General features: G+C 47.9%; 2 protein-coding genes across 3 annotated transcripts; one reads left to right on the forward strand and one right to left on the reverse strand.

Moving 5' to 3' along the window:
* Window positions 1-7271: 7271 nt before the first annotated feature.
* slc6a4b (solute carrier family 6 member 4b) lies at window positions 7272-71813 on the reverse strand. The gene is made up of 13 exons (XM_072481830.1): window positions 71446-71813; window positions 67597-67731; window positions 49113-49332; window positions 47494-47632; window positions 45936-46070; window positions 31211-31314; window positions 22948-23075; window positions 21530-21642; window positions 18563-18694; window positions 16673-16772; window positions 14935-15035; window positions 9149-9316; window positions 7272-7493 (listed from the first exon to the last, which is right to left on the reverse strand). Exons 1-13 carry the CDS (start codon window positions 71708-71710, stop codon window positions 7413-7415), a joined length of 1821 nt encoding a protein of 606 aa, XP_072337931.1. The 5' UTR covers window positions 71711-71813; the 3' UTR covers window positions 7272-7412.
* Window positions 25106-207446, forward strand: svopa (SV2 related protein a). 2 transcript variants are annotated; one of them, XM_072481942.1, is made up of 16 exons: window positions 25106-25308; window positions 154982-155142; window positions 157623-157708; window positions 165989-166087; window positions 166228-166299; window positions 167176-167300; window positions 167397-167460; window positions 168210-168335; window positions 177859-177987; window positions 185804-185877; window positions 187189-187265; window positions 188108-188215; window positions 189213-189324; window positions 190905-190986; window positions 199246-199335; window positions 205946-207446. In XM_072481942.1, exons 1-16 carry the CDS (start codon window positions 25292-25294, stop codon window positions 206135-206137), a joined length of 1614 nt encoding a protein of 537 aa, XP_072338043.1. In that variant the 5' UTR covers window positions 25106-25291; the 3' UTR covers window positions 206138-207446. The 2 variants fall into 2 exon arrangements, with proteins under 2 accessions (XP_072338043.1, XP_072338033.1); XM_072481932.1 differs by lacking the exon at window positions 25106-25308 and adding an exon at window positions 122625-122892.
* The last annotated feature ends 643 nt before the right edge of the window (window positions 207447-208089 follow it).

A 208089-nucleotide genomic window follows, 5' to 3' on the forward strand; every position in this document is an offset into this window, starting at 1 on the left:
CAGACACGGGGAGAAAGTGCAAACTCCACACAGACAGGTCGGAATTAACCCAGGTCCCTGGCGCTGTGAGGCAGCAGTGCTAACCACTGTGACACTGTGCCCTTCAGTAGATGCCCAAGCACCTATTCCCATGTGAGTCGAGGGACTGACTGTCAGCAGAGTACTTTATCTGGGAGAGATTTACAGAAAACCGATGCTGTAATGAATTGTCCACGACTGCCCGGTTATATCAACCACCATATACTGATATAGTGCCACAGTTCAAACCCCAGGTGGCAGTACTGTACTTTGTCCTTTTTGGACCCAGTTGATCGTACACTAATGCAGTTCTAACCTTTGGAGTCTGAGGGGCTGCTGAGGTTCTGAACGCTGTTCATATTACAAACATCTAACTCAATTTCTCAACTTGTGAGTTGTTGAGGAGAAAGGGCAGAACGGGAACAAGCTGCCAAAGCATATAACCACGACCTCCACTTGAGATCTCCAAGACCAATCTTTAGACCAGTGGTGTGCCCCAGGGATCGGTGCTGGGTCCACTGTTATTTGTTACATATATTAATGATTTGGATGAGAATGTGGGAGGCATGGTTAGTAAGTTTGCAGATGACACCAAGATTGGATAGTGAAGAAGGTTATATAAGATTTCAACAGGATCACTTTTATCCAAAGTAAACTCCATCTGCCATTCATCGGCCCACTGGCCCAATTGGTTACATCACCAACAATCTGTCCTGGTCCACCCACTTTGATGCTACGACTACAAAAGCACAACAATGTCTATACTTTCTCGGGAAACTAAGGAAATTTGGCATGTCCACATTGACTGTTACCAATTTTCTGGCTGCATCAGTGGTTGCTGGTTAAGTGTTTTATTTTTACCTGTATTTAAGTTGGGCAGTTTCTAAACCCTAGACACTACACTTGTAGTGTCTTCCACCCTTCCACCTCCTTTAACCTAAGGGGTAGAGTGAATAACAGGTAAGCTCTTTCTTTCTTTTTCTATTTTTATCTAGAGGGGAAGGCAGTGCAATGTTCCTCCTGCAGAATGTTTGAGGTGAGGGACGCCGCCAGTGTCCCTGCTGATTTCACCTGTGGGAAGTGCACCCATCTCCAGCTCCTCAGAAACCCCGTTAGGGAACTGGAGCTGGAGCTGAATGAACTTTGGATCATTCGGGAGGCAGAGGTGGTCATACATAGTAGCTTCAGGGATGTAGTTACTCCGAAGAATCAAAGTAGATGGATGACGGTGAGAGGGGCTGGGAGGAAGCAGTCAGTGCAGGGATCCTCTGTAGTCGTTCCCCTCAGTAACAAGTATACCGTTTTGGATACTGTTGAGGGGGACGACCTACCAGGGGTAAGCCACGGTGAACGGATCTCCAGCACTGAATCCGTCCCTGTGGTTCAGAAGGGAAGGAGGGAGAGCAGGAGAGCAATAGTTTTTGGGGACCCGATAGTTAGAGGGACAGATAGACGGCTCTGTGGCAGCGAAAGAGACTCACGGATGGTATGTTGCCTCACGAGTGCCAGGGTCCGTGACGTCTCGGACCGTGTTTTCAGAATCCTTAAAGGGGAGGGGGAGCAGTCACAAGTCGTGGTACACATCGGTACCAACGACATAGGTAAGAGAAGGGACGGGGATTTAAAACAGGAATTTCGGGAGCTAAGGTGGAAGCTGAGAGCTAGGACAAACCATGTTGTCATCTCTGGTTTGCTGCCGGTGCCACGTGCTAGTGAGGTGAGGGACAGGGAGAGAATGCAGATAAGCACGTGGCTGCAGGGATGGTGTAGGAGGGAGGGTTTCAGGTTCGTGGATAATTGGAGCACATTCTAGGGAACGTGGGACCTGTACAGACAGGACGGTTTGCACCTGAACCAGAGGGGCACCAATATCCTGGGAGGGAAATTTGCTACGGCTCTTCGGGGGGGTTTAAACTAATTTGTCAGGGGGCTGGGAAAACGAGCTGTGTTCCAGAAGCCAGTGTCGAGAGTAGTGAGATACTGAGGAGGGTATCAAGGTCGCAGGAGTGTATCGGCAGACTGAAAGGTGGGTTGAAGTGTGTCTACCTCAATGGAAGGAGCATCCGGAATAAGGTAGGTGAACTTGGAGCGTGGATTGGTACTTGGGGCTACGATGTTGTGGCCATTACGGAGACATGGTTAGAACAGGGACAGGAATGGTTGTTGGAAGTTCCGGGGTATAGATGTTTCAGTAAGAGTGGGGAAGGTGGTAAAAGAGGTGGAGGAGTAGCATTGTTAATCAAGGATAGTTTAACGGCTGCAGAAAGGCAGTTTGAAGGGGATCTGCCTACTGAGGTAATATGGGCCGAAGTTAGAAATAGGAAAGGACCGGTCACATTGTTAGGAGTTTTCTATTTGCCCCCAAATAGTAATAGAGATGTGGAGGAAGAAATTGCAAAACAGATTATGGATCGGTGTGGAGGTCTCAGGGTAGTTGTCATGGGTGACTTTAACTTTCCAAATATTGATTGGAACTTCTATAGGTCGAACAGTTCGGATGGGGCAGTTTTTGTACAGTGTGTGCAGGAGGGTTTCCTGACACAATATGTGGATAGGCCGACAAGAGGGGGGCCACATTGGATTTGGTACTGGGTAATGAACCGGGCCAAGTGTTAGATTTGTTTGTGGGAAAGCACTTTGGAGATAGTGACCACAATTCGGTGTCTTTCACTATTGCAATGGAGAGGGATAGGGCCATACGGCAGGGCAAGGTTTATCATTGGGGGAGGGGTAATTATGATACGATTAGGCAAGAATTAGGGAGCATAAGATGGGAACAGAAACTGTCAGGGAAAGGCACAAATGAAAAGTGAAGCTTCTTCAAGGAACAAATACTGCGTGTCCTTGATAGTAATGTCCCTGTCAGGCAGGGAGGAAATGGCCGTGTGAGGGAACCATGGTTCACAAAAGAGGTTGAATGTCTTGTCAAGAGGAAAAATGAAGAGTATGTAAGGATGAGAAAACAAGGTTCCTTAGGGTCGCTTGAGGGTTACAAGGTAGCAAGGAATGAGCTGAAAAAAGGGCTTAGGAGAGCTAGGAGGGGGCATGAGAAGTCCTTGGCGGGTCGGATCAAGGAAAACCCCAAGGCTTTTTACTCTTATGTGAGAAATAAAAGAATGACCAGGGTGAGGGTAGGGCCGGTCAAGGACAGTAGTGGGAACTTGTGCATGGAGTCAGAATAAATAGGAGAGGCGTTGAATGAATACTTCAGTATTCACAAAGGAGAGGGGCCATGTTTTTGAGGATGAGAGTGTGATTCAGGCGGATAGGCTGGAGGAAGTAGATGTTCTGAGGAAGGATGTATTTGCAATTTTGAAAAACCTGAGGTTCAACAAGTCCCCTGGGCCAGATAGGATGTACTCAAGGATTTTTTGGGAGGCAAGGGATGAGATTGCAGAGCCTTTGCCTTTGATCTTTGGGTCCTCACTGTCCACGGGGATAGTGCCAGAGGACTGGAGAGTGGCGAATGTTGTTCCTCTGTTCAAGAAAGGGAATAGGAATGATCCTGGTAATTATAGGCCGGTTAGTCTTACTTCGGTTGTCGGGAAAATAATGGAAAAGGTCCTGAAGGATAGGATTTATGACCATTTGGAAAGATGCAGCTTAATCCAGGACAGTCAACACGGATTCGTGAAGGGTAGGTCTTGCCTCACAAATTTGATTGAATTCTTTGAGGAAGTAACTAAGTGTGTAGATGAAGGTAGAGCAGTTGATGTCGTATACATGGATTTTAGTAAGGTGTTTGATAAGGTTCCCCATGGTCGGCTCATGAAGAAAGTAAGGAGGTGTGGGATAGAGGGAAATTTGGCCAATTGGATAAATAACTGACTATCACATAGAAGACAGAGGGTGGTGGTGGATGGAAAATTTACAGACTGGAGATCAGTTACCAGCGGAGTACCACAGGGATCAGTGCTGGGTCCTCCGCTATTTGTGATTTTTATCAATGACTTGGAGGAGGGGCTGAAGAGTGGTTCAGTAAATTTGCTGATGACACCAAGATTGGTGGAGTAGTGGATGAGGTGGAGGGTTGTTGTAGGCTGCAAAGAGACATGGATAGAATGCAGAGTTGGGCCGAAAAATGGCAGATGGAGTTTAACCCTGACAAGTGCGAGGTGATTCATTTTGGTAGAAAAAATTTGAATGCGGATTACAGGGTCAACGGCAGGGTTCTGAGGAATGTGGAGGAACAGAGAGATCTTGGGGTTCATGTCCACAGATCTCTGAAGGTTGCCACTCAAGTGGATAGAGCCGTGAAGAAGGCTTATAGTGTGTTAGCGTTTATTAACAGGGGGCTTGAGTTTAAGAGACACGGGGTTATGCGCAACTATACATGACCCTGGTGAGACCACATTTGAAGTATTGTGTGCAGTTCTGGTCACCTCATTATAGGAAGGATATGGAAGCATTGGAAAGGGTGCAAAGGAGATTTACCAGGATGCTGCCTGGTTTGCAGGATAGGTCTTATGAGGAAAGGTTGAGGGAGCTAGGGCTTTTCTCCTTGGAGCGGAGGAGGATGAGAGACGACTTAATAGAGGTTTATAAGATAATGAGGGGGATAGATAGAGTGCACGATCAGAGACTATTTCCTCGGGTGGATGTAGCTGTTACAAGGGGGCATAGCTATAAGGTTCAGGGTGGGAGATATAGGAGGGGTGACCGAGGTAGGTTCTTTACTCAGAGAGTGGTTAGGGTGTAGAATGGACTGCCTGCTGTGCTAGTGGAGTTGGACACTGTAGCCACCTAAAATGGCAGATTCCCTATTAATTTGGCCAAAACCCGATTTAAAATGGCTAACCGAAAAGGCTGATGGGAAAAGCAGCCAACAGGACACAAACGGACAGCTGCAGACAGAATAGCGTATTCGGCTCTGGGGAAGTCGGCCCAGATCGATACTCAAGACTATTAGCAGCACATCAACCCAGACATCTGCAGTTTAATCGGCTATCCCCGGGAACAATTGCAACATATTAGCAGTTGAATGCCGGGCCAGACCTGTCGGCGCCTGCAGTGGCCGAAACAAAGACAGGTGAACGACCACCCCCCGATCGAGGAATCGCCCCATTATTGGAGCATATCGAACCCAGTGATTGGGAACAAGTCCAATCACTTGGGACTCGGGGTCAAGGGCCGCCCCGAGAGGCGGGAAGCCCCTGGGCCCTATAAATTGAGGGGCCAAGTTCAGATCTCTCTCTCTCTCCCTTCTTCTGCTCGCGACCTTTGCAAGAACATCGACCAGAAACTGTAAGTTTGACTCCAGCGATCGCTACCCGATAAAGACTCCTAGCCATCGACCCGTTTCAGCCTTTTGAATCCCGCGGGCCAGATCCGATTCGATAAGCCATTCGTTTCCCTGCCCTGGTGGGCCCTTCCTAAAGTTAAGTATTGGCCTGTTAGTTATAGGTATTAGTCTAGAAGTAGCATTATTGTATAAGTATTAATTGCTGTATATAATAAATGACCGTTGATTTAATTCTTACTAAGCGGTGTGCTGACTTATTAATCATAACTCGAGCTTGAACCACGTGGCGGTATCAGAAAGATACCTGGCGACTCGTGAGCAAAGGTGACATAATCAGAGCTAATAAACTAAGGCTAAAAAGAGCAACAACACTTTAGGAACTTTCAAGCAGTTATTGGATAGGCACATGGAGCACACCAGAATGACAGGGAGTGGGATAGCTTGATCTTGGTTTCGGACAATGCTCGGCACAACACTGAGGGCCGAAGGGCCTGTTCTGTGCTATACTGTTCTATGTTCTATCACAGCCTGGTATGGCAACTGCTCGGTCCAAGAATGTAAGAAACTACAGAGAGTCATGAAAACAGCCCAGTCCGTCACATGAACCCGCCTCCAATACACTGACTCTGCCTACACCTCCCGCTGCCTTGGGAAAGCGGGCAGCATAACCAAAGACCCCTCCCACCCAGGTTATTCTCTCTTCCAACCTCTTCCATTGGCCAGAAGTTACAAAAGTCTGAGCACACGCACCAAAGGTTCAAAAACAGTTTCTTCCCCGCTGTTACCAGACTCCTGAATGGCCCTCTTATGGACTGAATCGATCTCTCTAGTCAGAATACAGGCGGGAGATAGAGAACCTAGTGGAGCGATGTAGCAACAACAATCTCTCCCTCAATGCCAGCAAAACTAAAGAGCTGGTAATTGACTTCAGGAAGCCAAGTACTGTACACACCCCTGTCAGCATCAACAGAGCCGAGGTGGAGATGGTTAGCAGTTTCAAATTCCTGGGGGTACACATCTCCAAAAATCTGTCCTGGTCTGCCCACGTCGACGCTACCACCAAGAAAGCACAATAGCGCCTATACTTCCTCAGGAAACTAAGGAAATTCGGCATGTCCACATTAACCCTTACCAACTTTTACAGATGCACCATAGAAAGCATCCTATCGGGCTGTATCATAGCCTGGTATGGCAACTGCTCGACCCAGGACCGCAAGAAACTTCAGAGTCGTGAACACCGCCCAGTCCATCACACGAACCTGCCTCCCATCCATTGACTCCATCTACACCTCCCGCTGCCTGGGGAAAGCGGGCAGCATAATCAAAGATCCCACCCACCCGGCTTACTCACTCTTCCAACTTCTTCCATCAGGCAGGAGATACAGAAGTCTGAGAACACGCACGAACAGACTCAAAAACAGCTTCTTCCCCACTGTCACCAGACTCCTACATGACCCTCTTATGGACTGACCTCATTAACACTACACCCTGTATGCTTCATCCGATGCCGGTGCTTATGTAGTTACATTGTATATGTTGTGTTGCCCTATTATGTATTTTATTTTATTCCCTTTTCTTCCCATGTATTTAATGATCTGCTGAGCTGCTCGCAGAAAAATACTTTTCACTGTACCTCGGTACACGTGTCAATAAACAAATCCAATCCAATCTTCTCTACTGTTGTTACCACAACACTCCGTATGCATCATCCGATGTCTATGTATTTACATTGTATATTTATCATACGTCCTTTGTTTTTCATGTATGGAACAGTCTGCCTGGACTGTACGCAGAACAATATTTTTCACTGTACATGTGACAATAAATCTAAATCTACATTGTTGATAAATCAGAATTTTTCAGTGGTAATTCCCAGTGAGTTAGCAAAATATTATTTCATAACAGCAGTTTTTCTTGATTTTTTTTGCACCCACAATAATTACAAATGAACAAACTGTAGTAAGGTCTCTCCAAATACATAAGTTACCTATAATGATTTCATAATTATCCAAAAGTTGCTGCAAAATTAGTTCATATCTATGTTCTGAATGTCAAGTGTGGTAACATTTGCTTCTCCATTTCCCATGCCACGCAGAGTTTTTAAAAAATCCATGCCAATCCCAAAGTTTCTACACACAATATATAGAAGAGATTAAGGGATAGTATTCATGGAGAATGAATCAGGCTTCTGTTCTCTGATCGTCTTCTCTGGCCGAATGCAGACTGCCAGGCGCTGTGTGGACAAAGAAAATACTTACATGGTAAAAATGACAAGGAGACCTGCTTCTGAAACATAGGATCATAGAATTTACAGTGCGGAAGGCGGCCATTCGGCCCATCGAGTCTGCGCCAGTCCTTGGAAAGAGCACAGTGGAGCGTGGTATATGTGCAGAATCTCTTGAGTAATAAGGGGATATGGGGTCATGTGGCGAAGGCAGGAGAATGGGGATGAGAAAAATATCAGCCCTGATTGAATGGTGGAGCAGACTCGAGGGGCCGAGTGGCCTAATTCTGCTCCTATATCTTATGATCTTATGGCATTTACAATGGGAGTACTGGATGGCACAATATATAACACTGATTAGCAACACAAATGGAGGTCCAGTGGGAACGGTCATTTTGGATATCATTGGGTGATATGATGAGTTAGCCCCCTGTGAATCGGGTTGGACTCCACTCAGATTGTTGGGCTGAAAATCTCTAGTCTCTTAAAGATTCTACATTAAACCCATATAGTCTCCACCCAGTTCCTAATGAAGGAAGAAGCAGTACAGAATCAAACTGCCAAATCTCACTCACAAATCGTGCGGATTGTAATCGGGGAAGCTGAAACGACACATCGGTCAGGGGTTCTGATCACAGTTCGAAGTTAAAATGCAATGTTGCCACAGAACGGAGGGTTTTCCCCTCAAAATTAACTCATGTTACGCCTCACCAAAGGTTTCTAATGAGAGAGTGCAGAAGGAACTTTACTTTGTGTATGGACCTAGGATTCACTGTATTCCATTCCCCAGAATTGACGTCCATCGCAGTCATGAGTGCAAAAATCCAAATCTTGATGTCAATATTTTTAATTCCTCTTCACATGTACCTGAACAGTTTAAAACTATTTCCAAATATTCTTCTGTGAAGCTGGTGACTTTTGTAAATTATTGGTCGTTGAACTACACGTGTAAATGCAAAGAGCTTTACGTTTGTTTGGAATTATCACTCCCCTTTTTATTTTATTTTCTCTCCCCGGCATTTATGAGTGCCTTGTGGTTGTGTACCACTCCTCTGCTCGGCCGTATGTAAGTGACCGGATTCCAGTGCTCAGCCAAGCACAGCTAAAGATTGATTTCCACGTTTCAGTTTCTCCCCCTTGGCTTCTGATCTGTTCAGTCCCTGAGTTCAAGAGAAGCAAATGTGCCGTGTGAGGTATTGTGGACGTGAAACAGCCCTGGTATAAAGCATGAGCTGCCAATGAATTAATTTTTTTATCTTGCCAAATGGACAAACTCAAAACTCATTTACTTTTGCCCACACACATTCTGCATTCATCTTTTGCTAAACGCAAACAAAACTCATATCAAGAGATGATGTGGAGATGCCGGCGTTGGACTGGGGTGAGCACAGTAAGAAGTCTTACAACACCGGGTTAAAGTCCAACAGGTTTGTTTCGAATCACTAGCTTTCGGAGCGCTGCTCCTTCCTCAGGTGAATGGAGAGGTAGGTTCCTAAAAAATATTTCTGGAACCTATCTCTCCATTCACCTGAGGAAGGAGCAGTGCTCCGAAAGATAGTGATTTGAAACAAACCTGTTGGACTTTAACCTGGTGTTGTAAGACTTCTTACTGATATCAAGAGAGCGCAAGGGAAGTGTTATTACTTCAAATGTGTCATTCTTACCTGTTTAAGAGATCCAGGGGTCCATACTAGTTTATACACCATGTATATTGGAATCCACATAAAGGATGAAGCTCCAATCAGATATCCTACTGTTATACTCCAGTCTGGATAATCGTAGCCAAATAGACTGAGAGGGGGCTGATACACAAGTGAGCTCACTGTAATGAACTGTAAAGCAGATAGAAAATTGATACCTTAAGTTGGGATCAAATAAATAATATTTTTCGCCTACATGATGGTGAATGCTAAGGGTTTTCCAGTTTTATCTCGTTTTAATGTCTTTTAAGGTCACCTCTCTCACAACAAGGAGCAGAATTGGATGTACTGTTGCCAGGCTTGCAACAACAACACTCTTAGATTGACCACTTAGAGGAATGACCCAGTGGGGGCGGAGTGGGGATTATAACCTTGTAATCATTTAAGAAATGATTATATATTCTGGTGTGGGACTGTAGTGACCTTTAGGAGCTCAGAACAGGTTTTCCCATCCCTACTCTGGCACTTCCTACCTAACAAGACTGTTGTAGTAATTTCACCACAGGGAATGCAGCAGTTTGTGAATAAGGCTCACCAGCACCTCAAGGATAACTTGCAGTGGGCCATAAATTCTGACCTTGTTGTCGATGCTCATGTCCCAAGAAATAATTTTAAAAAAATTTACATTGTCTCATTTCCTCTTCAACTGCGTGCAAGCTGAGATTGAGCATTTTTAGATTGCGTTCCATTATTTGTTGAGACTGTGATCAGGAGCAGCACAACAATTCTGAATGACTAGCAAAATAATTAAGTAAACTTAATAGGAAGCATAACAATGGTTAAAGATTTTCAAAATCCAGCACCGGGATGAAACAGAAACTATCAGGAATTTGCCTCCCAAGAAAATGCACCTTCATTCACTGTGCACCCTGTCAAATGGCTCCAAACCCAGTAGCCTCACCCTGCTCACTTAATGGGTGAAGGTACCTATGGACTTAAAACATTGGGTGCGATTCTCTGCCCACCCCCACCCAGCCATGTGTTTCTCGGCAACAAGATGTGGTGCGCCTTTAGCTAGCGGTGGAATTCTCTGCTCCCGCCTCTGTCAATGGGAATTCCCATTGAAACCACCCAATGCCACCGTGAAACCTGTAGGTGGGGTGCTGTGGGAGTGAGCGGCTGGAGAATTCCGCCCATTAACTCTGTTCCTCTCTCCACGGATGCTGCCAGACCTGCTGAGTTTATCCCGCATTTTCTGTTTTTGTTTCAGACTTCCAGCATCCGCAGTATTTTGCTTTCACTTAATGGGTTTTTGCCTTTGAACCAAACAGCTCCTTTGGAAACAGCCTAATTTTCTCACGAGCACATTCTTTTCAACATTGATAGAAACTTTAGCCTGTATTATACTGGAAATTGAATTTGCAAAATTACTGTACAAAATTACTGTACAAATGCGGAACATTCCCATCCACTTTCATTCCCTGCTTTTTAACCTATTTAAAGTAGATGTTAGAACTCATTTGAAATAAACAAAGCATTCATAAAATAACATTTCACAGCAATATTTCCAGATTATAATGTTTTATGACGACACTGCCTTCTAACGTGAAAATTAGAAGATGTTTTACTGCTGTGTCCTGTTCTTGTCACTAAGACACAAGGGATATCAAACCATTAAGATGATGCAGTGCAGGCAGCACGATGGCACAGTGGTTAGCATTGCTGCCTCACGGCGCATTCGATCCCGGCTTTGGGTCATTGTCCGTGTGGAATTTGCACATTCTCCCCGTGTTTGCGTGGGTTTCGCCCCCACAACCCAAGATGTGCAGGGTAGGTGGATCGGCCATGCTAAATTGCCCCTTAATTGGAAAAAATTAATCAGGTACACTAAATTTTTTTTTAAAGATGGTGCGGTGTTAAGGCGGCACGGTGGCGCAGTGGTTAGCACTGCTGCCTCATGGCACCAAGGACCCAGGTTTGATCCCGGCCCCGGGTCGCTGTCCGTGTGGAGTTTGGACATTCCGCCCGTGTCTGCGTGGGTCTCACCTCCACAACCCAAAGGGATGCAGAGTAGGTGGATTGGCCACACTAAATTGTCCCTTAATTGGCAAAAATAATTGTCACTCAGTAAGATGGTGTGGCGCAGGAGGAGCTGCAACATTAATCCATGGTGTCACGATACTGAGTTATGAAGAAGTTCCTTGAAAGGAACAAACTGCGATATTGATCTGACAAAGTGTATAATTGGTAGTGAAAAGCTAAATCGTCAACACAACTTCAAGTTAAAACACTGTACGTGAAGGACACATTGGTAAAAGTTACATTTAGGATGGATATTTGGCTCATGCAAAGTGATCAATGTGTAGAATGTGAGTAGGTTACTAAAGGGTAAAAAAACCCTCAGCTGTGATGGTACATGGCAGATGGCGGTTTGGATCTGTCATTTTACACAATGTAAAACAACCAGGATGTAAAATCCAGGACATTGCTTTATGAGATACAGAATGATCGGCTGCAATCAGTAAGGCAGAGATAGTTAAAACTCATTGATCAGAAATCAATTGAGATAAAAGGTTTAAATTGAACTATGCACTGTGCAAGGGCCTTAACAAGCATTCAAACCCCAGTTGAAAGCTGTTTAATTTCTCATTAGCGTTTCATGTAATTGCTTTTCTGGCAGTGTTCCATTCAATGTGATTGATTGACGGTTCTGTGTTCAAAAGTATAAAGGCCGTATGCGAAGAGTCCATTTGTCAGCAGTTCCAGAGGAGAACATTCAAGCTCCCTTGTTGCTAATAACTCACGCTCTACCTCTTATTTTGAGAGACACACTTCAACTGATGCCCATTCAACAACACATGAGAAGATGCAGTGCAATTTACCAAAGGAATTGTTACATGCCAAAAACGAACAAAGTGGCTTTCAAAAATGAACGGATTAACCTCTTGCTGACAAATTCCAATTTTTAGAATATTTATTCTTGGATTGTGGGCCTTGCTGGCAAGGGCAGCATTTATTTAAGATTGCTAGTTGCCCTGCAAATGTAGTGGTGGGATTTAAACTTGAGCCGTTTGATGCAACTAAGTGGCTTGCTCAGACACTTGAGAGGGTAGTTGGGAATCAGATTGGAATGGGATTGAAATTACATACAGGCCCTCAAGGTAAGCAAAGCAGGTTTCCTTTCCAAAAGGTCATTAATTAAACCAATCCAACAATGCCAGCTTTGCTTTTACTGTTGCAGAATTGCCCTTGAGAAGCTGGTGGTGTACTGCCCTCTTGAACCGCAGCAGTCCATGTGGTGTAGGTACACCCACAGTGCTTTTAGGAAGGGAATTCCAGGATTTTGACCCAGCGACAATGAAGGAATGGTGATATAGTTCCAAGTCAGGATGGTGAGTGACTCAGAGGGGAAGTTACATGTTGTGGTGTTCCCATGGGTCTACTGACCTTGCCCTTCTAGGTGGTGTTGGTTGTGGTTTTGGAAGGTGCTGCCTAAGCAGCCTGGATGAGTTCTTGCAGTCCATCTTGTAGATGTTACATACGGCTGCTACTGTGTGTCGGTGGTGGAAGGAGTGAATGTTTATGGATGGGATGCCGATATAGTGGGCTGTTTTGTCCTACATGATGTTGAGCTTCATGAGTGTTGTTGGGGTTGCACTCATCGAGGTAAGTGGAGAGAATTCCATTATACTCCTGATTTGTGCCTTATTGATGGTGAACAGACTTTGGGAAGTCAGGAGGAGATTTACTTGCTGCAGAATTCCCAGTCTCTGATTTACTCTTCTAACCACAGTATATGGTTGGCCCACTTCAGTTTCTGATTTCTGGTTTGAACTTTGTTCTCTGAATAGTTAGTCTAAGATCTTTTAATAATATAACCATTATACTAGCATACCAAAAATGTACTTGTATAAATGAACTGGTGCTGGTTTAGCACAGTAGGCTAAACAGCTGGCTTGTAACGCAGAAGAAGGCCAGCAGCGTGGGTTCAATTCCCGTACCAGCCTCCCCGAACAGGCGCCGGAATGTGGTGACTAGGGGATTTTCACAGTAACTTCACTGAAGCCTACTTGTGACAATAAGCGATTATTATTACTATTATTGAATACTGAGGGCGCGATTTAACTGGAAAACACAGTCCTGTTTTAGGCACGTTTAGCGGGGTGTTTCTCAGAGCCTGCAACGTCAAGCATGACCCTGCTATCAAACGGGACTCTTTCTTTCTGGCCTCGGTGAGGAACACCGCACCAAGGCCGCACAAATGTTGCTTCCAGCACTGACAAGCTCAGCTCATCATTTTTAAAATGCCAATCCGATCTGTTAACCCCCCCTTGGCTTCCCGCCTCGGTCTCTGGGCCGCCTGTTAGTGCTCGAGCACTCCTCACCCCACCTTAGGAGGGCAGGGCACCCCCAGGCCCGATACCTGACTTGGGCAACCTGGCACCCTGGCAATGCCATCCAGGCACCGTGGCAAGGCAGCCAGAGTGCCCAGGTGCCAATTTACCAGGCTGGCAGTGCCAAGGTGCCTGGGTGGCAGTGAGAATGCCAGGGTACCACCCTGACCAGAGCCTGATCTTTCAGGGGCTACCGATGGCCTGGGAGAGCCCACCCCCAGGTGCCGTTATGCCTGGTTCACGTATGTGCGGACCAGTGTTAAAAGGCGCCATGGCGAGGTCACCCAGGGGCGGATGTTCATTCCTGGGCTGCGGGAGCATCGAGCACTGGCATATTTCCGTGAGCCTAACGGTTCACTCAAATATATAAATCTGGATCTCGCCCAGCGAGGGCAAGATCCAGATTGCAACATTTCATTAGATCTCACAACACGTTCCGTGTATCCCCACTCGTGAGATTTAACGGCCTCGTCGCATCATCGAGCCGGCGCAACAAGGCCCTTCGGTCACACCCTGAGTTTAGTATCTTTCCTTCCCTTCACTTCAGTATATTAATTCATGTGTGAACACATTTGGAATTGTAGTTTAATGGTGTAAATTAAACTAATGGTATAATTCTGACACACGAGGTGATAGAAAGTGCAATGGCATCCGCCATCATGCAATTTACAGTGCTCAGGATTCGCTATTAGGTCTGGAGTACATTAACCAAATGTGGCAAAATATACGGACTCAAGCTACTTCTGGAAAGAGTAATCCAGCTGAGTAGGTGAGAAAAAAAGGCTAAACATAAAGGAAATTGGCTCAAGGTGCACACTGATGCTTTCTGGATGGGTGACCTGTTTCATCGCCAAAACCACAATCCTGACCCTTGCACCTTTCAAATGTTATTTCATGTAAACGGTATGGGCACCTGTACTATTTAAAATGCTACTGGGATTGTACGCCACCAGAGTTTTGAAAGTAGTTTTGCACTTTGTAATTGTTTTCCAAGCCATAAATAAATGAATTACAGATTCTGATTCTGCCAAGATGGCATACATGTGTAACTGCAGGATACAGGCCCACTTTGCATTGGTGCGAAAGGATGTGGAACTCTCTCTCCTGACATGCACATACCTCTATCAGAACCTTTCATTTTGGGGGGAAAAGGGCAAAACCGAGACCTTCCCCAAATTTTACTCTCCACACCCACAAATGACATATCCTTTTGGAGCGCCCTCAACAATCCAGACATTTTGGGGCTATCGTTTTTATCTATCTTGTAAAACTGTTAACACTGTTAATGTGGATTGGCCTGGAGGTGATCGATACATCAGCAATACTGCAGGAGGAATGGTCTTTAGGCGGGGGCAGAAGGATGCCTCCTTATGATATACAAACCAACCCCAGATTTCATTGGCCTTGTTTACTCACAGCTAGGAAGGCAGGGCTGATGCCCACCCAACAAACCCTCCAAAACAGTCCTGGTGAGACACCCAACATTGTCTGGATATCATCGCAGAATCGCTGCACACCTGCAAATAAATTGAGGACAGAAATTTGGAAATTGTGGGAGCTGGAAAAATATTGACAATACAATCTCATATCATTCTCAGATAAATAATATTTCTTGGTATATATTTGATGCATAATGTCCTATGTATATATCATATATACATATAATATGCAAGTATCTCAGCTATGGTACATATATGTGAAAGTCATATCAAATCGCTTTACATAAAAACCTTTACATGTAATACACACTTTCACATGGATTTCTGCCCTATTAGAATATTTATTTACATCTAAAACCCTCTGAAATAACACTCCCAGTTTTCTATAGTGTCAATGTCTTATCAATTACATTGTTAATGTTAATTACATTGTTAAGAGAAACAAGTGATGGATATTTGAACACATATAAATAGTGATGGACATTTGAACACATATAAATAGGGGTTGGCTGAGACACTGGGTGAATGTGAGTATTGACACAGAACAAAGTCAATAAACTCTCAGCAGGGAAAGACCTTTTCATGGTTTTGGCTTCACCAACAGCATGGGTGCTGGTAAAAATAGCATAGATATTGTCAGGAATCCACAGATACCAGAATCCTCTGATACTGGAGTGGCCGTTCTTTTATGACTCAAGGAAAGAGAGTCCATAGGCGATTCAACTGTGCAAAGGATCCTGTTTATATGCTCCCATGTGCATTTCCAGAAATTGATTGCTAGAATGTGATTGGCAGTGGGAACCCAGTTGATTTTTCCATTCTGTAGCCTACATTGAGGTCATTTTCAGCATCCAAAATGCCACCCAAGCTGAGACCGGCTAACCTAGCTCAGAATGATGATCAAACCTTCCCAGTCAGCAGAGCCATATTAAGTTTAGTCATCCATAATAATGCTTTCATATAAAAATGTTGGTGGAAATGTTGACATTGAAAGTAAGTTGATGTTTAGGATCGTGCGAAAGTAAACCACTTTAATTTACTGGTTTATGATAACCATTTGGAGCTAATTTCTAAATTATATCCTCGTCTTCTTTCTCTTTGGTTATATTCTCTTAAGTGGTTTACATTCTTTTCATCTCTCTCACTGGTTTTGCCTCTTTCTCAATGAGAGATGGTATCTCATTGGGGTTGTACCCATTGTCTGGATGCAAATCTTTCACAGCACTGACCAATTTAGAAGTGGAAAGGCCTGAATCCAGTCTGCACAAGTGTTTGGCCTACTGCAAAATCCAGCGAATCCATTCTTGAGACATTCCAGTTGGCCACCGAAATGGGTGTTAAGCCCCATGAGATTAGTGGCCAAACACCCGTTGAAGCATCAATGTGCCAGATGACACTGTCCTAAATGGGACTTGCTTCCCTCAATTTCCAGGTGCCCATGCAGTTGCCGCCAACAAGGTCAGTATATTTTTAAGCCTTTTAATGTGTATCAGGAGCACTCTTCCCAGTTCCAATGCTCTTCTCCCTGCTGCTCTTCCCCCCACCCCCCCATCCCAGGACTTAGACGAGGGTGATAATTAATTCTCCCATTGCTCACTTTGAATATTCAAATGAGGCCTGGCCACCTGAGAACCAATTTCTAGTGACCTTTTTTGCTTCATTTCCTACTTTTAGTTAACCAAACAGAGGAATTGATGTGATAGTGGATCTCTTACCATAAAACCAAGATACGGCAATGGATTCTAGTAATACCACAGCAATAAGACAGGAACCGGATCCAAAATCTTCCATCAGTTTGACAACATATGCCCCTCCCTGAAAAATTCAATTGTATTTCAAATCAGATCAGAGTTATAATTAAATAAATGTAATATTGGAGCGGGGGATGCAATTCATTGATACACTGGTGCTTTAAATCTGAGACTAAACTTTGAAAACGGCACAAACAAATGGGACAATTGTCTCTTTATCTGCTGGCTTTAAATGGCCTATGTAGAAAAGTTTCAATCTATAGCAGCCCAGTTAATAATTGATACAATTATCATTGTGTGTAATTCACAATTCCATCGTAAAAAGGGATTCTCCGCCCGATCGACGATTCCAAACTGGGCGTCGGTGAACGGAGAATCCCGCTCCCTGAATTACTTTTCCAACAGCCCTCTTCCAAATCATTATTCTTCATGGGAGAGCTTTTCTGTCTGACAGTAGAGAAGGAAATTCACTGTTTGCCCTTGTGCAATATCCATTCAAACGGACTTGCCAGTGAGGGCGTAATGATGAGAGGTGGGAAGACCTGGTTCAATTTCCATTTCTGGGCCTCGATGGTGATTTATGACCGACCTCGTGTAGTCAGGAGTAGGACCTGACCCCTGAATCAGATGGTCATAGGTGTGGTGTTCTTTGTGATTCTTATTATCTGGATGGATGTCGTAGTGTTCACAAAGACCATAGAAGCTAGAACATAGAACATACAGTGCGGAAGGAGGCCATTCTGCCCATCGAGTCTGCACTGACCCACGTAAGCCCTCACTTCCACCCTATCCCCGTAACCCAATAACCACTCCTAACTTTTTTGGTCACTAAGGGCAATTTATCATAGCCAATGCACCTAACCTGCACGTCTTTGGACTGTGGGAGGAAACCGGGGCGCCCGGAGGAAACCCACGCAGACACGGGGAGAACATGCAGACTCCACACAGACAGTGACCCAGCAGGGAATCAAACCTGGGACCCTGGCGTTGTGAAGCCACAGTGCTATCCACTTGTGCTACGTGCTGCCCAAACTAAGTTCAATAACAAAGTTAACATTTATTATGCTACTTATTAAAGCTTGACCACTTACTCCTATAGCAAGCTAGTAATCTACACTCTAATAGCACTAGTCTCTACACTCTATCTATAACTGTACTCTGCACTCTCTAGACCTCTCCTCTACACTCTCTCCAGCCCTCTCCCCGAAGCCTGAGAGTCAGTGCTTTATAATAGTTCTGCATCTAGCTCCATCTAGTGGTCAATTATGATATTCCATGAACCCTTTATATTCTGGACATTCCACATAATGTCACAATAAATTCAGTCCAATGCAGGAATTGATCACATATTTTGAATGACACGTCAGTAGTGAAGAGGTGCTGCATTGTTGGAGGTGGTGCATTTTGGAGAATGTGTTAAACTGAGGCCCTACCTGCATTTCCAGATTGAATTAAATGATCCCACAGCGCTATCTGAAGCAAAACAGGAAATTCTCCTGGCTAACATTTATCTCTCAAACTGCACCACCTCAACTGATTAATTGCCATTTATCACGTTGCAATTTGTGGAAGCTGAATGTCCACCAATTAGCTACCATGTGTGCATACATAACAGTGACTGCACTTGAAAAGTCATGTCTCAGGTCTGAAGGTCTTTGGGACAGATGTGATGAGGCATCATGGCGACTGTCTGGTGAGTTTGTTGTCTTGTCACCCCTCACACAGGCACTCCCTCTTTCCACACGCCCAGAACGTTCTTCAGTTCAATGGTTAACTTTGGGTGTTTTTTTTTATACCTTAGATAATCTAACATCAAATAAAATAGGAAATGACACCATTGAGGATTGTACTTACATGAGTGAGTGTGCTGAGAGATCCCATAAAGCACACAATGACCAGTCCCAAAACAAATAGTTCCCTCCTTTTAGCAAACAGATGAGGATACTCGTCTATCACTGCTGTGATGATGGATTCCAGACCTCCGTACTGTTAACAAGAATACCGCAATGAATCACCCTGGCTCTACTTCCCAGAAAATGCACATGTCTGTTCAACCCTTCTCCATATGGAGGAAGAGCACAGAAACAAAATGATATCAGCCCTCAGGTATCTAAATGATTTCCATATTTTCAGGAATATTATTTTCAATCTGGACAGAATCAGGAAAATGGGCAAACCGCTGAATCAACAGGATTGGATTCTTTTCTGCCAGGTTCTAAATGGTTACCACGTGTTCTCAAAATGTAAAGTGACGGCTGATAATTAAGTCTAGGGTGCCTGAATAAGGCAGGGTTTGGATTTGTTAGCATTATCTGAGGCTTAGGCCCAAGTCCGACTCATTGTTCGATTATGTCCAGTGCCCTATCAAGCAGTTCCCAGTCAATCACAACTCAGAGCCCGCACAAATATCGTCTGCAAGGCTCATTATTCAAAATTCAGGGCGAGCTCCATAACATACCCGCAGTGACTCATTTGTGCTGCACTCTTTAGAAAATAATTGATTTTGTGATTTCACTGAGTTTTTCTAAAATAAGTTAAGTTCTAGCCTTTGCCCAAGTGATTAGGTTATTCAAATTAAATAGCTTGGAGGGGACCAGAGGTTACTGTATAAATTGAAAAGGCGCAGATCGAGATGTCAGTGGCACAGTGGTTTGCACTGCTGCCTCACAGCACCAGGGATCCAGGCTCGATTCCGACCTCTGGTGGTCTGTGTGGGCTAACTCCGGGTGCATCAGTTTCCCCCAACACTCCAAAGATGTGCAGGTTAGGTGAATTGCTAAATTGCCCATAGGTGGAGTTACAGGGATAGGGGAATTGGGCCTAGGTGGGGTGCTTTTTCAGCGGGTCGGTGCAGACTTGATGGGCCAAATGGCCTCCTTCTGCACTGTAGGAATTCTATGATTAGATGCTGGGTGGTCCTTTTTTGCAAAGAATTGTTGATCTCATGAATGAGTTCTTCATAAGTGCATCAAGTTTGAATTCACTGCAAGTGTTAAAAAGATGAATGAGTTCCTAGGGAGTCATTAACACATAAAAACCACGGTGAGACATCATGGGTGTACTACTTAGTTACTGCTGTATTCTGGAACTTGCTTGATTACCTTTGGGGATTGGATATAAACTTCCCAGTTTCTGTTCCCTAAATTGGCCTATGATTTATCCTCTTTTTGTGTTGTCTCTCCTATTGTGTGACTGCGAAGGGAATGGGTGGAGGTGTTGGTCAGGGAATGTGATGGTTTGCAGAGGTTTCTCCATGCCAGGGATTGGACAAGCTTATGGAATATATGGGACGTGATTCAGCGATCCTGTTGCTCCGGACGCAACAGCCGAATCGCGCACGAACCCCAATTCGGGCCATGCACCGGGCGTGAAACCTCACACGGGTCACTCAACACTGGCACTGCCAGGGTCACTGCCAGGTTGCCAGGCTGTCAGTGCCAGGGTGCACATGTGCCAGGTTGGCACTGCCAAGGGTCGGGATTGGGGGGCCCTTGCCAGGTAGATGGGGGGGTGAGAGGGGCCTCCCCAAGGTTGGGGGGATAGGGGGGCTTGAATGAAAGCGGGGGGAAGATCGGGGCAGCCAGACAAAATGGCACCCCCGATCTGCAAGGAGCCTTTCCTGGAAATCCCTCTACATGCAGCCTTGCTGGGGAGAAACTCCCCGAGGCCAGAAAATTGAAATGAAAGATGTTTTTGTTCAAAATCACCCAGATATATGCATGCTGTTAGTTATACTATCATCGGTTGCTAGCTAACAACTCGCAACTGAAAATTCCTGATTCAGGTATGGCTGCTTAGTGAATACTGGACTGGCAACAGGGAATCGGCAAATTCAATAATAAATGGCTGGTGTCAGGGAAATGACCATGAATGCTCTGGATTCCTGTATAATTCCAGCTTGTTCCCGCACCCTTATCAGGGAGGTGTCCAGCCATCCTTATTTGATCTGGCCTACATGTGACTCCAGTCCGTCACTGTGATAACTCTTCATGTCCTCAGGACAACTACCGCTGGACAAAAGACTGGATCATTATTAAAAAGTCACCTAGTAGACTTGATTGATTGTAGAACATGTAAATTAAATTAAATAAATAAATAATCTTTATTGTCACAAGTAGGCATACATTAACACTGCAATGAAGTTACAGTGAAAAGCCCCTAGTCGCCACATTCCGGCGCCTGTTCGGGTACACAGAGGGAGAATTCAGAATTCTCAGCTGGTACGGGAATTGAACTGTGCTGCTGGCCTTGTTCTGCATCACAAACCAGCTGTCTAGCCTACTGAGCTAAAAGTGGATAGATCTGGCTAGACTCCCGTAACTCTTCTGAGTGGTCATTCTTCAGTGACCAGTATGCTAATAGACTATCCGATTATAGACAACACGGTAGCTGAGCTTAATCGTGCCCTGACTTGACTTCTATACATGTACCAGGCAAGGAACTGAGAGAATGCCACAGTCAGTGATGTGGGTTATTTGGCATGTGGAAGTGTTAGAATCCTTCAGGTGTCACTAAAGATGAGTTAATTTTTAGCCCTCACAAGAAATGCCCTAGGTGCTGCTTTCATGCATTTCCAGTATAATTCTCTGGATCACAAGCACTTTACCTGATCTGGGTGTGTCAAAAACTGACAGCGGGTGACAAGAATACATTTACGAACATGGATATTTCTTATCGTTAACCGTTATTGTAACAAGCACAGGTTCGACAAGCTACTCCATCTGAAATATAATTTATTCAATTGGAATGTATTTTCTTCCAGTTGAGACCTTCTAACTGTAAAAGTTTCAAATTGTTTTTTTACTGAAGGTTTATACTTACGGTACTATCGAGGCCTAGGGTTATCACCATGAGAAAGAACAAGATTGCCCAGAAGGGGGAGCCAGCCATGTTAGCGATGGCCTCAGGATAGGTTATAAACAGTAGGCCAGAACCTGAATATCCAAAAGAAGGCATATTAATCTTTCTTTAGAGATCGTTACAAATACAGAGTTTATGAGATTGTTATGAATGAAGGAATCATGTGACCCATTCTGAATTCTCCCTAGCAACAAGCTTGTGTGGATTGGTGGTTGGGGGGGGTGGGGATGGAGGCTCCAGGTGAATTTACTGAGAAGGTGAAAGATGTGCTGATGGATACACTTTTAGGATTGTATTTTCATGTTATAGGGAGATAGTGGGAGTCAAAAGTGCCTCAAAAGGCGTGACTTTTGTTCAGGGGAGCGGGGGTGTTATGTGTTTGCAGGGGTCAGGCCCTTTGTCCGAGTTTTGTTCGATATTCCACCCTCTAGCCCTAACCCACTCACCGTATCCCATCAATGTTTATTTAGTCAGGACACGGGGAGTCCACACTGAGTAAAATAAAGTTTTATTTACACAAACGGTGTGTACACTACTCGGTAGATCACTACTGGGTTCCTATTCAGGTCGGTGCCTTATTGACTGACCTTTTATACGTTTAATTGAGATACCCTGCCCCTCGCGGGGAGCTCATACTCCCCAAGCCTTCCCACTCCGTAGATTCCGGAAAGGGATATTACAGTTAACTCATGCAACACACGCCCCCACCCATCCTCATTGGCATCTCATACCCTCCATGCCAACCCGTGCTCCTCCGCCCATCTTCAAGGGTCCCTTGTACCCTCCATCCAAATCCATGTCCCTCCACTCATCCCCAACAGCCCCTCACACCCTCCATGCCAACTCATAGTATTTCCATGCCCATTTGTAGAATCCCTACAGTGCAGGAGGCCATTCGGCCCATCAAAGCTGCAGCGACATTCTGAAATAGCCCTCTACCCAGGTTATTTGTAACTTTCTTTTTTAAAAACTTGTTACTTAGCTCTTTGAAAGTATCAATCAAGCAGGCATTTAAAGTATTAACAGCAGAAACTTTAAGCTCTTACCACCTCTTTATCTTGTGTAAATAAAAGCTGAACCATGAACAAAATTGATCAAATAGAAAAAGCTGTCAACCAAGCAATGTTTTCCCTTGTGCACACTTATTTTCAACAAATGAAATGGGAGTCTGGGTTCTCAGGCAAGCCTCATTATGTATGCTGTGCTACGAGACCACAGTTTCTATAACACAGAAACTCTTCAAAGAGGCAGAGTTTTGTTTATTTTAGCAAAGGAACAATTTTGCAACCCACTCATGGCCTTGTTCCAAGTTTCTTTCTTGTGCTGCTCTGCATTTAACAGAGATTATTTTTGTTGAAGAGTCACTCAAATTAACGCACCTTTGTCTTTTGCCACCTCCTCCACATCAACGTTGCGCATCTCAGCCATGTATCCAAGGACTGTGAAAATTACGAAGCCGGACAGGAAACTAGTCAGACAGTTCACTACGCTGGTGACAATTGCATCCCTGCAAGGAAAGTAAAAAGTCAGATCAACAATAAAATGCTGCAAACCAAGAGGGTTCATTTTCTGCATTAAGGACCTTCATCACTGGTTGTATCACTGGGCGGTGTCAGCATGGGTTTCCTCTGGGTGCTCTGGTTTCTTCCCACATGTCCCGAAAGACGTGCTTGTTAGATGAATTGGACATTCTGAATTCTCCCTCAGTGCACCCGAACAGGTGCAGGAGTGTGGCGACTAGGGGATTTTCACTGTAACTTCATTGCAGCGTTAATGTAAGCCTACTTTGTGACGCTAATAAAGATTATTATTATTACATGTCAATAAATTACAGGAGCATTTTCAATGGTTTCCTTCCATTGACTTCAATGTGCACCTGATAGTTCCCGATTAGTGCAACTGACAGGAAAGGATCCCCAATGACCTGGCAGCACATTTACAAAGAATTTCTTCTCATATTATTCCACATATTGGGCGTGCTCTTTCCAAAAGGGAACAAAGCCCCTGAGTGAGCAAGTTTAGCCGTATGTTTCCCGGCACTCGCACAAAAGCCGTGTGTTTCCCGGCACTCGCACACAGAAAATGCCACCTTGGCAGTGCCAAGCTGACACCCTGGCAGTGGCTGTGCCAGGCTAGCACCCAGGTGGCACTGCCAGGGTGCCAGGCTGGCACTGCCAAGGGGCATCAGCCATGCCAGGGCACCATCCTGCCCAAAGGGCATGCAGCTGGGAGCCCCTTATACCCTTGGAGACCCCCACGGGTGCCATTCAGTCTGGTCCGAGTTTGCGGGGACAGTACCATACGGCACTCATCCGAGATCCCCGAGGCGAAGGGATTGAATCCCAAATCCTCAGGTACCTCGGGAATCTGCACATTGGAGGAAGGCTCACTGCTTCGGTCTAAAATGCAGATTTACCAAAAACTGATTCTGCCAATTGTGGGCGTGATTCCCCTTGCAACATGTCACAAGATTGCATTGACTGATTGTGAAAGACTGAGGGCCTGTGCTTCCACTCCACTGTCACAACAATAAGAGAAGCAGGACTTCTCCCATCCTGCCTATTCACATGTCTTGCACGATGGGAATACCCTGGATCAGGCAATTTTAAATAAAATGGCAGGTGCCTCCACCAGTACCAGCACAGCCGGGACCCACACCAGGTGGTGGAGGACGGAAACTGTGGCGTTCACTAACCACTGGGATCAAGTGTAAAAGAATATTTTTTAAATGGCTCTTTTCCATGAAGGTCAATTTGCTTATAACAGGGGTTCCCAAACTGGTTTAGGAGGGAATATAGGAGCAGGAATCAGCCATTTGGCTCCTCATGTCTGCGAGAACATGGCTGAATTTCTACCTCAATTTCATCTTCCTGCACAGTCCCTGTATCCCTTGATGTCATTGGCATCTATCAACCTCTGCTTTGAACATAATCAATGAGTGAGCTCCCACAGCCCTTTGGGGTGGAGAGTTCCAAAGATTCACCACACTCTTGAGTGAAGAAATTCTTCCTCGTCTTGGTCCTAAATGGCCTATCTCTTATTCTGAAACAGTGTCCCCTGCTTCTAGAGACCCCAACGCGGGGAATCGTCTCTCCTGCATTTATCCTGTTGAGCCCCCAGATAATTATTTACCCCTCAATGAGATCACCTTTCATTCTTCTAAACTCTGGAGAAGACAGGCCCAGTCTGCTCAACCTTTCCTCATAGGACAATCCAGCCATCCCAGGGTTTAGCTGCTGAGGCTTCATTGCACTGCCACTATGGCCAGTCTATCCCTCCTTCGCTAAGGAGACACAAACTGCACACAATACTATAGGTGTGATCTCACCAAGGCTGTATACAACTGCTGCAAGACTTCCATACTCCAGTATTCAAATCTTCTTGCCATAAAGGCGAACACACCATTTGCCTTGCAAATTGCTTGTAGCACCTGTATGTTAGGTTTCAGTGACTTATGATCCTCAACAGGATTGCAGCAAAAGTGTTTGTGAGGTCTCCCTCGTCTGAGGCAGCAGTGGCGAGCGTGGAGAGGAGACTGCTGAGACAACCCTGGACTCAGTAAAGGGCAGATGACGAACCCAAAGTGTTCTTTAACCTCAGAAAACCCTTTTAGCATGGAATGCTGAATGAGCCCGGGATGTTTTGGGTGCTGACTTGGTACAGCCAGGGTCCTGCAAGTGTCACTCAGCGACTGACTGTGTGCGGGAGAAACCAGGGAGTCAGATGGCACAGCTGGGAAGGTGAGCGGTGTCTTCAAGCATTACTGTGTTTCTACCCCTGTTGTACAGGCTGCTTAAGTCTGGCTGGTAACTCTGCTTCAGAGGTACTGGCAACTGGACTAAAATTGGGGACACTAGATCGTGGGGGAATGCAGGGGATTTGCTGGTGGAAGAGAATCCGGGTCGAAATTCTCCGTTATCGGTGCAAAGTCCGCCAACCGGCGGCAAAAACGGCGCAAATCCCACCTGCATCACGCCGCCAAAAACGTCACAAAGTCTCCGGCCTGGAATGGGTTAGCAGCGACGTGACGCTATCCGCGCTGGCTCACGCCGTATGGCATCATACACGCCGCACGGCGTGACGGCTCATTAAAGACGCACTGCTCCCCCCACCCGACCAGAACACCCGTCCGGATGGCCGCCCGCCGCTCAGCCCCGAGGTTCCAGTCTCCTGACATTGAGGCGCTCCAGGACGCAGTGGAGCAGAGGAGGGAGGCCCTGTATCCCGGGCACGGCCGCAGAGTTGCCCCACGCCACAGCCCGCGTCTGTGGAGGGAGGTGGCGGAGGCCGTCACCGCTGCGGCCCTGACACCGCGGACAGGCACCCAGTGCCACAAGAAGGTGAACGACCTCGTCAGAGCAGCCAGGGTGAGCCTCCCCCATATCCCCCCTCCCCCATATCCGCCTTCCCCCATTTCCCCAAGTGAATCCAGCCCTAACCTTAACCTCTGCAATACACGCGCAACCGATGGCGTGCATTCATATACCTGCCTAACACTGTTGCCTTTTACCCCTGCCACCACCACCACCCCCCCACCCTCCACAGGAGAAACGCGCACACAACACCAGGGAGCATGTGAGGACTGGAGGAGGCCCCGCTGATGAGAGGCACAGTCACAGACAGGGTTTGCCAATCCCCTGAGCTCCATGGCTGCAAACCTGCAGACCCCTGTCGATACCAGCATGGGCCTCCAGGACTGGCAGCGCCAGATGTCGGGGGGGGCGTCGGATGGCCAGTCCGTTCGCATCCCCCACCCATGTAGAGGCCTGGGGGCCATCGGGCACCCCGAGGGAGGAGGAGGTGCTGTGGTCCGTCCCGGGTCCCCCTGTAGGGGAGGTCCCGGAACACCGCGACACCTCGGACTCCCCGCCTTCCATCCCAGGTGCATCGGGTGGGCAACGGGCAGGACAGGCTGGCAGCTCGCCATCCCAGTCGCCCGGGCCGCAGCCTGGCCCATCTAGGCCAGGACGCCCCAGGAAACGGCCGCCAAAGGGATCCCGTGTCAGAGGGCAGGAATCACAGGAGTCCACCTCCAGTTCTGCTGTACCGTCTGGGGAACCACGTAGACGTAGTCATAGGGTCCGTAAGGCCAAACAATTAGACACTGAGTAAGTTGGCACGGGTGCAGGGCACAGATGTGTTTTAGGGGCTAGGGCACGTGCATGAACTCCTTTGGTCATTAAAGTCAATGTTACACCTACCGAAGCTGCCTTTGTGCTCTGTCCAAAGCGTGCGGGGGTGTCATGTATGTTGAGCGCAAGTGTGTATGTGAGGGGTGGTCTTACCTCAGCCCCAGGTGAGTCTGCCCCCTTCCCCCTGAGCCGCCATCAACATCCCCCCGGGCAGAGGACGGGACCATGCGCTGCAGTGTCACAGCCGCATGCAGGGATGGTCCGGGTGGATGGTGGTACTGTGGCCATGGGTCAGACATAGTCCAACGATGTGGAGCCAGGAGCTCATCGCAGGGCGGGTTGTCATCATCCTCCATGGCCTGCAATAGACACGCGTCCACCGGCAACTGTGTGAGCCCGGCCGTTGTGCCGCAGGTGGATCGGCAATGGGGGGATGGTGTGCATGCGGGTGGGGTTGGGGAGGGGGGTGAGGGTGCTGGGTGGGTGGATGGGTGGGGGGTGTGGGTGGTCGGCTGTTGCCATGATATGCGGTCTGTGGCCATACTACCCGATTCCCACGCCCATCTAGTCAGTGAAGCGGGCGGCTATCAGCCTGTCCCGTGCCCGCTGGCCCAGCCACCCGCCCATGTCTAGCCCGTCTGCCCTGACCATTGCCCCCATCCCCGTCATCTGGGGAGGACTGCGTCTCTTCCTGCTGCTCCTCCACTCCGCCCTCCTCTGCCTGCGGCACATCGCCCCTGCTATATTGTGCAGGACGCAGCACACCACAATGATGCGGCCGACCCTATCTGACCGATACTGGAGGGCGCCCCCAGAGAGGTCCAGGCACCTGAAACGCATCTTCAGCACGCCAAAGCACCTCTCTATCACTCTCCTTGTCGCTACATGGGCATCATTGTAGCGGTTCTCCGCCTCATTGCGTGGCCTCCATATAGGCGTCATCAGCCACGATCGCAATGGGTAGCCCCTGTCGCCCAGCAACCAGCCCCTCAGCCGGGGATGGCGTCCCTCGTACATGCCGGTGATGTATGACCGCGACAACACGTATGAGTCGTGTACACTGCCCGGGTAACGGGCGCAGACGTGCAGGATCATCATGCGGTGGTCGCAGACCACCTGTATGTTCATCGAATAGGTCCCCTTCCTATTGGTGAACACGGCCCTGTTATCTGCAGGTGGCCGCACGGCGACGTGCATCCCATCGATCGCGCCCTGGACCATGGGGAACCCGGCCACGGCAGAGAAGCCCACGGCCCGGGCATCTTGGCTGGCCCGGTCCACAGGGAAGCGGATGTAGCGGTGCGCCATGGCATATAGGGGGTCTGTCACTGCCCGGATGCACCGGTGCACCGATGTCTGCGATATGCCGGACAGGTCCCCACTCGGTGCCTGGAATGACCCCGTTGCATAAAAGTTCAGGGCCACCGTAACCTTGACGGACACGGGGAGAGGGTGTCCCCCGCCAGTGCCATGTGGTGACAGGTGTGCCAGCAGGTGGCAGATGTGTGCCACGGCTTCCCGGCTCATCCAAAGTCTCCTCCTGCATTCTCGGTCCTTGAGGTCCTGGTATGACTGCCGGGGCCGGTACACACGGGGCGCCCTCGGGTGCCTCCGTTGCCGTGGGGCCGCGACGTCTTCCTCCCCCTCCTCGTCCTGTCGGTCAGGTGTCCCTCCAGCCTGGTCGGCCGCCGCCTGCCCCTCTCCGGCAGCCTGCGCCGCCTCTCTGGCCCGCTCCTCCTCCTCCTCCTCCTCATCCAGAGCAACATGGACATTAGCGGCTGCCGCCACGGTGGCCAACATCGCTGGCTGATCGGAAAACATGACGGCCTGGGGGGGGGGGGAACGACGGCATGTCATCATTGCCCATACCCCCTCCTCCCCCCAGCCAGGTGGCATGGACCGCATGGGTCCGACTGTTGGAGGCTGGCACCTGGCCAGGTGGACCAACTCACTTGCCCCCCGCCCCGCCTCCCACGTCCCTCCCCGGCACGGACCCCATCCCCCTCCCCGGCACGGACCCCATCCTCCTCCCCGGCACGGACCCCATCCCCCTCTCCGGCACGGACCCCCCCCCCTCCTCCCCGGCACGGACCCCATCCCCCTCCCCGGCACGGACCCCATCCTCCTCCCAGCATGGACCCCAGCCCCCTCCCCGGCACGGACCCCCCCCCTCCTCCCCGACACGGACCCCATCCCCCTCCCTGGCACGGACCCCATCCTCCTCCCTGGCACGGACCCCATCCCCCTCCCCGGCACGGACCCCATCCTCCTCCCCGGCATGGACCCCATCCCCCTCCCCGGCACGGACCCCCCCCCATCCCCCTCCCCGACACGGACCCCATCCTCCTCCCCGGCATGGACCCCATCCTCCTCCCCGGCACGGACCCCATCCCCCTCCCCGGCACGGACCCCATCCCTCTCCCCGGCACGGACCCCCCCCCCATCCCCCTCCCCGGCACGGACCCCATCCCTCTCCCCGGCACGGACCCCCCCCATCCTCCTCCCCGGCACGGACCCCATCCTCCTCCCCGGCACGGACCCCATCCTCCTCCCCGGCACGGACCCCATCCTCCTCCCCGGCACGGACCCCATCCTCCTCCCCAGCACGGACCCCATCCTCCTCCCCGGCACGGACCCCATCCCCCTCCCCGGCACGGACCCCATCCCCCTCCCCGGCACGGACCCCATCCCTCTCCCCGGCACGGACCCCCCCCCCATCCCCCTCCCCGGCATGGACCCCATTTCCCTCCCCGGCACGGACCCCATCCTCCTCCCCGGCACTCACCCCCCCTCCCGGCACTCCCCCGGAGCCCAGCCCACTCTAACCACCCCCCCCCCCCCGCCGCACACACACACACAAAACCCTACACACACCTCTCCCCCACACATTCAGACTGCGGCCACGCCATCACCTGTCCAGCGGCCAACCCTCCAGGCCGTCACCCACCTCCACGCTGGTCGGGATAAACCTTGAGCACTGGTTGACGCCGATTGAAAGGTGGTTTGATTTACGCCGACGTGACCCGTCATCACGTCGGCAGGACTTCGGCCCATCCGGACGGGAGAATATCGGCAGCCCCAAAATCCATTGCCTTGTGCCCACCCGTGCCATTCTCCGAGGTGTGCGACGCCATTGACGCCCTGCCGACTTTTCTCCCTTTGGAGACTTCGGCGGGCGGCGGGGGCGGAATTCACGGCGGCCAACGGCCATTCTCCGACCCGCTGGGGGGTCGGAGAATCTCACCCCCGATTACCATTGTTGATTGCTGTAATCTGGTTCACTTTTAGGGAAGGAAATCTACCATCTTTACCTGGTCTGGCCTACATGTGGTTATCCCTTAAAATGCCCCCTCTGAATGGAAGGCTGTGACTAGCGGCATTCCACAGGGATCAGTTCTGGGGCCTTTGTTATTCGCGGTATATATAAATGATTTGGAAGAAAATGTAGCTGGTCTGATTAGTAAGTTCGCAGACGACACAAAAATTGGTGGAGTTGCAGATAGTGAAGAGGATTGTCAGAGGATTCAGCAGGATATAAACTGGTTGGAGGTTTTGGCGGAGAAATGGCAGATGGAGTTTAATCCAGACAAATGTGAGGTAATGCACTTTGGGAAGGTCCAATGCATGTAGGAATTACACAATAAATGGTAGAACTCTTGTGAGCACTGACAGACAGAGAGATCTGGGCGTGCATGTCCACCGATCACTGAAAGTGGCAACGCATGTGGATAAGGTGGTCAAGAAGGCATACGGCATGTTGGCCTTCATCGGTCGGGGCATTGAATATAAAAATTGGCACGGCATAATGCAGCTGTACAGGACCTTAGTTAAGCCTCATTTGGAATATTGTGTACAATTCTGGTTGCCCCACTACCAGAAGGATGCGGATGCTTTAGAGAGGGTACAGAAGCAGTTTACTAGGAAGTTGCCTGGTATGGAAGGTATTAGCTGTGAGGAGAGGTTAGATAAACTTGGTCTGTTCTCACTAGAATGACAGAGGTTGAGAGGCGACCTGATAGATGTCTACAAGATTATGAATGGCATGGACAGAGTGGACAGTCAAATGCTTTTTCCTAGGATAGGAGAGTCAAGTACTAGGGACATAGGTTTAAAGTGCGTGGGGAAAAGTTTAGAACAGATGTGCGAGGCACGTTTTTTACACAGATTGTGGTGTATATATGGAACGCGTTGCCTGGGGAGGTGATGGGAGCAGGTATGATAGCGGTATTTAAGGCGCATCTAGACAAATATATGAATAGGGTGGGAATGGAAGGATACGGACTCTGTAAGTGCAGACAGTTTTAGTCTAGGCAGGTACCATGGTTGGTGCAGGCTTGGAGGGCCGAAGGGCCTGTTCCTGTGCTGTATTGTTCTTTGTTCTTTCTTTGTTCTTTGAACCTGAAACCTTTCTGACCTGTTTGGAACAGGATCATTTACATACTCACTATGCAACCCGAGAAGTATGTTAATACGATTTTTAAAATGTTGGACACTATTTATTTTGTCCTACCTGTAGCAGTTGTTATTGAATTGGTTGTAACTCGCTAAAGCCATGATAACTCCAAATCCAGGGCCCATGGAGAAAAAAATCTGTGTAGCTGCATCCACCCACACCTAAAGGAAAGAGCAAATGGTCAGAAATGACCTGTGCAGATGAAATGATATCCATCATACCTTAACATTGGAGGAATTTGTTTAATAAAAACATAGCATTAGCATCCTAAAGTCTAACCAGCTGAATGGCTTGTTAAAGTCTTACCTAGTGATGGACAATGTATGTTCTTTTGGAAATTTCTATTCACAGAATGCCAGGTAACTATTGAGCACTTGATTCCAGCCACAGAAGTCGGACTTCTTGTTACTTCAGCTTGCTTGTCTTACTTGCTTGGAGTATTGTGTTCAGTTTTGGTCTCCTTACCTGAAAAAGGACGTACTGGCGCTGGAGGGTGTGCAGAGGAGATTCACTAGGTTAATCCCAGAGTTGAGGGGGTTGGATCACGAGGAGAGGCTGAGTAGACTGGGACTGTACTCGTTGGAATTTAGGGGATGCAGTGGGATCTAATAGAAACATATAAAGTTATGAAGGGAGTAGATAGGATAGACGCGGGCAGGTTGTTTCCACTGGCGGGTGAAAGCAGAACCAGGGGGCATAGCTTCAAAATAAGGGGAAGTAGATTTAGGACTGAGCTCAGGAGGACCTTCTTCACCCAAAGGGTTGTGAATCTATGGAATTCCCTTCCCAGTGAAGGAGTTGAGGCTCCTTCATTAAATGTTTTCAAGATAAAGATAGATAGTTTTTTGAAGAACAAAGGAATAAAGGGTTATAGTGTTCAGGCCGGAAAGTGGAGCTGAGTCCACAAAAGATCAGCCATGATCTAATTGAATGGCGGAGCAGGCTCGAAGGGCCAGGTGGCCTACTCCTGCTCCTAGTTCTTATGTTCTTATTACTCGTGTTTAAGCTAAACTGCTGGATGGAGCATCACATGGTAGTCCCATTTTAAATCAAGTAAAAAATGCAGAGGTAGAAAGGAAGCTAGCATTGATTACTATGTAAAGTTAAAGCACATTGGATTGTGGGTAGTGTCTTCAGAGGAATATAAAGCTGGTTAGAAGACAGGAAGCAAAACATTGGAATAATTGGGTCTTTTTCTGATTGTAGGCAGTGACTAGTGGGGTTCCCAGGGATCTGTGCTAGGATCCCAACTGTTCACATATATTAATGATTTTGACGAGGGAACTAAGTGTAGTATTTCCAAATTTGCAAATGATACAAAGTTGGGTGGGAGGGTGAGCTGTGAGGAGGATGCAGAGATTCTTCAGTGGGATTTGGACAGGCTGAGTGAGTGGGCACATGCATGGCAAATGCAGTATAATGTGCATAAATGTGAGGTTATTCACTTTGGTAGCAAAAATAGGAAGGCCGATTATTATTTGAATGGGTGTAAATTGAGAGAGGTGGATACTCAATGAGACCTTGGTGTCCTCGTGCATCAGTCGCTGAAAGTAAATGGTATGTTGGCCCTCATAGCAAGAGGATTTGAGTATAGGAATAAGGATGTTCTACTATAATTGTATAAGGCATTGGTAAGGCCAAACTTCAGGAGTATTGTGTGCAGTTTTGGTGTCTTATCTGAGGAAGGATGTTCTTGCTATGGAGGGAGTTAGCGAAGGTTTACCAGGCTGATTCCTGAGATGGCAGGAGAAACTAAATTGGTTAGGATTATATCCATTGGAGTTTAGAAGAATGAGAGGGGATCTCTTAAAAACATAAAATTCTAACATGATTAGACAGGGTAGATTCAGAAAGAAAGTTCCCGAAGTTGGGGAAATCCAGATCTAGTTTGAGGATAAGGGGTAAACCTTTTAGGACTGAAGTGAGGAGAAATTGTTTCACCCTGCGAGTGGTGAATCTGTGGAATTCACTATCACAGAAAGTTGTTGAGGTGAAAACATTGTGTAATTTCAAGAAGGAATTAGTTATAGCTCTTGGGTCTAAAGGGATTAAGGGATATGGGGGGCAAGGTGGGATCAGGGTATTAAATTTGATGATCAGCCATGATCATAATGAATGGTGGAACAGGCTCGAAGGGCTGAATGGCCTCCTCCTGCTTCTACTTTGTATGTATGTTTCTATGTATCCACACTGCCTTGTTTAAATCATTGGGACAGCTCTGTAGCACAGTGGGTAGCACGGTTGCTTCACTGCGCCAGAGTCCCAGATTTGATTCCCGGCTCGGGTCACTGTCCGTGCGGAGTCTGCACATTCTCCCCATGTCTGCGTGGATTTCCTCCGGGTGCTCCGGTTTCCTCCTACAGTCCAAAGATGTGCAGGTTAAGTGGATTGGCCATGCTAAATTGCCCTTAGTGTCCAAAAACGATTAGGTGGGGTTATGGGGACAGGGTGGAGGTTTGGGGCTTAAATGGGGCGCTCTTTTCAGAGGGCTGGTGCAGACACAATGGGCCAAATGGCCTCCTTCTGCACTGTAAATTCTATGTTCTATCCCCCTTCCCCGCGGGGCCGGCTGGGGGAAGAGATCACACTCAGCTTCGCCCCCTGTCAGTTGAGTTTTGAAACCTGTGTGCTGCAGACTGCGAGGATAAAGGGCCGGGGTTCTCCCGCAATTGGATGGACGGCAAACACCGGCGCCAAGAGCAGCGCGAACCACTCCGGCGTCGGGCCACCCGGAACGTCCACTCCGCACTTCCGGAGGCTAGGCCGGCGCCGGCAGGGTTGGCGCCTCGCCAACCGGTGCCGAAGGGCCGCCGTGGGCCGGCGCGAGTTGGCGCATGCACAGAATTGGCGGCGTGTTCTGGCGCATGCGCAGAACCGCTGGTGTGTTTCCTGCGCATGCGCAGGGGGTTTCTTCTCTGCGCCGGCCATGGCGGAGCCTTACAGAGACCGGCGCGGAGGGAAACAGTGCCCCCATGGCACAGGCCCGCCCGCAGATCGGTGGGCACCGATCGTGGGCCAGGCCACAGTGGGGGGCCCCTCCCGGGGCAGGATCCTCCCGCACACACCCCCTCCCCAGGCATCCGCTAGCCGCCCTCAAAGGCAGGTCCTGCCGGCGGGACTGGCTGAAAACAGGCAGCCGCTCGGCCCATCGGGGCCCGGAGAATTGCCGGGGGGTTGCTGCCAATGGCCCCCGACTGGCGCAGCGTGATCCCCGTCCGAAAACCGGCGCCGGAGAATTCGGCAGCCAGCGCCGGAGTGGTGGGGTGGGATTCATGCCGTCCGCTGGTGATTCTCCGACCCGGCGGGGTGGGCGGTCCCGGCGCTGAGGAGTGGCATGAACCACTCCGGCGTCGGGCCGCCCGGAAGGTGCAGAATCCTCTGCACCTTCGGGGGCTAGGCCGGCGCCGGCGGGGCTGGCGCCGTGCCAACCAGTGCGGAAGGGGCTTGGCGCCGCACCAAGCACCGTCGAAAGGGCCTCCGCCGGAAGGCGCGTGTTGGCACTTCTGCGGGAGCCCCAGCGTGTGCTGGCGTCATCCCAGCGCATGCACAGGGGGGTTCATCTCCGCACCAGCCATGGTGGATGTCCACAGCAGCCGGTGCGTAGGGAAAGAGTGTCCCCATGGCACAGGCCCACCTCTGGATCGGTGGGCCCCGACCGCGGGCCTGGCAACCGTGGGGGCACCCATCGGGGCCAGATCCTCCCACGCCTCCCCCACCCCCGAGGACTCGGGAGGCTGCCCGCAGAGCCAGGTGCCGCCGGTAAGTAGATGTTGAATAAGGCGAAGTAGATTTAGGACTGAGCTTGGGAGGAACTTCTTCACCCAAAGGGTTGTGAATCTATGGAATTCCTTGCCCAGTGAAGCAGTTGAGGCTCCTTCATTAAATGTTTTTAAGATAAAGATAGATAGTTGTTTGAAGAATAAAGGGATTAAGGGTTATGGTGTTCAGGCCGGAAAGTGGAGCTGAGTCCACAAAAGATTAGCCGTGATCTCATTGAATGGCGGAACAGGCTCGAGGGGCCAGATGGCCTACTCCTGCTCCTAGTTCTTATGGTTCTTATGTAGGGACCTGTCGTTATTTACGCCGGCGGGACCGGCCTAAAACGGGCGGCCGCTCGGCCCATTGTGGGCCGGAGAATCGCCGGGGGGGGGGGGCGTTGCCAGCGGCCGCCGACCGGCAATATTCCCGCCCGCGCCAAAACCCCGGCGCCAGAGAATTCGGCAGCCGGTGGGGGCGGGATTCACGCCGCCACCTGGCGATTTTCTGGCCCGGCGGAGGGTCGGAGAATTCCCCCCAAGGTCTCTGTAACCCGACCTTCCCTACAAACTGGGAAAAGCGATCCACGTGACCGTTAACATCTTCGCCTATAGTCATGGATGTACAGATAAAATAGCGGAAGGAGCCTTCCCGGGTAAGCATTGCTACTCTATCAGAGAAGGAAATGCAAAAAACTAAGCAACGTTTTTAAATTAATAAATAATGTCAACAAAATGCTTTGAAGTTCACTGTCAGTTTATTGAAGGCCTGGGTGTTCTCTGAACCGTGCTTCTTTGCATAATTGTTTAACCATGTATTTGCAACAAAGCGTGTAGCTGTGAGGAAAATCTAACTGCTGCTTATATGTAGTATCTGTGGTGATATACATCACTGTAAGTACATAAAGGGTTAATGTACATGCACTACACCTAGCTAAACACTAGAGGGAGCACCAGAGACATGACACAGGCAGTCAACCAATAGGTCAGTAAGATAGGACACGACCAATGGGCATTCACGATACACACAGAGGTGACACTACCACAGGAGGGCATTACACCAACCCATATAAAAGGACATATCACACATGCTCAGTCTCTTTCCAGTGGAGACACTCAGTGAGTACAGACACAGGGTTGATTGAACATCACACCCACCATGTGGATTGTAGCAGACTGGTTCGTCAGTCTGAGTAGCTATAGAAGGATTAACAGTAGCGTTGAATCCAAGTAGGAGAATTGTTAATAGTTTAATAAACGTGTTAAAGCTATCTCCAAGTCTGAACCTTCCTTTGTCAGAGTGCACATCAAGGAAGCAGCTTATGCTATGTCAAGAGCATAACAAAACAGTATCAACATGTTAAAAAATGTCCCCTCTGTTCAGGCGCAGACAGAAAGGGAAGATTTCCTCTGATTACTGTTTCCAGCAAAGTCATAAACATGTGGCAAAATGCTTCGATTATTTCACTGGAAATAGCAAAGAAAAGAAACCCTCTCACTCTATTGACAAATATTGCTTGTACATTGTAGCCAGAGGTCTCTCCCACCCACCCTGTGCCCTGAAGGTGTTGGCATTATGACTCCATAAGCATTCTTCAGACGTCGCCCTAGATTGCTGGCAGGCTATTCAACTGCGGAAGGCATCACTGTTGAATCTCATCCTGCTCACAGCCAAATCAGACTTTATAGCGTTTGCTGGTGATCGGGGAGCAGTAGTTTCTGCCTGATTTTGCCAATGATACACAGAGCCGAACATGTACGGCATTCTACTCTGCGCGCTCAGTTCAGGGAACAAATCGGCAACTCTGTGAGATTGTTGCAACTCAACTTGCAACTTGGTCGCTGATGGTCTGTCTAGTAGTCAGCCACACTTTTAGAAGTTAAATACTATTCCACCAGGGAGTATGGTGTGCGTTGGCCGGATTGAAGATCCAGATGGACGGCAGTTGAGATCAAATCATTTTAAAAAATGTTTTTATTGCCGAATCTAGGTGAAAGGCCAGAGAGTGCTGAATATTCACGTGTTTATGAAAAGGGGTTGCGATAAAAGACTTAGGATTAGACTTCAAGAGAAAAGCTGGTATGGGGACACTTTGTTTTAAATGCCCGCCTAATTTGTAGTGCCAGAAGAAGGAAGGACTGTTCTCGAGTTGCAATATTTAATTACAGTAAGCATATCTGGTATTAAAACAGCCGTCACGCAGCAAGAACACCTTGAACAAAGGTTTTGCATCAACCAGATGTGTGTTTCAGTTTCTGATTTGCATTTGCAAGGGTTTCTCGCTCTTGTTCCAATGGAATAATGAACTCATTTAGCTTTAAGAGTAAATGTCTGTAACTAAGGTTGTGGCTAATGAATGAAAGAGGCCAGCTGTCTGCAAGGATGAGGCACATAAATGAATGTGGAAGCAAGAGCTCTATTCAAAAAATGATTCATGTAAACCGATGTTACAGTCTAAGCCAGATTGTGCAATTAGATTTCACTTAATTCAATCAAAAAATATAAATATTTGTAAAAAGAAATTAATAGCAACATCGAAGAATTTATTATTATTGAAGAAAGGTGGTTCATTTTGCAAAGTGTAATGACGTCCTGAAGACGTTGCCGGTCAATATTTCGTAAATGACCTTTTTTTGCTAGAAATATTCATCAAATTAAGTTTTCATAATTTTTTTTCCAATGATCCTCCTTGTAGACTGAATTGCCAAGCCCACAACAATTATGGTTGAAATGACGAAGTGAACATTGTGATGACCCCATATAAGCTGGAGGAGAGGACATTATTGATCTTCATTTAAAACGTTTTTCGTCCTGTGAAAAAGTAGACCTCGAAGAGGCATGGATATTTTTTTAATGTTGGCATTGGGAGCAGTTAGGATCTGTTTTGATTTGATCCCTAACTGTATAAAACATGTACGTCAACTTATTTTATGAAGAGAGTATCATTCTTAATGCAAGGGCACGAGTGTTGCAATTTATTGCAGTACAGTAGCAGAGACCAGATACACTGAATACAAGGAAAGCTCATTCTCTCAACTCTAGTTTCCAGCCTTTCTTTTCATTGGCTGGGTTAGCACACTGTGCTAAATCGATGGCTTCAGAAGCAGACCAAGGCAGGCCAGCAGCACGGTTCAATTCCCGTACCAGCCTCCCCGACCAGGCGCCGGAATGTGGCGACTAGGGGCTTTTCACAGTAACTTCATTGAAGCCTACTTGTGACAATAAGCGATTTTCATTTTCATTTCATTGTCATATTTCTTGATGCTTTCTTTCCCTAATGTGTCAGTACCGCTATGGTTATTATTACTTTTTAGCTTTATTTCTCATGCCATAAATACTGTGACCGACACACTCTACCTCTCCTGCAGTGAATTATCACTGTGTTGATTGCTTCATCTTCCTCTGAAATTCTTGCCCAGTACACCAAACCACAGGAGGCTCAGAAACTAGAGAATAACTTGGGAAACATAAATGTGTGAGCAAGGCAATGGCAGTTAAAGCTTAATGCACAGGTGTGCGGGGCGGCATGGTAGCACTGTTGCTTCACAGCGCCAGGGTCCCGGGTTCGATTCCCGGCTTGGGTCACTGTCTGTGTGGACTCTACACATTCTCCCCGTGTCTGCGCGGGTTTCCTCCGGGGGCTCCGGTTTCCTCCCATAAGTTCCGAAAGATGTGCTTGTTAGTTGAATTGGACTATCTGAATTCTCCCTCAATGTACCCGAACGGGCACCCGAGTGTGGTGACTAGGAGCTTTTCACAGTAACTTCATTGCAGTGTTAATGTGAGCCTACTTGTGACGATATAAAGATTATTATTATTAAAGGAAAAAAGGATGACATGCGTATTCCATGAGTGTGTAGAAGTAACTAAGGATGATGTTGAAAGACACCCAAGGACCTGAGTAGATCGAATGTAGGCAGCAAATAAAGAGCCAAAACTGTAGAATATAAGTGAAAGGAAGTCATGGTTGATCTTGATCGCGGTGTTTAATGCTGATGGCTGAGACAGAAGAAGGACATTCGTTTACTGGACCAAAGAAATGCTGAGAGGCTGATTGTTGGTGTTTGAGTTATGAGGAAATACTGGCTACATTAGCATTTTTCAGTCTGGAAAGGAGGCACTTCAGATCGTAAACAGTGTAGTTAAATTATTAGAGTAGGACATGAGAATACAGGTACAAACATGTAGCAGGTAAATGTGTGGCTGACATCAAGACTTTTTTTCATACACAGCGGGATCAACTCATGGAATGAACTTTGAGATAATCGAGAGGAGGCAAAAGTCCTGAAATTATTTTAAGATTATTTGGATGCTCCCAGAGGGTGGGTGGGGGTCTTTTTTTATATATAGGATATGGCTTGCCTTTTTATCTAAAAGTGTTTGGTGAAGACTCAGCAGTCCTGTCTCCCTCAATCCTTTCATTCACTCAAGTACATGAAAGAGATGAAAATTGAAAGATGGAACTGTCTCGGGGGAAATAATGGGGATTGCAGAATTTAGAAATACGCTTTATCACATCTTTAGCTCTTCGTGGTCATGAATGGCAAGTTCGTCGCCAATTTTGATCCATCTGTTGGAATTTAAAGTGGGATGTTATTTCAGTTGGTCTTTGCTTTTGTAGTTGAACCTCAAATTGCGTAGCTCAAGGTAATCCAGAAATAAGGGGCGCGATTCACCACTCCTGCGCCGAAGTGCCCACGCCGTCGTGAACGCCGTCGAGGTTCACGACGGTGCGAAACAGCCCCGGTCCCGACCAATTCAGGGCCCAAAAATGGGCTAGGATCGGGGCCGCAAGAAACACGGGGGGGCCGTGTCGCGAAGGCCGCGTCGTCACCCGAATGATAAATGTGCATAATAAATGGCACGATCCGCGCACAGAGGACCCGGAGGAGAAGAGAGGAGATGGCTGAGCCCCGAAGAGCCGCACGGAGGTTCCGGGACACAGACCTGGACACCCTGGTGGATGAGGTGGAACAAAGAAGCGACACCCTCTGCCCAAGACGTGGGCATCACCAGCCATCCAGCGCGGTGAGGCGTGGCTGGCGGGAGGTGGGCACCGCAGTCAGTGCTGTGGGGCAAGAAGCTGCACGACCTCACCCGGGCTGCCAGGGTAAGTGCCATGAGGGTGCCCCCCCCCCCCCCCCCCCCCCGGCACAGGGCATTCATGAGCAGAGGGCCCTGGACCTCGCTAGGGGATCTGCCACCCGGGAGGTCGCGCCATGCCAGCTCGGAGGCGCAGAAGCAAGTGAGAGAACCCTGCATGTCCTCCCCACCCCCAACCCGTCATCGCCCCCCTCACACTCTGGCCACTGCACCCTCGATCCCATCTCCCCTCACACTCTGGCCATTGCACTGCCGATCCCACCCCCCCCCCTCACACTGTGCACCCACCACCACCATACACCCGGGCCACCGTGTCTAACGAACCCCAAATCTCTATGTTCCCCAGGGCCACCTGCCGAACCTTCAGGGACGCCTCGCCCAGGACACAGCGCAACATCGCCAACCGCAACTGCACCCAGGGACGCAGGCCAGAGGTTGGCAGTCGGTCGGTCAGGAGGGCAGACCTCTCAGTCTGGGACGCAGGACCGGGACGCTCAGACCACCGAGACAGACATTAGTGAGGGGCACAGGGTGGACAGTCATGTCTAAGCGCACATCACGGCCACACACCCGCTGGATCCACCTGGAGGTCAAGACGACATGGCCCGCATGGAGCTTGCGCCGGGCCATGAGGGGGACCAGTACACACCAGACTTACTGACGGATGATGACCTCGAGCTTGCGGCACTGCTGTCCCCACACCATTCACCATCACAGAGACACTCACCTCGGTTGGGCAGATAAGTGATGAGGCTCCCGGGTCACGGTCTGGTGCGCACCACACAGCCGAGTCGGTACAGCAGGTGGAGTTTGGAGCAGCCGAGGGGCTGGACGGTCGGAGGGCAGCCCAGGCCCAGCAAACAGCTGCTGCCCAGACGGTTCCCGGGTTCCTGGATGTACTTGACCCACCCGGACAACCGATGCGTATGGACACCCAGGGACTGAGTAACGGGATGAGGGCAATCTTCCAGGACCTGCGCATGCAGCTGGAGGAGTCCATCCGCGTTCAGGAGCAGGGAGTGGTGCCGCTCATCGCAGCCACCCAGGCCGACACCGCACGGGTGGCGTCCGCGGTGGAGGCAATGGGTGAAAGGGTTTCGGCCATAGGTCAGGTTCTGCAAGGCGTTGGGCTTCATGTGCACGCGTCATCCATGGCCCAGGAGCGGGCTTCCCTCTCACAGGCAGCCATCTCACAGAGCCAACAGGACATTGCCGCCGCTCTCCGGGCCCTGGCCTAGTCTCAGCAGGCCATGGCCCAGTCCCAGCAAGCGATGGCACAGTCCCAGCAGTCGGTTGCGGAGAGCATTGACCGCCTGGCGCACGTGATGGATGGCGTCGCGCACTCACAGGTCGAGGTCGCACAGACCTTGGCAGGAATGTGGCACTCCCTGGGCTCCGTCCGGGCGAACATTCGGACCGTGGTTGATACTGCTGCAGGCCTCCAGGACTGGCAGCGCCAGGTGTCGGTGGTGCGACGGGGCATGTCTCCGAGCGCATCCCCGACCCACAGTGAGGCCCGGGGGCCACCGGTCTCCCCGAGGGAGGAGGAGGTTCTGGGGTCTGTCCCGGTAGCTCCATCAAGGGACGTCCCGGTACACTCGGCCTCACCCCGTTCCGTCCCTGGCGCATCTGGTGGGGAGCGGGCAGGTCAGGGTGGCACCACGCCATCCAGCACGCCCGCCGAGCAGCCTGACCCATCGAAGCCGGGCTGCCCCAGGAAACGTGTGCCGACAGGGAGCCATGTCGAAGGGCGTGATTCACAGCAGTCCACCTCCACTCCTGCTGTACCATCTGGGAACACACCTAGACGTAGTGGTAGGGCCCGTAAGGCAAAGACGTTAGGCACATAAGAAGTTGGCACGGGTGCAGGGCACAGTCTAGTTGTAGTGGGTAGGGCACCTATGTTTACCACACGAATAAACGCACTGTTAAATTTGACTTGTAAGACTGTGTGCTATGTCCGGTGCCAGGGGGCTCGTGAGGGTGCCTGATTGGCGTCGTTGTATACGAGCCGTTCAGGGTCTGTTCTGGCTGTGCTGACCCTTTCCCCCCTTGCCTCCCATAATCGGACACCGTTGTCCTCGGTACACCGACGCCAGCTACCCCACGGGCATGTGGTGAAATATCCGTCACGAAGGCTGTGACCACCGGAGTGCATGGTTCAGCTACAGCCATGAGTCAGACCTCGGCTGGCGAATCTGAGCACACAGCTCATCGCAGAGCGGGCTGTCACCATCCAACATGGCACTGATCACACCCGCTTACCCAATCATCAACGTTGTGCAATCCCGTAGTGCCGCAGTGGTAAGGTGATGTGGAATTGTTGCCGTGAACGCGGTGCGGGGGTGCGGGGGGGGCAAGGGTGCGGAGTGACGGTGCAAGTGGCAGTGTTCAGCGGATCCCACACCCACAGTGCGTGAACTGTGCGGCCACCAACGCGTCGCGTGCCCGCTGTCCGCAGCGGTGCCGTCGCGCAGCCTCCTGAACGTAACGAGCAGCCGGGCAGCGCCTGTGTCCTGCGCCCCTCCCCCCACCCTGATGCGCGCCATCATCCTCCTCCTCCGCATCCTCCTCTTCCCCATCCCCCTTGTTTGCGTAAGCGTCGGTGCCGTCGGGTCCTCCCTCCGACTCCTCCACCAGGGCATCTCCCCTCTGCATGGCAATGTTGTGCAGCGCACAGCAGACCACAACCATGCGACCGACCCTGTCGGGCCGGTACTGCAGGGCCCCTCCAGAGCGGTCCAGGCATCTGAATCGCATCTTCAGCAGGACGAAGCACCGCTCCACCACACCCCTGGTTGCTGCATGGGCCTCGTTGTATAGGCTCTCCGCGTTGGTCTGAGGCCTCCGTATTGGCGCCATCAGCCATGACCTCAACGGATAGCCCCTGTCGCCCAGCAACCAACCCCTCAGCTGGGGGTGGCATCCATTGAACATTGCGGGGATGAACGACTGTGCCAGAATGTAGGCGTCATGCACAGTGCCGGGGTACTTTGCACACACGTGCATGATCTTCATGTGGGGGTCGCACACCACCTGAATGTTCATGGAGTATGCGCCCTTCCTGTTCATGAACACTTCCCTGTTGTCTGCAGGCGGGCGCATGGGGACGTGCACACCATCGATGACACCCTGGACCATCGGTATCCCGGCCACCTTGGCGAATCCACGTGCCCGTGCTTCCTGCTGTGCTCGGTCCTCGGGGAATTGAATGTACCTGTCCGCGATGGCGTACAAGGTGTCGGTCACGGCCCTGATGCACCTGTGGACTGGTCCCCGCTCGGCGCCTGGAAGGAACCGGTAGCGTAAAAGTTTAGGGCCACCGTCACCTTGACGGAGACTGGTATCGCGTGTCCTCCTCCCATTCCACGTGGTGCGAGGTGCGCCACGAGGTGGCATATATGTGCGACTGTCTCCCTGCTGAACCGTAGTCTCCTCCTGCATGTGATGTCCGGTAGGGCCTCGAACGACATTCTGTCACGGTACACCCTTCGGCCTTGCTGGACGCCTGTGGCACCCTGGCACCACCATCAGTGGATCCTCCTGCTCCACCTGCTCCTCCCCGTCCTCCTGCTTCCCCCAAGCACTTCCTCTGCATTCCTCGCCGTCTAGCGGTCAATGTTCCCCTCAGCATCCCCCTGTACATTCGGGTCCTGAGCGCCTGCGGCCTGCGCGGTGACGACGGGCCACTCTGCGGCCATCCCCTCTGCTGCACCGCCAACCGCTGCATCTGCAGCCACTGTGGGCCGTCTGACTCTACGCTGCCGGATGGCAAACTCCAGAGCTGTGGCTCCAACCACGGCGGTGAACATCGCTGTCTGGTTGGCATACATGGTGACCTGCAGGAGGGTGGTGGGGGGCAGAGAAACGACATGTTACACGGAGGTTCTTCCACACCTCGCCAGCCGTCATGGGATCCCTGTGTGTCCCGGTGGCCTGGCAGCGCTGCAGATACGCAGCCAGCCTAACCCCTGGTCACAGTCTGCGCCCAACGGTCAGCTCACACCGTACTACTCACCAGTGTGCCACTCGCCTGTGCCCATCAGCCACACGCACCCTGCGGCCGTGTCCTCGTCACCGTCCTGCCATATCAGGGCGGCTGACATGTGGCATCCGTGGATGGACGATACCATCCACACTCTCCCTCACCCCCTCCCAGCTGCACACTCTCCCTCACCCCCTCCCAGCTGCACACTCTCCCTCACCCCCCTCCCACCTGCACACTTTCCCTCATCCCCCCTCCCACCTGCGCACTCTCCCTCACCCCCCTCCCTCCCACCTGCACACTCTCCCACACCCCCCCCTCCCACCTGCGCACTCTCCCTCATCCCCCTCCCACCTGCGCACTCTCCCTCACCCCTCCCTCCCACCTGCACACTCTCCCACACACCCCCCTCCCACCTGCACACTCTCCCACACCCCCCCTCCCACCTGCACACTCTCCCACACCCCCCCTCCCACCTGCACACTCTCCCTCACCCCCCCTCCCACCTGCACACTCTCCCTCACCCCTCTTCCCACCTGCACACTCTCCCTCATCCCCCCTCCCACCTGCGCACTCTCCCTCAGCCCCCTCCCGCCTGCACACTCTCCCTCATCCCCCCTCCCACCTGCACACTCTCCCTCACCCCTCCCTCCCACCTGCACACTCTCCCACACCCCCCCTCCCAGCTGCACACTCTCCCACAACCCCCCTCCCACCTGTACACTCTCCCTCCCCCTCCCACCTGCACACTCTCCCACAACCCCCCTCCCACCTGCACACTGTCCCACACTCCCCCCCTCCCACCTGCACACTCTCCCTCCCTGCCCCCTCCCACCTGCGCACTCTCCCTCAGCCCCCTCCCGCCTGCACACTCTCCCTCCCTGCCCCCCTCCCACCTGCACACTCTCCCTCACCACCCCCCTCCCACCTGCACACTCTCCCTCCCTCCCCCCCCTCCCACCTGCACACTCTCCCTCACTCCCCCCCCTCCCACCTGCACACTCTCCCTCACCACCCCCCTCCCACCTGCACACTCTCCCTCCCTCCCCCCCCTCCCACCTGCACACTCTCCCACACCCCCCTCCCACCTGCACACTCTCCCTCAGCCCCCTCCCGCCTGCACACTCTCCCTCCCTGCCCCCCTCCCACCTGCACACTCTCCCTCACCACCCCCCTCCCACCTGCACACTCTCCCTCCCTCCCCCCCCTCCCACCTGCACACTCTCCCTCACTCCCCCCCCTCCCACCTGCACACTCTCCCTCACCACCCCCCTCCCACCTGCACACTCTCCCTCCCTCCCCCCCCTCCCACCTGCACACTCTCCCACACCCCCCCTCCCACCTGCACACTCTCCCTCCCTCCCCCCCCTCCCACCTGCACACTCTCCCTCACTCCCCTCCCACCTGCACACTCCCCCCCCCCCCCCCGGCCGCAGCCTTCTCGGGGAAGCCGCCCCGGTCTCCGGGCGCTGCGGAACAGTCCGCTCACCTCCTCCCTGCTCAGCGTCAGCCAGCACGACTGGCTGACGACTTTAAATAGCAGGTGTGAACGGCGACGGCGTGAACTGGGGTCACGCCGTCGGGACTTCGGCCCATCCAGGCCTGAGAATAGCAGGGGTGCCGGAGAATCGCCATTTTGGGTGTCTCCGGCGATTCTCCGGCCTGCGGCCCGCGGAACTCGATGGGGCCGATCCCGCCACTTGGGAGAATCGCGGGAGGGAGTCGGACCGGCGTCCCGGGAAATTTTGGGGGCCCAGGCGATTCTCCCAACCGGCGCGGGAGTGGAGAATCGCGCCCAAGATGTCTGCATGGATGGAGTACAGTAAAATGTTAAAACTGCAGTGTGTGATCAGCCAACTTGTCATAATAATCCTCGGCTTCAAAATAATTAGTTTAGTAATTCAGAACTTTCCCATTTTGTTCATTATGTGTACTCACGTCTGTGTCCAAAACCTTCTTCCAGTTTGGTTTGAGGTAAAAGACCACGCCTCGCCATGCTCCAGGTAAGGTGGCTCCTCTTATCAAAAGAATGAATAGCACCAAGTATGGCAGTGTGGCCGTCACCCAGACTATCTGCAACAGATGCAAGAGATTTGATTTTTTTTTAAATGGGAACTTTACTGGAATGCACCTTTCTCTGTAATGAAATGGACAGGGTTTTCACAGGCCAGTGTGGATGGGACAGGGGTGCTAGTTTTCTAGCACCATCCACGCCCCCCCCTAGTCCCTGAGCTACTTTTAAGAAGGCCGGGTCAGGTCGGAACTGCAAGGGTTAGGTAGCTAACCAATTGAGGTCATCGAGGGGCCTATTCACTCGTCGGCAGATGGACCCCATACTGCGGCTGAAACACAGAGGAGGTGGCTTCCAAGTGGGAAATTGGAGTGGGAGACAGTGCTTTATCCCACTAGGGGTCCCCTCTTCCCCACCCAGCACCCATAATGGCCGTCTGGCCACAGTTGCCGTTGCTGACTATCCAGACGATGGGTTCCATTCTGCCCACTCTCTCTCTCGCTCTGGAGTCATTAGCAGCTTTCATCTCAGACAATGGAGCTGCTAATGCACCATTGCTGGAGAGCCTCCTAATGGCTCTCCAGGCTTGGGACACTGCCCACCACCCTCAACTGGGTGGTGTGTGCCCTCTGGCCAAAACTCATGCTGGGTGACCATACCCAACATGGTGTGGGGTCAGGGCCTGCATTTGATCTCAACATCAACATTCCAACCCCAAATGGAAAATCCAGCCCTCTCTAAAGCACACTTTTCTCTAATAAAACCCTGTCTGCCATGCAATCCTTTCTGCAATATGTTCCTCTGTAACTCTATAAAACACTGCTTTGACATGCCTCTCTCTTTGACCACTTTCTGTAGTGTTTGTCTCTCCCGTTTTTAAAAAGTTTTTAAAAAACAAATTTAGAGTACCCAATTCATTTTTTCCAATTAAGGGGCAATTTAGCATTTCCAATCCACCTACCCTGCACATCTTTGGGTTGTGGAGGCGAAACCCACGCACACACTGGGAGAATGTGCAAACTCCACACGGACAGTGACCCAGAGCTGGGATCGAACCTGGGACCTCGGCGCCGTGAGGCAGTAGGGCTAACCCACTGCGCCACCGTGCTGCTGTTTGCCTTTCCGTTAATATTGTAATCCTGTTACAATGGAGTGCATGCTCTAATTGTGAGGCCAACTGTTATTAATTGGGGAAAGGTTAGGGCATTATTCTTACGTATGTATAGAAACCAGTTTCCATCTGTGTGAGGGAAAGGAAAGGGGAGTCTGTGCCTGTGCCCGTGTCCTCTGGGTTTTGTGAACAAACTTATGTCAAGGAAAGACTGGATCCAGATTCCTCCTTGACTCACTGAGAACGAGCAGTGAATTATAACATCCTTGTGACACTCCTTTGTGGCTGCCCCAAAAATACTGCCATAGAGGTTGATTAATTTACCGCGTTTGTGTAAAATTTCATTGTAACAAAAGCTATCTCATCAAACAAACCTTTCCAGATGTTTTAACTCCCTTCCAGAGGCTGAAGTAAACAACGGTAAATATGACAAAGAGGCACAGGAGAAGCTGCCATCGGATCACGCCCACATAATGCAGCCCTTTGGACTTATGAATCTCCAGAACATTCCGTCTAAAAGCAAGATGAAAACATAAAGAACACCACCACTTATTTCCAGAGAACAATAGTGATTACATTTCAAAACTAATTCATTTGTTGTCAGTTTGGCAGCCGTTCCTGACTAAGACAGTAGTGGTAACAAGTTCTACTTCTAAAATTACTGCATATCTGGGTTGGAACTTTAATGCAACACTAAGGATCGGTGCGTTCTCACTGGTGCTGTCCTCTAAGTGAGATGGTTAACCATCTAACTGCTCAGATAACTCCGAAAGATCCCATGATGATATTTGAAAGGTATCCTGGCCAACAATTTCCCCCCAGCCAACATAGGAGTCTGCACATCCTCCCCGTGTGTGCGTGGGTTTCCTTCGGGTGCTCCGGTTTCCTCCCACAGTCCAAAGATGTGCAGGTTAGGTGGGTTGGCCATGATAAATTGCCCTTAGTGTCCAGAATTGCCCTTAGTGTTGGGTGGGGTTACTGGGTTATGGGGATAGGGTGGAGGTGTTAACCTTGGGTAGGGTGCTCTTTCCAAGAGCCGGTGCAGACTCGATGGGCCAAATGGCCTCCTTCTGCACTGTAAATTCTATGATTTCTAACTAATCAGTTGCCATTTGTGGACGTTGTCTTGTTACAATTGGCTCCCATATTTGCCTATGTGACAGCAGTGAACACGATTCAATAAATAATGAATTGGTTGTAAAGTGCTTTGGGATGTCCTGAGGACAACTAACCATGTAGTTGCATGTTAATCTGCCATGTTCTGAATTTAGAAATGTAAGATCATTTTTCATTACAAGTGAAACAGTTGGGATATCCTGAAGATGTTATGAAATACAATATGAAAGTGAGTAGTTCCTGAGAGTTTGACTTATGAAGAACCATAGAATCCCCACCCATTTGGCCCATCGACTCTCTGAAAGAGCACCGCAACTCTGATTTACCTTATTGGTATCACTTCAGAGGTCTAGCTCAATGACATACATCTCTTCCGAGTGTCATCTGGAACATGATAGGTGCAGCCATGATAGATGCAACACCCAATGTGTTATTCAACATTATAGACAGGCAAGCGCCAGATACAATTCCTGGGCTGTACTCCGTCAATGGAGCACAGCCCAGGCAGTGGTTGGAGTGTGACAATTGGGCTCAATATCCTTTGGCTAAAGACCAATAAAATCAGTGAAGATCCCATTTCTGATTGAAAAGTGAGAACGTGATATGTTGAATAAATACAGCGATCTATCTGTTCAACCGCAAAGACCCATATAATGAATAGCTCCACTAAACTCTCCATGATCGCATACAGGGAATGAGCACTTGAGTGAATGCTGGCAGTGAATGCCAATAATTAATTATTGTTTCATTATTTACACGCCACACAACCACCTCCCCATTCCCAACCTTCCACCACGCCATCCACTGCCCAAACAATTCACTTTGTTCTTTGAAACCAGTACAACTGTTTAAACACTAGCCACTTACATGCACTTACATAAAAAATTCTTCAGCTGGAGATCGGGAGAAGTTATTCCAGGTGACGTTATTCTTGCCAAAGTAATTGGTGCAGTTGGGTGTGTTCCAAGGATTGTCACAGTTAGTCCAGGGCAAGGTGGCCGTGAATGAACAGTAGAAGTAGTAGAGAGCCCAGGAGATGATGGTATTGTAGTAAAAGGCAACGTACAGAGATATGATACAGATTGCGTATCCAATCCCTGAAACAAAATACACGTTGGTAATTTGGAGAGGCTGAATCTAGCAAACAGGAGGAACCATGCTCTTCATGGTGTGGGCTGGGAGCCATTTATAACCTGCTTGTGGGGGATATGTCTGTACTAGCCACAATAGGCGGGAATCATAGGTTCGTACCAGCAGGGATGGACGCGGCGTACAGGAATTGGTATAGGGAAGGGTAGAGCTGGTTAGGGATCTGTTGTGGCAAGAAGGTTCGCGAGGCTGGTAGAGTTGCAGGAGAAGTTGCTGAGGGGGAGTGAATTCAGATACATACAGGTACAGGACTTTGTGTGCAAGGGGCACCCCTCGTTTCCTCAGCTGTCAAGGCACACACTAATAGATAGATTGTTAATTCAGGACAAGCTAGGGGAAGGGAAAATTGTGGATATTTATGGGTGTTTGTTGGAAATGGAGAAGGTGCCAGTGGAGGAGATAAGATGGAAATGGAAGGAGGAGCTGGGGATAGAACTTGGTGGCGGGTGTGTGTGGGGGGGGGGGGGGGGGGGGTGGCGCGGGGTGTGGTGGAGGGGGAGGCCTGGAGTGAAGTGGACCAGGTGAATCAGACATCATCCTGTGCCAAGATGATGTTTCAGGTGGTACACAGGGCCCATATGATGCGGGTCGGTCTGAATGGGTTCTTCCGAGGTAGAGGACAGATGTGAGAGGTGTGCAAGGGGGCTTGCGAATCATGTTCATATGTTTTGGTCAAAGCTAGGGAGATTGTAGACCTTGATCTTCAAGACAAATGTCGGCGATAGTGGGGGTGAGGATGGCACTGTGTCCATTGATAGCGATCTTTGGAATTTCGGAGCTGCCGGAGCCACTGGAGGGAGGGGAACCAATGTCGTGGCCTTTGCCACTTTGATTGCCCGGTGGTGAAGGTCAGCGGAGCCATCGATGATGTTGGGGTGATTGGGGGATATGGCAGAGTTTCTACAATTGGGGAAAATTAAGTTCGCTCTTAGAGGGTCAGAGGAGGTGGGAATTTACATAAGATGGAGGCTGTTTCTGTCTCTACTCATGTTTTCCACCAACAGGTTTATTAACAGGGGGCTTGAGTTTAAGAGCCGTGGGGTTATGCTGCAACTGTACATGACCCTGGTGAGACCACATTTGGAATATTGTGTGCAGTTCTGGTCACCTCACTATAGGAAGGATGTGGAAGCATTGGAAAGGGTGCAAAGGAGATTTACCAGGATGCTGCCTGGTTTGGAGGGTAGGTCTTATGAGGAAAGGTTGAGGGAGCTAGGGCTTTTCTCTTTGGAGTGGAGGAGGATGAGAAGCGACTTAATAGAGGTTTATAAGATGATGAGGGGGATAGATAGAGAGGACGTTCAGAGACTATTTCCTCGGGTGGATGTAGCTGTTACAAGGGGGCATAGCTATAAGGTTCAAGGTGGGAGATATAGTAGGGATGTCCGAGGTAGGCTCTTTACTCAGAGAGTGGTTAGGGTGTGGAATGGACTGCCTGCTGTGATAGTGGAGTCGGACACTTTAGGAACTTTCAAGCGGTTATTGGATAGGCACATGGAGCACACCAGAATGACAGGGAGTGGGATAGCTTGATCTTGGTTTCGGACAAAACTCGGCACAACATCGAGGGCCGAAGGGCCTGTTCTGTGCTGTATTGTTCTATGTTCTATGTTAGGTAGGGAGGGGGAGGGAGGGAGGGTGGTTTGGGGGGGGGGGGGGGGGGGCGGTGAGTTGTGTTATGTAAGGGGAAATAACTACTTGGTTATTTGTGTTTGGAATAATTTTTTTTAAAATTGAGGAATATTAATATTGAACTAACAAAGTAAAGTAAGAAGTCTTACAACATCAGGTTAAAGTCCAACAGGTTTGTTTGGAGTCATTAGCTTTCGGAGCGCAGCTCCTTCATCAGGTGAGTCACTCATCTGATCAAGGACCTGTGCTCCAAAAGCTTCGGATTCAAAACAAACCTGTTGGACTTTGTGTTGTAAGACTTCTTACTGTGCCCACCCCAGTCCAACGCCGGCATCTCCACATCATAACAAAGTAAAAACAGGGAGTTGATTAGAGGCAGATCTCTGGAGAAATGATGAGATGCAAATTTGCCTATCAGTGAAAAAGAAGTATTTTTAAAATGTGATTGTAGAAAACAATGGGTCTGTAGAGGTGGTAATTTCAAAGTGGAGAGATAAGGAAATGGGCACAAAGGAAGAGATAAGGAAATAACATCAAAGGGAATGAAACAGTATAACTATAGAACTAACTAAGAAAAGAGAGGAAGAGACAGTTAACATCAGAACTGCAACAAGTTGCAGAAATAGTCCCCCGAACGAAGCAGCCATTTTGTGCCTGAACCTGAAGACCATTTCCCAGACGTGGCTACCTTGACCTGGTTGTGGTAATTATTTGCTGGATTTAGCTCATAAAGTTATTTAAAATAGGATGTTGTTTGGGAAAAGGGATGTCTCAGAGTTCAGGTAAACGTAGGTAGTTGGGGACCAAGCGATAGTTTCAAGTGACATTATGTGTGTGTACTCATCGGTATACTTAAGTATCATAGGGCATTATAGTCCTTCTTGTGGGTGTTTTTGTCTTTCTTTCAAATTAATAAATATTCTTTATTAATTGTTCACACAACAATTGTGTTGTACATCATTCCTCACACTATACCTGAAAGACACATACACCACTACGAATGGTGTTCCAAGTTACCCTTCTAGGTTTTGGGATCCCCTCGTACCTAACATTAGCGTGGTTCATAACACTCTCAAGGACAATATTGTCATGTGAGAGTATCTTTAAGCATATTGTGGTTGCTTTTCAGGTGTGGTATTTTAGTTTAAGTGGGGAGTGTGTTGTGGACAATGACTCTTTCAGAGGCTCTGAAGTTTTTGGAGGTGGAGACGGTCACACGCAGTACCTTACAGACAGAGACTAAGAGCAGACTGTTAGATTTGGTAAAAACATTGCAGTTAACATTACCTGACAAAATGTGAAAAGGTGAGGTAATTATGGCGGTGGTTAAGCATTTAAAGTTGCCTGAGATACAGTTTGACTCATTGGAAATGGCAAAAATTCAGTTACAAATTAAACACATGGAACATGAGAAAGGATTAAAGCAGCTTGAATACGAAAGAGAGGAAAACGAAAGAGAGAGAGAGGGAAAAGAAAAGGCAAGAGAAGAAAGGAGAAAAGAAAGAATAGCTCTAGCAGAACAAAAAGAAATAGAAAGGGAGATACAGATCAGGGAAAAAGATAAAGAGAGAGAGAGAGAGATAAAGATAAAGAAAATGGCCATGAAACATGACAGTCAGTTAAAATTGGCAGACGAGAGGGCAGCATGGTGGCGCAGTGGTAGCACTGCAGTCTCACGGCGCCGAGGTCCCAGGTTCTGGGTCACCGTCTGTGTGGAATTTGCACATTCTCCCTGTGTTTGCGTGGGTTTCACCCCCACAACCCAAAGATGTGCAGGCTAGGTGGATTGAACACGCTAAATTGCCCCTTAATTGAAAAAAATTAATTGGGTACTCTAAATTTATAATTTTTTTTTAAACTAAAAATTGGCAGACGAAAAGGGAAACGTACAGTTGGATGATAGTGATGAGGATAGTGAGAACGAGCGTCAAAGTCGAAGGCTTGGTGGGGATCTATTTAAATATGTAAAAGCATTGCCAAGGTTTGACGAGAAGGAGGTGGAAGCCTTTTTCATTTCATTTGAAAAGGTAGCTAAACAAATGAAATGGCCACAGGACATGTGGGTATTACTGATTCAAACAAAGCTGATAGGTAGGGTTAGTGAAGTGTTTGCATCACTACCGGAAGAGGTGTCTGGGAAGTATGAGGAGGTAAAAAAATCCAGCTGAGGCACATATGAACTAGTGCCTGAAGCCTACAGACAAAGGTTTAGAAATTTAAGGAAAGAATTTGGTCAAACATACATGGAGTTTGAAAGGCTCAAACAGAGTAATTTTGATAGGTGGATAAGGGCTTTGAAAATAGACCAAACGTATGAAGCTCTCAAAGAAATTATGCTTTTGGAGGAGTTTAAAAATTCAATTCCTGATGTAGTGAGAACTCATGTGGAAGAGCAGAGGGTTAAAACTGTGAGGTTAGCAGCAGAAATGGCAGGTGATTATGAATTAGTTCATAAATCAAAGCTTGGTTTCCGACATCAGTTTCAGCCAATGAGGGATAGAAACTGGGGACATGAGAAATACTCAAGTGGTAAAAGTAAAGGTGATCTGATGGGAGATAATAAGGAGGGTGTACTTCAGATTAAAAAAGAAATCCAGGAGGGTGGAAGAGACATGAAAAGTTTCAAATGTTTTCACTGTAATAAACTAGGCCATGTAAAGTCACAGTGTTGGTGGTTGAAGAAAAGCACTGGGAAGGTTGTTATGGTAAAACAGGATAAGACAGTGGGGTTTGTGAAAGTGGCAAAGGAAAGCCCAAGTAAAGTGAAGGAGGTGCGAAAGATTGTACAGCCTGATCAAGAGGTGATTGATAAGAAGGTGCCAGATCTCTTTAAAGAATTTACTTGTGTGGGTAAAGTTTACTCATGTGTATCAGGAGGAGCAGGTAAAGAAGTCACAATTTTAAGAGTGAGAGGAGTAGTGTTCCATTATATAAGGCAAGATTGGAAAGTCCAGTGAAGAGTGGTGAAGTGGTAGTAGGAGTAACAGAGAAACTATCTTGTCCAGGAATACAGTTTATCTTGGGTAATTATATAGCTGGATCGCAGATGGTAGTGATGCCTACTGTGGTTGATAAGCCAGTGGAAAATCAGACAACTGAAGTGTTGAAGGATGAATATTCTGGGATTTTTCCGGATTGTGTAGTAACAAGGTCGCAAAGTCACAGGTTAAGACAAGAGGAGAAATCAGAGAGTGAAGATAAAGGTGAAGTGCAATTATCAGAAACGATTTTTGATCAGATAGTTGAAAAAGAACAAGAACAGGTGGAGGATGAGGCAGATATTTTTAGTTCATGGAAATTGGTGGAGTTACAACAGAAAGATGTTGAAATAAAACGGATGTATCAGAAAGCATACATGGAAGAGGAATCTGAGTGGACACCAGAGTGTTATTATCGTAAAAGTGATGTCTTGATGAGAAAATGGAGACCTTTGCATATGCAGGCGGATGAAAAGTGGGCAGAAGTTCATCAAGTAGTATTGCTGGTAGGGTATAGAAAGGAGGTGTTGCGAGTTGCACATGAGGTACCAGTGGGAGGTCATTTGGGAATAAGGAAAACTCAAGCTAAAATACAAAAACATTTTTATTGGCCTGGACTACATAAAAATGTAGTTCAATTTTATCAATCATGCCACACATGTCAAGTAATAGGGAAACCTCAAGAAGTGATGATAAAACCAGCACCCTTAATACCCATTCCAGCATTTGAGGAACTTTTTACACGGGTCCTAATTGCGTAGGACCGCTTCCTAAAACGAAAAGTGGGAATCAATATCTTTTGACGATAATGGATATGTCTACTAGGTTTCCAGAGGCCATTCCAGTACGTAATATTACAGCTAAAAAGATTGTGGAGGAATTACTTAAATTCTTTACTAGATATGGACTACCCACAGAAATACAATTGGATCAAAGATCAAATTTTACCTCCAGGTTATTCAAAGAAGTTATGGATAGCTTAGGAATAAAACAATTTATATCAACTGCGTACCATCCAGAATTGCAGGGAGCGTTAGAAAGGTGGCATCAGACATTAAAGACAATGTTGAGGGCTTATTGTCAAGATTATCCAGAGGATTGGGATAAAGGAATTCCATTCGCACTGTTTGCAATTAGGGATGCATCTAATGAGTCAACCAAATTTAGTCCTTTTGAACTAATTTTTGGTCATGAAGTAAGAGGACCACTTAAATTGATTAAGGAAAAATTGGTAAGTGAGAAATCAGAAGTCACATTATTGGATTACGTGTCACATTTTAGGGAACGAGTAAATAGAGCAGGTGAATTGGCTGGACAACAGTTAAAAGTTGCACAAAATGTGATGAAACGGGTAGCGGACAAGAAATCCAAAGTTCTTAGTGGAGATAAAGTTTGAGTATTGTTACCAGTGGTAGGTGAACCTTTAAAAGCAAGGTTTTGTGGACCTTATCAGATTAAAAGGAAATTAAGTGAGGTGAATTATGTGGTAAAGACATCAGATAGAAGGAAGACTCACCGAGTGTGTCATGTGAATATGCTTAAAAGGTACTTTGAAAGGGAAGAAGAGAAAAAGGAGGTTTTAATGATTCTAACTCAAAGTGGCAAACCAAATCCAGATGACTGTAAATTTGACATACCTCAAATTAAATTGGAAAACGAGGATTTTCTTAAAAATTGGGATAAATTGTTGAGTTACCCTCCAGAGGAAAAACGGACTGACCTGAAAGAGTTATTGATATCACATGGGAAAATTTGTGGAGATAAATTGGGAAGTACTAAAATGGCTATACATGATGTAGATGTGGGAAATGCTGTTCCAAATAAACAACATCCATATAGACTTAACCCTTTAAAATTGGCACAGGTTAACAAAGAGATTGAGAGTATGCTTAAAAATGGCATAATTGAAGTGAGCTGCAGCCAATGGAGCTCACCCATAGTGATGGTGCCTAAACCAGATGGTACCCAATGGTTGTGTGTGGACTATAGAAAGGTTAATGCAGTTACAAGAACGGACTCTTATCCTATCCCACATTTGGAGGATTGCATTGAGAAAATGGGACAATCAGCTATATTTTCAAATTGGATTTACTTAAAGGTTACTGGCAGATGCCTTTATCGAAAGGGCGAAGGAGATTTCAGCTTTTGTGACTCCAGATGGTTTATACCAAGTCAAGGTTGTGCCATTTGGCATGAAAAACGCCCCATCCACATTTCAACGGTTAACTAACAAAGTCATTTCAGGATGACCCAGTTGTGTGGTATACATCGATGATCTGGTAATTTTCAGCCAGACATGGAAAGAACATTTTAAACATCTGATGGAGTTATTTGATCGACTTCAGGAGGCGGGTTTGGTGATAAACCTAGCCAAAAGTGAATTTGGAAAAGCCCAAGTCACTTTCCTTGGCCATACAATCGGACAAGGTCAAATGGTCACTTGGGATGTGAAGACAACAGTTATTGAGGAGTTTCCAATACCCTTATTACAAAGGGAAATAATGTGATTTCTTGGCATGAGTGGATTTGATTGAACATTTGTGCAAATGTTTTGTACCGTGATTGCTCTACTGATGGACTTGCTGAAGAAACGTCAAAAAGTTCAGTGGACAGTGTTGTGTTATGTACTCTGGGATAACACAGGCTGTAACTGGATGCAGCTTTAACCAAAAGATACTCCAGACCTTGAAGTTAGTTCAATCTGATTTATTGAACCAGTAGCACAGTTAGCACAGTTCTCTATGAGTTCGACTCTCTGCTAACCTAAGTGTGGTTACTCTGTCTGACTGAACCAGCCTAGCTCTTAGCCACGTGCTGGAAGTGTGATACTGTACATACACCCTGACTCACTCTGTAGATGTTCATCAGTGGAAGAGGCGGAGTGTGAGCGCCTTGTGCCTTTTATAGTGAGATACCACCCTGAGTGTCCTGCTTGCTCATTGGTCTGTTCTCTGTGTTCAATAGCTGCCTGTCTGTGTAACATTATCTGCATGTCTGCATATCATGACATCTCCCCTTTTAAAAAATGTTTTGTTGGCACATGGGAACGTACTTACATGTGGTGGCATATATTAACATATTTACAAGCGGTGGCATATGTGAACGTATTTACATGTGAAGACAGCTGTCTAATGTGAGAAAACAGAACATAGCAAACAAAACAAATGTTCATAAGTCCAGTCTCTGGGGCTTGCGTCTGATCCTTGTCGACTGCCGGAGAGGTGGTGGTGGAGATGACGGCGCCTTGACAGGCGAGACGGAAGCCTGACTGGTGGCCTCGTAGTTCGAGGTATCAGGAGGTGGCAAAACAACGGACGGAAACGGAGAAGAAAGCGGTTGCGGGCAGGCAACTTTGCGCAGTGCGTCCGTCTGTTTCATCGCACAACAGGACCATCAGCCAGACGTACAACATACAAGTGGGGCGCAGCCTGTCGACAGCTGGAGCAGACCAGCCACCATCCGGTATCTTGATCCTGACAGTGCCTGCCGGGGATAACACGGGCAAATCAGTGGCATGAGCATCATAGCCTTGCTTTTGTTGGTTTTGGAGCAGCTGCACCTTCTGTAGCACCGGGAGGTGATCCAGGTTGGGCAAGTATATGGCTGGAAGTATATCTGCAGGTCCCTGTTCATGAGGAGTTGAGCTGGCGACATGCCAATGGACAGTGGGGTCACCCTGTACGCAAACAGCGCGAGGTAGATGTCAGAAGCAGAATCCGCGGCCTTGCAGATGAGCTGTTTCACAATGTGCACCCTTTTTCAACCTTCCCAATGGACTGCAGGTAGTGTGGGCTGGAAGTGACATGTTTGAAATGATATGACTTGGCAAACATAGGCCACTCATTGCTGTTGAAGCACGGGCCATTGTCACTCATGACAGTGAGTGGGATACCATGCCTGGAGAATGTCTCCTTACAGGCCTTGATGACGGTCCGACAAGTGAGGTCTGAGAGCTTCACGACTTCAGGGCAATTGGAGAAATAGTCAATAATCAACACGTAGTCACGACCATTCACACGAAAGAGGTCAATGCCAACCTTGGACCACGGGGAGGTCTCGATTTCATGCTGCTGGAGCGTCTCCTTGCTCTGCGCTGGCTGGAAGGGTTGACAGGTCGCACAGTTGAGGACCATGTTCGAGATGTCCTGGTTAATACCAGGCCAGTAGACAGCCTGCCTGGCTCTGTGTCTGCACTCCTCGACACCCAGGTGTCCCTCATGGATTTGGCGGAGCACCAAGCTCTGGAGACTGAGTGGAATGACAATCCGGTCCAGCTTGAGGAGGATACCATCAATCACCGTCAGGTCGTCCTTTACATTGCAAAATTGAGGGCACTGCCCTTTCTGCCAGCCATTGGCGAGGTGGCGCATGACACGCTGCAAGAGGGGGTCTTTGGCTGTCTCCTCGCGGATACGAACCACCTTCTCATCAGACGCCAGGAGGGTGCTAGCACACAGCTGCACCTGTAATTCAATCTGCCGAATGATTTCCAGCAGTTCATAGAATTTACAGGGCAGAAGGAGGCCATTCGGCCCATCGAGTCTTCACCGGCTCTTGGAAAGAGCACCCTACCCAAGGTCAACACCTCCACCCTATCCCCATATCCCAGTAACCCCACCCAACACTAAGGGCAATTTTGGACACTAAGGGCAATTTATCATGGACAAGCCACCTAACCGGCACATCTTTGGACTGTGGGAGGAAACCGGAGCACCCGGAGGAAACCCAAGCACACACGGGGAGAACGTGCAGACTCCGCACAGCCAGTGACCCAAGCCGGAATTGAACCTGGGACCCTGGAGCTGTGAAGCAATTGTGCTATCCACAATGCTACCGTGCTGTCGAGATCGTCATCGCCCTGTCTGGGTCGAAAAATGCCAAGACGGGTGCAGTGGTGAGCTTGGCTTTCAAGGAACTTGAGTGTTCACTACGCAATGTGATGGAGCGGGACAATGCATCAGCGATGATGAGCTCCTTGCCAGGCGTGTACACTAAGTCAAAGTCGTACCTTCTGAGTTTGAGGAGGATGCGCTGCAACTGAGGCGTCATGTCATTCAGGTCCTTGTGGATAATGTGGACCAGAGGCCTATGATCGGTCTCAACGGTGAATGTCGGCAGTCCGTAGACATAGTCGTGATACTTGAGAATGCCAGTGAGAAGACCCAGGCATTCCTTCTCTATTTGCGCATACCTTGTTTCAGTGGGCGTCATGGCCCTCGATGCGTAGGCTACCGGTGCCCAGGATGAAGTATCATCGCGTTGAAGCAGCACCGCACCGATGCCATCCTGGCTCGCATCTGTCGAGATCTTCATCTCCCTGTCTGGGTCGAAAAATACCAAGACGGGTGCAGTGGTGAGCTTGGCTTTCAGCTCCAACCACTCTGCCTGATGTGCTGCCTTCCACTCAAAGGCAGTGGACCATTTTACCAGGTTTCGTAGAGCCGTGGTGTGTGAGGCCAGGTTTGGGATGAACTTGCCCAGAAAATTGACCATGCCCAGGAAGCGCAACACCGCCTTCTTGTCTTCAGGGACCTTCATGGCTTCGATGGCCTTGATCTTGTCTGTGTCCGGGTGCACACCCTGCTGAGAGATCTGGTCACCTAGGAACTTGAGTGTCGACATGCCAAAGCAACATTTGGACCTGTTCAGCTTCAGGCCATTGGCATGGACATAGTGGAATACCTGCTGGAAACGGGAAGCATGCTCTTCAGGGGTTGTGGACCATATGATGATGTCGTCCACGTACACATGAACCCCTTCAATGCCCTCCATCATCTGCTCCATGATGCGATGGAAGACCTCCGATGCCGAGACAATGCCAAACGGCATGCGATTATAGCAGTATCTGCCAAACTGTGTGTTGAAGGTGCAGAGCCTTCTGCTGGACTCATCCAGCTGTATTTGCCAAAATCCATGTGACGCATCTAATTTGGTGAAAAAAAACGTGCATGTGCCATCTCGCTGGTGAGTTCCTCCCACTTCGGGATGGGGTAGTGTTCACGCATTATATTCTTATTGAGATCCTTGGGATCAATGCAGATGAGCATTGAAAGCACATCTAACACATATCGTCGAGCTGACCCAGTCAGTCGGTTTGGTTACCTTGGAAATGATGCCCTGTTGCTGAAGATCCTTGAGCTGTGCCTTCAGCCGCTCCCTCAGCGGAGCCGGGACCTGGCGTGGTGCGTGGACCACTGGCTTGGCATCAGGTCGTAGCAGAATCTTGTATCGATATGGCAGCGTACCCATCCCGTTGAACACATCCGGATACTGAGCGAGGATGTCGTCAATGCTGGCCTGAAGATCCACATTGGAGGATGTTGTTGTGTAAACCCGCTACACGAGGTTCAGCTGCTTGCAGGCCTGCGCGCCAAGTTGGGATGCCCTGTCTGGCTTGACAATTTCAAAACGTAACCGTGCATGGGTGCTCCGGTTGGAGACGAGTAGATGGCAGGATCCCAGTGCCGTGCTGGCATTTCCGTTGTAGGCCAGGAGCCTGCAGGCTGCTGGAAGGACCTTGGGGGGCTTCTTGATGCGTTTGAAATCTGCCTGTGAGAGGAGGTTGGCAGAAGCCCCTGTGTCCAGCTTAAACTGGATGGAGCAGTGGTTGACCTGCATCACCGCACGCCATTCGTCCGCAGAATCCACAGCGAGGATGGATTGAATTTGTGATGAGTTGGATGTGGCATATTCACATTTGGTAATGATGCCCACACAGTAGGCGGAGTCCAGGCATTCTTCCTCTGGATCCGTTGTACTGCCAGGATCAGAATCCTGTGATCGTTGTTGCACACTCTGAACGCGCCGTCGTTGGAATTGGGAGCGCTGGCCCCTGACTGGTGGTGCAGACCTGAACAAGGCTGCATAGTGTCCAGACTTCCCGCAGTTTAAACATCGACTGATTCTTGCAGGGCAGTGTTTCTTTAAGTGGGCATTGCCGCAGTTCGAGTACGTCATGACGTTGGCGTCCTGACGCTCCGTGCATCGTCGCACATGCGCAGTGCGGGTGTCGACCGCTCCGTTATCCCGTTCGCATCGCGCATGCGTGGGGCCCCGGGAAAAGCGCACAAAATGGCCGCTTTCATCAATGCTGAGGCGCAGCATCCGGGAGATGGCCTGCACACTCTCTGCCTCGTGGGAGGCAAGTTTCTCATTTTCAGCCAATTTGTACTGGGCATAGCGATTTTTGGCATGCTCATGCACTGTGCATGTCATATGCTTGATTTTCACTAGCTGCTCTCTCAGAGGATCAGAGTGAACTCCAAAAACGATTTGTTCTCTGATCATCTGGGACGGGGGGTGTGTGTGTGAGGGGGACAGGGAGAGGGGTGTGTGTGAGGGGGGACAGGGAGAGGGGTGTGTGTGAGGGGGGACAGGGAGGGGGGTGTGTGTGAGGGGGGACAGGGAGGGGGGGACAGGGAGGGGGGGTGTGAGGGGGAACAGGGAGGGGGGTGTGAGGGGGGACAGGGAGGGGGGGTGAGGGGGGACGGGGGGTGTGTGTGTGAGGGGGGACAGGGAGGGGGGGACAGGGAGGGGGGGGTGAGGGGGAACAGGGAGGGGTGTGTGAGGGGGGACAGGGAGGGGGGGTGAGGGGGGACGGGGGGTGTGTGTGTGAGGGGGGACAGGGAGGGGTGTGTGTGTGAGGGGGGACAGGGAGGGGGGTGTGTGTGAGGGGGGACAGGGAGGGGGTGTGTGAAGGGGGACAGGGAGGGGGGTGTGTGAGGGGGGACAGGGAGTGGGGGTGTGAGGGGGGACAGGGAGGGGGGTGTGAGGGGGAACAGGGAGGGGGGGTGAGGGGGGACAGGGAGGGGGGGTGAGGGGGGACGGGGGGTGTGTGTGTGTGTGAGGGGGGACAGGGAGGGGGACAGGGAGGGGGGGTGTGAAGGGGGTTGAGAGGGGACAGGGAGGGAGGGGGGTGAGGGGGGACAGGGAGTGAGGGGGACAGGGAGGGAGGGGGATGAGGGGGGACAGGGAGGGAGGGGGGGTGAGGGGGACAGGGAGGGAGGGGGAAATAGTTACAAGGGTAAGATGGGTATAGAGGGTTGTGGGCCAAGTGCGGGCAACTGGGACTAGCTTAATGGTAAAAACTGGGCGGCATGGACTGGTTGGGCCGAAGGGCCTGTATCCATGCTGTAAACTTCTATGATTCTATGGAGTCAGCAATATCACCAAAGTTGCAGGACAGCGCTAGCAGGCAGAGGTTAGTTAAGAAGTAGTTGAAAGATTCATCTTTACCTTGTAGACGCTGTTTGAATATGTAGCGCTCGAAGATTTCATTGGTGTCCACTTCACAGTGACTGTCAAACTTGTCCAGGATGGTCTGGAACTTTGGCTTGTCCTGGCCTTCGGTGAAGTGAAAAGAGTTGAAGGGTTCGATGGCTTGATCACCCGCTGTTGAGAGGAGAAGCGCGATCTTCCTTGCATCAGACGCACCCACGAGGTCTGAAGCTTCGATATACAACAGAAACGTTTGCTTGAATGTCCGCCAGTTGGCACTGAGATTGCCAGAGGTCCTGAGCTGGTGAGGAGCCTGAATCTTCTCCATGGTGCCGGGATATATTCGCTGGTCGTCACGGAACAGACTGAGGTAAACCACCCAGATTAAGCGGTCTCCTGGTAGCATGATGTGTTATGTACTCTGGGATAACACAGGCTGCAACTGGATGCAGCTTTAACCAAAAGATACTCCAGACCTTGAAGTTAGTTCAATCTGATTTATTGAACCAGTAGCACAGTTAGCACAGTTCTCTATGAGTTTGACTCTCTGCTAACCTAAGTGTGGTTACTCTGTCTGACTGAACCAGACTAGCTCTTAGCCACGTGCTGGAGGTGTGATACTGTACATACACCCTGACTCACTCTAGATGTTCATCAGTGGAAAGAGGTGGAGTGTGAGTGCCTTGTGCCTTTTATAGTGAGATACCACCCCTGAGTATCCTGCCTGCTCATTGGTCATGTCCTGTTCTCTGTGTTCATTAGCTGCATGCCTGTGCCTGTCTGTATATCATTATCTGCATGTCTGCATATCATGAAAGACAGCAGAGTTTCAACAGGCATTTGACAGCCTGAAAGCTGTGATAACCAATGCTCATGTGTTGGAGAATTACAAGGGACTCTGTGATCAGATTGAACTAAAGTATCTGACTTTAACGAGACATGCCAAGGCATAGAGAAATGGATGGATCGTGCAGAGACCTTCTTGTTCAAAGAGACTATCAATCGAGAAGGATTTCAGTTGGAGGAAGACAAATGAAAAAAAATGAACTATATTATTATAGCTGTCTGCGTGTGTTGTTTTTTGAAACGAAAAAGTATATTTACTGTGTGCATTTGTTAAAGGATAGTGAAAGGTGAAAAATGAAACCATCTTGAAGTTGATGGTTTCTTTTTTTTTGGGGGGGGAGGTGTCATGTGAGAGTACCTTTAAGAAATGGGTGTTTAAGAAATGTACCTTTAAAAAATGGGTTTTTATCAGTGATGTCAGAGTGTGAGTGGAGCTGGGCTGTCTCAGCTTTTTACTTTCATTTTAGACTGTTTGCTGCAGGGTGTGTTTTAGTTTCATTTTCAGTGTTGGAGCTGAAGCCAGACAGAGCAGCTGTACTGCTGTTCTCTCTGCCATGAAAAGACTATCTCTTGATCATTTGGTGAATTCAGAATTATAAATGTTTTCAGTAGTGACTTTAACATGATGTGCTTCTGTTAAAGGTTTTGTTTTTAAGTCGTATGGATGTTAAAAGGAAAGCTTATAGGATTACTTAGTGTTGTAGTCTTTGGGGGTTGTATTTGAATTGATGGTTGCTACGATGTTCACTGTATGTCTTTATAAGGTTAACTTGAGTTCATAGAATAAACATTGTTTTGCTTTAAAAAAAACTTTTCGATTTCTGCTGTACCACACCTGTAGAGTGGGCCGTGTGCTCCCCATACCACAATCTAGTAAACGTTGTGGGTCAGGTGAACTCCATGATACACTTTGGGGTTCTCTAAACCCTGGCCCATAACAATGTTAATTTGTGTTGTGGCCCTTCCGGAATGATTAGTGGGTTGGAACTAATTAGTTTAGTAGCTACATATTATTGCAAAGAAGATCTCTCCAATAGAAGGCCCCGGCAGCACGGTCGCATGGTGGTTAGCACAGTTGCTTCACAGCTCCAGGGTCCCAGGTTCAATTCCCGGCTTGGGTCACTGTCTTTGTGGAGTCTGCAGGTTCGCCCCGTGTCTGCGTGGGTTTCCTCCGTGTGCTCCGGTTTCCTCCCACAGTCCAAATTAAATGAAAATCGCTTATTGTCACAAGTAGGCTTCAAATGAAGTTACTGTGAAAAGCCCCTAGTCGCCACATTCCGGCGCCTATTCGGGGAGGCTGATACGGGAATTGAACTGTGCTGCTGGCCTGCCTTGGTCTGCTTTCAAAGCCAGCGATTTAGCCCTGTGCTAAACAGCCCCATGTGCAGGTTAGGTGGATTGGCCATTCTAAATTGCCCTTTGTGACCAAAAAGGTTAGGTTGGGTTACGGCGATAAAGGGGATTGGGTGGAGGCGTGGGATTCAAGTAGGGTGCTCTTTCCAAAGGCCAGTGCAGACTCGATGGGCTGAATGGCCTCCTTCTGCACTGTAAATTCTATGATTCAGAAATTGTTCCCTTCAGTTCCTGGGGTTGGGGCTTTAACCTTCAGTTGTGTTGTTTAGGAATGATTTGATTGGTAGCCCTGCAGCCAAATTATCAAATTATGACTGTCCACCCTTCCCCCACAATCTGATCTCGAGCGCAGAGATGTTGAAGACAATTTTTAAAATATATATTTTTATTCTCCTTTTTCACATTTTCTCCCAAATTTGCACCCACCAACAATAAACAATAATCAGTAATGAACATAATGTCAATCCCCATATCAACAACAATCACATCCTTCCACCAAACCCCCGCATGTTAACATAAACAAATAACAAAAGGAATCAGGAATCACCCATAGTCACCATTAACACATACAGTCACCCTCAAACCCCCCCCCCCCCCACAATTAATGTTCCATGTTATCCAATTCTTGAAAGTGCGTAATGAATAACGCCCATGAATTGTGGAGCCCCTCCGTCCTTCCCCTCAGTTCAAACTTAACCTTCTCAAGAGTCAAGAATTCCAACAGGTCCCCTTGCCATGCCAGGGCACAGGGTGGAGAGGTTGATCTTCATCCCAACAGGATCCGCCTTCGGGCGATCGACGAGGCGAAGGCTACATCTGCCTCCACACCCGGTTCCAATTCCGGCTGGATGTTGAAGACAATTTGATGCCACCACTGGTCTCCTGGCTATTCTGTGTCACTCAGTACAGTTTGGAGTGTCAGCAATGGGACCTCCTGAAATGCGACACTCAATTTGAATCTGTGTGTTGCAGTTAACCACAAAACTGCTTGAGGGTGCAGTGAGAGCATTTAAAAAAATTAAAATACAATATCCAACTGAATTAAAGTCAGTGGACAGAAAGAGAGTAATTTACCCCAAAGAATGCTCTCTTTTACTCAGTAACAATATTCTTGTACACATAAGAAGGTCTGATCATAGCTAGAATTTAGATTCCTCCCCCTGCCCCCGCTGCAAATAAAGGAACTTGTCTCAATTGTTTATTTCTGGAAAATAAACTTGCACTTCTAGGGCAGCACGGTAGCATAGTGATTAGCACAATTGCTTCACAGCTCCAGGGTCCCAGGTTCGATTCCCGGCTTGGGTCACTGTCTGTGTGGAGTCTGCACGTTCTCCCCGTGTGTGCGTGGGTTTCCTCCGGGTACTCCGGTTTCCTCCCACAGTCCAAATATGTGCAGGTTAGGTGGATTGGCCATGCTACATGTCTCACAAATTTGATTGAGTTTTTTGAGGGGGTGACCAAGAAGGTAGATGAGGGCAGTGCAGTAGACGTTGTCTACATGGACTTTAGCAAAGCCTTTGACAAGGTACCGCATGGTAGGTTGTTGCAGAAGGTTAAAGCTCACGGGATCCAGGGTGAGGTTGCCAATTGGATTCAAAATTGGCTGGACGACAGAAGACAGAGGGTGGTTGTAGAGGGTTGTTTTTCAAACTGGAGGCCTGTGACCAGTGGTGTGCCTCAGGGATCGGTGCTGGATCCACTGTTATTTGTGATTTATATTAATGATTTGGATGAGAATTTAGGAGGCATGGTTAGTAAGTTTGCAGATGACACCAAGATTGGTGGCACAGTGGATAGTGAAGAAGGTTATCTAGGATTGCAACGGGATCTTGATCAATTAGGCCAGTGGGCCGACGAATGGCAGATGGAGTTTAATTTAGATAAATGTGAGGTGATGCATTTTGGCAGATCGAATCAGGCCAGGACCTACTCAGTTAATGGTATGGCGTTGGGGAGAGTTATAGAACAAAGAGATCTAGGAGTACAGGTTCATAGCTCCTTGAAGGTGGAGTCGCAGGTGGACAGGGTGGTGAAGAAGGCATTCGGCATGCTTGGTTTCATTGGTCAGAACATTGAATACAGGAGTTGGGACGTCTTGTTGAAGTTGTACAAGACATTGGTACGGCCACACTTGGAATACTGTGTGCAGTTCTGGTCACCCTGTTATAGAAAGGATATTATTAAACTAGAAAGAGTGCAGAAAAGATTTACTAGGATGTTGCCGGGACTTGATGGTTTGAGTTATAAGGAGAGGCTGGATAGACTGGGACTTTTTTCCCTGGAGCGTAGGAGGCTTAGGGGTGATCTTATAGAGGTCTATAAAATAATGAGGGGCATAGATAAGGTAGTCAACATCTTTTCCCAAAGGTAGGGGAGTCTAAAACTAGAGGGCATAGGTTTAAGGTGAGAGGGGAGAGATTCAGAAGGGCCCAGAGGGGCAATTTCTTCACTCAGAGGGTAGTGAGTGTCTGGAATGGGCTGCCAGAGGTAGTAGTAGAGGCGGGTACAATTGTGTCTTTTAAAAAGCATTTAGATAGTTACATGGGTAAGATGGGTATAGAGGGTTATGGGCCAAGTGCGGGCAACTGGGACTAGCTTAATGGTAAAAACTAGGCGGCATGGACTGGTTGGGCCGAAGGGCCTGTTTCCATGCTGTAAACTTCTATGATTCTATGATTCTACATTGCCCTTCGTGTCCAAAATTGCCCTTAGTGTTGGGTGGGGTTCCTGGGTTATGGGAATAGTGTGGAGGTGTGGGCTTGGGTAGGGTGCTCTTTCCAAGAGCCAGTGCAGACTCGATGGGCCGTATGGCCTCCTTCTGCACTGTAAATTCTATGATTCTTAAAATCCAGTGTTTGAAGTGTTAGGATTTTTAAACCATAATATAGTGCCCAGTTGACTTTTTTTCAGTTTATTGTTTCAGTTAACTTTTTGGTGTGACTTGTGTGAACACCAGGGGCGTCATTCTCCGCCGGCGGGAGTCTCCGTTTTGCCGGCGCCCGGGGGTTTCCCGACGGCGTGGGGCTGCCCCACAATGGGAAACCCCATTGACCGGCCGGCGTTATGGAGACTCCCGCCGGCCGGTCAGCGCAGAAATGTGGCGGGGCGGGTAGGAGAATTTCGCCCGAGATGTTTGGATTTTATAACTCTGCATGCTGTAATGATGTCTACTTTTGAAGCACTCACCTTTAAATATTGGGCATATCCTCTTCCAAACTGGAATCACGCCTGTCCTCTGGTATTGTCCCAAAGCTAGCTCCATGTAGAACAGAGGAATTCCCCCAAACATTGCCATTAAGGTGTAGGGGATGAGAAAGGCACCTGAAATTAAGAACAGAAGATCTCTGAAAACATAGGAGAAATTATTAGAGCACTAACCTATAAAAATCAGGGTCCAATCTTATCAAGAGTAAAAGGAAAGTCGCCATAGTCCCAGATGACCACAGGCTGCTTTCCCCTTTGAGGGGGAGAGCTGAATGGCGGTGATTTAACCTGAGGATCACCACACCTCAGGCGAGGGGCAAGGTTGAGAAAGCTGGGCCTTCCTGAATAACCTCAGCTGGCACAGGAATTGAACTTGTGCTGTTGGCTCTGCATCACAAACCAACTGAGCTGGACAAGAGTACTCTCTAGCCCAATGTACGATGGTAATTATCCACTTTCTAATATATTTCTACTCAATGTGCGGATAGTTATCTCAATATAATACTGACAGCTAGCCCACTATATGATGGCATCTATTCCAATGTCCAGTGGTTAATACACCAATGTTTAATAACTAGCCATTGTGCCATGCCAACTACCCAATGTACTAATATCCCAATATACAACGACATGCATCCCAATGCACAATGCCCAATGCACAGTGGCAATCACCTAGTCAATAGTGGTACCTGTCCACTCTCCAAGAACCATTACTAAGTGTAAATACCAAGTGCCCAATGTGCAATCATTATCCAATATATCAGATTTGTTTCAATATTTTGTTCAAATTAATGTTATCATGAGAAAATATTGCCAGAAGAATTATTGAGCGTGACAGTGAAAGAGAGCTTGATTGATAGAACCCTGTTTCTGGGATTTGTGCTTAACGTGAACACATACAGTTTGGTTTAGCCTGATCGGGGAACAAAACATCAAAAATTGTTGCTGCTGTATCTTGTGATTATTTCCTCCGCAAAGGCTCTGATCAATCTTTATAAGCTGACTAACCTCTGGGAAACGTGCCAAAGAACAAGTGGTCAGAGACATTTAGATCTAGGAGATGTTTTAAAAGAGATGCTTGAAATTTTATGGATTTTTTTTTCTTCAAATTTTAAGAATAATTCTGAATAAAAGAATCCTGATATTAAAATGCTCCCTTTTTAAATTGTGTGAAAAGCAAACCGCCCCCGTCTGGGATTTGCAGATTTGTAATGAAGTTTGATTGGTAGGTGAATGCAGTCAGCGACGAAAGGACGATGCTGACCTCAGTAAAAGTTTCCTCCAACGACTTAGAGGATTCGGGAGCGTCAATTTATTTGCACTTGGCATTCAATCTGGTGCCATTGCTGGGAAATCCGTGGCATCCAGCAAATCAAAATAATCAGACTGCAGCGAATCAGATTGAAGAATTCTCACAGACCGCAAACCAAGAAATAAAATGTGCAGATTATAATTCAATTTTTAATCATTTCACAGAGAGTGAAATAGAGATTGGGTCATATACCCAGGATTAAGTAGAAGCGGAAATCTCATAATCAAACTTTAAAAGATGACGGATGACTTAAACCTTTATTATTTTTATCATGGCATAGAGGGAAAGACACTCCACATTTACAAAAGGGACAGAGACCTTGTTCAGCTATAATCACTGCAGTTAGAAATTCAGATATGCTTCATTCGACAACCGTTTCAATGGGTTTTACAGGAATGTGTACAAAATAGAATTTCACATCAAGTCACTGAGTTTGTGTTGATGCATCGGCAAAGATTGCCACAGCAAGTAGAAGCAGAGTATCTCTGACAATACCATCCAGGAGCTGCTTTCACTTTTACATAGGAATGAAGAATAAGGAATATGGGTTCATGAGGAAGATGGACAGGATGGTGCAGAAATAAGAGATTGGTGTTCATTTTCAATAACATATATATTTACATTCAACAATAGTGGTGGAGAGCTCTGAATATTTTGTTAGGAATGTATAGAGGTGCAGTCGAGGTGTCCGAAGGAGGACAGAGGTTTCTGCGGGTGATGCCTAGCAAACATGTGAAGTTCTAGCTCGTGGTTTTGGGAAGGCGAAGGGTAGAATTTGAACTGGGAGCGGTTAAATGCCCAGTGAACCCATGCCCACATCGGCAGCCTGTTCAGGATGAACCCATAGGGTCGCTCATATTAATAACATCGACAAGAACGTGCCACATTGTCAGTGACTTGAGCGAATGTCGTGTAAGATACTAGATCTGTTGTAATTGTCAGCTCCATAATTCCCAGCATGCCGCCATGCCCGAAATCAGAGGTGGGCATTTACAACCTAAAAATGTAACCTTGTAAAACAAAATCTTCTCTCACAACTGCTCTTTGTCCAGATAAGAGAGCATGGAATTCCCGAAATGTGACGCTGCTACAATTTAAACAGGAACCTATAGCCCGGGTTGCCCCATCTTCCTAGGTTTAACAATCTGATCGTACCTAAATGTGTTTCTTTTTAATGCCATTTAGCCAATTTTTTCAACTGCATTGCACAAACAGCCACCGAATTGGTGCAGGAATAGGCACTCGGTAATCACTAATAATACATTGAGTCTGGCATTGCATCGACTTCTAACTCTCCGTTTCTCCATATCTGTGGTCTATCTGTCTATTGCCTTCCCAGCCACACGTTTCTGTTCATTGGAACCACCTCCTCTTCCCCCATTAACCTATCCATGAACTGTTGCATTTCAATTATTCTCTGCTTCCCAACACCATTTTTTGCAGTGACACGTGTTACCTGTTTAACTAAAGGTAATCACTACCACTGCCTTAACCTTGCTCCAACTGGGCTATGTGCTGAGAGGACAGTTGAGGTCCGAGGTAACACCATCAGCCTTATGTTGTGGACACATTCCCCATTTGTGGCACTCAATCGGATTGGAAGCAGAGCTGCCGGCTGATCTGGGCTTCTTTCTGCCTTACCCTGGGGGCAGCTTTAAACAGCTTTAGGGTGGCACGGTAGCACAGTGGTTAGCACTGTGGCTTCACAGCGCTAGGGTCCCAGGTTCGATTCCCGTTTGGGTCACTGTCTGTGCGGAGTCCGCACGTTCTCCCCGTGTCTGCGTGGGTTTCCTCTGGGTCCGGTTTCCTCCCACAAGTCCCGAAAAACGTGCTGTTAGGTGAATTTGACATTCTGAATTCTCCCTGTGTACCCGAACAGGTGCCGGAGTGAGGCGACTAGGGACTTTTCACAGTAACCTCATCGCAATGTAAGCCTACTTGTGACAATAAAGATTATTATTATTAACTGGCAACACGACTATACAGATCCCTGATTGAGGAATGTAGAGTGAGAAATGGAAAGTGCTCAGTGAGGCTTGTGACTGGGCTGAATATTACAACAACAAGACGAATTTACATTAAATTGCAAGTATTTGAACGGCTTTGCGATAATCACAGTCACCCTTTATACCCAACGGCAGGAGATCAATGAGTACAAATCCCAACCGAAGGATTTATTTGATAAAATATAACAACGCCGCTGAAAAGGTTATTGGGGACACTTGAAAATACTGGGGACATTATGGCCAGCACCATAGCTCCTTCCAAAATGTAAAAAGAATATTCTGTAGATATTAAAACGGATTAAGTAAAATAGAAAGGTAGAAGGAGCACAATAGAAAGGAGCAAAAAAAGGAAATGCTGGAATGATTTTAAATGACTTTAAATACGCCTTTCGTTCTAATAACTCTCTTCAATTCATAATTACTGAAACTTTATCCATTGAGCGATGTGTTTTGTTATCCCTGGAATGTTTTTTGCAGAGAACTTTGTGTACAATATATTAACCATAAACTTACCGCCTCCGTTTTGGTAACAGACATAAGGAAACCGCCAGACATTGCCCAGGTCCACCGCAAACCCAATGACTGACAAGAGGAAATCCATTTTCTTGCCCCACTTGTCTCTCTGCTCCGGGCTCCGGCCGGTTTGGGTTTGGTGGTCGGGAGCCTGTGATCCTATGGCTGCCAGTGTCTGGCTGTAGCTCCTGGAGAAGCGGCGCTCGGGACAGGGGCAATCCTTGTCCCCGCCAGCCACACAATCCCTGACCTTCTTGGCAGGCATGAGGGGGGCTCCCTTCTCTCACGGGCGAGTCTGCGGCGGGTCGGAGCGGCCGTTGGCTGAAGGAGACCCCTGGGCAATGCAGCCGCTCTGCTCGCTGCAGTCCAATGTGCTGCCCTGCCTGTTGCTTTTCATATGGAAACTGTCTGGTCTCTCTAAGTCTCTGTTCACCTGGATGCCGAGTGACAGGAGATGGATGTGTTCAAATCTGGATCACGTACACCATCCCCTCCTTGAGTGGAGGGGAGGCTACTGCAATAGAACCAAACGCAATCAACTCCCTGGGGAATGCAAGATCCACCCCAGCTCTTCCAGCCGCCCCTCATCTGTAATTACAAGAGCAACAAAAACAGGGACATGTAAACACACAGCTTTGTTGCAAACATATTTAACAGGTTTCCATGACGATGTGACGTCAATCATTTCAACCTTCCAACATCGCAGGAACACCTGGAATAACTCTGGGAGGAATATGGAAAGATAAGCCCCCCCCCCCAAAAAAAACACCCCAAAATAAAAGTCACCAAGTTGCGATTTAAGAAGAAACTTGATTTCAGGTTGACAGATTTCACATTAGCAGGTCACTGCAGAGGACCGGGGTCATCCTAATTGTAACTCGAAGCTTAATTAAATGATGTTGGGGGGGGGTGTCATCTATAGAGAAGTTAATAATAACAAGTGGTCCTCCCTTTCTCTGTGAGCGAAACCATAGCAACTTCAGGCTGATGCAGCGAGGAAAGCAGCGTTCCCCCGTTTCGTTCTTTTTACACTTCGCAAAAAAGCTTGTGCACGATTTTCTGAGAAATGTTCCCCTCGCTTTATATGTAATTTCTGTCTGGATGCCATCCTATTTTTTTATTTTCATGTTGCCACCCTCATATTGAGCATGTCGTTTTAATAAAAGCGCGCAGAATTGCAAACGATTGTTGGATTTATAAATAATAAAATTGTACATTACAAAACGACCACACTCCAAAAGTACTTCACTGGTTGTCGAGCGCTTTGAAGATGTCTGATGAAAGGCTAGTCTTCTTTCTACAAACGTTACTTACAATAAACGCTCGGAGATTAATAGAAATATGTCTTATTTATATTTGTGACAAAAAAGCATCTTTCACGTCCATCTACATAAGACAACGGCTTTAGACATACATAGCCACTGTTAAAAGTATTACACCTTTACGCAATAAAGGTATAATACAATAAATTAAATGCAATATCAAATACATCGACCTCTCCAACTTATTATGATAGGTTACGAATCTTGAATGTATCTGCGGGACTGTCTGATGCCTGATGATCTCTATTCAAACTTGCACGCTCTGTATTCGGGTTTTTTTAGTTCAAAAGTTCATTCTTACAGAGATGAGATTATAAAACCAGTGATGTTAACGATTAGAGGTGATTAAGCGAAGGGGATACAAGATAAAAGTGACCGGTAGATATTGGAACCGGAAAGGTGAACATGGACACGTGTCGAGTCTGAAAGAGATTCAAAAAATTAACAAGGGAATTTACCAATGTTTCAACACTGTATTCCTGGCATGGAATGTATACTGTAAATATCAGGAGTGTAGCAACGTGGGTGGAACGTGCAGTGTGCAGACAAATTGAATTCACTAATGCACTTTCTGTAATACTCAGTCTGAAACTTTAGTATTTCTACAAATCTTATGAATAAGGTATATTTTTGAGGAAAATACGTTCTAGAAATGACAGAAAGCTGAAAGATGTCCATGTCCTGCCCAATGGCACTGATCAGATTGCAAGTCGCTCTTTGGAAAGCCAATATTTCATATTCTCAATACTAAATACCGAGGGATCTGTTCAATAAATTATTCCAGGCGAAAGCCCCGACCATTTAAAATAACCCAATTTCCAAATCCAAGTCACAGTCCGCATCAGGGCCAAAGTTTAATTTATTTTTCCTCCTTTTTACCTTTAAAATACCCCTCGATGCAAGAAATTTACAGATTAACAGCTTAAAACGCCGGGTGAAAGTGAAGCACATTTTAATAACCACAGGCAAAACTGGAATGAGTATTGCGAACGGAGAGGAGTGAACTGACTTTGACAAATGGAAACCACTGGACCGTTAAACGTCCTTAAATAATAATTTGGCTATTTGGACACTGAAGCGGTCTCATTGAATGTAGCCCCTCTCTATCACAGAGGGGTGACCCACACTACCCCAGCGTCAAACATGATTTAGTGACTGTCCCCAGCACCCTTCACCCCACCTAAATAATAAAGATTATTGTTATACCCTCCCTTCACAAACTTTGATGTTGTGAGATTGATTACAATGCAGGTCAGGGTGGGTTGTGGAGGGATTTGGGACCATTGTGGACCCTTTCAGTTAATTCGACTCCTGCCTCCCATACACGTTTCCAGTGTTGATGCAGAATTCCCATTGGGAACAGTGGGGGGGGGGGGGACGGGACGCATCCGACTGCTTCGAGGAAGTGGACAGAGGTTTCGACCTCTCCTCTAGCTCTTTGTAACCAATCGCATGCTGAATGGTTTCCAGCGACCTTGGAGAGGTGTGAACCCCGTTACAGACCAGGAAGGCGCCGCGTCCCGGGGAGAAATCTCATTCCCACCTGGGAAAAGTGCGGAATCACTAAGCGGCTTAGTCGCACAGGCTTTTATTTGAAATATAAACCAATTCATGGTAGAGATTCTTAGCAAGTGGGGTAACATCTGCAACAGCCAACACAGGTTGATTCCTCGTTGACTCAAACGCTGACGTGACTTTTTTTCCTTAAATATCCACATGTTCTGTTATTATTTTTCTTATTCTTTGACAAAATATTTTCTGTTTTTTTTGTCCGCATCAGATTTCCAGGTGTTCTGATAGATTTTAGATTCCCGACCCTCCTGCTTCGTTTTATTATCTAGCCTTTCACGCCGACCCGCCTCTCAAGAAGGGAATCGTCCTTTGATCTGATCATTAATTCGTTCAATCTTTTCGGTACAACATCTGCCTGATTGTAAAAACCCACAAATAATTGTTCAACTAAGGAATAAAATTAACGACGCGCGAATTTGGCTGGTGAAGGTTTAAATTAATCGTCTTAAATGTATTTTGTTTTTGGTATAGATTTATTCCACATTACCCCCGAAAAAGACAAAGATCAACAGTCAGAAACCTTCTTCTTCCCTGATCTGGAGTTTCATTCTTGACTGCGAACACCGTAATTTAATGCCGCACCCGCGAGTCCTGCACAATATGTTGTATAAATACATTATTTTGTAGACAACTTGAAATAGAAACATTCCTAGCCCTGAAATGCCATTTCGAAAAAAATTTCGGGGACACATTTTCAATGTCCGCGGGTGTGGAGCGGATCAGTGCGAGCGATGTGAATGCTGAATATTTGGGACGTGTTCCTGCTATCTATCGACTGTAGCAGGCTGCATGTTAATAATAATAATAATCGCTTATTGTCACAAGTAGGCTTCAATGAAGTTACTGTGAAATGCCCCTGGTCGCCACATTCCGGCGCCTGTTCAGGAAGGCTGGTACGGGAATTGAACCCGCGCTGCTTCCGTTGTTCTGCATTGCAAGCCAGCTATTTCGCCCACTGTGCTAAACCAGCCCCAGTAAGCTGGAGGGTCAGCAGCGAGAGGGTGGGTTAGGGAGCTGGAGGAAATAATACTGAGGAACATGCGGCCCTATTAAAACTACAAAATAATTCTCGCTATGGCGCTGGAATGAATCATTGATCGTAATCTTCCTCCCGCTTCCACCCCCGTTCTCTCTCTGTGAAACTGTATATGGCCGAGGCTTCACAAGGCTGCTCACTTCCCTCCAAAGGGCAATTTAACAGGCTTCACAGCACAAGGAATGAGCCACACTGTGTCAATGAGCCGCATGCAGCTCCCGAGCCAGGGGTTGGCCACCACTGATGAAGAATAGAAGACGAGGCGGTGACAAAGATATATCTTTGAAGGACTCCAACATTATCTGTGAGGGCCCAGAAACTGAAGCCATTGCTGAAGATGCTGTGGTCACAGTGAATAAGTAAAATGGGCTGGATCCAAGCTGATTAAAGGCAAGTTGAGGATAATGTCAGAAAGAACTTCTTAAATTCATAGCTAGAATGTTCTTCTGGGTACCACCTGAACAAGTTTCGTTTTGTTCATTTACCTGATCATAAAGAGAAGGGGGGGAGGGCATTTTACCAGTGGAAAATTGTACTCAAGATTCACAAAGGACTTTGTCATTTACAAATACGACAAAGCTCTGAATGATATTGCTTTGCCTAACTGGTGTTGATTGCAGCCATGTATCTTTGTAATCAGTGAGAGTATTTGATCACAGGGGGTAGCCCAATTCTCCTGTAAGTATGCCATTGCTAAGAGCATTCACTGGATTATGGTAGGGATCCCTGGCTGATTTACCCCCTCCTTAACCCTCAGAGAGGTTGCCAATTGTACTGATCCTACCCCCACCCCATCAAAAATCGACTAACTATAAATCAAGATCAAAGCTGAAGCCTTCTGCTCTGAATGGCTGAGCACTAGGTAATGTACTTACTTTCTGAGAAATTAGGGAAATACTTCTCATGTTTTATTTAATAATTACAGTCATCGGAAAAATACTGCTATCCCATTAACAACTGTATCTCCTCCATACATGACACGATGAACAACAGCAATGTTTGGAAGCTGAGAAATGACCAGTTCAGAAATAATACACTGGTACAAAAAACAAAATTAGACATAAATGAGGAATGTATATTATCACATCCAAGCTCATCCAACCAGGACATGACTGCAGTCCACCAATCACAGAATCTGACATCACCACGTGTCCAGCAATGTGAAGAACTTCATGACAGAGGCCATTCAGCCCTTCGAGCCTGCTCCGCCATTCATTTTGATCATGGCTCATCATCAAGTTCAATACCCTGATCCTGCCTTCTCCCCCAATATCCCTTAATCCCTCAAGCCACAAGAGCTATATCTAATTCCTTCTTGAAATCACACAATGTTTTGGCCTCAACCACTTGCTGTGGTCGCAAATTCCACAGATTCACCACTTCCTGGGTGAAGACATTTCTCCTCACCTCAGTCAGAATATTACAGTGAAGAAGAGGCCCTTCGGCCCCTCGAGTCTGCACCAACTAAAGAAAAGCCCTGACCTGCCACCTAATCATGCTTGCCAGCACTTGGCCCATAGCCTTGACATGCCAAGTACTCATCCAGATACTTTTAAAATGTGAGGCATCTCGCTTCTACCATCCTCCCAGGAAGTGCATTCCAGACCATTGCCACCCACTGGGTACAAATGTTTTTCCTCAAATTCTTCCTAAACCTCCTGCCCCTCACTTTGAACTCCTGTCCCATCGTAACTGACCCTTCAACTAAGGGAAACAGCTGCTCCCTATCCACCCTGTCCATACCCCTCATAAGTACACCTCAATCAGGTCACCCCTCAGTCTTCCCTGCTTCAGAAAAAACAGCCCAAGCCTATCCAAACTCTCTTCATAACTTAAATGTTCCACCCCAGACAACATTCTGGTGAATCGCCTCTGCACCCCCTCCAGTGCAATTACATCTTTCCTATAATGTGGCGGCCAGAATTGCACACAGTACTCCAACTGTGGCCTCACCAAAGTTCTATACAACTCCAACATGAATTCCTGATTTTGTAATCTATGCCCGATTGATAAAAGCGAGTGTCCCATTTGCCTTTTTTACCACCCGATTAAGCTACCCTTCTGCCTTCAGAGATCTATGGACAAACACGCCAAGGTCCCTTTGTTCTTCGGAACTTCCCAGTGTCAGAGTATACTTCCCTTTCATAGTATACTTCCTTATTAAATTACTCCACACTTTTCAAGGTTAAATTCCACCTGCCACTTAGTCCTAAAAGGTTTACCCCTTACCCTCAAACTAATACCCCACCATTCTTTCTGAATTTACCATCTAATCCTGTTAGAATTTTGTAAGTTTCTATGATAACTCCTCTCACTCTTCTAAACTCCAATGAATATAATCCTAACTGACTTAATCTCTCCTCATATGACAGCTCTGCTACTCCAGGAATCAACCTGTAAACATTTTCTGCACTCCCTCCATAGCAAGAGCATCCTTCCTCAGATAGGGTCACCAAAATTGTACACAATACTCCAGGTGTGGCCTCACCAATGCCCTATACAATTGCAGTGAAACATCTGTATCCTATACTCAAATCATCTCACTATGAAGGCCAACATACCATTTGCCTTATTTATTGCTTGCTGTACCTCTGCACTTACTTTCAGCGACTGATGCACGAGGATACCAAGGTCTCGCTGAATATCTACCTATCTCAATTTACACCCATTCAAATAATAATCTGCCTTCCTATCTTTGCTCCAAAGCCAAAGCAGATGACCTCACTTTTATCCACATTATACTGCATCTGCCATGCCTATGTCCGCTCACTCAGCCTGTTCAAATCACACTGAAGCATCTCTGCATCCTCCTCACAGCTCACCGTCCCACCCAACTTTGTATCATCTGCAAATATGGAGATAATGCACTTTGTTCCTTCATTAATATATAATGTGAACAGCTGGGGCCCTAGCACTGATCCCTGTGGTACCTCACTAGTCACTGCCTGCCATTCAGAAAAAAAAGATTTATTCCAAATCTTTGCTTCCTGTCTGCTAACCAGCTTTCTATCCGTCTCAAGACACTACACACAATTCCATGTGCTTTAACTTTACATATTAATCTGCTATGCGAGGCCTTGTCCAGGGCTTTCTGAAAGCTTAAATAAGCCACATCCACTGGTTCTCCATGGTCAACATCCTCAAGACTTCAAGTGGTGGCTATGAAGTGAAAGGTCACACATAAAGTAGCTCCCTGCTTGGGGATTCCTTTTTTGGCCCATTTTGGCTGTTTAACAGGTGTGGTTTAGGAAGAAATGTCTTGTCGTTCGAGATCAGACAAGACCTTAGGAGAGTGTGGGTGGGTAAATGTTCCACCCAAATTTTGACACAAGAACGAGGGGACCATGGTGCTGATCAATAGGAGGGTGACCTTTTTGGTGGCTAATATTTTGGAGGACTCGGGGTGAGATGTTTGATACTGAGTGGAGTGTTGGCGGGCGCTCCGGTGGTCTTGGTGAACGTATACACGCCGAACTGGGACAGCATGGACTACACTAAAAGGGTGCTGGCAGCCATCTCCAAGCTTGGATCGCATCAGTTGATAATTGGGGGGACTTTAATTGTGTGTTAGATCACAGGCTAGATAGGTCAAGCCCCAAATCCTTTACAACATTGGGAGTTGCTTGTGGACGAGGAATTTTGTGAGACGATAGCTTCTGCAATTGGAAATTATGTGGATTTAAGAAAGAATGAGGAGGTTTCACCTTCCACATTTTGAGAAGCACTGAAGGGGGTCATAAGGGGGCTGATAATTTCATTTAAGGCCCATAGAGATGAGACTGGTACGGTGGAGAGACAGAGGTCGGTGGATTCCATCCTCAAGGTGGGCCAGCAATACTCTGCTGCCCCAATGGCTAAGCTGTTCACGGAGAGGAAGAAGTTACCTATGGAATTTGAGATAGTGCCAATGGGAAAGGCGGTGAGCCAACTTTGTCGTTCAAGAGGGACATTTTATGTACATGGGGAGAAGGCTAGCTGTTTATTGGCTCATCAGTTGAGGTGACAGGTAGCTTCGCGGGAGATAGTCCAAGTTAAGGACTCCGGGAGAGCGTTAGTTTCTATGCCAGAGAAAGTTAACATGGTGTTTGAAACCTTTCATTGGGGGCTGTACAAGTCTGAACCTCCGGAGGAAGACTCAACTATGGTATAGTTTCTGGATGGATTGGTTTTCCTGGGGGTGGAAAGGGAAAGAAGAAGGAGCTGGAGGCACTGCTTGGGTTGGAGGATATTTGAAATGTATTCATTCAATGCAATCGGGGAAGGCACCAGGCCCAAACGGATTCTCTGTGGAATGTTATAAACGGTTCGTGACTGTGTTGGGACCACTCCTGTTGAACATGTTTAATGATTCTCTATCCTGGGGGGTGTTACCGGCCTCTCTGGCACAGCCATCGATCTCCCTGATCTTGAAAAAGGATAACGATCCCAAGAAGTGTGGGTCATACAGCCCCATCTCTCTGTTGAATGCTGATGTAAAGTTGTTGGCTAATGTGCTGGCACCGGGTTTGGAGGGGTGCCTGCCAGGGGTAATTTCTGAGGATCAGACGGGTTTTGTTAAGTGCCAGCAATTGTTGGCCAACATTAGGAGACTCCTGAATGTGGTGTTGCCGCCGTCCTTGGGGGTCGATCCAGAGGTAATCATCTTCATGGACGTGGAAAAAGTGTTCGACTGAGTGGAGCGGGAGGTATCATTTTTAGGTATTGGGGTAATTTGGCTTTGAACCTAAATTATTCCGTGAATTAAGCTTTCATACAGGGTCCCCACTGTGAGTGTCTGTACCAATGGACTGAGCTTGTGGTACTTTTGATTATATAGGGGTACGAGGCAGTGATGTCCACTTTCCCCGTTACTGTTTGATGTGGTGATTGAGCTATTGGCCATTGCACTTAGATCATCTGCGGGGTGGAAGGGTATCGAGAGGACACAGGGTGTCCCTGTATGCGGACAATTTGTTGTTATATGTTACGGATCCTCTCTGTAACGTGGGCAGGATAATGGAGGTGCTTCAGAAGTTTGGCTCCTTCTCAGGATATAGATTGAACATGGGCAAGAGTGAGGTTTCTCCGGTGAACCCTCCAGGGATGGGAGCGGATCTGGAGAGGCTACTGTTTTCGGCTGGCCAGGTCTAGTTTAGGTCTGAGAATATGGTGCTTCATGAGTGGGCCTCGTTGCATAAATTGAACCTGACCAGTCTGATTAAGGGAGTAAAGGCAAACTTGAAGAGGTGGGATTTCCTCCCATTGTCTTTGGCGGGAAGGTGCAGACGGTTAAGATGAATGTTCTTTTGAGGTTCTTGTTTGTGTTTCAATGTCTCCCAGACTTTCTTCCTCAGTTATTTTTACCGGCTGGGATGGACTGGACGTATAAGATCTGGAAGGAGGAAAGGATTGAGAGGTTTAGGGATTTGTTCATGGAGGGTAGGTTTGCTGAGCTGGAAGAGTTAGTGAAGAAGTTTCAACTCCCGTGAGGGAATGAATTTGGGTATTTTTAGGTGCAAAAGTTTGATTGTAAAGAACTCTCTTCATTACCAGCAGCTTCATTTATGGACAAGGTGTTGTCTCTTGATGAGATAGGGGAAGGGAGGATATCAGATATATATGGGCAGATAATGGAGATGGAGAAGGTTTCGCTGGAGGAAGTAAAGGGGAAATGGGAGGAAGAGTTAGTTTGGGTTTTGGATTGGGGGGGGGGCGGTGGTGTGGAGTGAGGCTGTGCATAGGGTTAACTACATCTCCTTGTGCGTGAGGGTAAGTTTAATACAGTTTAAAGTGGTGCACAGGGTGCACTTGACCAGGGCATGTACGAGTGGGTTCTTCCTGAGTGTAGAGGATAGATATGAGCTTTGTTCAAGAGGACCGGTGAACTCCTCACACATGTTGGTCTTGCACTAAGCTGGTTCGGTTCTGGGTTTCCTTCTTTGAAACAATGTTGGCGCCCGATGGTGGCAATCGTTGGAGTGTCGGACTTGCTGGGGCTGCAGGAGGGGAGGAAAGTGATGTCTTGGCCTTCACCTCTCTAACGCCTGAAGGAGAGTTTGCTGGGATGGAGAGCATTGACCGCCCAAGGTCGCTGCATGGCTGGGGGATTTGTCGGAATTCCTGCATTTGGAAACATTGAAGTATGCCATTAGGGGATCATAGGAGGGATTTTACTGGAGGTGGATGACATTCATTACTTTCTTTAAGGAACTGGTTGTACTCAGCAATTAGAGGGGGGTGGGTAGGTGGTGGGGGGTGGGGGGGTGGGGGGGGGGGGCGGGTGGTGCTGGGTGAGATGATTCTGTGCTATTTCGGGATAGGTGGGGCTGTGTTTGGGGGGATATTTTTATAAAAGTTGTATAAATTTGCTAGACTAGACTACATGTTATAATTGAACATTTTTTCTGAATAAAAATATTTTGAAAAAACTTTAGATCCTCAAAGAATTCTAGTAGATTTGTCAAGCATGGTTTTCCTTTTGTAACTCCATGCTGACTTTGTCTGATTACACCACTGCTTTCCAAATAGCTGTGCTACGAAATCCTTCTTGGTAATGGCCTCCAGCAACTTCCCTACTACCGACTTTAGGCTCACAGGTTTATAGTTCCCTGTTTTATCCCTATGTCCCTGTGGTAGTCACCACCGTTGTATTATATTGTATATATGGGTATTATGGTAAGGCCCCTGTACTACAGGTACGGGGGTCGATCCCTTCCTGCTGGCTCCGCCCAGTAGGCGGAGTATAAATGTGTGTGCTCTCCGAACAGCAGCAATTTTGTAAGCTGCTGTAGGAGGCCACACATCTCTGTGTAATAAAGCCTCGATTACATTCTACACTCGTCTCGTCGTAATTGATAGTGCATCAGTCCCTTTTTCAATAGCAGGGTTACATTCGCTATCCTCCAATCTGTAGGAACCATTCCAGAGTCCAAAGGATGTTGGAAAATGACCACCAATGGATCTACTATTTCTAGGGCCACTACCTTAACTACTCTGGGATGAAGATTATCAGGCCTTGGAGATTTATCGGTCATTAATCCCATCAATTTCCCCCAAACCATTACTTTACTAATTCCCTTCAGCTCCTCACTAAATCTTGTCCTTCTCAGGACTTCCAGCACATTATTCATGTCTTCCTTTGTGAAGACAGAAGCAAAGAACTAATTTAGTTCCTCAACCATTTCCTGTTATGAATTCCCCTGTTTCTGACTGTAAGGGGCCTACATTAGTTTTCATCAATCTTTTTCTCTTTACTTACCTATAGAAACTTTTACAGTCAGTTTTTATGTTCCCCGCTAGTTTACTTTCAAATTGTATTTTCCCCTTCTTAATCAATCCCCTGGTCTGCCTTTGCTGAATTTTAAACTGTCCCTAATCCTCAGGTCTATTACTTTTTCTTGCAAATTTGTATGCCTTTTCTCTGAATCTAATACTATCTCTAATTTCCCATGTAAGCCATGGCTTGGCCACAATTCCTTGTCTACTCTTGCGCCAAATAGGAATAAACAACTTTTGGAGTTTACCTATTCGTTCCTTGAATGCCTGCCATTGTCTGTTCGCTGTCCTTCCTTTCAGTAATGATTCTCAGTCCGTCATAGCCATCTTGTGCCTCATGCCTCATACCATCATAGTTACTTTTAGTGAGATTCAGGATCCTGGTCTCAGAATCAACTAACTCACCACCACCTTGATAAAGAATTCTATCATATTATGGCCACTCATCCCCAAGGGTTCTCTCACAACTAGATTGCCAACTAATTCTTTCTTATTTCACAACACCCAGTCCAAGATGGCCAAGATGACATCAAGCTTAACTTTCCCTTTCCCTGATTTAACCTGATATTTTGTTTCATATTTATGTTTACTGCATTGTACGACTTTATAATGTCCATTTGTCATGTGAGAGTACCTTTAAGAAATGGGTGTTTATAAAATAGCTGTAGTGGATGTACCTTTAAGAAATGGATGTTTATCAGTGATGTCAGAGTGTGGGTGAAGCTGGGCTGTCTGTCTGCTTTTACTTTCGCTGTCTGCTACAGGGTGTGTTTAGTTTTGTTTTAGACTTGGAGCTGCAGTCACAGCAAGAAGGTGTATTAGTCTCTCTCTCTGCAATCTAAAGACTGTCTACAGATCCTTTGGTGATTTAAAACTAATACCTGTCTCAGTAGAGAAGTTAAACCTGATGTCTTTCTGTAAAAAGGGTTCTCTTTGTCTTATGGATGTTGCAAGGAAAGATTAAGAGTTACTTATAGAGTACAGTATTCTTTGGGTGATTTATTGGTGTTGATAGTTGTTAAGTTGTTTGCTGTGGGTTTGTAAAGTGTCAACTGGTTTCATAAATAAACATTGTTTTAATTTAAAAGTACTGTAGATGTCTGTTGCATCACACCTGCAGAGTAGGCCCGTGTGCTCCCCATACTATAATCTATTCAAAGTTGTGGGTCAGGTGAACTCCATGATGCACTTTGGGGTTCTCTAAACCCTGTCCCATAACACATTAATATTCAGTCTACACGTACAGTATAAACAGACCACAATCAGTAAGAATGAACAACAACACCTCCTCCACAATAGTCCTCAATACCAGGGCCCCGCAAGGCTGTGTACTTAGCCCTCTACTCTACTCCCTGTGCACACACGACTGCGTGGCAAAACTTGGTCCCAACTCCATCTACAAGTTTGCTGACGATACGACCATAGTGGGCCGGATCTCGAATAACGATGAGTCAGAATACAGGCGGGAGATAGAGAACCTAGTGGAGTGGTGTAGCAACAACAATCCCTCCCTCAATGCCAGCAAAACTAAAGAGCTGGTCATTGACTTCAGGAAGCAAAGTACTGTACACACCCCTGTCAGCATCAACGGGGCCGAGGTGGAGATGGTTAGCAATTTCAAATTCCTAGGGGTGCACATCTCCAAAAATCTGACCCACGTCGACGCTACCACCAAGAAAGCACAACAGCGCCTATACTTCCTCAGGAAACTAAGGAAATTTGGCATGTCCACATTAACCCTTACCAACTTTTACAGAGGCACCATAGAAAGCATCCTATCAGGCTGCATCACAGCCTGGTATGGCAACTGCTCGGCCCAGGACCGCAAGAAACTTCAGAGAGTCGTGAACACAGCCCAGTCCATCACACAAACCTGCCTCCCATCCATTGACTCCATCTACACCGCCCGCTGCCTGGGGAAAGCGGGCAGCATAATCAAAGATCCCTCCCACCCGGCTTACTCACTCTTCCAACTTCTTCCATTGGGCAGGAGATACAGAAGTCTGAGATCACGCATGAACAGACTCAAAAACAGCTTCTTCCTCACTGTCACCAGACTCCTAAATGACCCTCTTATGGACTGACCTCATTAACACTACACCCTGTATGCTTCATCCGATGCCAGTGCTTATGTAGTTACATTGTATATGTTGTGTTGTCCTATTATGTATTTTCTTTTATTCCCTTTTCTTCCCATGTATTTAATGATCTGTTGAGCTGCTCGCAGAAAAATACTTTTCACTGTACCTCGGTACACGTGACAATAAACAAAATCCAATCCAAATCCAATCCAATCCAAGCAATAGGTGGCAGTGTGATATCACATGATTATCACATCAGACAATTTCAAGAAACAGAAACATGGGTTCAAGTACTGATGAGTTTTATTTCATTTTATTCCTCCATTAAATATTTTCTTTTCCTGTTGTCCTGTATCATGTACCAAGGCAGCTGTTTCTTGCTTTTGTACACTACTTTGTTTGTATAGGACTGGATAATATCTCTTTGTTCTTTGGACTCTCCTGGTGTAGAAATGGCCAATACCCACTCAGCGGCCGCTTAAGAATATTGAAGCTCTCTTCTCCTTTCAGATGCTCCGAAAAATCTACCTCTTTGACCAAGCTTTGTGTCACATGTCCTAATACCGCCTTAAGTGGCTCTGTGTTACGCTTTGCTGATAGTTGCTCCTGCGAAGTGCCTTAGAATATTTTACTATGTTAAAGGTGCTATACAAATGCAAGTTGTTGAAATGAAGAATCATGTCCTTGGAAGTAAGCTGCATAAAGGTTAGCCGACAAATACATTGGTATGCAGAGTGGTTTGACCAATATTTTAATAGAGACATTAATACATTTAAAATGTAAGAGTTAATGCTTCTGGTATTTGCTGCTGGGACTGCAGTGGGGTGGCCCTATGCACACCCAAATCAGTGGATAAGCATTAGGGTTAGGGTGGAACACATTGGCATGAGCCCACCAGCATTAGACCTGAAACAACTTTTCTCTATGATGTTTTGGCAAAACTGCCTATTCCAGAAATGTAGGAAATACTGGACAATCTGGCAGGCACGGTAGCACAGTGGTTAACACTGTCGCTTCACAGCTCCAGGGACCCAGGTTCAATTCCTGGCTTGGGTCACTGATTGTGCGGAGTCTGCACATTCTCCCCGTGTGTACGTGGGTTTCCTCCGGGTATTCTGGTTAGCTCCCGCAGTCCAAAGATGTACAGGTTAGGTGGACTGACCATGCTAAATTGCCCTTAGAGTCCAAAAAAGGTTAGGTTGGGTTACAGGATAGGGTGGAGACGTGGGCTTAAGTAGGGTGCTCTTTCCAAAAGCCGGTGCAGACTCGATGGGCCGAATGGCCTCCTTCTGCTTTGTAAATTCTATGATCTATAATTCCCACATGCTACACGTACCGCCCACCCACAGGAATTCACTTGGGCTGTGTGAAGTGCTCACTTAACCATGATTACCAATTCCCTATTAGCAATAGCCTTCAGCCACATGGCCAAAGGCCTCGGCCGTCAGTGGGGGTTATGGGTGGCCAGTGGAGCATACGGGCAAGCGTAAAGGTTGCCCCTGGAATAGATACACATGATCCAGGGGTTGGCATGGTGGTGCCATGCATGGTTGCCCCCTATCCCCCCAGTACCTCCCCTCCCGTCCTCCCATGGCAGCCTACCCCTGTGGAGGGTCTCCCACCTCCAGCCAAGGGAATCCCACCCCCTGCCGAGCACTGAGGTGGCAAACACAGCACCCCTGGGCTCTTTGCCTGGGAGCAAAGATGGCTACTCACCTCCTCGGCTCCCTGTAGATGCCCTTCCACCAGGTTCACGTTTTTCGAAAGGAGTACTAATCTGCACCAGCGTGACCACTTGCTGGGGAGGCCACTGAATGATGGGAGGCCATTCGATATGGGGTGGCTCTCATTAAAAGTATGGAAATAGGGCTTAAGTGGTGATAATTGGTTTCTCGCCACGCTAAGGCGAGATCCCGATTTCGCCTACGGGAGCGGGCCGGCTGCATTACAAACTGTTTGGCCTCTCCTGCTATTCACCGGCCTCATTTCGCTTGAGTGAGAGCGCAACGAGGCCGTAAAAACGTGCCGATCTGTCTGTATGGTGAGGCTCAAGGTATCTAGCACCAAGCTGAGTTCATATTGGAGGAGATGGGAGATGATTTCCTGATCAATTGTGTTTCTTTAAAAAAACGTTTTGTATTCCGTGCATGAATGAGCCTTGCTACAGAAGTTAAATTTTGGGGGAGGGTGGCACAGTGGTGCAATGGTTAGCACTACTGCTTCACGGTGCCGAGGACCCAGGTTCAAATCCAGCCCCAGGTCACTGTCTGTGTGAAGTTTGCACATTCTCCCTGTGTCTGTGCCAAATTAACAATTTGGGGACCTGGTTAAGGTGGTGAAGGCTGACCTGATGAAGTGGGCTAAACTCTTGTTCAATTTGGCAGGAGTGTCCAGTCAGTCAAAATGAACAACCTCCCAAGATTTCTATTCTTGTTTCAGTGCCTTCCAGTTTTCCTTTATCTTTGTTTGTCTGAGTCAATAAGATGATCTTGTCTTTTATTTGGGCGGGCAGGACCCCCCGGGTCTGTAGGGGTTTTTACAAAAGGATAGGCAGTCGGGGGCCTAGCGTTGCCCAACCTGTTATACTACTATTGGACGGCAAACATTGAAAAGTTATGGGGGTGCTATAGAGGGACGGAGTCGACGTGGGGGCGGATGGAGAGAAATGATGGATATAGATTTATTGTCACGTGTACCGAGAGACAGTGAAAAGTATTGTTCTGCGTACAGTCCAAACATCGTTCCAACCATGAAAAAACATAGGACATATTATAAATACACAATGTAAATACATAGACACGGGCATCAGGTGAAGCATACAGAGTGTAGTACTACTTAGTAGAGCAGATGTGTGAAGGGATCAGTTCAGCCCATAAGAGAGTCATTCAGGAGTCTGGTAACAGCGGGGAAGAAGCAGTTTTTGAATCAGTTCTCAGACTTTTGTATCTCCTGCCCGATGGAAGAGGTTGGAAGAGAGAATAACCCGGGTGGGAGGGGTCCTTGATTATGCTGCCCGCTTTCCCAAGGCAGCAGCAGGTGTAGACAGAGTCAATGGATGGGAGGCAGGTTTGTGTGATGGACTGGGCTATGTTCACAGCTCTCTGTAGTACTGTACTCTGTAGTATGATTGTAAAGGTACCAGCTTGAGGACATTGGTGGTTATGGCTCCACTTCTGTTTTCTCCGAAGAAATGGACTGCAAATCCGGTGGCGGTAGCTACCTTGAAAATATGGGGACAGTTTCGACAGCACTTTAACTGGGTGCTATGTTGGTGCTGGCCCCAATTTGTGGGAACCATCGTTTTGTGCTGGTTTTGGATTCGTCCTTCGGAGCATGGAGGGAGAGGTTTGAACGGTTTGCTGACTTGTTTGTTGGTGTTAAGTTTGCTAATTTTGAGGAGTGGCTGGAGGAAAATAAGCTCCCAAGAGGGAACCAGTTTTGGCACTACCAGGTGTGAGACTTTGCGCACAAGGAGGTCACTTCCTTCCCTTTGGCCCTCCCGCCCTCGTTGTTGGAGAGAGTCCTCTTAGTGGTAGATGTAGGGGAGGTAGGGTATCGGAAATCTATGGTCGTCCTGTTGGACGAGATTAAAAGGGAATGTGAGGAGGAGTTGGACCTGGATTTTGAGTGAGGGGTGTGGCATGAGGCTCTATAAAGAGTCAACTCTACCTTCTCCTGCCTTAGGCTTAGCCTGGTTCAATTCAGGGTGGTGCATATGGCACATTTGACTAGGGCACAAATGAGTGGGTTTTTCGTGGATGTAGAGGACAGGTGCGAGCGATGCTCTAGAGGCCCAGCACACCACACACACACGTTCTGGTTCTGCACTGAGCTCATGAGCTTCTGGGTCTTCTCCTTCACCACCACGTCGGGTCTTCTTGGGGTTTATTTGGAACTATCCCCTTTGGTGGCTATTTTTGCGATCTCAGAATTACTGGAGTTGCAGGGAGGGCCGAAGGTGGTTGCGCTTGCCTTTGTTTCCACAATAGCCCACAGGTGACTTTTGTTTGGCTGGATGTCTTCAGCCCCGGCCAGTGCTGTGGCGCGTTTAAACCACCTAATGGAGTTCCTGTGCTTGGAAAAAAATCAAGTATGTAATGGGAGGGTTGGCTGATAGGTTCTACCTGAGGGGGTGGCAGTGGTTAATTACCTATTTCAGGAAGTTGGTCACCGTCAGCTGTTGGGGGTGGGGTGGGGTGGGTGGGGGGGTGGTGGGGGTGGTATTGGAGGAAGATTGTTCTTTTTCTTTGGGTTGGTGGGGGGTGGAAGGGTTGAAATATTGTTAACTTTTGTACCTATATGGATGTAAAGATGTTACATTGGAAAATGTGTTAATAAAAACATATTTTAAAAAAAGTAAAGGTATAAAGGTACAACAAAGGTTTGGTGAGCGAGCTCGTTTTTTAATGCGGTACATAATGTTTATTTCTGAGCGAAACACAGGGCAGTGCCACACCGAATGGCCAAAGGAGCTCCCTATGTCATTCCAGATTAAATATCAACATTGCAACAGCTCACACACGATGACAGGTTAGGGCCTAGGGCGAGCCCGCTGTCAGAAGATCAACAATCAGAAGACTATGTGAAATTGGCTGAATTGTAAATGTGAAGGTTGGAATTCTGAACCACATCTGTTCTAATTCAGTGCCAGCCAACCATGCAGCCCACAAGCTGCTGAGTGCCGATGAATTCACCCACACTCAACCCATACAGTAACTGTCAAGTCAGTGAACGGCGCATTCCTCAAATTAAAACTCTGATGCCCACACTACACATGGCAGCGCACTACTAGCAGTACTCATTTTAAAAATGAATTTACTTAAAGTGGAAAAGCTTAGGATTTTGTTTGAGTTTCTTGTTTGTGCTTTTTTTTCCCTCATCGATCATTTTCCTCGTTTTTCGTTTGTCTTTCAAACTTCAAGTCTCTTTCCGGACCTCTTCCTCTTTCCATAGTCTACTTTGTCCCCTGGTTTGATTTGAACAAAAGGAAGACTTGCATTTATAAAGCGCCTTACATAACCTCAGGATGCCTCAAAGTGCGTTGCAGCCACTGAAGTACATTTTTTAAAAAAGTGTAATGACTATTGTAAGGTAGGAGACGCAGCAGCCAATTTAGTCACAGCAAGCTCTCCAAATGGCAACAACATGATAATGATCATCTGTTTAGTTTTAGAGATGGTGCCTGAGAGATAAATATTGGGAAGGGCACGGGGAGGAATTCTCCTGCTCTTCAAAATAGTGCAAGTAATCTTTTATGTCCACCTGAAAGAAACTCAGTTTAACATCGCATCTAGTAAACATCATCTCTGACGGTGCAGAACTCCCTCAATACTGCATTGGAGTGTCAGCCTAGATATTTATGCTCACGTCTCTGGAGTAGGATTTGAACTTGTTTTCTGGCACAAAGATGAGAGTGTTACTGACTGAGCCCAGCTGACACCTAACTGAATCTCACCAGTATAAAATTAGATACATTACCAGTTCAGAGATCCAGAGCCAACACTTAGCTCTCCAAGATCAGGTAGAAGCTGAAGAGTAAATTCCCTCTTTTGCCCTAATCCATACTTCAGAGCATCATCAATGGGCATTCATCAGAGCATCTCCTATTGTACCGCATAACTTCCCGCTCCTACTGCCACGGGGGATACAAGATAGGGTAATTTCCAGAGTATGGGTGGGAGAGGGGAAGGTCTCAAATATCTATAAAGAACTCATGGAGTCAGAGGAAACGCAGACAGAGGAGCTGAAGCACAAATGGGAGGTTGGGTTAGGGGGAGAGATAGAGGCAGGTCTCTGGGCGGATGCGTTAAGCAGGGTCAACACGTCCACATCATGCGCCAGGCTCAGCCTGATACAATTTAAGGTCGGTCACCGGGCACACATGACGGTGGCCAGGATGAGCAAGTTTTTGGGGATAGAAGACAGGTGTGCAAGGTGCGCGGGAGGGCCAGCGAACCATGTCCACATGTTTTGGGCATGTTTGAAGCTTAGGGGATTCTGGCAGGGGTTTGCAGATGTCACAGAGGGGCTGTTTAGCACAGGGCTAAATTGCTGGCTTTGAAAGCAGACCAAGGCAGGCCAGCAGCACGGTTCGATTCCCGTAACAGCCTCCCCGAACAGGCGCCGGAATGTGGCGACTGGGGGCTTTTCACAGTAACTTCATTTGAAGCCTACTTGTGACAATAAGCGATTTTCATTCATTTCATTTCATTTCATTTCATTTCACTTTCATTTTTCATTTAATTTCATGTCCACAGTGTTAAAAACGAGGATGGCACCGAATCCAGAGGTGCCGATTTTCAGAGTGTCGGAGGACCCGGGAGTCCAGGGGGCGAGAGAGGCCGATGTCTTGGCCTTTGCCTCCTTGGTAGCCCGGAGACGGATACTGTTAGCATGGAGGGACTCGAAGCCCCCAAAATCAGAGACCTGGGTCAATGACATGGCTGGTTTTCTCTGTCTGGAGAAAATCAAGTTCACCCTAAGAGGTCAATGCTAGGGTTCGTCCGGAGGTGGCAGCCATTTATCAACTTCTTTAGAGAAAATTAACTGTCAGCGGGGATGGGGGGGGCGGTTACTCTAGATTACTGTTAAAGGAAGGGGCCTGTGAGGGAGGTAAATGGTCTTTGCACTATGTTTAGAGCTGTTTGTATATGGTCTTTTGTTACTGTTATAAAATCACAAATGCCTTAATAAAATATTTTACAAAAAAAAAAGTAATGTAGCAAAATCCATATTGAGCTGTTCTTCCATTTAATTAACTCTATCTCTGCAGGAAGTTCGATCTGCCCTGGTCATTTTCATTTTTAAAACCAGCTGAAAATAACTTAGATTTCGACTGGCAGTTAATGGGCAGGACCTTACCTGTCATGACAAGCTCAGGCAAATGATGCTGTGAAATGTCCTTAACTAATCCATTTTCACTAGGCTGAAAATTGAGAGTAGGCCTAAAATTAACTAAACTACTATATCAGATGATTTTCTATCAGCCTAAACCAGTATTTTTCCAACTTTTTTTCCGGGGAAACATTTTACCAACCGGCCGACCTTCGTGACCCACCATTTCCGCTGACCTTTAATGTGACAGGTGGGCCTGCTTGGTCCTCACGATCTCACTTGCTTTGTTATTCAATATTACATTTGTGTATGGGTTGTTCATCAGAGGTATTGGCGATCACACCACCACTGCTTTGTCCTGTTGTGGACCCTCCTGAACAGCTCACACCACCACTGCTTTGTCCTGTTGTGGACCTTCCTGAACAGCTCACACCACCACTGCTTTGTCCTGTTGTGGACTCTCCTGAACAGCTCACACCACCACTGCTTTGTCCTGGTTGTGGACCCTCCTGCGCAGCTCACACCACCACTGCTTTGTCCTGTTGTGGACTCTCCTGAACAGCTCACACCACCACTGCTTTGTCCTGTTGTGGATTCTCCTGAACAGCTCACACCACCACTGCTTTGTCCTGTTGTGGACTCTCCTGAACAGCTCACACCACCACTGCTTTGTCCTGTTGTGGACCCTCCTGGCCAGCTCACACCACCACTGCTTTGTCCTGTTGTGGACTCTCCTGAACAGCTCACACCAACACTGCTTTGTCCTGTTGTGGACCCTCCTGAGCAGCTCACACCACCACTGCTTTGTCCTGTTGTGGACTCTCCTGAACAGCTCACACCACCACTGCTTTGTCCTGTTGTGGACTCTCCTGGAGCTCACACCACCACTGCTTTGTCCTGTTGTGGACCCTCCTGACCAGCTCACACCACCACTGCTTAGTCCTGTTGTGGACTCTCCTGAACAGCTCACACCAACACTGCTTTGTCCTGTTGTGGACCCTCCTGAGCAGCTCACACCACCACTGCTTAGTCCTGTTGTGGACTCTCCTGAACAGCTCACACCACCACTGCTTAGTCCTGTTGTGGACTCTCCTGAACAGCTCACACCAACACTGCTTTGTCCTGTTGTGGACCCTCCTGAGCAGCTCACACCACCACTGCTTAGTCCTGTTGTGGACTCTCCTGAACAGCTCACACCACCACTGCTTAGTCCTGTTGTGGACTCTCCTGAACAGCTCACACCACCACTGCTTTGTCCTGTTGTGGATTCTCCTGAACAGCTCACACCAACACTGCTTTGTCCTGTTGTGGACCCTCCTGAGCAGCTCACACCACCACTGCTTTGTCCTGTTGTGGACTCTCCTGAACAGCTCACACCACCACTGCTTTGTCCTGTTGTGGACTCTCCTGGAGCTCACACCACCACTGCTTTGTCGTGTTGTGGACCCTCCTGACCAGCTCACACCACCACTGCTTTGTCCTGTTGTGGACTCTCCTGAACAGCTCACACCAACACTGCTTTGTCCTGTTGTGGACTCTCCTGAACAGCTCACACCACCACTGCTTTGTCCTGTTGTGGACTCTCCTGAACAGCTCACACCACCACTGCTTTGTCCTGTTGTGGACTCTCCTGAACAGCTCACACACCACTGCTTTGTCTTGTTGTGGACTCTCCTGCACAGCTCACACCAGCACTGCTTTGTGTTGTTGTGGACCCTCCTGAACAGCTCACACCACCACTGCTTTGTCCTGTTGTGAACTCTCCTGAGCAGCTCACACCACCACTGCTTTGTCCTGTTGTGGATTCTCCTGAACAGCTCACACCACCACTGCTTTGTCCTGTTGTGGACTCTCCCGGAGCTCACACCAACACTGCTTTGTCCTGTTGTGGACTCTCCTGAACAGCTCACACCAACACTGCTTTGTCTTGTTGTGGACTCTCCTGCACAGCTCACACCAGCACTGCTTTGTGTTGTTGTGGACCCTCCTGAACAGCTCACACCACCACTGCTTTGTCCTGTTGTGAACTCTCCTGAGCAGCTCACACCACCACTGCTTTGTCCTGTTGTGGATTCTCCTGAACAGCTCACACCACCACTGCTTTGTCCTGTTGTGGACTCTCCTGAACAGCTCACACCACCACTGCTTTGTCCTGTTGTGGATTCTCCTGAACAGCTCACACCACCACTGCTTTGTCCTGTTGTGGACTCTCCCGGAGCTCACACCAACACTGCTTTGTCCTGTTGTGGACTCTCCTGAACAGCTCACACCACCACTGCTTTGTCCTGTTGTGGACTCTCCTGAACAGCTCACACCACCACTGCTTTGTCCTGTTGTGGACTCTCCTGAACAGCTCACACCACCACTGCTTTGTCCTGTTGTGGACTCTCCTGAACAGCTCACACCACCACTGCTTTGTCCTGTTGTGGGCCCTCCAGACCAGCTCACACCACCACTGCTTTGTCCTGTTGCGGAGTCTCCTGGAGCTCACACCACCACTGCTTTGTCCTGTTGCGGAGTCTCCTGGAGCTCACACCAACACTGCTTTGTCCTGTTGTGGACTCTCCTGAACAGCTCACACCAACACTGCTTTGTCCTGTTGTGGACTCTCCTGAACAGCTCACACCACCACTGCTTTGTCCTGTTGTGGGCCCTCCAGACCAGCTCACACCACCACTGCTTTGTCCTGTTGTGGATTCTCCTGAACAGCTCACACCAACACTGCTTTGTCCTGTTGTGGATTCTCCTGAACAGCTCACACCACCACTGCTTTGTCCTGTTGTGGACCCTCCTGAACAGCTCACACCACCACTGCTTTGTCCTGTTGTGGACTCTCCTGAACAGCTCACACCACCACTGCTTTGTCCTGTTGTGGACCCTCCTGAACAGCTCACACCAACACTGCTTTGTCCTGTTGTGGTCCCTCCTGAACAGCTCACACCAACACTGCTTTGTCCTGTTGTGGACTCTCCTGAACAGCTCACACCACCACTGCTTTGTCCTGTTGTGGACCCTCCTGAACAGCTCACACCAACACTGCTTTGTCCTGTTGTGGACCCTCCTGAACAGCTCACACCAACACTGCTTTGTCCTGTTGTGGACCCTCCTGAACAGCTCACACCACCACTGCTTTGTCCTGTTGTGGACTCTCCTGAACAGCTCACACCACCACTGCTTTGTCCTGTTGTGGACCCTCCTGAACAGCTCACACCACCACTGCTTTGTCCTGTTGTGGACTCTCCTGAACAGCTCACACCAGCACTGCTTTGTCCTGTTGTGGACTCTCCTGAACAGCTCACACCACCACTGCTTTGTCCTGTTGTGAACCTTCCTGAACAGCTCACACCAACACTGCTTTGTCCTGTTGTGGACTCTCCCGGAGCTCACACTAACACTGCTTTGTCCTGTTGTGGACTCTCCTGAACAGCTCACACCAACACTGCTTTGTCCTGTTGTGGACTCTCCTGAGCAGCTCACACCACCACTGCTTTGTCCTGTTGTGGATTCTCCTGAACAGCTCACACCACCACTGCTTTGTCCTGTTGTGGACTCTCCTGAGCAGCTCACACCAGCACTGATTTGTCCTGTTGTGGACTCTCCTGAACAGCTCACACCACCACTGCTTTGTCCTGTTGTGGACCCTCCTGAACAGCTCACACCACCACCGCTTTGTCCTGTTGTGGATTCTCCTGAACAGCTCACACCACCACTGCTTTGTCCTGTTGTGGACTCTCCTGAGCAGCTCACACCAGCACTGATTTGTCCTGTTGTGGACTCTCCTGAACAGCTCACACCACCACTGCTTTGTCCTGTTGTGGACCCTCCTGAACAGCTCACACCAACACTGCTTTGTCCTGTTGTGGACCCTCCTGAACAGCTCACACCAACACTGCTTTGTCCTGTTGTGGACTCTCCTGAACAGCTCACACCACCACTGCTCTGTCCTGTTGTGGACTCTCCTGAGCAGCTCACACCAGCACTGCTTTGTCCTGTTGTGGACCCTCCTGAACAGCTCACACCAACACTGCTTTGTCCTGTTGTGGACCCTCCTGAGCAGCTCACACCACCACTGCTTTGTCCTGTTGTGGACTCTCCTGAACAGCTCACACCACCACTGCTTTGTCCTGTTGTGGACTCTCCTGAGCAGCTCACACCAGCACTGCTTTGTCCTGTTGTGGACTCTCCTGAACAGCTCACACCAGCACTGCTTTGTCCTGTTGTGGACTCTCCTGAACAGCTCACACCACCACTGCTTTGTCCTGTTGTGGACTCTCCTGAACAGCTCACACCAACACTGCTTTGTCCTGTTGTGGACCCTCCTGAACAGCTCACACCACCACTGCTTTGTCCTGTTGTGGACTCTCCTGAACAGCTCACACCAACACTGCTTTGTCCTGTTGTGGACTCTCCTGAGCAGCTCACACCACCATTGCTTTGTCCTGTTGTGGACCCTCCTGAACAGCTCACACCACCACTGCTTTGTCCTGTTGTGGACTCTCCTGAACAGCTCACACCACCACTGCTTTGTCCTGTTGTGGATTCTCCTGAACAGCTCACACCACCACTGCTTTGTCCTGTTGTTGACTCTCCTGAACAGCTCACACCACCACTGCTTTGTCCTGTTGTGGACCCTCCTGAACAGCTCACACCACCACTGCTTTGTCCTGTTGTGGACTCTCCTGAACAGCTCACACCACCACTGCTTTGTCCTGTTGTGGACTCTCCTGGAGCTCACACCACCACTGCTTTGTCCTGTTGTGGACCCTCCTGAGCAGCTTACACCACCACTGCTTTGTCCTGTTGTCGACTCTCCTGAACAGCTCACACCACCACTGCTTTGTCCTGTTGTGGACTCTCCTGAACAGCTCACACCAACGCTGCTTTGTCCTGTTGTGCACTCTCCTGAACAGCTCACACCACCACTGCTTTGTCCTGTTGTGGACCCTCCTGAACAGCTCACACCACCACTGCTTTGTCCTGTTGTGGACCCTCCTGAACAGCTCACAACACCACTGCTTTGTCCTGTTGTGGACTCTCCTGAACAGCTCACACCACCACTGCTTTGTCCTGTTGTGGACCTTCCTGAACAGCTCACACCACCACTGCTTTGTCTTGTTGTGGACTCTCCTGCACAGCTCACACCAGCACTGCTTTGTCTTGTTGTGGACCCTCCTGAACAGCTCACACCACCACTGCTTTGTCCTGTTGTGGACTCTCCTGAGCAGCTCACACCAACACTGCTTTGTCCTGTTGTGGTCCCTCCTGAACAGCTCACACCACCACTGCTTTGTCCTGTTGTGGACCCTCCTGAACAGCTCACACCACCACTGCTTTGTCCTGTTGTGGATTCTCCTGAACAGCTCACACCACCACTGCTTTGTCCTGTTGTGGACTCTCCTGAACAGCTCACACCACCACTGCTTTGTCCTGTTGTGGACTCTCCTGAGCAGCTCACACCAACACTGCTTTGTCCTGTTGTGGACTCTCCTGAACAGCTCACACCACCACTGCTTTGTCCTGTTGTGGATTCTCCTGAACAGCTCACACCACCACTGCTTTGTCCTGTTGTGGATTCTCCTGAACAGCTCACACCACCACTGCTTTGTCCTGTTGTGGATTCTCCTGAACAGCTCACACCACCACTGCTTTGTCCTGTTGTGGACTCTCCTGAACAGCTCACACCAACACTGCTTTGTCCTGTTGTGGACTCTCCTGAACAGCTCACACCACCACTGCTTTGTCCTGTAGTGGACTCTCCTGACCAGCTCACACCACCACTGCTTTGTCCTGTTGTGGACTCTCCTGAACAGCTCACACCACCACTGCTTTGTCCTGTTGTGGACTCTCCTGAACAGCTCACACCACCACTGCTTTGTCCTGTTGTGGGCCCTCCTGACCAGCTCACACCACCACTGCTTTGTCCTGTTGTGGACTCTCCTGAACAGCTCACACCACCACTGCTTTGTCCTGTTGTGGGCCCTCCAGACCAGCTCACACCACCACTGCTTTGTCCTGTTGTGGAGTCTCCTGGAGCTCACACCACCACTGCTTTGTCCTGTTGTGGACTCTCCTGAACAGCTCACACCACCACTGCTTTGTCCTGTTGTGGACTCTCCTGAACAGCTCACACCAACACTGCTTTGTCCTGTTGTGGACCCTCCTGAACAGCTCACACCAACACTGCTTTGTCCTGTTGTGGACTCTCCTGAACAGCTCACACCACCACTGCTTTGTCCTGTTGTGGACCCTCCTGAACAGCTCACACCAACACTGCTTTGTCCTGTTGTGGTCCCTCCTGAACAGCTCACACCAACACTGCTTTGTCCTGTTGTGGACTCTCCTGAACAGCTCACACCACCACTGCTTTGTCCTGTTGTGGACCCTCCTGAACAGCTCACACCACCACTGCTTTGTCCTGTTGTGGACTCTCCTGAACAGCTCACACCAGCACTGCTTTGTCCTGTTGTGGACCCTCCTGAACAGCTCACACCACCACTGCTTTGTCCTGTTGTGGACTCTCCTGAACAGCTCACACCAACACTGCTTTGTCCTGTTGTGGACTCTCCTGAGCAGCTCACACCACCACTGCTTTGTCCTGTTGTGGATTCTCCTGAACAGCTCACACCACCACTGCTTTGTCCTGTTGTGGACTCTCCTGAGCAGCTCACACCAGCACTGCTTTGTCCTGTTGTGGACTCTCCTGAACAGCTCACACCAGCACTGCTTTGTCCTGTTGTGGACTCTCCTGAACAGCTCACACCACCACTGCTTTGTCCTGTTGTGGACTCTCCTGAACAGCTCACACCAACACTGCTTTGTCCTGTTGTGGACCCTCCTGAACAGCTCACACCACCACTGCTTTGTCCTGTTGTGGATTCTCCTGAACAGCTCACACCACCACTGCTTTGTCCTGTTGTGGACTCTCCTGAGCAGCTCACACCACCACTGCTTTGTCCTGTTGTGGATTCTCCTGAACAGCTCACACCACCACTGCTTTGTCCTGTTGTGGACTCTCCTGAGCAGCTCACACCAGCACTGATTTGTCCTGTTGTGGACTCTCCTGAACAGCTCACACCACCACTGCTTTGTCCTGTTGTGGACCCTCCTGAACAGCTCACACCACCACCGCTTTGTCCTGTTGTGGATTCTCCTGAACAGCTCACACCACCACTGCTTTGTCCTGTTGTGGACCCTCCTGAACAGCTCACACCACCACTGCTTTGTCCTGTTGTGGACCCTCCTGAACAGCTCACACCACCACTGCTTTGTCCTGTTGTGGACTCTCCTGAACAGCTCACACCACCACTGCTTTGTCCTGTTGTGGACTCTCCTGAGCAGCTCACACCAGCACTGATTTGTCCTGTTGTGGACTCTCCTGAACAGCTCACACCACCACTGCTTTGTCCTGTTGTGGACCCTCCTGAACAGCTCACACCAACACTGCTTTGTCCTGTTGTGGACCCTCCTGAACAGCTCGCACCAACACTGCTTTGTCCTGTTGTGGACTCTCCTGAACAGCTCACACCACCACTGCTCTGTCCTGTTGTGGACTCTCCTGAGCAGCTCACACCAGCACTGCTTTGTCCTGTTGTGGACCCTCCTGAACAGCTCACACCAACACTGCTTTGTCCTGTTGTGGACCCTCCTGAACAGCTCACACCACCACTGCTTTGTCCTGTTGTGGACTCTCCTGAACAGCTCACACCACCACTGCTTTGTCCTGTTGTGGACTCTCCTGAGAAGCTCACACCAGCACTGCTTTGTCCTGTTGTGGACTCTCCTGAACAGCTCACACCAGCACTGCTTTGTCCTGTTGTGGACTCTCCTGAACAGCTCACACCACCACTGCTTTGTCCTGTTGTGGACTCTCCTGAACAGCTCACACCACCACTGCTTTGTCCTGTTGTGGACCCTCCTGAACAGCTCACACCACCACTGCTTTGTCCTGTTGTGGACTCTCCCGAACAGCTCACACCAACACTGCTTTGTCCTGTTGTGGACTCTCCTGAGCAGCTCACACCACCATTGCTTTGTCCTGTTGTGGACCCTCCTGAACAGCTCACACCACCACTGCTTTGTCCTGTTGTGGACTCTCCTGAACAGCTCACACCACCACTGCTTTGTCCTGTTGTGGATTCTCCTGAACAGCTCACACCAACACTGCTTTGTCCTGTTGTGGACCCTCCTGAACAGCTCACACCACCACTGCTTTGTCCTGGTTGTGGACCCTCCTGAACAGCTCACACCACCACTGCTTTGTCCTGTTGTGGACTCTCCTGAACAGCTCACACCACCACTGCTTTGTCCTGTTGTGGACCCTCCTGAACAGCTCACACCACCACTGCTTTGTCCTGTTGTGGACTCTCCTGAACAGCTCACACCACCACTGCTTTGTCCTGTTGTGGACTCTCCTGCGCAGCTCTTGCCGCGGTTTACCTTAGCTCCCGAGGGCAGTTCAAACTGGTCGCAGGCATTCTAAGAGCATGCGTACAGATGCGGGATCCGAGCAGAATACGGCGACGTCGTCCATGTACAGGGAGGCCTTAACTTGCACGCCTCCGCTGCCTGGGATCGTCACGCCTCTTATACCCGGATCCTTCCTGATGGACTCGGCAAAAGGTTCTATGCAACACACAAACAGGGACGAGGAGAGAGGGCAGCCCTGCCTGACTCCTGATTTGATCTGGAACTTTTCTGATTCCCACCCCTTGATTGAGACTGCGCTATAGATGTTTGTGTCGAGCAGTGTGATCCAATTGCGAATTCCCTCCCCAAACCCCATTTTGGAGAGCACATCCATCATGTTGGTGTGCGATATTCTGTCAAAAGCCTTCTCCTGGTCAAGGCTGATGAGGCAGGTGTCCACCTTCCTGTCCTGCACGTAGGCAATCGTATCCCTGAGTTGCGCGAGGCTATCAGAGATCTTCCTGCCGGGTACAGCACAGGTTTGGTCAGGGTGGATCACCGACTCCAGAGCAGACCTGACCCGATTGGCGATGAGCTTGGCTAGAATTTTATAATCCACATTCAACAGTGAAATGGGGCGCCAATTTCAGATTTCTTCCCTTTCCTCCCTGCTTGTAGATGAGGGTGATGATGCCTTTCCTCATGGACTCGGTCATGCTGCCGTCCAGAAGCATACTCTCGTACACTTCCAGCAGGTCTGGGCCCATCCGGTCCCACAGAGCCGAATACAACTCAACCGGTAAGCCATCGCTTCCGGGAGTTTTACTCGTCTCAAAGGACCTGACGGCCTTTGTCAGCTCTTCCAGAGTTAGCGGTGTGTCCAGGTTTTCCCGTTCGCTGTCGCCTAAGACCTCCGTGATAGTCGACAGGAAGGTCTGGGAAACAGTGCTATCTGTTGGCTTCAGATCATACAGTCCGGCATAAAAGGATTTGCTGATCCTCAGGATGTCAGACTGCGATGACTTTACAGAGCCATCTTCTTCCTTCAGGCTGCTGATCACTGAGGTCTCTCCGTGCACCTTTTGGAAGAAGAAGCGTGAGCACTTTTCATCCTGCTCCACGGAGCGGACTCTGGAACGGAAGATAACCTTGGAGGCCTCCGAGGTGTAGAGCGAGGCTTGCTGGCTCTTCACCTCTTGGAGATCCTCCTTGACATCCACCCCCATCGACTGCAGCTGGAGCAAATTCTGCATACATTTCTGGAGCCTGAACATGGCCCCTCGTCTCTCTCTCACCTTTTGAATGCCTTTGAGGATGAAAAACCTTTTGATGTTCGCCTTGATTGCTTCCCACCAGAGATGTGGGGCCTCAAAGAGGGGTTTCACGGTTCCCCAACCTTTGTAATCCCTTTTAAATTCCTCGAGATTCTCTGGAGTCAACAGTTTTGCATTCAGCTTCCATGTCCCCCTGCCCACCCCCTTGTCTTCCTGCAGCTGGCAGTCGGCCAGTAGGAGGCAGTGGTCAGAGAAGAACACCGGATTAACGACGGTGGACCTGACCGTGAAAGCACGGGACACAAAGAAGAAGTCTATCCTGTGACCATGTGTATCTACGCTGCGCTCCGTCTGCAGGGTTGCTGAAGACGTCGAGCAGCTTGGCGTCTTTTACCGTTTCCATTAGGAGTCTGGACGCAGCGTCTAGTTTGCTATTGGCTCTGCTGGATCGTCCAGCCGCATCGATGATGCAGTTGAAGTCGCCGCCCAGAATGACCGGCTTGGAGGTGGCCAACAGCAGCAGGAGTTGCTGAAGGACTGGCAGCCGCCCACTCCTTACGGCCGGGACGTACACGTTAATAAGTCTGAGAGGGATGCTTTTGTATTTAACGTCTGCTACAAGGAGGCGTCCACCCACTACCTCCTTAACGTCGGAGATGGTGAAGTTGCCTCCCCGCAGCAGAATACCCAGGCCGGAGGAACAACAGTTGTTTCCTCCTGACCAGATGGATGGCCCGTGGGACCACCAGCTCGACCAGCGCCTGTAGTTGCTGAGGTGAGGAATTCCACACTCCTGCAGGAACAGTCGGTCGGCTTTCACGTTTGCTAAGAAGCCGAGTGTGGCTACACACCACGAAGTATCTTTAATGCTTCGCACATTAATAGATGCAATTTTAAACCCCATTTTAAAAAGGTAGATTTACCAGTCTCAGAGTCCAGAGTCTATGCATTTGGCTGTGCCAGCTGTTGAATGTTCCCCAGCATGCCGGTGGTGCTCGCAAACTGTTGCCCAGTTGCAGGGCTGAGAAAGCTGTGCTGGTCCACACTGGGCCCGTGAACTCGACGGGGATGCATTGGGGGGGGGGGGGGTAGTGTAGCCCTGGCGTTCGTTGTGGCATTCAGTGGGTGTTGGGGTGGCAGGCCGGTTTTCGCCTGGGTTGTTGCTACTTGTTAATTTCTGGAGTTGGTCTATGACTTTATTTTTAATGTCCGGCGTTTGGTGTCCGTTGGTCATATTGCTGTTCCCATGAGCCAGAGGTTGATGATCTTGGCGTGCTTTATTTGCTTCCCTGTCTGTGGTCTGGGGGGGGGGTCTGTGCATCCCGTTCTACGTTGGTACTTTGCCTCTTTATTTGAGGCCGATTCTTGTCTTGTTTTCCCTCACCGGAGGAGGTGTCGCCGCTAAGTCCGCTGGCTGAAAGGTGCCGCTTTTTGCCATTCCCCATCGGGGGTTTCTTCAGTTCATTTTTTTGTTTCCTCTTTAGTTTGTCCCTGTTCACCGTTTCCCAGGGCTCTTGTTTCTTGGTTCCATCCTCTTCCATTGAGTCTTCCTCGTCAGATGAGGTTGGGGTTGAGTTGTCAGGGCGTACTGGGGCCTCCACTTTTTGTTGAGGGCCCTTCTGTTGATTTTCAGCATTCTGTGCTGTGGTGTCTTTGTCGATGGAGGGTGCATGAACCTCCTCTGTGGTCGTCTTTTAGACTCCGCCGCTGATGATTTGTGCGTATGTTGCCCCGCGTTTTGTGCAGGCCCTGTAAAGATGGCCGGCCTCCCCACACAGGTTGCAGCACTTGTCTTCCTTGCAGTCCTTTGTCATGTGTCCCTTCTGCCTGCAGTTTTTGCAGAAGGTGGCATTGCAGTTGGCAGCAACATGCCCCGTTTTGCCACAGGTGTGGCATACTCGTGGCTGTCCCACATAGTAGAGATAGCCACGATTTGTGTAGACTAGTACTGAAATGGCACTCGACCAAGGTCTCCAAGGTAAAGGGCATGAATCCCAAAGCCTCAGGTTCCTCGGGAATCTGCATATTAGCGTGAGACTAATTGTCCCGCTCTAATATGGAGATTTGCCAAAAAGTGATCCCGCCCGCTATGCGAGCCAGGTAGTTCCCGGGAGGGGGGTCTCCCGGCTTTTATCGGCCACGCTGCGCCGTGGTGAGCTGCTTTCCCGGTGCAGCGTGGCCATTGGGTCATACCCTGAGAGTCCATCGGACATTTAATTTTAAAAACAAAACTTGGTCTTGGAATATAGGCACCATATAGGGGGGTGAAATTGACCTTGGGATAAAGCAACATGTGAATTGTGAAATGACAACCCACATTTATGCAGCATCTAACTTTATTTTCCATTTACTTCCGGAGCTGCTGATTACCATCTGTTTGTCATACCAACCATGAAGGGCATTTGAAGTCAATCACAGTGGGACTGGAGTAACAGGCAGACCAAATCTGAAGCATTTTGGGAGACCGGATGCGTTTTGACAAGTTTTGTGGTCCCTTTTCTTGGTGTCAGTTTAAACTCAGACCTTTGGTCTGCTCAGGTCACAAGTTACTCCGAGCGATTGGCAAAAAAGATTGACTCCCAGCCACCCTGCTCTTTATCCCCTCACTGTCTCTGATGGTGAACCAAGCAAACACTTGGTAAAGCAAGGCTTGTTACTAATTGTTGAGCTGCTTTACTTCACAGCAGGCGAATAAACGTAGCAATAGGTATGAACAGATTCACTTCGTTCAAACATTCTCACTTACCTGCACAGAAATATACAACATTTTTTAAAAAAAGCACAATGCACTTTTCTACATCAGTGGGTTATCTGACTCGCCTTAAACAAGATGGGGTAGATGTTTGGGTGCCTGTACAAAACAGGAGATAATATGTTGGCAGACCTCTGTCTCAACTTTTATTTTCCTAGTTGCCTCACCTGATTTTTACCCAAGAAATATATGTTTTAATGGTTTAGTTTGGTGCAGTCAAAGTTAAGCCAAGCAATGGCCTGTCTCTTTTAGTTGATTCTCATTTCCCACCAAGTGAAAAGATGGTTCAGACAGTTGTTAAATCGCTGTGCTTACCATGTGACAGAGCGGTTGTCAATCAAATGTTACTTTGCCTGGAGTGTGAAGGAGATGGACAATGGTGAAAATTCAGGAGCGATAAGCTGATGGAAATCTATTCACCTGGTGCCTCTGCTGAAGCTCTTCTTGACCCCAGGCACATACCCTCACCCCTCACAATACTCATAAGACAACTCTATTCCTTATTCTCTATCCTTTTGATTCACCTCTGTGCTCTGTTTGTACAGCGATCTGCACTGAAATAGTGACAGTGTATGGACGAACTGGAAAATTGCACTCGTATTTGATTAATATTGGATATGTTGCTAGTTTTGATAAGCTCTTCAGGAATGAGTGCATTGTACTATCATTTCAGTGGTGTAATGCACACCTACATTGTGATAATTAATTTAATGCTCCCTCTACCTCCATCAATTTATGCACGTTTCTTTTAGGTTTCTCTTGTGTGCAGTGTTGCCTGACTCAACCAGCTTACATAGAACATAGAACATTAATTACAGCGCAGTACAGGCCCTTCGGCCCTCGATGTTGCGCCGACCTGTGAAACCACTCTAAAGCCCATTTACACTATTCCCTTATCGTCCATATGTCTATCCAATGACCATTTGAATGTCCTTAGTGTTGGCGAGTCCACTACTGTTGCAGGCAGGGCATTCCACGCCCTTACTACTCTCTGAGTAAAGAACCTACCTCTGACATCTGTCCTATATCTATCTCCCCTCAATTTAAAGCTATGTCCTCTCGTGCTAGACATCACCATCCGAGGATGGTCACTAGACAATAGCTCTGTCTGACTCAAAAGACTCCTAGGGGGCCTGTACCTACATCTCTGCCAGACCGTCACCAAGCCAACCTCAATCCTTACCTTACTTCCACTGCTGAAACCCTCATCGGTGCCTTTTCAAGCCTCCAACTTGACTATTCCTACATTTTCCTGCTGTTCTCCTGAGCTTCTGCCTACATAAACTCCAAGATCTCCAAATCTTTGCTGACAATATCCCATCCTACACATAGTCCCTTTCATTCATATTCCGGATTGATGGCAGGCTCCATTCTTTCCTGTCACCACAGGACATTGATGTCAAAATCCTTGTCCTCACAGCTCCTCATGATCTTGCTCCTCCCTAATTCTACAACCTTCTCTGGCCTACTGCCCTACCCAAAAGTCTCTGCTGTTCCAACTCTGATCTAGTTGTGCATTCTCCCTTCCGTCTATCTCCTGATAGCAGAGCATCCAGCTATCTTCACCAGTCCCTCTGAAACTCCCTCCCTATAGCTCACCTCATTGTTAAAAGCCTTTATAAAAAGTACTTGGATTGCAGCTTCAGTCACTGCTGTTAGTCCCCTTCCTGCCCTAATTTGGACCTCGGCCTCAGAGTTTGCTATTAAAGCTGATATGTGTTGCAGTGATGTCATCAGTCACAAGATCATTACTCATCAATCATGGGGGAGTGTAAAAATGTTCATTTCATCTCAGGTTAGAAACCTTCTTACAAGAAGATGAAGGGTTTGTTTTACTGTGTAGTTTGCAACCAAAGTGGGTTTAGCTTTCCATTGTTGCAAATTGTGCTGTAACTTAACGTGCAAATCAAATTTAGATAATTAGCCTGAAATCAGCTCCTTGAGGTAGACCGGCATTATTTAAATTTCCAAGTCCAAGGCAGGACAGAACGGTAGTACACGTAGCACAGCAGTTAGCATGGTTGCTTCACAACTCCAGGGACCCAGGTTCGATTCCTGGCTTGGGTCACTGTCTGTGCGGAGTCTGCACGTTCTCCCCGTGTCTGCGTGGGTTTCCTCCGGGTGCTCCAGTTTCCTCCCACAAGTCCCGAAAGACATGCTGTTAGGTAATTTGGACATTCTGAATTCTCCCTCAGTGTACCCGAACAGGTGCCGGAATGTGGCGACTAGGGTTTTTTCGCAGTAACTTAATTGCAGCGTTAATGTAAGCCTACTTGTGATACTAATAAAGATTCTTATTATTAGAATGTTGCCGACAGAATGCTCACACAGCAGCAAGTCTCTGCAAAGGTGAAGTTACAGGCTGGAGAAGATTGGAGGGTGTTACAACCCCAGTTGATGTTATGACTGGATGGGAAGATCCCAAAATGGAACAATGGCTCAAAAGACTGTCATTTTGACTTTTTCTGACAAAATATGGAGGAAGAATCACAGGACCGTGAATTTGTTTTCACAACATGAAAAAATATTTATTATACATGAATAATTGGATTATAATACAATACTGCTCCACCCTTAGCTTCACAAATACACACAGATTTAAAGATTAACATGGGGCGCGATTTAATGGAAAAGTAAGAGAATCCCGTTTTGGGCGCATTTAGCCGTGTGTTTCCCAGCATTTGCAGCACCGAAAACGACCCCGCTATGAAACGGGATCCTGCTTCTTTTCCGGGCTTTGACGAGGTACACCTCATCGAGGCTATACTTATAGTCACTTCCTGCACTAACGAGCTCAGCTTGTCAGTGCAGGAAGAGATCAGCGCGTCATTTTTAAATGGCGCCACGATCCCTGAACACCCCCCTCCCCCCCCCCCCCCACCCATCATGGCCTCCAGACCCCCCCAATGCACCAAATTTGCAAATTAGGGGGTCCTTGAGCCCCTCTGCACCCCACCTCATAAGTGCAGGGCACCTTCGTGCCCAATCCCCGGCATGGGCAGGTTGCCACCTGGGCACTTTGGCACTGCTAGCCTGGAGCCCTGGCAGTGGCCCTGCCAGTCTGTCTCCCTCGATTGCCTGGGAACCCCCCCCGCCCCCCCAAGTGCCAGTATGCCTAGTCCACATTTCTGCAAACCAGTGCCGAATGGCCCCCAACTCATGGTCTCCGAGGCAAGGCTATTCAATCCCGTGCCTTGGGTAACTCTGGGGCGAACATATTTAATTGTGCTTAACTGCACACTTAAAGATGCAAATCTGGATCCCACCCTGAACCATTCGATCTCGCGAGGCGTAACGAGTGGGGTAAATCTTGCAAGAGGCCTCTCGTGTGATTTACCAGCCTCGTTGTGACCCGAGTCGGGCGCGATGAGGCAGATAGATCGCACGCATGGATTGCAAAGTACACCTTAAGGTACAATGGTCTGATTAACACAAAATGTCCCTTTTAAACATACAAGATGACTGTGGCTGATTACATACTCCACTCTGAACACAAATTGATGTCTGTGGGTTTTCTCCTCAGAATCCCCCAGATGATTGTAACATGAGAATTTCCAACTCCTACTCTCAAAAACACACTTCAAATTCTTCTCTCATAATAAAGTCTGCATTCTGAAACCCAGGCCAGGTTTTACAAATGACACTTGCAAACAAAACTTCCACTCCATTTCCAACAGTGAATCCAGTCCAGGATTTCGCACCAACCCCTTTAAGCTTTCTTTGTCTTGACGGCTGTGCAAACTGCTCCCAATTGATTTAACTTTAAATTCCCAGACTGTATTAAAATTACATCAAAGATTCATCTACCTCTGAAATCTGCTGCTCCACTTTCAATCTTGTTACTGTGACTGCCTCTTTAACTCGGAACACTTTGTTTACTCTTCCTTGAATTCTTCTCACAATACCTTGGTCTCTGTTCATTTAAGTCGAGTCATCTTAAACACTCTTTCTGTCCCAATTTTCTGGCTATCTGGACAGTAGCGTGTCCTTTGGGAAGCCCGCTTCTTTGCAGCTCCCGCCCTGTCCAGTCTTTCTTCTGGCAGAGTTGAGAAATGTTAACTCCCTGAGATCCTGGGCTGGGTTCTCTGCCGCGCCGCCCCACATTTCTGCCCCGACCCGCCGGCGGGATTCTCAAATTGCCTGAACTAAAATTTAAAAGCTTTTTACATCCTTATGCCTTTTATTTACTTAACGCACCATCACCTTCTCTAATCACAGAAACACAGTTGGAACTTAACCAACCCCCACACATACCAACACCTTTGTCCAGCATGAATCTAACTATAGGTTTTACCCTTCCAGGCACAGAAACATTAAATTATACCCATTTAAAATGATAATTTATTTTTAATGTTTAGCAATACAAATATAACTCCTTTAAAATTACTTTTGTTTTCCCAACAATTGATCTGAATAAATGTTCAGAAGTTCAGTCATGTCTGGTCAAATGTTCGAATGTATTCCAAAAACAAAATATCGCAGTTGCTGAAAACCTGGAATAAAAACAGAAAGTGCTGGGAATACTCAGTTGGACAGCCAGCATCTGTGGAGAGAGATGGCGTTCCATCAGAGAAACCTTGCTGAAAAATTATTTACAACAGAATCGGGACAGGACGGGGCAGGGCTGGTAGACCCCAGAAGAGGCCGCTTCCGGGAAATCTGATGGTCGTTACATCTCGTGAGATCTAAAAGCCCTCTTAACTATGTCTATGCCGGATTGAGCAGCCACTCGGCTTCTACCGGCCTCGCCAAGGAGACCCCAGCCGGGCGCCATTTAGTACTGATCCCACAAACGGGGACCAGGCGGAACGGCACTTGGCGGGGGTGGGGGCTTACATGGTTGGATGCCCACAGGTGGTCGGCCTCTGGGAAGGGTGGCATCCCGACACTGTTGATGCCACCTGGGCACCTTGGCACTGCCAGCCTGGAACCATAGCAGTGCCACCTGCGTGCCACCTGGCAGGCTGGTAAAGCTACATCCAGGCTGTTAAGGGCATTGCCAGGGTGCCAGGCAGGCAGTGCCAAGATGCCAAGCTTGCATTTACTCAAGCTGGGGATCGGGCCTGGGGGTGCCATGCCCATGTGAGGTGGGATGCGGGGGGCCTGAGGATACCCTTACAGGTGCGTCGAGGGGGCAGCGGGGTTGAGAGATTAGGGCACCATTTTTCTTCCTGCACTGAAGAGCCAAAGCGTCGCTATGACTCTAATTGCGACCTCAGGGGGAGGGGGAGGGGGCATTCCCCGATGGGGGAAGAAATAGCAACAAAGTGCCGCTAGATAGCGGGGCCATTTCCGCCGCTTAACCCCGCTAATCTGATTTTTGTGGGATTAAATCGCTCCCTTTGTTGAATAATAAAAGAGTGCAGTGTTTGTACAATTGTAAACACATTTTTCACATTTGTCAAGACATTGAAGTATTAACTAAGGCACCAGCTGTGTAACTGTAAGCATTACAAAGGCATTATTTAGTGATCCCTGTGACAAAAAGGTGGAGGTTCCACAACAACAGTTTAGAAATTTAAGAGCTGTATTATGGCCCTCGAGTCTAAACAAGCAACAGAGCAGCTGCTGAAATAAGGGCAGTGGAACAGGTAAAACAAATTAAATCTCAATCCTGGAGGATGGAAATCTTCATTTGATGTTATGTGAGCTAACCTGGTCCAAAAAAAAGGTCTGCAGCTTTAAAAAATCAATAGTAGTTTCTAAATGCACAGCTGGGGGAAAGGGAGGGAGCATTACTGTGACAGCAGGAGTCAATGAAATAGATTGTCAGATGAAAAGCAAAAGATGTGATTGCGGTCTTTGCTGTTGCCCTGCTGTACTCTTGGGAGTGAAAAATTAATGAGGGCAGGATATCCCAGGCTGGGAAACACACGAACAGGAGTTTGTGCAACAGCTGATACAAGAGCTCGAGGCTAAAAAACTGCTTCATCAGCAGGCATTAAATAAAAGTACTCCAGAGACCAAAGAAGTTTAAAATATATATATGTTTGTTGAAAATTTTCATTATAAACAAAATAATATAAACCAATTAATCCAAGTTACAATATCAAAGAACATGACAAACAAACAAAAGTGCCAATTAACTTAACCCCATAGAAGTAAATTATGGGGCTGGTTTAGCACACTGGGCTAAATAGCTGGCTTTTAAAACAGACCAAGGCAGGCCAGCAGCACGGTTCAATACCCGTACCAGCCTCCCCAAACAGGCGCCGGAATGTGGCGACTAGGGGCTTTTCACAGTAACTTCATTGAAGCCTACTTGTGACAATAAGCGATTTTCATTTCATTTTCATAAACCCTTTAACAACTGACGGTGACTAACTCTTTAAAAAAGGAAATGAAGGGCAGCACGGTTGCGCAGTGGTTAGCACTGCTGCCTCACGACGCCGAGGTCCCAGGTTCGATCCTGGCTCTGGGTCACTGTCCGTGTGGAGTTTGCACATTCTCCCCGTGTTTGCGTGGGTTTCACCCCCACAACACAAAGATGTGCAGGGTAGGTGGATTGGCCACGCTAAATTGCCCCTTAATTGGAAAAAATTAATTGGGTACAATAAATTTTAAAAATTTAGGAAGAACCTTTCTATCGACCCAACTAAGCTGAGACACTGGGCGACAGGGTTCCTTCACCCAAGCAGATCTTGTCTCCGGGGTATTAATGAGGCAAAGACAAGGACATCCACCTTCACCCCCGTCTGAAGCACCAGCGAGTCTGACACTCTGAAAATGGCCACCAACAGATATGGCTCCAAGTCAACATTGAGTATTTCTGACAAACATAGAACATAGAACATAGAAAATACAGCACAGAACAGGCCCTTCGGCCCACGATGTTGTGCCGAACCTTTGTCCTAGATTAATCATAGATTATCATTGAATTTACAGTGCAGAAGGAGGCCATTCGGCCCTTTGAGTCTGCACCGGCTCTTGGAAAGAGCACCCTACCCAAACTCAACACCTTCACCCAACACCAAGGTCAATTTGGACATTAAGGGCAATTTATCATTGGCCAATTCACCTAACCTGCACATCTTTGGATGTGTTAAAGAAAGGTGTTAAAGAAAGAGATGCAAAAACGTACTAACATAGGACAATACCAGAACATATAGTGTGGTTAGCCGGCAACATTCACACTTCTCCACCCCGGGGAAGAATCCACTCATCCTCGCCTTGGTCAGATGTGCCCCGTGCACCACCTTGAATTGGATCAGACTTAGTTCAGCACATAAGGATGGGGAGTTAACCCTGTGAAGGACCTCCTCATCCAGAATGGGACCCAACTCACCCTCCCATTTCACCTTTACCTCATTCAACGGAGCTGACTCCGCTGATAGTTTATGGCTGTATGTGCACAAAATAGTCCCCCCATCAGACCCGGCCAAAGACAAAATCCACTTCAACAGGGAGGGGAGGGTGGTGCCAAGGAGATAGAGGGAAAAGCCTTGCGTGAAAAATCACAAATCTGAAAGTATCTGAAAAGACTGGATCAGGGAGCTGAAATTTCTTTGACAGTTCCTTAAAGCTGGCAAACCTTCCCTCCACAAACAAGTTTCCAAATCTCTCCAAACCTTTCCTTTCCCATGACCTAAACATCGAGTCCAAACCCACAGGCAAAAAAGATACTTATTACAGATAGGGGCCAGCGAAGACATGGAGCTGAGTTTAAAATGCTGTCTGAACTGCTTGCAGATTCTCAGAATGGACACCACTACCGGATTCAAAGAAGATCTTGCCAGAGAGAATGGCAGTGGTGTGGTTACTATTGAACCAAGGCTAGAATCCTCACAGGAGCTCACCTCCATTTGACCCCATTTGGAATCCGGATTACTGAACCGCAACATTACCTTCTGAATATTGGCTGCCCAATAGTAAAATAATCAATTCGGCAAAGCCAAGCCTCCTGATTGCCTATCTCTCTGGAGGAACATCCTATGGATCCTTGGGGTCTTACCCACCCAAATAAAAGAGGTCATTAATTTATTAACTTTAATAAAGAAGGACTTGGGGAGAAAATTGGGGAACATTGAAAAAGAAATAAAAATCTCAGGAGCATATTCATTTTAATCGTCTGAACCCTGCCTGCCAAGGACAGGGGGATGTTGTCCCACTTCTGTGAGTTAGGTTTGACACCATTAACCAGACTAATATAATTTAATTTATGAAGTGAGGCCCAATCGTGGCCAGTGGATTCCCAGGTAACGAAACCTAGATCTGGCAAGGTGAAAAGATAGCATCCCCAGATAGACTCCCCTCCCAGGGGGGTTAACCAGGAACTATCCGCTCTTATCCAAATTCAACTTATACCCAGAGAAGGAGCCAAAACTCCCAAGCAGCTTCATTAGCTCATCCATTATGGATACTGGGTCCGTAATGTAAAGAAGGTCATCTGCGGACAGGGACACCCAAGCTCCACCCCTCCTTAATTTTCCCCATCCACTTACTGGAAGTTCTCAGCGTTATGGCGAGCAGTTTTATTACCAAAGCAAAGTGGAGACAATGGACATCCCTGCCTTGTGCCCCTATTCAGTGGGAAGTAGCCAGAATTCAAAGCAATCGTGTGAATATTAGCAATGGGGGCCCTATACAGTAAGCAAATCCAGGATATAAAGTTTTGCCCAAATCCAAACCTCCCAAGAATTTCAAACAGATATTCCCACCCCACTCTATCAAACGTGTTTTCGGCATCTAGGGAAACAATCGCCTGTGGTTCAGGCACCGAGGAGGGGGAAAGGACAACATTTAGCAGGCAATATTAATTGCTGACCCTTAACAAAACCTGTCTGGTCTTCTGAGATCACCTCTGGGAGGCAGGGCTCCAACCGCAGCTTCAGCACTTTGGTAAGTAACTTAACATCCGCATTTAAAAGTGAAATAGGTCGATAAAACCCACACTCTGTTGGGTCTTTGCCTTTCCTGAGAATCAAGGAGATAGAAGCCTGCACAAGGGTCGAGGGCAACGAACCCCGTGATGATAAATCATTAAACATATCTAGAATTAAAGGTACCAATTGCTCCGCAAACCTCTTCTAAAACTCAATGGGGAAGCCATCAGGGCCGGGAACTTTACCCATCTGCATCAACCCAATGCATAATTTCCTCTGGGCTCAATGCGGAGCAGACTCAATGGGCTGAATGGCCTAATTCTGCTCCTATGTCTTATGGAGTCCAACTCTTCACTCCTCTCCACTTCCATAGTGCGGAAAAATAATCCACTATGGCCAAACTCTCCATCAAGGGCTCCAATCTATAAAGATCCCCATAAAATGTTGCAAAAGCTGCATTGATCTGAGGAGGGGGAAACCAGACTGCCACTCGAGTCCTGTACCTGTACGATCTCCCGGGAAGCAGCCTGCCGTCTCAGTTGGTGAGCTAAGAGGCGACTGGTCTTTTCCCCGTGTTCCTAAATTACACCCCTCGAAAGCCGCAACTGGCCCACCACCTTATCCATTGATAATAATTCAAATTGTGTCTGCAGCCTTTTCCTACTTGCCAACAACCCCGGGCTTGGGGCAAGTGAGTACTGGTGGTCCACCTCAAGAATGGAGTCAACCAGCCTGTGCTGCTCCGCCCTCGCTGTCTTTACCCCGTGCACTTTGTAGGAAATTATCACCCCCTCGATAAACACCTTAAAGGTTTCCCACAGCGTAGAAGGTGAGATTGACTCACTTCCTTTAAATTTAACATACTCTCCAAATGGGGGTGGACATGTGTTCTCAAAACCTCTTGTCCGCTAATAATGCCGTGTCCAGTCACCATGGCGGACGCCAGGAGTGGACTGGCTCTGCTGCCAAATCAACAAAGTGTGGGGCATAGTCTGAAATCACAATCGCCGAGTAACCCATCACCTCCACAAAAGGGAGGTGAGACCCACCCACCACCGAAAAATCGATCCGCGAGTATACCTGATGCACATGGGAGAAAAAAGAGAAATCTTTATCACCTGGGTGCAAAAAGTGCCACGGATCTGCAGCCCCCCCGCAAACCCCACCCCCTTCCCCATCTGTACTGTGAAATACAACAAACCCTGGCCACTCCAGATGGAGTCAGAGATTTGGACCTGGACCAATCCAGCCTGGGGTCCAGAACACAGTTCAAATCATCAGCTAGAATAAGCTGATGCGAATCCAAATCGGGGATGGAGGCCAGCAGTTTATTAATAAAATCCTTGTCGTCCCAGTTTGGATCATAGATATTAACCAGAAGCAAGGTGCACACCAAATATCCCCTGTCTGCCATTGGGGTCGGCCAAGACCTTAGCAGCAGAAAACTGAACCATTTTATTATTTAATATTGCCGCCCCCCCTGAGCCGTACTATCAAAGCCCGATCACTTGTCCCACCCGCCCCTTCCACAGCCTTGCCTGGTCTCTGACCCGCAAATGAGTCTCTTACAGAAACACCACATCGGAATTTGAACTCTTAAGGTGAGCAGAAGCCCTCGACCTTTTCACTGGGCCATTCAACCCCCTGATATTCCAGGTGACCAAACAAATTGGGAGCCTCCCATCCCCCTCAGTCCAGAGTCAGCCATTTCCACCAAGGGGGACTATCCAATAGATACACAGAAATTACAGCAACCAGGCCCACCCAAGATGGCCAAACCCACTACCAAGATTAAACATAGAAAAGCCTGCAGTCACCGTCAACAAACTACCCCTACCCTCCCCACCACTCCCCCCTCATCCTCGCCCTCAGACACTACGACACCCAAGTACACATACAGAAAACAGTGAGGCAAACATGCTAAAACCAACTTCAACTAAACCTAACACCAAACAGAACAAAAACACTAATCTCATTATCTAAAACAGAACTCTATAATGAGCTGCAGTCAATCCTTGACACAGCTGCTGCTCCTGTTAGCTAACTCTTCAGCGATCAGGGCGGCTCCCACCCAGAAGAAAAATGCTCAAAATAAACACAAAGTATAAAAAAAACCATAAAACACAGTATTTCAACAGGGAGCTGTATACTTTCACAACATAGAATAAAAACCAAACCACGGACCTAGCACGGTAGCATAGTGGTTAGCACTGTTACTTCACAGCGCCAGGGTCCCTGGTTCGAATCCCAGCTTGGGTCACTGCCTGTGCGGAGTCTGCACGTTTTCCCCGTGTCTACGTGGGTTTCCTCCGGGTGCTCTGGTTTCCTAACAGGCACCAGAGTGTGACGACTAGGGTTTTTTCACAGTAACTTCATTGCAATGTTAATTGCTGCCTACTTGTGACAATAATAAAGATTATTATTATATAAGTCCAACTTATATAACATTCAACCCCAACAATAACAAAATATTGCAAACATGAACAAGGAACCCCAACAGTTACATATCAACATGGTCATCCCCAATATCCAAAAACCTCAATCACTCTGCTTTGGAAAGGAATCCACCTACCCTGGTGCATAGTTTTTCCCCTCAAAAGTCACTCTTAGCCGTACCTGGTACACCACCCCAAACCGGACACCGCATTTGTACTGGGTGGCCTTAGCTTAGTTGAACACAGCCCACTTCTTTGCCAACTCCGCTTCCCATTCTGGAAAAACCTGATGGTGTGGACCTTCCCATTTGTAGTCGCGATGCTCTCTTGCCCGTCAGGAACCGCTCTTTTCTTTGAAGCTGTGAAACTTCACAATTACCGCTCGCAGTGGTTTACTGGGACCAGGCTTCTGTTGGAGTGTCCGGTGGGCTCAGTCCAGCTTGGGAGGGGATGCAAGTCCATCCTCCCCCACCATCTTCCCAAAACATCTGCACAAAATACTCTGTGGGGGTTGGGCTTTCCACCCCCTCTGCCAGCCCTACAATTCAGATGTTTTGTCTCCTGGAACGATTCTCCAAAACGTTCACTTTGGCCTTCAGCGCTTTATTCACATCGGCCATCAGAGACATCTCCACTTCCAGAGAAGCAATCTGGTCGCTCAGCCTCGATAGGTCACCTCCATGCCTTGTATCATGGCCCCATATGCCTTTACCATTTTGTTGGTCCTCTCCAGCGCTAAACAGATGGGAGCCAAGGCCTCTTCCATCGATTTGCAAAATTCCAATGACACAACGCGCCAGTGTTTGTCAAATTCTGCCACCAAGGTGCTCGTAAGCATCTCAGCCGTTAGTGGAGTGACCAGAGCTTCTCGATGACATAATCAATCACATGCTACCTTGATCGGGATGGTGGCACAGTGGTTAGCACTGCTGCCAAACAGTGCCAAGGACCTGGGTTTGATCCCAGCCCCAGGTCGCTGTCCATGTGGAGTTTGCACATTTTCCCCGTGTTTACGTGGGTCTCACCCCCACAACCAATAAGATGTGCAGGGTAGGTGGATTTTGGGGTTCAAGTCTACAGATCTCTGAAGGTTGCCACTCAAGTGGATAGAGCCGTGAAGAAGGCCTATAGTGTATTAGCGTTTATCAACAAGGGGCTTGAGTTTAAGAGCCGCGGGGTTATGCTGCAACTGTACATGACCCTGGTGAGACCACATTTGGAGTATTGTGTGCAATTCTGGTCACTTCACTATAGGAAGGATGTGGAAGCATTGGAAAGGATGCAAAGGAGATTTACCAGGATGCTGCCTGGTTTGGAGGATAGGTCAGAGACTATTTCCTCGGGTGGATGTAGCTGTTACAAGGGGGCATAACTATAAGGTTCAGGGTGGGAGATATGGGAGGGATGTCCAAGGTAGGTTCTTTACTCAGAGAGTGGTTAGGGTGTGGAATGGTCTGCCTGATGTGATAGTGGAGTCAGACACTTTAGGAACTTTCAAGCGGTTATTGGATAGGCACATGGAGCACACCAGAATGACAGGGGGAGGGATAGCTTAATCTTGGTTTCGGACAAGGATCGGCACAACATCGAGGGCCGAAGGGCCTGTTCTGTGCGGTACTGTTCTATTACTGAAGGCATTTAACTAGACATTTTTAAATAGATGTAGGAGAGGTTAGTGAGTGTGCCATTTTGTAGTAGAAGGACCTTAGAAGCAGTAGATACCTGGGAACCCCACCACCTGGAGGTTCCCCTCCAAGTTGCACCCCATCTAGACTTGGAAATATATTGCCGCTCCTTCACTGTCGCTGGGGTAACATCCTGGAACTCCCTCCCTATTAGCATAGTGGGTGTCCCTACACCTCAAGGACTGCAGCGGTTCAAGAAGGCAACTCACTACCACCTTCTGAAGGGCAACTAGGGGTGGGCAATAAATGCTGGCCTAACTAGCAATGCCTACATTAAAAAACAAATATGACTTTAGATCTCTGTTCACTTGCTTACCTGCTTACCGAAGCTCAGCATGACTGTTGAGGGAGCAAAAGTTGAAGCCGAGAATTTAGCAGATCATAATCACAGAAAACACATTTTACTTTTGGAAAATTAATTTAAAACAAGTGTTTTAATTATGATTCTTGCACATCTGATGGATTCAGAAATACACTGTATCCAACTGCACTGGCGCCAAACCACAAGGGAATATGGCCTGACATGGAAATCTGAGAGTACACATCTATCTATCTCACTGTATCTGTGTGTGTGCGTGTGCATGTGCACGTGTGTAACAGGTTCCAGGAATGTTTTTATCAGTACTTGGCATGTAGACACTTTGGATAAGCTCTGTTTATTCTTCAGCCTCAGTTGCCATGAGAAGTTGGTGATGGGGCTTACTTTTGAACAATTGATGTCCCTGTGATGATGAAGCTTCTAAAGTGGTGTTAGGCTTGGAATATAGGATTTGGATTTGGGTTTATTGTCACCATACCGAGGTACAGTGAAAAGTATTGTTCTGCGTACAGTCCAGACAGATCGCTCCATACTTGAAAAAACATAGGATATACATAAATACACAATGTAAATACATAGACCCAGACATCGGGTGAAGCACACGGAGTGTAGTGCTACTCAGTAGAGAAGATGTGTGGAGAGATCAGTTCAGCCCATAAGAGGGTCATTCAGGAGTCCAGGAGTCTGGTAACAGCGGCAAAGAAGCTGTTTTTGAATCTGTTAGTGCTTGTTCCTAGACTTTTGTATCTCCTGCCCGATGGAAGAGGTTGGAAGAGAGAATAACCCGGGTGGGAGGGGTCTTTGATTATGCTGCCCACTTTCCAAAAGCAGCGGGAGGTGTAGACAGAGTCAATGAATGGGAGGCAGGTTTGTGTGATGGACTGGGCTGTGTTCACGACTCTCTGTAGTTTCTTACGGTCTTGGGCCAAGCAGTCGCCATACCAGGCTGTGGTGCAGCCAGATAGGATGCTTTCTATGGTGCCACTTAACGGCCACATAAGGGCTTAATATGGGCATGGGTAGGCTTCCTGTCTGAGGCCCTGTCTGGCTTACCATAAAATTGTGTCTAGGTCGGGATGCGTGGGACCCCGGAGGGAATCCTGTCCATGCAATTTTACACTCCCCTGCTTCCTCAGAATCGACCTGGGTGGGAGCATAAAACTCTGACCATTCACTCTATTTCTTTCACACAGATGCTGCCAGACTGGTTGAGTTTTTGCAGCATGAAATGTTTATTTCAGAATTGCAGCCTATGTGGTGTTTCATTATTGCAGGAACAGAAGTGGTTAAAACCCATTCACAATTATTTTGCAATAATGAGGCACGGATTATGTGAATGGTTTGATGCTTCTTTCATCAGGATGCAATCTGTTCCATAAGATCAAGATTGACTGTGAAGAGATTATTACTTAAAATATGTTTAATGCATGAGCAAGAACTTTCCTGCCATTTATGCCGACGGAATCTTCCGGTCCCGCCAATAGTGCACCCCCGCTGCGGGTTCCATGGTGGCAAGGGGCACTTTCAATGGGAAACCCTGTTGACAAAGGCTGGAGCAGAAGATCCCGCTGCCAGCCAGTGGTGAGCTGTCTCCTGCTGCCACGTAACAAGTGGCAGGTTACGCAGTAAATCCCATCCATTGTTTATTTCTTTTGTGGCCGTGCTCTCTGGTTTCTTCTTCTTTGCAAACCATCTCTCAGCATTCACATCATCATTTCCCTTTATCAAAACCTGGACTGCACCCTCCTTTAATCATTATTTCAGTGAGGATGCATCTACAATGTGGATGTGCTGGATTTAGGTTTTCGGAAGGCATTTGACAAGTTGTCACATCAAAAGGATAATCCACAAAATGAGAGTGCATGTGTAGGTGGTGGTAACATATTCGCATGGTTAGAAGATTGTTTAGCTAACATCAAACACAGTATTTGGATAAATGCGTAATTTTCGGGTTGGTAAGATGTGACAAGTGGATTGCAGCAGCGATCAGTGGTGGGCCTCATCTATTTATAACTTATATCAATGACTTGGATGAAAGGATTGAATTTTCTGATGACACAAAGTCAGTAGGAGAGTAAGCTGTGAAGAGAACATTAGGAATCTGCAAAGGGACATAGATAGGTTAAGTGAATGGATAAAAATGTGGCAGGTGGAGCATTATGTGGGAAAATGTGGACTTTTCCACTTTGGCAGGAAGAATCGAAAAGCAGCATTTTAATTAAGTGGGGAGAGATTGCAAAACTCTGAGGTACAGAGGGACCTGGGTGTCCTGGTACATGTATCACAAGACGTTAGTATGCAGTTACAACATGTGATCAGGAATTGAAAATGGAATGTTGGTGTTTATTGTAAGGGAAATGGAATATAAAAGTAGAGATGTTTTGATACAGTTGTACAGAGTGCTGGTGAAACCATATCTAGAGTAACGTGAGCCGTTTTTGTCCCCTTATTTAAGAAAGAATATAAATGTGTTAGAAGCAATTTTGAGAAGGTTCTCTCGACTGACACCGGAGGTGGGGTGCTTATCTTCTGAGGAAAGGTTGGAAAGTTTGGGCCTGTAGCCGTTGGAGTTTAGACGAATGGGAGATGATCTTCTTGAAATATTTAAGATCCTGAGGGGACTTGACAGAGTGGATGTTTAAAAGATGTTTCCCCTTGTGGGAGAATGAGGGGACACAGTTTATGGGGTCTCCATTTAAGATGGAGATTAAAATATTTTTTTCTCGAGGGACATGAATCTTTGGAGCTCCCTTTCCTGGAGAATGGCGGAGGCAGAGTCAATTACTATTTTCAAGGTGAGGCAGATAGATTGCTGACGAACAAGGCAGTCAAAAGTTATTGGGATAGGCTGAATATGGAATTGAGGAAAGTAGACACCACAATCAGATCAGCCATGATCTTATAGAATGACCGCGCAGGCTCAGGGGGCTGAATGGCCTCTTCCTGCTCCTCATTCATATGTTCATGTGTTAGTTTCATCAGTCTCTCTACAAGCCTTCCTGATCTAAAAACTGAAATAATTTTGTATTCTGTGTCAGAATCTCCCCCATTGCATTTAGTTTTGTTTGTAAGCAAATTTACAACAGCTGGCGATGTTACAACATAAGATCTCATTAATATTTCATGGAACCCAGGATTATTTTCTCCATGGATCTACTTACACCCTCAAGCTTTCCTAGAGCTGCCCTTAACTGTGTTGGGTATTTTCTTTGTCACCAATTATTTCCCTTTCTCTCCAGCCTCAAGCTATCAATTATTCCACATGAGCTGGGTGCAATACCTCACCGAAGTGAGAATGAATCAAATGTGTGTTGAAACAGTGAGTTTCCTTAAGCTATTCAACACACAAGCATCACTGCTAACACCAACACTATGTTGAAACAATGTCCATTTTAACACACACACTGTGTTAAAGGTTCGGCACAACATCGTGGGCCAAAGGGCCTGTTCTGTGCTGTATTTTCTATGTTCTATGTTCTATGTACTTAAAGATCACTGGATAGCACTGATTTTCTCCTTCCCAGCTCATAGACATTGAGACCAACAGTCATACACCTACTGCCACTTTAACTAAGATCTGTTCACTCAATACAGTCAGGGGATCAATCTTGCAACTCTCTCAGTCTGTATAATTACTGACACTATTAGTGCCAACTATTACACTTAGACCACTTGCCTGGCTTATGTAACTTTCTCCAGTACAACACTGACATCACCAACAAGAGTGAGCTTAACCAACTTCCTTTGGTGTTAAAATGCATTACTGTGACCAAGTCCCAGACTAATAACACCATTGGCCAATAGCTCAAGTGGACTAGAAAAACAAATGCAGTGGATACTAGTTCAGGTTAAAGGCAGAGTTTTCTGCAATGATTGAAACACCAGACTCTCTAAAGCTTCTCCACCACCCATAAAGGACAATTTGGAATATGATGAGATACCTCCAGATGTTTGGAAGGACGCAGCTACAACAGCATGCCATAACATTGATACTGACCAACAGTCTGTCTGATTGCCACCTCACCCACTGGTCTAAATGTCCATCCCTTTCACAAACAGTATACTCTGCTGCTATAGGATACCCTGCAGAAATTTACCACCACTGTCTAAACACACATCCTCCAGCATCCAGGGGAATAATGGCACCAGGTAGATTACCATCACTCCCAATTTCTCCTCCAAGTCTCACACCATTCTGACTTGGAGATATATTATCCATCATAATTTCTTCATCAATGCTGGTTCAATATTCTGGAATTCTTTAAAATGGATAAAAGCAAATTACTGTGGATGCTGGAATCTGAAAACAAAGAGTAAATGCTGGAAAATCTCAGCACGTCTGGCAGCATCTGTAGGGAGAGAAAAGAGCTAATTTTTGTCAAAAAAGGTCACCTGGACTCGAAACATTAGCTCTTTTATCCCCCTACAGATGCTGCCAGACCTGCTGAGATTTTCCAGCATTTTCCCTTTGGGTTCTGGAATTCTTTATCATAGAATTTACAGTGCAGAAAGAGGCCATTCGGCCCATCGAGTCTGCACTGGCCCTTGGCCCTTTATGGGCAGCATGGTAGCATTGTGGATAGCACAATTGCTTCACAGCTCCAGGGTCCTAGGTTCGATTCCGGCTTGGGTCACTGTCTGTGCGTAGTCTGCACATCCTCCCCGTGTGTGCGTGGGTTTTCTCCGGGTGCTCTGGTTTCCTCCCACAGTCCAAAGATGTGCAGGTTAGGTGGATTGGCCATGATAAATTGCCCTTAGTGTCCAAAATTGCCCTTAGGGTTGGGTGGGGTTACTGGGTTATGGGGATAGGGTGGAGGTGTTGACCTTGGGTGGGGTGCTCTTTCCAAGAGCCAGTGCAGGCTCGATGGGCCGAATGGCCTCCTTTGGCACTGTAAATTCTATGATAATCTATTGGAATGAGCACCCTACTTATGCCCACACCTCCACCCTATCTCCAGAACCCCAGTAACCCCACCTATCATTTTTTGGACACTAAGAGCAATTCAGAATGTTCAATTCACCTAACAGCACGTCTTTTGGGACTTGTGGGAGGAAACCGGAGCACAGGGAGGAAACCCACGCAGACACAGGGAGAACATGCAGACTCCGCACAGACAGTGACCCAAGCCGGGAATCGAACCTGGGACCCTGGAGCTGTGAAGCAACTGTGCTAACCACTGTGCTACCGTGGCATGTGGTGGTGTTGGATTGCGATGCCGTCCGTGTATAGGTTCTGAACCCTATCCACCATCTTCAGCTCACCACCACCTTCTCAGGGGCAATTGAGGATGGGCAATGCCGAGCCAGCAACGCCCAGAGTCCCTGAATGAATAAAACAAAGCCTTGGCGAGGCGCTGTCCGCCACCCTAGTGCTGAACCCAGCGTTCATTCTAGCGCGTTGTCGCTGTCCGCCGCTGCGGTGCTGAAACCCTTTGCTGAGGATTGGCGCTGTGCTATTGAACCCAGCCGCTATCCGGCGCTGTGGAGTTGGAGCTGGCGCGGTCTCGGTGTTGCTTCTTTGCCAATCTCCTGATTCCAGTGAGAATGTAAACGGCGATTCTCTTCGCTGCCACTCACTGAGCGATGAGACCGGGACATCCGGCACCTGCACCGCACCATCATGGACGAAGACCTCTTTCAGCTTCGGCACCTACCGTAAGTCTAAGTCCCCGACCCTTGTAAATAGATACACGTGGATAAGTCTGCGTTTTGACGACTAGGCCTGTGCATCCCCCAGCCAGCCTGAAACATCAGACTCTCATTCAGATCCCAGTCACCGGCCACGATTGCATGAAGAACAGCACCGAGACCAATTAAGTAACATTGGCTGAAATTAAACAAATGGTTAGGTCGCACACTACATGTCATATTTAATCGTATTTGCAAGTTTGCAATGTTATTGAGTGGGCGAGGGTTGCCAGTGAATTGATTCAAAAGAAAGAGAAAACATTAAAGTCTGAATATTGTAAAAATCAGGAAATTAGAGATATAAATATGCCTGATAATATGGTTTGATGTTCGTCAGTTTGAAAAAAATCTATTATTATTAAACTAATTAACTCCGTGAGTGGGACTGTAGATTGCAGCTATTCAAAAAATACATTGTCCAGAATTAGCTTTGTCTTACCAGCCATTATTTGAGCTGATTTCCTCTGCCTAACAATTCTATTGACTCTATATGTACTTCCTGAGTGAGTTCATTCTGTATTTTAAATATCTTCATAGAGACAACCTAATTACAGATCGCCAATGGAATTAATCCCGATGCTTACATTGTGATAAAGACAGAGGCAACTCAAAGCTTGTGGCTAGTTCCTAGATTAATAATAGTTTCTGTGGTTCAACACTCAGCTAGAACAGACATAGGCTAATCGAAACAACCCTTGTCTCTTTGAACGTGTTATTGATTTTAAAAAGTTAATTATTTAAATCTTGATACAAGCTGTATATTTTGCTAACGAGCTGTCTTTAGAAGCTTTAATATGTAACCCGAAATATGTTTTAAAATTCAAATTGAATGTGAGTTTTGCTGCAAGTATTTTAAAATCAGCATCAGGCTAATTTTCTGTGTTTCCCTCTGAGTGAGGTGTTAAAAACTGTGATTGTGTGCATTGCAATTATCTATATAAAGAGTCTAAGTATGCAGTGAATGAGATACTGGCCAGATGCCTAGTTTTGTTTGTCTTGAGAGTGGAATATAAAATTGGGCTTTAACCCTCAGTGCATTTTGGTTGGCTTTCAAGCTTAACATTGGTTTAATAATTTGCAAAAGGTGCCATTTTTGACAATTTTTGAGTTCCGAAGAAGAGTTGTTAAGAAGGCTTGCAGCATCCTCAGGGTTCTGAATAGAGGCAGAGAGTACAAAAGCAAGGACGTGATGCGACACCTTTACAAATCATTGGTCAGACCACATTTGGAATATTATGATCAGTTCTGAGCACCTTATTTAAGGAAGGATGTTAAAACCCTAGAGAGGGTGCAGAGAGGAGATCTACTAGACTGATACCAGGAATGAGGAATTTTAGATACAAGAAAAGATTGTAGAAATTGGGCTTGTTCTCCTTGGAGCAGAGAAGATTGAGAGGGGATCTTGTTGAGCTGTTCAAAATCCTGAACAATTTTGACAGGGTAAAGAAGGATATTTTGTTTCCATTAATTGGTATGTCAGTGACTAAGGGTCACAATTTCAAGATTGTCAGCAAGGCAGCTAGGAGTTAGATGAGGAGAAACTTCTTTACTCAGAGAGGTGTTGGGGTTTGGAATGTACTGCCTGGGAGAGTGGTGGAGGTGGATACCATTGGAGGTTTCAAAAGAGAGCTGGATATATATTTGAAAGTGATGAATTTAGAGGGCAACAGAGATAGGGCTGGGGAATGGGACTAGCTAGGTTTCTCTTTTGGGGGCCGGTGCAGACATGATAGGCTGAATAGCCTCCTTCTGTGCTGTAAATAACAAACAACTGTGTATATCAACTCTGTTTCTCTCTGCACAAATGCTACCAGGCCTGCTGAGTTTTTCCAGCACTTCCTATTTTTATTTTGGATCTCCATCATCCACAGTATTCTGCTTTTATTGCTAAACATGATAATCATAGATCATTGAGCATAGAATTTACAGTGCAGAAGGAGGTCATTCGGCCCATCAAGTCTGCACCGGCTCTTGGAAATAGTACCCTACTTAAGCTTCATCCTCTCCCCGTAACCCAGTAACCCCACCTAACCTTTTGGACACCAAGGGCAATTTAACATGGCCAATCCACCTAACCTGCGCATCTTTGGACTGTGGGAGGAAACCGGAGTACCCGGAGGAAACCCACGTAGACAAGGGGAGGACGTGCAGACTCTGCACAGACAGTGACCCAGCCAGGAATCGAACCTGGGACCCTGGAGCTGTGAAACAACAGTGCTAACCACTGTGCTACCGTACTGCCCAAATAACATTCAAATAATGTTATTTAAAGGGAGATTATAATAAAAACATTTCAGTCCGCACATGGTTAATATAGAGTGTTCTGAATTATCGCAATTAATAATGTAAATTTAATTACAGAGGAACGTAACTATGACCAAATCGTCCTTGATATTATCCTTTGTCCCTGGGATTGAAAGATATCTGAATCCAACCCAATGTATATCTATGACAATCCAATGCACTGACACTACATGAGCAAAGCTTCAGGAAATCTCAGAACTCTTCACTTCTTTCACCATAGAGTTGTGCAATACTTCCTGTTAATACTGTAGATACTGGAAATCTGAAATGAAACAGAAAGTGCTGGATAAACTCACCAGGTCTGGCAGCATCTGTGGAGAGAGAAACAGAGTCAACATTTGCTACCAGACCCGCTAAGTTTATCCAGCATTTTCTGTTTTCATCCTTGTTGCTTGCCTATCTAATCAATGGGGGCAGCACGGTAGCATTGTGGATAGCACAATTGCTTCACAGCTCCAGGGTCCCAGGTTCGATTCCGGCTTGGGTCACTGTCTGTGCGGAGTCTGCACATCCTCCTCGTGTGTGCGTGGGTTTTCTCCGGGTGCTCCGGTTTCCTCCCACTGTCCAAAGATGTGCAGGTTAGGTGGATTGGGCCATGATAAATTGCCCTTAGTGTCCAAAATTGCCCTTAGTGTTGGGTGGGGTTGCTGGGTTATGGGGATAGGGTGGAGGTGTTGACCTTGGGTAGGGTGCTCTTTCCAAGAGCCGGTGCGGACTCGATGGGCCGAATGGCCTCATTCTGCACTGTAAATTCTATGATAATCTATGAGTACATTTTTTAATCATGTATATGCTGGTATGTTTTTGCATCCAGGATAAGAAGAAAAATAGGCTGCTGTTTCTTTATTGTTTGCATGTCTGTGAAACACTCCATCACCTCCTGAATCAGAAACCTCCAGCCATTTTGGGAGTCCTCCGGCACTTCGGAACATCATAAGTTAACAGACAAGCACCACCCCCCCCCCCCCTCCACTGCATCCCCTCCGCCATAAGTTCCATGACCACCAATTATTATCCAAAAATCATTTACACTTATTTTTCCTCTGCTTTGATCACCCAATTTCCCAGAAATCAACCCAACAGCATCTGATAGGACTGTAAGGAATGAGTTTCCTGTAGCTGCTTTGGAACTTTGATCCATTGATCAAAGATCTGGGGAAAGTAACATTTTTGTATATTTCATCTCAGATTCTGTTTTATTTAGTCTGCTCCAATTCCACCTAAATCCATCACTCCAAATGTAACATTTAATGATGCTTCTGGCTTAAGTAACATTAACTACCTTGGTCAGATCATCTCTGAGTTAACATTCTTTCATTGGGTGCTTGAGCAAGGCCTACTTTATTACGCTTTGACAAAAAAATCATTGGACTCAAAACGGTAGCTCTTTTCTCTCCCTACAGATGCTGCCAGACCTGCTGAGATTTTCCAGCATTTTCTCTTTCCTAATTTATTGTTCTTCTGCAATGAAGATTGTTTTTGGTGATTTTCTCTGTATCTTCTCCAGAGTCACTGTGACTCTCTCAAGGCATGGGACCCAAGCTTGACACTGCTCCAAATGAGATATTCTTAAAAAATTGTCTTGAATCAATTTACTAGACTTTTGGCACAATATAAATATCAATTGCTGTTAATATATCCTGAGTACTATGGGTTAGTTTTCTAATGATCACTCTGGACAATACATTCAAGAATGTGGTTTCTTTGCTCTTGGTCACATTGAACTTTGAGCCTAAACTATGAGCAAATTGTCAATGTAAGCTTCCAAACTTTTCTCACTCATTAATTTTTAACCTACATCCACACATCTTCTATTCTATGATTTTATACATATCGGCCTAAATAAATATACATTTGTCTTCTCTAAAGTGCATTATCTGCCTTGGATGCATTGCCCTAATATATTGGGGGGAGCGGCACGGTGGCACAGTGGTCAGCACTCCTGCCTCACAGTGCCAGGTACCCGGGTTCGATTCCGAAGTCAGGTGACTATCTGTGTGGAATTTGTATGTTCTCCCCGTATCTGCCTGGATTTCCTCCATATGCTCTGGTTTCCTCCCACAGTCCAAAGATGTGCAGGTTAGATGGATTGGCCATGGTCAATTGGCCCTCAGTGCCCAAAAGGTTAGGTGTGGTTATAGGGATAGGGCGGGGATTGGATCTATGTGGGGTGGTCTTTCAAATGGTCGGTGCAGATTCGATGGGCCAAATGGCCTCCTTCTCCATTGTAGGGATTCTAAAAAAAATAGATCCTAATCCAATTGCAAACTCCCCCCTCTTGTGTTACTGACTCTTTCACACCATTTGACTCATCTGCAAACATAATTATTGCCCAATGAAAAGGGACTCCATTTAAATCCACTCTTTGTTTATTGTCACAATCTATTTTTATTCACTTTCCAATTTCATCCCCCACACCATAAGTGTGGAATTTTATCAAAAGCTTTTTGTAAATCTCGCTCAGTGACATTTGTTTTTTGTTATAAATTTAGAGTACCCAATTATTTTTTTCTCCAATTAAGGGGCAATTTAATGTGGTCAATCCACCTAACTTGCACATCTTTGGGTTGTGGGGTTGAAACCCACACAGACAAGGGGAATTGTAATACAAAAAAAAGGTGGAGAGGGTGGAGGCCCAATATAAATGGTAGCACAGTGGTTAGCACTGTTGCTTCATAGCACCAGGGTCGCAGGTTTCATTCCTGGCTTGGGTCACTGTCTGTGCAGAGTCTGCACGTTCTCCCTGTGTCTGCGTGGGTTTCCTCCGGGTGCTCCGGTTTCCTCCCACAATTCCCGAAAGACGTGCTGTTAGGTAATTTGGACATTCTAAATTCTCCCTCCGTGTACCCGAACAGGCGCCGGAATGTGGTGACATGAGGATATTCACAGTAACAGCATTGCAGTGTTACTGTAAGCCTACTTGTGACAATAAAAATTATTATTATTAAAAAACAATGGCCACTTATCAAATAGTACATTTTCCTTATGTCCTACCCAGGAGTTTGAATAGGTGTGAAAAGGGTCATATAAGAAATGGAAGCAGTATTCCGATGTTCAATAAACTTGAGCTTTACTGAGTGGGAAGTTGCAACGTCTATGATCACACTAAAAGGAATGACTTGGTCCAGAGTTTCTCAAATGGGGTTCCAGGGGAGGCTTCCGGGGGCTCCACAGTAGCAACTGTTGAAATTGTGAAAAAGCTTGTCTAATTGGAAGTGGCTTTTACCCTGTGTTGGCGACTGATAGATGAGCTGGAAGATGCATCAAAGTGAGCATTAAATGTCCTAGGGTGGGGTCAGTGCGGTTGCGAATGAAGGCAAGCAGCAGGTCAAAATCCATCAGTGGGGACAGAAGGCAGCAGTGAAGCGAAGACAATGTTGGATTGCAGGCTGTAACAGGGGAAAAGCCCAGCAGTGGGCAAATACCCAGCAGCGGAGTGAAGTCCCAGAGACTAAGCAAAATCAGCAGTGAAGCGAAGACAGTGGTGAATTGCTTGCCTTCATGAGCCGGGGCATTGAGTATAAAAATTGGCAAGTCATGTTGCAGCTGTATAGAACTTTAGTTAGGCCACACTTGGAGTCCAGTGTTCAATTCTGGTCGCCACACTAGGATGTGGAGGCTTTAGAGAGGGTGCAGAAGAGATTTACCAGGATGTTGCCTGGTATGGAAGGCATTAGCTATGAGGAGAGGTTGAATAAACTTGGATTGTTCTCACACAAACGAAGGAGTTTGAGGGGCGATCTGATAGAGGTCTACAAAATTATGAGGGGCATAGACAGAATGGATAGTCAGAGACTTTTTCCCAGGGTAGAGGGGTCAATTACTGGGGGGCATAGGTTTAAGGTGCGAGGGGCAAGGTTTAGAGGAGGTGTGCGAGCCAAGTTTTTTACACAGAGGGTAGTGGGTGCCTGGAACTCAATGCCGGAGGAGGTGGTGGAAGCAGGGCCGATAGTGACGTTTAACGGGCATCTTGACAAATACATGAATAGGATGGGAATAGAGGGATACGGACCCCGGAAGTGTAGAAGATTTTAGTTTAGACGGGTAGCATGGTCGGCGCAGGCTTGGAGGGCCGAAGGGCCTGTTCTCGTGCTGTACTTTTCTTTGTTCTTTGTTCTTTGAATTGCAGGCAGTGGCAGGAAAAGGCCCAGCAGTGGGCCCAGCAGCGGAGTGAAGTCCCAGAGCTTAAGTGAAAGCTGCAGTGAAGCGAAGACAGTGGTGAATTGCAGGCTGTGGCAGGAAAAGGCCCAGCAGTGGAGTGAAGACCCAGAGGCTAAGCAAAAGCAGCAGTGAAGGAAAGGCAGCAGCACTGTGAAGGCCCAGTGGTATAGTGAATGAAGTGGTGAGGCAAAGAGCAGATGCAGAGGAGGCAGCAGACGGTGGACAGCAGGAAGCGGATGGCAGGGTAAAGGTTAGCGAGTGGCAGAGGGGGGCATAGGGAGTGGGCCACGCTGGGAGAGGGCCATAGTGGGAAGCAGGCCATGGGGGTTGGGGGTAAGGCAATGGGGAGAGGGCCACAGGGAGAGGATTCGGGGATAGGGTCAGAGGGAGAGGGCTGTTGGGGAAGGCCATGGGGGAGGGCCATGGGGGGAGGGCCATGGTAGAGTGGTAAGAGTGGGGTCAGACTTAAGTATTTTATTGATTATCATAATGAGTTAATGATGATAAATACATGCATATAGATAGAAAAGACTATCTATTGTGTACAGTTGTTTTCTGTGTTCATACCTACTTCACAAAAAATACGTATCTTCAACATAAAAGAATGTTTGTGGTTCATGCAGTGCTCTTGGGAGGTCAAAAGGGTTCCATGCCCAAAATGGTTTATGAAACCCTGACTTAATCTATCCTAAATACCTTGCAATGGAAGGAAATGTACTCCTTTGTGATATAATTTTATTACTCAATTGCACAATAAGACAAGTGGGATACAGAAAGCTGAATGCATGTGTAAGACATCAATTCATCATTTATGTGCAGGTTTTGTGTTCATAAGTTGTGGAACTAAAAACGTAGTTGATCTACTGTGGTATTGCACTTAAACAATAAAGGCTAAATCTAGCTTTCAGATGAGAGTGGAGAACAATGACACAAGTTGTCCAAATATCATTCAGTCCTCCTTTTAAACTCATCCATCAAACATTCCCGTTATTTTATACTTCAATTTTGTATTTCTATTTATAGTTGAGTAGCAAAACGTCCGGCAGTTGGGATAAGATGTGAAAATGTTAATATATTGTGGATAATTTAGCAACGCAACACCCCAATGAAAAATAATATAAAGCAATTTCCACTGATTTCTTTTAGCTATAAAACTATAAACATATTTCCTAGTTTGAAAGCCTTTTTTGACTGTTTTATAGAATAGAATATATGGATGCATTTCAGCTGGAGGTGTAATATAATAAAACATCGTCTTTTATGAGATGACCATCAGTGACCCATGAATCAGCCTCATTCTAATGAAGATATTTATTGTGTTAAATTGGCTCAGTTGTGAACACTGTCATTGCTGGGTCAGGCATTTGTGGATTGGAACTGTATACAGAATTTCACTTAATTTGAAAGACACTGAAGGATATGGCGGAAGAGGGAGAACTAGCAATTGAAAGATATAATTCTTTGGAAGTGAAATGGCAAGCAGATACATAAAACCATTATAAAAAGAGGAATGGCATCTGGGTTTTATAAATAATGATACATAGGAAAGAGGTAAACATACATTACTACAAATCAATGGATGTTCTACAGCCTTTGTGTAGTTTTGGTGGTCTATTATAGAAAGGGCTTTAATATCACAGAGAAATCAAAGTACATTCACTCGGGTGAAGATGAAGATGATGGAAAATTATGGTGTCAGGAGCTTATGCCCCTTATTATCGAAAATATGGTTTTAAACTTTCAACTGACTGAAAATTTTTCAATTTGAAACGATGCAGAGGCTACATTTCAAGGTGAAGGTGAAAAACAAAACAAATCACCTTCTTTTGAGTTTGAAGAAAGGGACATTTCCTATAATCCCATTGAAACTTGTGACTGTCTGAGGAAGAGACATCAAAATGTAATGCACTAAATATTGAAACATTGGGTGTCACAGACAGACATGCCCAAAACATCTGAAAACACACAATGGGTGAAGTATTTCAAGGTAAGGCTGCCCAACCACTTGAGAGAGATTGCAAGTGACACAGGCTGTATCAAGAAAGTCTTCAGCAGAGCAAACAGGCTGAAGACTGTGCTCCCTCCCTCTCTTTTTGGAATAAGAGTATCGCCTGGTTCAAAAAGCCAACTCTACCAGAAATCTACTAGCGAACCGAGATCTCACAATATTTGCAATGTCCCGGTGGCAGCGATGTGCTGAGCAGAAGTGGATATTCTTCTGACTCCATGCACAAGTTCCCACTACTGTCCTTGACCGGCCCTACCCTCACCCAGGTCATTCTTTTATTTCTCACATAAGAGTAAAAAGCCTTGGGGTTTTCCTTGATCCGACCCGCCAAGGACTTCTCATGCCCCCTCCTAGCTCTCCTAAGCCCTTTTTTCAGCTCATTCCTTGCTACCTTGTAACCCTCAAGCGACCCTACTGAACCTTGTTTTCTCATCCTTACATACTCTTCCTTTTTCCTCTTGACAAGACATTCAACCTCTTTTGTGAACCATGGTTCCCTCACACGGCCATTTTCTCCCTGCCTGACAGGGACATGCCTATCAAAGACATGCAGTATTTGTTCCTTGAACAAGCTCCACTTTTAATTTGTGCCTTTCCCTGACAGTTTCTGTTCCCATCTTATGCTCCCTAATTCTTGCCTAATCGCATCATAATTACCCCTCCCCCAATTATAAACCTTGCCCTGCCGTATGGCCCTATCCCTGTCCATTGCAATAGTGAAAGACACCGAATTGTGGTCACTATCTCCAAAGTGCTCTCCCACAAACAAATCTAACACTTGGCCCGGTTCATTACCCAGTACCAAATCCAATGTGGCCCCCCCTCTTGTCGGCCTATCCACATATTGTGTCAGGAAACCCTCCTGCAGACACTGTACAAAAACTGCCCCATCCGAACTGTTCGACCTATAGAGGTTCCAATCAATATTTGGAAAGTTAAAGTCACCCATGACAACTACCCTGAGACCTCCACACCTATCCATAATCTGTTTTGCAATTTCTTCCTCCACACCTCTATTACTATTTGGGGGCCTATAGAAAACTCCTAACAATGTGACCGCTCCTTTCCTATTTCTATCTTCGGCCCATATTACCTCAGTAGGCAGATCCCCTTCAAACTGCCTTTCTGCAGCCGTTAAACTATCCTTGATTAACAATGCTACTCCTCCACCTCTTTTACCACCTTCCCCACTCTTACTGAAACATCTATACCCCGGAACTTCCAACAACCATTCCTGTCCCTGTTCTAACCATGTCTCCGTAATGGCCACAACATCGTAGTCCCAAGTACCAAGCCACGCTCCAAGTTCACCTACCTTATTCCAGATGCTCCTTGCATTGAAGTAGACACACTTCAACCCACCTTTCTGTCTGCCGGTACACTCCTGCGACCTTAATACCTTCCTCAGTACCTCACTACTCTCGACACTGGCTTCTGGAACACAGCTTGTTTTCCCAGCCCCCTGACAAATTAGTTCAAACCCCCCCCCCGAAGAGCCGTAGCAAATTTCCCTCCCAGGATATTAGTGCCCCTCTGGTTCAGGTGCAAACCGTTCTGTCTGTACACATAGTGACAAAGGAGGTGATGTCGGAGGCGACAGACACCATGCAGTGCACTATAGAAGACCTGGGACGGAAGGTGGAGGAACAGGAAAAATCAGCCCTGGACCTGGAGAAAGCTGCTTCTGACCAGAGCGACAGGATTGTAGCTCTGGAAACTGAAGTGAAAGGTTGGTGGGGGCCCAGGGCAGCCTAAAAGGGAAAGTGGAGAACCAGGAAAACAAGACCAGATGGCAAAACGTCCGATTAGTGGGTCTGCCAGAGGGGATAGAGGGAAGAGATCAAATGGGCTACATTGCCCAAGTGCTGGGAAAGCTAGTGGGGAGGGAGAACTTTTCAAACCCCCCAGAAATGGACAGACTACATAGGTCGCTTCGGCCCAGGCCCAAAACCGGGGAGCAGCCAAGGGTGATAATCGCGAAGCTGCACCAGTTCCAAGACCGAGAAAAGATCCTAAGGTGGGCCCGCCAGATGAAATCATGCTCGTGGGAAGGACATAGAATAAGGGTGTACCAAGACATTGGGGCGGACCTGGCAAAAAAGAGGGCCGAGTTTAATAGAGTGACATTCGATCGTGGCTCAGGGTCACTGTCCGTGTGGAGTTTGCACATTCTCCTCGTGTCTGCGTGGGTTTCGCCCCCACAACCCAAAGATGTGCAGGGTAGGTGGATTGGCCATGCTAAATTGCCTTTTACTTGGAAAAAAGTATTTGAGTGCTCTAAATTTATTTTAAAAGAATATTATTTAGTGCGTGTAGATGCAAGTGTGTGTATGCGTGTCTGTATGAATGCAGAGTTATGTTTTTAATCATGGTAATAAATTTGCTCTTTCTTTGACTCAGGAAAACCTTCTTTGATTGGTTCCTTATTGCACAGATCTTAAATAGCTAAATACATTTAATTTGGAACAGGCATATTCTTGTCAACTATAAACGTAAACCATTGTCATAAACCTTTGTCAAGACCAACTGAGGAGGTTGCATAGTGGGGTGCTGGTTCACCCTTTTCACCTGGTTGCAATAATAATTATGCTATGTAAATGACTGATACTGTTTCCAATGGAGCTTGTGGGCTAATTGTGGGAATGCATGAATGTGCAAAATATGCAATCCATAGTATTTCTCATAACATGTGTCATACCAACACTGGATACGAGATGTACCTCTACATAGAATCATAGAATTTACAGTGCAGAAGGAGGCCATTCAGCCCATCGAGTCTGCACCAGCCCTTACAAAGAGCACCCTACTGAAGCCCATGTAACCACCCTATCCCCGGAACCCAGTAACCCCCACTTAATATTTTTTGGGCCATTTAGCATGGCCAATCCACCTAACCCGCACATCTTTGGACTGTGGGAGGAAACCGGAGCACCTGGAGGAAACCCTAGCACACACGGGGAGAACGTGCAGACTCCGCACAGACAGTGACCCAAGCTGGGAATCAAACCTGGGATCCTGGCACTGTGAAGCAATTGTGCTATCCACTATGCCACCATGCTGCCCGACTTTCATTCTTGCCCTTAGCATTGCTACGAGCAGTTCACTGTGCTGAACCGTTCAAAGGAATTTTCTGACAAACTGTGAAGTACAAGTGGCAGAAAAAGGCAACAAAAGTAAAACATTTTTATCTTTTATATAATTTCAGCCATTAAATAAAAGTTCTGAGTTAATATTCTTGTAGGAGCTGAGATTTGCTGAGTTTTGATGTTTGAACCAGGGCCAGAGGATGATACTGATCTTGGGTATTAGTGCTGCCCTTTGATATGTTTGGTAGGAACCAATCCAGGACTGGATGCTGATGAATGACCATCTGTTCAGATACTGGTCACCGGAGGAACTGTCCGTCTGCTGCGCTAAGGCACAGCAACAGCTTCAGCTAGAACTTTGGGTCGAAGTGGTTGAGTTGGGGGGGGGGGGGAAGAAAAATGGAGAGAGGAAGAAAAATAAATGGTGTGAAGTTTTAGGATAGCAAATGGATGAATGAATAAATTAAACACATGCATCTTCAGCAAGAAAGTCCATCTAAAAGCAAACAATTGAAGGCATTGGGGAATTAAGTACTTCAAGGAGAACAAACTGAAGTTGTTTCTGAAACTAACTTAGTAAAATTGGATAAATGGCACCTTAAAAATATATCTACGACATCTCTACCTTTTAGGACTTGTAAAATAAACCAGTTTTGCCTTGATATCCTGTGATACATTAAGATATTACTGCCTTAAGCACACCTCTCTCATGGTTAATCTACAATGGAGCTGTGGTAATCACAAAGAAGCACATTCCCGGTCCCCAGCCACCCATGAACAATGCATGGGAAAGTCTATTTAACAGTGGTGGCCATGTATTCAATGAAATACATGGATTCTTCTGGGAGTCAGAATATTAACTAAGTTAATGAGCAATCAGTTTAGTACAAATTCCACCTAGTTCATTTGAAAGACCTGATTCAATGGGACAAAGCATTGAAGATAAGAAACAGGAGCAGAAGTAGGCCATTCAACCCCTTGAGTCTGCTTCATCATTCAACAAGATCATGGCTGATCCTAGTGTGGCCATGTTCTGTATCTGGAACATATTCTTGCCGGTTCTGCACCACATGATGTGTAGTGACATCAGCAGAGTGTTTGCACAGGTATTGAGCAGATCACCACCTTGATTGTATGAGCAGCACGGTAGCACGGTGGATAGCACAATTGCTTCACAGCTCCAGGGTCCCAGGTTCGATTCCGGCTTGGGTCACTGTCTGTGCGGAGCCTGCACATCCTCCCCATGTGTGCGTGGGTTTCCTCCGGATGCCCCGGTTTCCTCCCACAGTCCAAAGATGTGCAGATTAGGTGGATTGGCCATGATAAATTGCCCTTAGTGTCCAAAATTGCCCTTAGTGTTGGGTGGGGTTACTGGGTTATGGGGATAGGGTGGAGGTGTTGACCTTGGTTAGGGTGCTCTTTCCAAGAGCCAGTGCAAACCCGATGGGCCAAATGGCCTCCTTCTGCACTGTAAATTCTATGTATGTAAAACATCTCTTAATCAACCTCTCATCGTGTTTTACAAGAACCCAGAGTATGGGCACCTCCAACCTTTTCTCTTTGCGGCAACAAAGAAATAAAACAGGGGAGAAAACTGGCGATGAGGATTGAGGCAGAAAAATTATGGGAAAGAAGATTTTGTCGCCTAATTGTGGGATGGAATCAGGAGCAACAGAAAATTCTGGGGTCTGCACCTGAGAACACACATGTGACAGGTAAAGCACTGCCACTGATGTGAAGGTTTAACAAAGGTTTCAACAGCAACTGTGAGTGAGAAGATTGACAGTCAGGGAAGACTTGCTTGCATTGAAGTGAGTTGAGCTTCAGGGACCGGGCATGTGGTGAAGATACTCGGGCTTCGGGGAATTGGCATTTCAAAGTCTGCTGACTCTGCATGGACCACTACTCGGGTGAAAAGGTGAACCACTCAGGCATAAAATAGGAAAGATTTCCTAGTTGCTTGTTCAAGGGAATGTTTGTACGGTACTTTCCAACACAATCAGAAGGAAGTGTAGAATCTTGGAGCCGGGATACAAATATGGTGGGAAAAAAGGGTGCCGTGGAAATGTGTAACGAGGATTATGAAAATGGAATTCATATTCCATTCGTGGGCAGCACGGTAGCATTGTGGATAGCACAATTGCTTCACAGCTCCAGGATCCCAGGTTCAATTCCGGCTTGGGTCACTGTCTGTGCGGAGTCTGCACATCCTCCCCGTGTGTGCGTGGGTTTCCTCCGGGTGCTCCGGTTTCCTCCCACAGTCCAAAGATGTGCAGATTAGGTGGATTGGCCATGATAAATTGCCCTTAGTGTCCAAAATTGCCCTTAGTGTTTTGTGGGGTTTACTGGGTTATGGGGATAGGGTGAGGAGTTGACCTTGGGTAGGGTGCTCTTTCCAAGAGCCGGTGCAGACTCGATGGGCTGAATGGCCTCCTTCTGCACTGTAAATTCTATGATAAATTCTATGATATAAAGAAAGATTACAATTGTTTATACTCGCTAATCAGACACCGGAGGACCTAAAGTCGCATAATTTCTCAGCTCAGTTGGCCATAAAACGTTTATGCTGCTACAGAATCTTGTTCACCCAGCCAAACCAGGAGACAGGCCCTTCAGTGAAATAATGAAAATCTTAGGACATTTCTCTCCTAAACCGTTATTGATTGCATAAAGGTTCCGATTCCACCACCGTAGTCAGGAAAAAGGTGAAACCGTTTTACAGTTCACAGCATCTTTAAGAAGATTAGCTCGTAATTCTGAATTTGGTACAACACTTGACGATACTCTTTGAGACAGGCTGGTATGTGGGTCACACAAGGGAGCAATTCGGAGCAAGCTTCTTACTGTAAATGATTTAACTCTGAAAGCTGCTGTGGTAGTTGCCACATCTAAGGAGCTTGCAATGGGAGAAGCTTTGCTGATGGGGGCTGGAATGAAGATCCACAAAATTGATACCTCAAGGAGCATGGCTGCAAAGGTTCAACCATGTCAGCATTTAAAAACATTTTAAAAATGTTTTTATTCAAGGTTTTTCAATAATTTTTACAAAACACTCCAAGAAGGAAAATAATACAAAGAAAACCGGGCAATATGCCAACAAAACAAAACAACTGAACCCTCTAAATGATTAACAATTTAACACCCATCTCAAAGCAAAATGAGGCATGCGCCCCTTACAAAAAGAAAAAGCAATGAGCCTGCCCACCCCCCCCCAACCCCTGGGTTCCTGCTGCTGCTGACCTCCACCTAACATTCCGCGAGTAAGACAAGGAACGGTTGCCACTGCCCGGAGAACCCCTGCAAGGACCCTCGCAAGGCAAACTTTATCTTCTCCAACCTAGGAAACCCCGCCATGTCGTTGACCCAAGCCTCTATGCTTGGGGGCTTCGCGTCCCTCCACATTAACAAGAGCCTTCTCCAGGCTACCAAGGAGGCAAAGGCCAGAACTCCGGCCTCTTTCGACTCCTGCACTCCCGGATCGTCCGATACGCCAAATATCGCTATCCCCCAGCTTGGTTTTACCCGAGTATCCAAGACCTTGGACATAGCCTTTGCAAAGCCCTTCCAAAATTCCGTAAGCGCCGGGCATGTCGAAAACATATGGGCGTGGTTTGCTGGGCTCCCCGAACACCTCACACACCTGTCCTCCACCCCAAAAAACCTACCCATCCTCGCCCCTGTCATATGCGCCCTGTGCACCACTTTAAACTGGATCAGGCTGAGCCTGGCGCAAGATGAGGAGGAATTGACCCTGCACAGGGCGTCAGCCCACAGGCCCTCATCCAGCTCCTCACCCAGCTCCTCCTCCCACTTGCCCTTCAGCTCCTCCACCGAGGCTTCCTCTGCCTCCTGCAGCTCCTGGTATATCTCCGATATCTTACCCTCCCCGACCCACACGCCCGAAACCACCCTGTCCTGTATCCTTCGGGCAGGCAGCAGCGGGAATTCCCCTACCTGCTTTCGCACGAATGCCCGAACCTGCATATACCTAAAGGCATTTCCCAGTGGTAACCCAAATTTCTCCTCCAGCGCCCTCAGACTGGCAAAAGTCCCATCGATGAATAAATCCCCCATCCTTTTAATTGCTGCCCGGTGCCAGCTTAGGACCCCTCATCTATCCTACCTGGAACAAACCTATGGTTGTCCCGTATCGGTGCCCATACTGAGGCCTCTACCTCCCCCCTGTGTCGTCTCCATTGCCCCCAAATCCTCAATGTCGCCGCCACCACCGGGCCCGTGGTATTCCGCGTCGGCGGTAGCAGCAACGGTGCCGTCACCAGTGCCCCCAGGCTAGTACCTACACAGGACGCCGCCTCTAACCTTTTCCACGCCGCCCCCTCTCCCTCCATTACCCACTTCCGAATCATCGACACATTCGCTGCCCAGTAATAGCTGCACAGGTTCGGCAGCGCCAACCCCCCCCCCCCCCCCACCCCCCCACCCCCGCGCTCCGAGATCAGCCTCTTAACCCTCGGGGTCTTATTTGCCCACACAAATCCCATAATGCTCCTGTTTACCCGCTTAAAGAAGGCCTTGGGGATGAGAATGGGCAGGCACGGAAAGATGAACAGGAACCTGGGGAGGACCGTCATCTTAACGGACTGCACCCTACCCGCCAGGGAGAGTGGCAGCATGTCCCACCTCCTGAAGTCCTCCTCCATCTGGTCCACCAGCCGCGCCAGATTGAGCTTATGCAAGACCCCCCAACTCTTAGCCACCTGGATACCCAAATACCGAAAAATCCTCTCCACCACCTTGAGCAGCAGCTCCTCCAATCTCTTTTCCTGGCCCCTCGCATGCACCACCACAGCTCGCTCTTCCCCATATTGAGCCTATATCCTGAGAAGTCTCCAAACTCCCTCAGGGTCTGCATGACCTCCCCCATCCCCTCCACTGAATCCGCAATGTACAGCAGCAGGTCATCCGAATATAGTGAGACACGGTGCTCCCCCCCTCCCCCCGAACCAACCCCCTCCAGTTTCTGGACTCCCTCAACGCTATGGCCAGCGGCTCAATCACCAGGGCAAAGAGCAGGGGGGACAAAGGGCACCCCTGCCTCGTTCCATGGTACAACCTAAAATACCCTGACCGCAGCCGGTTCGTCGATACACTCGCCACCGGGGCCTGGTACAGCACTTTAACCCACCCTATGAACTCCTCCCCGAACCCAAATCTGCCTAACACCTCCCACAGGTACTCCCACTCCACCCGGTCAAAGGCCTTCTCCGCGTCCATTGCCGCTACCACTTCTGCTTCCCCCCTCTCCGAGGGCATCATAATCACATTCAGGAGCCTCCGCACTTTCGTGTTCAGCTGCCTGCCCTTCACAAACCCCGTCTGGTCCTCATGTATCATTCCCGGGACACAATCCTCAATCCTGGTGGCCAAAATCTTTGCCAACAGCTTGGCATCCACATTGAGGAGCGAAATCGGCCTCTAAGAGCCACACTGCAGCGGGTCCTTATCCCGCTTGAGGATAAGCGAGATCAGCGTCCGAGACATCGACGGGGGAAGAATCCCTTTACTTTCGCCTCATCTCAGCAAGAATGGGCCCAACAGCTCCGAGAACTTCCTGTAGAACTCAACCGGGAACCCATCCGGCCCCGGGGCTTTGCCCGCTTGCATACTCCCCAACTCCTTAACTAGCTCCTCCATCTCGATCGGGGTCCCCAAACCCTCTACCCGTACCCCCCTTGGGAACCTCGGTTGGTCCAGGAACTGCTGCATCCCCTTCCCCCCCCCTCCGAGGGTTCTGACTTGTACAACTTACCATAAAAGTCCCTAAAGACCTAATTTGTTTTAGATGGACTCCGCACCGTGTTCCCCCCTCTATCTCTGACTCCGCCAATCTCCCGAGCCCCTTCCCTCCTCCGCAGCTGATGCGCCAACATCCGACTCGCCTTCTCCCCATCCTCATACACTGCTCCCTGTACACTCCTCCACTGGGCCTCAGCTTTCCCCGTGGTCAGCAAGTCAAACTCTGTTTGGAGGCTCCGGCGCTCCCTCAGCAGCCCCCCTTCGGGGGGGTACCTCTTATCCCCCCTCAGTGTCTCCCCAACCAATCGCTCCCTCTCCACCCTCTCCCTCTTCGCCCTGTGAGCCCATTTTAAAATGAACTCCCCCCTGACCATTGCCTTCAGCGCCTCCCAGACCACACTCACCGACACCTCCCCATTATCATTGGCCTCCACATATCTTTGGATGCACCCCCGAACCCGCCCACAAACCTCCTCGTCCACCAGCAGTCCCACGCCCATGCGCCACAATGGGCTCTGACCCCTCTCCCCCAACTCCAGCTCCAACCAGTGCGGGGCATGGTCCAAAATCGCAATGGCCGAATACTCCACTCCCTCCACTCTCTGGATCAATGCCCTACTCACCACAAAAAAGTTTATTCGCGAGTAGGCCTTGTGCACATGGGAGAAGAAGGAGAACTCCCTCGCCCTTGGCCTGGCAAACCTCCACGGATCCACTCCCCCCATCTGATCCATAAACCCCCTCAGGATCTTGGCCGCTGCCGGCCTCTTACCCGACCTCGACTTAGACCGATCTAGTGCCGGGTCCAGTACCCCCCTCCATTATCAGATTACCTGCCCCCAGATCCGGGAGCTGACTCAACATCCGCTTCATGAACCCTGCATTGTCCCAGTTTGGGGCATACACATTCACCAGCACCACCCGGGCCCCTGCAGCCTGCCACTCACCATCACATATCGACCCCCTTTATCCGCCACAATACCCACCGCCTCAAATGCCACCCGCTTACTCACCAGGATTGCGACCCCCCTGTTTTTCACGTCCAGCCCAGAATGAAAAACCTGCCCACCCATCCCTTCCTCAGCCTGATCTGATCCGCCACCTTCAGGTGTGTCTCCTGTAACATGGCTACGTCTGCCTTTAGCCCCTTTAAGTGCGCAAACACCCGGGCCTTCTTGACCGGCCCATTCAAGCCTCTCGCGTTCCACGTGATCAGCCGGATCGGGGGACTCCCCCGCCCCCCCCCCATGCTGACTCGCCATCTCCTTTTTTAGGCCAGCCACGTGCCCGCGCCACCCCCACTCTCCATCCCCCCAGGCGGAGGCTCCCCGCCCCGACTCTCCCTCTTACCTTCAACTCCCCCTCAGTCAGCACAGCAGCAACCCAGTTCCCCCCCCCCCCCTCCCCCGGCCAAGCAACCTCTTAACCCCCCTGCTCCCCCCATTGCACTCCCGTAAGTCAGCTGACTCCTGCTGACCCCGGCCACTCCCGCCGCTGTCTCCGACCCTCTATTGGATTCCCTCTCGAAGTCTCCAGCCCTCCCCCCACTAAAGTGGGGTGGCCAAAGTCCCCCCTTCTACCCCCCCTATACACCAATGTGGACACCAAGCCAGTACCGCCCCCTGCCTCGGGCCCCACCCGGGAAAAAGCCCGCGCTCCCTGCCTGGGCTGACCCCGCCCCCTGTGGCGCAGCTCCTTCCACCTGCAGCCTCACCCCAATCCCCGAAGGTCCAGGGCCACAGGCCCACACAACCCCAAGGGGACAACACCCCCAAACATGCCCACATAAAGAAAAAACACCTCCCCTCCCACTCCCCAGCATCCCCATAACATGCTAAAAACCATTAATTTGAGTCCAACTTCTCATTTTTGATAAAGGTCCACGCCTATCAAAATAGTGGTGACGGTCCTGATACGTGACCCATGGCCACGCCGGCTGTAACAGCCCGAACTCCACCCCCTTTCCATGGAGAGCCACCTTGGCCCGGTTGGACCCTGCCCACTTCTTGGCCAGCTCTGCACTCCAGTCCTGATAGATGTGGATTTCGGCATTCTCCCACCTACTGCTCCGCTCCTTCTTCACCCATCGCAGGACACACTCCCTGTCGGTGAAGTGGTGGAACCTCACCACCACGGCCCTCGCCATATCCGATAGCCAGGCCTCCGACTTTGGGGGCCTTGAGTCCCTCCATGCCAACAGAATTTGTCGCCGGGCTACCGAAGAAGCAAAGGCCAAAACGTCGGCCTCTCTCTCCTCCTGGACTCCCGGGTCCTCTGAAACCCCCAAAATAGCTACCTTTGGACTCATCACCACCCCTGTTTTCAGTACCCGGGACATAACATCCGCGGATCCCTGCCAGTACATCCTGAGTTTTGGGCACGCCCAAAACATGTGGACATGGTTCGCCAGTCCTCCCGAACATCTGGCGCACCTGTCCTCCAATTCAAAAAATTTGCTCATCCGGGCCACTGTCATGTGGGCTCGGTGGACGACCTTGAATTGAATCAGGCTGAGCCTGGCGCATGTTGCGGTCGTGTTTACTCTACTCAACGCGTTCGCTCATAAGCCCTCTTCTATCTCACCTCCGAGCTCCTCTTCCCATTTACGCTTCAGCTCCTCGGTCTGCGTCTCCTCTGCTCCCATAAGTTCTTTATATATATCCGAGACCCTCCCCATCTCCACCCATCCACTGGACACTACCCTGTCCTGGATCCCCCTAAGTGGCAATTGCCAGCGGCTCTATTGCTAACGCAAACAGCAGTGGGGAGAGTGGATACCTCTGCCTCGTCCCACGGTACAGTCTGAAATAGTCAGATGTCGTCCTATTCGTCCTCATACTCGCCTCCGGAGCCTGGTACAACAGTCTGACCCAGTCGATAAAGCCTTCCCTAAACCCAAATCGTCCCAGCACCTCCCATAAATAGTCCCACTCAACCCGTCGAAAGCCTTTTTGGCATCCATTGCCACAACTACCCCTACCTCCCGACTCTCCGGGGGCATCATGATCACATTCAACAGCCTTCTTAGGGAGGCCACCAGCTGCCTGCCCTTGACGAACCCAGTTTGATCTTCCATAATAACGTCCGGCACACAATCCCCAATCCTAGCAGCCAAGAGCTTGGCCAGAATTTTAGCATCTACGTTGAGCAGAGAGATCGGCCTATAGGACCCACATGCCTCCGGGTCTTTGTCCCGTTTCGATATCAGGGAGATGGTGGCCTGTGACATTGTCGGGGGTAAAACCCCTCTGTCTCTTGCCTCATTAAAAACCCTAACCAGCACCGGCCCCACTATCTCGGAGAACTTTTTGTAAAGCTCCACCGGAACCCATCCGGCCCCGGGGCTTTACCCGATTGCATGACCCTCAAGCCGCTCAATATTTCTTATGTCCTGATCGGGGCTCCCAACCCGTCTACCAATCCCCTGCCCACTTTTGGGAAGGTCGGTCCTTCCAGAAAGCGCCTCATCCCCTCCAGCCCCGGGGAGGGGGGGTTGCTCCGAGCTGTAAAGATTACTATAGAAGTCCCTGAACACCTTGTTCAGCCCTGCCGGATCCCCTACCAAGATTCCCCCCCCCCCCGTCGACTACCTTCCCTATTTCCCTGGCCGCCTCCTTCTTCCTCAGTTGCTGTGCCAGCATTCTACTGGCTTTCTTCCCGTGCTCGTAAATCGTACTCCTCGCCTTCCTAAGCTGCTCCACAGCCTTACCTGTGGACAACACCCCAAACTCAGTCTGTAGTCTTCGACGTTTCCTTAATAGCTCTGCCCTCGGGGTCTCCGCATATCTCCTGTCTGGCTGTAAGATCTCCCTTACCAGTCGGTCCATTTCTGCCCTGTCTGTCCTGTTCCTATGCGCTCTAATCAAAATCTGCTCCCCTCTCACCACTGCCTTCAGCGCCTCCCAAAACACCGCAGCTGAGACTTCCCCTGTGTCATTGGCCTGCAGGTAGTTTTGCATACATTTCCTCACCCTCTCACACACCGCCTCGCCCGCCAACAAACCGACCTCCAGCCTCCATTGCGGGCGCTGAAAACTTTCCTTGCAGACCTGCAGATCCACCCAGTGCGGGGCATGGTCCGAAATAGCGATCGCCGAATATTCTACGTCTGTCACCCCCGCCAGCAAATCCCTGCTCATGATGAAAAAATCAATTCGGGAATACACCTTATGGACATGTGAATAGAGCAAAAACTCCCTCCCCGTCGGCCGACTAGCCTTCCATGGATCAGCCCCCCCCATTTGCTCCATAAGCCCCCTCAGTTCTTTTGCCATTGCCTACACCTTACCCATTTTTGAACACGACCGGTCTAGGCCGGGGTCAAGGACTGTGTTTAAATCCCCACCCTAAATCAGGACTGTGCGAGTCCAGGTGAGGTATCTTCCCCAGCAGTCTCTTAATAAACTTCACATCATCCCAATTTGGGGCATATACATTGACCAAAACTACCCTCATCCCCTCGAGATTGTGCTGCCCGCCTCGAATTGAACCTGTTTGTTGACCAAAATCGCAATCCCCCTGGTTTTAGTGTCCAGCCCCGAATGGAAGACCTGGCTGATCCAACCCTTCCTCAATCTGACCTGGTCCGTCACTTTCAGATGAGTCTCCTGAAGCATTATTAGGTCCGTCTTCAGCACCCTCACTTGCGCGAAACCACGTGCCCTCTTTACCGGCCCGTTTAACCCTTTAACGTTCCAGGTGATCAGCCTGGTCGAGGGGCACCGTGCCCCCCCCCCGATCAACCATCTCCTTTCTTGGGGCCGCCCCCCAGCCCCTGTGTCGCACTTCCCCTGGCCTGCCTTCTGGCAGCCCCCACAAATGACCTCCTCTATGTTCCCGCACCTAAGTCCCTCCCTCGTCAGCAGATCAACTACCCCCCCTCTCCCCCCCTAGCAGCAACACCCTGTAACCTAACCCCTGCCATAAACTAGCTATATACACCCCCCCCCCCCACCTGGCCTCCATAGAGCAGCTCACCCAGCTAGCCTGGTGACTCTCGACTCCGGTGCCAGCAAGTCTCCCACCTATTGTTCCCTCTGACCCATCCCCCCCCCGCCCATCAACACCACTTCCCCAACCCAACCATCCTCGAGCAATTGCTCAGAAAGGAAACAAACAGAACAAGAAACAAAGAAAACCGAAACCCCCCACACGAATGCAAATTGAATAAAACAGAATAAGTAATAGGCACTTCCAACCACCCCGATCCAAACGCAAAAAGCCCCCAGCACCAAATACCTTAACTACCCTCTTTTCCCAACGAAAACTCAAATACAGGAGAGAAAAAGAAAAACCAGGAAAAAAACATAGCACCAGAAAAATGTGTAAACATCGCTCAGTGTCTTTTTAATACAAGTCCAAAATGTCCTCAGTTCCACACCAGCCCTTCTCTCTTGGCGAAGTCCATTGCATCCTCGGGCTCCTCAAAGTAATGGTCCCTCATGCGTGACCCACAGGCGCGCCGGGTACAGCAGCCCAAACTTCACCTTCTTAAACAGAATCTCTTTGACTTGCCTGTAGCCTGCCCTTCTTCTGGTCACCTCCACGCTCAGGTCCTGGTAGATACGCAAGACACTGTTATTCCAATGGCAGCTCCGCGTGTGCTTGGTCCACTGTAGCACCCGCTCCTTGTCCAGGAACCTGTGGAACCGAACCACCATCGCTCGGGGGGGGGGTGGCCCACGCTCGCGGCTGCCTTGCCAGCGCTCTGTGCACCTCCACCTCCACCGGGTGAGGGAAGACATCATCTCCCAACAGCTTCTGGAACATGCCCGCCACATACGCTGCGGTATCCGCTCCCTCAGCCCCCTCCGGGAGACCAACAATTCACAGATTCTGCCGACGAGACCTATTTTCCAGGTCCTCCACCTTTTCCAGGAGCCTTTTTTGTTGATCCTTCAGCCTCTCCGTCTCCGCCTCCAGCACCGTTTGGTGATCCTCCTGCTTCTCCAGCGCCTTTTCCAGCTTCTGGATCGTCCGATCCTGGGCATCCAGCCTGTGCTCCAGGCGCTCGATAGATTTCTAAATCGGGTCTAAACTGTCCCGTTTCAACGCGGTAAAGCCTTCTTGGATGACCTTCAACAGATGCTCCGTTGTTGGCTGGGCTGTCTGCACCGGGGTCCGGACATCGGCCATATTGTCCTCAGCAGCAGCTTCTACACTGCCCTTGTTTGTCCACTTCTTCAGTTGTTTGTGATTCTTTCTACTTCTTAATTCCATACATCTATGTCTGGAGTCAGTGCCTGAGTGCCTATGCCTTCCGATCCAACACTCAAAAGTACAAAAAAGTCGGGGAAAAAGGTCCAAATGTCCGACCGAATTGAGAGCCACCAAATGTGGGACATACTCCTCCATAGCCGTAGCCGCCACCGGAGGTTGAGAAGACTTCCTTTTGGAATAACATCTGCACGTGCTCTTTTTCAAAGTTCCATAGATAAAATTCTAATAATGATAATAATCTTTATTAGGGTCACAAGTAAGCTTACATTACACTGCGATGAAGTTACTGTGAAAAGCCCTAGTCGCCACCCTCCGACACCTGTTTGTGTACACTGAGGGAGAATTCAGAATGTCTAATTCACCCAGCAAGCACGTCTTTTGGGACTTATGGGAGGAAACATGGGTTGAATGGAGTGCAATGTGATTTAGAGGACATCCTCATCACCAGTTCAAGTGAACAGGAACACTTGGAAAATTTGGAAGCTATCCAGAGTTATAACCTGAGAGTCAAGAAGGAAAAATGTGATTTTTTTCAAACCATCCATAAATTACCCGGGTCATATCATCAACAAAGACAGGTTACACAAGAACTGAAGAAAATGTCAGAAATCTTAGAAGCACCATGGCCTCAAAATATGACATAATTAAGGTTGTTTTTGGGATTGATCAGTTATGATGATAAATATGTGCCGAATTTAGCAAAACAATTGAAGCATGTACTTTGCAACGTGTCAGACATGAACATTTTCAGAAGAATGTGAGAATGCATACAGTGAAGTGAAAGACGTTTTACTGTTGGTTCATTATCATCCAAAAATGAAGTTGAAATTAGCTTGCGATGCCTCACCCTATGGGGTTGGTGCATTCGTCCCGCACATTATCCCTTCAGGAAAGGAACAACCGATAGAATTTGCTTCACGTACTCTTACTAGCACAGAAATGAATTACACTCAGCTAGAAAAAGAAGATTTGAACATCATTTTTGGGTAAGAAAGTTCCCCCATTTTCTTTCTAGGCATCCTTTCACTCTTTTGAGGGATTATTGACTACACTCTTTGGGCTGTATAAAGGCAAACCTTCTTTGGTCGCTAGTGGAATGCACAGATGGTTATTGATATTGTCGGCACACACTTACGATATCTAGTATCATAATTCCAAGCAGTGTGCAAATTCTGATGTTTTATCACGACTGGCGTTACAAGTCAAGCATGACCCAGGAGAAAATTTTGTCAATATTTTGTATTTCTCACTTGTGGGTATTGTACTTATAACTTCATCTCCAGTTTAAAGATATACAAGAACTGATCCAGTGATGGGGAAGGCGATGGACTTGGTCCAAAAAGAAATGCTGTCATTCATAGGAAAAATCCAGACCTCAAGTCCGACATCACATGAAGACTTGAGTTGACAGTGCAGAATGGAATTTTATTATGGGGAATCATGTGATTATTCCTCCATGATTACATAGTAAAGTCCTTGCCCAACTACATGAGGCACATCCTGGTGTGGTAAATATGACATGATTTGCACAGTTATTTTTGGTAGCCAGGATTAGATGCTCAAATTGAAGAGAAAGTTGGGGAATGCCAGCCTTGTGCAAAACAAAGGAACACTCCACCATTACACCCATGGGAACAGCCAACACAGCCGTGGCAGGGGATATACATCAATAATGTTGGTCCACTGGAGGGTCACATTTTCTTGTTGATTGTGGACACACACTTGAAATGGTCAGAAGTCACGACTGAGCAGAGCACTGAAAATGTTTACCAAGTATTCACAAGACTTGGGACACCGGAGTAGATTGTCAGTGATAATGGTTTATTTCAAAGGATTTGAGGAATGCTTGAAAGGGAACGGTATATGTCATATCAAATCAGCTCCATATCATCCAGCAATGAATGGATTGGCTGAATGTTTTGTGAAATCATTAAAACATTTTATCAAAGCCTCAAAGGACCACAGTACATTATCAAAAGTAAACAAATTTCTAATATCTTATCGGATCACTGTACATGTTACCATCCAAAGTTCACCGGCAATGCTGTTGTTCAAGAGGAAACTACAAACACAGTTTGATCTGTTAACTCCACCTAATACTTCAGAGATTGTCAAACGACAACAAACACAAATTGCTAGGAGGCAGAAAATCTTTGAAAGACAAATATTCAACCAGGGTGAGAGTGTGCTATCTAGGTGTTAGACCACCAATGAGAAATGGTTACCAGCTATGATCCTAGCAAAGACAGGTCGAATATCATACACCGTGCAGACAGATGATGAAAGAGTTTGGCAACCTCATGCTGATCAGTTACTTGCTGCATGAAGTGAGTTTGCAGAAACTTCTGTTATGGGCCAGGGTTTAGTGAACCCCAAAGTGTATCATGGAGTTCACCTGACCCACAACTTTTAATAGATTGTGGTATGGGGAGCACAGGACACACTCTACAAGTGTGGTACAGCAGAAATGGACAAGTATTTTTTAAAACAGCAAAACAATGTTTATTCTATGAACTCAAGTTAACCTTTCTAAAACAAACAGTGAACATCTTAGCAACCAGTAAATCAAATACAACCCCCAAAGAATACAACACTAAGTAATCCGTAAGCTGTCCTTTTAACATCCAACAGACTTAAAAACCTTTAAACAGAAGCACATCAGGGTTTAAATTCACGACTGAGAACATTTATAATTCTAAATTCACCAAATGATCCAGAGATAGTCTTTCATGGCAGAGAACTCAACAGTACAGCTGTTTTGTATGACTTCAGCTGCACCAGATTCAGAACAGAGGTAAAAAAGCCAGCATAAGTGTACTTTACCTGAATGCTCGTAGTATTCGGAATAAGGTAAATGAGTTGATGGCGCAAATCATCTTGAATGACTATGATTTAGTGGCCATTACTGAAACATGGTTAAAGGATGGTCACGACTGGGAGTTAAATATCCAAGGGTATCAAACTATTCGGAAGGACAGGGTGGATGGTAAGGGAGGTGGTGTAGCTCTGTTATTTAAGAATGACATCCGGGCAACAGTAAGGGATGACATCGGTGCTATGGAGGATAAGGTTGAATCCATTTGGGTGGAAATCAGGAATAGTAAGGCGAAAACGTCACTGATAGGAGTAATCTATAGGCCACCAAATAGTAACATTATGGTGGGGCAGGCAATAAACAAAGAAATAACTGATGCATGTAGAAATGGTACAGCAGTTATCATGGGGGATTTTAATCTACATGTCGATTGGTTTAGCCAGGTTGGTCAAGGCAGCCTTGAGGAGGAGTTTATAGAATGTATCCGCGATAGTTTCCCAGAACAGTATGTAATGGAACCTACGAGGGAACAAGCGGTCCTAGATCTGGTCCTGTGTAATGAGACAGGATTGATTCAGGATCTCATAGTTAGGGATCCTCTCAGAAGGAGCGATCACAATATGGTGGAATTTAAAATACAGATGGAGGGTGAGAAGGTAAAATCAAGCACTAGTGTTTTGTGCTTAAACAAAGGAGATTACAATGGGATGAGAGAAGAACTAGCTAAGGTGGACTGGGAGCAAGGACTTTATGGTGAAACAGTTGAGGAACAGTGGAGAACCTTCCAAGTGATTTTTCACAGTGCTCAGCAAAGGTTTATACCAACAAAAAGGAAGGACGGTAAAAAGAGGGAAAATCGACCGTGGATATCTAAGGAAATAAAGGAGAGTATCAAATTGAAGGAAAAACATACAGAGTAGCAAAGATCAGTGGGAGACTAGAGGACTGGGAAATCTTTAGGGGGCAACAGAAAGCTACTAAAAAAGCTATAAAGAAGAGTAAGATAGATTATGAGAGTAAACTTGCTCAGAATATAAAAACAGATAGTAAAAGTTTCTACAAATACATAAAACAAAAAAGAGTGGCTAAGGTAAATATTGGTCCTTTAGAGGATGAGAAGGGAGATTTAATAATGGGAGATGAGGAAATGGCTGAGGAACTGAACAGGTTTTTTGGGTCGGTCTTCACAGTGGAAGACACAAATAACATGCCAGTGACTGATGGAAATGAGGCTATGACAGGTGAGGACCTTGAGAGGATTGTTATCACCAAGGAGGTAGTGATGGGCAAGCTAATGGGGCTATAGGTAGACAAGTCTCCTGGACCTGATGGAATGCATCCCAGAGTGCTAAAAGAGATGGCTAGGGAAATTGCAAATGCACTAATGATAATTTACCAAAATTCACTAGACTCTGGGGTGGTCCCGGCGGATTGGAAATTAGCAAACTTGACACCACTGTTTAAAAATGGAGGTAGGCAGAAAGTGGGTAATTATAGGCCAGTGAGCTTAACTTCGATAGTAGGGAAAATGCTGGAATCTATCATCAAGGAAGAAATAGTGAGGCATCTGGATGGAAATTGTCCCATTGGGCAGATGCAGCATGGGTTCATAAAGGGCAGGTCTTGCCTAACTAATTTAGTGGAATTTTTTGAGGACATTAACAGTGCGGTAGATAACGGGAAGCCAATGGATGTGGTATATCTGGATTTCCAGAAAGCCTTTGACAAGGTGCCACACAAAAGGTTGCTGCATAAGATAAAGATGCATGGCATTAAGGGGAAAGTAGTAGCATGGATAGAGGATTGGTTAATTAATAGAAAGCAAAGAGTGGGGATTAATGGGTGTTTCTCTGGTTGGCAATCAGTAGCTAGTTGTGTCCCTCAGGGATCAGTGTTGCGCCCACAACTGTTCACAATTTACATAGATGATTTGGAGTTGGGGACCAAGGGCAATGTGCCCAAGTTTGCAGACGACACTAAGATAAGTGGTAAAGCAAAATGTGCAGAGGATACTGGAGGTCTGCAGAGGGATTTGGACAGGCTAAGTGAATGGGCTAGAGTCTGGCAGATGGAATACAATGTTGACAAATGTGAGGTTATCCATTTTGGTAGGAATAACAGCAAAAGGGATTATTAATTAAATGATAAAATATTAAAACATGCTGCTGTGCAGAGAGACCTGGGTGTGCTAGTGCATGGGTCGCAAAAAGTTGGTTTACAGGTGCAACAGGTGATTAAGAAGGCAAATGGAATTTTTGTCCTTCATTGCTAGAGGGATGGAGTTTAAGACTAGGGAGGTTATGCTGCAATTGTATAAGGTGTTAGTGAGGCCACACCTGGAGTATTGTGTTCAGTTTTGGTCTCCTTACTTGAGAAAGGACGTACTGGCACTGGAGGGTGTGCAGAGGAGATTCACTAGGTTAATCCCAGAGCTGAAGGGGTTGGATTATGAGGCGAGGTTGAGTAGACTGGGACTGTACTCGTTGGAATTTAGAAGGATGAGGGGGGATCTTATAGAAACATATAAGATTATGAAGGGAATAGATAGGATAGATGCGGGCAGGTTGTTTCTACTGGCGGGTGAAAGCAGAACTAGGGGGCATAGCTTCAAAATAAGGGGAAGTAGATTTAGGACTGAGTTTAGGAGGAACTTCTTCACCCAAAGGGTTGTGAATCTATGGAATTCCTTGCCCAGTGAAGCAGTAGAGGCTCCTTCATTGAATGTTTTTAAGATAAAGATAGATAGTTTTTTGAAGAATAAAGGGATTAAGGGTTATGTTGTTCGGGCCGGAAAGTGGAGCTGAGTCCACAATAGATCAACCATGATCTCATTGAATGGTGGAGCACGCTCGAGGGGCCAGATGGCCTACTCCTGCTCCTAGTTCTTATGTTCTTATATTAACACACTGAAAAACGAAACCAAAATGACACAGACACACCCAAGCTTTTCTCAAAGTGAAACTAAAAAGCTCAGCTCCACCCACACTCTGACATCACTGCAGTAACATGAGCAGCCAAACGTTTCTTAAAGCGACATTCTCATGACACTTCTCAACAGGTTATAGCTTGTGAAGATCTGGAGAGCTTTGGAATGGAGACCAGAGACAGTCACGTGTTCAGAGTCTGTTTCTGAGGATTTTTCAATGCCTCAGTGACAGATACTGAAATAACTACTCAAGAAATACCATCTACAGAAAGGTATGAGGCTACTTTCTGAGGTCGCAAGTAGCTGAGTTCAAGAATACCGAATTCTACCAAAAAGAAATAGGCACAGAATTTGTCTTATTGAATTGTATATTTGTGCAGAAATAACATAGCAGGAGATCTGCTGTATTTGTGTTAATTGTTGTCATTGCACTAATGAAGTAAAGAGAGAGGGGTGATATGTATCGGAGTACATTCCTGCTGATTCTGGATCACATGATGTGTAGTAACGTCAGCAGAGTATTTGAGTGGGCTTTGGGCAGATCACCATCTTAGTTGTATTGAGCACACCCTTAATACTTCGGTCAGCAACCTGAGCATTCTGCTTTCCTGCAATATGATTTTTCCTACCCTACATCTAATTCCAAGATAATATAGCTCAAGGATGTGATAGCAACATTCCCGTGTATTCAATTTTCCATCATTGACATCCCTAAACTTGAGAAAGATAATCCACGAATGAGATATAAACAGATATATACAAGAATAATTTTAATTATTCCCAGCAAAATATTTACTAATTACTATCAGTTTGATTAATAGGTGGGAATTGATACTTATTTTTCAAGCCATATTTCTCTCATGTGAAGGTGGGTTTGCTAACTGTGGTTGAATGTATTCCTGGAGGTTTTGTCACATGGCTCCTCCTTATACTCAGGTGATTATGAGGAAGCAGTAGCATAGTGGTTAAATTACTGGGTCGTAATCCAGTGGTCTGACTCGGTTTCTAAAACATCTTTCATGGGATGGGAACATCTCTGGTGAGGTCAGCACTTGCTGCTCCCCCTGAACTACCCTTGCGAAGGTGGTAGTGAACAGCCTTTTGGAACTGCTGCAGTCTCCATGCTGCAGGCACACCCACAATGCTGTTAGGGTAGGGAGGGACCTCCATGATTTCACCAAGTAAAAATGAGGGAATGATGATGTAATTCCAAGTCAGGATGGTGTGTGGCTTGGAAGGAAATTGCACGTGATGCTGTTCCCATGCATCTGCTGCCTTTGTCTTTCTAGGTGGTAGAGGCAGTGGGTTTGGACGGTGCTATCAATGGGGCCTTCGTGAATTGCTGAATTGTAACTTGTAAATGACACACTGTTACCAGTGTGAAGCGTGGTGGGGGGAATTAATGTTTAAGAGGGTGGAGGGGGTACTAATCAAGGGGGCTGCTTTGTCCTGGATAGTGTTGAATTTTTTGAGTGTTGTTGGAGCTGCAGTCACCTAGGCAAGCGGAGAGTATTCCAGTAAACTCCGGCTTTGAGGAGTCAAGATGTGAGTTACGCACTGCAGAATTCCCGGCCTCTGAACTGTAGCCACAGTATTTATATGGTTAGTGCAGTTCAGTTTCTGGTCAATGATAATCCCCAGGATGTTAATGATGGGGACTTCAGCGATGGTAATGCCATTGAATGTCAAGGGGTGATGATTAGATTCTTGTTGGAGATGGTCATTGCTTGACTCTTGTGTGGTGCAAATGTTACTTGTTGCTTATCAGCCCAAACCTGAATGTTATTCAGGTCTTCCTGCATAAGGACACGGATTGCTTCAGATACAGATCTGAGTTCACATTTCACCATGGCACCGGGGGAAAGGAAACAAATTTAATAAATCTGGAATAAAAGCTAGTCTCAGGCTGGGCAGCACGGTGGCACAGTGGTTAGCATTTCTGCCTATGGCACTGAGGATCCGGGTTCAAATCCCGGCCCTGGGTCACTGTCCGTGTGGAGTTTACACATTCTCCCCGTGTCTGCATGGGTTTCACCCCCACAACCCAAAGGTGTGCAGGGTAGGTGGATTGGCCACGCTAAATTGCCCCTTAATTGGAAAAAATAATTGGGTACTCTAAAAACTTTTTTAAAAGCTAGTCTCAGTAATGGTGATCATGAAGCTGCTAGGTTGTCATAAAAACCCATCTGGTTTATTGAAGACCAAAAGACCAATATCCTGTGGGCCTGGCACTGATTTCTTTGTGCCAAATTGGGCTATGGTCCAATTTCAATTTGGCTCTCTCCGAGTGATGATTTTTCACTGCTAAAGTTATTTATCCAGATGGCTCCAGCAATTTAGGTTTCTGAGCTACATGTTAAATGAGCTTCCCGATACATTGTGCTGAATAAGTTATCCCAGTCTATTCCCTGATCAACAGACATCATTTCAGCAAAAGTATTTAAACAAAAGTAATTGATTTTTTTTAGTGGGATACGAGGTGGCCAAATCCCTTGTTAATAGTAGTCCTGCTGATAAGATATCTTTCAAGAAGGCTCTGAATGAGAGACTCCTGGTTTAAAAACAGGCTTTAATCGTGATGCAGTCTCTTTAAAAATAGAGGTGAGCATCCTCTCATGATGGTCAGACTCCTTCCTCAAAGAACTGGTAATGAGAGCCCTCTTTAACAAGGGTCCTGATGGGGGAGAATTCTCACAACGTTGTGCCGATGAATATTCCCTCTTTTGGACAATCTTTAAGACAGTGATGTGTTGATTCTTTGGTCGTTTGTTTCTTTTAAGTGTAGTGAAGTTTCGTCGGACTGGTGAAAGTACAAGGTCAGAAGATGACACATGTTCTGGAGAGCATGAGATTGAGATAGAAGGAGTCCGATCTGAGCTAGAGCCAGTTGAGCTGGGTGACGGAGGCACTGTGCCCAAAGATTTTGCAAATCCTACCGATGGTACAGTATATATTGTTATTAAAAAGAGGCTTGTATCATCATAAAATATGTGTAATATATAGAATGGAAATATGTGCTATTATTTGCCACAAATAACGAACAATGTTTCACAATGTGTTGCTTACATGTTACATTAAAATTAGGGTCGGCACGGTGGCGCAGTGGTTGGCACTGCTGCCTCACGGCGCCGAGGACCCAGGTTCGATCCTGGCCCCGGGTCACTGTCCGTATGGAGTTTGCCCATTCTCCCGGTATCTGCGTGGGTCTCACCCCCACAATCCAAAGATGTGCAGGTTCGGTGGATTGGCCACGCTAAATTATGAGAGGGGAGAGATAAAAAAAGAGACCAGAGGGGAAATGTTTTCACACAGAGGGTGGTGTGCATCTGGAGCGAGCTGCCAGAGGCAGTGATAGAGGCGGGTACAATTTTTTCCTTTAAAAAGCAGTTAGACAATTACATGGGCAGGGTGGGTATAGAGGGATATGGGCCAAACGCGGGTAAGTGGGACTAGCTTAGTGATAGAAACTGGGTGGCATGGATAAGCTGGGCCGAAGGGCCTGTTTCCATACTGTAAACATCTATGACTCTATGACTCTAAATTGCCCCTTAATTGGAAAAAACATTAAAATTAAAATTAGATGGCCCTAGTGATCATGAAATTGGCACAAACGATACTGACAAGAAAATCCAAGCTTCAATTTCTAACCTGAACTATTTTGGCTGATCTCAGTCAACATAGATAACTCAGACACAAATTGTCTCCATCCATTAAGAAGGATGACTAAGATCAACCAGAGTACCCACTCATGGTCACCATCTAGGGAATATGTAGGTGATGTTCAAGACAGGTTTGGGTTCAGCTGCGATGGAAGAGCCTGTTGATATTTAGGCTTAAACATGAAGAATGGAAACTTGGATGAGGCACAAAAAGAGGGAAAGACATGTACTCACATAGTGACTTCCACGACACCCCAAAACACTTTGCAGTCAGTATAGGGACTGTTGTAATGTAAGCCATCGCCCAGAAACGTCTTTCTTTTCCTTGCGTTTTCTGTCCGAAGGCATTTCCAACCCACAGTGCTGCGACCTCCACCACTGGGAGGTCTAGGAGGCAGGTCGCACCTCCGTCCCAGCTAAAACAGAGATCAAACCCCATGCTGTTGGCGCCACCCAGCCAACTGAACCAACCAGCTGCCCACGGAGCCTGAGTTGCTATGGCATCATGCACCTTGACATGCATGTTGTAGCCTGGCGCTATGGAGGGTGATGGTAGAGACTCCAATCTCTTCCCCAACAGCAATATTATAATGATCAGATAATCTGTTTTATTTTGCGATGTTAATTGAGGGGTAAATATTCACCAGGATGTACTCGGGAGATCGTCCTTGCTGTTCTTTGAAGTAGTGCCATGGGATCTTTCACAAGCCACCTGTGAGACCAAATGTCTCATCCGACAAGTGGCATCGGTAACAGTGCAGCATTTTACTGGAGAGTCAGTCGCCCCTTTGTGTCTCTAGAGTGGGTCCTGAACTCTCAACCTTCTGACTGAAAGGAAAGGGTGCTACCCATAGATGATACTTTTAGACCAGACAAGGGAACCGTAACGCAACACAGGCAGCACTTCAGGAGGACGGGAGACTGGACAGAATGAAATTAACTCTCCCACGGAAGGAGGGATAAAGGGAGAATTTTAAAAATGAGAAACAATGGGGCGAGATTCTCCCACCCCCCGCCGGGTCGGAGAATCGCCGGGGGCTGGCGTGAATCCCGCCCCCGCCGGTTGCCGAATTCTCCGGCCCCGGATATTCGGCGGGGGCGGGAATCACGCCGCGCCGGTTGGCGGCCCCCCACCCCCCCCGCGATTCTCCGGCCCGGATGGGCAGACATCCCGCTGCTAAAATGCCTGTCCCGCCGGCGTAGATTAAACCACCTACCTTACCGGCGGGACAAGGCAGCGTGGGTGGGCTCCGGGGTCCTGGGGGGCGCGCGGGGCGATCTGGCCCCGGGGGGTGCCCCCACGGTGGCCTGGCCCACAATCGGGGCCCACGATCCGCGGGCGGGCCTATGCCATGGGGGCACTCTTTCCCTTCCGCCTTCGCCACGGACTCCACCATGGCGGAGGCGGAAGAGACTCCCTCCACTACGCATGCGCGGGAATGCCGTCAGCGGCCGCTAACGCTCCCGCGCATGCACCGCCAGGAGATGTCATTTCCGCGCCAGCTGGCGGGGCACCAAAGGCCTTTTCCGCCAGCTGGCGGGGCGGAAATTCGTCCGGCGCGGCCCTAGCCCCTTAAGGTTGGGGCTCGGCCCCCCAAGATGCGGAGCATTCCGCACCTTTGGGGCGGCACGATGCCCGACTGATTTGCGCTGTTTTGGGCGCCAGTCGGCGGACATCGTGCCAATACCGGAGAATTTCGCCCCAGGAGCAAATGATTTGAAAACAGGTTATGCGGTTTTCAACACTCCCTGTGTTTTTCAGATGTGTTCATGGTGGAGGATGCTGTGGAGGCCATTGGATTTGGGAAGTTTCAATGGAAGCTCTCCGTCCTCACTGGACTGGCATGGGTAAGTAACAGCCACTCACTATTTCTTTCCCCAGAGCCGCAGTTGTTTAGTCCGTTAAGTTAGAGGATGCCTGTAGTCGTTGCAGAATGACGAGGAACACACAGGAAAGAGAACTAAGAAGGATTGTGAAGGGTAAACAAAATTTAGAAGACATAAGGTTAGAATCAGTTCCCACATAGCCAAATAGAAATAAAGTGTGATATTTAACAGAAATGAAACAGGAGTCCAGTGTTGGGCACATTTAAAAATAAAATTTAGAGTACCCAATTCATTTTTTCCAATTAAGGGGCAATTTAACGTGGCCAATCCACCTACCCTGCACAGCTTTGGGTTGTGGGGACGAAACCCACGCAAACACGGGGGAGAATGTGCAAACTCCACACGGACAGTGACCCACAGCCGGGATCAAACCTGGGATCTCGGCGCCGTGAGGCAGCAGTGCTAACCACTGCGCCACCGTGCTGCCCGTGTTGGGAGCATTTAGCCAGTTGTTTCACGGTGCTGGCAGCGCCGAGAACAACACTGCTATTAAATGAGACTCTGCTTCATTTCTGGCCCTCAGCGAGGAACCCCCCCACCTTGGCCCCAATTCCAGCGCCTTCGAGCTCTGCTCGTCAGTGCAGGAAGAGATCATAGCACCATTTTTAAATTTCACCCCAATCTCTAAGCCTCCATGGTGGCCACCGGACACCCCCCCCCCCTCCTCCCAATGCCCCAACCTACCAATGGGAGGGTCCTCGAGCCCCCACACCACCTCATAAGGGCAGGGCACCCCCGGGTCCAATCCCTGGCACATGCAAGATGCCACCCGGGCACCCTGTTACTGCCTGCCTGGCACACTGGCAGTACCCCTGCAAGCCTGGCAGTGCCACCTAGCACCTTGCCTGTGCCAGGCTGGTGGTGCCAAGGTGCCCCAGGAGGCATTGGGGTGCCAAGGTACCACCCTTCCCTAAGCCCGACCACCAGGGCCCCTGATCACCTGGGAGACCCCCCCCCAAGTGCCAATATGCCTGGTCTATGTTGTTGGAGACCAATGCTAAACAGCGCTCGCTCAGGGACTCAGAGGCACGGGCATTAAATCCCGCGCCTTGCGTAGCTCTGGCGCGAACATATCCAAGTGAGCCTGACTGCACATTTGAATATGCCCACCATTGTTGGTGCGATCCAGATCGCGACACTCGCAAGATCTTGTTAGATCCCTTGAAGTGTAATGAGGCCATTAAGTCACACGAGAGTAAAGATGGAGTCATGTTCATGTAGGGGGTCGGAGCTGCAGGCTCTGGTGATGGCCTCACTTCCGTTCTTTCCAGGGAAATATTCGGATAACCTGTGGTGGCCGCTACATTGAAAATGTGGAGACAATTTCGGCAGCACTTTAAATTAGGAGTGGTTGTCGAAGTTGGCGCCGATTTGTGCTGGCCATATGTTCAGGTCAGCAAAGGTGCCAGGCGTAGAGGCTGTGAGGACAAGGAGGTGGAAGGAATGAGGGATCTGTTTCTGGAGGGAGGTTCGCGGGTTTAGAGGAGTGTCAGAGAGATTTGGGCTCTCACAGTCAGAAACATTTAGCTATTTGCAGGTTCGGGACTTTGCGAGGAAGATTTTCCCGTCATTCCCGGCAGTATCGCCATCAGTGCTGTTGGAAAAGGGACGGAGGAGAACATAGAACATAGAACATTACAGCGCAGTACAGGCCCTTCGGCCCTCAATGTTGCGCCGACCTGTGAAACCACTCTAAAGCCCATCTACCCTCTTCCCTTATCGTCCATATGTCTATCCAATGACCATTTGAATGCCCTTAGTGTTGGCGAGTCCACTACTGTCGCAGGCAGGGCGTTCCACGCCCTTACTACTCTCTGAGTAAAGAACCTACCTCTGACATCTGTCCTATATCTATCTGCCCTCAATTTAAAGCTATGTCCCCTCGTGCTAGACATCACCATCCGAGGATAAAGGCTCTCACTGTCCACACTATCCAATCCTCTGATCATCTTGTATGCCTCAATTAAGTCACCTCTTAACCTTCTTCTCTCTAACGAAAACAGCCTCAAGTCCCTCAGCCTTTCCTCATAAGATCTTCCCTCCATACCAGGCAACATTCTGGTAAATCTCCTCTGCACCCTTTCCAATGCTTCCACATCCTTCCTATAATGCGGCGACCAGAATTGCATGCAATACTCCAAATGCGGCTGCACCAGAGTTTTGTGCAGCTGCAACATGACCTCATGGCTCCGGAACTCAATCCCTCTACCAATAAAAGCTAACACACCGTACACCTTCTTAACAACCCTCTCAACCTGGGTGGCAACTTTCGGGGATCTATGTACATCGACACCGAGATCTCTCTGCTAATCTACACTGCCGAGAATCTTACCATTAGCCCAGTACTCTGTCTTCCTGTTATTCCTTCCAAAATGAAACACCTCACACTTTTCTGCAATCAACTCCATTTGCCACCTCTCAGCCCAGCGCTGCAGCTTATCTATGTCCCTCTGTAACTTGTAACATCCTTCCGCACTGTCCACAACTCCACCGACTTTTGTGTCATCTGCAAATTTACTCACCCATCCTTCTACGCCCTCCTCCAGGTCATTTGTAAAAATGACCAACAGCAGTGGCCCCAAAACGGGGGCGCGATTCTCTGACCCCCCACCGGGACGGAGAATCGCCGAGGGCCGGCGTGAATCCCACCCCCGCCGTGTCGCGAATTCGCTGCCACCGGAGATTCGGCAGGGGCGGGAATCGCGCCGCGCTGGTCGGCGGGAATCCCCCAGCGGTTCTCCGGCCCGCGATGGGCCGAAGTCCCGCCGCTGTCAATTCTGCTGTCCCGCTGCTAGAATGCCTGTCCTGCCGGCGTGGATTAAACCACCTCTCTTACCGGCGGGAGCAGGTGGCGCGGGCGGGCTCCGGGGTCCTGGGGGGTCACGGGGCGATCTGGCCCCGGGGGGTGCCCCCACGGTGGCCTGGCCCGTGATCGGGGCCCACCGTCCGCGGGCGGGCCTGTGCCGTGGGGGCACTCTTTTCCTTCTGCCTTCGCCATGGTCTCCACAATGGCGGAGGCGGAAGAGACCCCCTCCACTGTGCATGCGCGGGGTTGCCATGAGTGGCCGCTGATGCTCCCGCGCATGCGCAGCCCGGCAAAGTAATTTCCGCGCCAGCTGACGGGGCGCCAAAGGCCTTTCCCGCCAGCCGGCGGGGCGGAAATCACTCTGGCATGAGCCTAGCCCCTCAAGGTGAGGGCTCGGCCCCTCAAGATGTGAAGAATTCCGCACCTTTGGGCCGGTGCGATGCCGGACTGATTTGCATCGTTTTTAGCGGCAGTCGGCAGACATCGCGCCAATTACGGAGAATCCCGCCCCATATCCTTGTGGTACACCACTAGTAACTGGACTCCAGTCTGAACATTTCCCATCAACCACCACCCTTTGTCTTCTTCCAACTAGCCAATTTCTGATCCAAGCTGCTAAATCAACCTGAATCCCATGCCTCCGTATTTTCTGCAGTGGCCTACCTTATCAAACGCTTTACTGAAATCCATATACACCACATCAACTGCTTTACCCTCATCCACCTGTTTGGTCACCTTCTCAAAGAACTCAATAAGGTTTGTGAGGCACGGCCTACCCTTCACAAAACCGTGTTGAATATCTCTAATCAAATTATTCCTTTCCAGATGATTATACATCCTATCTCTTATGAACCTTTCCAAGATTTTGCCCACAACAGAAGTAAGGCTCACTGGTCTATAGTTACCGGGATTGTCTCTACTCCCCTTCTTGAACAAGGGGACAACATTTGCTATCCTCCAGTCTTCTGGCACTATTCCTGTAGACAAAGATGACTTAAAGATCAAAGCCAAAGGCTCAGCAATCTCCTCCCTAGCTTCCCAGAGAATCCTAGGATGAATCCCATCCGGCCCAGGGGACTTATCTATTTTCACACTTTCCAGAATTGCTAATACCTCCTCCTTATGAACCTCAAGCCCTTCTAGCCTAGTAGCCTGAATCTCAGTATTCTCCTCGACAACATTGTCTTTTTCCTGTGTGAATACTGACGAAAAATATTCATTTAGCACCTCTCCTATCTCCTCGGACTCCAAGCACAACTTCCCACTACTGTCCTTGACTGGCCCTACTCTTACCCTAGTCATTTGTTTATTCCTGACATATCTATAGTAAGCTTTAGGGTTATCCTTGATCCTACCTGCCAAAGACTTCTCATGTCCCCTCCTGACTCTTCTTAGCTCTCTCTTTAGGTCCTTCCTAGCTAACTTGTAACTCTCGAGCACCCTAACTTAACCTTCATGTCTCATCTTTACATAAGCCTCCTTCTTCCTCTTGACAAGTGTTTTGACTGCTTTAGTAAACCACGGTTCCCTTGCTCGACCACTTCCTCCCTGCCTGACAGGTACATGCTTATCAAGGACACGCTGTAGCTGTTCCTTGAACAAGCTCCACATTTCCTTTGTGCCCATCCCCTGCAGTTTTCCTCTCCATCCGATGCATCCTAAGTCTTACCTCATCGCATCATAATTGCCTTTCCCCCAGATATAACTCTTGCCCTGCGGTATATACCTATCCCTTTCCATCACTAAAGTAAAATTAATCGAATTGTGGTCACTATCACCAAAGTGCTCACCTACCTCCAAATCTAACACCTGTCCTGCTTCATTACCCAGTACCAAATCCAATATGGCCTCGCCTCTCGTTGGCCTATCTACATACTGTGTCAGGAAACCCTCCTGCACACATTGGACAAAAACAGACCCATCTAAAGTACTCGAACTATAGCGTTTCCAGTCAATATTTGGAAAGTTAAAGTCCCCCATAACAACTACCCTGTTGCTTTCGCTCCTATCCAGAATCATCTTTGCAATCCTTTCCTCTACATCTCTGGAACTTTTCGGAAGCCTATAGAAAACCCCTAACAGGGTGACCTCTCCTTTCCTGTTTCTAACCTCAGCCCATACTACCTCAGTAGACGAGTCCTCATCAAATGATCTTTCTGCCACTGTAACACTGTCCTTGACTAACAATGCCACCCCTCCCCCTCTTTTACCACCTTCCCTGAGCTTACTGAAATATCTAAATCCCGGCACCTGCAACAACCATTCCTGTCCCTGCTTTATCCATGTCTCCGAAATGGCCACAACATCGAAGTCCCAGGTATCAACCCATGCTGCAAGTTCACCCACCTTATTCCGCATGCTCCTGGCATTGAAGAAGACACACTTTAAACCACCTTCCTGCCTGCCAGTACACTCCTGCAACTTTGAAACCTTACTCATGACCTCACTACTCTCAACCTCCTGTAAACTGGAGCTACAATTCAGGTTCCCAAGCCCCTGCTGAACGAGTTTAAACCCTCCCGAAGAGCATTAGCAAATTTCCCCCCCAGGATATTGGTACCCCTCTGGTCCAGGTGTAGACCATCCCGTTTGTAGAGGTCCCACCGACCCCAGAATGAGCCTCAATTATCCAGAAATCTGAAACCCTCCCTCCTGCACCATCCCTGTAGCCATGTGTTCAACTCCTCTCTCTCCCTACTCCTCGTCTCGCTATCACGAGGCACGGGTAACAACCCAGAGATAATAACTCTGTTTGTCCACGAAGATTGGTGGAGTTGTGGATAGTAAGGAGGGCTGTTGTCGGCTGCAAAGAGACATAGATAGGATGCAGAGCTGGGCTGAGAAGTGGCAGATGGAGTTTAACCCTGAAAAGTGTGAGGTTCTCCATTTTGGAAGGACAAATATGAATGCAGAATACAGGGTTAACGGTAGAGTTCTTGGCAATGTGGAGGAGCAGAGAGATCTTGGGGTCTATGTTCATACATCTTTGAAAGTTGCCACTCAAGTGGATAGAGCTATGAAGAAGGCCTATGGTGTGCTCGCGTTCATTAACAGAGGGATTGAATTTAAGAGCCGTGAGGTGATGATGCAGCTGTACAAAACTTTGGTAAGGCCACATTTGGAGTACTGTGTACAGTTCTGGTCGCCTCATTTTAGGAAGGATGTGGAAGCTTTGGAAAAGGTGCAAAGAAGATTTACCAGGATGTTGCCTGGAATGGAGAGTAGGTCTTACGAGGAAAGGTTGAGGGTGCTAGGCCTTTTCTCATTAGAACGGAGAAGGATGAGGGGCGACTTGATAGAGGTTTATAAGATGATCAGGGGAATAGATAGAGTAGACAGTCAGAGACTTTTTCCCCGGGTGGAACAAACCATTACAAGGGGACATAAATTTAAGGTGAAAGGTGGAAGATATAGGAGGGATATCAGAGGTAGGTTCTTTACCCAGAGAGTAGTGGGGGCATGGAATGTACTGCCTGTGGAAGTAGTTGAGTCGGAAACATTAGGGACCTTCAAGCAGCTATTGGATAGGTACATGGATTACGGTTAAATGATATAGTGTAGATTTATTTGTTCTCAAGGGCAGCACGGTAGCATTGTGGATAGCACAATTGCTTCACAGCTCCAGGGTCCCAGGTTCGATTCCGGCTTGGGTCACTGACTGTGCAGAGTCTGCACGTCCTCCCCGTGTCTGCGTGGGTTTCCTCCGGGTGCTTCGGTTTCCTCCCACAATCCAAAGATGTGCGGGTTAGGTGAATTGGCCAATGATAAATTGCCCTTAATGTCCAAATTGCCCTTGGTGTTGGGTGAAGGTGTTGAGTTTGGGTAGGGTGCTCTTTCCAAGAGCCGGTGCAGACTCAAAGGGCCGAATGGCCTCCTTCTGCACTGTAAATTCAATGATAATCTATGATTAATCTAGGACAAAGGTTCGGCACAACATCGTGGGCCGAAGGGCCTGTTCTGTGCTGTATTTTCTATGTTCTATGTTCTATGTTCTAAGTTTCCACCCTAGCTCCCTGAATTCCTGCCTTACATCCCGATCCCTTTTCCTACCTATGTCGTTGGTACCTATGTGGACCACGAGGGGAGTATTTCAGGAATTTACGGGAGGATCATGGTGGATACAGTATCCCTGGAGGGATTAAGGCCAAGTAGGAGGAAGAACTGGGGGTGGGATTGGAGGATGGGGTGTGAGACTTGGGCTTATACCGTTGAAGGTGGTACACCAAGCACTTTTAACAAGGTCTAGGATGAGCCGGCTGCTTGAGGGAGTGGAGGGTAAGTGTGAGTGCTTGGGGCAGGCCTGGCCAACCATGTACAAGTGCCCTGGGCGTGTCCTAAGCTTGTGAGATTTTGGATCTCCTTCTTCAGCACCATGGTGCCGATTTTACAAATTGAACTGGAGCCATTCCTTTCGGGGCCATATGCCGGGTGTCAGACTTGCCAGAGCTGCCGAGGGGGGCGTGGGTGGATGTCCCATCCCTCGCCTAGCTGATTGCTCACAGGCGGGTTCTGAGTGGAGGTCAGCTTCTCCACCCAGTGCTTCAGTATGACTGGGGAACCTTATGGAGATTTCCTACCTTGAGAAAATTAAGTACGGCATGAGGGATGCAATTGGGGAGTTCTACAAAAGATGGCAGCCGTTTATTTTGCCCTTTAAAGAGGTAGTCATCGTCAGCAGTTAGTGAGAGGGGCAGGGTTTTTTGGAGGGGTGTGGGTACTATCATTTTTGTCTGCTTTTCCTGTTTTATCGTTTTGTACTTGTAGTGATATTCAGATATCAATATACATGACCAATGTATGTAAATGTAGTACAGTCATTTGAACACTAGATGGCTCACAGTCAGATACTATAAGAACTGATTTCCCACCTTTTCTCAGTCAGATGACATGACGATCTGATACAGAACAGTGCACAAGCAAGACAGAATAGCTAGAGTGAGAGAAGTTAGAACTAGTTTGTTATAATAGTATATAGTTATATAGTTATCTGTATTGTACTTTAATTGTTAGTTTAGTATTGAGTAAAAGGACTCAGTTAATTATTTTATTACTCATTAAATAGTTCAACTTTCAACAAGAAGCCTATTGGTCATTTCATCATCCTGGTGGATTCAAGAATAATATATATATTTTAGATAAGTCATTATTGGATCGAGAGAATATTTGGTCAAGGAAGGCAACTAATCAAAATGATACAATGCAAGGTATGAGATTCCACTTGATTTTTCCTTGGGGAGAATAGAAACTTTGCAAGGCCTTTTCTCAGATGATTAAACAGTAGGACAAAGCCTATTCTAGAGCAGGTGGTATATAGATTACGATGGAAGGAACAGGCTCAATGGGCTGAAGAGTCCTTTCTCATTCCAAGCTTTACTTCCTTTTTATGTTGGCTGCCAGTTGCTAATTCGATATTCTAAATATGTTTATTTCGATAGATGGCTGATGCCATGGAGATGATGATCCTCAGCATTCTTGCACCTCAGCTTCATTGTGAGTGGAGATTACAGAGCTGGCAAGTTGCCCTCCTAACCTCGGTATGATGACATTATTGGATTTTAATGAATAGCACCACTCACGATTCACTGGCCACATGGCAATAAATGTACTAAAGTCCGTTTTGATCCTTTTTCTCCCCCCCCCACCTGTTCTTCTCCCCCTTCCTCTTCCACTTTAGGTAGTGTTCATTGGAATGATGTCCAGCTCATCGCTATGGGGAAATATATCAGATCAGTATGGCAGAAAGACGGTGAGTATCGACCAAACTTCTTGGGTTTTTTTCTGTTTCCTTCTCTTATGCTCTGAAACTTTGACTCTCACTTGGGTACAGTTCATGCCCATTTGCATCACTCTGTACCTCATCCAAATGACTATTCCTCAAGTGTGTGCCTATATATTGAGTATGTAGAGCTGTAGGGGAGGCAGTATCATAGTGGTATTGTAGCTGGATTAGTAAAGCTCTGGGGACCCAGGGTAAAGATCTGGGGACCCAGGTTCAATTCCCACCACTGCAGATGGTGAAATTAAATCAAAATCTGAAAACCATTGTCGATTGTCATGAAAAGTGACAATTTCTATGAACGGAAGGCACTGGAGAAGCACTCAGAAAGTCTGCCAGCATCTATCAGGAGTGAAACAGCACCTTTACCTCAGTACCCTGCTCTCATGCCCACGTGTCCGTCCAGTGAAGCTCCAGTGAAGCAAGCAGGAGGAGCCGCATCTCATCTTCTGGTTGAGCACGTTGCAGCCTCAGGACTCATCGTTGAGTTCAACAATTTTATATTTTTACCTTTCTTCCCCATCTTTAACTCCCTTTTTTTTAAAGTGTCCCATACATTTAGGTCTTCAATGCAACCACCCACCCCCGCCCTCACACCAGATTCCGTTGAATCTCACGAGACGTTTTGAGCATCGCAAATCCTGCGAGAGGCTTCTCGTAATATTCAGCGGCCTCGTCCCGACACCAAGTCGGGCGCTGCGAGACCGTTGAATGGCGCCCTTTGATTATAATGGGTGGCTGATCCGGACTGCCTGCTTTGTTCTGTCCCCAAGAATAATTTCTCGGTCTCAACGTCGTTTCTATTGTCCAGTAATAACCATCAATGTTTTTATGTGTTAACACCAGGGTTTGAAAGTTAGTGTACTCTGGACATTGTACTATGGAATACTGAGTGCCTTCTCACCAATCTACAGCTGGATCCTTGTGCTCAGAGGCTTGGTAGGCTTTGGGATTGGAGGTGTTCCACAATCGTGAGTGCATCACATTAAAAATAATGATCACTTAAAACCTCTTCATTCTAAATGAGTGAATAAATAATTATTCCTAGTCTTGTTTGTCCCTCACAGGGTAACGCTATACGCAGAATTCCTTCCAATGAAGTCAAGAGCAAAGTGCATCTTACTAATAGAGGTGAGTGGGACATGATCAAATCTTCCATTCTGTACTACCTTTTATTATTTGTGGGAGGGATGTGAAAAATGAAGTATGAATGAAAATCGCTTATTGTCACAAGTAGGCTTCAAATGAAGTTACTGTGAAAAGCCCCTAGTCGCCACATTCCGGCGCCTGTTCAGGGAGGCTGTTACGGGAATTGAACCGTGCTGCCTGCCTTGGTCTGCTTTCAAAGCCAGCGATTTAGCCCTGTGCTAAACAGCCCCTATGTTGAGTTTTCTTTGTGTTAATTAAGCTTTTCACCGCTGGGAATATCCAGTTTTAAGTCTCAATAGCAAGGTCAGGTGTGTCAAAGGTTAGATGCAGGATAATGTTCTATTCACTATGTTCCATCAACCTCTCCCAAATCAAGTAATGCATAGGTTAGGTGCAGAGCACAGCTTCATTCACACTGCCCATTGAAGATGTCCAACGTGTTGCATGCTTTAAAAAGAAATCAAAGATTCTTTTAAATTAGCTGTTATTTGGGAACAAAGAAGGGATAACGCATATCCAGGGTTCCGAATAGACACAGAGATCCATCATCCACTTACTGATTGGCATTGCTGCCTCCATGCCTCTGGGTTGAGAAGTAGTGCATGATGGGGAGAGATACTTAAGGACAAGAAAAGGAATAAACTATCCAATATATGAATAATTAATATTGAGCTTACCGCTTTGCTTAACATCTGTGGATTATGCTTAATTGGAACTCTCTTCATTTTCAGGTGTTCTGGGCCTTTGGGACGGTATTTGAGGTCCTGCTGGCAGTGGTAGTGATGCCCACTCTAGGCTGGCGCTGGTTGCTCATTCTTTCTGCAGTGCCTCTTATGATTTTCGCCGTCTTGTGTTTTGTAGGTATTTCCACTGAAGGCAAAACTTGAATAGAAAACTATTCGTATGTATGAATTTGAGGGAGTAGTATGGAGGGGGGGGCGGAATAATCAGTTAATTTGGTGCACGCAATGTGGCAGATCCAGGATGTTATTTGTCCTCACACAGTGTGACTGGCATTTGAACTGTCAGGAGGAAGGTTGAGTAGAGGCGAAGCTCGTAACCATGAGAAAGAAAAGCAAATCTAAAAGCAGTGATCCAAGGTACACCTAATATATATACATATAATTTACAAATTTAGAGTACCCAATTTTCTTTTTCCAATTAAGGGGTAATTTAACATGTCTAATCCAAGTACCCTGCACATAGCTTTGGGTTGTGGGGGTGAGACCCATGCAGACACGGGGAGAATGTGCAAACTCCACACGGACAGTGACCCGAGGCCGGGATCGAATCCAGTCTTCGGCGCCGTGGGGCAGCAGTGCAAACCACTAAGCAACCGTGCTGCCTGATCCGAGGTACACTTAGCGCACCTTGTAGCAGCTGCTTACAAGAGCATTTGTAGAGGTCCAGTGGCAGGTCCTTTGCCTATACGTTGGGTAATTGATGCTGGGCACTGAAGAGGGAGAATGAGGATTGTAGGGGAAAGAGTAAAATAATTGGGCAGCACGGTGGCACAGTGGTTAGCACTGCTGCCTCACAGCTCCAGAAACCCGGGTTCAATTTCGGCCTTGGATGACTGTGTGGAGTTTGCACGTTCTCCCTGTGTCTGTGTAGGTTTCCTCCGGGTGCTCCGGTTTCCTCCCACAGTCCAAAGGTGTACACGTTAGGTGGATTGGCCATGATAAATTGCCCCTTAGTTTGCAGAGATGTGCAGATTAGGTTATGGGGTTATGGGGTTAAGGCGGGGTGAAGGGGGGAGTGGACATATGTAGTGTGCTCTTTCGAATGGTCGGTGCAGACTTGATGGGCCAAATGGCCTCCTTCTGCATTGTAGGAATTCTATAATTCTATAAAGTTATAATTAAAAAAAAAAATCTTTTTATTGGCTTTTCTCATATTTATAAACAGTTGTTTCTTATATACATTACATTTTTCTTGCCCGCGCTAATCTGCTTTATTTTACAGAGAGGTTTGTTTTGTCCTTCATTTGACTAACTGTGGACTGTTAACTGTATGTACATTTTGCTGACCTCTGGATCGGTCTATGATATTCCCCCTTCCTCTTCCCCCCCCCCCCCCCCCCACTGGTTTCAGCACCCTTCCTCTTCTCTTGTGGTTTCCCCATCCCCCCCCCCCCCCCCGGGTTGCGCAGTCCTTTGGTTCTTCATCTTTTTTCCCCCCTGGCTTACTCCTCGTTGCTGGCCTCGAACAGGTTTTGGAACAGGCCGACGATCTGCCCCCAAGTATCCAGGAAGCCTTCCTCTGACCCTCGGGTGGCGTACTTAATCTCCTCCAGGTGGAGAACTTCCGAGAGGTCAGCGAGCCAGTCTGCAGCTGGGTGGTGCTGCCGATCGCAGCCGAGCAGGATTCTCCGGCGTGCGATTAGGGAAGCGAAAGCAAGGGCGTTGGTCCCCTCCCCAAGTGTAGCTCTGGCTGCTCCGATACCCCGAAGATTGCCACTATTGGGCATGGCTTCACCCTCACCCCCACAACCTTGGACATTGCCTCGGAGAAGGCTGTCCAGAGCCCAGCAAGCTTGGGGCAAGCCCAAAACATGTGGGTGTGGTTGGCCGGGCCCCTCTGGCTCCGCTCACATTTGTCCTCCACCTCCGGGAAGAACCTACTCATTCGGGTTCTGGTCAGGTGCGCTCTGTGCACCACTTTGAGCTGCATTAGACTCAGCCTTGCGCAGGAGGAGGTGGAGTTCACCCCGCTCAGTGCGTCGCTCCAGAGTCCCCATCCTACCTCTGTCCCCAGTTCGTCCTCCCACTTTTGTCTGATCTCGTCCAGTGGAGCCGGGGCTCTGTCCAGTAGCTGTCTGTATATTTTCTCACTTAGCCCCCCCTTCTCGCTGCTTGTGCCTATCAGGTCCTCTAGTAGTGTGCTTTCCGGGGTCCCGGGGTACCCGACTGTCTTTTTGCGGAGGAAGTGTTTTATTTGGAGGTGTCTCAATTCCTGTCCTCTTGCTAGTTTCCACTTCCTCGCCAGTTCGTCGAGTGTCGCCAGTCTGTGCCCTACGTAGAAGTCCCCAAACGTCAATGTGCCCCCGTCCAGCCTCCATCTTTTGAAGGTGGTATCCAGCATGGCTGCGGGGAATCTGTGATTGCCGCAGATGGGAGCCATAAGGGACATTTTAGTTATCCCAAAGTGTTGCCTGAGCTGGGTCCACGTTCTCAGCGTGGCCGCTACCACTAGGCACGTTGTGTACCGTGTTGAGGAGGATGGAAGTGCTGCTGTGGCCAGGGCCCGGAGGGTCGTTCCTTTACAGGATGCCTCCTCCATTTGTACCCAATCTGTGTTGGGTTCTTGCGCCCATCCCCTCACTTTTTCTGCCGTTGCTGCCCAGTGGTAGTATTGTAGGTTCGGTAGAGCCAGGCCCCCTCTGACTTTCCCTCTTTGCAGTGTCGGTTTGGGAATTCTCGGGTTCTTGCCCCCCCCCACACAAACGCCATGATTAGACTGTCTATGTTTTGGAAAAAGGCCTTGAGGATGAAGATCGGGATGGATTTAAACAGGAAGAGGAACCTTGGCAGTACATTCATCTTGATCGTCTGCACTCTCCCCGCCAGGGAGAGTGGGAGTGAGCCCCACCGTTGAAGGTCTTTTCTTACTTCCTCCACCAGGCTGGTCAGGTTCCACTTGTGGATCTGTGTCCAGTCTCTGGCTATCTGGATCCCCAGGTAACGGAATCTGTTCTGGGCTGTTTTGAACGGGAGCCCCTCCAGCTCTCTCCCTCCCCCGTTTGGGTTCATTGGGAATGCCTCGCTTTTACCCAGGTTAAGGTTTGTAGCCCGAGAAGGTTCCAAACTCTTTCAGCATTTGCAGTATTGCCTTCAGTCCCTCCTGTTGCTTCGAGACATAGAGGAGCAGGTCATCTGCATAGAGTGAGACTCTGTGCTCTCTGTCTCCTCTCCGGATTCCCTTTCAGCTTTTCGCGTCCCGCAGGGCTATCGCCAGGGATTCAATCGCGAGCGCGAACAAGAATGGGGACAGGGGGCAGCCCTGTCTTGTTCCTCTCTGTAGCTGGAAGTATTCAGAGCTGGTGGCGTTAGTTCAGAGACTCGCTTTGGGAGCGTTGTACAGGAGCCTCACCCAGGCGGTGAATCCCGCTCCGAGCCCAAACCTTTCCAGTACCTCGAGGAGGTACATAAGAACATAAGAACTAGGAGCAGGAGTAGGCCATCTGGCCCCTCGAGCCTGTTCCACCATTCAATGAAATCATGGCTGATCTTTTGTGGACTCAGCTCCACTTTCCGGCCCGAACACCATAACCCTTAATCCCTTTATTCTTCAAACAACTATCTATCTTTATCTTAAAAACATTTAATGAAGGAGCCTCTACTGCTTCACTGGGCAAGGAATTCAATAGATTCACAACCCTTTGGGTGAAGAAGTTCCTCCTAAACTCAGTCCTAAATCTACTTCCCCTTATTTTGAGGCTATGCCCCCTACTTCTGCTTTCACCCGCCAGTGGAAACAACCTGCCCGCATCTATCCTATCTATTCCCTTCATAATTTTATATGTTTCTATAAGATCCCTCCTCATCCTTCTAAATTCCAACGAATACAGTCCCAGTCAACTCAACCTCTCCTCATAATCCAACCCCTTCAGCTCTGGGATTAACCTAGTGAATCTCCTCTGCACACCCTCCAGTGCCAGTACGTCCTTTCTCAAGTAAGGAAACCAAAACTGAACACAATACTCCAGGTGTGGCCTCACTAACACCTTATACAATTGCAGCATAACCTCCCTAGTCTTAAACTCCATCCCTCTAGCAATGAAGGACAAAATTCCATTTGCCTTCTTAATCACCTGTAAACCAACTTTTTGCGACTCATGCACTAGCACACCCAGGTCTCTCTGTGCAGCAGCATGTTTTAATATTTTATCATTTAAATAATAATCCCTTTTGCTGTTATTCCTACCAAAATGGATAACCTCACATTTGTCAACATTGTATTCCATCTGCCAGACTCTAGCCCATTCACTTAGCCTGTCCAAATCCCTCTGCAGACCTCCAGTATCCTCTGCACATTTTGCTTTACCACTTATCTTAGTGTCGTCTGCAAACTTGGGCACATTGCCCTTGGTCCCCAACTCCAAATCATCTATGTAAATTGTGAACAGTTGTGGGCGCAACACTGATCCCTGAGGGACACAACTAGCTACTGATTGCCAACCAGAGAAACACCCATTAATCCCCACTCTTTGCTTTCTATTAATTAACCAATCCTCTATCCATGCTACTACTTTCCCCTTAATGCCATGCATCTTTATCTTATGCAGCAACCTTTTGTGTGGCACCTTGTCAAAGGCTTTCTGGAAATCCAGATATACCACATCCATTGGCTCCCCGTTATCTACCGCACTGGTAATGTCCTCAAAAAATTCCACTAAATTAGTTAGGCACGACCTGCCCTTTATGAACCCATGCTGCGTCTGCCCAATGGGACAATTTCCATCCAGATGCCTCGCTATTTCTTCCTTGATGATAGATTCCAGCATTTTCCCTACTACCGAAGTTAAGCTCACTGGCCTATAATTACCCGCTTTCTGCCTACCTCCTTTTTTAAACAGTGGTGTCACGTTTGCTAATTTCCAATCCGCCGGGACCACCCCAGAGTCTAGTGAATTTTGGTAAATTATCACTAGTGCATTTGCAATTTCCCTAGCCATCTCTTTTAGCACTCTGGGATGCATCCCATCAGGGCCAGGAGACTTGTCTACCTATAGCCCCATTAGCTTGCCCAGCACTACCTCCTTGGTGATAACAATCCTCTCAAGGTCCTCACCTGTCATAGCCTCATTTCCATTCGACTCTGTCAAAGGCCTTTTCTGCATCCATGGCGACGATCACCTTTGATGTTCTCTCCCCGGTGGGGAGGGGGGGTCACTATCATATTCAGCAGCCACCTGATGTTCGCTGTGAGCTGCCTACCCTTGACAAAGCCCGTTTGGTCCTCTGTGACCACCTCTGGTACGCAGCCTTCCTGCCTTTTGGCCAGGACCTTTGCGAGTATTTTCGCATCCACGTTCAGCAGTGAAATGGGTCTGTATGATCCACATTCCGTCAGGTCTTTATCTTTTTTAGGTATTAGTGAAATTGTGGCCTGCGCTAGCGTTGGGGGCAGGGTGCCCCCTGCCAGTGATTCCACGAACATGTCCCTTAGGTGTGAGGCCAGGACTGGTGCGAACGTTTTTAGAAGTCCGCCGGGAACGCATCGGGTCCCAGTAGTGCCTTCCCCGCCTGCATGGAGCTGATGGTCTCCATGATTTCTCCCAGGTCTATTGGTGCTTCCAGCTCCCCCCATCTGTCTTCCCCCACCACTGGCATTTCCTGTCTGTCTGGGAACTGTTTCATTCCTGCATCCCCGTTGGGGGGCTCGGAGGTGTACAGTGTTCGGTAGAAGGTCTCGAATGCCCGATTGACCTCCTTTGGCTCTGTTACCAGTCTGCCTCTGCTATCCTTTACCTGTGCTATTTCCCTTGTGGCTGCCTGCTTTCTCAGTGAGCCAATAGGCGGCCAGCCTTGTCACCGTGTTCGTAGAAGGTCCCCCGTGTCTGGTGGAGTTGGTGCACTGCTTTTCTAGTTGATGGCAGGTTAAAGTCCATTTGCAGCTTTTTTCTCTCCGCCAGCAGCTCTACGGTCAGGGCCTCGGAGTACTTTCTATCGACTTCCAGAATGGAGTCCACTAGCTGTTGCCTGGCCCCCCTCTCTTCCCTATCTTTACTTGCCTTGTAGGCTATGATCTCTCCACTGATCACAGCCTTCAGTGCCTCCCAGAATGTGGAGGGTGAGACCTCCCCGTTTTGGTTGTTACTAACGTAATCGCCTATGGCCTGCGATATTTTTTGGCAGAAAGCCTTGTCGGCCAGGAGGTCCGTGTCCAGCCTCCATGTGGGGTGCTGGGCCCGGCCTGTCTCCAACCTCACATCCATATAATGTGGAGGGTGGTCGGAGATAACGATCGCGGAGTACTCCGTTCCCGTGATCCCTGGAAGCATCGATTTCCCCACTGCAAAGAAGTCGATACGGGTGTATACCTTGTGCATTGATGTACCATCAATGACCACGAGACAAAATGGTGAAATTATCGAGGCTTTATTGCACTAGATGTTAAGCCTCCTGCAGCTGGAACCCAAATGGGAGCAGTGCAGGAGAGCATACACTTTTATACATCGCCTGCTGGAAGGAGTCAGCAGGCTGGGATTTACTGTATTAACTGTAGTATAGTGGCAGTACCGTAATACACATAGTGTATGACCAGTGATGTTTACCACATGCACCTGCGAAAAGAACGAGAACTCCTTTTCTCCCAGGTGCAGGAACCTCCATGGGTCCACCGCCCCCATCTGTTCCATGAAGGCCCCTAGCTCCCTAGCCATGCCAGACGTTTACCCCGTTCTGGGGTTTGACCGGTCGGTCAGTGGCTCCAGCACGCAGTTAAAGTCGCCCCCCCATAATCAGTCGGTGTGTGTCAAGGTCGGGGATTTCCGCCATGGTCTTCTTTATGAATTCTGAGTCGTCCCAGTTGGGAGCGTACACATTTACCAGTATGACAGGTGCCCTTCCAGGATACCGCTGACCATGACGTACCGTCCCCCTGGGTCTGTAACTGTCTTGGTTCCCGTAAACCTCGTCCTCTTACTAATTAATATTGCTACCCCCCTAGCCCTCGTCCCGTAGCATGAGTGGTACGTCTGTCCCACCCAGCCCTTCCTTACCAGCAGTCGGTCCTTCTCCCTCAAGTGCGTCTCTTGTAGATAGATTATGTCTGCTTTTAGGCTTCTTAGGTGGGTGAAGACTCTGGATCTTTTCACTGGGCCGTTGAGTCCTCTTACATTCCAGGTAACAATCCTGGTGGGGGGGTTTCTGACCCCCCCCCCCGTCCTGTGGGATCACCCATATTTACCTGGTGGACGCGCCCCTGCACTCCGGGGTTCCCCTTTGCTAGGGGGCCGTCCAAAATGGCCAGGGTCACCGCTCTCACCATGGGGTCGGGGCCCCAGCGCTCAGGGGTTTCCCTTTGCCCAAGGGGCACCCAATGCGGCCACCAGCTGTGTGTACGCCACACGGGTGCGCCCCTGCACTCCGGGGTCTCCCTCCACCATGACGCCCTCTTGAGTGGCTGTTTGCGGTGCCCTCTTGGTTCCTCGCCCTGCTCCATGCCCACCGAGGCCTATGTCTGTACTGCTTCACTATCTCACCCTTCTCTTTGCTTCTCTTTTGTTCTGCGTTCTCCCCCAGACTCTTCTCCCCCCCCGCTAGCCCCTGTCCCTTTGTCCCCCCCCTTCTGCCGCCCCTCCCCTCCTTGTGCCAGATGCTTCCCCTCCCCTGAGAGGCGCGCCGCGGCCCTCCTTCCTTCCTGCCCTCCCGTGCTGGCCCTCCTCGCTAGTACGGTGGCCCCCCTCCCAGTATTCGCCTAGTTCTGGCCCTGTTTAACCTTTTTCTTACTGGCCCTGGTCTCGCCCTCCTGTTTGTTTTCCTCGCCCTCATTTCCCTCGCTCCACTCCCCCCCCCATTGCATTGAGGGAGGAGACAAGCTCTGAGACAAGACAGCACAGTCGCGCGCAAGGCATAACGCACATGTGCACAGTTTGTGAGTCCATTGTCCTTGTTTGCGGTCTGTCCTCCGCTCTTTGTTCTGGTTTTCTCTTCCTTTTCCGTCCCCATGTCTTTCATTGCGGTTGCGTGTGCTCCTCCCTGATGCGCGATCAATTACACTCAAGACGAAGTGATTTCATAACTGAAGGCTTTAATCGACTAGAACTTGTTCCCCAGCAGCTTCGGTACAGAAAATGAAGGCTGCTGGGACGGCACCGGTTCTTATACTCCGCCTGTCAGGGCGGAGCTACGTATCAACAGCCAATGGTAAACTCTTAGGTTTAACCAATGGTCATCAGCCTCTTAGGTACCGCAATACCTGATAAAACCACACTCCCCCAGCTTGTTCGCTCTAACAAGCTCATCAGCCGCCGCTGGGGTGTTAAAATACAGCTCTTTCCCCTCAAATGTTACCCAGAGTTTGGCCGGGAATAACATCCCAAATTTTACCTTGCTTTTGTGCAGTGCTGATTTCGCCTTGTTGAATTCAGCCCTTTTTTTGGTCAGGTCCGCCCCAATGTCCTGATACACCCTTATGGTCTTCCCTGCCCATGTGCTCTGTTTTGTTTGCCGTGCCCACTTTAGGATTCTCTCCCGGTCTTGGAACCGGTGCAGCTTCGCGATAATTGCAATGGGCTGGTCCCCGGCTTTCGGCTTGGGTCGGAGCGACCTGTGCGTCCTGTCTATTTCCGGTGGGTTTGGGAATACCTCCTTTCCCACTAGCTTGCCCATCATTTGGGTGATGTAGCCTGTTGGGCCTCTGCCCTCTATCCCCTCTGGCAGACCCACTATTTTAATGTTCTGCCGTCTGGACCTATTTTCCTGGTCCTCCACGTTCCCTCTTTGGCACCCCTGGGCTGTTACTCACCTTTTGACCTCGGCTTCCAGGGTTATCGCCCTGTCGCTCTGGTCCCGAGGCGGCCCTCTCCAACTCCAGAATCATTTTTTTCTGTACCTTCACTTCCCTTTCCAGGCCTTCGATGATCTGCTGCATTTTGTGCGTCGTCTCCTTCATCATTGCTTGGAGCTCCGACCAGAGCGCCTCCTTTATGCTGGTCGCTGCGTCCTGCTCCCGCTTCGCTGCTTGGTCCGCCATCGTTTTCCCTTTCAGGCTCGCCTGTACCTCCGTCTCGTATTGTGGGGCCGTCTGCCTGCGCGTCCGCCGCTCATGCACCTTACCCTCGCGGCTGCTGCTGCTGCTTGCGACTCCCTGTCCCTTCACCGTGGTGTTTTTCTTTCCTCCAGCCATCTGTCTGTCTCTCTTTCCCCGCTGCTGTTCCTTCTCCCTATAATGTTATAATGTGAGAGGGGGAGAATAAACGACCTAATGACTGTAACAGCAGATCACAGACTAACTAAAGTGGACTCAAATTTAAATCCTCCTGTCAACCCTCTGTTACATCATTGAACAATAGTCAACAACTCGCGGCCTGGTAACCCTGATATGAATCATTGACAAAGGAAATTCTCAAGTAGCAGGGCTCAAACTACCAGACACCATAGAATATCATGGATTCCTCTGGAAAGCTATTGCTTTTAATAGAACAGAATGGAAATTGATTGAAATTCTACATAGCGAAGTAACTGGGAAATAATTTAATTAACTGGATTTCTGTACATTGGGAAGTTGGATCATCTAGTCTAATTATGGTTTCATAATAGACTGTTATTAAGTCACCTGATCAGATTACAGGGGAGGCTTGACCAACCCTTACCGCATCATCACTATACATCAAAGTTAAGTTAATCAAATGGTCTTATTTCTCTTTTACAGTGGCTTCCAGAAAGTGCACGTTATGACGTACTGTCTGGGAACCAAGAAAAAGCCATTGCCACATTAAAGCGCATTGCTACAGAAAATGGAGCTCCGATGCCACTTGGAAAATTGATAGTTGCCAGACAGGTAAGGGATAACGGTTAATTTTTATTAAAAAGAATTCCGGTTGCGGTGATGCCTTGCTAGCCGCACGTTTCGGCGGCTCCAGCTCCGACGGACCTTCGGGCTCTTTTAAGAGCCCCAACGGGAAATTTTTGGGCGACGCAACCCGGTGTGGGGTGAGTGAGAAGGGAGTCGTCGTCCCCAACGAAGGAGGAAAATACCGGCGGCGGCGGCTGCAGCGCGAGGAATCGTCGACCAAAGAGACAGAAAGGGAGAAGCACAAGATGGCGGCGGAGAAAGCGCAGGCGACATGGGGGCCCGAGCAGGACGAATTTTTGAGACAGTGCGTGGAGCTACTAAAGAGGGAGGTGCTGACCCCGATGCTACAGGCAATTGAGGGGCTCAAGGAGACACAAAAGACCCAGGAGACAGAGCTCCGCGTGGTGGAGCAGAAGGTGACGGATAATGAGGACGAGATCCTGGGCCTGGCGGTCAAAACACAGACGCACGAGGCACTTCATAAAAAGTGTACTGTAAGGATCGAGGCCCTAGAAAACGGAGCGCGAAGGAAGAACCTTCGGATACTGGGTCTCCCTGAAGGTGTGGAAGGAGTGGACTGTGGAGCTTATGCAAGTACGATGCTGAGCTCACTGATGGGTGCTGAGGCCCCTATGGGCCCCTTGGAGGTGGAGTGGGCACATCGGATCCCGGCGAGAAGACCAAAAGCGGGAGAACCACCCAGGGCGATAATTGTGCGATTTCACCGCCTTAAGGATAGAGAAGAGGTCCTGAGATGGGCTAAAAAGGTGCGGAGTAGCAGATGGGAGAATGCAGTGGTACGGGTGTACCAGGATTGGAGTGCGGAGGTGGCGAGAAGGAGGGCGAGTTTTAACCGAGCCAAGGAGGTGTTGCATAAAAAGAAGGTGAAGTTCGGGATGCTGCAGCCGGCAAGACTATGGGTCACGTATCAGGAGAGACACCATTATTTCGAGACGGCGGAGGAAGCATGGACCTTTATTAAAGAGGAGAAATTGGATCGGAACTGAGGGACTGATACTGCAGGAAATGTTATTGTTAATGTTATGGTTGATGTTAATAGAGAAGTAAATTGGGAAGGGGGGAGACATTGGGAAATGTGGGCGCCGGTGAGGGGGGAAAGATGGGACATAGATGGAGAATGAGGAAGGGGAGGGGGAGGGGAAAGGGAGCTGCGCCACAAGAGGCGGGTCAGGTAAAGGGATGTTCCCGCGCCAGAAAGAATATGGCGGGAAGACGGGCGCAAGGCGGATGGGAGTTCTCCACACGGGGGGGTCGAGGAGTGAGCAGGAGTAGCCGGGGTCAGTTGAAGTCAGCTGACTTACGGAAGTAATATGGGGGGAGCAATCACGCTAGAAAGAGATCTAGCGGGGGGGGGGGGGGGGGGACAACAACTGGGTTGCTGCTGCGGAAATCCAAAAGGAAATGGCTGAAGAGTGGGTGGACGGGGATGGTGTGCGACGCTGGGGGAGCGAGTGGGAGCGCGGAGGTGGGATATGGGACAGGCCTAGAGAAGGTAATGGCTAGTCGACACGGGAGGGGGGCAGGTAGCCCCCTAGTGAGGCTGATCACGTGGAACATGAGAGGCCTGAATGGACCGATAAAAAGGGCCCGAGTGCTCGCGCATTTGAAAGGACTAAGGGCAGGCGTGGCTATGCTCCAAGAGACGCACCTAAAGGTGGCGGACCAAGTTAGGTTAAGGAAAGGATGGGTGGGACAGGTGTTCCACTCAGGACTAGACGCAAAGAACAGAGGGATGGCCATATTGGTGGGGAAGCAGGTAGCATTTGAAGCAAAGAACATCGTAGCAGATAGAGGAGGTAGATATGTAATGGTGAGTGGCAGGCTGGAGGGAATGGAGGTCGTGTTGGTTAATGTATATGCCCCGAACTGGGACGATGCGGGATTTATGAGACGGATGCTGGGGCGTATACCGGACCTGGAGGTAGGAAACTTGATTTTAGGAGGGGACTTTAATACTGTGCTGGACCCGGGGCTAGATAGATCCAGCTCAAAGATCGGAAGAAGGCCGGCAGCGGCCAAGGTGCTTAAGGGGTTTATGGACCAAATGGGGGGAGTGGATCCATGGCGATTTCTTAGACCTAGGGCTAGGGAGTTCTCCTTCTTCTCCCATGTCCATAAAGTGTACTCCCGGATAGATTTTTTTGTTTTGGGAAGGTCGTTGATCTCTAGGGTGGAAGAAGCTGAGTATTCAGCCATAGCGGTTTCGGACCATGCCCCACATTGGGTGGACCTGGAATTAGGAGAGGAAAGGGAGCAGAGAGCACTCTGGCGATTAGATGTGGGATTGATGGCGGATGAGGGAGTGTGTGCAAGAGTGCGGGGGTGTATCGAGAGATACCTGGAGGTCAATGACGACGGCGAGGTCCCTGTGGGAGTGGTATGGGAAGCACTAAAAGCGGGTGTCAGAGGAGAGCTGATCTCCATTGGGGCCCACAAAAGGAAAACAGAGGCCAAGGAAAGGGAAAGATTACTGGGGGAGATTTTAAGGGTGGATAGGGAATTTGCAGAGACCCCGGAGGAGGGACTGTACAGGGAGAGGAGACGACTCCAGACGGAGTTTGACCTTCTGACCACCAGAAAGGCGGAGATGCTGTGGAGGAAGGCACAGGGGAGGAGGTATGAATATGGGGAAAAGGCTAGTCGCCTGCTGGCTCATCAATTGCGAAAGAGGACAGCAGCGAGGGAGATAGGAGGAATTAGAGACGAAAAGGGAGACACGGTGCGAAGGGCAGGAAAGATAAATGAGGTGTTCAAGACCTTTTGTGAGGGACTGCATAGGTCTCAACCCCCAGAGGGAGAGGAGGGGATGCGGCAGTTCCTGGATCAATTGAGGTTCCCGAGGGTGGAGGAGCAGGAGGTGGTAGGCCTGGGGGCACCGATTGGGGCGGATGAGGTTATTAAGGGACTGGGGAGTATGCAAGCAGGGAAGGCTCCGGGACCAGACGGGTTCCCGGGGGAATTTTACAGAAAATACGTGGACTTGTTGGCCCCGTTGATGGTGAGGACGTTTAATGAGGCCAGGGAAGGAGGGACTTTACCCCCGACAATGTCAGAGGCGACGATATCGCTAATTTTGAAGAGGGATAAAGATCCGTTGCAGTGCGGGTCCTATAGACCTATTTCATTATTGAACGTGGACGCCAAATTGCTGGCAAAGGTACTGGCATCGAGGATAGAGGACTGTGTCCCGGGGGTGGTGCACGAAGACCAGACAGGGTTCGTAAAAGGGAGACAACTGAATGTGAACGTGCGACGACTATTAGGGGTGATAGTGATGCCCCCAGTGGAGGGGGAGGCAGAGATAGTGGCGGCAATGGATGCAGAGAAGGCATTTGATAGGGTGGAGTGGGAGTATTTATGGGAAGTGTTAAGGAGGTTTGGGTTCGGGAACGGGTTTATTAGCTGGGTCAAACCTCTTTATGGGGCCCCAACGGCAAGCGTAGTTACAGGTCGACATAGATCGGAGTATTTCCGACTATATAGGGGAACAAGACAGGGATGCCCGCTGTCCCCATTGTTGTTCGCGTTGGCAATTGAACCTCTGGCCATGGCGTTGAGAGACTCCAGGAAATGGAGAGGGGTGATTAGAGGGGGAGAGGAACACCGAGTCTTGCTGTACGCAGATGACCTATTGTTATACGTGTTGGACCCAGCGGGGGGGATGATAGAGGTTATGCGAATGTTGAGGGAGTTCGGGGATTTCTCGGGGTATAGGCTAAACATGGGGAAGAGTGAATTATTTGTGATACATCCAGGGGACCAGAGTAGAGAGATAGAAGGCCTGCCTCTAAGGAAAGTGGAAAGAAACTTCCGATACCTGGGGATTCAGATCGCTAGGAGCTGGGGAACCTTGCACAGACTTAATCTGACACGGCTGGTAGAACAAATGGAGGAGGACTTCAAGAGGTGGGACATGCAGCCTCTGTCGCTGGCGGGCAGGGTGCAGGCAATTAAGATGATGGCCCTCCCGAGGTTCTTATTTGTATTTCAATGTCTCCCTATACTAATCACTAAGACCTTTTCAATAAAATAGACAGGAGCATCACGAGCTTTGTGTGGGCAGGGAAAGTTCCGAGAGTAAGGAGGGGGTTCCTTCAGCGTAGCAGGGACAGAGGAGGATTGGCACTACCGAACTTGGGCGATTACTATTGGGCCGCCAATGTGGCAATGATACGTAAATGGATGATGGAGGGTGAGAGAGCGGCGTGGAAAAGACTGGAGAGAAAGTCCTGTAAAGGGACGAGTTTAGAGGCGCTGGTGACGGCGCCGCTACCTTCTCACCAAAAAAGTTTACCACGAACCCGGTGGTGGCGGCAACATTGAATATCTGGGGACAGTGGAGGCGACAGAGAGGGGTGCGGGGAGCCCTGGTGGGGTCCCCAATCAGGAACAACCATAGGTTCGCCCCAGGAAGAATGGATGGAGGATTTCAGAGCTGGCACCAGTTGGGAATTAGGAGGGTGGGAGATTTATTTATAGATGGGACTTTTGCGAGCTTGGGAGCATTGGAGGAAAAGTATAAGTTGCCCCGGGGAAACTTCCTGAGATATATGCAGGTGAGGGCGTTTACTAGACAACAGGTGAGGGAATTTCCGCTGCTCCCGACACAGGGGACTCAGGATAGAGTGCTTTCAGGGGTGTGGGTCGGAGAGGGCAAGGTGTCAGAGATTTACAGAGAGATGAGGGAAGAGGGGGAGGAGTCGGTGGGCGAACTAAAAGGAAAGTGGGAAGAGGAGCTAGGGGAGGAGATTGAGGAAAGTATGTGGGCTGATGCCCTAAGCAGGGTACACTCCTCTTCCTCATGTGCCAGGCTTAGCCTGATTCAATTCAAGGTGCTACATAGAGCACACATAACGGGAGCAAGATTGAGCAGGTTCTTTGGAGTGGAGGACAAATGTGGGAGGTGCGGCGGAAGCCCGGCAAACCACGCACATATGTTTTGGGCGTGCCCGGCACTGGAAGGGTATTGGAAGGGAGTGACGAGAGTGATTTCGCAGGTGGTGAAGGCCTGGGTCAAACCAGGCTGGGGGTTAGCTCTATTTGGAGCTGCGGATGAGCCGGGAGTGCAGGAGGCGAAAGAGGCCGACGTTGTGGCCTTTGCGTCCCTAGTAGCCCGGCGCAGGATCCTACTCATGTGGAAGGAGGCGAAACCCCCCGGACTGGAGGCCTGGGTAAACGATATGGCGGGGTTCATTAAACTGGAGCAGATAAAGTTTGCCCTGAGAGGATCGGCTCAAGGGTTCACCAGGCGGTGGCAGCCATTTCTCGACTACCTAGGGGAACGTTAGAGGGAAGACAGATGACCAGCAGCAGCAACCTGCGGGGAGGGGGGGGGGGAGGGGGGAGGGGGGGGCGGGTGGGGTTTTTAGTTTAGTTTATGCCAAACGATTATGGGGTTTAGTTATTTGTGTATTGTTAAAATTTCTTTACTGTTACGTTTGCTTTGTAAAAGGGAAAAAATTGTTGTTTGGAAAAAATTTTCAATAAAATATATTTTTTTAAACATTTTTTTTATTAAAAACATTATTTGTTAAATTGATGACAAGAATTTTTAATAGCAGGTAAAGGGTGTTAGGTTCAACATCCCTTTTGCTAACACTCAATCCTACCTGTCCACCTTCTCATAATTCCCTTTGATTCATTTGTTCTTTAGATAGGCACCTGGATGTTCCTGAAACATATTTGTACCTCCAAAGCCTTTGTTTGTATTTTCTTCCACATCAATTAATCCTAGCAATGTTATACTCCAGTGGTAAACTCATGCACTGTTTAACCATATAGTTTCTTCCCTAGGGGTTTCACAGCTTAAATAAAAACAGTAAATGCTGGATAAACTCAGCAGGTCTGGCAGCATCTGTGGAGAGAAACAGAGTTAATGGGCGGGATTCTCCGCAATCGGCACGATGTCCGCCGACCGGCGCCAAAAACGGCGCGAATCAGTCCGGCATCGCGCCGCCCCAAAGGTGCAGAATTCTCCGCATCATGAGGGGCCGAGCCCTCACTTGGAGGGGCTAGGCCCGCGCCGGACTGATTTCCACCCTGCCAGCTGGCGGGAAAGGCCTTTGGCGCCCCGCCAGCTGACGCGGAAATGACTTTGCCGTGCGGCGCATGTGCTGGAGCGTCAGCGGCCGCTCATGGCATCCCCGCGCATGCGCAGTGGAGGGGGTCTCTTCCACCTCCGCCATAGTGAAGACCATGGCGAAGGCGGAAGGAAAAGAGTGCCCCCACGGCACAGGCCCACCCGCGGATCGGTGGGCCCCAATCGTGGGCCAGGCCACCGTGGGGGCACCTCTCCCCCAGGACCCCGGAGCCCACCCGCGCCGCCTTGTCCTGCCGTTCGAAAGGTGGTTCAATCCACGCCAGCTGGCGTGGGTTGACAGCGGCGGGACTTTGGCCCATCGCGGACCGGAGAATCGCCGGGGGTGGGCACGCCGACCGGCGCGATTTCCGCTGACTGGCGCGGCGCGATTCCCGCCCCCGCCGAATCTCCGGTGGCAGAGAATTCGGGACACGGCGGGGGCGGGATTCACGCCGGCCCCCGGCGATTCTCCGACCCGGTGGGGGGTCGGAGAATCGCGCCCAATGTTTCAGATCTAAATGATCCTTCTACAGATTTCAGATTTCAGCAGTATTTTTCTTATATTTGAGTATTTCACAGCTAGGCCATTATAGGGTAATTACTCCATTAGGGGCAAAGGTGAACAGAAGGTAAATACTCAGAGGTGATTAAACTGCCACACGGTTCTGCACAACATGGAAGTCGGCTTGGAATTGGAAAGGGCAGCCAGTTTATGAGTGTTTTTGCCAATCTGCCATCTCAGCTAGGAAATGTACTTTGGCTTGTGGAAATGAAGGGGGGGAAAGAGATGAGAAATAGAAAAAAAAGAAAGTAGGGAACACATGGCATAATGGGTAAAACTGCCCTGTCCAGTGTGATACTAACCACTCCAAATCAGGGTGATCCTGAATTGAATCCTGATGGATTTGCTGAACACCCGTGGGGTAGTATGGTTGAACTTTTTGTTTGTAGACAAAGACAAGGTGATATCAATCAGTGTTCCTTCTCCTGATCACTAATCCAATGACTCGTGCTGAAATATATGACACATAGGTGACAGGTAAGGTCAGAATTGCACTGTGCTTTGATGTTCTTTGCGACCAACTACCTTGTCAAACCTCAATCTCCAAGTCACACGTGGTGAACAGCCATTTTATTAAGAATTCCGTTTGATTTTAAGTATGCGCGTTGTTTAAAAATATGCAGTCCTGTTATCAATCCCATGATCGTCAACATGAGACAGTGAGTGAGATTTGCCAGCCTTTCCCACTGGTGGGATTTTCTGGTCCCCTCGAAGATGGCTTCCCAGGTTCCCTGGCCGCAGGAGGGGCGAACCGCGCAAAACGCCTGGCGGGACCGGAAGATCCAGTAAGATCTCGTTTGCGGCCAATGGCGATCTGCCTCTGCCGCCAGAAGACACACCAGAGGGGATGGGGGAAGGGGGGGAATGGAATTCTGCCCATCAGCTCTGTTTCTCTCCACAGGTAGTGCCTGCTCTACTGGAGTGTTTCCACCATTTACTGATTTTATTTCAGAATTCCAGCATCTGCAGTATTTGTAAAATCAAGGCGTTGCCGCTATATTTAAATATAATACTTTCAGGAATTAACGGACTCCGTAGCACCCAAATGTTGATTGTAGTTGCTGGGTGATTGTGAAATAAATTCAACTTTTTCCTCATCCTGCATTGAACTAAACTTGGCAAATATTTGTTTGAGACAGGAGGACCGTGGTCACATTAGGGACCTCTTCACACCACAGTTTCGAAAGACCACCATCCTTTTATGGTTCATTTGGTAAGCCTGCTTTCTAATCTCAAATTAATGCAATTCAGAGTTTCTTTGAAATAAATTGCGTAGCCCTAGCTATCTTTGGAAACTTCAGCCTTGTTAACGATCAATGAATTTTTGTCACTCAGATTGTCCGCCCTTAGTTTTTTTGAACTCTCAGCCCTCCAAGGGAAAGCCAAGCTTTTTTGAGCATTCCCATTCTCACACCAACTTCTCCAACTACATTTGTCATCTGTTTGCACTAATGAAGACAGGGCATGAATAATAAACCAAGATGCGAACTGAAGCAAGCCTAGTACTGTTTCAGGGTAAGGATGGATAGGGAGTACCGTGACCAATCATTCCCAACAGTTGCTAACTCTTTGCGCTGGAGTAATTACACCACTTTTCCATCATTGTCTTTCTATCCACAGTAATTGGTTTGTTGCGAGGTATTCAGATGGCGTATTCAGATTGCTAATCTGCAAACTGTACTGCAAAGAAAGAAAAATATTCACTCCCTTATTCTATTCTGCTACCAATTTGTGTCAGAGTCGAGTCCATTTAAATAGGCTACACATAACCAGAAGGGATATGATCTGGTTGCATGTGACAAAGTTCGGAAAATAACATGCTGCATACTATCCCTCATATCTTATAGTCTTGAGTAGAATTTCTCATGGTGCTGTGATATTGATTCATTGTGTCCTCACTTTGGCATTACTTGGCTTTTTCTATCAGTTGATAATTTGGATGCGAAAAATATTTTCTTCCCTGATTGCCTCCTTATTGTAGCCAAAAGCAAATCACTGCAGATGCTGGAATCCGAAACAAAAACAGAAAATACTGGATAGTCTCAGCAGGTCTGACAGCATCTGTGGAGAGAAAAGGGAACGACCGTTTCGAGTCTGGATGACGCTTTGTCAAAGCTCTATCTACTTTGACAGAGCCATCCAAACTTGAAACGTAAGCTCCCTTTTCTCTCCACAGATGCTGTCAGACCTGCTGAGACTGCCCAGTATTTTCTGTTTTTGTTCCTTACTGTAGCCACCGTGTTGCTCTTCATCTAAAGAAATAAGTAACACACTTGTTGAGTTTTTAAGGGATAATAGGGAAATACAGAATAAGTACAATACTGATTAAAAAGGCACACATTTTGGGAAGTCAAAACAAGTCAAAAGTCCAAAGGAATATATCAGTTTGATAAATATAGTGCAATCCTGTTTCCTGGAATAATCGTAGATAATGTTAAAGGAGGCAACATCTCTGGAAAGGGTTCATAATATGGAGAAGGGAAAGTTACATTGCTGAGTGATTGGTCTCTGCTTCTGTTTTCAGGTTTTCCAATGCTTTCTCCTATTATGGACTGGTTCTATTAACCACAGAGCTTTTCCAGGCAGGTGATGTGTGTAGCAGTAAGTACATCTCCTTATTTTACCAGTATGGTGATGGGGGAGGAGAGGGCAAATCTTGTTGGGTCACATTGCCTGTAGTTGTGAAAGCTGTTCTAATGGCCCAAAATCAATATTAAGGAAAGAAGTCTGGATAAATAACAATATAGGTCTTAACTCCGAACAAACTCATTACCCCAAACAAATTACTTTCTTGGAGTGAATTGTCATCCGTATTTGTTGCTCGCCCAATCTCAATGGCTGTTCCATTGATATATTGTGTGGGAATCTCAGTCAAGGTACAAACATTAACTATTAAAATCATGACTCTCTGCTGTGGAACAATCCATTCGAATAGGCAATATGTTAGACTTGTGATGGGTTTTAATGGGGAGTGCTGCCAGGAACAGACTTAAAAGTAATCTTAAATGCTACAGCATTTCACTTTAGATGTTAACCCTTTAGGTACGTTTTATGTACACAAATTATAGCGTGTAATTTGATCGACAATTCTTCCCTCAACTCTTGGCTCAAATCTTTTTCTGTGTTGTTACCTTTTTGCCTTTTTTAATTGCCATTGCCCCTTTGAAATTTCCCGCAGTTCCAAATGAACCATTATATTTATTCTTCCCTCTCCCTGCATCACTGTTGTATTGATCTCACACTTACATATTCTCCTGTTCTTCAATTACAAATCTTGGAGGAAGATTGCTCTCATGAGTATATAAAGCCATCAACACATTTCTTTTGAATACAGCACGCCAGTCTCTTCAGGAGAAAATTGACAAAAGAATCATAGTCTGTGAATGATAATCACTTGGCATGTGTACCTGGACTGAAGATAATTTTTGTTAATGATTTTTCAGTGTCGACGGGTGGTAAGAAACTTGAGGGAAGGTGTACGCTGGAATGTAAATACCTGAATGTTACAGATTACACAGATCTTCTCTGGACCACTTTGTCAGAGTTTCCAGGTAACAACTTGGGAGGTGTTCTAATCTACATTCATGCGGCGGGGAACTTAATGGATTTATTATTTGGTAGTGGGAGGGGGAAGAAAATTGAGTGAGAACCCAAGGATATTTGTCTAATAATTTATATGACCCAGCACAGAATAATTGCTGAGACAACTTTTATCATCCTCATAGCGTAATATTCCATAGCATAGGTATTATTTTGTTCCCACGGAGTATTTGTCCAATACATCTTTTCCATATTTGTATCAACTTGCATCCAACGGGATATGTAGAGCCCTTCGATGTAGAATGATCTGTGATTCCTAGTGCATGAATTGTCATCAGGGGTACTCAGCAGGAATGTGAAGTTGAGGTTAAAATCAGATTAGAGTCGTCATAGTCCCAGATAGACCATAGGTTGCTTTCTCCTTTGAGGGAGAGAGCTGACTGGTGGTGATTTTACCTGATGATCACCACACCTCAGGCGAGGGGTAAAGTTGAGAAGGCGGGGGCTTTCATGAATAACCTCAGCCGGTACGGGAATTGAACCGCGCTGCTGGCCTTCTTCTGCATTACAAACCAGCTGTCTAACCCACTGAGCTAAATCGGCCAGATTAACCATGTTCATATTGAATGGTTTAAGAGGCTGAGTGGCCTGTTTTTCTGCTCCTAATTCATATATTCATATGCACCTTCTGGAGTGAGAGCCTTGAATGAACGACCAAGAGATGAGAATGCTACCAGTGTGAAACCAGGCACACCAAAGTTCCTCCTCCCAATCCCAAGTGGACTGACCCTTGCAGCAAAGTGTTTGAGTGTGCACTAACACTGGGTGCCGACATGAGTGAACTCTGCTGGGATGTCCCACGGCTGTACAGCTGGCTGAATTCAGAGTCACAAGAAGTAAAGAAAAAACAATTATTTTTTTGAAATCACACAGAGAGGAATGGCTCATGCCACCTGGGTCACAACATCTGGGTTCATCATTCATGGAAGCATGTTGATTTTTCTGCAGGTATTTTAGTGACATTGTGGATTATTGATCGGATTGGGCGTAGGAAGACGATGGCGGTGTCGTTCCTTATGTTTTCACTTTTTGCTCTGCTGCTGTTCATATGTGTTGGAAGGTATGATTCTATGATTCTCTTTTTAACTTCCTGGGCTGGATTCTCCATCCCACCACGCCAGATTTCTGGGTGGGATGCTCCGTTTCGCTGGCTGGTCAATGGGGTTTTGCATTGCCCCACGCCGTCGGGAAACCCCCGGGCTGCCGGCAAAATGGAGCATCCCGACGGCGCAGAATCCAGCCCTCTATGTTTGTTCTATAAACACTCTCAGATTTCCCACATTATTGTTAACAATAAACGACATGATACATAGTTTTACCAAGATAGAGCTTTTACATCATGTAACTCCCAATCTGTTATTCAGACTTTTTTTAATATAATCTTTATTGTCACAAGTAGGCTTACATTAAAACTGCAACGAAGTTACTGTGAAAATCCCCCAGTCGCCGCACTCCGGCGCAGGATCCCTCCTCGCCGCCCCCCCCCCCCCCCCCCCGCAGGCCACCCCCCTAGCTTTCCCGCGCTGTACCCGCCGGCAGCGACCAGGTGTGGACAGCGCGAGGGGGAACCCGCCGTTTTGGGCAGGCTGCTCAGCCCATCCGGGCCGGAGAATCGCGGGGGTACCGGTGAATCGCCATTTTGGCTGTCTCGGGCGATTCGCTGTACCGCGCAAAACGCGATTGTGCCGATCTGGCCGCTTCCGTGAATCGCGGGAGGGCGTCGGACCGGCGTCGTGGGAAAATTTGGCGACCCAGGCGATTCTCCCAACTGGTGCGGGAGCGGAGAATCGCGCCCAGAATGTCCAATTCACTCAACAAGCACCTTTTTTGGGACTTATGGGAGGAAACCGGAGCACCCAGAGGAAACCCGCGCAGACGCGGGGAGAACTTACAGACTCCGCACAGTGACCCAAGCGGGAATCGAACCTGGGACCCTGGCACTGTGAAGCGACAGTGCTAACCACTGTGCTGCCCTATAAGGGCTCCCCTGAATATGTCCATTCTAAGGTCAGTTATTTTAGATCTCTCTGAGGTCAGAAAAATAATTGGTCCTTTTTTTAAAGGGACAACACTGAATTCAATGTACTCTGGGCTACTCAACATTTGGAGTTCTGATATTCCTTATACTGACCTGAACTGAGGACCACCCATAGAATCCCTAGTGTGTGGAAGGAAGCCATTTGGCCCATCGAGGCTGCACTCACCCTCTGAAAGAGCCTCTACCTAGGCCCACTCCCCTGCCTTATCCCGGTCACCCCATGCCTTGACCATGGCCAATCCACCTAACCTGCACATCTTTGGACTTTGTGAGGAAACCTAAGCACCCGGAGGAAACCCACGCAGACACTGGGAGAACACACAAACTCCGCACAGAAAGTCACCCAAGGCTGGAATCGAGCCTGGGCCCGTGGCGCTGTTAGGCAGCAGTGCTAACCAGTGTGCCATCGGGCCACCCTTCCTCTGAATTGTTGCTAAGTTCCGGTGATGCTGTTAGGTATCGCGTTGGCTGCAGGTCTACATTTTAAAAAAAATCTTAGTCAGAATGAATAGAGGAATAATTGTGTGATGTGTTGTTTCTAATTCAGATCAGTTCTCTCATAATCTGGTGGGGATAACCATTTAATTGGTTCCTTTCCACAGGTTGGCCCTCACAGCATTCCTCTTCATTGCCAGAGCTTTCATATCAGGTGGTTTTCAGGCCGCATATGTTTATACTCCTGAGGTAAGGACAATATATTGGTACATGCCAGAATTCTAGAGTTAAGCTAGCCATTTCTCATGTGTGCAAGAGTGAAGTGGTTATGTTGCTCCAGGAAATGACAGTGGCAGCTTCAGAGTTTGAATTCAGCTTTTCTAATATTTGGTAAAATGTTGGTGAAGCAGTTGGATTGCTTCAATGCTTCAAACATGCAACTGTTCCACTGATGGCCTTTCACAGAAGCAAACCTGGGATCTGTCAGGACCGTGTTTGATTTTAGTGCCACATAAACTTGGCGCTTAACTGCCCTCAGATGTGGACTAGCAAGCCACTCAGTTGTATGAAGCCAATACAGTAGCTGAGGTAGGCCCAATGCCACCCCCTCAGGGCGATTGGGGGCGGACAATAAATGTGGCCTTACCAATGATGCCCACATCCTGAGGGTGCATAAAAATGGTGCAAGACATAAATAAAGAAGCTGGGAGAGTTGGGTACAGTGCACAAGTTGGAATTTACACGATTAGGTTGACAGCTCTTTGAAAACATTCCTCCGCTGAGAGGGGCAATCAAAGTTTGAATTCCGATTCCCAAACCAAAATTCAGATTCCTTCAAACAATTTGCAGTGTGTCAGAGGGAGGGATAGGATGGAAGAGAGTAGGGATGAGCTACAAGTTAACAAGAATCTTAGGCTATGTGATAGGGTCAGACTTTGATACATTGAGGCCCTAAGCTATGTCAAGCTTAAGAGGCCCCATTGCATTACCAATAAAAAGTGGATCATTCGAACAGAAAGAACAAAGAAAATAGAAATATTAAAGCTTAATATTTACTTATGTATATCGGTGAGGGACAATGAGCCTCTGCATATAAGTAAGTACAAAGCTTTAAGCCTACTTGTATTATGAAATACTGACCGATTTCTTCATTAGCATGTATGAACTTTTAATTGAAATTAAATCATGCAATTACACAGATCAGCATTTAATACATTGAAACAGCAATACATCCTGCACAAAATTTAAAACGTTTTTCCCCCGATTTAAGAAACAAGGAACAAAGAAATGTACAGCACAGGAACAGGCCCTCTCCCTCCAGCCTCCTGTCCAATGAAAAGAATCCTAGTTTATTCAACCTCTACTTTTAGCCAACACCCTCAAGACCAGGCAATATTCTGGTGAACCTTCTTTGCACTCTCTCCAAATCTTCCACATCCATCTGATAATGTGGTGACCAGAACTGCCCTCAATACTCCAAATACGGCCTAACCAAGGGTTTATACAGCAGCAACATGATTTCCTAACTCCTGTACCCAGTACCCCAGCTGATGAATGCAAGCATCCATATGCCTTGTTAATCACTTTGGCCACCTGTGTTGCCACTTTTGGGGAATTTATGGGCAACAAAGTCACTGATGATGTCCTTAAATGATGACCAGCACGGCGGCACAGTGGTTAGCACTGCTGCCTCAAAGCACCGGGGACCTGGGTTTGATTCTGGCTTCGGGTGAGAAGTTTGCACATCCTCCCCGTGTGTGTGTGGGTTTCCTCCCACAGTTCAAAGATGTGCGGGTTAGGTGAATTGGCCATGCTAAATTGTCCCTTAGGGTGAGGTTGCAGGAATATTGGGCGGAATTCTCCCCCCCCCCCCCCCACGCCGGGTGGGAGAATCGCCCGGGTGCTGCGCGAGTGCCGCCCCGACGCCCGCACGCGATTCTCCCACCCCCCCCCCCCAAACGGCGCGGCGAGAATCACGGCTGACCGCTAGGAGAATCGCCGCTTGCTGTTTGTAACGGGCGAGTGGCGATTCTCCAGCCCGGATGGGCCGAGCGGCCTGCCCAACACGACAGGTTTCCGCCGGCGCCATCCTGGTCGCTGCCGGCGGGAACAGCGCGGGAATGCTGGGGTGGGGGGGGGGGGGCGGCCTGTGGGGGGGGAGGGGCAGGGGGGTTCCTGCACCGGGGGGAGCCTCAAAAGGGGTCTGGCCCACGTTCGGTGCCCACCGATCGGCGGGCCGGCCTCTCTGAAGGAGGACCTCCTTTCCTCCGCCGTCCTGCAAGATCCATCCGACATCTTCTTGCGTACGCGGGGAGGACGGCAACCGCGCATGCGCAGGTTGGCACCGGCCAACCTGCGCATGCGCGGGTGACGTCATTTACATGGCGCCTGACGCGTCATTTACGCGGCGCCGCTTTTACGCGGCGCCAAGGCCTGGCGTGCATAAATGACGCAGCGCTGCTCCTAGCCCCCCGGGGGCAGGAGAATAGGGGGCTGGGAGCGGCCTCCGATGCCAGAGTGAAACACTCTGGTTTTCACTCAGGCGTCGGGACTTAGTCTCCCGATGTGAGAATTGCGCCCAATTGCGCCCAGGAAGGGGAATTGGACCTAGGAAGGGTGGTCTTCAAAGAGTTGGTGCAGACTCGATGGGCCGAATGGCCTCTTTCTGCACTGTAGGGATTCTGTGAGCTATGAAGTTTATAATTTCCGATACACAAAATGCTCAAGGCAGGCAGCTTCTCCTGCAACGTGGTTATCCATGGTTATCCAGAAATTACCTTTTCCCTGAGCTGCAATATTGCTTCTACATTAAGAGAAAGCCAACTAAATTTTCCTTTGGGTGATGACGTGACACAGGTCCTGGTGGAATAAAGTTCCTTTACCTGAATGATTTTCCTTGATTTGAGCTTGGAAGTGCTTTATTTCTCCAACGAGCTTAACACCAACATGATCAGGGTGAATGCTTCATCAGAAGCATTACCCCTTCACAAAGGGATCTAAATGAACCGAAAATGAAACATTGTCTGCAATATTTTAGTAACAATTGTTCTTTTCTTCAAGTGCATCCATCATAGGAATAAAGGATTTCATTCAAAACTTATCTCTTGGAGAAAGCGTTTCATCAGCATTTGTAACTTTTTTTTCTTATTCTTCTTTAAATCACACACTTGTGTTCATCAGGCGGGTTTTCTTTGGCTTTGAATTTAATTTCATGAAAACTAAGGGCTAACTGTGGATCCTGTAGGAGCTGGCTGGTTTTGTGGAACGGAACTAACAAATGATTCCAAAGTTCTAACGTGAACAAATCAAATTCTCCAACTCCTCCTTCAGAATGCCAGCTTCTCTCCCTGTACCACCTTTTTAATCCTGCTTTTCTTAAGTTGTCTAAAATAGACCCACTTACTTTCTCAGCCATAAGCTGGATGGGTTCATATATTTTTTCGAACACGTATGCAGCATTTCCAGATTAATTGCTTCCATAATGTTTTACATGGCTGGCAGGAAACAGATGAAATTTAGCAATGAGTTCTGGCAAACCAAGAAAGATCCCCTTTTGTGAACCAGTCTTTTCATTGCTTCCTGTTTTGACACACTGGGCTAGTGCACGTTCAATTCCAGCCCCACATGGCCCGGAATCACAACACAAGTGAATTAACCACTGATTCTTATAAAAATACCCAAAGTCTTTGGTCCTTGGCTGTCCAATAATTACAATCACCAGGTTTTGTAAGTTTAAACACAATTACTGTTTATTTATAACACAAACTATAAAGATATGCAGTAAATACAACTGGTTAACTATCATTTAACTCCTGACTCCCACTTTAACTGCCCCCCCCCCCCCATCCTCTACCCACACACAAGACAGACAAACACAGAGGGGGAAAGGGGGAAAAAAATAAAAGGATGAAAGTCAGAGGATAAGAGTTTTTGCTTCAGTTTGCGTTTTTCTTATAGCAGTTTTGCTTAAATTCCGGACCTCAGTTCAAGGCTTTTGCTGAGGGTTCATTCAGGTATCTGTAGTTTCAGAAATTAACACTGAGTCTCTCTGGAGAAAAGGTCTATGTCTACAACCCATGATGACTTTCCTGCAGGTTGATTCAGTCACATTTTCTGTGGTTTTAGGAATGTAGTACTCACACCTTTCAGCAGCTTTCTGGAGAGAGTTATATTGCTCACAGGAGCTTTCTGGAGAGGGTTTTAGAAGGCTCATGCCTCTACGCTGCAGAATGTAAACTGAATCCAAACTCAAACCTTGGACTCTGAAAAGCATTCCACTGGGATCAGATCCAATCACCACCTGTTACCGGGCAGAGGACAGCCTTTTGGGTCAATTCATTGACCACCTGCGAATCAATTAAACCAAGTCCCAACCCATCTCTGTGTCACTGATGCCAGCCTGTCTGCAATCTCCAGTTTAAACCAGCACAACGTTCCGGATTCTTCCTAATTGATTTAAAGATACAGACTGCATGCCTTAAAGTGACATGTCCATTAATCATCCCTGGATCAAAAATGTAATGGCAAAAATAAAAGAAAGGAGAAATAAGGGAATAAACAGGAAGGACCCTTACACTCCCCTGAAATTTAGTCTACATGCTTCTCATGTGCACACGACTGCAGTAACATGGTACGTGCATGCCCCCAGGGGTCTTACTCCTTTTTTAACTGTTCCTTCAGGTGTGAATCCATGGTTAACCCATGTTGCCTCATCGGATTTGTACGCAGAGCTTTCCTATGATCCTTAGAGTTCTCATGATTTTGCATTCCAACAGGGTTTTGCCAGTCGTTAAGCCAGTGCTATCAGTGATATTGCGAAGAGTCTGCAGACAGAACAGCGAACACAACCGGTTGTTGCAGAGTATACTAGCCGCTCTCAGTTGTATTTTTCACCGCTAACTTTCGTTGAATGCAATAGACCCTTTGAAGAATAAGAACATAACATAAGAACTAGGAACAGGAGTAGGCCATCTGGCCCCTCGAGCCTGCTCCGCCATTCAATGAGATCATGGCTGATCTTTTGTGGACTCAGCTCCACTTTCCGGCCCGAACACCATAACCCTTAATCCCTTTATTCTTCAAAAAACTATCTATCTTTATCTTAAAAACATTTAATGAAGGAGCCTCTACTGCTTCACTGGGCAAGGAATTCCATAGATTCACAATCCTTTGGGTGAAGAAGTTCCTCCTAAACTCAGTCCTAAATCTACTTCCCCTTATTTTGAGGTTCTGCTTTCACCCGCCAGTGGAAACAACCTGCCCGCATCTATCCTATCTATTCCCTTCATAATCTTATATGTTTCTATAAGATCCCCCCTCATCCTTCTAAATTCCAACGAGTACAGTCCCAGTCTACTCAATCTCTCCTCGTAATCCAACCCCTTCAGCTCTGGGATTAACCTAGTGAATCTCCTCTGCACACCCTCCAGTGCCAGTACATCCTTTCTCAAGTAAGGAGACCAAAACTGAACACAATACTCCAGGTGTGGCCTCACTAACACCTTATACAATTGCAGCATAACCACCCTAGTCTTAAACTCCATCCCTCTAGCAATGAAGGACAAAATTCCATTTGCCTTCTTAATCACCTGTTGCACCTGAAAACCAACTTTCTGCGACTCATGCACTAGCACACCCAGATCTCTCTGCACAGCAGCATGTTTTAATTTTTTATCATTTAAATAATAATCCCTTTTGCCGTTATTCTTACCAAAATGGATAACCTCACATTTGTCAACATTGTATTCCATCTGCCAGACCCTAGCCCATTCACTTAGCCTGTCCAAATCCCTCTGCAGACTTCCAGTATCCTCTGCACTTTTTGCTTTACCACTTATCTTGGTGTCATCTGCAAACTTGGACACATTGCCCTTGGTCCCCAACTCCAAATCATCTATGTAAATTGTGAACAGTTGTGGGCCCAACACTGATCCCTGAGGGACACCACTAGCTACTGATTGCCAACCAGAGAAACACCCATTAATCCCCACTCTTTGCTTTCTATTAATTAACCAATCCTCTATCCATGCTCCTACTTTCCCCTTAATGCCATGCATCTTTATCTTATGCAACAACCTTTTGTGTGGCACCTTGTCAAAGGCTTTCTGGAAATCCAGATATACCACATCCATTGGCTCCCCGTTATCTACCGCACTGTTAATGTCCTCAAAAAATTCCACTAAATTAGTTAGGCACGACCTGCCCTTTATGAACCCATGCTGCGTCTGTCCAATGGGACAATTTCCATCCAGATGCCTCGCTATTTCTTCCTTGATGATAGATTCCAGCATCTTCCCTACTACCGAAGTTAAGCTCACTGGCCTATAATTACCCACTTTCTGCCTACCTCCTTTTTTAAACAGTGGTGTCTCGTTTGCTAATTTCCAATCCGCCGGGACCACCCCAGAGTCTAGTGAATTTTGGTAAATTATCACTAGTGCATTTGCAATTTCCCTAGCCATCTCTTTTAGCACTCTGGGATGCATTCCATCAGGGCCAGGAGACTTGTCTACCTTTAGCCCCATTAGCTTGCCCATCACTACCTCCTTGATGATATCAATCCTCTCAAGGTCCTCACCTGTCTTAGCCTCATTTCCATCAGTCACTGGCATGTTATTTGTGTCTTCCACTGTGAAGACCGACCCAAAAAACCTGTTCAGTTCCTCAGCCATTTCCTCATCTCCCATTATTAAATCTCCCTTCTCATCCTCTAAAGGACCAATATTTACCTTAGCCAAAGGTAATATCTCATTTGTTTTTTGAATGACTGCTTCGATTTGTCAAATGGGCCATTCAAGTGTTGACACTCTGAGGGACCTTTCTGTGTCCAGAATGAAATATCATCCTCGGTCAAGGCACCTCAGAGACCAAAATCAATGGACTTTGTGTATCTATTTCCTTCAGCTGAGATTTCAGGTTATGTAACATTCTCAGGTCTAGTGGTCACTTTCGCATCTGTACCATCTCTCTTATTAGAAGAGGAGGATGCACAAAATCTTCTGAAGACAATTGTATCAAGGAGTATGACTGCATCATGTGTGTTTCTCAATTCATTAGTTTTTTAGAATTATTTTAAAGGAAGACATTTTAAAAGAAATAATACTTTTACATTTATTATTGTTTTGAAATAGCCATATAAGTTACTTTTATTTAGTGATTGAAGCATTTAAATGGTTCATGTAACTGTCAGAGATCAGGAGAAAGGGCCACACTGTGGATATTAATTATAATTCTTTTATGAACTCAAATGTGACAAATAATTAAGTGACCATATTTTTGTCACATCAGAACCAGGGACTCTAGTCCATTTTAGAGTCATTTTTCCCTGTCTCCTTTGTTTTTCAACCAATTGTGTAAAACTTGAAATGTAGTCCTTTTTTCATATTTAGAAGCCCCCTGTAGTGAGGCCTGAAGCTGTAACTGACTAAGTTTATCTGTAAATCCGTAAATCGTGACACAGTGGTGTCGGTGTAAAATGATTTTGAAACCAAAGTTCAGTTTTCTCCTCCACACTCACTCTACCATGTCTGCCCTGTTTCACTTCTGCATCATTTACTGCCTCCATCTCAGTCTCTCACTTATCCATAGCATTACCACCTCAGGGTTCTACTTGTCCATTAATTTATTAAATACCCCCAGCCTCCCCCAACTCGCACATTTACCTGCTTCAACTCATCCAAGAAGCTGCAACTTTAATTTGCACCTGCATGGTGTCCAGCATTCCCACCGTCCATCTTCTCCATGCCCTAGTGAGTTGATGACAACATTCCTGTTCTCACTTTCAAGTTCCTCCATTGCCTCACTCCACTGTCCTTTAATGATCATAGAATCTCTACAGTGCAGAAGGAGCCATTCGGCCCATCGTATCTGCATCAACCCCCTGAAAGGGCATTCCACCCAAGCCCACCCCATCCCAATAACCCCCTAACCTAACCTACACTAAGGGACAATTTATCATGGCCAATCCACCTAACCTGCACATCTTTGGACTGTGGGAGGAAAGGGGAGCACCTGGAGGAAACTCACACAGACACGGGGAGAACGTGCAAACTTCACACAGACAGTGACCCGAGGCTGGAATTAAACCCTGGTCCCTGGCGCTGTGAGGCAGCCATGTTAACCACTGTGAGACTTGCCTTAAATCCCCACATGCTAAATCTGCTTCTCCAACATTGATCTTCTCTTTGTTCTTCGCGACTTGCACACCACCATTAGAGGCAGGAGATTCAGCCACCCTACTCCTATCTGCAGCTCCGGCCCAGTTCTCTTCACCTTGCCACCTCCCTTTTTCCTGAGATTTCTCAAAATTCTTCTCGTCAACCATGGTTTGGGCTTCACCACTCTAATCCCCTCCTCTTTTGTCCCATTCTCTCTCTCGGTTGTGATCCATTCTTTTGTTTTTACTTTTGTAGAGACTGAGTAATAAAGCAGCAATACAAAATTGTGTTCGGACAACACCAAATGTCACCCCTCACTTTATTTCTCTCTATCTTTCTTTCTTTCTTCCAGGTTTACCCAACAGCCACCCGTGCATTGGGATTGGGAACGTGCAGTGGGATGGCACGAGTGGGAGCTCTCATCACCCCTTTCATTGCACAGGTATGATGAAAACAAGCCCTTCCTTTTTCAATAGGTCATAATTAAATCTATCCACAGTGCGCTCGGTGGGCTGAATTGTACTAGTCAGGGCAAGCTGGGAGGCGGTGAGGTCGCTAACATGGAGGGGAAGGAGGGGTTGGTGGCCCCATCGCCTTCCCTCCATGAACATACAAATTGGGAGCAGAAGTGAGCCATTCGGCCCTTCAAGCCTGCTCCGCCCTTCAATAAGATCACGGCTGATCTGATTAGAACGTCAACTCCACATTCCAGCCTACACCCGAAAACCTTTCCTCCACCCCCCTCCCCCCGCCATTGTTTATCAAGAATCCTTCTACCTCAATGTTCAAAGACTCTGCTCCTCCTTGAGGAAGAGAGTTCCAAAGACCAGCTGCCCTCTGAGAGGAAAGAAATTGCCTTAAATGGATGATCCCTTATTTTGAACAGTGGCCCCTAGGTCTAGATGATCCCACAAGTGAAAACATCCTCTCCGTATCCTACCTGTCAAGACCCCTCAGGATCTTTAAGATTCCCGTCGAGTCACCTCTTACTCTTCTAAACTCGAGTGGATAGAAGCTTAGTCTGCCCAATCTCTTCTCACAAGGCAACCCACCCAATCCATGTATTAGTTTCATAGAATCATAGAGTTTACAGTGCAGAAGGAGGCCATTCGGCCCATCGAGTCTGCACCGACTCTTTGAAAGAGCACCCTACCCAAGCCCATACCTCCACCCTATCCCCCATAACCCAGTAACCCCACCCAACACTAAGGGCAATTTTAGACACTAAGGGCAATTTATCATGGCCGATCCACCGAACCTGCACATCTTTGGACTGTGGGAGGAAACCGGAGCACCCGGAGGAAACCCACGCAGACACGGGGAGAACGTGCAGACTCCGCACAGACAGTGACCCAAGCCGGGAATCGAACCTGGGACCCTGGGGCTGTGAAGCAATTGTGCTAACCACCATGCTACCGTGCTGCCCACATGTTTAGTAAACCTTATGCTTCCAACATATTTACATCCTTCTTTAAAAATGGAGACCAATACTCCAGATGTGGTCTCACCAATGCCCCATATGACTGAAGCATAACTTACCTACTTCTACATTCAATTCCCCTCACAATAACTAATAATGTTGTATTTGCTTTCCTAATTACTTGCTGTACCTGCATATTGTGATTCATGCACTAGGACACCCAGATGCCTCTGCACCTCAGAGCTCTGCAATCTCCCCCCTTTAGATAATATTGGATTGGATTGGATTTGTTTATTGTCACGTGTACCGAGGTACAGTGAAAAGTATTTTTCTGCGAGCAGCTCAACAGATCATTAAGTACATGAAAAGAAAAGGGAATAAAAGAAAGTACATAATAGGGCAACACAACATATACAATGTAACTACATAAGCACTGGTATCGGATGAAGCATACAGTGTTAATGAAGTCAGTCCATAAGAGGGTCATTTAGGAGTCTGGTGACAGTGGGGAAGAAGCTGTTTTTGAGTCTGTTCGTGCGTGTTCTCAGACTGTATCTCCTGCCCGATGGAAGAAGTTGGAAGAGTGAGTAAGCCGGGTGGGAGGGATCTTTGATCATGCTGTCCTCTTTCCCCAGGCAGCGGGAGGTGTAGATGGAGTCAATGGATGGGAGGCAGGTTTGTGTGATGGACTGGGCGGTGTTCACACCTCTCTGAAGTTTTGTGCGGTCCTGGGCCGAGCAGTTGCCATACCAGGCTGTGATGCAGCCCGATAGGATGCTTTCTATGGTGCATCTGTAAAAGTTGGTAAGGGTTAATGGGGACATGCCGAATTTCCTTAGTTTCCTGAGGAAGTATAGGCGCTGTTGTGCTTTCTTGGTGGTAGCGTTGATGTGGGTGGACCAGGACAGATTTTTGGAGATGTGCACCCCTAGGAATTTGAAACTGCTAACCATCTAATATGTTTGTTTTCCTGCAAAAATGGACAATTCTCCATGTTGGCACAAATGATGCCAGTAGAAATAGGGATGAGATCATGAGGAGTGCTTATAGAGAGCTAGGAAAAAAGGTTAAGAAGCAGGACCTCCAGGGTGGTAATCTCTGAATTACTTCCAGTGACACGTGCTACTGAGGGTAAGAACAGGAGAATGTGGCAGATGAATGCGTGGCTAAAGAATTGGTGCAGGTGGCAAGGATTCAGATTCTTAGATCATTGGGATCTTTCCTGGACAGAGATGACCTGTTTAAGAGGGACGGGTTGTGTCTGAACTGGAGGGATACCAATATCCTTGGCGGTGGGGGCGGGGGGGTACATTTGCTAGTTCTACAAGGTAGGGTTCAAACGAAGTTGGCAGGGGATGGAATCCTCAGCAACAGGGATGCAAATGAGGGGCTGAAAGGAGATGCACTACTCAGCAACGGCAAACGGAATAGAAATGCTAGGCAGGAGCACGGTAGGGAGCGGGGAAAACCTGTTGGATTAAATTGCATCTATTTCGATGCAAGGGGGCTGACAGGTAAGGCTGATCAACTCAGGGCATGGATAGGTATGTTGGACTGGGATATTATAGCCATAACTGAAACATGGCTAAGGGAGGGACAGGACTGGCAGGTTAATGTTCCAGGGTACAGGTGCTTTAGGTGGGATAGGGGTGGAGGAAATAGAGAAGGGGAGTTGCATTTTTGAGTGAGGGGAGCATCACAGCAATAATCAGAGATGAAATAACCGAGGGATCATCCAGCGAGGCTTTGTGGGTGGAAAAGAAATAAGAAGGGGATGGTGACCTTTTTGGGGTTGTACTGTAGGCCCCCAAATTGTCTACGGGAATTAGAAGAACAAATGTGCAGGGAGATTGGGGAGACTTGCAGGAGTAACAAGGTTGTCATAGTAGGGGATTTTAATTTTCCTAACATAGTCTGGGACTGCCATAGTGTTAAGGGCTTAGATGGGGTGGAAATTGTTCAGTGTGTTCAGGAAAGTTTCCTTGGGCAGTATGTGGAGGGTCCTATTCGGGAAAGGGCAAAACTTGATCTACTCTTGGGAAAAAGGGCAGGGAAAGTGACTGAGGTGTTGGTGAGGGACCACTTTGGGACCAGTGACCATAGTTCTATACATTTTAAAATAGTTATGGACAGGGACAAAACTGGTCCACAGGTGCAAGTTCTAAATTGGGGCAAGACAAATTTTGATGGAATTAGACAGGAGCTTGTATGGGTTGATTGGAGTAGCTTGTTTGAGAGCAAAGGGAACTCTTGCAAGTGGGAGGACTTTAAAAGTGAAATAGCTCGAGTTCAGGGTCAATGGGCACGAATCTCCAAAATGGAGACTAAGTGTTCGCGCCGTTGTGAATGCTGTCGGGTTTCATGACGGCACGAAACGGGCGCGGGGACAACCGGTTCTGTCCCCCACAGGGGGCCAGCGCGGCGCTGGAGCAGTTCATGCCGCTCCAGCCTCCCTTCCCGGCGCGAAATGGGCGCCGCGTCAACCCGCCCATGCGCAGTTGGGCTGCGCCAACCCACGCTACTTCAACGCTCCGGCCCCGACGCAAAATGGCGCGGGGGTTCTGGGGCCGGAAGCGGAACAAAATAGACCCGGGGGAGGAGAGGCCGTCCCGCCGATCGGTGAGCCCCGATCGCGGGCCAGACCCCATCGGAGGCCCCCCGCGGTGAAGGAGCCCTTTTCCCAGCCCCACAGGCCGCCCCCCGCCCCTTCGCGCAGAGTTCCCGCCGGCCGCGACCAGGGGTGAATGGCGCCGGCGGGACTCTGTTGTTTCCGCGCGGCCGTTCGGCCCATATGGGCCGGAGAATCGGCTGCCCGGCCTCGTACAGCGGCCTGGACCTGCGCCGCGCCAAACGCGCCGGTGCACATGGCGCCGATTCTCCGCACCTCGGAGAATCGCGCGCCGGCGTCGATGCGGCGTGGGGCGGTTGCGCCGATCCTCTGGTCCGGCGCGGGGCTCGGAGAATCCCGCCCAAAATGTTCCTGTTAGGGTGAAGAGCAAGGCTGGCATGTGTCGAGAATCCTGGCTGACAAAACATATTGAGGTTTTGGCCAGGAAAAAGGAGGCATGGCTCAGGTACAAGCGAATGGAATCAAGGAATTTCCTGGAAGTGTACAGGGATACAGGAGAAAATGCAAGAAGGACATTAGGAGGGCCAAAAGGGGGCATGAGGTAGCTTGGCTGAGAGGATTAAGGTGAATCCAAAGCGAATTTTAAAGTTTATTAAAGGAAAAAGAATAACTAGAGAAAGAATAGGACCCCGCAAGGGAACCCCAGGAGATGTGTGAGGTTCTCAATGAATATTTCTCCTCTTATGTTTACCATGGAGAAAGACGTGAAGACTTGGGAACCTGTGAATGTTAGTGGTGGTATACTGGGGACAGTTCCCATTACAGTAGAGGAGGTGATGGACGTAATAAAATGTCTGAAGTTGGATAAATCTCCTGGCCCTGACCAGGTATATCCAAGAACACTGTGTGAGGGCAGAGAAGAAATTGTGGGAGCCATGGCTGAGATATTTGCATCATTGTTAACCACAGGTGAGGTACGAGAAGACTGGAGGCTAGCAAATGTTGTGCCCTTGTTTAAGAAGGGCTGCAAAGAAAACCCTGGGAATTAGAGACGGGTAAGTCTAACACCTGTTAGCGAGCAGCACAGTAGCATAGTGGTTAGCACAGCGTGAATTATAGATAGAGTCAATGGATGGGAGGCAAGTTTGCGTGATGGGCTGGGCTACATTCACGATCGTTTGTAGTTTTCTGCGGTCTTGGGCAGAGCAGGCTCCATACCAAGCTGTGAAACAACCAGAAAGAATGCTTTCTATGGTGCATCTGTAGAAGTTGGTGAGGGTCGTAGCCGACATGCCAAATTTCCTTAGTCTTCTGAAAACGTAGAGTCGTTGGTGGGCTTTCTTAACTATAGTGTTGGCATGGGGAAACCAGGATAGGCTGTTGGTGATCTGTACACCTAAAAACTTGAAGCTTTCGACCCTTTCTACTTCATTCCCATTGATGTAGACAGGGGCATGTCCTCCACTACACTTCCTGAAGTCGATGACGATCTCTTTCGTTTTGTTGACATTGAGGAAGAGATTATTGTTGTCGCACCAGTTCACCAGATTCGCTATCTCATTCCTGTACTCTGTCTCGTCATTGTTCGAAATCTGACCCACTACGGTGGTGTCATCAGCAAATTTGAAAATCTAGTTGGAGGGGAATTTGGCCACACAGTCATAGGTGTATAAGGAGTACAGTAGGGGGCTGAGGACACAGTTTTGTGGGGCACCGGTGTTGAGGATGATTGTGGAGGAGGTGTTGTTGCCTATCTTTACTGATTGTGGCCTGTGGGTTAGAAAGTTCAGGATCCAGTCGCAGAGAGAGGAGCCGAGGCCAAGGCCACGGAGTTTGGAGATACGTTTTGTAGGAATGATAGTGTTGAAGGCTGAACTGTAGTCGATAAATAGGAGTCTGACATAGGTGTCGTTGTTATGTAGGTGTTCCGGGGTAGAGTTCAGGGCCATGGAGATGGCGTCTGCTGTGGACCTGTTGCAGCAGTAGGTGAACTGTAGTGGATTAGTGGTAATCTATTCGAGATCTATAAAATAATGAGGAGCATAGCTGAGGTAGAGTTCCCAAAAACAGAGGAGTCTAGACCTACAGGGCATAGGTTTAAGGTGAGAGGGGAGAGATACAAAAGAGTCCAGAGGGGAAATTTCTTCACACAGAGGGTGATGAGCATCTGGAACAGGCTGCCAGACGCAGTGGTAGAAGCGGGTATGATTTTGTCTTTTAAAAAGCAGTTAGACAGTTACTTGGGCAGGTTGGGTATAGAGGGATATGGGCCAAATGCGGGCAAGTGGGACTAGCTTAGTGATAGAAACTGGGCGGCATGGACAAGCTGGGCCGAAGGGCCTGTTTCCATGCTATAAATAGCTATGAATCTATGACTCTATGCCGAGGGATGTGGGGTGTCCTCGTGCATGAATCATAAAACGTTAGTGAGCAGGTGCAGTAGGTAATTAGAAAAGCAAATAGAATGTTATCATATTGTCACGGGAGTGTGGGTTACTCTCTGCAGAATTCAGTCTCTCACCTACTCTTGTGGCAGCAGTATTTATATGGTTGGTCCAGTTCAGTTTCTGGTCAATGGTAACCCCCAGGATGTTGACAATGGGGAATTCAATGATGGTAATGGCATTGAATGTCCTGGAGATGGTTAGACTCGCTCTTGTTGGAAATGGTAATTGCCTGGTACTTGTGTAGGATGTATGTAACTTACACACATATAGATAGACATTTGAGCAAGGAGCAGGAGTAGGCCATTCAAACTCTAGAGCCTGTTCCGCCATTTAATAAGATCATGGCTGCTCTGATAGGAACCTCAAATCTGCATCTCACCTACACACCCCCTTGCTTACCAAGAATCTATCTACCCCTGCTTTAAAAATATGACTCTGCTTCCACAACCTTTTCAGGAAGAGAGTTCCAAAGAGAAACTTTTTTGCCACATGGAAATAAGGACCAAGGAGAAATAATTAAACCACCTTCCAGAAAACTTTGTAAAATTGAAATAACATTGTTTAAAGGGGTGTGAAGAACTATGTATTAGTTTACAGAATCTCTTTTCCCAATCAGGTTATGTTGGAATCCTCAATCTACTTGACACTTTCAGTGTACAGCGGATGTTGCTTATTGGCGGCCCTTGCTTCCTGCTTCCTACCGATTGAGACAATGGGGCGAGGTCTACAAGAGTCCAGCCAGCAAGAGTGGGGTCAGGAAATGGTGGGCAGGACGCATTGCTCAAGCAGCTCAACCAGGAGCACCTAGAGTGAGTTTGTTGGAAGAGCAACCAGACCAAAAATGGCCTCGCAAAAAGCGGACATTGTGATCATTACTAATATACCCCCATGGTTAAAAAGCAGCATGAGTGTTAAGGTGGGAAACAAATGTAGTGCGCTCCTCATATATATAAAAAAAGGGAAACAACCCCTGCCCCACTCCAACAATCGGTGATGTCAAACCAAAGGGCACCCATAAAGGAATGGAAACTATAGGTAGAATATAAAGTAGAATGTAAGGGGAAGGCCTGTCTTTCATATCTTGCCATTTACTCAGCCATAATACAGACAAGCTTTGTTACTAAAAACTCCTACTGTATGTTCCTTCTCCCTATCGCCCCATTCATTGCTAATGGAAATATTTGCAACATGAAATACAACATTTATTAACAAATGAATTGAAAACTATCATAGGTACCCATTAACCATCAATAAGCTGGTCTAGACAATCTCTTATAGTTGTCACAGTTTCGTTTTCAATTAATCAGAATTCTGGCACAGAAGATAAGCAGGAAATTGGCACTAAAAACACACTGTTCAAATGAACTCTGCAGATGTGATGCCAAGTGTGGACAGGATGGTACACAAGGACTTTATTTAATCATTGCATGGAAAATCAAACCAAGCAAGAAATAGTCTGCATGTGAATATGAGGTAGGAAGCCCTGGTCATCTTCACAAAACGAAGCAATCTCATTAGAAATCCAGTTTGTATTAACAAAGCTTCTCTGTAGTTCTGTACTAAGCAATGGGACTGCTAAATATACCTGTAACTTTAAAACAATAAAACAAAGTGTTTGAGGCTGCACCGCTTTATAGAAAACTCAGTTATATACTGAGAAAGTCAATATTTCCAACAGGAAATTTATGTATGTTGACATGTATAAATCCAATACCATGGCTACTCATCAAACTTCAACGAGCTGGTCTTGTATTAGGTGTATTGCTAAGGAGATGATGTGTTAATATGAAACTCCTGCTGGTAAAACAATGATTTTCTAAGGTGCCATTTCCCGTTGTGTAAGTCATCTATATCACACTAGGCAGCATCCTGTCGCTTAACTGTCGCAATAGATCATTCCTTGTTGCCAATATGAAACTTGATTATTCCTGGTTGATAAGTCAGTGAAATCTTAAGAAATTCACAGTTGCGAAACAAGTATTGTAAGTGGTTATTCTTTGCTGTGCTGAAAGCAATCCCTGATGCTAAAGTGCTGATTTCATAAGGTTCATATTGATTTGAACTTACTGAGGGCAATGCTGTAAGAAAATTCCAACAAATTTTCCAGAAGTTAGAAATGTGTCAATTTTTTACTTTCAATATTTCTGGTAGCAAATTTCACCACAAGTGCACCACAAGGTACACCACAAGTACAGCCATTCTCAGTTCTATATACACACGATTGTACAAGGTAAGTGTTGTGTATACTTGCCCAATAAGATTGGCTAGGCCCCACCCTTGATTCACACATTCTTTAAGTTCATTTATCAGTTACCTCCTTCATTCACTCTATATCTCTGCTTTCAGTCTCTCACTGAGGATCAAACTCGAACTTGTATGAGTGAAAGCAATTTATGATCAATGATAATCGTAGAGATATTTACTAGCCGTAAGGAATGAGGTTGGGATAGTCCCTCTTATGGCCATAATCTAAAACTCTTTAACTGGGACAGCACGAAGTACAGTGATACTGAGTCAAGACTGAGAATTGGGCAGTTTCAAGAATATTTGTGATTTTTTTTTTAAATTATGAAGGCTCTATGAGGACCTGACAGTGTTGAGCTTTGAACATATACTCAACATGTCATGTGTGGATGCCTTACCACACATACTCCAAATGGCATTATAATAGCTAATTAATTTGGAAATAATGTGAACAAACAATGCTTCATGGTTAATTTGGGCTGGCAAAGGTAGGCCTTTGCACAAGAAAAGTTGTAT

This window comes from Scyliorhinus torazame, chromosome 1, assembly GCF_047496885.1.
Source record: "Scyliorhinus torazame isolate Kashiwa2021f chromosome 1, sScyTor2.1, whole genome shotgun sequence".
NCBI classification, from domain to species: Eukaryota; Metazoa; Chordata; class Chondrichthyes; order Carcharhiniformes; family Scyliorhinidae; genus Scyliorhinus; species Scyliorhinus torazame.

Coding starts and splice junctions, on each gene's coding strand:
- slc6a4b (XM_072481830.1), bottom strand. CDS start 71,710: ATGCCTGCCAAGAAGGTCAGGGATTGTGTGGCTGGCGGGGACAAGGAT. Junction 67,732..71,445: donor CTGTTACCAAAACGGAGGCG/GTAAGTTTATGG, acceptor TCTTAATTTCAG/GTGCCTTTCTCATCCCCTAC. Junction 47,633..49,112: donor CCAGCTGAAGAATTTTTTAT/GTAAGTGCATGT, acceptor TCTTGCTTTTAG/ACGGAATGTTCTGGAGATTC.
- svopa (XM_072481932.1), top strand. CDS start 122,858: ATGGACGAAGACCTCTTTCAGCTTCGGCACCTACC. Junction 122,893..154,981: donor TTTCAGCTTCGGCACCTACC/GTAAGTCTAAGT, acceptor GTTTCTTTTAAG/TGTAGTGAAGTTTCGTCGGA. Junction 155,143..157,622: donor TTTTGCAAATCCTACCGATG/GTACAGTATATA, acceptor TGTGTTTTTCAG/ATGTGTTCATGGTGGAGGAT.